Genomic DNA, 288,358 nt, shown 5'->3' with positions numbered 1-288,358 from the left:
TATGAACGAACATTTGAAAAGAAAACCCCCGACAGCGTTCTTGCCATCACCATCAACAAGTCAATCGTCCGCGTGCGTATACGTTGTCATTATTACACAAAAACATGAATGTGTCATTTGTATCTGCGTTGTAAATTCATAAACTAAAGCACCGTTTCGCTCTGAGAGGCACGTTTGGCGTGCCTGTTCAGTGTTTACAAAGACGCGCTCCTCTTTAACGCTGTGGAGAGGCGGCGGCGGCGGCGAGCGAGCGGCGAGGCGGGGCGCGCCGGGAGCGACGCCGCAATCGTGCCCAGGTGCGCGATCCGCGCAGTTGGAAGAGAAAAGACTTTGTGTAAAATTAAAAGATTGTAAACCTGGCAAAGCCGTCTGGCGTTCAGTCTGTCGGTCCTGAAAGAACCCCACGGCACAAGACGTGTCACAAACGCTAACGTTAATTAGTTGTGCAAATACCTTTTACAACATTAACAGTTACATATACTATGTACAAACGAACAATTAACTTTCACTTTAATCATACTATCATTGTTGTGTTATTAAGCAAAATAAGCAATACTTTTACTTTTGTTGAAATGTTTACACTGTACACTTTTTTGTATTGGATGTTTAGCTTTATTTTTGCACATTTTAGCAAATAAGCAATACTTTTACTTTTGTTGAAATGTTTACACTTGTTACAGAATATTTCCGTTTTGCACTTTTTTGTATTGGATGTTTATCTTTATTTTTGCACATTTTAAAGCAAAATAAGCAATACTTTTACTTTTGAAATGCTTATACTATTCCAGAATATTAAGATTTGCACTGGATGTTTACTTTTATATTTGCACATTAAAAAGCAAATAATCTACTTTTAATTTTGTTAAATGTTAAAAGTTTTAAATGTTTACATTGTTACAGAATATTTTGTCATGTTGTTGTCAATGTTGACTGACTAGTGGCCATACTTTTTTTTTTGTAAATAAAAGCCATGCCTTTTGAAAAACTGGCCTACATTTATTTTTTCCTCTTCATTTTAAATAAAAAAAAAAATCGGTAAAAGGAAAAATAATCTATAGATTAATCGAAAAAATAATCTATAGATTAACCGATTAATCGAAAAAATAATCTATAGATTAATCGATAGAAAAATAATCGTTAGCTGCAGCCCTAACAGACACTCAACAACAACACGTTATTTTCGGATTATAATTACTGGTTTGCAAAAAATATTTATAACCCAATAAAGTGAAATTACATAATCTCCCCACGGCACACCAGACTGTATCTCACGGCGGCACAGTGGTTGAAAAACACTGCTCTATAAAGTGTTAGCATCAACATGCTACTAGACTTCAATGAAAATGAGTGTTAAAAATATGCTAGCTGGCATTATGAATAATAAACTGTCCTTAATTGTTGTAGAGTCAAACCTCTATTAGAGGCCAAAAAATATTTCGCCCACAGAGAAAAGCTAACCGCTAAACTAGAGCTTTTAAATGTAAACAAAAGTGGGCAGAGCAATACAAATATCGACAGTAACAATACCAAGTACAGTATCAGTATACGTCGATATGACAATGATTAGATTGATGTTTTTTACAATCACAAAATCGTTTTGACGTTATTGTTAACAAACTCGGGGAAAATGGAGCCAATAATAGTTTTTGCTTTTGCTTTAAGTTATTCTGCACTAAGGTTGTACGGTATACTGGTACTAGTATAGTATTGCGGTACTAATGAATCAAAAATGGTATTATTCTCTGTTTGAAAAGTAACAATTCCCCATATTTGTTATTATTTTAACAGGCATGACATTGCTGGTTTTACAAGCAGAGGAGCATGTTCGGCAGCGCATAATCACGGAGTACTTACAAGCAGACAAGGTGTGGGGACAGAAAAGGTAGTGTTGTAGCTACTTCTAAATCACTAATCCTCGCCTCCATGGTGACAAATAAAGTAAGTACCTTACAAGTATCATCCCTGCAGGACGATACTGCTTCACTACACACCTTAGCTCATCGGCGGCACCGCTAATAACGCCGTTCCTGAATGTAAACAAATGCCATCGGTGGATCTGCACCTGAAATCCACTGTAATGATACCAAGTACAAGAGCGTATCTAGTCGATACTACTATGGTTACATCGATATTTTTTATCGTCACCAAATCTCTAAAAAAAATTAATATTATGTTTATAAACTCAGGAAATATGTCCCTGGACACGAGGACTTTGAATATGACCAATGTATGATCCTGTAACTACTTGGTATCGGATCGATACCTAAATGTGTGGTATCATCCAAAACTAATGTAACGTATCCAAACAACAGAAGAATAAGTGATTATTACATTTTAACAGAAGTGTATATAGAACATGTTGAAACAGAAAATAAGCAGATATTAACCGTAAATTAACAAGTAGATTAATAATCAATTTTTACAGCTTATCCCTCATAATTTTGATAAAATAATGGAATGAGAAATGATACAATATGTTACCGCATACTTCAGCAGACAAATTAGAAGCCTTTGTTTGCTTACTTACTACTAAATGACAAAATTGTTCTTTGATTGCAATAAGAAACATATGTTTAATGTACCATAACATTTTTTTGTTAAAATAAAGCTGATAATGCCATTTTTGTGGTCCCCTTTATTTAGAAAAGTATCGAAATACATTTTGGTACCGGTACCAAAATATTGGTATCGGGACAACCCTATTCTGCACTATTGACTTTATTATAAATGCTGCATGTAATAAAAGTGAATAGGAAAATAATTCAAATATTAATTGATATTTATTACACCGCCATCCTGTGTTTTTGTCCGATTACAGTTGGGGTTCAAAACTGTAATCATTTAATGATCCTGAAAAATGCTAAATATAAACATTGATAAAACCAATAGTGCCCCCGTAACTACAGTATTTTTCGGACTATAAGTCGCAGTTTTTTTTCATAGTTTGTGACTTATACTCAGGAGCGACTTATGTGTGAAATGATTAACACATTACCGTAAAATATCAAATAATATTATTGATCTCATTCACGTAAGAGACTAGACGTATAAGATTTCATGGGATTTAGCGATTAGGAGTGACAGATTGTTTGGTAAACGTATAGCATGTTCTATATGTTATAGTTATTTGAATGACTCTTACCATAATATGTTACGTTAACATACCAGTTGGTTATTTATGCCTCATATAACGTACACTTATTCAGCCTGTTGTTCACTATTCTTTATTTATTTGAAATTGCCTTTCAAATGTCTATTCTTGGTGTTGGCTTTTATCAAATATATTTCCCCAAAAAATGCGACTTATACTTCAGTGCAACTTATATATGTTTTTTTCCTTCTTTATTATGCATTTTCGGCCGGTGCGACTTATACTCCGGAGCGACTTATACTCCGAAAAATACGGTACTTGGTATTGAATCGATACCAACATTTATAGTAGCATCCAAAACTAATGTAGAGTATCTAAACAACAGAAGAATAAGTGCTTATGACATTTTAACAGAAGTGTAAATACAACCATATTATAATAGAAAGTAACCAGATATTAACAGTAAATTAATAGATTAAAAATAGTTTTGAGAAAAGAATACAACTGCAAATGTTACTGCATACGTCAACTGCTAAATTAGGAGTTGTTGTAACCCGTTTTGAAATAATAATATTATGATTTATATACCAAATAACATATTGTGATATATATATATCGCCATCACAGGAGGCACTATAGATTTTAGGCCATATTGTCATCCGCCCTGCAGTAGTAAAGAGAATGAGTTGGATGTTACCTGGGCCCAGCTCCACTCCTCCATCATCCGTCTGCCACACCTCCAATGAAGATGGCGGTTTTTCTACAGGGAGAATAACAGGCTCTGCCATCATCATCATCTTCTTCTTCTTCTCCTCCTCCTCTTCTTCCTCCTTTTTCTTTTTCAGCTTCTTTTTCAGCTTCTTCTTCTCCTTCTTACGCTGTTTCTTCAGTTTGGCTTTTTTCTTCTTGGATAGTTTTTTCTTCTTCTTTCCTTTACTCTTCTTCTTGCTCATTTCATCACTGGACGAGGAAGAGGTAGATGAGGATGATGATGAGGAGGAAGACGAGCTTCGCCTGCGCTTCTTTCGTTGTGTTTTTCCATCTGACAACGTAAAAAATAATTTAAGTTCACGTCTTACATAGTACATTTTTAAATATTACATTAATTCATTTTTAAATAATACATAATTAAATTTTAAGTATTACATAGTTCATTTTTAATTCAAAAAATATACTATGCAATACTTAAAAATAATATGTAATTAATTTTAGTTTGTTCATAGTTAACTCAAAATTACTCACAGACAAATATAATTTTTCAACGTTAATAGATGTAACATAGATGGATAATTTTCAAGTTGTTATTACTGTGCCTGGACAATTAGTTTGCTTTAATAAAATGCTTTAAACATGTTGCTTTTTTAAACAGCTCAACACAAAGTGGGTATGAACCCACCTTTAATGACAATAAAAAATACCTGCAATGTGTTGCCAGATTAGTATTCCTGCTGTAGAAGCACTTGCATTGAGAGGAGAGGACCTACACCATATTTAGATACCAGTTTTTCACCATAACACAAAAGGTGGATTGTTGCGATCATGGTTTAATTGTGAAAGATGTTTGGTAATGTAATCTGTGATATTACTACCTCAATTATTTACTTCTGATATTCTGTACATTACATGTTCCACGTACCTGGACAGTCAGCACACAAACATGGAAAGCGAGCGAAAGAAAACACTCCAAACTCTGCCTCTGCTCATCATTCAGCACTGAAGGTACACACTCTGTCAATTCTCTTATATACTCTTTCATTCTAGACTTCTAGAGTGTTTGATTATCACATCACTCTAAATGTATAGAATATAACGTTAACAAACATAAAGAGGGATCCTAGTGGGCCAGGCCAATCATTCCCGATCTCTAAAACTGGGGAAATGCGTAGATTGTTCTGGGCTTCAGTACCGATAATATAGGGCTGCCTATAAATGCTTTAAAATGTAATATCGGAAATTATCGGTATCGGTTTCAAAAAGTAAAATGTATGACTTTTTAAAAGGCCGCTGTGTACACGGACGTAGGGAGAAGTACAGAGCGCCAATAAACCTTAAAGGCACTGCCTTTGCGTGCCGGCCCAATCACATAATATCTACGGCTTTTCACACACACGAGTGAATGCCAAACATACTTGGTCAATAGCCATACAGGTCACACTGAGGGTGGCCGTATAAACAACTTTAACACTGTTACAAATATGCGCCACACCGTGAACCCACACCAAACAAGAATGACAAACACATTTGGGGAGAACATCCGCACCGTAACACAACATAAACACAACAGAACAAATACCCAGAACCCCTTGCAGCACTAACTCTTCCGGGACGTTACAATATACACCCCCCACACCTCAACCCCGCCCACCTCAACCTCCTCATGCTCTTTCAGGGAGAGCATATCCCAAATTCCAAGCTGCTGTTTTGAGACATGTTAAAAAAAAAGAATGCACTTTGTGACTTCAATAAAAAATATGGCAGTGCCATGTTGGCATTTTTTTCCATAACTTGAGTTGATTTATTTGGGAAAAACTTGTTACATTGTTTAATGCATCCAGCGGGGCATCACAACAAAATTAGGCATAATAATGTGTTAATTCCACGACTGTATATATCGGTATCGGTTGATATCGGAATCGGTAATTAAGAGTTGGACAATATCGGAATATCGGATATCGGAAAAAAAAAGCCATTATCGGACATCTCTAGTTACAGTAATACATTATCATCGCGTTAACTTTTGTATTAAATAATTCATTTTTAAGTATTACATCGTTCATTTTAATTTATGCACGGTTATTTTTTAAGCATTACATAATCCCCTTGTGAGTAATACAATGGTACCTCGGTTTTCATATGCTCCGGTTTTGGGCAAAAATGTCCAACCTAGAATATGTCCTGGTTTGCAAGCAGTTCCTGTCTTATAACGATTAAACAGACGCACTCTGTGTGTTTTAATATTGAGAACGGTTGCAAAAATAATCCACCATACAATCAAATAAAGTTGTGGCATACAGTAATCGTCCAAAGGCAACGGAGAGCCTTGGAGTCCGCGTTTCCAGAGTGTTCTTGAATGCATCACACTCCCACACATAATAATACATGATTTAAGGGATGTATAGTTGTAGTTGTAGAAGTAATAATACATGATTTAAGTGATGTATAGTTGTAGTTGTAGAAGTAATAATACATGATTTAAGTGATGTATAGTTGTAGAAGTAATAATACATGATTTAAGTGATGTATAGTTGTAGAAGTAATAATACATGATTTAAGTGATGTATAGTTGTAGTTGTAGAAGTAATAATACATGATTTAAGTGATGTATAGTTGTAGTTGTAGAAGTAATAATACATGATTTAAGTGATGTATAGTTGTAGTTGTAGAAGTAATAATACATGATTTAAGTGATGTATAGTTGTAGTTGTAGAAGTAATAATACATGATTTAAGTGATGTATAGTTGTAGTTGTAGAAGTAATACTACATGATTTAAGTGATGTATAGTTGTAGTTGTAGAAGTAATAATACATGATTTAAGTGATGTATAGTTGTAGTTGTAGAAGTAATACTACATGATTTAAGTGATGTATAGTTGTAGTTGTAGAAGTAATAATACATGATTTAAGTGATGTATAGTTGTAGTTGTAGAAGTAATAATACATTATTTAAGTGATGTATAGTTGTAGTTGTAGAAGTAATAATACATGATTTAAGTGATGTATAGTTGTAGTTGTAGAAGTAATAATACATGATTTAAGGGATGTATAGTTGTAGTTGTAGAAGTAATAATACATGATTTAAGTGATGTATAGTTGTAGTTGTAGAAGTAATAATACATGATTTAAGTGATGTATAGTTGTAGTTGTAGAAGTAATAATACATGATTTAAGTGATGTATAGTTGTAGAAGTAATAATACATGATTTAAGTGATGTATAGTTGTAGTTGTAGAAGTAATAATACATGATTTAAGTGATGTATAGTTGTAGTTGTAGAAGTAATAATACATGATTTAAGTGATGTATAGTTGTAGTTGTAGAAGTAATAATACATGATTTAAGTGATGTATAGTTGTAGTTGTAGAAGTAATAATACATGATTTAAGTGATGTATAGTTGTAGAAGTAATACTACATGATTTAAGTGATGTATAGTTGTAGTTGTAGAAGTAATAATACATGATTTAAGTGATGTATAGTTGTAGTTGTAGAAGTAATAATACATGATTTAAGTGATGTATAGTTGTAGTTGTAGAAGTAATAATACATGATTTAAGTGATGTATAGTTGTAGTTGTAGAAGTAATAATACATGATTTAAGTGATGTATAGTTGTAGTTGTAGAAGTAATAATACATGATTTAAGTGATGTATAGTTGTAGTTGTAGAAGTAATAATACATGATTTAAGTGAGGTATAGTTGTAGTTGTAGAAGTAATAATACATGATTTAAGTGAGGTATAGTTGTAGTTGTAGAAGTAATAATACATGATTTAAGTGATGTGTAGTTGTAGTTGTAGAAGTAATAATACATGATTTAAGTGAGGTATAGTTGTAGTTGTAGAAGTAATAATACATGATTTAAGTGAGGTATAGTTGTAGTTGTAGAAGTAATAATAGATGATTTAAGTGAGGTATAGTTGTAGTTGTAGAAGTAACAATACATGATTTAAGTGATGTATAGTTGTAGTTGTAGAAGTAATACTACATGATTTAAGTGAGGTATAGTTGTAGTTGTAGAAGTAATAATACATGATTTAAGTGATGTGTAGTTGTAGTTGTAGAAGTAATAATACATGATTTAAGTGAGGTATAGTTGTAGTTGTATAAGTAATAATACATGATTTAAGTGATGTATAGTTGTAGTTGTAGAAGTAATAATACATGATTTAAGTGATGTATAGTTGTAGTTGTAGAAGTAATAATACATGATTTAAGTGATGTATAGTTGTAGTTGTAGAAGTAATAATACATGATTTAAGTGAGGTATAGTTGTATAAGTAATAATACATGATTTAAGTGATGTATAGTTGTAGTTGTAGAAGTAATAATACATGATTTAAGTGATGTATAGTTGTAGTTGTAGAAGTAATAATACATGATTTAAGTGATGTATAGTTGTAGTTGTAGAAGTAATAATACATGATTTAAGTGATGTATAGTTGTAGTTGTAGAAGTAATAATACATGATTTAAGTGAGGTATAGTTGTAGTTGTAGAAGTAATAATACATGATTTAAGTGATGTATAGTTGTAGTTGTAGAAGTAATAATACATGATTTAAGTGAGGTATAGTTGTAGAAGTAATAATACATGATTTAAGTGATGTATAGTTGTAGTTGTAGAAGTAATAATACATGATTTAAGTGATGTATAGTTGTAGTTGTAGAAGTAATAATACATGATTTAAGTGATGTATAGTTGTAGTTGTAGAAGTAATAATACATGATTTAAGTGATGTATAGTTGTAGTTGTAGAAGTAGTAATACATGATTTAAGTGATGTATAGTTGTAGTTGTAGAAGTAATAATACATGATTTAAGTGAGGTATAGTTGTAGTTGTAGAAGTAATAATACATGATTTAAGTGAGGTATAGTTGTAGAAGTAATAATACATGATTTAAGTGAGGTATAGTTGTAGTTGTAGAAGTAATAATACATGATTTAAGTGAGGTATAGTTGTAGTTGTAGAAGTAATAATACATGATTTAAGTGATGTGTAGTTGTAGTTGTAGAAGTAATAATACATGATTTAAGTGAGGTATAGTTGTAGTTGTAGAAGTAATAATACATGATTTAAGTGATGTGTAGTTGTAGTTGTAGAAGTAATAATACATGATTTAAGTGAGGTATAGTTGTAGTTGTAGAAGTAATAATACATGATTTAAGTGAGGTATAGTTGTAGTTGTAGAAGTAATAATAGATGATTTAAGTGAGGTATAGTTGTAGAAGTAACAATACATGATTTTAGTGATGTATAGTTGTAGTTGTAGAAGTAATAATACATGATTTAAGTGATGTGTAGTTGTAGTTGTAGAAGTAATAATACATGATTTAAGTGAGGTATAGTTGTAGTTGTAGAAGTAACAATACATGATTTAAGTGAGGTATAGTTGTAGTTGTAGAAGTAATACTACATGATTTAAGTGAGGTATAGTTGTAGTTGTAGAAGTAATAATACATGATTTAAGTGATGTGTAGTTGTAGTTGTAGAAGTAATAATACATGATTTAAGTGAGGTATAGTTGTAGTTGTATAAGTAATAATACATGATTTAAGTGATGTATAGTTGTAGTTGTAGAAGTAATAATACATGATTTAAGTGATGTATAGTTGTAGTTGTAGAAGTAATAATACATGATTTAAGTGATGTATAGTTGTAGTTGTAGAAGTAATAATACATGATTTAAGTGATGTATAGTTGTAGTTGTAGAAATAATAATACATGATTTAAGTGAGGTATAGTTGTAGTTGTAGAAGTAATAATACATGATTTAAGTGATGTATAGTTGTAGTTGTAGAAGTAATACTACATGATTTAAGTGATGTATAGTTGTAGTTGTAGAAGTAATAATACATGATTTAAGTGAGGTATAGTTGTAGTTGTAGAAGTAATAATACATGATTTAAGTGATGTATAGTTGTAGTTGTAGAAGTAATAATACATGATTTAAGTGATGTATAGTTGTAGTTGTAGAAGTAATAATACATGATTTAAGTGATGTATAGTTGTAGTTGTAGAAGTAATAATACATGATTTAAGTGATGTATAGTTGTAGTTGTAGAAGTAATAATACATGATTTAAGTGATGTATAGTTGTAGTTGTAGAAGTAATAATACATGATTTAAGTGATGTATAGTTGTAGTTGTAGAAGTAATAATACATGATTTAAGTGAAGTATAGTTGTATAAGTAATAATACATGATTTAAGTGATGTATAGTTGTAGTTGTAGAAATAATAATACATGATTTAAGTGATGTATAGTTGTAGTTGTAGAAGTAATAATACATGATTTAAGTGAGGTATAGTTGTAGTTGTAGAAGTAATAATACATGATTTAAGTGATGTATAGTTGTAGTTGTAGAAGTAATAATACATGATTTAAGTGATGTATAGTTGTAGTTGTAGAAGTAATAATACATGATTTAAGTGATGTATAGTTGTAGAAGTAATAATACATGATTTAAGTGATGTATAGTTGTAGAAGTAATAATACATGATTTAAGTGATGTATAGTTGTAGAAGTAATAATACATGATTTAAGTGATGTATAGTTGTAGAAGTAATAATACATGATTTAAGTGATGTATAGTTGTAGTTGTAGAAGTAATACTACATGATTTAAGTGATGTATAGTTGTAGTTGTAGAAGTAATAATACATGATTTAAGTGATGTATAGTTGTAGAAGTAATAATACATGATTTAAGTGATGTATAGTTGTAGTTGTAGAAGTAATAATACATCATTTAAGTGATGTATAGTTGTAGTTGTAGAAGTAATACTACATGATTTAAGTGATGTATAGTTGTAGTTGTAGAAGTAATAATACATCATTTAAGTGATGTATAGTTGTAGTTGTAGAAGTAATACTACATCATTTAAGTGATGTATAGTTGTAGTTGTAGAAGTAATAATACATGATTTAAGTGATGTATAGTTGTAGTTGTAGAAGTAATAATACATGATTTAAGTGAGGTATAGTTGTAGTTGTAGAAGTAATAATACATGATTTAAGTGATGTATAGTTGTAGTTGTAGAAGTAATAATACATGATTTAAGTGATGTATGGTTGTAGTTGTAGAAGTAATAATACATGATTTAAGTGAGGTATAGTTGTAGTTGTAGAAGTAATAATACATGATTTAAGTGATGTATAGTTGTAGTTGTAGAAGTAATAATACATGATTTAAGTGAGGTATAGTTGTAGAAGTAATAATACATGATTTAAGTGATGTATAGTTGTAGTTGTAGAAGTAATAATACATGATTTAAGTGATGTATAGTTGTAGTTGTAGAAGTAATAATACATGATTTAAGTGATGTATAGTTGTAGTTGTAGAAGTAATAATACATGATTTAAGTGATGTATAGTTGTAGTTGTAGAAGTAGTAATACATGATTTAAGTGATGTATAGTTGTAGTTGTAGAAGTAATAATACATGATTTAAGTGAGGTATAGTTGTAGTTGTAGAAGTAATAATACATGATTTAAGTGAGGTATAGTTGTAAAAGTAATAATACATGATTTAAGTGAGGTATAGTTGTAGTTGTAGAAGTAATAATACATGATTTAAGTGAGGTATAGTTGTAGTTGTAGAAGTAATAATACATGATTTAAGTGAGGTATAGTTGTAGTTGTAGAAGTAATAATACATGATTTAAGTGATGTGTAGTTGTAGTTGTAGAAGTAATACTACATGATTTAAGTGAGGTATAGTTGTAGTTGTAGAAGTAATAATACATGATTTAAGTGATGTGTAGTTGTAGTTGTAGAAGTAATAATACATGATTTAAGTGAGGTATAGTTGTAGTTGTATAAGTAATAATACATGATTTAAGTGATGTATAGTTGTAGTTGTAGAAGTAATAATACATGATTTAAGTGATGTATAGTTGTAGTTGTAGAAGTAATAATACATGATTTAAGTGATGTATAGTTGTAGTTGTAGAAGTAATAATACATGATTTAAGTGATGTATAGTTGTAGTTGTAGAAGTAATAATACATGATTTAAGTGAGGTATAGTTGTAGTTGTAGAAGTAATAATACATGATTTAAGTGATGTATAGTTGTAGTTGTAGAAGTAATAATACATGATTTAAGTGATGTATAGTTGTAGTTGTAGAAGTAATAATACATGATTTAAGTGATGTATAGTTGTAGTTGTAGAAGTAATAATACATGATTTAAGTGATGTATAGTTGTAGTTGTAGAAGTAATAATACATGATTTAAGTGATGTATAGTTGTAGTTGTAGAAGTAATAATACATGATTTAAGTGAGGTATAGTTGTATAAGTAATAATACATGATTTAAGTGATGTATAGTTGTAGAAGTAATAATACATGATTTAAGTGATGTATAGTTGTAGTTGTAGAAGTAATAATACATGATTTAAGTGAGGTATAGTTGTAGTTGTAGAAGTAATAATACATGATTTAAGTGATGTATAGTTGTAGTTGTAGAAGTAATAATACATGATTTAAGTGATGTATAGTTGTAGTTGTAGAAGTAATAATACATGATTTAAGTGATGTATAGTTGTAGTTGTAGAAGTAATAATACATGATTTAAGTGATGTATAGTTGTAGAAGTAATAATACATGATTTAAGTGATGTATAGTTGTAGAAATAATAATACATGATTTAAGTGATGTATAGTTGTAGAAGTAATAATACATGATTTAAGTGATGTATAGTTGTAGTTGTAGAAGTAATACTACATGATTTAAGTGATGTATAGTTGTAGTTGTAGAAGTAATAATACATGATTTAAGTGATGTATAGTTGTAGAAGTAATAATACATGATTTAAGTGATGTATAGTTGTAGTTGTAGAAGTAATAATACATCATTTAAGTGATGTATAGTTGTAGTTGTAGAAGTAATAATACATGATTTAAGTGAGGTATAGTTGTAGTTGTAGAAGTAATAATACATGATTTAAGGGATGTATAGTTGTAGTTGTAGAAGTAATAATACATGATTTAAGTGATGTATAGTTGTAGTTGTAGAAGTAATAATACATGATTTAAGTGATGTATAGTTGTAGTTGTAGAAGTAATAATACATGATTTAAGTGATGTATAGTTGTAGTTGTAGAAGTAATAATACATGATTTAAGTGATGTATAGTTGTAGTTGTAGAAGTAATAATACATGATTTAAGTGAGGTATAGTTGTAGTTGTAGAAGTAATAATACATGATTTAAGTGATGTATAGTTGTAGTTGTAGAAGTAATAATACATGATTTAAGTGATGTATAGTTGTAGTTGTAGAAGTAATAATACATGATTTAAGTGATGTATAGTTGTAGTTGTAGAAGTAATAATACATGATTTAAGTGATGTATAGTTGTAGTTGTAGAAGTAATAATACATGATTTAAGTGATGTATAGTTGTAGAAGTAATAATACATGATTTAAGTGATGTATAGTTGTAGAAATAATAATACATGATTTAAGTGATGTATAGTTGTAGAAGTAATAATACATGATTTAAGTGATGTATAGTTGTAGTTGTAGAAGTAATACTACATGATTTAAGTGATGTATAGTTGTAGTTGTAGAAGTAATAATACATGATTTAAGTGATGTATAGTTGTAGAAGTAATAATACATGATTTAAGTGATGTATAGTTGTAGTTGTAGAAGTAATAATACATCATTTAAGTGATGTATAGTTGTAGTTGTAGAAGTAATAATACATGATTTAAGTGATGTATAGTTGTAGTTGTAGAAGTAATAATACATGATTTAAGTGATGTATAGTTGTAGTTGTAGAAGTAATAATACATGATTTAAGTGAGGTATAGTTGTAGTTGTAGAAGTAATAATACATGATTTAAGTGATGTATAGTTGTAGTTGTAGAAGTAATAATACATGATTTAAGTGAGGTATAGTTGTAGTTGTAGAAGTAATAATACATGATTTAAGTGATGTATAGTTGTAGTTGTAGAAGTAATAATACATGATTTAAGTGATGTATAGTTGTAGTTGTAGAAGTAATAATACATGATTTAAGTGATGTATAGTTGTAGAAGTAATAATACATGATTTAAGTGATGTATAGTTGTAGAAATAATAATACATGATTTAAGTGATGTATAGTTGTAGAAGTAATAATACATGATTTAAGTGATGTATAGTTGTAGTTGTAGAAGTAATACTACATGATTTAAGTGATGTATAGTTGTAGTTGTAGAAGTAATAATACATGATTTAAGTGATGTATAGTTGTAGAAGTAATAATACATGATTTAAGTGATGTATAGTTGTAGTTGTAGAAGTAATAATACATCATTTAAGTGATGTATAGTTGTAGTTGTAGAAGTAATAATACATGATTTAAGTGATGTATAGTTGTAGTTGTAGAAGTAATAATACATAATTTAAGTGATGTATAGTTGTAGTTGTAGAAGTAATAATACATGATTTAAGTGATGTATAGTTGTATAAGTAATAATACATGATTTAAGTGATGTATAGTTGTAGTTGTAGAAGTAATAATACATCATTTAAGTGATGTATAGTTGTAGTTGTAGAAGTAATAATACATGATTTAAGTGAGGTATAGTTGTAGTTGTAGAAGTAATAATACATGATTTAAGTGATGTATAGTTGTAGTTGTAGAAGTAATAATACATGATTTAAGTGAGGTATGGTTGTAGTTGTAGAAGTAATAATACATGATTTAAGTGATGTATAGTTGTAGTTGTAGAAGTAATAATACATGATTTAAGTGATGTATAGTTGTAGTTGTAGAAGTAATAATACATGATTTAAGTGATGTATAGTTGTAGTTGTAGAAGTAATAATACATGATTTAAGTGATGTATAGTTGTAGTTGTAGAAGTAATAATACATGATTTAAGTGAGGTATAGTTGTAGTTGTAGAAGTAATAATACATGATTTAAGTGATGTATAGTTGTAGTTGTAGAAGTAATAATACATGATTTAAGTGATGTATAGTTGTAGTTGTAGAAGTAATAATACATGATTTAAGTGATGTATAGTTGTAGTTGTAGAAGTAATAATACATGATTTAAGTGATGTATAGTTGTAGAAGTAATAATACATGATTTAAGTGATGTATAGTTGTAGAAATAATAATACATGATTTAAGTGATGTATAGTTGTAGAAGTAATAATACATGATTTAAGTGATGTATAGTTGTAGTTGTAGAAGTAATACTACATGATTTAAGTGATGTATAGTTGTAGTTGTAGAAGTAATAATACATGATTTAAGTGATGTATAGTTGTAGAAGTAATAATACATGATTTAAGTGATGTATAGTTGTAGTTGTAGAAGTAATAATACATGATTTAAGTGATGTATAGTTGTAGTTGTAGAAGTAATAATACATGATTTAAGTGATGTATAGTTGTAGTTGTAGAAGTAATAATACATGATTTAAGTGAGGTATAGTTGTAGTTGTAGAAGTAATAATACATGATTTAAGTGATGTATAGTTGTAGTTGTAGAAGTAATAATACATGATTTAAGTGAGGTATAGTTGTAGTTGTAGAAGTAATAATACATGATTTAAGTGATGTATAGTTGTAGTTGTAGAAGTAATAATACATGATTTAAGTGATGTATAGTTGTAGTTGTAGAAGTAATAATACATGATTTAAGTGATGTATAGTTGTAGTTGTAGAAGTAATAATACATGATTTAAGTGATGTATAGTTGTAGAAGTAATAATACATGATTTAAGTGATGTATAGTTGTAGAAATAATAATACATGATTTAAGTGATGTATAGTTGTAGAAGTAATAATACATGATTTAAGTGATGTATAGTTGTAGTTGTAGAAGTAATACTACATGATTTAAGTGATGTATAGTTGTAGTTGTAGAAGTAATAATACATGATTTAAGTGATGTATAGTTGTAGAAGTAATAATACATGATTTAAGTGATGTATAGTTGTAGTTGTAGAAGTAATAATACATCATTTAAGTGATGTATAGTTGTAGTTGTAGAAGTAATAATACATGATTTAAGTGATGTATAGTTGTAGTTGTAGAAGTAATAATACATGATTTAAGTGAGGTATAGTTGTAGTTGTAGAAGTAATAATACATGATTTAAGTGATGTATAGTTGTAGTTGTAGAAGTAATAATACATGATTTAAGTGAGGTATAGTTGTAGTTGTAGAAGTAATAATACATGATTTAAGTGATGTATAGTTGTAGTTGTAGAAGTAATAATACATGATTTAAGTGATGTATAGTTGTAGTTGTAGAAGTAATAATACATGATTTAAGTGATGTATAGTTGTAGTTGTAGAAGTAATAATACATGATTTAAGTGATGTATAGTTGTAGAAGTAATAATACATGATTTAAGTGATGTATAGTTGTAGAAATAATAATACATGATTTAAGTGATGTATAGTTGTAGAAGTAATAATACATGATTTAAGTGATGTATAGTTGTAGTTGTAGAAGTAATACTACATGATTTAAGTGATGTATAGTTGTAGTTGTAGAAGTAATAATACATGATTTAAGTGATGTATAGTTGTAGAAGTAATAATACATGATTTAAGTGATGTATAGTTGTAGTTGTAGAAGTAATAATACATGATTTAAGTGATGTATAGTTGTAGTTGTAGAAGTAATAATACATGATTTAAGTGATGTATAGTTGTAGTTGTAGAAGTAATAATACATAATTTAAGTGATGTATAGTTGTAGTTGTAGAAGTAATAATACATGATTTAAGTGATGTATAGTTGTAGTTGTAGAAGTAATAATACATCATTTAAGTGATGTATAGTTGTAGTTGTAGAAGTAATAATACATGATTTAAGTGAGGTATAGTTGTAGTTGTAGAAGTAATAATACATGATTTAAGTGATGTATAGTTGTAGTTGTAGAAGTAATAATACATGATTTAAGTGAGGTATAGTTGTAGTTGTAGAAGTAATAATACATGATTTAAGTGATGTATAGTTGTAGTTGTAGAAGTAATAATACATGATTTAAGTGATGTATAGTTGTAGTTGTAGAAGTAATAATACATGATTTAAGTGATGTATAGTTGTAGTTGTAGAAGTAATAATACATGATTTAAGTGATGTATAGTTGTAGTTGTAGAAGTAATAATACATGATTTAAGTGATGTATAGTTGTAGAAGTAATAATACATGATTTAAGTGATGTATAGTTGTAGAAATAATAATACATGATTTAAGTGATGTATAGTTGTAGTTGTAGAAGTAATACTACATGATTTAAGTGATGTATAGTTGTAGTTGTAGAAGTAATACTACATGATTTAAGTGATGTATAGTTGTAGTTGTAGAAGTAATAATACATGATTTAAGTGAGGTATAGTTGTAGTTGTAGAAGTAATAATACATGATTTAAGTGATGTATAGTTGTAGTTGTAGAAGTAATAATACATCATTTAAGTGATGTATAGTTGTAGTTGTAGAAGTAATAATACATGATTTAAGTGAGGTATAGTTGTAGTTGTAGAAGTAATAATACATGATTTAAGTGATGTATAGTTGTAGTTGTAGAAGTAATAATACATGATTTAAGTGAGGTATAGTTGTAGTTGTAGAAGTAATAATACATGATTTAAGTGATGTATAGTTGTAGTTGTAGAAGTAATAATACATGATTTAAGTGATGTATAGTTGTAGTTGTAGAAGTAATAATACATGATTTAAGTGATGTATAGTTGTAGTTGTAGAAGTAATAATACATGATTTAAGTGATGTATAGTTGTAGTTGTAGAAGTAATAATACATGATTTAAGTGATGTATAGTTGTAGAAGTAATAATACATGATTTAAGTGATGTATAGTTGTAGAAATAATAATACATGATTTAAGTGATGTATAGTTGTAGTTGTAGAAGTAATACTACATGATTTAAGTGATGTATAGTTGTAGTTGTAGAAGTAATACTACATGATTTAAGTGATGTATAGTTGTAGTTGTAGAAGTAATAATACATGATTTAAGTGAGGTATAGTTGTAGTTGTAGAAGTAATAATACATGATTTAAGTGATGTATAGTTGTAGTTGTAGAAGTAATAATACATGATTTAAGTGATGTATAGTTGTAGTTGTAGAAGTAATAATACATGATTTAAGTGATGTATAGTTGTAGTTGTAGAAGTAATAATACATGATTTAAGTGATGTATAGTTGTAGTTGTAGAAGTAATAATACATGATTTAAGTGATGTATAGTTGTAGAAGTAATAATACATGATTTAAGTGATGTATAGTTGTAGAAATAATAATACATGATTTAAGTGATGTATAGTTGTAGAAGTAATAATACATGATTTAAGTGATGTATAGTTGTAGTTGTAGAAGTAATACTACATGATTTAAGTGATGTATAGTTGTAGTTGTAGAAGTAATAATACATGATTTAAGTGATGTATAGTTGTAGAAGTAATAATACATGATTTAAGTGATGTATAGTTGTAGAAATAATAATACATGATTTAAGTGATGTATAGTTGTAGAAGTAATAATACATGATTTAAGTGATGTATAGTTGTAGTTGTAGAAGTAATACTACATGATTTAAGTGATGTATAGTTGTAGTTGTAGAAGTAATAATACATGATTTAAGTGATGTATAGTTGTAGAAGTAATAATACATGATTTAAGTGATGTATAGTTGTAGTTGTAGAAGTAATAATACATCATTTAAGTGATGTATAGTTGTAGTTGTAGAAGTAATAATACATCATTTAAGTGATGTATAGTTGTAGTTGTAGAAGTAATAATACATGATTTAAGTGATGTATAGTTGTAGTTGTAGAAGTAATAATACATGATTTAAGTGATGTATAGTTGTAGTTGTAGAAGTAATAATACATGATTTAAGTGATGTATAGTTGTAGTTGTAGAAGTAATAATACATGATTTAAGTGATGTATAGTTGTAGTTGTAGAAGTAATAATACATGATTTAAGTGATGTATAGTTGTAGTTGTAGAAGTAATAATACATGATTTAAGTGATGTATAGTTGTAGTTGTAGAAGTAATAAGTTATTTTGTCTGCACCAACCTGGACTTTTGTGCGATGTTGTCTTCTTCTTCGATCTGCTCGCACTTGTGCTGCTGGAAGAAGACGAGGACGACGACGAAGATCTCCTTCGTTTCTTCTTCTTGTCGCTTTTGTCAACTTGACTTCCTCTCTTTGGGGACCTGCTGCGGTCCATGGCGGTTCAAACAAGATGTTTTGCTCCTTAAAGCAGATACAATCTCAACACGCTCACAATTGTCGATTCTCTACTAATGAACCGTCTGTTGGTGGTCCGCTCACTATTCACTTCCGTCGGACAACACCGTCACAGTGCGCTGAGTTCCTACTTCGTCGGGGAAAGATTGATTGATTGAGACTTTTATTAGTAGATTGCACAGTGAAGTACATATTCCGTACAATTGACCACTAAATGGTAACACCCCAATAAGTTTTTCAACTTGTTTAAATCGGGGTCCACGTTAATCAATTCATGGTAGAGGCATATGAAACATGTACAACAAACGTGGGTTGACTAAAATAAAATAAAGTTACGTTAATGGAAGATTGTTATAAGAAAAAAAAGAAAAAAAACAAGATTAGGGTGAAGCCAGGCGTAAAAAAAAAAATGAATTTTACAATGTAGTTCCGAGAGGACTCCACTAGGGGTCAGTGTGGCATATGTGAAGTGAAGTGAATTATATTTATATAGCGCTTTTCTCTAGTGACTCAAAGCGCTTTCCATAGTGAAACCCAATATCTAAGTTACATTTAAACATACTTGCCAACCTTGAGACCTCCGATTTCGGGAGGTCGGGGGTGGGGCGGGGCGTGGTGGGGGGCGTGGTTAAGAGGGGAGGAGTATATTGACAGCTAAAATTCACCAAGTCAAGTATTTCATATATATATATATATATATATATATATACAGGTAAAAGCCAGTAAATTAGAATATTTTGAAAAACTTGATTTATTTCAGTAATTGCATTCAAAAGGTGTAACTTGTACATTATATTTATTCATTGCACACAGACTGATGCATTCAAATGTTTATTTCATTTAATTTTGATGATTTGAAGTGGCAACAAATGAAAATCCAAAATTCCGTGTGTCACAATATTAGAATGTTACTTAAGGCTAATACAAAAAAGGGATTTTTAGAAATGTTGGCCAACTGAAAAGTATGGAAATGAAAAATATGAGCATGTACAATACTCAATACTTGGTTGGAGCTCCTTTTGCCTCAATTACTGCGTTAATGCGGCGTGGCATGGAGTCGATGAGTTTCTGGCACTGCTCAGGTGTTATGAGAGCCCAGGTTGCTCTGATAGTGGCCTTCAACTCTTCTGCGTTTTTGGGTCTGGCATTCTGCATCTTCCTTTTCACAATACCCCACAGATTTTCTATGGGGCTAAGGTCAGGGGAGTTGGCGGGCCAATTTAGAACAGAAATACCATGGTCCGTAAACCAGGCACGGGCAGATTTTGCGCTGTGTGCAGGCGCCAAGTCCTGTTGGAACTTGAAATCTCCATCTCCATAGAGCAGGTCAGCAGCAGGAAGCATGAAGTGCTCTAAAACTTGCTGGTAGACGGCTGCGTTGACCCTGGATCTCAGGAAACAGAGTGGACCGACACCAGCAGATGACATGGCACCCCAAACCATCACCCAACCATGCAAATTTTGCATTTCCTTTGGAAATCGAGGTCCCAGAGTCTGGAGGAAGACAGGAGAGGCACAGGATCCACGTTGCCTGAAGTCTAGTGTAAAGTTTCCACCATCAGTGATGGTTTGGGGTGCCATGTCATCTGCTGGTGTCGGTCCACTCTGTTTCCTGAGATCCAGGGTCAACGCAGCCGTCTACCAGCAAGTTTTAGAGCACTTCATGCTTCCTGCTGCTGACCTGCTCTATGGAGATGGAGATTTCAAGTTCCAACAGGACTTGGCGCCTGCACACAGCGCAAAATCTACCCGTGCCTGGTTTACGGACCATGGTATTTCTGTTCTAAATTGGCCCGCCAACTCCCCTGACCTTAGCCCCATAGAAAATCTGTGGGGTATTGTGAAAAGGAAGATGCAGAATGCCAGACCCAAAAACGCAGAAGAGTTGAAGGCCACTATCAGAGCAACCTGGGCTCTCATAACACCTGAGCAGTGCCAGAAACTCATCGACTCCATGCCACGCCGCATTAACGCAGTAATTGAGGCAAAAGGAGCTCCAACCAAGTATTGAGTATTGTACATGCTCATATTTTTCATTTTCATACTTTTCAGTTGGCCAACATTTCTAAAAATCCCTTTTTTGTATTAGCCTTAAGTAATATTCTAATTTTGTGACACACGGAATTTTGGATTTTCATTTGTTGCCACTTCAAATCATCAAAATTAAATGAAATAAACATTTGAATGCATCAGTCTGTGTGCAATGAATAAATATAATGTACAAGTTACACCTTTTGAATGCAATTACTGAAATAAATCAAGTTTTTCAAAATATTCTAATTTACTGGCTTTTACCTGTGTATATATATATATATATATATATATATATATATATATATATATATATATATATATATATATATATATATATATATATATATATATATATATGTATATATATATATAATCTACATCCTGAAAATATGCAAACAAAACTGTGTTTAGATAAATAATTGATACTTCAAACTTGCATAAATAAATATTAAGGAATATAACATAACTTGGCTTCTGAGAGTTTCAAAATGTAATGAATAAAATGCTAAAGTTGTTGATAAACAAGCAATTATTTTAATAATTAAATATGATAATTTAAAATCAATTATTTCAAATATGTTTATTTTAATGTATAATTCTATGGCTGGATGTAATAAGGAGTCACGAAAAAATACAAATAAAAATACAATTAATTTTGATGTTTTTAGCAAAATATAGTAAAAATATATTTAGTTTTTTTTTTTTTCAATTAATAAATATTTTTATTTTTAGGTAAAATAAACATAATACTACAATTTATCTCTGGTCTGGATGATTTAGTTCTTGTCACCCTGTTGTCCTCCCATCATGAAAAAAGGCTGTCCTCACTCAGGTCCGCATGGAGCTGGAGGGGGCGTGGCTTCCAGCTCCGGCTGAAAATTGGGAGATTTTCGGGAGAATATTTGTCCCGGGAGGTTTTCGGGAGAGGCGCTGAATTTCGGGAGTCTCCCGGAAAATTCGTGAGGGTTGGCAAGTATGCATTTAAACCAGTGTGGGTGGCACTGGGAGCTGGTGGGTAAAGTGTCTTGCCCAAGGACACAACAGCAGTGACTAGGATGGCGGAAGCGGGGATCGAACCTGCAACCCTCAAGTTGCTGGCACGCCCGCTCTACCAACCGAGCTACACCGCCCCTGTGGTGTGTTTGCAACTTTGCAAAGGAGTAAGCAAGACTGGGAAGAAGCCAGAGTTGGACGAGAGCCAAGAAAATCATTGTCCATGTTATGTCCATCCATCCATCCATTTACTACAGCTTATTCCTTTCGGGGGCGCTGGAGCCTATCTCAGCTACAATCGGGCGGAAGGCGGTTTACACCCTGGACAAGACGCCAACGATGTCAGATGAAACAAAAATTGAGCTGTTTGGCCACAATCATACTTGCCAACCCTCCCGGATTTTCCGGGAGACTCCCGAAATTCAGCGCCTCTCCCGAAAACCTCCCGGGACAAAATTTCTCCCGAAAATCTCCCGAAATTCATATTCATATATATATATATATATGAAATACTTGACTTGGTGAATTCTAGCTGTAAATATACTCCTCCCCTCTTAACCACGCCCCCAACCACGCCCCCTGCACCCACCCCCTACCCCCCACCTCCCGAAATTGGAGGTCTCAAGGTTGGCAAATATGCACAATACATGTTCCATCCATCCATTTTCTACCGCTTGTCCCTTTTGGGGTCGCGGGGGGTGCTGCATGTTCTCCTGAAATGTGTTCTTGTTTGGTGTGGGTTCACAGTGTGGCGCATATTTGTAACAGTGTTAAAGTTGTTTATACGGCCACCCTCAGTGTGACCTGTATGGCTGTTGACCACCTTGCATTCACTTGTGTGTGTGTGTGTGTGTGTGTGAAAAGCCGTAGATATTATGTGATTGGGCCGGCACGCAAAGGCAGTGCCTTTAAGGTTTATTGGCGCCCTGTACTTCTCCCTACGTCCGTGTACCACTCCGTACAGCAGCGTTTTAAAAGGTCATACATTTTACTTTTTGAAACAAGATACTGATAATTTCTGATATTACATTTAAAAGCAATTATCTGACATCTCTAATAAATACATTTACCAAATGTATGAGTTACCTTGGATTTCTTTAGTATTTTTACATGTACAAAATAAAGGTCAGAGGCATTTGGAACTAAACAAATATTGAATGTTATATCGGTTGTGCTTGTGAGATGTCGTATTTTTGGTCTCATAGTGACGTCGAATATTATATTCCACATGTGTTGATGACACACCAATTTCATACTGTAGGTTTCACGTTCACCTCTGTGAATAAATAGTAAGCACTCCATTTCTCTTGGAACATTTTACACTCCTTATCCACTTTTCTCCTTGCTGACATCTTGGCCAAGGTAGCCTATGCCTTCATTCTGAAAAGGTACATGATTACTATCATCTGCTGTTTACATACCTGCCAACTTTTGAAATCAGAAAAAACCTAGTAGCCAGGGTCCAGGGGCCGCAAAATGATTATTAGCATTCAGACAGGTTAAAATGTTGCTAAAACCATCACTTTTCTATCAGTCACAGTGACTTTTCAAAACAAAAATATTACAGCAAAAATCATATGGGTTGATTGACATGTTTATTCTGTAAGCTAACTTCAATAGTTTGAAATTATTTTGACAGTTAATGCCAGTTATCCTGTCAACCTTTCACAAGACTTCAATTTGTTAATTGAAAGTATAAACACTTCTTACAGTAAACAAATGGTAAAACAGTACTAAACAATTCCATTAAAAAAAATTGGTTTCATTAACTTTCTGTCCAAGCTTGTATAATCTTCTGCCTTGTTCAATTGTAAAAAATATTCTGTGCCTAAAATTCACATTTCTATCACAATTATCATACTGTAAACATGGTAAGATAACTTCATTAAAATTAATAGTCCTGTCAATAGCATGGAATTACAATTCAAATGTAGTTTTTTTTGTAAGCCTTTCAAAAGAATTCAAAATATGAAAAATTAATGAAAATTAATTTAAGCCATCAGACACTTGAAAAGTGGCACATCACATCTCTAATGTAATCATTTTGACTTTTCAACAGAAATAGCACTGCAAAAATAGTAAGGACATACTTCTGTATTTTGGTAGTTATGCTGTCAACATTTAACAAGATTTCTTCAACTTGGACTTGAAAGCATAAATAGTATAAACACTTTTAGCAGTAAAACAGTACTAAACAATTCCAATACATAACATTGGTGTCATTACCTTTTTGTGGCTAAAATCCAAATTTATTCTATCATATTAGACTTGTGTTTTTTTGTCCCAACGTGGTCTTTTACATCGCTAATTCCTCCGTGTCCGATCGAAAAATCTTGTCTGCACAAGGTGCGATTCGCGTAGTTTTCACCCTTTTTGGAACGGGTAATTATTCCCGGATAGGCTTTTGAATATTCTTCACGGAATGACTGCAGTTTTCTTTTCGGTTTAAGACTCGTTTGCGATTTTTCTCCGGCTGATTCCATGATCGTTCGCTCGTTTGGAAACAATGGCAACTGGTGCCTCGTGCTTGGCAGCGGTGCTATAAATAGCCTCGCGCGTGGCATTCGGAATGGCTCGATAGGAAGTTACGGGAAGCAGTGTCGATTGTCATTGTTGTTACGCGATTTCGTGAATAAAACTTAATTTTTTTTAATTAATGAAAAAACTTATTTTTTATCACTGCAACCGTAACCCGGAATAGGTTGATGAAAATCGTATTAATTACGGGAAAACCGGAGTAGTTGGCAGGTATGTGTTTAGTTTGAGTACCAGAGTTGTGCCTTTTCTTCTACTCTCCCCTGACCGTAACAAGTAGAGTATTTAGGAGACAAACCCCAGCGTGATGATTTTGGCCCACAGGCCATATGTTTGACACCCCTGTGAAAGATGTGCTGTTGTCCCAATTTAGTGGCCATTTGTCACAGATGTGCCAAAAGCAATTGTTTGCAAACAGACTTGATAAAATACACATTAAAAATAGACCAGCACACATTTTGAGAAGATAGTTGTAATCTTTTATTTTACAAAGGCATTTGTGAATCTTTAAAGCTTGTATTACTGATCAAGTTAGCCCTTGTCACCCTTGCTCCCAACGAGGCTTAACGGAACTCAGAATCGCACCGCTTTGCTTTGACCGCTTACCAGCCTTGAGGTGAAAGAACACTGCCGCAACTCCCTTTACACGGCTTAAATATTATTATGTCACTGTATCAATAAATAAAACAAATCTTTCATGATACTGTTGAGGAGTGTCAAATTCATCCAGAAGAGATGCATTGCATTTCATAAATACTGTTACAGATGACATGCAGCTGCACCACTGAATGTAACAGTCAAACATGGTTGGACGTGTGGAAAAGTTTAAAAAAAAACAACAACAGGAAGCGAGCTTTAAAGCCGTCTTTCCAGTCCGTGTGCAAAGAAGTAAAACACAAACATTTGTAGGTGGTGGAATGTTGCTGGGATCCGTCTCCCGTCCTCGGCTCATTAGGACGCGGCCGCCATGCGGATCCTCTCGGGTGGAAAGAGCAGAACGTTCTTGGCTGCTTTGATGGTGTTCTTCATGAGCATGGCCACCGTCATGGGGCCCACGCCTCCTGGGACGGGTGTGATGAAGCTCGCCTTCTGTCGCACACCTGACGAGACACGTGCACTTAACGTTAACGACTGAAGCGGAATCGCTGTGAGGTCAGGGAAAACGTTTCTTTTTTAATGGTAATTTTCCATACATCCATCCTCTTCCGCTTATCAGAGGTCGGGTCGCGGGGGCAGCAGCCTAAGCAGGGAAGCCCAGACTTCCCTCTCCCCAGCCACTTAGTCCAGCTCTTCCTGTGGGACCCCGAGGCGTTCCCAGGCCAGCCGGGAGACATAGTCTTCCCAACGTGTCCTGGGTCTTCCCCGCGGCCTCCTACCGGTGGGACGTGCCCTAAACACCTCCCTAGGGAGGCGTTCGGGTGGCATCCTGACCAGATGCCCGAACCACCTCATCTGGCTCCTCTCGATGTGGAGGAGCAGCGGCTTTACTTTGAGCTCCTCCCGGATGGCAGAGCTTCTCACCCTATCTCTAAGGGAGAGCCCCGCCACCCGGCGGAGGAAACTCATTTCGGCAGCTTGTACCCGTGATCTTGTCCTTTCGGTCATAACCCAAAGCTCATGACCATAGGTGAGGATGGGAACGTAGATCGACCGGTAAATTGAGAGCTTTGCCTTCCGGCTCAGCTCCTTCTTCACCACAACGGATCGATACAGCGTCCGCATTACTGAAGACGCCGCACCGATCCGCCTGTCGATCTCACGATCCACTCTTCCCTCACTCGTGAACAAGACTCATGGTCATTTTAACATTAAAAAAAACAAACAAACACCAAAGAGGTCACAAAAAAGTACAATTGAAAAACAAAGCATTCTTCTTTTTTGGTGTCAGAGCAATAACTAGATTTAAAAAACTGTTTTATTTTCATTTTGTATTTCATATAGCTTGTCTCTCATGGACACACACCTGTTGTTGACTTTGGACTGACTATCGGCTGTACTACATCAAGGCCGCGGAACAGAGACACACTACGGGCTTACACACACATGCAACCACAAAAATATACGCCACACATACACCCCCCACCCCCCCAACCCAACGCCCTCGACGCAAATCCCATAGGGGTGATGAATGGATGGTCAGCGCCTGAGAGCTGCGGCCCTACCATCATGACCTCGCACTCCCTTCCCTCTGTTGCTAGATATCTCGAGATGTATGTTGTAATATGTATATGGGCTTTACTATTGAGGTTTTTTCCCACTCCAGACTAGGCCCCCTTAGGAGCCCAGTCTAGATTGTATTTTTTTACTGATCCTTCCCCAGCGTTTTACACTTTTCTCATCCTTTATGGGACGCCTTGTGGCGACCCATCAGCGTTCCTGTTCTGTAACCCTGTACACTGTTTGTTTGTCTAATCTTGAACGGGTTTGTGCTGAAAACAAAGTTTTGTTGTACTTGTGCAATGACAATAAAGACCTATCTATCTATCTAAAAATGAAAACCAGTCAGCTGAAATGAAAAAAAACTGACCAAAATGACAGAAGTTGCGATTTGAAGAAAAGACCACAGACTAACTTATAGGGGCGGGCTAAAGTGTGGTGTTGTATCCTCAATCATAGAATAAAAACATAATTTACATCAGATGGCGACTTGTCCTGGGTGCACTGGGTTTTAGTGCAGCTGGGATAGGCTCCAGCTCCCCCACTACCATGAGAGGATTGGATCGAAATTGGATCATTTACATCTTAAATCTGTGGTCTTGTTTACAATATTTCCATTTCCGCTGTCCTAATGAGATTCTGCCCAGTTTTTTCATTTCTGCTCCTAAGTAATCTTACATAATATACAGGAAAAACTAAACTTTTTTTATGTTTTAAAGTTATTGCTTTGAAACACTAAAAAAAAAAAAAAGAAAGAACACTTAGTTTTTCCATTATTTTTTGTGTTTCAAAATAAAATTCAAATAAACCAATCAAGCTAATAGAGCTCGAAGACCTCTATGAAGAACACGAACAAGGAACCCAGATTTCCCTCGCCCGGACGCGGGTCACCGGGGCCCTCCTCTGGAGCCAGGCCCGGAGGTGTGGCACGATGGCGAGCGCCTGGTGGCCGGGCCTGTCCCCATGGGGCCCGGCCGGGCACAGCCCGAAGAGGCAACGTGGGTCCCCCCTCCAATGGGCTCACCACCCATAGCAGGGGTCATAGAGGTCGGGTGCGATGTGAGCTGGGCGGAAGCCGAAGGCAGGGCACTTGGCGGTCCGATCCTCGGCTACAGAAGCTAGCTCTTGGGACGTGGAACGTCACCTCGCTGGGGGGGAAGGAGCCTGAGCTAGTGCGTGAGGTGGAGAAGTTCCGGCTAGATATAGTCGGACTCACTTCGACGCACAGCAAGGGCTCTGGAACCAGTTCTCTTGACAGGGGCTGGACTCTCTTCCACTCTGGCGTTGCCAGCAATGAGAGGCGACGGGCTGGGGTGGCAATTCTTGTTTCCCCTCGGCTCAAAGCCTGCACGTTGGAGTTCAACCCGGTGGACGAGAGGGTAGCCTCCCTCCGCCTTCGGGTGGGGGGACGGGTCCTGACTGTTGTTTGCGCTTACGCGCCCAACGGCAGTTCAGATTACCCACCCTTTTTGGATTCACTCGAGGGAGTACTGGAGAGTGCTCCCCCGGGTGATTCCCTCGTTCTACTGGGGGACTTCAACGCTCATGTTGGCAACGACAGTGAAACCTGGAGAGGCGTGATTGGGAAGAATGGCCGCCCGGATCTGAACCCGAGTGGTGTTTTGTTATTGGACTTTTGTGCTCGTCACGGATTGTCAATAACAAACACCATGTTCAAACATAAGGGTGTCCATATGTGCACTTGGCACCAGGACACCCTAGGCCGCAGTTCCATGATCGACTTTGTAGTTGTGTCATCGGATTTGCGGCCTCATGTTTTGGACACTCGGGTGAAGAGAGGGGCGGAGCTTTCTACCGATCACCACCTGGTGGTGAGTTGGCTGCGATGGTGGGGGAGGATGCCGGACAGACCTGGCAGGCCCAAACGCATTGTGAGGGTTTGCTGGGAACGTCTAGCAGAGTCTCCTGTCAGAGAGAGTTTCAATTCCCACCTCCGGAAGAACTTTGAACATGTCACGAGGGAGGCGCTGGACATTGAGTCCGAGTGGACGATGTTCCGTACCTCTGTTGTCGGGGCGGCCGATTGGAGCTGTGGCCGCAGGGTAGTTGGTGCCTGTCGTGGCGGTAATCCTAGAACCCGTTGGTGGACACCGGCGGTGAGGGATGCCGTCAAGCTGAAGAAGGAGTCCTATCGGGTTCTTTTGGCTCATGGGACTCCTGACGCAGCAGACAGGTACCGACAGGCCAAGCGGTGTGCGGCTTCAGCGGTCGCGGAGGCAAAAACTCGGACATGGGAGGAGTTCGGTGAGGCCATGGAAAAAGACTTCCGGACGGCTTCGAAGCAATTCTGGACCACCATCCGCCGCCTCAGGAAGGGGAAGCAGTGCAGTGTCAACACCGTGTATGGTGGGGATGGTGCTCTGTTGACCTCGACTGCGGATGTTGTGGATCGGTGGAGAGAATACTTCGAAGACCTCCTCAATCCTACCAGCACGTCTTCCTATGAGGAAGCAGGGCCTGGGGAATCTGTGGTGGGCTCTCCTATTTCTGGGGCTGAGGTTGCCGAGGTAGTTAAAAAGCTCCTCGGTGGCAAGGCCCCGGGGGTGGATGAGATCCGCCCGGAGTTCCTTAAGGCTCTGGATGTTGTGGGGATGTCTTGGTTGACAAGACTCTGCAACATCGCGTGGACATCGGGGGCGGTACCTCTGGATTGGCAGACCGGGGTGGTGGTTCCTCTCTTTAAGAAGGGGAACCGGAGGGTGTGTTCCAACTATCGTGGGATCACACTCCTCAGCCTTCCCGGTAAGGTCTATTCAGGTGTACTGGAGAGGAGGCTACGCCGGATAGTCGAACCTCGGATTCAGGAGGAACAGTGTGGTTTTCGTCCTGGTCGTGGAACTGTGGACCAGCTCTATACTCTCGGCAGGGTCCTTGAGGGTGCATGGGAGTTTGCCCAACCAGTCTACATGTGCTTTGTGGACTTGGAGAAGGCATTCGACCGTGTACCCCGGGAAGTCCTGTGGGGAGTGCTCAGAGAGTATGGGGTAACGGACTGTCTTATTGTGGCGGTTCGCTCCCTGTATAATCGGTGTCAGAGCTTGGTCCGCATTGCCGGCAGTAAGTCGGACACGTTTCCAGTGAGGGTTGGACTCCGCCAGGGCTGCCCTTTGTCACCGATTCTGTTCATAACCTTTATGGACAGAATTTCTAGGCGCAGTCAGGGCGTTGAGGGTATCTGGTTTGGTGGCTGCAGGATTAGGTCTCTGCTTTTTGCAGATGATGTGGTCCTGATGGCTTCATCTGGCCAAGATCTTCAGCTCTCACTGGATCGGTTCGCAGCCGAGTGTGAAGCGACTGGGATGAGAATCAGCACCTCCAAATCCGAGTCCATGGTTCTCGCCCGGAAAAGGGTGGAGTGCCATCTCCGGGTTGGGGAGGAGATCTTGCCCCAAGTGGAGGAGTTCAAGTACCTCGGAGTCTTGTTCACGAGTGAGGGAAGAGTGGATCGTGAGATCGACAGGCGGATCGGTGCGGCATCTTCAGTAATGCGGACGCTGTATCGATCCGTTGTGGTGAAGGAGGAGCTGAGCCAGAAGGCAAAGCTCTCGATTTACCGGTCGGTCTACGTTCCCATCCTCACCTATGGTCATGAGCTTTGGGTCATGACCGAAAGGACAAGATCACGGGTACAAGCGGCCGAAATGAGTTTCCTCCGCCGGGTGGCGGGGCTCTCCCTTAGAGATAGGGTGAGAAGCTCTGCCATCCGGGGGGAGCTCAAAGTAAAGCCGCTGCTCCTCCATATCGAGAGGAGCCAGATGAGGTGGTTCGGGCATCTGGTCAGGATGCCACCCGAACGCCTCCCTCGGGAGGTGTTTCGGGCACGTCCGACCGGTAGGAGGCCACGGGGAAGACCCAGGACACGTTGGGAAGACTATGTCTCCCGGCTGGCCTGGGAACGCCTCGGGATCCACCGGGAGGAGCTGGACGAAGTGGCTGGGGAGAGGGAAGTCTGGGCTTCCCTGCTTAGGCTGCTGCCCCCGCGACCCGACCTCGGATAAGCGGAAGAAGATGGATGGATGGATGGATGGATAAACCAATCATTTTTTGTTTTTCAATTCCCATTCATGAAAAGAAAACTGACTGAGCAAAACATGAACTGACCCGAAGAACAACAAGTTTGAGGCCATGCGACGCCTGCACTTAGTGGACACCATTTCATATTTTTTAACAACATCCTGTTCAAATTCGGTTTAAACGGCATAATTACCCTGAAACGAGTGAAAATTATCGGTGAAAAAACTTCATAATTTAGCGTTTATTATTTGTGAATCCATAGTGAGTTTGTCCAAGTGCGAGCACTGGAAATAACCAAAAGTGGTCTTACTTGCTGTTTCTTTAAGGACGTGACAACTTGACACTTTTTCCATCTGTCTTGTCGGGTTTGGCTTAGAGATGCCGATAAATGCTTTAAAATGTAATATCGGAAATTATCGGTTTCGGTTTCAACCTCTCGATTTTACCGGGAGACTCCCGAATTTCAGTGCCCTTCCCGAAAATCTCCTGGGGCAACCACTCTCCCGAATTTCCACCCGGACAACAATATTGGGGGCGTGCCTTTAGCGTCCTCTACAACCTGTCGACATGTCCGCTTTTCCTCCATACAAACAGCGTGCCGGCCCAGTCACATAATATCTACGGCTTTTCACACACACACATAAGTGAATGCATGCATACTTGGTCAACAGCCAAACAGGTCACACTGAGGGTGGCCGTATAAACAACTTTAACACTGTTACAAATATGCGCCACACTGTGAACCCACACCAAACAAGAATGACAAACACATTTCGGGAGAACATCCGCATCGTAACACAACAGAACAAATACCCAGAACCCCTTGCAGCACTAACTCTTCCGGGACGCTACAATATACCACCAAACCCCGCCTCCCATCTCCCGAATTCGGAGGTCTCAAGGTCGGCAAGTATGCTCTAGTATACTTTGTGTGCCTTCATTGTTTTTGTAGCTGTTGTTTTGAGGCATGTTTAAAAAAAATACAAAAATAATACACTTTGTGAAAGTCAAAGTATAGTATTTCCCATAGTTGTAATGGGTATTAAGATTATCTCAGGGAGAGCATGTCCCAAATTCCAAGATGCTGTTTTGAGGCATGTTAAAAAAAATAATGCACTTTGGGACTTCAATAATAAATATGGCAGTGCCATGTTGGCATTTTTTTCCATAACTTGAGTTGAAGTTGATCTCTTACTTTGGAAAACCTTGTTTTTGATTGATTGATTGATTGAAACTTGTATTAGTAGATTGCACAGTACAGTACATATTCCGTACAATTGACCACTAAATGGTAACACCCCAATACGTTTTTCAACTTGTTTAAGTCGGGGTCCACGTTAATCAATTCATGGTAAAGTTACATTGTTTAATGCATCCAGCGGGGCATCACAACAATATTAGGCATTATAATGTGTTAATTCCACGACTGTATATATCGGAATCGGTAATTAAGATTTGGACAATATCGGCAAAAAAGCCATTATCGGACATCTCTTGTTTTGCTGAATTTTAGACTACCGTATTTTCCGCACTATTAGCCGCACCTAAAAACCACAAATTTACCCAAAAGCTGACAGTGCGGCTTATAACCCGGTGCGCTTTATATATGGATTAATATTAAGATTCATTTTCATAAAGTTTCGGTCTCGCAACTACGGTAAACAGCCGCCATCTTTTTCCCCCGTAGAAGAGGAAGTGCTTCTTCTTCTACGCAAGCAACCGCCAAGGTAAGCACCCGCCCCCATAGAAGAGGAAGCGCTTCTTCTTCTACTGTAAGCAACCACCCGCCCCCGTAGAAGAAGAAGAAGCGCGCGGATATTACGTTTCATTTCCTTTGTGTGTTTACATCTGTAAAGACCACAAAATGGCTCCTACTAAGCGACAGGTTTCCGGTTCATGAAAAGACGCAATCTCTCCATCCGCACACGGACTATTTCACAGCAACTGCCTAAAGACTTTCAAGAAAAGCTGGCTACTTTCCGTGCATATTGTAAAAACAAGATAGCTGAAAAAAAGATCCGGCCAGAGAACATTATCAACATGGACGAGGTTCCACTGACTTTTGATATTCCTGTGAACCGCACTGTGGATACAACGGGAGCACGTACGGTGAATATTCGCACCACAGGGAATGAGAAGTCATCCTTCACTGTGGTTCTAGCTTGCCATGCTAATGGCCAGAAACTTCCACCCATGGTGATATTCAAAAGGAAGACCTTGCCAAAAGAGACCTTTCCAGCCGGCGTCATCATAAAAGCTAACTCGAAGGGATGGATGGATGAAGAAAAGATGAGCTTGTGGTTAAGGGAAGTTTACGCGAAGAGGCCGGGTGGCTTTTTTCACGCAGCTCCGTCCATGTTGATATACGACTCCATGCGCGCCCACATCACGCTGGTTTTTAATATATTATTAAAGTTTGACTGACCTATCTGACTGTTTTTTTGACATTCCTTTAGCGCAGTTAGATGCGGCTTATAACACGGGGCGGCTTATAGGTGGACAAAGTTTTGAAATATGCCGTTCATTGAAGGCGCGGCTTATAACCCAGGGCGGCTTATGGTGCGGAAAATACGGTACCTTAATGGTGCCAAAAGACAATGAATATTGCCTAAAAGCAGTTGTTGAGTGGTAAATCAGGTGTTTACCTTCAAAATCCACATCCCCAACCAGTCTGCTCTTCCCTGTGAGCGGATCCTGCACCCGGTTTATGCCCACGTCGATCACGGCCGCGCCCTCTTTGATCATGTCCGCCGTGATGAGGTTGGGAATCCCTGAAAATACAAAGACGGTTACAAAACAAGCAAAGTCTCGGCTGGTGGGACGAATTAAGGAGGAATAAATCCCAAGTCGGGTACCTGCAGCCGCCACCACGATGTCAGCTATTTGAGTGTGTTGCCGAAGTTGATCCTTGGGAGTGTATCGGTGGGAGATGGTGACTGTGGCGTCGCCTGGAACGCACGTTAGCGCCCGTTAGCATTGAGCAAACAAACACCGCCATGAGAGAGATGAGGGGAGGACGTTACCTCCTGGTCTCTCGTGACGACCGTCTGTGTGCAGCAACATGGCGATGGGCATGCCCACGTTCTTGGAGCGCCCCGCGACCACCACGTTCTTCCCCAAAGTGGGAATACCTGGAGAAGAGAATCCACGCAGCTTGTTTTAGAGTCCAGTCATGTACTGCACGCCTCAATTATCAGACATGTTTTGCACCTGTACGGTTGATGATTTCCCACACCCCCCAGGGAGTGGCGGGCAACATGGTGGACTGGTCCAGACACATGCGGCCCACGTTGACCACGTGGAAGCCGTCCACGTCCTTGGTGGGGGACACGGCGTTACAGATGGTGCGTTCATCGATGTGATCTGTCGGGAGGTGAAAAAGGAGCTTTTAGATCACATTCTGTCAACGCACTGCAAAAACTGAAATCTAAGTAAGATGAAATATCTCAAATAAGGGTGATATTTGCTTATTTTCTGTCTGATAAGATCATTCTTCTCACTAAGCAGATTTTATGTTAGAGTGTTTTACTTGTTTTAAGGGGTTTGGTCCGAAATGATCTCAGTAAGATATTACAGCTTGTTGCTGAGATTTGATAACCTACCGTAATTTCCGGACTATAAGGCGCACCTGACTATAAGCCGCACCAGCTAAATTTAGGGGAAAATACAGATTGCTCCATATATAAGCCGCACCCGACTCTAAGCCGCAGGCGTTTTGATGTGTAATTACCGTAGTATATAGGGGTTCCTGCTACCACGGAGGGGATTGTCGGGACAGAGATGACTGTTTGGGAACGCAAAGTAGGGATGTCCCGATCCAGGTTTTTGCACTTCCGATCCGATACCGATATTGTTTTTGCATTTCCGATCCGATACCGATACTGACCGATACTGGCCTATCCGAGCATGTATTAAAGTTTAAAGTTATTTAGCCTACTTAGTTGTCAGAATCATGTTGAAAAGGGTTTTAGTACTCTTGATAACAACTAGCCAGTTGAATTAGGGGAGTTTGAATAATACACAATGGTTGGTAACAAGAAACTGACCTGTTTACTCAAGGATAAACACAAAATAGACAAAATTATACATGACAAACAGAAATGACATCATTGAACTAGGGCTGGGCGATATGGCCTTTTTGTAATATTGCGGTATTTTAAGGCCATATTGCGATACACAATATATATATCTGGATATTTTGCCTTAGCCATGAATGAACACTTGATGCATATAATCACAGCAGTATGATGATTCTATGTGTTTTGATTGATTGATTGAGACTTTTATTAGTAGGTTGCACAGTGAAGTACATATTCCGTACAATTGACCACTAAATGGTAACACCCCAATAAGTTTTTCAACTTGTTTAAGTCGGGGTCCACTTAAATTGATTCATGATACAGATATATACTATCAGATATATACTATCATCATAATACAGTCATCACACAAGATAATCACATTGAATTATTTACATTATTTATAATCCAGGGTGTGGAGGGGGGCGCCGGATGTAAGTGTCAAAAAGACAGCCAAAAGAGTTTGATATGAGAGCACCTTAGAGGGAGCGTTGCTCGCACGGCTGCGCTAGCATCACAGCTAACGTTAGCCATGCTGCTACCTCTCTGCTCCGGGAGGACGTATACGTATGTGACGTATGACGTGACAGTATGTGACGTGTGTAAGAAGGTGCGCTTGTCTGTCTGTGAGAGGGAGACACAGGAAAGAGTGAGAAGAGCCTGTCGTGTAATGCCAGTAGCTAAAAGCAACTGCGTGAGAATTGTGGATGTGTTGAAGGTGTGCTGGAAAATGCGGAACAGAAATTACGGAGCAGCAGAAAAGTGTAATGTATTATTTAAATCGGTGACTTGGAAAACACAGACCGGAGTTTTTTTTTAAAAACTGGATCTGGATCGGCATTTTCCCATGCCTTGGCGATACGCAATTTTTGGCAAATATCGGCAGCCGATCCGATCCAAATATCGGATCGGGACATCCCTAACGCAAAGCGTCCCATTTATTAACAATAAATCTTTCAATCATTCAAACTTTCACATCTTTGACATGGCGAACAGCATTCTGCACGGTGGAAACACCCCGGCCGCCTGCTCTCTGTGTGTTCACCCAGTCCTCAAGAAAGTTTTCAAGTTCCGGCCATCTGCTTTTATTACCTTTGAAAGATTTTTTTGTCTTTTTGCATTGAATCAGTTCTTCATGCTGCCGTCTCCAACGTGTCACCATTGATTCATTGATGTCAAGGGTACGTGCAGCAGCTCTATTTCCTTCTTTGACAGCCAGATCGATTGCATTTAACTTAAAAGCAGCATCATATGCACTTCTCCGTTTGTTTTCCATATTGAGGGTGTTTGCATGAACACTTCCTTCGCGCAAACTGTCGCTGACGCTCTCCTACTCTTTGTTTTTTTGTTTTGTCTGCCTCGGTCTCGCGCATCCTCGGTAGTGCGCGCCCCTGGTTACCGTAAGCCGCACCGTTGTATAAGCCGCAGGGACCAGAACGAGGGAAAAAAGTAGCGGCTTATAGTCCGGAAATTACGGTACCGTATTTTCCGCACTATAAGGCGCACCTAAAAACCACAATTTTTCTCAAAAGCTGACAGTGCGCCTAATAACCCGGTGCGCTTTATTACGATTCATTTTCATAAAGTTTCGGTCTCGCAACTTCGGTAAACAGCCGCCATCTTTTTTCCCGGTAGAACAGGAAGCGCTTCTTCTTCTACGCAAGCAACCGCCAAGGAAAGCACCCGCCCCCATAGAACAGGAAGCGCTTCACCCGCCCCCATAGAACAGGAAGCGCTTCACCCGCCCCCGGAAGAAGAAGAAAAAACGCGCGGATATCACCGTACGTTTCATTTCCTGTTTACATCTGTAAAGACCACAAAATGGCTCCTACTAAACGATCCGGTTCATAAAAAGACGCAATCTCTCCATCCGCACACGGATTACTACCGTATTTCACAGCAACTGAACCGCACTGTGGAACGGGAGCACGTACGGTGAATATTCGCTCCACAGGGAATGAGAAGTCATCCTTCACTGTGGTTCTAGCTTGCCATGCTAACTTCCACTCATGGTGATATTCAAAAGGAAGACCTTGCCAAAAGAGACCTTTCCAGCCGGCGTCATCATAAAAGCTAACTCGAAGGGATGGATGGATGAAGAAAAGATGAGCGAGTGGTTAAGGGAAGTTTACGCGAAGAGGCCGGGTGGCTTTTTTCACACAGCTCCGAAGGCGAACACACCTTCACTAAGACGGGCAGACAGCCTCGGACGACATACGCCAACATTTGCCAGTGGATCGTAAATGCTTGGGCAGATATTTCGGTCACAACTGTGGTCCGAGCTTTCCGGAAGGCAGGATTCACAGAACAACAGCGACACTGACTCCCGATGACTTCTACGAGACGGAACCGGCCATTTTGGATCCCACGCTTGCGCAACTTTTCAATTCGGACACCGAAGACGAAGAATTCGAAGGATTTACGAATGAAGAATAACTTCAGAAGGTGAGCGCTATGTTTATTTTGTGTGTTGTGACATTAACGTTCGAGCAACATTATGTTACTATTGCTCTACACCATTTTGAATTTTACTATGTTTGTGATTGCACATTTGCGTACATTTTGGGACAGAGTTGTTAGAACGCTGGTTTTCAATATATTATTAAAGTTTGACTGAACTATCTGACTGTTTTTTTGACATTCACTTTAGCGCAGCGTTTTTTTGACATTCACTTTAGTGCAGCGTAGGCGCGGCTTTTAGTCCGGGGCGGCTTATTGGTGGACAAAATTATGAAATATGTAATTCATAGAAGGTGCGGCTAATAATCCGGTGCGCCTTATAGTGCGGAAAATACGGTATATTGAGTAAAACAAACTTGAAACTATTTTTGACCAAATGTCCAAAACACACCCAGCAATGGTACACAGGAAGGCAGGGAAGAAAGAAGAGGGGAAAAGGTGGCCAAAATGGTCAAAAGTCCAATTTTGTCCAAAATACCTCCAACTTTTATCCCCCCCGGGACTCGGCTGGGTGTGTTATGGACATTTTGGGCATCCCGGGACTTGTGCGGCCATACATAAGATTTTATGTTAGAGTGTTTTACTTGTTTTAAGGGTTTTGGTCCTAAATGATCTCAGTAAGACATTACAGCTTGTTGCTGAGATTTGATGACCTATATTGCTTGAAACTATTTTGGTCCAAATATCCAAAACACACCCAGCAATGGTACACAGGAAGGCAGGGAAGAAAGAAGAGGGGAAAAGGTGGCCAAAATGGTCAAAAGTCCCAATTTTGTCCAAAATACCTCCAACTTTTATCCCCCCCGGGACTCGGCTGGGTGTGTTATGGACATTGTGGGCATCCCGGGACTCGTGCGGCCATACATAAGATTTGATGTTAGAGTGTTTTACTTGTTTTAAGGGTTTTGGTCCTAAATGATCTCAGTAAGATATTACAGCTTGTTGCTGAGATTTGATGACCTATATTGAGTAAAACATGCTTGAAACTAGAATATCAACTGTTGCAAAGCTGTGTCATCAACACTCACAAGTATAAAACTACTTTTTTAAAGTAATCATTTCTTATTTCAAGGATGAAAAAAAAAATCATGATGCCAAGCGCATATCATTATGTCAAGATAATGGCACTAGCATTTACTTCATTTAAGAATATTTTTCAACATATTGAGCAAAAATATCTTTTTTTTTTCTACCAAGAAAAGTGCACTTGTTATTAGTGAGAATATACTTATTTTAAGGGTTCATTGAGGTTAGCTAATTTTACTTGTGTTGGAAAGCCAAATTTTCTTGTTCTATTGGCAGATAATTTTGCTTAGTTCAAATAAAATACCCCTCATTTTTGTATTTTTTTTGTCTTGTTTTTGAACGCTGACTTTTTGCAGTGTACACCCCCGTACCGAAACGGTTCAATACAAATACACGTACCGTTACACCCCTAATATTTAGTATTGAAAAGAACTGGGTCTGGACCAGTTATTGTGGATTTCCGTAAAAGAGAATAGGGCGGTCTTATATTCGGGTCAGTACTGTAATAGGAATAAAATGAATCCCAAAGTCATTGAATAAAATCATATTTTCATTTCTTATTTCAAGCATGAAAAAAAAAAATCATGACTTTGACACAACTGTGTCTCATAATTAAAACAGATGACAGCCAAATGGACTTTGCTGTTTTATTTTCAATAAAACAATAGAAAATGCGTACTCATATAGTAGTACAGTTGGCACAGTACAGTAAACGGACAGTTAATGTTCAAACATTTAACATTTCAAACTATTTTGAACAGAAATAGTTCATGCACATTCAGATCAATTCTTCAAAATTACAATAAAAAAATGTTTTGGCCGGGGGCCAGGCTGTATATATGCACACTAATTGACTGAAAGAGCACGCACTTGGCGCGATGATGTCATGTTATCCATGGAAAAATGCATCTTTAGACCATATGATTTGCCTCAGCGGCTAGGAGACCCCGAGAGTAACAAGCAGTTGCCTTTCCATCAAGAATAAATCAGTTTTTAGTATAAATTTGCTGGTTTCAAGAAATGTAATGCCAAGCGCATATCATTATGTCAAGATAATGGCACTAGCATTTAATTAATTTAAGAATATTTTTCAACATATTGAGCAAAAAGGTCTCTTTTTTTTTCTACCAAGAAAAGTGCACTTGTTATTAGTGAGAATATACTTATTTTAAGGTATTTTTGGGTTCATTGAGGTTAGCTAATTAGGGCCCGCATGGCCCATTGCATAAGGACTCCCACAGGGAGTCCTTATGCAATGGGACATAAGGACCTATTGAATTTGTAAAGTTTTATTATTATTATTCTTCCGCAACTTTGCGCTGTAATTTGACCCCCTTAACATACTTCAAAACTCACCAAATTTTACACACACACACATCAGTAATATACGGCAAAACTTTTTATCAAAAAACCAAACCTCAAAACTCAAAATTGCGCTCTAGCGCCCCACACAAAAAAAAAAAAACTAGACTGCCTGTAACTCCCACTAGGAAGGTCGGAGAGACATGAAACAAAAACCTTTATGTAGGTGTGACTTAGACCTACATTTCATAATAGTATATTCTCAGGCAAAAATCAACAGGAAGTTGGCAATTCCCCCTTCAAGACAAAAAAGTACTAAAAACAGTAACTTTTGCCTCTTTGAGCTGTATTTTCACCCTCTTAACATGCTTCAAAACTCACCAAACTGAACACACACATCAGGACTGGCAAAAATTGCGATCTAATAAAAAAACCTAACCTTATTCTCAAAATTGCGCTCTAGCGCAATTTTTGAATAAAACGCAGAAAAAACTGCTCCTCGGAAGAAAAAAATGACAAAACTGCCTGAAACTCCCACTGGGAAGGTCGGAGAGACATGAAACAAAAACCTCTATGTAGGTCTCACTTAGACCTACATTTCATAAATTGACTACCCCCAGCAAAAATCAACAGGAAGTTTGCTATTCCCCCTTCAAAACAACATTTTTGTAAAAACCGGTCACCTTCCTTCAAAAACTATCTCCTCTGAGCGCGTTTGTCGTTTTGGCTACAAACGAACACAGGAGAGAGATTGAACCCTTGTGTATAAAATAACAGAACAGCGTTTTTCTAACTGCTCCGGTTTTGATTTTATGACCCTTCAAAGAACCGCTGCGCTGATGCTGCTGTTTTTTTAAAATGGCTACTTAAAAGCAGAAAGCACCAGCGTGCCTACACAATGCAGACAAGGTAGGTACACTAGACAAAAGTATTGGGACACTTATGACTACCACCGGACAAAAGTATTGGGACACTTAGGACTAGCACCTGCCAAATATGCGGGCCCGACCAACGCTGCTTGCAGCTTTAATTTGACTTGTTTTGGAAAGTCTTGACAAGCCAAATTTTCTTGTTCTATTGGCAGATAATTTTGCTTAGTTCAAATAAAATACCCCTCTTTTTTTTTTTTTCTTGTTTTTGAACACTGACTTTTTGCAGTGTGCAACATTTGTAGTGTGTGTACGTGTGTGTGTACCTGGCAGAGGAAGCTGGACAAGCAGGCCGTCCACGCGATGGTCCGTGTTGAGTTTGAAGATGAGGTCCAGTAACTCTTCCTCGCTGATGTCGGAATGCTTGAGGATGGTCTCACTGGAGATTCCTAAAAGGAAGACAATAAGTTTGCTTTCATTTTTCCGCTTCGTCGTCACATGTTCACTTCACCAGCGCGTGTTTTGTGTTTCCTCACCGACATCGGCGGCCGCTCTGGTCTTATTGAGGACGTACGAGTGACTGGCCGGGTTGTCTCCGACCAGAACCACGCTGAGATGAGGCCTCCGGTGTCCGGCCAGCATCCAGTTCTCCAAATCGGCCCGCGCCTCGTCCCGGATCTGACGGGCAAGCTTCTTTCCTGAGATGACCACAGCCTCCTGCCTGTGAACACACACACACACACACACACTTTAATAACTGCTACTTACAAACCATGACTATATTCATTGGTGCACAACAAAGAAAGTCAACATCAACACTCTTGCCTTAACTTCACCGACCTGACATCGTTTTGACTTTTTTTTAAGACCACAAACTCCCCAAAATGCTGAAATTCAAGTCTGAGATCAAATCACAAAGAGGATGGGGCTTTAATTAGGGAGAGGAAATGTGCTGACCAAACACGAGGCTTCAAATAGGAGTTCTGAAACGATGTTAAGTGTAATACTCATTATTTTTGCCATGGCGTTTATTGATAGAGAGAACACACACCAGACGACTAAAATAACGACTACATTTGGATATTTTTTTAACCGTCCGGGGACATTCCATTTGAATTATCTTCAAAACCGAAAAGGACATAAAAGTAATTCAGTTCTCAAAGGGCGTAAGGCATTTAGGACTTTTTTTAATGACCTTTTTTTGCTCAAATTCTCCATAAACCTAAGCCCTAAATAAAACAAAATAAATGTTTGACCCTTTTAATGAGTTAATATCACAGGTTTAAATGAGTAAAATAACTAATGTTATGCAAATGTGTAATCATTGAAAACTAACAATTTGTTCAAAAAGACCTTCAAAGGGTTAAAATAAAATAATCGATAGTCACTGTCGCCTTACGTTGTATTCACGTAGTCACTGTCGCGTTACGTTGTATTCACGTAGTCGCTGTCGCCTTACGTTGTATTCACGTAGTCGCTGTCGCCTTACGTTGTATTCACGTAGTCAGTCGCCTTACGTTGTATTCACGTGGTCACTGTCGCGTTAGTGTATTCACGTGGTCACTGTCGCCTTACGTTGTATTCACGTGGTCACTGTCGCCTTACGTTGTATTCACGTGGTCACTGTCGCCTTACGTTGTATTCACGTGGTCACTGTCGCGTTACAGTGTATTCACGTAGTCACTGTCGCGTTACGTTGTATTCACGTGGTCACTGTCGCGTTACGTTGTATTCACATGGTCACTGTCGCGTTACAGTGTATTCACGTGGTCACTGTCGCGTTACGTTGTATTCACGTGGTCACTGTCGCGTTACGTTGTATTCACGTGGTCACTGTCGCGTTACGTTGTATTCACGTGGTCACTGTCGCGTTACGTTGTATTCACGTGGTCATTGTCGCGTTACGTTGTATTCACGTGGTCATTGTCGCGTTACGTTGTATTCACGTGGTCACTGTCGCGTTACGGTGTATTCACGTGGTCATTGTCGCGTTACGTTGTATTCACGTGGTCACTGTCGCGTTACGTTGTATTCACGTAGTCACTGTCGCGTTACGTTGTATTCACGTAGTCACTGTCGCGTTACGTTGTATTCACGTAGTCACTGTCGCGTTACGTTGTATTCACGTAGTCACTGTCGCGTTACGTTGTATTCACGTGGTCACTGTCGCGTTACAGTGTATTCACGTAGTCACCGTCGCATTACGGTATATTCACGTGGTCACCGTCGCGTTACGGTGTATTCACGTGGTCCCCGTCGCGTTACGTTGTATTCACGTAGTCCCCGGCGCGTTACGTTGTATTCACGTAGTCCCCGTCGCGTTACGTTGTATTCACGTAGTCCCCGTCGCGTTACGTTGTATTCACGTAGTCACCGGCGCGTTACGTTGTATTCACGTAGTCACCGTCGCGTTACGGTGTATTCACGTGGTCACTGTCGCGTTACGGTGTATTCACGTGGTCACCGTCGCGTTACGGTGTATTCACGTGGTCACCGCCGCGTTACGGTGTATTCACGTGGTCACCGCCGCGTTACGGTGTATTCACGTGGTCACCGCCGCGTTACGGTGTATTCACGTGGTCACCGCCGCGTTACGGTGTATTCACGTGGTCACCGTCGCCTTACGTTGTATTCACGTAGTCACTGTCGCGTTATGTTGTAGTCACCGTCGCGTTACGTTGTAGTCACGTAGTCCCCGTTGCGTTACGTTGTATTCACGTAGTCCCCGGCGCGTTACGTTGTATTCACGTAGTCCCCGTCGCGTTACGTTGTATTCACGTAGTCCCCGTCGCGTTACGTTGTATTCACGTAGCCACCGTCGCGTTACGTTGTATTCACGTAGCCACCGTCGCGTTACGTTGTATTCACGTGGTCCCCGTCGCGTTACGTTGTATTCACGTAGTCCCCGGCGCGTTACGTTGTATTCACGTAGTCCCCGTCGCGTTACGTTGTATTCACGTAGTATTCACGTAGTATTCACGTAGTATTCACGTAGTCCCCGTCGCGTTACGTTGTATTCACGTAGTCACCGGCGCGTTACGTTGTATTCACGTAGCCACCGTCGCGTTACGTTGTATTCACGTAGTATTCACGTAGTCCCCGTCGCGTTACGTTGTATTCACGTAGCCACCGTCGCGTTACGTTGTAGTCACCGCCGCGTTACGTTGCAGTCACCGCCGTGTTACGTTGCAGTCACCGCCGCGTTACGTTGCAGTCACCGCCGCGTTACGTTGCAGTCACCGTCGCGTTACGTTGCAGTCACCGTCGCGTTACGTTGCAGTCACCGTCGCGTTACGTTGCAGTCACCGCCGCGTTACGTTGCAGTCACCGTCGCGTTACGTTGCAGTCACCGTCGCGTTACGTTGCAGTCACCGTCGCGTTACGTTGCAGTCACCGCCGCGTTACGTTGCAGTCACCGTCGCGTTACGTTGCAGTCACCGTCGCGTTACGTTGCAGTTACCGTCGCGTTACATTGTAGTCACCGCCGCGTTACGTTGCAGTCACCGTCGCGTTACGTTGTAGTCACCGTCGCGTTACGTTGTAGTCACCGTCGCCTTACGTTGTAGTCACTGACGCGTTACGTTGTATTTGTCACGTTATAATGTTTACGTGGTTATTGTCTGTTAACCTGACAAATTAGCATTTGGTGACCTGGTGAAAAATAATGTGTGTAAAAGCCAAAGTGGGATGAAAATGACAACAATCAAGTACAAATACTGTACTTTGCCTTCTGTGATCATGTGTTTGAAAAAGTTGCAGACAAAACACTGTTGTAATGTGCATGCCATGCCAGGAGGTGGCGGTGTCAGTTACACGCATGCACACCGTGATGGCTTGTCCTCCTGGAGGTCTTTTGTGGACACATTCAACATTGATGTGGTAAAAACAGCACTGCTCTTTAAAAAAAATAAAAAAATTGTGATGCAAATACAGTTTTCCTGTGCACATCTCCCTTTTTTTCCCCTGAGCACTGCATTTGCATGCTGGTACAGTAAGTCCTCTGGAACCACTTGTAGTCTCTAAAATTAGCTCCTGCCAAGCTGACACAGACGTATGCTCCACACGGCGGACAAACCTTGCAGTAATTTCAGCCCAAGTGTCAAGATGCAAATAGCAAAGTGGTAAAAGGAGGAGGACAGAAGGCACTTTTAAAAGAAGTAGTGTGTGAAGCGCCAGCTGAGGTACAGTATGATTTACTGTGTGGCCCCTGCTAACTGAGGCTTTCTTGGGCCAAACCGTCCCGAGTGCCAACTTTTTGCTCTTACATAAGACAAGAGAATGCTAACCAATAACTGAGGAGCAATGAGCCTTCGGCGATGATGTAACCAGTCTTTTGTTCCCACAGGCACATTTACAGTGCAAGTAGAGGAAAAAAATAGCACATCTTTGCAGAATTTTCTTTTCTACAAAAAAGTATTTTCCTTATATAGTCTTTAAGCACTTATTAAAAACTTTAGTTTACCATTGGGGATGAAATAAAAACATATATATACTATTTTTTTTATTTTTTATTAGCGTGCTTCTGCACATAAAATAAGTTTTCCTTGGAGATGAACAAAAAACAACAACAACAAAAAATGTATATATATATATATATATATATTTTTAACTAGCTTGTTTCTGCACATAAAATACTATAACAACTCAGTAAACATAACTTTAATTTGGTGGAGGAATAATGTTAAAAATATGTTTTCCTTGGAGACGAAATAAAAAAAATAAAAAAATTATATATATATTTTTTATTTTATTTTTTAGCTTGCTTCTGCACATAATACTATAACAGCTCAGTAAACAACTTTAATTTGGTGGAGGAATAATGTTAAAAATAAGTTTTCTTGGAGATTAAATTTAAAAAAAAATTATATATATATATATATTTATTTTTTTTTTAATTAGCTTGCTTTTGCACATAAATACTATAACAGCTCAGTAAACATAACTTTAATTTGGTGGAGGAATAATGTTAAAAATAAATTTTCCTTGGAGATTAAATTAAAAAAAAAAATATATATATATATATATATATATATTTTTTTTTTTTTTTAATTTATTTTTTTTAAATTATTATTATTATTGTTATTTTCTAATTAGCTTGCTTCTTCTGCACATAAAATAAGTTTTCCTAGGAGATGAAATTAAAAAAAAAAAAAAATTCTCAAAATAAATACAAAATATATATATATATATATATATATATATATATAAATAAATAAAATAAACAAGCTTTCTTCTTTCCTAAAATTTTAAAAATTTAATAAAGTGAAAATCGTCGAGTGAAAAAAAGTCTATCTTCATTTATAAACAAATACAAGAAAAAAGTGTTTTCTTTATAAAAATATATTTGGTGTGCTTGTAATTTGACGGTATTCTTTGGAGATTAAATTTAAAAAATAAAACTAAACAAGCTTTCTTCTTTCCTAACATTGTGAAAATGTAATAAAGTGAAAATCGTCAAGTGAAAAAAAAAAAAGACCACCTTCATTTATAAACAAAAAACAAGAAAATAGTATTTTCTTTATAAAAAATATACTTGGGTGTATTTGTAATTTGACGGTAGAGGTGCAAGAGATGATAGATTTTCTGCATGGTGTGACTAATAAAAGTCATCTGTGGGTCGATCATGTGCACAAACACGCGACTTGCGTCCCTGACAAGAAGTCATGTTTGGGTTCCAATTATTTCAATACATGTGCAATATACTGAAGAAAAAATGCTTGCATTTATATTTCCATGTGAGGGTTTGAATGTTTTTTTTGCATGTTAAAAGAGAAGTTAAATGAATACTGTGTAATATGTAATATAGGTGTGCCATCCACCCCCCTCCCCCCGCAGAGCCAACAGGGTGCAAACACTGAAGCAGATTTCATCAGCCTGCTGTCATACCGGCTTGCCGCTAGGGGGCGTTAATGCGAAAAATGTTCTACCGAAAAACGTTACGAGTAAACGCTCGTTTTTACCGGAGAGAAACACACAATATACATAGGAAGGTTAAGAAGGCGCGGGAAGTATTAGTTACACAACAAGAAGCGATAAAGTGGGTGTAAAAAATAAAAATAAAACCCCGCCACATTGAAGGTGCCATAAAGCATATGGCGGCGGTGCTCACCTCGGGGCGGACGTGTGGAGCTGACACACTTGATGGCGGGAGTGCTGACACACTCTCCTGAGAGCCCTGCTGACCGCTGCCATTGCGACGAGAGGCTGAGAGGCTGAGAGGCTGAGAGGAGGACAGGACAAGTCCGGAGAAGACGAGGAAGGACCGAAAAGGCGGGCTGGACTGAGCCGCAGAGCCGCTTTTAAGCAAAGGCCCCGCCCCTTGCTGTGCGCGCACATGTGACGTCACATACCGGAGTGACGACAGGCCCCCACGTGACGTTCGCCCCCCTGACGTCACGATAATAGCAAATAGTCTTGTTTATTTGATGCAAACGCTGTGTTGCGTTAGCAGTAACAAGGTGTGCGCCTGTGGAGTAAACACCAAAGAGGAAGTGGCAACAGAAAAGTCATAAAGAATAATAATCATATTTAAAAATAGCACAATTAACAAATATCCCAAATCTGCACTGCTGAAAAAAATATATATATATATACAGGTAAAAGCCAGTAAATTAGAATATTTTGAAAAACTTGATTTATTTCAGTAATTGCATTCAAAAGGTGTAACTTGCACATTATATTTATTCATTGCACACAGACTGATGCATTCAAATGTTTATTTCATTTAATTTTGATGATTTGAAGTGGCAACAAATGAAAATCCAAAATTCCGTGTGTCACAAAATTAGAATATTACTTAAGGCTAATACAAAAAAGGGATTTTTAGAAATGTTGGCCAACTGAAAAGTATGAAAATGAAAAATATGAGCATGTACAATACTCAATACTTGGTTGGAGCTCCTTTTGCCTCAATTACTGCGTTAATGCGGCGTGGCATGGAGTCGATGAGTTTCTGGCACTGCTCAGGTGTTATGAGAGCCCAGGTTGCTCTGATAGTGGCCTTCAACTCTTCTGCGTTTTTGGGTCTGGCATTCTGCATCTTCCTTTTCACAATACCCCACAGATTTTCTATGGGGCTAAGGTCAGGGGAGTTGGCGGGCCAATTTAGAACAGAAATACCATGGTCCGTAAACCAGGCACGGGTAGATTTTGCGCTGTGTGCAGGCGCCAAGTCCTGTTGGAACTTGAAATCTCCATCTCCATAGAGAAGGTCAGCAGCAGGAAGCATGAAGTGCTCTAAAACTTGCTGGTAGACGGCTGCGTTGACCCTGGATCTCAGGAAACAGAGTGGACCGACACCAGCAGATGACATGGCACCCCAAACCATCACTGATGGTGGAAACTTTACACTAGACTTCAGGCAACGTGGATCCTGTGCCTCTCCTGTCTTCCTCCAGACTCTGGGACCTCGATTTCCAAAGGAAATGCAAAATTTGCTTTCGTCAGAAAACATGACTTTGGACCACTCAGCAGCAGTCCAGCTCTTTTTTTCCTTAGCCCAGGTGAGACGCTTTTCGCGCTGTTTCTTGGTCAACAGTGGCTTGACACGAGGTATGCGGCAGGTGAAACCCATGTCTTTCAAGCGTCTCTTGGTGGTGGATCTTGAAGCACTGACTCCAGCAGCTGTCCACTCCTTCTGAATCTCCCCACATTTTTGAATGGGTTTTTTTTCACAATCTTGACCAGGGCGCGGTGATCCCTATCGCTTGTACACTTTTTCTGACCACAGTTTTTCCTTCCCTTTGCCTCTCCATTAATGTGTTTGGACACAGAGCTCTGAGAACAGCCAGCCTCTTCAGCAATAACCTTTTGTGTCTTTCCCTCCTTGTGCAATGTGTCCATGGTTGCCTTTTGGACAGCTGTCAAATCTGAAGTCTTCCCCATGTTTGTGTAGGCTTCAGAACTGGACTGAGAGACCATTTAAAGCCCTTTGCAGGTGTTTTGAGTTAATCAGCTGATTAGTTTGTGGCACCAGGTGTCTTCAAAATTTAACCCTTACACAATATTCTAATTTTGTGACACACGGAATTTTGGATTTTCATTTGTTGCCACTTCAAATCATCAAAATTAAATGAAATAAACATTTGAATGCATCAGTCTGTGTGCAATGAATAAATATAATGTACAAGTTACACCTTTTGAATGCAATTACTGAAATAAATCAAGTTTTTCAAAATATTCTAATTTACTGGCTTTTACCTGTATATCTGACATTACTGTACATCATTTTGGACTTGTTTTTTATATGTAAATTTACATGTATTTATTTGCGGGGTTGGGGGGATTACCAGTAGTACTATTATACATTTGAAAAGGTCGATAAATGCTTTAAAATGTAATATCGGAAATGATCGGTATCGTTTTTTTTGTTTTTTTTAAATTATTTATTAAATCAACATAAAAAACACAAGATACACTTACAATTAGTGCACCAACCCAAAAAACCTCCCTTCCCCATTTACACTCATTCACACAAAAGGGTTGTTTCTTTCTGTTATTGATATTCTGGTATTTATTTATTTATTTCTGTTATTAATATTGTGGTTCCTACATTATATATCAACATTTATCAATACAGTCTGCAAGGGATACAGTCCGTAAGCACACATGATTGTGCGTGCTGCTGCTCCACTAATAGTACTAACCTTTAACACTTCATTTTACTCCTTTTCATTAATTACTAGTTTCTATGTAACTGTTTTTATATTGTTTTACTTTCTTTTTTATTCAAGAAAATGTTTTTAATTTATTTGTCTTATTAATTTTTTTTATATATATATATTTTTTTATTAGTTTTAAATTAGGCATAATAATGTGTTGATTCCACGACTGTATATATCGGTATCGGTTGATATCGGTATTGGTAATTAAGAGTTGGACAATATCGGCAAAAAAGCCATTATCGTACATCCCTAGTAAATACAGTATTTACATTTTTTGCAAATAATTACTAAAGTACTCATGTAACACAGTAAAATGTGTTCTGAGATGTAAAAGGAGTCATTTTGGAATTGCTTTAAAAATTGATAGTACAATTAGGGAGCAGTCATGCTTACTTTCTTGCATATATGTCACATTCATATTTCGTATTTGTAAGCGAACTTTACTTGCATGTCTTTTTCCTCATACGAGTGTGCGTATTGGCAGGGCCGGCCCGTGGCATAGGCCGTATAGGCAAATGCTAAGGGCGCCGTCCATCAGGGGGCGCCACGCCAGTGCCACAAATGTTGGGAAAAAAAAAAAAAAAAAGTTGGTATTATTATTTCTAAATACAAAAAATAATCCCACGTTAATTTAAATGCAAAGTAAAGCCTATATAATAGAAATATTATTTGTTACAATATTATGCCCCCCGCACGGTGCGCCCCCTCCCTTCCCGTATCATAACTCTTTTTGGACGTCACCACATCAAAAAAATCAACACAAAATTGTCAAAACGGCCAAAACTGTCAGGTGCCCAGGGAAGAAAAAAGAGAAAAGAAGAGGAGTAGAAACGAGAAAAGACAGAGGTAGCAGGTAGGTAACGTTAGCCTACATGAAATTATTTGTCTGTTACAGAATGTGATAGTAGCCTGGCTTTTTAGCATTAAGCTAATGTTACATGATTCAGCAATTGCTAATCAATAAATAGCTAGTTCTGTTTTAACGTCGGGTTAATATTGTGGAGGGGGCTAAATTGTTATGGAAAATAATAATGTAACGTTAGGTAATTACAGTACTCCCACCTTACATTCCTCAGGGACATTTGTATTAGATCTTTTAAGCAGGTGTTTTTTGTTTACATTGTTATTGCCTTCTGGTTAGCTAATGTTTGCCCTGCAGGTAATAGTCACTTTTCCACCCCTTTATATATTAGGTATAGTTGTAAGCCTAGTTGTTAAAGTGCACATCATTAATGTTAATTAAGCAATATGTATGTAAAAAATATTGTATTTCATATATTCATTTTTTTCATTCATTTATTTATTCATATTTTTTTTTATCTTGTTAACTATTCTGATTGTTAATTTGCTTTCTTTAAGTAAAAAAAAAGGTCAAAGACAAAGCTATTCGGTTTCTTGTGAGTATATACACTTCACTGCCGATGTGGGGGGGCGCCACCTAAAATCTTGCCTAGGGCGCCAGATTGGTTAGGGCCGGGCCTGCGTATTGGTATTACTTATCTAAATTAAAAACAGGATTATGAGTCTGATAATGTGAAGCCACGTTGTAATAAAAATGAGGGCGCCCTCTGCTGGATGTTTTGGATATTACCTCACACCGTATACTCTTTTCATTCATAAAAAGTGTGCTCAGTAAATTACAGACTAATGTTTTTCTGACACTCGGATAAAACAACCAAAGACTACTAGCCAGAAAAATGACTTTAATGTCATGTGATGATGTAGTGGACAGACTGTGAGAACATTTTGCATAGGTTGCTCATTTCATCGACCGCCTGCATGAAAAGCCCAGTGGTAAAATAGCAACACGTTCATTGTGTGTTTATGAAAGAACAACGCAAAGCTGACCTGGATGGTGAATGTCAGGCCTGTGAACATCAGTCCATAAAAACAGGTTTTTCCCCACATTCATAGATTAGCTAGAAATGTTATAAATTACACTTTTGTAATAATTAGTTCGGCTTTCGTATAAATAACACCCTTCACTGTTGTCCAATATAGCATTTAAAAAAAAAAGCATAATATAATGCCGGTTTTCTGAATGGTAATTAAAAATAAGAAAAACACTTCTTGACGGACTCTTTAAAGCCATTTGTTTCATAAGCAGGAAAATAAACAGAACAATCTCAGCCTCCCTGAGCATAAAGTCACATCAATACCACATGATTTTGAATAGTTCATGAAACACTCCAATGCTTGGCAGAAACACACACACACACACTCACACACACACACACTCACACACACGCCCCCTCAAAGTAATAGTATTTCATCTTTAAAGATTATTAATCATTGCTTGCTATTGCACAGAAACATGAATTTTCAACTAAGAAAATACACAGTGGTGACATTTTGGTTGGTGGCGCCCACATATAAATGTAAATAATGTTCACTGGCGTCAAATAAAATGTACGGAGCCCTTAAAGGGACATGGGGGAAATGTTTATTTTTATAATATATATATATATATTTTTTTTTTGACATTTATCTCGTGCGCATGAGAAACTATAAAGTTATAAAAAAAAGTATAATTGTTTTTTTTTAGACATGTATCTCGTGCGCACGAGAAACTATAAAGTTATATAAAAAAATAATGTATAAGAATTTTTTTTAGACATGTATCTAGTGCGCACGTGAAACATGTCTAAAAAAAATACAAAAAATTAAATGTATAATTTTTTTTTTTATCTCATGCACACGAGAAACTGTCGTGCGCAAAAGAAACTATCTTGTGCGCATTAGATAGTTTCTCGTGCGCACGAGATACATGTCTAAAAAAGAATTTGAAAAAATAATTCATAATTGTTTTTTTTTCTCGTGCGCACGAGATGCATGTCAAAAAAAAAAAGGACATGGGGAAAAACATTTTTGTATATTTTTTGCGCACGAGAAGCTATAAAGTTATAATAAAAAAAAATTATAATACATTTTTTTTAGACATGTATCTTGTGCGCACGAGATAAATGTCTAAAAAAAAAAAAAATTAAATGTATAATTGTTTTTTTTATCTCGTGCACACGAGAAACTTTGTCGTGCGCAAAAGAAACTATCTTGTGCACACGAGACATGTATCTCGTGCGCACGAGATACATGTCCAAAAAAAAAAAAAAAAAGGGACATGGGAAAAAAAAAATTTGTATAATTTTTTTCCCCCATGTCCTTTTTTTTTTTAGACATGTATCTCGTGCGCACGAGATACATGTCTAAAAAAAAAAAAGGACATGGGGGAAAACATTTTGTATAATTTTTTTTTCTTTTAGACATGTATCTCTTGCGCACAAGAAACTACCTCGTGCGCACGAGATACATGTCTAAAAAAAAAATTTGAATTTTTTTTTTTATAATTGTTTTTTTTTCTCGTGCACACGAGATACATGTCTAAAAAAAAAAAAAAAAAGACATGGGGAAAAAAATTTTTGTATAATTTTTTTTGTTTTTAGACATGTATCTTGTGTGCACGAAAAACTATAAAGTTATATAAAAAAAAAAATATTACAATACATTTTTTTTAGACATGTATCTCATGCGCATGATACATGTCTAAAAAAAATACAAAAAAATTAAATGTATAATTGTTTTTTTTATCTCGTGCACACGAGAAACTTTGTCATGCGCAAAAGAAACTATCTTGTGCACACAAGATAGTATCTCGTGCGCACGAGATACATGTCTAAAAAAAAAAAGGGACATGGGTAAAAAAAAATTTATATAATTTTTTTTTCTTTTAGACATGTATCTCGTGCGCATTAGATAGTTTCTCGTGCGCACGAGATACATGTCTAAAAAAAATTTGAAAAAATAATTTATAATTGTTGTTTTTTTCTTGTGCGCACGAGATACATGTCTAAAAAAAAAAAAGGGACATGGGTAAAAAAAAATTTATATAATTTTTTTTTCTTTTAGACATGTATCTCGTGCGCATTAGATAGTTTCTCGTGCGCACGAGATACATGTCTAAAAAAAAATTAGAAAAAATAATTTATAATTGTTGTTTTTTTCTTGTGCGCACGAGATACATGTCTAAAAAAAAAAGGGACATGGGGAAAACATTTTTTATATAATTTTTTTTAAGACATGTATCTCGTGCGCACGAGAAACTATAAAGCTATAAAAAAAATATATATATATATAATAATTTTTTTTAGACTTGTATCTCGTGCGCACGATATGTCTAAAAAAAAACAAAAAAATTAAATGTATAATTTTTTTATTTATTTCGTGCACACGAGAAACTTTGTCGTGCGCAAAAGAAACTATCTTGTGCACACGAGATACATGTCTAAAAAAAAAAGGGACATGGGGAAAACATTTTTTGTATAATTTTTTTTAAGACATGTATCTCGTGCACACGAGAAACTTTGTCGTGCGCAAAAGAAACTATCTTGTGCACACGAGATAGTTTCTCGTGTGCACAAGATGTTTAAAAAAAAAAAAAATAAGGGACATGGGGAAAAAATTTTTGTATAATTTTTTTTTCTTTTAGACATGTATCTCTTGCGCACAAGAAACTACCTCGTGCGCATTAGATAGTTTCTCGTGCGCACGAGATACATGTCTAAAAAAGAATTTGAAAAAATAATTCATAATTGTTTTTTTTTCTCGTGCGCACGAGATGCATGTCAAAAAAAAAAAGGACATGGGGAAAAACATTTTTGTATATTTTTTGCGCACGAGAAGCTATAAAGTTATAATAAAAAAAAATTATAATACATTTTTTTTAGACATGTATCTTGTGCGCACGAGATAAATGTCTAAAAAAAAAAAAAATTAAATGTATAATTGTTTTTTTTATCTCGTGCACACGAGAAACTTTGTCGTGCGCAAAAGAAACTATCTTGTGCACACGAGACATGTATCTCGTGCGCACGAGATACATGTCCAAAAAAAAAAAAAAAAAGGGACATGGGAAAAAAAAAATTTGTATAATTTTTTTCCCCCATGTCCTTTTTTTTTTTAGACATGTATCTCGTGCGCACGAGATACATGTCTAAAAAAAAAAAAGGACATGGGGGAAAACATTTTGTATAATTTTTTTTTCTTTTAGACATGTATCTCTTGCGCACAAGAAACTACCTCGTGCGCACGAGATACATGTCTAAAAAAAAAATTTGAATTTTTTTTTTTATAATTGTTTTTTTTTCTCGTGCACACGAGATACATGTCTAAAAAAAAAAAAAAAAAGACATGGGGAAAAAAATTTTTGTATAATTTTTTTTGTTTTTAGACATGTATCTTGTGTGCACGAAAAACTATAAAGTTATATAAAAAAAAAAATATTACAATACATTTTTTTTAGACATGTATCTCATGCGCATGATACATGTCTAAAAAAAATACAAAAAAATTAAATGTATAATTGTTTTTTTTATCTCGTGCACACGAGAAACTTTGTCATGCGCAAAAGAAACTATCTTGTGCACACAAGATAGTATCTCGTGCGCACGAGATACATGTCTAAAAAAAAAAAGGGACATGGGTAAAAAAAAATTTATATAATTTTTTTTTCTTTTAGACATGTATCTCGTGCGCATTAGATAGTTTCTCGTGCGCACGAGATACATGTCTAAAAAAAATTTGAAAAAATAATTTATAATTGTTGTTTTTTTCTTGTGCGCACGAGATACATGTCTAAAAAAAAAAAAGGGACATGGGTAAAAAAAAATTTATATAATTTTTTTTTCTTTTAGACATGTATCTCGTGCGCATTAGATAGTTTCTCGTGCGCACGAGATACATGTCTAAAAAAAAATTAGAAAAAATAATTTATAATTGTTGTTTTTTTCTTGTGCGCACGAGATACATGTCTAAAAAAAAAAGGGACATGGGGAAAACATTTTTTATATAATTTTTTTTAAGACATGTATCTCGTGCGCACGAGAAACTATAAAGCTATAAAAAAAATATATATATATATAATAATTTTTTTTAGACTTGTATCTCGTGCGCACGATATGTCTAAAAAAAAACAAAAAAATTAAATGTATAATTTTTTTATTTATTTCGTGCACACGAGAAACTTTGTCGTGCGCAAAAGAAACTATCTTGTGCACACGAGATACATGTCTAAAAAAAAAAGGGACATGGGGAAAACATTTTTTGTATAATTTTTTTTAAGACATGTATCTCGTGCACACGAGAAACTTTGTCGTGCGCAAAAGAAACTATCTTGTGCACACGAGATAGTTTCTCGTGTGCACAAGATGTTTAAAAAAAAAAAAAATAAGGGACATGGGGAAAAAATTTTTGTATAATTTTTTTTTCTTTTAGACATGTATCTCTTGCGCACAAGAAACTACCTCGTGCGCATTAGATAGTTTCTCGTGCGCACGAGATACATGTCTAAAAAAAAAATTTGTAATTGTTTTGTTTTTCTCGTGCGCACTAGATAAATGTCTTAATAAAAAAAAAAAAAAAGACATGGGGAAACATTTTTTTGTATAATTTTGTATATAATTTGTATCTAATTTTGTATTATTTTCTAAAAAATACAAATTAAATGTATAATTGTTTTTTTTATCTCGTGCACACGAGAAACTTTGTCGTGCGCAAAAGAAACTATCTTGTGCACACGAGATAGTTTCTCAAGCGCACGAGATACATGTCTTAAAAAAAAAAAAAGGGACATGGGGGAAAACATTTTTGTAGAATTTTTTTTCCGTTTAGACATGTATCTCGTGCGCACAAGAAACTACCTCGTGCGCATTAGATAGTTTCTCGTGCGCACGAGATACATGTCTAAAAAAAAATTTGAAAAAAAAATGTATAATTGTTTTTTTCTCTCGTGCGCACGAGATACATGTCTAAAAAAAAGGACATGGGGAAAAAAATGTTTGTGTAGTTTTTTTTCTTTTTTAGACATGTATCTCGTGCGCACGAGAAACTATCTTGTGCACAAGAGAACGTTTCTCGTTCGCACGAGATACATGTCTAAAAAAATAAAAACAATTATACAAAAAATAATTTCCCCATGTCCCTTTAGGGGCTCCGTAAAAATGTCAAACCCAGGAAATTAATCATATTATTAAACTTAAAAAATAGCTGGAAAAAAACCCCTCCATGCTGACATTCATGAACACACCCCCATGCCGTTAAAAAAAAAAAAAACTATCTGTGCTGAATGTCGGCGTAGTGGTGAGTAACACGCTGCCAAAAGATGAACACATTAAAAAGATGATATAATGCAAAAAAACCAACTAAACAACTGGAGGTGTAAACATTGATGGTGTTTGTTTAAAGGTGGCAAAGTGATATAAAACTTGATTTGTTCTCTTTAAATTAAAATAAAAAAACTACCTTGTAAATGCAACTTTGTATCGCTGCTGCAGTCATAATAATAATAATAAGAATCATGTTACATTTTCTTCGTATACTTGTCTTTACTGTACGCTTATAAATATTTACTGTATAGGTAGAACATCTCTGGTATCAACAATATACTCTCTCACACACACACACGCACAGCTGCCACATTCACACAAAAGGGGGAGAAGGGATCGTGGTTGTGGTGGTGGATTGCGGTGGGGGCTGGGGTCGCCCTTATGTGCGATTGAGGGTCTGGAAGATTCTTGATATCTGGAGCATGACGGGTCCTGTCTCAGGGTCGTTCATCCACTGGGTGCTGTTCAGGGGGTTCTCCAGCATGTCCTCAAATGCTGCAATGGGGACACAAATTCTGCACTTCAGTTCTATTTCACAATTGGAAAACCAGGACGTGTGTGTGTGTGTGTATCATCTACATCCAGCAGTTCCTCCCAAGTGTCTAATCTGTCAGACACAACAAAGAAAAAAACCCAAGTGTATTTACGGCGCATGTTTTTGTACCGAGCAGAGTCTTGGGGTTTGTCAAACCCAGCTGGACCACAGGGTTCTCCAGGATGGCCTGGAACAGCGGACTGTTGGTGTCAATGCCTTTGTCCAGGTCCTCTGGGGACGGCTTCTTGTCTCCCAGCAGCCACTCACACTGGAACGAACACACACACACACACACACACACACACACACACACACACACACACACACACACACACACACACACACACACACACACACACACACACACACACACACACACGAGACACAGCACGTCGGTCATTGTGGACTTTGGGTCAGGTGACTGACCAGTGGAGTCACAAGTTGAGTGACATGCAGGAATACTTGGATGCAAGAAGCACACAACTCTTTAACAGCAAACATTAGGGGTGTAACGGTACACAAACATTTTGGTTCGGTACGTACCTCGGTTTAGAGGTCACGGTTCGGTTCATTTTCGGTACAGTAAGAAAACAACAAAATATACATTTTTGGGTTATTTATTTACCTAATTTGCAAAATCTTCCACCAAAAATATTTTTCTTAGTGGAATATTTGATGTGAAGTAATGGGAACCTTGGATAGGTCAATAATTCATAATAACATTGATTTTGATTCAATATTATGTTTTGAGCAATGACAGTTTGAAAGAAAAAAAAAGAGCTTTGTTTTATTAGTCAACATTGCAACTTTTTCTAAATTACATTTAACCTTTTAAGCTTTTTTATTTCACTTTTGTTATGTTTTTGTTTATTTTAATAGTATTTTTAGAATGTGCCGTGGGCCTTTAAAACATTAGCTGTGGGCCGCAAATGGCCTCCGGGGCACACTTTTGACACCTCTGCTATAGATAATAAAACATTAAATGTGATAAATCTATGGATAAAAAGCAGAGCCTGGCGACGCATGCGCGTTTATCATAACTCTCTCTCTCTCTCTCTCTCTCTGTCTCTGCCCCTCCCTCACCAATGCTGCTGCAATTGGTTTGGTTTTTAACCCCTTCTTAACCCTGAACATTAGAGATGCGCGGATAGGCAATTATTTCATCCGCAACCGCATCAGAAAGTCGTCAACCATCCGCAATCCACCCGATCTAACATTTGATCAGAACCGCATCCGCCCGCACCCGCCCGTTGTTACATATCTAATATAGACGATGCAAGGCATTAGTGAGGTTATAAAGCTTTTGCCTGTTAAAGAAAGGAGACTGATCCAATGCAGCACAGACATTCGCGTGCCACGCTGTCACGACCCAGACGCACACCAGTGCGCAATCATATGGGAGCCGCGCTGAGCGCACCTCCAAGCGCGTCTCGCTGCCGGCGACGGCCGGGTATGGGCCCAACGCTCCAGCGCCATCCATTTTCAGGGCTAGTTGATTCGGCAGGTGGGTTGTTACACACTCCTTAGCGGGTTCCGACGTCCATGGCCACCGTCCTAGCTGCTGTCTATATCAACCAGGGTGAGCCCCACCCCTTTCGTGAGCGCACTGCGCGCGGAGTGACCCCTGTTACGCGCCCCCGGCAACAGGGGTGGCGGGCAGGTAAGCTGCGCGGGCGGAGCGCGCGGAGTGACCCCTGTTACGAGCCCCCGGCCACGGGGGTGGCGGGCAGGTAAGCTGCTTACCTGCTGCGCGTGACGCCGGCCGCGGCGAAGGCGGACGAGGCGGGGTGTCGGTGTGGTGGGCGCGGTGGTGACCCTGGACGTGCGTCGGGCCCTTCTCGCGGATCGCCTCAGCTACGACTCCCGGTGGGGCCCTCTCGGGGGAAGGGGCCTCGGTCCCGGACCCCGGCGAGGCGTCGGGGGCCTTCTCCGCTCCGTAAAAGTGTCCATCTCTTTTTCTTTTTTTTCTTCTGTTGTGGCATATGCAGCAGGTGCCTGCTCGTTTTTCGTATGTGGGTAACAACATTTAACTATGTATATATATTTCCCAATTGGTTTAACTGCCACCCGCCTGAATCTATTTAAAATCTAATTTTTTTTATTTCAAACGCCCGACCCGACCCGACCCGCGGATAAAATCTAATTTTTTTAAATTTCATCCGCCCGATCCGCGGACTCCGCGGTTGTGCCCGCAAACCGCGCATCTCTACTGAACATACATTGAAAATACACGCAACCCTAACTCAAAATGCCGGACATTTGAGGCATTTAAGAAACTCCGCCCTGACAGCTCCGCAAAAGAGGACATGTCCGGTGAAAAGAGGACGTATGGTCAGTCTATCGTAGCCCGTTAGCTGCTAGCATGCCGGGTGTTGTGCCTCGGTGTGCATTGTTTACACAACGTGCGTTACGCTACTTAATATGTCCGTGTGGAAACTCGTTCGGTACACCTCCGAACCGAACCAAAACCCCCGTACCGAAACGGTTCAATACAAATACACGTACCGTTACACCCCTAGCAAATATGCAAACTTAGCATGATGTTGTTAAAATGTATAATGTTAGCAATGTAGCTAACATAGCTGTGCTAGTGTTGCCAACATTTATGTCCTACAGTCCCACTTTTAAATATTGTATGTGAGATATGGCATGTGTTACATTGGAAAAGTGCAGAGTGTTCGTAAAAAAAAAGAAGGGATTAAGTAGTGAAGTGAATTACATTTATATAGCGCTTTTTCTCAAGTGACTCAAAGCGCTTTACATAGTGAAACCCAATATCTAAGTTACATTTAAACCAGTGTGGGTGGCACTGGGAGCAGGTGGGTAAAGTGTCTTGCCCAAGGACACAACGGCAGTGACGAGGATGGCGGAAGTGGGGATCGAACCTGGAACCCTCAAGTTGCTGGCACGGCCGCTCTACCAACCGAGCTATACCGCCCCAAGTACACAATGACACTTCTTGAAGACACACTCAGTCAGAGCCAAACAGCTTATTAGCATTAAAGACACACACAAAATGATGTGTTCCTAAATTCCTCGGCTACATTTTGGACTGCAGATTGAAAATCGACTAAGTACTGCACATTTAAATAACCCGGCAACATTGTGTTACTATTTTTGTTAAAAAGTTCAATGCCGAGTCCTTGTATTTAGTAACAAAGTATCAAGAGTGGAGTACATTTTGTGTCTTCTAAAAAAGACATCAAATAACAGAAAAGAAAAGAGTCATTGAAGTTTGGTGTCCACTTACCGCTGCGTCCTGCTGGTTGTTGTTGACTTTGAGCGCGTCAATCACCTGCTTTTCCTCAAAGCCCATCTCCATGAGCGCAAAAACTGCCTGTCGGCACAATCGGCAAAAGGAAACGTGTTAACTTAGTGTCATAAGTAACACTGATCACTAATAAAAATAATATTAATCAATAAATAACACTGATAAATAATAATGATCAATACATAAATAACACTGCACACTACTACTAATAACAAGTTATTACAATTAATAAATCAATAAATAACACTGATTACCATACTTGCCAACCCTCCCGATTTTTCCGGGAGACTCCTGAATTTCAGTGCACCTCCCGAAAATCTCCCGGGGCAACCATTCTCCCGGTTTCCACCCGGACAACAATATTGGGGGCGTGCCTTAAAGGCACTGCCTTTAGCGTCCTCTACAACCTGTCGTCACGTCCGCTTTTCCTCCATACGGCCCAGTCACATAATATATGCGGCTTTAACACACACAATGGTGAATGCAATCCATACTTGGTCAACAGCCATACAGGTCACCCTGAGGGTGGCCGTATAAACAACTTTAACACTGTTACAAATATGCGAACCCACACCAAACAAGAATGACAAACACATTTCGGGAGAACAGCCGCACCGTAACACAACATTAACACAACAGAACAAATACCCAGAACCCCTTGCAGCACTAACTCTTACGGGACGCTACAATATACCCCCCTTCCCCCATCTCCCGAATTCGGAGGTCTAAAGGTTGGCAAGTATGCTGATTACTATTACTAATAATAAATCAATAAAACTGATCACTATTACAAATAATTAATAACACAAATCACTACTATTAATAATAATACCACTGATCACTACTACTGCTACTACTAATAAATAATACAATTAATTATGATACAAAATAACATTATTCACTACTAATAATAATAAGAGTAAAATAACACTAATTACTATGATCAATAATAAATCAATGAATAACACTGCTCACTAGTACTACTAATAATCACTAATTAACACTGATCACAACTATTAATACTACTAATAATAACAGTAATCACTACTATTAGTAATACTAATCAATAACTAACAGTGATCATTACAACTACTACTACCACTACTACTAATAATAATAGCGAACTCACTCTGGAGTCCGGCCTGAACTCTCTTTTCCTGCGAATCCTCTTGAAGATTTCTGTGAGTTCGTCCTGTCTGCTGCTCTCGTCCGTGGAGGACAAGCTGCGGCGGCGCGAGGAGGAGGAGCTTCTGGATGCGATGGAGGACGAAGGGCCCGGCGAGGCAGCGGCGTTGGCGGCTGAGGCTCCGGCTGCTGCGGCAGAAAGGTCCTGACCGGGCAGCGGCGTGTCCACCGAGGGGTCGTCCATGTGCTCGATCAGCCATTCCATGGCTTGTGTCACGGACATGCTGCAAGTGGAAACACTTCAGCAAACGGACACACAATACTAACTACAGATGTCCGATAATGGCTTTTTTGCCGATATCCGATATTGTCCAATTCTTAATTACCGTACCGATTCCGATATCAACCGATACCGATATATACAGTTGTAGAATTAACACATTATTATGCCTAATTTTGTTGGAATTTGGGACATGCTCTCCCTGAGAGGGGGGTGTATATTGTAGTGTCCCGGAAGAGTTAGTGCTGCAAGGGGTTCTGGGTATTTGTTCTGTTGTGTTTATGTTGTGTTACGGTGCGGATGTTCTCCCGAAATGTGTTTGTCATTCTTGTTTGGTGTGGGTTCACAGTGTGGCGCATATTTGTAACAGTGTTAAAGTTGTTTATACGGCCACCCTCAGTGTGACCTGTATGGCTGTTGACCAAGTATGAATTGCATTCACTTGTGTGTGTGAAAAGCCGTCGATATTATGTGACTGGGCCGGCACGCAAAGGCAGTGCCTTTAAGCTTTATTGGTGCTCTGTACTTCTTCCTACGTCCGTGTACACAGCGGCGTTTTAAAAAGTCATACATTTTACTTTTTGAAACTGATACCGATAATTTCCAATATCACATTTTAAAGCATTTATCGGCCGATAATATCGGACATCTCTAATACTAACCCATCAACACAACACCAACACACTTTTAGGTTACATTCATTCTGTAGCTGTTGGACAAGTTGTTGATGACTCTGCTTGGGGGTGTCCAGATCCGATATGGTTATCGATCATCAAAAATTTGATAACAGTTTGCATCTAAAATCTCAGATACAATCAGTCCTGCAGCATGATTTCATGTGCAAAGCTGCACAGCCAGTTAACATTTAAATGTCCACCAAAGGTTGCACTTCTCTTATATTTTAGTCAAGTTCATTACAAAAAGTAAACATGGTAGGCTATAGGTTACCAGGAGCGAGCAGCTACACAACAGCGAAGCAAGTGTCCTTAATTAATACTTGCCAACCTTGAGACCTCCGATTTCGGGAGGTGGGGGGCGTGGTCTGGGTGGGGCGGGGGCGTGGTTGGGGGCGGGGCTAAGAGGGGAGGAGTATATTTACAGCTAGAATTCACCAAGTCAAGTATTTCATATATATATATATATATATATATATTTATATTTCTTATATATATATATATATATATATATATATATATATATATATATATATATATATATATAAGAAATACTTGACTTTCAGTGAATTCTAGCTATAAATATATATTTTTTTATTATATATATATATATATATATATAAAAATAAAAGAAATACTTGAATTTCAGTGTTCATTTATTTACACATATACACACACATAACACTCATCTACTCATTGTTGAGTTAAGGGTTGAATTGCCCATCCTTGTTCTATTCTCTGACACTATTTTTCTAACCATGCTGAACACCCTTTCACAGGTACCCAGAAAGGTTTCGAGTACCACCAAAAAAACTGAATTTCTGAAGACAGTATAAAAATCTGTGTTAAAGGTGTACAAATACTGTTTGTATAATAAGCATGTTATTGTTTACAAATGAGGGTTAAGAGTTCAGTACTAAAAAAAAAAGAAAGAATGTGGCTTAAGTACTGTTTTTTTAATTGAGTTGCTGCATTTTTTGGTTGGGTTGTTTATTTATTTTGAGTAACTTCTATACATTTCTAAAAGGGGAGGAATGTAATAGAGTGATCTATGTTTGTCTGTTGCCATCTCCTGGTGAATGTTGGCTATAGCGTACTGGGGTTACTTTTTGGCTGGCCAACGATTTACGTGGTGTTGCGCACCTGACGTCACTCAGGTCCGCATGGAGCTGGAGGGGGCGTGGCTTCCAGCTCCGCCTGAATTTCGGGAGATTTTTGGGAGAAAATTTGTCCCGGGAGGTTTTCGGGAGAAGCGCTGAATTTCGGGAGTCTCCCGGAAAATCCGGGAGGGTTGGCAAGTATGCCTTAATTGAACAATATTTCAGTCTAAAACAGCACATATGTCAATATAAACAAGTATCAAATAATCATAGTTTTATATTACTTACACATACAAAGTCTCCAAGGCTAAAGCGTATTAGAAAGTATCCAGCAGGTGGTTTCTTTTCAACAATAACAATATCCCACTTGGATGCAACATTTCAGCATATTAGCAAAGAAACCCTCAGCAAAAGCCAAACCTAACCTGCATCATTCAACTTACTGTGTCATGACTAGAGATGTCCGATATTATCGGCCGATAAATGCTTTAAAAAGTAATATCGGAGAATATCGGTATCGGTTTCAAAAAGTAAAATGTATGACTTTTTAAAACGCAGCTGTACGGAGTGGTACACGGACGTAGGGAGAAGTACAGAGCGCCAATAAACCTTAAAGGCACTGCCTTTGCGTGCCGGTCCAATCACATAATATCTACGGCTTTTCACACACACAAGGGGACGGCGTGGCGAAGTTGGGAGAGTGGCCGTGCCAGCAATCTGAGGGTTCCTGGTTCAATCCCCACCTTATACCATCCTAGTCACGTCCGTTGTGTCCTTGAGCAAGACACTTCACCCCTTGCTCCTGATGGGTCCTGGTTAGCGCCTTGCATGGCAGCTCCCGCCATCAGTGTGTGAATGTGTGTGTGTATGGGTGAATGTGGAAATGGTATCAAAGCGCTTTGAGTTCCTTAAAAAAAGGTAGAAAAGCGCTATACAAGTACAACCCAATTACCATATAAGTGAATGCCATGCATACTTGGTCAACAGTCAACACATCTCGGGAGAACATCCGCACCGTAACACAACAAACACAACAGAACAAATACCCAGAACCCCTTGCAGCACTAACTCTTCCGGGACACTACAATATACACCCCCCACACCCCCCAACCCCGCCCACCTCAACCTCCTTGGAGTTGGACAATATCGGCATATTGGATATCGGCAAAAAAAACATTATCGGACATCTCTAGTCATGACCTTATTTTAATAAATGATTATTGCCATCAGGTGTCACCAAAAACCAAATGCCACTCCACTTTAACTTAAGGACAGAGTAAGTCCATTCCAGACGGTTAATAATAGATAGTTTGTGTTTTCTCTGTTGGAGTCATTTCACTTGATCAAGCCTTATCTAACATTCTGCGCTACAAAAACATTAAATTATCTTTGATTTGAGCTGATACACGCAAGACTCCAGTATTTGTATCGTACCGAAAGCAAACACATTTTATCGGTGTACTCCTCACACTGCTCACCAAATAATGCTTGCTCTCTGAAAAAGTGCACCGGGGTTGACATCTTGGTCAATGTGAATGCTAAATGGTACTATTGTTATTGTTTTTATTAAAAGAGTGTTCAGTTTGTATATTATTTCAATTACTATCTTTATATATTCTTTATCCTGTTTTGGGTTTTATTGCACTATATTGTGGAACTTGCTGTGCTTGCTGAGTTAAGAATATACCCGTTGGACAAATGTAATGTAGGACCCCTGATTTAGTATGAAAAATAAGCCTTTTTAGGGTGTTTAGGGGTGAGGTCTTGGAACGTTACAGGCCCCAACCCGGGTATGATATTCAGCTAGCAGTTAGCTTGTGAACTTGATGCCAAACAGCCATTAGACTACAATAAACGGACAAAATTAGTTGCAATACAGTTTTAAGCATTACAATTAAACAATTGACAATGATGTTCACCATAACTTTCAGAGCTTGCTGATGCAATGATGCGTTCAATGCCCCCTCCAGTGTCGTAAAAGTGAACTACATACCCTCAAGCAATGACACAAAAAGAAAACAAGCGTCACAGAGAGGTTTTTTTTTTACATTAGCCCCACAAGTAGCATGGACCTCCTCAAACAAATGTAATTAAATTCCTATCCATACATACAATAAAAATATGTGTTAGAATAATTGTATCTAAGTTGTCACAAAAGCTTTGTGTTGAAATGAGTTCCCAGCGAGAAGACCAAAAGCTGTCTTTGAACCTCCCAAGAAGAAGGCTTGTAAAACTCCACTGTGTAGGAAGGAAGAAACATGAAGGTGTTTGTGTTTATTTCATGTATTGTAATCGAACAGAAAGATATTGTTTTGACCCAAGGACTACAAAGCGGAGAGAAGGCAGGATCTGCCCAATTTCCAGACGACCTCTTTTTGAACCTCATTTTTCAACTGTTTTACGAACCTCTTTTTGAACTGTTTTACAACCTTTTCTGTGAACTGTTTACGATCTTTTCTTTTGAACTGTTGTAATCAAAGGCGATGGCTGTTTACGACCTCATCCCTTAGAAGCAGCTGTTGTCATGTGGTCAGAGAAAGTCCAACTAAAGGAGGAGGAGTACAATCTTTCGCCAGAGCGTGCTGAGACACTGTTACAAGGGTACAGTGTCCAGGCGACTCTCCTCAATATTGAGCCAAATTGAATTCTGTCTCTGTTTAATTCTTTGCTTCTTGTCTTGTTTAATAGATGTCATCAGTGTTTGAACCTGGCAATGTGGCTTGCTTCACACTTTATGTTTTGAACCCAGAATGTGTGGGGAAAAACATCCTCCCTGTCTCCCATTTGCCATAACAACATAAACCAAGTGTGACTTACTGGTTTAGTCGGAGGGCTTTGACGGCTCTGCTCTCGGGGAAACCCATCTCAGTGAGCTGCTGGAGGGCCGTGTCGTCCACGCGATCCTCCTCGTCCTCGTCTAGCATGTCTACGAGGACACACCAGAAACTCTGGGATGAGGGGCTGACCTTGTTCCTTAGTAGGACGGGGACACGTTTTAACGTTACCGTTGGCCTTTTTGAAAAGCTCCACAGCATCGGGGTTGAGGGCCAGAAGCTTCTGAGCAACTTCTATGAGCGACACCAGGATTTTTCTGAGCTCTGTCTGAAACTGGAGAACAGGCAGAAAATGATCTTTCAATGAAAAAGAAATGTTTTTTAAGCACGTTATTACATACTTGCCAACCTTGAGACCTCCGATTTCGGAAGGTTGGGGGGCGGGGCGGGGGCGTGGTTGGGGGCATGGTTAAGAGGGGAGGAGTATATTTACAGCTAGGATTCACCAAGTCAAGTATTTTATATATATATATATATATATATATATATATATATATATATACATACATACATACAGGTAAAAGCCAGTAAATTAGAATATTTTGAAAAACTTGATTTATTTCAGTAATTGCATTCAAAAGGTGTAACTTGTACATTATATTTATTCATTGCACACAGACTGATGCATTCAAATGTTTATTTCATTTAATTTTGATGATTTGAAGTGGCAACAAATGAAAATCCAAAATTCCGTGTGTCACAAAATTAGAATATTACTTAAGGCTAATACAAAAAAGGGATTTTTAGAAATGTTGGCCAACTGAAAAGTATGAAAATGAAAAATATGAGCATGTACAATACTCAATACTTGGTTGGAGCTCCTTTTGCCTCAATTACTGCGTTAATGCGGCGTGGCATGGAGTCGATGAGTTTCTGGCACAGCTCAGGTGTTATGAGAGCCCAGGTTGCTCTGATAGTGGCCTTCAACTCTTCTGCGTTTTTTGGGTCTGGCATTCTGCATCTTCCTTTTCACAATACCCCACAGATTTTCTATGGGGCTAAGGTCAGGGGAGTTGGCGGGCCAATTTAGAACAGAAATATCATGGTCCGTAAACCAGGCACGGGTAGATTTTGCGCTGTGTGCAGGCGCCAAGTCTTGTTGGAACTTGAAATCTCCATCTCCATCTCCATAGAGCAGGTCAGCAGCAGGAAGCATGAAGTGCTCTAAAACTTGCTGGTAGACGGCTGCGTTGACCCTGGATCTCAGGAAACAGAGTGGACCGACACCAGCAGATGACATGGCACCCCAAACCATCACCCAACCATGCAAATTTTGCATTTCCTTTGGAAATCGAGGTCCCAGAGTCTGGAGGAAGACAGGAGAGGCACAGGATCCACGTTGCCTGAAGTCTAGTGTAAAGTTTCCACCATCAGTGATGGTTTGGGGTGCCATGTCATCTGCTGGTGTCGGTAATAAATCAAGTTTTTCAAAATATTCTAATTTACTGACTTTTACCTGTATATATATATATATATATATATATATATATATATATATATATAAGAAATACTAAGTCAAGTATTTCATATATATATATATATATATATATATATATATATATATATATATATATATAAATAAAATAAATACTTGAATTTCAGTGTTCATTTATTTACACACATAACACTCATCTACTCATTGTTGAGTTAAGGGTTGAATTGTCCATCCTTGTTCTATTTGTCACTATTTTCCTAACCATGCTGAACGCCCTCACTGATGATGCATTGCTGTGTGGCACGCAAAAAGTGCTTTCATCAAATGCACTAGATGGCAGTATTGTCCTGTTTAAGAGTGTCACAACATTGCTGTTTACGGCAGACGAACTGCTTTACGGTAGACGAAATGCTGTTGTTGTGTGTTGTTACCGCGCTGGGAGGACGTTAATGAAACTGCCTAACAATAAACCCACATAAGAAACCAAGAACTCGCCCTCCATCATTCTACAGTTATAACGTGATTGGGCAGGTACGCCGCTTATATTGTGTGCCTGAATTTCGGGAGATTTTCGGGAGAAAATTTGTCCCGGGAGGTTTTCGGGAGAGGCGCTGAATTTCGGGAGTCTCCCGGAAATTCCGGGAAGGTTGGCAAGTATGCGTTATTACATACAGTGGAACCTCGATTTACAAAGCACTCATAGTACAAACTTTCCACTTTATGAACCCCCCATTGTACAAACTATTCCATTGATGAATGCCTCATTGTACAAACCTTTTAATTTTGATAGAGCCTTCATGTACAAACTTTCCACTTTATGAACCCCTCATTGTACAAACTTTTCACTTTGCAAACCCATCATTGTACAAACTTTTTACATTAGGAACCCCCTAATTATACAAACTTTTAGATTTATGAAGCCCATTGGACACACCTTTAAAATTTATGAACCCACTCATTGTACACATTTTAATTTTTAATTATTTTTTGACACATCATTGTACAAACTCTTAGCATCTATGAACCCCTCATTGTACAAACTATTCCATTTAAGAACACCTCTTTGTACAAACTTTTAAAAATGTTTGTAGAGCCCTCACATACTAACTTTCCACTTTATGAAGCCCTCACTGTACAACCTTTTCGCTTTATGAACCCCTAATTGTTCAAACTTTTAGATTTATGAAACCTCATTGTACAAACCTTTAAAATCGATGAACCGCCCATTGTAAAAACATTTTGATTTATGAACCCCATTGTACAAATCTTTAAAATTGGAGCTTCTCATTGTAGAAACCTTCAAAATTTATGAGCTGCTCATTGTACAAACCTTTCGTTTTATGAACCCCCCACTGTACAGACATTTCGATTTACGAACCACTCTTTGTACAGCCTTTTTGATTTAGGATCCTCTCATTGTACAAACTTTCCAATTTACAACCCGCTCTTTGTACAAATGTATTAATTTACAAACCGCAGGCCGAATAAAGATATGTTTGCTGTACAAACCTTGTACATTGGAAGCTGGAAGTCAGAACTGGGAATTATATTAATAAAGAATAAAGATGGCCATATCCACTAAAGCTATTTTTTGCACTTGCCTTGTTTGAATATAAACAACTTATGGGAAAATACGAGGAGGGATTTTTTTTTTTTTTTTACACATATTTGGTTTGAGCTAAAAATTCGTAAATCCAAAAGTTTACAAATTGAGGGGTTCGTAAATTGAGGTTTCACTGTACCAATTAAGTCAATGAATTGAGGTTCCACTGTACATATCCTACACAGTCAAGCCACAATAGTTATGTGATTGAAACATGTGGAAAACCCAACAAAATATTCAGAGGTGGAACAGGTTTCAGCTTAGTGCGTACTCGTTTAATCAACTCGCTTTTACCAGGACATGTGACGATAACTATAGACCCGGAAAGTGTCTCTGTCCCGGTTGCGTAGTACAACACAGCCAATAATGTCAACAATTATGAAAAGAACGGAATGTTAAGCGCAAAGTTTCGACCTTATACAACAAGACACGCCTCCCACGTCATCTCCAGGTGTCACTTTTTAGTTAAAATATACAACTTATTTATGCACTTTTTAACAGTTAAAATTCCTTTTTCACTTCTGTTAACGTTATGGCTATGCCTTAATCACCTCAGTAGTTTGGAATTTTGTTTTATTACACACAAGCTAACGTATTTTAGCACTTTTAGAACAGTTTGTTGTTAGGGTGAGATTTCAAATATTGCCTATTCCATACCTGCCAACTTTTGAAATCAGAAAAACCTAGTAGCCAGGGTCCAGGGGCCGCAGGCCCCGGTAGGTCCAGGACAAAATCCTGGTGGGGGGTTCGCCCCCCGACGCAAAAATATTGATTGCATTCAGACAAGTTAAAATGTTGCTAAAACCATCACTTTTCTTTCAGTCACAGTGACTTTTCAAAACAAAAATATTACAGCAAAAATCATATCAATCAATCAATCAATCAATCAATGTTTATTTATATAGCCCTAAATCACAAATGTCTGGGTTGATTGACATGTTTATTCTGTAAGCTAACTTCAATAGTCTGAAATTATTTTGACAGTTAATGCCAGTTATCCTGTCAACCTTTCACAAGACTTCAATTTGTTAATTGAAAGTATAAACAGTATAAACACTTTTTACAGTAAACAAATGGTAAAACAGTACTAAACAATTCCATTAAAAAAATAAATTGGTGTCATTATTAACTTTCTGTCCAAGCTTGTATAATCTACTGCCTTGTTCAATTGTAAAAAATATTCTGTGCCTAAAATTCACATTTCTATCACAATTATCATACTGTAAACATGGTAAGCTAACTTCATTAAAATTAATAGTCCTGTCAATAGCATGGAATTACAATTCAAATGTAGTTTTTTTGTAAGCCTTTCAAAAGAATTCAAAATATGAAAAATTAATGAAAATTAATTTAAGCCATCAGACACTTGAAAAGTGGCACATCACATCTCTAATGTAATCATTTTAACTTTTCAACAGAAATAGCACTGCAAAAATATTAAGGACATACTTCTGTATTTTGGTAGTTATGCTGTCAACATTTAACAAGATTTCTTCAACTTGGACTTGAAAGCATAAATAGTATAAACACTTTTAACAGTATAACAGTATTAAACAATTCCAATAGATAACATTGGTGTCATTACCTTTTTGTGGCTAAAATCTAAATTTAGCAACGGCATTAAACTTGTGTTTTTTTGTCCCAACGTGGTCTTTTACATCGCTAATTCCTCCGTGTCCGATCGAAAAATCTTGTCTGCACAAGGTCGTTTGCGATTTTTCTCCGGCTGATTCCATGATCGTTCGCTCGTTTGGAAACAATGGCAACAGGTGCCTCGTGCTTGGCAGCGGTGCTATAAATAGCCTCGCGCATGGCATTCGGAATGGCTCGATAGGAAGTTACGGGAAGCAGTGTCGATTGTGATTGTTGTTACGCCATTTCGTGAATAAAACTTAAAAAAAAAAAAAAAAAATTAATTAATGAAAAACCGTATTTTTTATCACTGCAACCGTAACCCGGAATAGGTTGATGAAAACCGTACTAATTACGGGAAAACCGGAGTAGTTGGCAGGTATGCTATTCATCTATTGGTGGCAATGGTTTGACTATGGAACAGACTATTCTATTATGAGTAGCTATTATTATATGACAGTTTGTTGCCTGCTATGCATTATGTTTCTTTTTGAATGGTCTTTGCGCCTGAAGTAAAGACTGTCGTAGTGTTCTTGTGGAAGCGTACATTGCGCGTGCAGAGAGGCTTACGTCTCTGATGTTGTGCTGTGTCACAGTGCGGTCCGAGTGGCGAGTGCTGAGGTTGGCGGTGGCCTTCAGGATGGCGTCCTTGTCCGGTGCCTTGTTGTCTTGTTTCTTCTGACACCACACAAGGAGAAAGAGACAGACATCAGGAAAGTTCTCCTCCTGTCTTGTTGATGAGACCTACCTTTTCATCCGCGCTCACTTCCGCCATTTTGGGCGGTGTGGGCGGCGGTCTTTTCTTGATAAGCAGCAGAACATCTGTTTAGAGAAAAGAGGCGGTTTCACAGAGTATATTGTCTTACTGGAACCTCTTTCATACCTTTGTCCTTGAGACTTTCATCTGCAACCGTTTTTGTGTCGCTGAGCACTCGCTCTGTAGCAGCATGTATGAGTTTATGGTGGGTCAGTGTCTTGGGGTCTTCCAGGTTTCCATGAACACACTGGAGGAAATACAGAAGACGTGCATAACCATTACTTTTGGGTCTTCCAATCAATGATTTAAAAGGGAACATTATCACAATTTCAGAATAGTTAAAACCATTAAAAATCAGTTCCCAGTGGCTTATTATATTTTTCGAAGTTTTTTTCAAAATTTTACCCATCACGCAATATCCCTAAAAAAAGCTTCAAAGTGCCTGATTTTAACCATCGTTATAAACACTCGTCCATTTTCCTGTGACGTCACATAGTGATGCCAACACAAACAAACATGGCGGAAAGAACAGCAAGCTATAGCGACATTAGCTCGGATTTCGGATGGTTGTAGTGTGGAGGCAGGTAGCGAAAACGAAATTGAAGAAGAAACTGAAGCTATTGAGCCATATCGGTTTGAACCGTATGCAAGCGAAACCGACGAAAACGACACGACTGCCAGCGACACGTGAGAAAGCGAGGACGAATTCGGCGATTGCCTTCTAACCAACGATTGGTATGTGTTTGTTTGGCATTAAAGGAAACTAACAACTATGAACTAGGTTTACAGCATATGAAATATATTTGGCAACAACATGCACTTTGAGAGTGCAGACAGCCCAATTTTCATCAATTAATATATTCTGTAGACATACCCTCATCTGCGCTCTTTTCCTGAAAGCTGATCTGTCCAGTTTTGGAGTTGATGTCAGCAGGCCAGGGAAGCTAGGGTCGATAGGGGGTTTAGCTCGCTCGTCTGCGGGAACAAACTGCCGCCATTGCTTGCCGTGCTACCGAGGTCCTTTGTCCCTGAATTGCTCACACACTCCGGCAGATTCAATGGGGGTCCGGCGGCAGATTTCTTTGACTTTATCGTTGGAAATGCATCTGCTTTGAGTGTCGCAGGATATCCACACATTCTTGCCATCTCTGTCGTAGCATAGCTTTCGTCGGTAAAGTGTGCGGAACAGACGTCCAATTTCTTGCCACTTTCGCATCTTTGGGCCACTGGTGCAACTTGAATCCGTCCCTGTTCGTGTTGTTACACCCTCCGACAACACACCGACGAGGCATGATGTCTCCAAGGTACGGAAAACAGTCGAAAAAAACGGAAAATAACAGAGCTGATTTGACTCTGTGTTTGAGAAAATGGCGGATTGCTTCCTGATGTGACGCCACGTTGTGACGTCATCGCTCCGAGAGCGAATATTATAAAGGCGTTTAATTCGCCAAAATTCACCCATTTAGAGTTCGGAAATCGGTTAAAAAAATATATGGTCTTTTTTCTGCAACATCAAGGTATATATTGACGCTTACATAGGTCTGGTGATAATGTTCCCCTTTAAAGACAAGGTGTTGGCATCACAGCACTCTCAGAGAGATGTAAACAATTAAAAATATGTTTCCATTAAAAATGTATCCATATGTTAGTCTGTTTAATATAGGAATGTGAACCTTATAACAACTCACAATTTGATTCCAATTCTTGGGGTGACGATTCAACTTGGAATGAATTCTCCGCTCAATACGATTTTTAATTCAAACCGATTCTCGCCATATATTATTATAATACAATACAAAAACAGGACAAAAACTCATCTTGGCTGCTGACGTTAGACCAGTGGTTCTTAACCTGGGTTCGATCGAACCCTAGGGGTTTCGGTGAGTCGGCCTCAGGGGTTCGGCGGAGCCTCCGCCATCGTGTAAATAAAAACTTCTCCCTATTGGCGTATTATGGATACGGCAACAGCAGAAGTCACACTGATTTTCAGGTGTGTAATTTGTTGTGAGTTCATGCACTGTGTTGGTTTTGTTCTTTGAACAAGGTGATGTTCATGCACTGTTCATTTTGTGCACCAGTAAAAAAACATAACTTTGCCTTGAATTAGAATTATTATTATTTTTTCCACCACTAAAGAAGGGTTCGGTGAATGCGCATATGAAACTGGTGGGGTTCGGTACCTCCAACAAGGTTAAGAACCACTGCGTTAGACGTACAGTGGAGCAAAAAAGTATTTAGTCAGCTACCAATTGTGCAAGTTCTCCCACTTAAAAATATGAGAGGTCTGTAATTTTCATCGTAGGTATACTTTAACTATGAGACAGAATGGGGGAAAAGAACCCAGGAAATTGGTTGATTGATTGAGACTTTTATTAGTAGATTGCACAGTACAGTACATATTCCGTACAATTGACCACTACACCCGAATACGTTTTTCAACTTGTTTAAGTCGGGGTCCACGTTAATCAATTCATGGTAAGTCGGGGAATCACATTGTAGGATTGTTTATTAATTAATTGGTAAATTCCTCTGTAAAATAAGTATTTGGTCACTTACAAACAAGCAGGATTTTAGGCTTTCACAGACCTGTAACTTCTTCTTTAAAGAGGCTCCTCTGTCCTCCACTCGTTACCTCTATTAATGGCACCTGTTTGGCCTTGTTAACAGTATAAAAGACACCTGTCCACAACCTAAAACAGTCACACTCCAAACTCCACTATGGCCAAGACCAAAGAGTTGTCAAAGGACACCAAAAACAAAATTGTAGACCTGCACCAGGCTGGGAAGACTGAATCTGTAATAGGTAAGCAGCTTGGTGTGAAGAAATCAAATGTGGGCGCAATTATTAGAAAATGGAAGACATACAAGACCACTGATAATCTCCTTAAATCTGGGGCTCCACACAAGATCTCACCCCGGGGGGTCAAAATGATCACAAGAACGGTGAGCAAAAATCCCCAAATCACATGGGTGGACCTAGTGAATGACCTGCAGAGAGCTGGGACCAAAGTAACAAAGGCTACCATCAGTAACACACTACGCCGCCAGGGACTCAAATCTTGCAGTGCCAAACGTGTCCCCCTGCTTAAGCCCGTCTGAAGTTTTTTAAACAGCATTTGGATGATGAAAAGTATTGGGAGAATGTCATATGGTCAGATGAAACCAAAATAAATTTTTTTGGTAAAAACTCAACTTGTGTTTGGAGGAGAAGGAATGCCGAGTTTCATCCAAAGAACAGCATACCTACTGTGAAGCATGGGGGTGGAAACATCATGTTTTGGGGCTGTTTTTCTGCAAAGGGACCAGGATGACTGATCCGTGTAAAAGGAAAGAATGAATGGGGCCATGTATCGTGAGATTTTGAGTGAAAACCTCCTATCAGCAAGGTCATTGAAGATGAAACGTGGCTGGGTCTTTCAGCATGACAATGATCCCAAACAGACCGCCCGGGCAACGAAGGAGTGGCTTTGTAAGAAGCATTTCAAGGTCCTGGAGTGGCCTAGCCAGTCTCCAGATCTCAATCCCATAGAAAATCTTTGGAGGGAGTTGAAAGTCTGTGTTGTCTATAAACAGCCCCAAAACATCACTGCTCTAGAGGAGACCTGCATGGAGGAATGGGCCAAAATACCAGCAACAGTGTGTGAAAACCTTGTAAAGACCTCTGTCATTGCCAACAAATGGTATATAACAAAGCATTGAGATGAACTTTTGTTATTGACTAAGTACTTATTTTCCACCATGATTTGCAAATAAATTCTTTAAAAATCAGACAGTGATTTTCTGGACTTTTTGTCTCATTTTGTCTCTCTTAGTTGAGGTATACCTACAAACTCCGTTTCCATATGAGTTGGGAAATTGTGTTAGATGTAAATACAAACGAAATACAATCATTTGCAAATCCTTTTCAACCCATATTCAGTTGATATGCTACAAAGACAACATATTTGATGTTCAAACTGATAAACTTTTTTTTTTTGCAAATAATCATTAACTTTAGAATTTGATGCCAGCAACACGTGACAAAGAAGTTGGGAAAGGTGGCAATAAATACTGAGAAAGTTGAGGAATGCTCATCAAACACTTATTTGGAACATCCCACAGGTGAACAGGCAAATTGGGAACAGGTGGGTGCCATGATTGGGTATAAAAGTAGATTCCATGAAATGCTCAGTCATTCACAAACAAGGATGGGGCGAGGGTCACCACTTTGTCAACAAATGCGTGAGCAAATTGTTGAACAGTTTAAGAAATACTTTTCTCAACCAGCTATTGCAAGGAATTTAGGGATTTCACCATCTACGGTCTGTAATATCATCAAAGGGTTCAGAGAATCTGGAGAAATCACTGCACGTAAGCAGCTAAGCCCGTGACATTCGATCCCTCAGGCTTTAAAGCATCAACAAGCGACATCAATGTGCAAAGGATATCACCACATGGGCTCAGGAACACTTCAAAAACCCACTGTCAGTAACTACAGTTGGTCGCTACATCTGTAAGTGCAAGTTAAAACTCTCCTATGCAAGGCGAAAACCGTTTATCAACAACACCCAGAAACGCCGTCGGCTTTGCTGGGCCTGAGCTCATCTAAGATGGACTGATACAAAGTGGAAAAGTGTTCTGTGGTCTGACGAGTCCACATTTCAAATTGTTTTTGGAAACTGTGGGCGTCGTGTCCTCCGGACCAAAGAGGAAAAGAACCATCTGGATTGTTATAAGCGCAAAGTTGAAAAGCCAGCATCTGTGATGGTATGGGGGTGTATTAGTGCCCAAGACATGGGTAACTTACACATTTGTGAAGGCGCCATTAATGCTGAAAGGTACATACAGGTTTTGGAGCAACATATGTTGCCATCCAAGCATCGTTACCATGGACGCCCCTGCTTATTTCAGCAAGACAATGCCAAGCCACGTGTTACATCAACGTGGCTTCGTAGTAAAAGAGTGCGGGTACTAGACTGGCCTGCCTGTAGTCCAGACCTGTCTCCCATTGAAAATGTGTGGCGCATTATGAAGCCTAAAATACCACAACGGAGACCCCCGGACTGTTGAACAACTTAAAGGGGAACATTATCACCAGACCTATGTAAGCGTCAATATATACCTTGATGTTGCAGAAAAAAGACCATATATTTTTTTAACCGATTTCCGAACTCCAAATGGGTGAATTTTGGCGAATTAAACGCCTTTCTAATATTCGCTCTCGGAGCGATGACGTCACAACGTGGCATCACACCGGGAAGCAATCCGCCATTTTCTCAAACACCGAGTCAAATCAACTCTGTTATTTTCCGTTTTTTCGACTGTTTTCCGTACCTTGGAGACATCATGCCTCGTCGGTGTGTTGTCGGACGGTGTAACAACACGAACAGGGACGGATCCAAGTTGCACCAGTGGCCCAAAGATGCAAAAGTGGCAAGAAATTGGACGTTTGTTCCGCACACTTTACCGACGAAAGCTATGCTACGACAGAGATGGCAAGAATGTGTGGATATCCTGCGACACTCAAAGCAGATGCATTTCCAACGATAAAGTCAAAGAAATCTGCCGCCAGACCCCATTGAATCTGCCGGAGTGTGTGAGCAATTCAGGGACAAAGGACCTCGGTAGCACGGCAAGCAATGGCGGCAGTTTGTTCCCGCAGACGAGCGAGCTAAACCCCCTGGATGTCTTGGCTCACACCGTCCCTTATGCCACCGAAGATGATCAAGAGAAGAATATCGACCCTAGCTTCCCTGGCCTGCTGACATCAACTCCAAAACTGGACAGATCAGCTTTCAGGAAAAGATAGCGGATGAGGGTATGTCTACAGAATATATTAATTGATGAAAATTGGGCTGTCTGCACTCTCAAAGTGCATGTTGTTGCCAAATATATTTCATATGCTGTAAACCTAGTTCATAGTTGTTAGTTTCCTTTAATGCCAAACAAACACATACCAATCGTTGGTTAGAAGGCGATCGCCGAATTCGTCCTCGCTTTCAGGTCAGCAGCAGGAAGCATGAAGTGCTCTAAAACTTGCTGGTAGACGGCTGCGTTGACCCTGGATCTCAGGAAACAGAGTGGACCGACACCAGCAGATGACATGGCACCCCAAACCATCACCCAACCATGCAAATTTTGCATTTCCTTTGGAAATCGAGGTCCCAGAGTCTGGAGGAAGACAGGAGAGGCACAGGATCCACGTTGCCTGAAGTCTAGTGTAAAGTTTCCACCATCAGTGATGGTTTGGGGTGCCATGTCATCTGCTGGTGTCGGTCCACTCTGTTTTCTGAGATCCAGGGTCAACGCAGCCGTCTACCAGCAAGTTTTAGAGCACTTCATGCTTCCTGCTGCTGACCTGCTCTATGGAGATGGAGATTTCAAGTTCCAACAGGACTTGGCGCCTGCACACAGCGCAAAATCTACCCGTGCCTGGTTTACGGACCATGGTATTTCTGTTCTAAATTGGCCCGCCAACTCCCCTGACCTTAGCCCCATAGAAAATCTGTGGGGTATTGTGAAAAGGAAGATGCAGAATGCCAGACCCAAAAACGCAGAAGAGTTGAAGGCCACTATCAGAGCAACCTGGGCTCTCATAACACCTGAGCAGTGCCAGAAACTCATCGATTCCATGCCACGCCGCATTAACGCAGTAATTGAGGCAAAAGGAGCTCCAACCAAGTATTGAGTATTGTACATGCTCATATTTTTCATTTTCATACTTTTCAGTTGGCCAACATTTCTAAAAATCCTTTTTTTGTATTAGCCTTAAGTAATATTCTAATTTTGTGACACACGGAATTTTGGATTTTCATTTGTAGCCACTTCAAATCATCAAAATTAAATGAAATAAACATTTGAATGCATCAGTCTGTGTGCAATGAATAAATATAATGTACAAGTTACACCTTTTGAATGCAATTACTGAAATAAATTAAGTTTTTCTAAATATTCTAATTTAATGGGTTGAAAAGGATTTGCAAATCATTGTATTCCGTTTATATTTACATCTAACACAATTTCCCAACTCATATGGAAACGGGGGCTTGTACCTGAAAGCTGAACATTATTATTATTATTATTGTAAATGTATCATATTTCAACCCAGCTGCAGAGTGCATGTCAAAGAGTCACAAGGCTACAAACATGACATGACAAGTGTCACACACGAACATGTAAAGGAGTGTAACAGTTAGCCGCTAGCATGGCAGTCTATTAGAAGTCTATAAATAGGAAAGTGTGAGTACTATAAATAAGAGATGCCCAGCAAGAAGAGAGCCACCAAAGAAGGATGACACTAAGACCAAAGAAGGACGACACTAGAGACCACAACACCTACATGTTTCAAGCACTTCTCCTTCAGTTTCTCCACGATGGTGTCTTCCGGGATCTCCTCCAGCCACTCGGCGCCGTCCACCGTGCAGATGTGTATTTTCAACACTTTGCCCGCGAAGATCTTCTCCTCCTGGACGAACATGTCGGCCAGCAGACAAGACGTGAGCCGCCTGACGTCAGCTAGCAGCTTGCTAGCAGCTCCTCGCTAGCGTTAGCCCCCCTCCTCTCCGGAGCTAGCCCGTCGTTGTGAGTTCAAAAAAACCGCACCGGCCGTTTAGCTGAGGGCCATTTTAAGGACTTTTTTTTTATCCGTCGTCTGTGAGGGCGTCGGCCGATAAGCTCGCCCCGCGGCCGCCAGGTGCTTTATTCCCCGCAGTAATGCAGCGGACCCGCCAGCCAGAGAGCACCCTATTTTTACTGTCACGGTTGACCTTTGAACTTCAACTGTACTGGCGCGCGGTGCATCATGGGAGATGTAGTCCGGCGCTCGAATACTAACCGGATTCAAGTACGGAGCTCAATTAGGGTCAAACGTTTAGTATGGTACTTGAAAAAATAAATATTGAAACTGAAAGATAACGTTTTGAAGTTGAATAGATAGATATATACGTAGATAGATAGTACTTTATTGATTCCTTCAGGAGAGTTCCCTCATGGAAATTTAAATTCCAGCAGCAGTGTACAGAATTGAGATCGAATTTAAAAAGTAAAAAGTAAATAATACAATAAAAATATCAATCAATCAATCAATCAATCTTTATTTATATAGCCCTAAATCACAAGTGTCTCAAAGGGCTGCACAAGCCACAACGACATCCTCGGTACAAAGCCCACATACGGGCAAGGAAAAACTCACCCCAGTGGGACGTCGATGTGAATGACTATGAGAAACCTTGGAGAGGACCAATATGTGGGTAACCCCCCCCCTCTAGGGGAGACCGAAAGCAATGGATGTCGAGTGGGTCTGACATAATATTGTGAGAGTCCAGTCCATAGTGGATCCAACATAATAGTAAGAGTCCAGTCCATAGTGGGGCCAGCAGGACACCATCCCGAGCGGAGACGGGTCAGCAGCGCAGAGATGTTCCCAGCCGATGCACAGGCGAGCGGTCCACCCCGGGTCCCGACTCTGGACAGCCAGCACTTCATCCATGGCCACCGGACCTGTGCCCCCCCCCCTCAAGGAAAAGGGGAGCAGAGGAGAAAAGAAAAGAAACGGCAGATCAACTGGTCTAACAGGGGGGCTATTTAAAGGCTAGAGTATACAAATGAGTTTTAAGATGGGACTTAAATGCTTCTACTGAGGTAGCATCTCTAATTGTTACCGGGAGGGCATTCCATAGTACTGGAGCCCGAATAGAAAACGCTCTATAGCCCGCAGACTTTTTTTGGGCTCTGGGAATCACTAATAAGCCGGAGTTCTTTGAACGCAGATTTCTTGCCGGGACATATGGTACAATGCAATCGACAAGATAGGACGGAGCTAGACCGTGTAGTATTTTATACGTAAGTAGTAAAACCTTAAAGTCACTTCTTAAGTGCACAGGAAGCCAGTGCAGGTGAGCCAGTATAGGCGTAATATGATCAAACTTTCTTGTTCTTGTCAAAAGTCTAGCAGCCGCATTTTGTACCAACTGTAATTTTTTAATGCTAGACATAGGGAGACCCGAAAATAATACGTTACAGTAGTCGAGACGAGACGTAACGAACGCATGAATAATGATCTCAGCGTCGCTAGTGGATAAAATAGAACGAATTTTAGCGATATTACGGAGATGAAAGAAGGCCGTTTTAGTAACACTCTTAATGTGTGATTCAAACGAGAGAGTTGGGTGGAAGATAATACCCAGATTCTTTACTGATTCGCCTTGTGTAATTGTTTGGTTGTCAAATGTTAAGGTGGTATTATTAAATAAATGTCGGTGTTTAGCAGGACCGATAATCAGCATTTCCGTTTTCTTGGCGTTGAGTTGCAAGAAGTTAGCGGACATCCATTGTTTAATTTCATTAAGACACGCCTCCAGCTGACTACAATCCGGCGTGTTGGTCAGCTTTAGGGGCATGTAGAGTTGGGTGTCATCAGCATAACAATGAAAGCTAACACCGTATTTGCGTATGATGTCGCCTAGCGGCAGCATGTAAATACTAAAGAGTGCAGGGCCAAGAACCGAACCCTGAGGAACTCCGCACGTTACCTTAACATAGTCCGAGGTCACATTATTATGGGAGACGCATTGCATCCTGTCAGTAAGATAAGAGTTAAACCACGACAAAGCTAAGTCTGACATACCAATACGTGTTTTGATACGCTCTAATAAAATATTATGATCGACGGTATCGAAAGCAGCGCTAAGATCAAGAAGCAGCAACATAGATGACGCATCAGAATCCATCGTTAGCAGTAGATCATTAGTCATTTTTGCGAGGGCTGTCTCCGTAGAGTGATTTGCCCTGAAACCGGATTGAAAAGGTTCACAGAGATTGTTAGACACTAAGTGTTCATTTAGCTGCTGTGCGACAATTTTTTCGAGGATTTTCGAAATAAAGGGAAGGTGGGACACCGGTCGGTAGTTTACCATGAGGTCAGGATCAAGGTTAGGTCTTTTGAGCAGAGGATGAATAACCGCTTTCTTGAATGCTAGGGGAACAGTGCCAGAGGAAAGTGATAAGTTTATAATATTTAGCACTGATGGACCTAATAATACAAAAAGCTCCTTGATAAGTTTCCCAGGAAGTGGGTCAAGTAAACATGTTGTTTGTTTTATCCCACTTACACGCTGTAATAGTTCCTCTAATGTTATTTCATCAAAAAGAGAGAGACTATTTTGTATTGCAGTATCCGTCGTAGATACAGTTGTATCTGTGTTCATAGAACCCAGTTGTAGCTGGGATGCGTTGTTTTTAATCTCCTTTCTAATGAGTTCAATTTTCTTATTAAAGAAATTCATAAAGTCATCTGCCGAGTGGGTGGAGCTATTGGGAGGAGTCCCTTGTTGGGTTAGCGATGCTACTGTACTAAACAAAAATTTAGGGTCGTTTTTGTTGAGGCGGATGAGATTTGAGTAATATTTAGCTTTAGCTAAGGTAAGCATGCGTTTATACGACATTAAACTATCACTCCATGCTTGATGGAAAACCTCAAGCTTGGTCGCGCGCCATTTGCGTTCCAACTTTCTACATGATAATTTATGAGCTCTGGTTTCCTCTGTAAACCATGGGGTGCGCCTTTTAGGGGCCCTTTTTTGTTTTAGCGGTGCTATACTATCAATGGTTTTGCGCAGGGCATTGTCAAAGTTGTTAGTGAGGTTATCAATAGAGCCGACATAATTTGGGAATGGTGCCATTACCGAAGGCAGTAGGTCAGCAAGAGTCATCGTTGTGTAAATACAATAATAAGACTCCTCCCACCCCCACCAAGGACTGTTTTCACTGCTGGACTCTAGAAAGAGGTTCTGTAGCCTCCGAAGCAGAACCTCCAGCTTCTTCCCTCAAGCAACTCTTGAACGCATCATAATTAAATTAAATTATCCCCTCAACTCCCCCCAAAAAGGATTAACTCGCTGGAATAAAAAAGACAATACATCCATAAACGTGGGCGCATGTGAAAAAGTGCAATATATTTATCTGTACAGTAATCTATTTATTTATTTAAATATATTTATATATATATGTATTTATTTTATATATATATATTCATAGTTGCCAACTTTGAGACCTCCGATTTCGGGAGGTGGGGGGTGGGGGCGTGGGCGGGCGTGGGGCGGGGCGTGGTTGGGGGCGTGGTTAAGAGGGGAGGAGTATATTGACAGTTAGAATTCACCAAGTCAAGTATTTCATACATATTATATACCGTATATATATATATATATATATACACTACCGTTCAAAAGTTTGGGGTCACATTGAAATGTCCTTATTTTTGAAGGAAAAGCACTGTACTTTTCAATGAAGATAACTTTAAACTAGTCTTAACTTTAAAGAAATACACTCTATACATTGCTAATGTGACTATTCTAGCTGCAAATGTCTGGTTTTTGGTGCAATATCTACATACCTGCCCCATTGTCCCTCATAACTGCCTTCTCTTCGGTGCAATAACCCATTCCACCAACCACCCTGTTTTTGTTTTGTTTTTTCATGTATATATTCATTTCACACCATATTCATTGCACTTCTACATTTTTTATATTTCTATATATTTGCACATTGTTTTTCTAGCATGCACACATCGCACTGTATGGAATGGCCTCAATCTCGTTACCTTGCGTAATGACAATAAAGCTGATTCTGATTCTGATAGGTGTATAGAGGCCCATTTCCAGCAACTATCACTCCAGTGTTCTAATGGTACAATGTGTTTGCTCATTGGCTCAGAAGGCTAATTGATGATTAGAAAACCCTTGTGCAATCATGTTCACACATCTGAAAACAGTTTAGCTCATTACAGAAGCTACAAAACTGACCTTCCTTTGAGCAGATTGAGTTTCTGGAGCATCACATTTGTGGGGTCAATTAAACGCTCAAAATGGCCAGAAAAAGAGAACTTTCATCTGAAACTCGACAGTCTATTCTTGTTCTTAGAAATGAAGGCTATTCCATGCGAGAAATTGCTAAGAAATTGAAGATTTCCTACAACGGTGTGTACTACTCCCTTCAGAGGACAGCACAAACAGGCTCTAACCAGAGTAGAAAAAGAAGTGGGAGGCCGCGTTGCACAAGTGAGCAAGAAGATAAGTACATTAGAGTCTCTAGTTTGAGAAACAGACGCCTCACAGGTCCCCAACTGGCATCTTCATTAAATAGTACCCGCAAAACACCAGTGTCAACATCTACAGTGAAGAGGCGGCTGCGGGATTCTGGGCTTCATGGCAGAGTGGCAAAGAAAAAGCCATATCTGAGACTGGCCAATGAAAGAAAAAGATTAAGATGGGCAAAAGAACACAGACATTGGACAGAGGAAGACTGGAAAAAAGTGTTGTGGACGGATGAATCCAAGTTTGAGGTGTTTGGATCACAAAGAAGAACGTTTGTGAGACGCAGAACAACTGAAAAGATGCTGGAAGAATGCCTGACGCCATCTGTTAAACATGGTGGAGGTCATTTGATGGTCTGGGGTTGCTTTGGTGCTGGTAAGGTGGGAGATTTGTACAGGGTAAAAGGGATTCTGAATAAGGAAGGCTATCACTCCATTTTGCAACGCCATGCCATACCCAGTGGACAGCGCTTGATTGGAGCCAATTTCATCCTACAACAGGACAATGACCCAAAACACACCTCCAAATTGTGCAAGAACTATTTAGAGAAGAAGCAGGCAGCTGGTATTCTATCGGTAATGGAGTGGCCAGCGCAGTCACCAGATCTGAACCCCATTGAGCTGTTGTGGGAGCAGCTTGACCGTATGGTACGCAAGAAGTGCCCATCCAACCAATCCAACTTGTGGGAGCTGCTTCTAGAAGCGTGGGGTGCAATTTCTCCAGATTACCTCAACAAATGAACAGCTAGAATGCCAAAGGTCTGCAATGCTGTAATTGCTGCAAATGGAGGATTCTTTGACGAAAGCAAAGGAAAAAAAAATCTTATTTCAAATACAAATCATTATTTCTAACCATGTCAATGTCTTGACTCTATTTTCTATTCATTTCACAACGTATGGTGGTGAATAAGTGTGACTTTTCATGGAAAACACAAAATTGTTTGGGTGACCCCAAACTTTTGAACGGTAGTGTATATCCATCCATCCATTTTCTACCGCGTATTCCCTTCGGGGTCGCGGGGGGCGCTGGAGCCTATCTCAGCTACAATCGGGCGGAAGGCGGGGTACACCCTGGACAAGTCGCCACCTCATCGCAGGGCTATATATATATATATATATATATATATATATATATATATATATATATATATATATATATATATATATATATATATATATATATATATATTAAGGCTGCAGCTAACGATTATTTTTCTATCGATTAATCTATAGATTATTTTTTCGGTTAATCTATAGATTATTTTTTTCGATTAATCTATAGATTATTTTTACTTTTACCGATTATTTTTTTTATTTAAAATGAAGATGAAAAAATAAATGTAGGCCAGTTTTTTCAAAAGGCATGGCTTTTATTTACAAAAATAAAAAAGTATGGCCACTCAGTCAACATTGACAACAACATGACAAAATATTCTGTAACAATGTAAACATTTAACAAAATTAAAAGTAGCTTATTTGCTTTTAATGTGCAAATATAAAAGTAAACATCCAGTGCAAATCTTAATATTCTGCAATAGTATAAGCATTTCAAAAGTAAAAGTATTGCTTATTTTGCTTTAAAATGTGCAAAAATAAAGATAAACATCCAATTCAAAAAAGTGCAAAATGGAAATATTCTGTAACAACAGTGTAAACATTTCAACAAAAGTAAAAGTATTGCTTATTTGCTAAAATGTGCAAAAATAAAGATAAACATCCAATACAAAAAAGTGCAAAATGAAATATTCTGTAACAACAGAGTAAACATTTCAACAAAAGTAAAACTTTTGCTTATTTTGCTTAATAACACAACAATGATAGTATGATTAAAGTGAAAGTTAATTGTTCGTTTGTACATAGTATACGTAATTGTTAATGTTGTAAAAGGTATTTGCACAACTAATTAACGTTAGCGTTAAAGAGGAGCGCGTCTTTGTAAACACTGAACAGGCACGCCAAACGCTCCTCTCAGAGCGAAACGGTGCTTTAGTTTATGAATTTACAACGCAGATACAAATGACACATTCATGTTTTTGTGTAATGATGACAACGTATACTCACGCGGACGATTGACTAGTTGATGGTGATGGCAAGAACGCTGCCGTTGTGCTGCTATGATAGGCCATTTCCGCTCGACACAGTGTGCATACAACAACATTATTAGCAGAGGTGGGTAGAGTAGCCAGAAATTGTACTCAAGTAAGAGTACTGTTACTTTAGAGATTTATTACTCAAGTAAAAGTAAGGAGTAGTCACCCAAATATTTACTTGAGTAAAAGTAAAAAGTATGTTGTGAAAAAACTACTCAAGTACTGAGTAACATACACACACATATCATATATATATATATATATATATATATATATATATATATATATATATATATATATATATATATATATATATATATATATATATATATACACACACACACACACACATATATATATATATATATATATATATATATATATATATATATATATATATATATATATATATATATATATATATATATATATATATATACATTGATATATACAGTATATAATTTATATTTATTTATTTTGCCGTTTTTGTTTACATGTTAAAGGTGTTTTAATAATTATACATGCATGTTTAACATATAGATTCCTTTCTTTCATGAAGACAAGAATATAAGTTGGTGTATTACCTGATTCTGATGACTTGCATTGATTGTAATCAGGAAGCAGTGCTGGTAACGTCCACGTTTTCAAATGGAGGAGAAAAAAAGTTCCTCCTTTCTGTCTAATACCACATGAAAGTGGTTGTTATTTGGCATCTTATTTGTCCAGCTTCCATATTCGTTTTTATACACTTTACAAGAAATACATTGGCGGCAAACTCCGTAGCTTGCTAGCTTGTTTGCGCTGGCTTTCGGAGACTCTTATTTTGAAAGCGCAGGCGCGATGGAGCGGGACTTTTATTGTGAAGACAGGAACTGTGCAGTCAGTATTTACGGTTGAAATAAAAAAAGGGTTTTTTTTCCTTCACACTTTTGATTGAATGATTGGAACTTTTATTAGTAGATTGCACAGTACAGTACATATTCCGTACAATTGACCACTAAATGGTAACACCCGAAGTTAGCTCGGAGCCAGTCAGGTCATGTGACCCCTGGCTCTGTTTGATTGGTCCAACGTCACCAGTGACTGCATCTGATTGGTGGAACGGAGTGAAACGTCACCAGTAAGGCAGGCACTTTGAAGGTCTGTCTGACAGACCAAAACAAACAAAGCGTGCATTAACAGATCGATAAAAATTAGTAGCGAGTAGCGAGCTGAATGTAGATAAAAGTAGCGGAGTAAAAGTAGCGTTTCTTCTTAGGCCGTTTATTGAAATACTCCCACACTTTTGACGACTTTTGGCGTGCTTTTTTCCCCTCGCTCGCACCGCTCGCATCGTCTGCTTTGCGCTCCGCCATGACGGTAGTGTGACGTAAATATGCGACGCGTCGACGAACAAAAACGTCCTCGACGTATTTACGTAACCGATGACGTCGACTACGTCGACGCGTCGTTTCAGCCCTAATATATATATATATATATACATCCTGAAAATATGCAAACAAAACTGTTTAGATAATTGATACTTCAAACTTGCATAAATAAATCTTAAGGAATATAACATAACTTGGCTTCTGAGAGTTTCAAAATGTAATGAATAAAATGCTAAAGTTGTTGATAAACAAGCAATTATTTTAATAATTAAATATGGTCATTTTAAATGAATTATTATGATAATTTAAAATCAATTATTTCAAATATGTTTATTTTAATGTATAATTCTATGGCTGGATGTAATAAGGAGTCAGGAAAAAATACAAATGAAAATACAATTCATTTTGATGTTTTTAGCAAAATATAGTAAAAATGTATTTATTTGGTGGTAGCAGGGGTGTATATTGTAGCGTCTCGGAAGGGTTAGTGCTGCAAGGAGTTCTGGGTATTTGTTCTGTTGTGTTTATGTTGTGTTACGGTGCGGATGTTCTACCAAAATGTGTTTGTCATTCCTGTTTGGTGTGGGTTCACAGTGTGGCGCATATTTGTAACAGTGTTAAAGTTGTTTATACGGCCACCCAAACGGTGACCTGTATGGCTGTTGACCAAGTATGATTTGCATTCACTTAAGTGTGTGTGTGTGTAGAAGCCGCACATTTTATGTGATTGGGCCGGCACGCTGTTTATATGGAGGAAAACCGGACGAGATGACAGGTTGTAGAGGACGCTAAAGGCAGTGCCTTTAAGGCACACCCCCAATATTGTTGTCCGGTTGGAAATCGGGAGAAATTCGGGAGAATGGTTGCCCCGGGGGATTTTCGGGAGGGGCACTGAAATTCGGGAGTCTCCCGGGAAAATCGGGAGGGTTGGCAAGTATGGCCGGAAGGCAAAGCTCTTAATTTACTACGTTCCCATCCTCACCTATGGTCATGAGCTTTGGGTTATGACCGAAAGGACAAGATCACGGGTACAAGCGGCCCGAATGAGTGTCCTCCGCCGGGTGGCGGGGCTCTCCCTTAGAGATAGTAAAGCTACTGCTCCTCCACATGGAGAGGAGCCAGATGAGGTGGTTCGGGCATCTGGTCAGGATGCCACCTGAACGCCTCCCTAGGGAGGTGTTTAGGGCACGTCCGACCGGTAGGAGGCCACGGGGAAGATCCAGGACACGTTGGGAAGACTATGTCTCCTGGCTGGCCTGGGAACGCCTCGGGATCCCCCGGGAAGAGCTGGACGAAGTGGCTGGGGAGAGGGAAGTCTGGGCTTCCCTGCTTAGGCTGCTGCCCCCGTGACCCGACCTCGATGGATGGATGGATGTTTCGACTGTCATCTGCAGTCTTCTTCAGAAGTGTCACCTGACCGCAGTTACGTGTTGCCTATCAGCTGTTCTTGTAGGCGTGGCCAACCAGTCAGGCCTGTCAGGTATACCTGGTCGGCTCCCCCCTCACATCCCTCGCAGGAGGAGGTAGTCACAGGTTTGAATGCTCCCTCATCCCGATTGATGGTTTCCTTGGGCCGCTTCCTTAGTTCGATCGCCTCCTTAATCCATCGTTTGAATTTGTTACCGTTCTGTCCCGATGATTTTTAACCATGATGTGGTTATTTATTTTTGCAACTATCCGATATGGCTGATTTAAGAAACCATTTAATATTCCGAAAAATATTGTCTGATTACAAGAAAATTGTAAAAAAGTATATGAAAGAGACGTGGAATCATGACAGTCAGTTTAACAAACAAGGATAAGAGGCGTTGCCTTCAGGTAATGTAGGAATTTAAATAATTAAACTCAAAACAGATTAGTTCTCTCACTTAGTCACAACACTTAAACACTATATATTTAATAAGTAATGCAATAAAAGTGATAATATTATAATTACGGTTTTATATACTGTACTGTAGTCGCCGGGTGCAGCTGCGGCTGTTTTTAATGAACTCCACAAGATGGCAGTAACTGCATTTGAAGTATCATCACGAGTGGCCAGCACACAGCAGGTTTATCGACTTCTGCTTGGGCATTAAAAAGCCTCCCGTTTCAACTTTCTCAACGTTTAATAAATAATTAATAACTTGTTATGAGTTTGTTATTGTTGACCTTCAGACTTCTTAGTGGTGGCTGATTAGGTGCCAGCTGACTGTTTTTTTGTGGAAGTAGAATTGTCTCACATCAACTTGTATATATCAATATGATATTAATACATATGCATATATTAATACATATACAAATACAAATGTGATGAAAAAATAAATAAATAATTTGTATAAATAAACGCGTATTTTTAAAGATATCTTTGAGATTTTAAAATATATGCAAATAAAATGTATAAATGTAAAAATGTGACATACAAATAAATCAAGAATTTGTATAAATAAACGTGTATTTGTAAATATATTTTTGAGATTTTAATATAAATATGCTTGATTTTGTATTTGTATTGAATTTGCATATGTGGATCGCATTTTTGCTTTTATGTCGTTAAAAAATTCCTCCCACAAACCAGATGCACAAATAAATGTGACCTACACACTCTTCTGAACAACCAGCAGAGGGCACTGCAGCCTGATAAGAGATCAGCATCTACATCGGGACAAAGTCATCAAATGGCATTGATACAATGAAATAAGCAGTTTGCACGGTCTTTCAGATTAACTGGATACATTAGCTTTAGCTAATACAACGCTAACGTTAGCTAGCTCAGGCCCGTTGTGTGTTCTCTCTGTAAAGACGTGGATTGTTTTTGTGCAGAGAACTCCGGCAATTTTGCATATAATGCATATAATGCTCTGTGACCCAGACCGCTCTGGCTTCATAATACGCCACACATTTTCAATGTGAGACAGGTCTGGACCACAGGCAGGCCAGTCTAATACCCGCACTCTTTTACTACGAAGCCACGCTGTTGTAACACGTGCAGCGTGTGGCTTGGCATTGTCGTGCTGAAATAAGCAGGGGCGTCCATGAAAAATGCGTTGCTTGGATGGCAACATATGTTGCTCCAAAACCTGTATGTCCCTTTCAGCATTAATGGTGCCTTCACAGATGTGTAAGTTACCCATGCCTTGGGCACTAATACACCCCCATACTATCACAGAAGCTGACTTTTGAACTTTGCGCCTATAACAATCCGAATGGTTCTTTTCCTCTTTGGTCCGGAGGACACGACGTCCACAGTTTCTAAAAACAATTTGAAATGTGGACTCGTCAGACCACAGAACGCTTTTCCACTTTGCATCAGTCCATCTTAAATGAGCTCAGGCCCAGCGAAACTGGCAGCATTTTTGGGTGTTGTTGATAAACGGTTTTCGCTTTGCATAGTAGAGTTTTAACTTGCACTTACAGATGTAGCGACAAACTGTAGTTACTGACAGTGGTTTTCTGAAGTGTTCCTGAGCCCATGTGGTGATATCCTTTACACACTCCAGATTCTCTGAACCTTTTGATGATATCACGGACCGTAGATGGTGAAATTCCTAAATTCCTTGCAATAGCTTGTTGAGAAATGTTGTTCTTAAACTGTTCGACATTTTGCTCATGCATTTGTTGACAAAGTAGCCTGTTCACCTGTGGGATGTTCCAAATAAATGTTTGATGAGCATTCCTCGACTTTCTCAGTCTTTTTTGCCACCTGTGCCAGCTTTTTTGAAACATGTTGCAGGCATCAAATTCCAAATGAGCTAATATTTGCAAAAAACGTTTACCAGTTTGAAGGTTTTGTGTCTTGTCTTTGCAGTCTATTCAATTGAATATAAGTTGAAAAGGATTTGCAAATCATTGTATTCTGTTTTAACGTTTTGAGTTTTGGATAAATTGATTTAAGCAAGACGTGTCAATTTTAAGACACAAACAGGTGCCATTTATTATATCAAGAAACATTTTTACAGACTGAAAAAAAAAGGACAGAGGGTTTTCGACGGGTTATAGATTTTGCCAGTCGTATCTTTGTACATGAGAGAAAATATACAGTGTCACTACAACCAAATTTAAAAAATAAAATACAACCTGCAGGTTGTTTCTCAGACAGTACTGAAAGACTATGTTTTAGTATGACAAATGGACAATAAACAAACATAAACGTCAATGGATTTTAAAGATTAACAGAACTCAAACACATATTAATGTCCAAAAGACAACATTTATAATGCTATACCGTTGAAATGAATGATTGCATAATGGGGGGGAGGTATACAAAATATATACTCTATTCGATGTGACACTTTAAAGCAAGGGTGTCCAAACTTTAACAGAAGAAAAAAAAAGGGTATATAAACTATACCATCTGTTTGACATTTGAGAGGCAAAACAATGAATGCTTAAGACATCAGATTTCTTCAACAAAATCCTGCTTACAAGGGAAAATGCATGACCTAAAGTATTTACAGAGAGGGACGAGAACACAGCCATAGGCTCAAACGTATAGGAGAGAGAGAGAGAGGGGGCGTTTCCTTGATCTCCTTCCAGACTAACAACAACATACACGGTGGCCGAAACAGGGCCAGTTGTCTTTTTAACAGCCGATCTCCAAGATGGCCTTTAACTGTACAAACATAGCATCAATCACCGCTGGATGCAACGTCTCGCATACTTCCTTCTGCTTTTGGAAAATGCAACAAATGGAACAAAAATGGAAATGGTAAAAAACTCTACGTTTAACACTTACTATGAAATGCCCCTTGAACACCATTTTCTCTATAAACAAGATTATACAAAAAATATGTAAGACAAAGATTAAGAGAAGTGGGACTCGGACGACAATAAATAGCCAGTGTATGAGCACAAAAGAAGAAAAGAAAGACCCCAAATTTCTGTAGGCAGGCAAGGCGTATAAATAAGACATTAATAAATTAAAAAAAACAAAGAGTTGATGAAATGCTGTTAGTATAAAAGCATATAAAGTGTTCTATTAAGTCTTGTTTACAGCTTTGCCCTTTTTTTATTATAAAAATATATGGATCACTTTTTCATTTGAACTGTTCGGGAATGTGCACCATCTGAGACTGCATGCTGGTGGGCGGGCTGGAGATGCCCTCCGACCAGTCGGACATGTTGGAGTGAGGAGAAGAGCTGGACCATTGATCCGGGGAGCCCGGGGAAGGTGTCAGAAAGGGGTGGTCGGCCACTTGGACCTGATGGCTCGGGGTGTTGTCCATGGTGCCCGTGTAGCTGTGCTGGGAGGGCGGGGTGAGGAACTGGGTGCTGGGGATGGACTGGGTGATGATCTGGGCCTCCTGGGACAGGATGGTGCGGATGGGGATGCTGGAGGTGGCGCTGCTCTGCTGGAGCTCCGGGGAACTCAACTCGCCGCTGATGAAGTTCTGGCCGCTGCTCGTGTTTGAGCTCTGGTTCTGCAGCTGGATGCTTTGTTGCTGCTGGAGCTGCTGGAGGCTCTGCATCTGCTGCATGATGTGAGGCTGAGGAGCGAGGCGGGCGCTCTGAATCCCCGTGTAGGTCATCATCTGAGACATGTTGGCAGGGTGACCATTGTGAAGGGTGGTCATCATTCCCAAGCCGCCCTGACCTCCTCCTCCTCTTAAGGCGTTAAACTGGCTCATGTTGCCGTGCATCCTGGAGAGCCAATCGCACTGGCCCGTCAAGGTGCACTGCCCGCTCGACCCTGTCACGGGCAGGTGGGTAAGGCGGGGAGGAAGCGGGTCAAACTGCATCCGCGCCAGCTCCTGCTTGTTGGGCATCACCATGTGGTTGACGGCCAGGTGCGCGTCTGACATGGCCTGGAGGTGATTAAGCGACACGGGCGGCGACTGCTGGAACGGCGACGTCATCATGGGAGGCGACGCCACATCCGATCCGTAGCCGTGCGGCGATGCCAGCGAATCCACCGGCGATAGCACGGCCGAGCTGTCCAGGAGGTTGCCGGACTTCCCGTCCTGGGAGTTCTTCTTCTTCACTTTCATGTCCTTGCTGTCCTTGCAGCTTTTGGCACCGGGCTTCCGGGCCTTTTTGCCCAGCCCTTGACCCTGCGGCTGGGACTGCTTCATGTTGCCCAGGTAGCCGTTGGGCGAGCAGAGAGCGGGCGACAACGCCGTGCTGAGGGAGCCCCCGTGCATGGGAGGGCTTCGCACGAGGTTGTACTCGTCCATCAGCCTCACGATGTCATGGTGCATTCGCTCTTGGGCAATGTCCCTTGGAAGGCGGTCCATGTGGTCGGTTATCTCTCGGTTGGCGAAGTGATCCAGGAGGACCTTGGCGGTCTCGTAGCTTCCTTCCCGAGCTGCCAGGAAGAGTGGCGTCTCCTCCTGAGGGGAACAGGACGTAAAAGCACATTAATGACGCAAAGGAGATGTCATCAACCAAGGTACCGTATTTTCCGCACCATAAGGCGCCCTGGGTTATAAGCCGCGCCTTCAATGAACGGCATATTTCAAAACTTTGTCCACCTATAAGCCGCCCCGTGTTATAAGCCGCATCTAACTGCGCTAAAGGAATGTAAAAAAAACAGTCGGATAGGTCAGTCAAACTTTAATAATATATTAAAAACCAGCGTGATGTGGGCGCGCATGGAGTCGTATATCAACATGGACGGAGCTGCGTGAAAAAAGCCACCCGGCCTCTTCGCGTAAACTTAAACTTACCTTAACCACTCGCTCATCTTTTCTTCATCCATCCATCCCTTCGAGTTAGCTTTTATGATGACGCCGGCTGGAAAGGTCTCTTTTGGCAAGGTCTTCCTTTTGAATATCACCATGGGTGGAAGTTTCTGGCCATTAGCATGGCAAGCTAGAACCACAGTGAAGGATGACTTCTCATTCCCTGTGGTGCGAATATTCACCGTACGTGCTCCCGTTGTATCCACAGTGCGGTTCACAGGAATATCAAAAGTCAGTGGAACCTCGTCCAAGTTGATAATGTTCTCTGGCCGGATCTTTTTTTCAGCTATCTTGTTTTTACAATATGCACGGAAAGTAGCCAGCTTTTCTTGAAAGTCTTTAGGCAGTTGCTGTGAAATAGTAGTCTGTGTGCGGATGGAGAGATTGCGTCTTTTCATGAACCGGATCCCTGTCGCTTAGTAGGAGCCATTTTGTGGTCTTTACAGATGTAAACACACAAAGGAAATGAAACGTACGGTAATATCCGCGCACTTCTTCTTCTTCTACGCGGGCGGGTGGTTGCTTACAGTAGAAGAAGAAGCGCTTCCTGTTCTATGGGGGCGGGTGCTTACCTTGGCGGTTGCTTGCGTAGAAGAAGAAGCACTTCCTCTTCTACGGGGAAAAAAGATGGCGGCTGTTTACCGTAGTTGCGAGACCGAAACTTTATGAAAATGAATCTTAATATTAATCCATATATAAAGCGCACCGGGTTATAAGGCGCACTGTCAGCTTTTGAGAAAATTTGTGGTTTTTAGGTGCGCCTTATAGTGCGGAAAATACGGTAATCAAAAAGGTCAACCAACGAACAAGATTTCTCTACAGAGTCTCCTCTCTGGTCAACAAAAGCACCATTAAGATTCTAGCGGGAACTCTCGTTCTGTCATGACATGGACTTTGGCGCAGTTTCCTACGAGGATTGCTTTCCCAAGATGCAAACGAACTGGACTGGACATCGGATGAAGGTAGATACATGTTTAATTATTACTATTAACTACAAAAAGGGTACAAACAAAAGGCGCGCACAAGGTGGAGAACAAACTTGGCTATGAAAACAAAAGAACTAACACAAAGGCAAAACTATGGACATGAAACAAATACCGTATTTTCCGCACTATTAGCCGCACCTAAAAACCACAAATTTACTCAAAAGCTGACAGTGCGGCTTATAACCCGGTGCGCTTTATATATGGATTAATATTAAGATTCATTTTCATAAAGTTTCGGTCTCGCAACTACGGTAAACAGCCGCCATCTTTTTTCCCCGTAGAAGAGGAAGTGCTTCTTCTTCTACGCAAGCAACCGCCAAGGTAAGCACCCGCCCCCATAGAACAGGAAGCGCTTCTTCTTCTACTGTAAGCAACCACCCACCCGCGTAGAAGAAGAAGAAGCACGCGGATATTACGTTTCATTTCCTTTGTGTGTTTACATCTGTAAAGACCACAAAATGGCTCCTACTAAGCGACAGGTTTCCGGTTCATGAAAAGACGCAATCTCTCCATCCGCACACGGACTACTATTTCACAGCAACTGCCTAAAGACTTTCAAGAAAAGCTGGCTACTTTCCGTGCATATTGTAAAAACAAGATAGCTGAAAAAAAGATCCGGCCAGAGAACATTATCAACATGGACGAGGTTCCACTGACTTTTGATATTCCTGTGAACCGCACTGTGGATACAACGGGAGCACGTACGGTGAATATTCGCACCACAGGGAATGAGAAGTCATCCTTCACTGTGGTTCTAGCTTGCCATGCTAATGGCCAGAAACTTCCACCCATGGTGATATTCAAAAGGAAGACCTTGCCAAAAGAGACCTTTCTAGCCGGCGTCATCATAAAAGCTAACTCGAAGGGATGGATGGATGAAGAAAAGATGAGCGAGTGGTTAAGGTAAGTTTACGCGAAGAGGCCGGGTGGCTTTTTTCACGCAGCTCCGTCCATGTTGATATACGACTCCATGCGCGCCCACATCACGCTGGTTTTTAATATATTATTAAAGTTTGACTGACCTATCTGACTGTTTTTTTGACATTCCTTTAGCGCAGTTAGATGCGGCTTACAACACGGGGCGGCTTATAGGTGGACAAAGTTTTGAAATATGCCGTTCATTGAAGGCGCGGCTTATAACCCAGGGCGCCTTATGGTGCGGAAAATACGGTAGTAAACACTTACTGTGACCAGAAAGAACGGCATGAACTATGATATCAGCCATTGACAAACAAGTCAATGGCGTTTTAAAATCGTGTTTTTATCATCTTCGTCTTTTAGCAAAGGTAAAACCGTTTTTATCTTTTAACCTTTTTGAACAAGTCGTGCATGCTTTTATTTCAAGTGGCCTGGACTACTGCAATGCACTTCATGCTGGCATTAGCCAAAAAGCTCTCTCCCGGTTGCAGTTAGTCCAGAACGCGGCAGCACGACTTTTAACAGGGGCCAGGAGACGCCAGCATATAACCCCAATCCTTGAGAGTTTGCACTGGCTCCCTGTTCATTGTAGAATTGATTTTAAAACCTTGCTGTTTGTTTTTAAAGCTTTACATGGACTGGCACCTCAGTATATCTCGGACCTCATCCAAACTTACAATCCTGCGCGCGCTCTGAGGTCCGAGAGCCAGCTCCAGCTCGTGGTGTCCAAGACGAGACTTAAAACCAGGGGAGACAGGGCCAGCTCTGGAACACTCTGCCCCTCCATGTTCCAACTGCTCCCTCAGTGGAGTGTTTTAAGTCTCGTCTTAAGACCCACTTTTATTCTCTGGCTTTTAACACTAGGTGAGTTGTGTGGTCCTCTGTTGTCCTCTGTGTTTTTAAAATTTTGATTTCTATTTACTGTTTTAACTGGTTTTACCCTTTTGAAATTGTTTTTAATCATATTTATTTTATATTGTTTTTAATTGTGTTTAATATTGTTGTGCAGCACTTTGGAAACATTTTGTTGTTTAAATGTGCTATATAAATAAAGTGGATTGGATTGGATTGGTAACATGAGTAGCATGGGTATCATCAGATAAACAGGGGTAATGTCGCCAGGCCGACTGCCTGGCAACTGCAAGCTTAAATAATGGTGACATGATTAGTGACAACAGGTGCGTGACTCAAAATGTGAAACAGGTGAAAGTAATGGTTGCTATGGTGACAAAACAAGGGAGTGAAAAAGCAGGAACTAAGTGTCCAAAAACCAAACAGCACTTGGCCAAACAAAAACATGATCAACAGACATGACACGTTCAACCCTTTTTCGATTACGCTTGCACCTCCTGGTACCCTAGCACCTCCAAAACCCTTAAATCTAGACCAGAACAAGCTAGTCAGGCTACTTTTAGACCTCCACCCCAGATCACACCTCTCTCCTACCCACTTCCCCAAAATGGGCTGGCTCAGGGTGGAGGACAGAGTAAAACAACTTGCACTGAGCCTGGTCTATAAAATCCGCCACACCTCCCTGATACCGAAGTACATGTCAAACTACTTCCTTAACGTAAATGACCGTCATAACCACAACACCAGTGGGAGCTCAACTAACCACGTTAAACCCAGATTCCGATCTAACAAAGGTCTTAACTCATCCTCCTTCTATGCCCCATCAATATGGAATGCACTCCCAACAGGTGTAAAAGAAAGTGCATCTCTATCCTCCTTCAAAACCGCACTAAAAGAACACCTCCAGGCAACTTCAACCCGAGACTAACACCCTCCCCCCTCCACATCCCACCTCCTAGGATTGTAAATAATCAAATGTATATACTTGTTCTTATGCTTTCTGAACTCACTATGTTCACTGCTCGCTGTACATATCCTACCAAGTCAGACCTACACTGTTTCAATGTCCATTTCTCTGATGATGCAATTGTTGATGACTGAAGTGCTGATATCACCCCCCCTCCACATCCCACCCCCCGGATTGTAAATAATGTAAATAATTCAATGTATATACTCTGATGATTAACTTGTGTGATGACTGTATTATGATGATAGTATATATTTGTACCATGAATTGATTAACGTGGACCCCGACTTAAACAAGTTAAAAAACGTATTGGGGTGTTACCATTTAGTGGTCAATTGTACAGAATATGTACTGTACTGTGCGATCTACTAATAAAAGTTTCAATCGATCAATCAATCAATCAGAATGGATAAAGTTGGAATGTTTTGGTACCTTGTTGTTCTGCATGTCCTTGTTGGCGCCGCTCTTGAGTAACACGATGGCTGCCTCCACGTTATTCACAGCGGCGGCCCAGTGTAACGCCGATTTACCTGGCAGGACCGACAAGAGCCAATCAAACCTAGACCTTCATTGCGCATGCGTTCAAATCCTTTGAAGCGACGTGAGCTCTTTACCGAAATCATCGATGGCGTTGACATCGGCGTGGCAGTTGATGAGCTCATCCACCATGCCTTCCACCGCCAGCCGGGCAGCCAAGATTAGGGGAGTGGTGCCGTCATGCATGCGGGCATCGAGGTCGGTGGCGCGGTTCCTGATAAGAATCTGTCGAGACCATCACAACAATAACAGTATATAAGTACAACTCATTGGGAGATTCATCAACTTATTAGACAACTACAAATGCATGGTACACTGCAAAAACTGAAATCTAAGTAAGATGAAATATCTCAAATAAGGGTGATATTTGCTTATTTTCTGTCTGATAAGATCATTCTTCTCACTAAGCAGATTTTATGTTAGAGTGTTTTACTTGTTTTAAGTGTTTTGGTCCTAAATGATCTCAGTAAGATATCACAGCTTGTTGCTGAGATTTGATGACCTATATTGAGTAAAACATGCTTGAAACTAGAATATCAACTGTTGCAAAGCTGTGTCATCAACACTCACAAGTATAAAACTACTTTTTTAAAGTAATCATTTCTTATTTCAAGCATGAAAAAAAAAAATCATGATTTTGACACAATTGTGTCTCATAATTAAAACAGATGACAGCCAAATGGACTTTGCTGTTTTATTTTCCATGAAACAATAGAAAATACATACTCATATAGTAGTACAGTTGGCAAAGTACAGTAAACTGACAGTTAATATTTAAACATTTAACATGTGACATTTCTAACAATTTTGAACAGAAATAGTTCATGCACATTCAGATACGTTCTTCAAAATTACAAAAAAAAAAAATTTGGTCAGGGGGCCGGGCTGTATATATATATATATATGTATATATATATATATATATATATATATATCGATAAAATGACATCATCGTGCCAAGTGCGTGCTCTTTCAGTCAATTAGTGCGTAAGGAATATATATATATATATATATATATATACTTTGCGCACTAATTGACTGAAAGAGCACGCACTTGGAATATATATATATATATATATATATATATATATATATATACACCTTGCACACTAATTGACTGAAAGAGCACGCACTTGGCAGGATGATGTTATTTTATCGATGGGAAAATACAAAAAATGTAATGCCGAGCGCATATCATTATGTCAAGATAATGGCACTAGCATTTACTTAATTTAAGAATATTTTTCAACATATTGAGAAAAAAGGTCTCATATTTGTTTTTTCTACCAAGAAAGGTGCACTTGTTATTAGTGAGAATATACTTATTTTAAGGTATTTTTGGGTTCATTGAGGTTAGGTAATTTTACTTGTTTTGGAAAGTCTTGACAAGCCAAATTGTCTTGTTCTATTGGCAGACAATTTTGCTTAGTTCAAGTAAAATGCCCCTAACTTTTGTATTTTTTTTTCTTGTTTATGAACACTGACTTTTTGCAGTGTAGTAGACTAGACCAGTGTTTCTTAACCATAGGGACGGGGCCCATTTCTGGGCCGTGAGCGCCCCCTATCGAGTCGCTAAAAAATATCTATTTCTCAGCTGTGGGCCGTATGGGCCCATCGGTACTCAGCTGTAATACACTTTTCCACCAATTGTGGCAGTAGAGACAATCTCAAAACAAACGGAAGAAGTCTGGAGCTAAATTCATGGAGAAGTTTCTTAAGCGCATAAATTATGACTAAAGTGGTGAAGCTGTATTTTCATTTGTACTTTAAATTCATTGACAGTTTAGTTAAGAAAAATATTCTTTATTAATGAAGTTAATTTATTTTACCACTACACAATTGTACTTTTTTTCTTCATTCGTTATTGATGCGTTCCTTCTCATGCAGTATATTTTTCTAATCAGCCTGACCAAAATAACAAGCAGCTAAAATGCGCCAAACATGAAAAAGTGTAGAGAGAGTGTTTTGTATTTTTCTCATCATCCCTTGTAATGGGATGACGATGATGATGATCATTAAATGGGTGTAGTTTTGATTGTTTATGCTGATTGGAAGTTTTTTTTATAATATCCACAATATTAAATGAGCAGGATGGGTTGTGTGTGACTATGTTTGTTGAATTTTTCTGCTGGTATACTTTTTTTGTCTGCATCATGACTAGGAAAGGTTGTTTGGAATGGGTCATATCAGTGAATGCTGTACACAAGTTCACATCGTTGTACAATTAATGGCCACTGACTTGAGTACTTAAGTTGGCCACCATATGGCGACAAAATAGCACCTATCAGTCGCTGACTATTTGTATATTATATGAATATAGCCTACTCAGTGGCCTAGTGGTTAGAGCAGTGGTTCTTAACCTGGGTTTGATCGAACCCTAGGGGTTCGGCGGAGGTCAAAACACACCCGACTCATTGTGTAAATAAAAACTTCTCCCTATCGGCTTATTACGGATAAGGCAACAGCAGAAGTCAGACTGATTTGCAGGTGTGTAATTTGTTGTGAGTTTATGCACTGTGTTGGTTTTGTTCTTTGAACAAGGTGATGTTCATGCACGGTTCATTTTGTGCACCAGTAAAAAAACATGGTAACACTTTAGTATGGGGAACATATTCACCATTAATTAGTTGCTTATTAACATGCAAATTAGTAACATATTGGATCTCATTGTCTGATTTGCATAATTTGCCATGCTTTTTTGTTTCTTGTTGGAAACTGTTTGAACCAACTGATGTATGCATACTTGCCAACCTTGAGACCTACGATTTCAGGAGGTGGGGGTGGGGGCGTGGTCGGGGGTGGGGCAGGGCGTGGTTGGGGGCGTGGTTAAGAGGGGAGGAGTATATTGACAACTAGAATTCACCAAGTCAAGTACTAAATTGGCCCTAGTGTGTGAATGAGAGTGTGAATGTTGTCTGTCTATCTGTGTTGGCCCTGCGATGAGGTGGCGACTTGTCCAGGGTGTACCCCGCCTTCCGCCCAATTGTAGCTGAGATAGGCTCCAGCGCCCCCCGCCACCCCAAAGGGAATAAGCGGTAGAAAATGGATGGATGGAAGTATTTCATATATATATATATATATATATATATATATATATATATATATATATATATATATCCTGAAAATATGCAAACAAAACTGTGTTTAGATAATTGATACTTCAAACTTGCATTAATAAATATTCAGGAATATAACATAACTTGGCTTCTGAGAGCTTCAAAATGTAATGAATAAAATGCTAAAGTTGTTGATAAACAAGCAATTATTTTAATAATTAAATATGGTCATTTTAAATGAATTATTATGATAATTTAAAATTTATTATTTCAGATATGTTTATTTTAATGTATAATTTTATGGCTGGATGTAATAAGGAGTCAGAAAAAATACAAATAAAAATACAATTAATTTTTTTTAAATTAATAAATATATTTATTTTTAGGTAAGATGAACATAATAATACAATGTATCTCTAGTCTGGATGATTTAGTTCTTGTCACCCTGTTGCCATAAAGAAAAGGCTGTCCTCACTCAGGTCCGCATGGAGCTGGAGGGGGCGTGGCCTCCAGCTCCGGCTGATAATCGGGAGATTTTCGGGAGAATATTTGTCCCGGGAGGTTTTCGGGAGAGGCGCTGAATTTCGGGAGTCTCCCGGAAAATTCGGGAGGGTTGGCTAGTATGGATGTATGTAGTGCACAAAACCAACTTGTCCCCCAAATAACCCTCCACTGACCTGGAAGACACCCTGGGCGTCTGCTGCCACGGCCGCATGCAGGGGCGTCCTGCCCATGTTGTCCTGGATGTTGGCATCAGCGCTGGCCTCCAGCAGCCTTTTGGCGGCGTCGGAGCGGGCGTAGCGAGCGGCCAGGTGCAGCGCGGTCTCGCCGGTGCGGTCGGTCTGGTTGTGAAGGTTGGCGCCCTGATAGATGAAGTCATTGATCACGTTGGCCGAGGCGTCCTCCTCCTCCTCGCTGTTGCCCGTTTCTAAGCCGCCGCCACTGCAGGACGCAATCATCAGGGGTGTGAATCCATCTGGACAGAGAAGGAGGGGAGAGTGAAGAAAAAGTCCCAAGACTGCACGCTCAGCAGAAGGAAGACAACAAGATGCACTTCAAAGCGGCGCGCCCATCAAAACAAAGCAACAAACAAATCGAAAAACGGATTCTGATCAAGGCTCCCGCGCTGCACAGGGTTCAGAAAAAAAGTGAAGCCGAGGGGATAGAGGCCAAAGAAGAAGCCCACAAAACCTGAATATCTGACTGTGAGAGGGAGCTCAGTCCGTCGACTTGGATGAGCTTTTTCCCTCTTCAAAAGGATAGTGAGCCGCAGATCCCGCAGATTTGGTCGATTCAAGTGCATCGATCCGCGACGGGGGCGAAAAAAGTGTGCTCTCAGGTTGTTAACCCTATTACTTTGATTTGTCACAGCCTCTCTGCTGGGAATTCAGCGCTAAGTGCAACATTGGGTTCGGAATGTGATGCCTTCATTGTTTTTTTGTGCAATGTGGAAAAGAAAAAGGAGGGTGAAAAAGAGGCCCATTACTAGTCCAATGATGAATCTGATCAGGAATCAGCGTTTCCCGCCCCTAGGCGCCGGCTGCTTTGAAGAAGATCCCTCACCCTGAGGACCCCCGGGCTTCTGGCAACTCCCACTTGTGCACGCACGCCAACGCAAATCACACACCAGCAATGTGAATACTAGGCTAATTTGACATGAAAACAGACACCCAACTAGCATTTTTAAGCTACTGTAGATAGGCAGGACTAATCAGTATACCCCAAGGCTTTTAGCACCTGGAAAATCAATACGCTCACAATCGAGGATCTTAATACTGTAGCCAAAAAGCGCTAACGTTTCATGCAGTTGATCCGAGAGAACAAAATGTAACGAGATCCTTTATCAGCACAACAAATCATAACACGGGTCTGATGATATGGCACAGATCCCGATCATTTGATTTATATGCTAAACTGTGGCCACACGTAATGAAATTAAACCATTAAATCCTCATCTGATTAGATTTCGTAAGGAAACAGGCATCCTAACATGTTCAAATTGGATTGTTCCAGTTCAATTTAAATTGTTGCATAATACACTGCAAGATCCGCAATAAACGGTGATTGTGATTCAGCTGCCGTTGCATCAAATCAAGTTCTTTACAATCATTTTTTAACAATGTCATGAACATTTATGCACAAATAGGAAGTTGCACAAACAGACTACAAAAATGAAGGCAAATAATAAAAGTTATATTTTTTTCAAATGAACCAAAAATACAAAATATGTTTAGTAATTTAAAGAGTCTCTGATATATTTTTTGATGGACAATTCAAGATCACAAAAGATAATTCTTTTGATGGGATTTTTCCTGTTTGAAAAAATAATAATATGAAAATACAAATACATTACATAAATAATACAAAGGTAAATGAGCAACTATGCTATAATCAGGCTAATTTGTAGTCTGTACAGAAGTATACAAATGTTCATTAATGTATGTATTAATAAATAAATAAATATCCCACACACAAATTAAGTCCTAATAATTGGTGACGATGCGAGCCGAGTTCACCCACCTGGACCCCGAACGTTAACGTCCATGCAGTCGTTCTCAATCTCGCCCTGGGGGGGTGTGGGCGCGATGGAGGGGACGCGCAGGTCGGCGGCGTCCAGGTGCTGTTGGGTCCACTGTCGGTTGTCCTTCTTGTCGTCCACCTCCAGGACAGCTTGCTCGTCAAAGTGCTGTTGCGAAGAGGCGGGACGGAGCAAGGTTTGGAGGGTAAGAAAAGAAAAAGATCGGATTAAAATCAGAAAACGCACAAAAAGTCATTTTAATCCAGAGTTATGTACAATGTAAAAGAACTGCAAAAAATGGGTAGAAATTTGTCTAGTTTCTTACCCTGAAGCGTTTGGCATCGGAAGGCTCATCTTCTCCCCAATCGTTGTGGCCGTCGTCCATGAGCGAAATGTCCGAGGTGTTTTTCAGCGGCCTGTGACGAAGAAGAGAATGCGGTGAACTCCTCCATCTGCGCAGCGTTCGTGGTTTAAAAAAAAAAAAGAAGCACCCAAAAGCATTGATCACATGCATTCCCCCACCCCTCTGTCCACCATGTCAATTAAAGAGCTCCTCAACCGCCTGTATCATTATCATTAATGATCCGGAAAAACCCTGCTTTGCCCCCAAATTTCAAGGGTCATGGGTCACACCCGCCGCCGTCCTTTAGACATAATCCTTCACCTAAAACAACGACAGAACGGAAACTTACTTTAATCCCACCGAGTCCTCCCCGACGGGCTCCCGTCTTTTCTTTTTGCTGGTCTCCGTCGTCTTAAAGCCTTCGGGGAGCCAAAGGCGTCCGTGTTCGTGGCGTCGCTTACGGGCGGCGACCATGCCCACTCCGGCGAAGGCCAGCATCAGCAGAGCGCCGACGACCACGTAGATGGGATAGAGTTCCTGAGACGGCTGAGGGTCTGCACCGCCTGGCAGGAGAAGGCACAACATGGTCACGGCGGGCTGGGGGCGGGGGGACAGACATGGACCAACTACGGACAGACCAGAAGTGATCGTGCGAGCAGAGCTGGTTCGCTCGCTGCGTCCTCCTCCGAAATGCTTTGTAAAGCTATCTTTGGCTATCTGTTCTGCAATAATCACAATTGCTAACCGCTTTTCATAAAAAAAAAAAAGAAAAAAGGATGGGGCGTGATAAAAAAAAAAAAAACACCAAGAAGGGGAAAAAAGACCAATACCACCTCCTAACTCCCTTTTCAACTCAGGGTACCGAGAGACAACTTTACCATTTCTTCTTTAAGAGAAAAAAGGGAAGGGGATTAATGAACTTCAAATTACTGCACGCGCTTTAAGCTGTAAAGACGGAGGATTTATTAGGATTTTCCAGATAACAAAGACTCCCAACTTCTAGCACACTCCCGATCAATTTTTCCCCTTCCTTTTTTTTTTCCACTAACGATTTTGAAATGATAAACTCCCCCCCCCCCCCCCCCCCCCCCCCAACCTAAACCCTTGGAGATGCATTAAGTCCTGGTATTACATTCACTGAGGTGAAGGTTGCAGCAGCCCCTTACGCTGCTGGATGAGGCGTGCGTGGGCGTACGGGCACGTGGAGAGTGTGTGTGTGTGTGCGCACGCATGTGAACATGTCTGAGAAAGCAAAAGAGATGGAGAGCTGTATGCTTTGAGTGAGTGAGTGAGTGAGGTGGGGCTGGGGGAACAAGTTGATTTGCAGCAATTAACCATTTTGGAGCCTGAAGCCAGTGGATTTAGACCGCGAGGAAAGGATTGATTGTTTAGGCCATGAGATTCACAACTGCATTTGTTCTCCGCTGCATAACAAATACACAATCAAAGAGCGTTAGGGTTAGGACCTGACTGGGGGGTGTCGGGGATATTTTCACTTTTCATGTGTGCAAGGCACGCGTCCCACCTGTGTGTATGATCACGTATGCAAAGACTGCAGAACAAGGCCTGGCGGGATCGTAGCATAAAAGCTCCAGTTAGCACCTACATATTGCTGAGTCTCATATAGTTGCCAGGTGCATGCTCAACAAAAGCAAATAACTGCTGGAGTCTGTAATTAGCGCCTTTAAAAAAACATTGAAATGATCAGATGTGGCTGTAGGCAACTTCCTACTTCCTAGTTTTTATTAACTCCACAAGATGGAGTTGCATTTTATGCTTTTCATTTCATCCCTCGCCAAACCACGCTTTAAATTTCACCTTTAAATATTTTATATCATTAATTCATATCACAGGTCCTCAGTTTTTCCGCTTTTGACTACCACCTATTATGTAAAAATATGCAGATTTAAGGAAATTGTACATATTTTTGAGCTAAAGTAAGTATCTGTATTACAGTACAGCAGTGGTCACCAACATTTTCAAGCCCAAGATCCCTAGTCTCAGGAAAAAAAACAAACCAAGATCTACCCCTGCGTCAACTATGTGTTATATGTATATATATACTGTATATACACAAATATATATATATGTATATATATATATATGTATATATATATATATATATATATTTGTGTGTATGTATATATATATATATATATATATATATATATATATATATATATATATATATTTGTGTGTATATGTAGATTAAGATTAACACATTAAATACATTTTTATTGAAAAAAAATTAAATAAATATATATATTTTAGTTTTGTTTTATATATATATATATATATATATATATATATATATATATATATATATATACACATACATACATATATATATATATATATATATATATTCCTTGCGCACTAATTGACTAAAAGAGCACGCAATTGGCGCGATGATGTCATGTTATCGATGGGAAAATGCATTTTTAGACCCAGAGAGTAACAAGCGATTGCCTTGTTGCCTTTCCATTACGAAAAATAAACTAGTTTTTAGTATAAGTTTGCTGGTTTCAAGAAATGTAATGCCGAGCGCATATCATTATGTCAAGATAATGGCACTAGCATTTACTTAATTTAAGAATATTTTTCAACATACTGAGAAAAAAGGTCTCATATTTGTTTTTTCTATCAAGAAAAGTGCACTTGTTATTAGTGAGAATATACTTATTTTAAGGTATTTTGGGGTTCATTGAGGTTAGCTAATTTTACTTGTTTTGGAAAGTCTTGACAAGCCAAATTTTCTTGTTCTATTGGCAGATAATTTTGCTTAGTTCAAATAAAATACCCCTCATTTTTGTATTTTTTTCCCCTTGTTTTTGAACCCTGACTTTTTAGAAATTCCTTAAACAGGACTTCTGTTTCCATGCTGAAGGTTAGGGGGAAATTAAGATGATTGCAGTTTCATTTTATCACTATTTTTGGCAAGTACTGCAGTAAAGCTAAAATGTGAACACGGTGTTGCAAATAAAAATGTTCTGTGCACACACAAAAAACACTGTAGGGGTGTGGGCGAATGACGAGCGAACAATCAATAGAAACCAATACAGGTCTGATGCTGTAGGATCAAACCTGAAGATGATTTTGAGTTAACTTACTATAAACAGCTTCAATGGTGTAGGGAACATCCAGTTTGCCACTGGAAGCCAATGCTCCGAGGAAGGCAGCGGCATCCATGGTGCTCTGGAAACACTCACTGGACTGCTGGATGCACTGACGGTTATCCACCTCCAAGTGCACAATTGAACTGCAAGGAGAAGAGAAACCCTTCAGATAATTGTTTGTCTTTCGAAATATTGGCCAAACTATTTCAAATAGGCTCACCCTTTTATCTGCAAGTGATCCAGCTCCCTCTTCGTCCTCCAGTGCCCCCCTGCTGCGTGATACAAGCTCCTCTTAGCTATAGTCAGCACCTTGACCGGAACCTCTGACCAACTGTCTACTGAGCGCTTGACATTGTACTTTTTCAGCTCCTGCTCGTTGCCGTAGTAGGGATAAACCATGGTGCCGCCCTCCACGTCCTGCCTGAACACCACGTTGGTGCGGAGGACACGGCTGAGCTCGCGCAGGAAGCCAAACGAGTTGTTGAGGAGCTGCTCGGGCGCGATGTGGACCACTACAACCAACTGGCCCATGGCGAACTTCTCTGGCATGTTGTTGGCACAGTCCAAGCCGTCCCACTCACACTCGGCGTTGTTGCAGCCTTGGTCGCAGTGGTTGTCGGCATAGTGATCCTTGCAGTACTGGTCGTATAAAGGGCTGCAGAAAAAAAAAGTGCGTTCCCAGCAATTTTAGACAACAACGGCTGAGTGTTGATTCATTTTCAGTGGATATTAAATCCATACTGCTATACAAACTGTACAGTTTATCCACATTTGCTAACTCTAGTATTGTCCCTTGACAATATATACAAGGGGTGCTCATTACGTCGATCTCGGAGGGTGTGTCAGTCGATCACCAGCCAGGCATTAAAAAAATAGTCCTAAAAATGAGCGATCATAAATCTTCACTATGACGTCACTTTCGTCACTTGATTGACATTCACGGCACCCGAGGGTCTTCTGAGATGACGCTGGCTGCTACCAGCTCATTAAAATTACCGACTGGAAGGCGAGAAGCACTTTATTTCAACAGACTCTGGCGCCGTACCTGTCGTCAAAACTCCAAAGACCGACTGCACAGTTGCACAGTTGCTCTAACAAAATAAGACTCTCAGAAAGCTGGCGTGCACAAGCTAGCAAGCTACGGAGTTTGCCGACAATGGATTTCTTGTAAAGTGTATACAAAGGAGTACGGAAGCTGGACAAATAAGATGCCAAAAACCAACCACTTTCATGTGGTATTGGACAAAAAGGAGGACTTTTTTTCTCCTCCATTCGAAAATGCGGACGTATCAGCACCACTGTCCAATCAATGCAAGTCATCACAATCAGGTAATACACCAACTTATATTCTTGTCTTCATGAAAGAAAGGAATCTATATGTGTTAAACATGCTTGTATTATCTTTAAACACCTTCAACTTGTTAACAATATTAACTATATGTGTTAAACATCCTTGTATTATCTTTAAACACCTTTAAGTTGTTAACAATATTAACTATATGTATTAAACATTCTTGTATTATCATTAAACACCTTTAATTTATTAACAATATTAACTATGTGTTAAACATGCTTGTATTATCATCAAACACCTTTATTTTGTTAACAATATTAACTATATGTGTTAAACATGCTTGCATTATCTTTAAACACCTTTAACTTGTTAACAATATTAACTATATGTATTAAACATACTTGTATTATCATTAAACACCTTTAATTTTTTAACAATATTAACTATATGTGTTAAACATGCTTGCATTATCATTAAACACCTTTAACTTGTTAACAAAAACATATATTTCATAAATAAGTAAATATAAATTATATATGTATGAATGAGGTAGATCTCCACGACTTGATCAATTGAAAAGTAGCTCGTCTGCAGAAAAAGTGTGAGCACCCCTGATATATACTGTCTTAAGAATGCTATCCTCCTTCAAAACCGCACTAAAACAACACTTCCGGGCAACTTCAACCCTTGACTAACACCCTTGCCCTTGTAAATAACCAAATGTAAATAATCAAATGTATTTCAAATGTATATACTTGTTCTTATGCTTTCTGAACTCACTATGTTCTCTGTTCGCTGTACACTGTTTCAATGCCCATTTATCTGATGATGCAATTGTTGATGACTGAAGTATGCTGTTATCAACCAAACCCCCCCCCCCCCCCCCCCCCCGATTGTAAATAATGTAAATATTCAATGTATATACTCTGATGATTAACTTGTGTAATGACTGTATTATGATGATAGTATATATTTGTACCATGAATTGATTTAAACAAGTTGAAAAACTTATTCGGGTGTTACCATTTAGTGGTCAATTGTACGGATCCAGGTTCGATCTCCGCTTCCGCCATCCTAGTCACTACCGTTGTGTCCTCGGGCAAGATCCTTCACCCACCTTCTCCGAATGCCACCCACACTGGTTTAAATGTAACTTAGATACTATTTAAAGCGCCCTGAATCACTAGAGAAAAGCGCTATATAAATATAATTTACTTCACTTCACATCTTGTACAGCAGTATACAGTCCCTCCAGGATTTTGAAATGTATCAGAGTATTATCATATTTGTCATAGCAGCACTCAAACGCAACGCAACTGCCCAACCATTCAAAAGTCTTCCTGCATCGCCCCACGTCATCACTACCTTGTTTACATTGACATTGATTCATTCATTTATTAGTCATCACTAACTAATTTATTAACACAAATCCCAATGTTTTCACCGAAAGTGTGGGCACTGACTACAGATTCATAAAAAAACCCAATAAGCCTTAATTAAAACATTGCAACTTTTTTGAAAATGTTTCTGCGAAATCAAGCATTTCAGGCCGCAACAATCACAAAAAAAAAGCCAGCAAAATCCTGAGTGTAGATGTATTATCCACTGAAAATGAGTCAACACAACCCTTATTGTATCAAAAGCTGGCAACAAAACTTTACAATGATCATGTCCAAAATGTGGCCAAAGTAGGTATGTCCGATAATATCCGACTGCCGATATTATCGGCCGATAAATGCTTTAAAATGTAATATCGGAAATAATCGGTATCGGTTTCAAAATTATCGGTATCGTCATACTTGCCAACCTTGAGACCTCCGATTTCGGGAGGTGGGGGGTGGAGGGTGGCGTGGTCGGGGGTGGGGTGGGGCGTGTGGTTAAGAGGGGAGGAGTATATTTACAGCTAGAATTCACCAAGTCAAGTATTTCACATACTGTATATATCTATATATATATTACTTATATATATATATATATATAAGTAATACTTGATTTTCAGTGAATTCTAGCTATATATATATATATATATATATATATATATATATATATATATATAGCTAGAATTCACTGAAAGTCAAGTATTTCTTATATATATATATACATATATATATATGAAATACTTGACTATATATACACACACATAACACTCATCTACTCATTGTTGAGTTAAGGGTTGAATTGTCCATCCTTGTTCTATTCTCTGTCACTATTTTTCTAACCATGCTGAACACCCTCTCTGATGATGCATTCCGCTTCGTCTCCTTGTTGTGTGCACAGTTGTGCACTGCACTCTCTAAAAGCCGTAGATGTTATTGTCACATATGCATGTCCAGTAGATGGCAGTATTGTCCTGTTTAAGAGTGTCACAACATTGCTGTTTACGGCAGACAAACTGCTTTACGGTAGACAAAACGTGACTGCTGTTGTTATGTGTTGTTGCCGTGCTGGGAGGACGTTAATGAAACTGCCTAACAATAAACCTGGAGGGGGCGTGGCCTCCAGCTCCGCCAGAATTTCGGGAGATTTTCGGGAGAAAATTTGTCCCGGGAGGTTTTCGGGAGAGGCGCTGAATTTCGGGATTCAACCGGAAAATCCGGGAGGGTTGGCAAGTATGGGTATCGGTTTCAAAAAACAACATTTATGACTTTTTAAAACGCCGCAGTGTACACGGATGTAGGGAGAAGTACAGAGCGCCGATAAACCTTAAAGGCACTTCCTTTGCATGCCGGCCCAGTCACATAATACCTACAGCTTTTCACACACACACAAGGGAATGCAAGCATACTTGGTCAACAGCCATACAGGTCACACTGAGGGTGGCCGTATAAACAACTTTAACACTGTTACAAATATGCGCCACACTGTGAACCCACACCGAACAGGAATGACAAACACATTTCGGGAGAACATCCGCACCGTAACACAACATAAACACAACAGAACAAATACCCAGAACCCCTTGCAGCACTAACTCTTCCGGGACGCTCCAATATACACCCCCCGTTACCCCCTACCCCCCCACCTCAACCCCGCCCCCCCACACCCACCCCGCCCACCTCAACGTCCTCATGCTCTCTCAGGGAGAGCATGTCCCAAATTCCAAGCTGCTGTTTTGAGGCATGTTAAAAAAAAGAATGCCCTTTGTGACTTCAATAATAAATATGGCAGTGCCATGTTGGCATTTTTTCCATAACTTGAGTTGATTTATTTTGGAAAACCTTGTTACATTGTTTAATGCATCCAGCGGGGCATCACAACAAAATTAGGCATAATAATGTGTTAATTCCACGACTGTATATATTGGTATCGGTAATTAAGAGTTGGACAATATCGGATATCGGCAAAAAAGCCATTATCGGACATCTCTAGGCCAAAGTGTTAATATTTCCCTGAATTAACCACAGCTCCACCAGTGCCAGCAGCACTCGATGGGATCACCACCATGCTTGACTAGGCAAGACACAATTATTGCCAGCTATTCACACAATAACGGCTGTGCGCTGACCTATTTTCAGTACATTTATGCTTCCATACAAGCTGTACATGGACTTCTCTAAAGTACATCCAAGTTTTGGAGGAGAAAATGTTGATAGACTGTTGAGTGGCTGTATTATTTTGTAATATACAGTATGTACCGTATTTTTCGGACTATAAGTCGCTCCGGAGTATAAGTCGCACCGGCCGAAAATGCACAATAAAGAAGGAAAAAAACATATATAAGTCACACTGGAGTGTATAAGTCGCATTCTTTGGGGAAATGTATTTGATAAAAGCCAACACCAAGAATATACATTTGAAAGGCAATTTAAAATAAATAAAGAATAGTGAACAACAGGCTGAATAAGTGTACGTTATATGAGGCATAAATAACCAACTGGTATGTTAACGTAACATATTATGGTAAGAGTCATTCAAATAACTATAACATATAGAACATGCTACCAAACAATCTGTCACTCCTAATCGCTAAATCCCATGAAATCTTATACGTCTAGTCCAGGGGTCGGCAAACTTTACCACTCAAAGAGCCATTTTGACCAGTTTCGCAAATTATAGAAAACAATGGGAGCCGCAAATTTTTTTTGAAATTTTAAATGAATTAACACTGCATACAAAGTTTTTTTTTTTGCTCTGTGCTATGTATAAACTAAGGGTCTCAGACACGCTGCCCACACCTTTATATAGAATTTGAAAGCTGGTGCGGAACGCAGGTTTTAAACGAACGGCGCTTGTCAGCGTCATGCGTGTCGTGATGGTACAGCATTTAGCGCCCACTACAACCAGCGTGCCTGATCAGCCACATGTTGTATGGTGTTTCCGCTTGCTCACGTAGGTGACAGCAAGGCATACTTGGTCAACAACCACACAGGTTACACTGACGGTGGCGGTATAAAAAAAACTATAACACTCTTACTAATAATGCGCCACACTGTGAACCCACACCAAACAAGAATGACAAACACATTTCGGGAGAACATCTGCACCGTAACACAACATAAAAGTTAAAAAGTTAAAGTACCAATGATTGTCACACACACACTAGGTGTGGTGAGATTATTCTCTGCATTTGACCCATCACCCTTGATCACCCCCTGGGAGGTGAGGGGAGCAGTGGGCAGCAGCGGTGGCCGCGCCCGGGAATCATTTTGGTGATTTAACCCCCAATTCCAACCCTTGATGCTGAGTGCCAAGCAGGGAGGTAATGGGTCCCATTTTTTTATAGTCTTTGGTATGACTCGGCCGGGGTTTGAACTCACAACCTACCGATCTCAGGGCGGACACGCTAACCACTAGGCCACACTCTTACTAATAATGCGCCACACTTTGAACCAAAACCAAACAAGAATGACAAACACATTTCGGGAGAACATCTGCACAGTAACACAACATAAACACAACAGGACAAATACCCAGAATCCCATGCAGCTCTAACTCTTCCGCTACCAAACCCTGCCCACCTCAACCGACGCACAGGGGGAGGGGGGTTGATGTGTGAAGGAGCAGGGTTGGGGTGGGGGCGGGGTTTGGTGGTAGCAGGAGTGTATAATGTAGCCCGGAAGAGTCAGGGCTGCATGGGATTCTGGGTGTTTGTTCTGTTGTGTTTATGTTGTGTTAAGGTGCAGATGTTCTCCCGAAATGTGTTTGTCATTCTTGTTTGGTTTTGGTTCAAAGTGTGGCGCATTATTAGTAAGAGTGTTAAAGTTGTTTTATATGGTCACCGTCAGTGTAACCTGTGTGGCTGTTGACCAAGTATGCCTTGCTGTCACGTACGTGTGCAAGCAGAAGATGCATATTGTATAACATGTGTTGCGTTGGAACGCTGTTAATACAGATTGTAGAGAGCGCCAAATGTTGTACCATCATGGCACGCCCTTATTATAGCTGTAAGGGTGAAAATCGGTGAATATTACTCCCGGGAGTTTTCTGCGAGAGGCACTGAAATCCGGAAGTCTCACGGGAAAATTGGGGGGGTTCAGCAAGTAAGCTGCTGAGCCGCATCAGAGTGATCAAAGAGCCGCATGCGGCTCCGGAGCCGCGGGTTGCCGACCCCTGGTCTAGTCTCTTACGTGAATGAGATAAATAATATTATTTGATATTTTACAGTAATGTGTTAATAATTTCACACGTAAGTCGCACCCCCGGCCAAACTATGAAAAAAACTGCGACTTATAGTGCGTAAAATACGGTAGTACTTACTTGCATTGTCCTTCCAGGTTCTGGCAGTCAAATCCGTCATAGAGGCATCCAGCGTTGTCACATTGCGAGTCGCACTTGCCGTCGTTGAAGTAGCGCCAGCACTGCAGCGAGGCCGAGCAGTTCTTCCACGGGTCGTCGAAGTTGAGCGAGCAGTCGCCGTTGTCCCAGCCGCACGCGTGGTTGTTGCACAGCCCGTCGCACACCTGGTTGTGCTTGCGCTCCTCGCACTGCGGGATCTCGCAGGCGACGTCCACCTCCACAGACGGCGGCGGCGTGATGTCATGGCCAGGCCCCCCCCGGGAGGTGTAATCTAGGATGTGGCACCAGAGGCCGTTGAAGTTGGCGGGGCAGACGCAGTGGTAGTAGGGCTCCTCCGAGGTGTTCTCGCACGTGCCAAAGTTGTAGCAGGGGTTGGAGTTGCAGGGGCTGTCGGTGGGATACTGGCACTGGGGCCCCGTGAATGACGGCGTGCAGAAACACTTGGGGCTTTTTTGGCCGGAGATGCATGTGCCTCCGTTGCGGCAGTGAAGGTTGCCGCAAGCCTGGGCGTCATATTCGCATGTGGAGCCGGTAAAACCCTGCATGATTAATAAAGATGAATAAAGGTAATACATAATGCTTGTGTGCTGTGTGAGAGTGTATGCGCAGACTTACCGGAGGGCATTTGCATATGAAGCCATGTGGGGTGTTACTGGCGACAGCACAGGTGCCCCCATTACGACAAGGTCTACCCTTACAGCCATCGAACACAGCGTCACAGCGCTGACCTGCAGTGACATCACAGATAGGCAAACTATAAATCCATAGTTGTAGACGACCACAATAGTAGGTCGGTAGTAAGTTTTTGGGATGTCTCTTAAGAATGGATTGATATTCTTGATACACTATAATACAGATGTGTGTGACGTTCATATGTTGTCAATATTCAGTGTTTTATCGTTCATAGTTAATATTGTAAATCCCACATTCTTTATATTCATGTACATTCTGGGTGTCTCATTCAGTAGAACATGTAAAATTCCATTCCGTTTCCTAAGGCGGTCTGTCATAACGTTTTTAGCATTCAATCAGACATTATTGTGAGGTTTTGTATTATCCATCCATCCATCCATCTTCTTCCGCTTATCCGAGGTCGGGTCGCGGGGGCAGCAGCTTAAGCAGGGAAGCCCAGACTTCCCTCTCCCCAGCCACTTCGTCCAGCTCCTCCCGGGGGATCCCGAGGCGTTCCCAGGCCAGCCGGGAGAGATAGTCTTCCCAGCGTGTCCTGGGTCTTCCCCGTGGCCTCCTACCGGTCGGACGTGCCCGAAACACCTTCCTAGGGAGGCGTTCGGGTGGCATCCTGACCAGATGCCCGAACCACCTCATCTGGCTCCTCTCGATGTGGAGGAGCAGCGGCTTTACTTTGAGCTCCCCCCGAATGACAGAGCTTCTCACCCTATCTCTAAGGGAGAGCCCCGCCACTCGGCGGAGGAAACTCATTTCGGCCGCTTGTACCCGTGATCTTGTCCTTTCGGTCATGACCCAAAGCTCATGACCATAGGTGAGGATGGGAACGTAGATCGACCGGTAAATCGAGATCTTTGCCTTCCGGCTCAGCTCCTTCTTCACCACAACGGATCGATACAGCGTCCGCATTACTGAAGACGCCGCACCGATCCGCCTGTCGATCTCACGATCCACTCTTCCCCCACTCGTGAACAAGACTCCGAGGTACTTGAACTCCTCCACTTGGGGCAAGATCTCCTCCCCAACCCGGAGATGGCACTCCACCCTTTTCCGGGAGAGAACCATGGACTCGGACTTGGAGGTGCTGATTCCCATCCCAGTTGCTTCACACTCGGCTGCGAACCGATCCAGTGAGAGCTGAAGATCTTGGCCGGAGGAAGCCATCAGGACCACATCATCTGCAAATAGCAGTGACCTAATCCTGCAGCCACCAAACCAGATCCCCTCAACGCCTTGACTGCGCCTAGAAATTCTGTCCATAAAAGTTATGAACAGAATCGGTGACAAAGGGCAGCCTTGGCTGCTAAAAATAAGACCCAAACACACACATATTGTACAGCAGATTGTCACAGCTTATATATGAGTGTGTGTCCATCCATCCATCCATTTTCTACCGCTTATTCCCTTTGGGGTCGCGGGGGGCGCTGGAGCCTATCTCAGCTACAATCGGGCGGAAGGCGGGGTACACCCTGGACAAGTCGCCACCTCATCGCAGGGCCAACACAGATAGACAGACAACATTCACACTCACATCCACACACTAGGGCCAATTTAGTGTTGCCAATCAACCTATCCCCAGGTGCATGTCTTTGGAAGTGGGAGGAAGCCGGAGTACCCGGAGGGAACCCACGCAGTCACGGGGAGGACATGCAAACTCCACACAGAAAGATCCCGAGCCCGGGATTGAACCCAAGACTACTCAGGACCTTCGTATTGTGAGGCAGATGCACTAACCCCTCTTCCACCGTGAAGCCCCATGAGTGTGTGTGTGTGCGTATAATTATATTTAATATATATATACATAGATAGATAGATATACCGGTCCCCAGACAAATTTTTTTCTCTAAATGTGGCCCCGAGTCAAAATAATTGCCCAGGCCTGCTATAATAGATGGCCACATTGCAGTTATGGCTAACTTCAGAGGTCCGCTTGTTAAAGTGAATATATATGAGTATAAATGTATGATTTCCTCATGATAGTATTATTAATTATAAAATATATTATTGCCTGTGCATTGAATTATTAGATTTGTTTTATGTACACATTGATGAATAAATTGCTTTGCAATCATAAGTCAAGGTTACAAATAAATATTTATGTATTTTTGTTTACATAAATAGTAATATATTTCTTGCTTGTACAGATAATACTAAAGTTTAAAAGATACACAATTGAATACAGTTCATGCATTTTTTTTTGTCAAAATTGAAAGAACAAATATATTTAGTAAGAAAGATTAAGGCCTAACTACATAAATTGTGGTGGGCCAAATATGGCCCTGGGAGAAACACTGTATAAAAAATAGTGATGCAAATTATAAAACAAATTATGTCTAATTATTATAATAAAATAATTAATGAAAAAGTAGAATTAATTAAATTAAGTAGAGTTTGCAAAATACAATAATGTATCATAAATACTTATATAATAAAATATATATGTATATATCTATATACATACATACATATATATATATATATATATATATATATATATATATATATATATATATATATATATATATATATATATATATATATATATATATATATATATATATATATATATGCATACATACACAACATACATACCAGTGACTGGAAAGAAAAAAAATGTAAAAAGAAAAACATTTTTTTAAATTGTTATATGTATCCAGTGATTATACTATAAAGTTATTTTCCATTTAACTTCACCAGTTTTAGATTATTTTTATTCAAAATCGCTGAATTTTCACATTTGCCGTTCAAATACTGAGAAGAGACGGTGCGGTGAACAGCAGCCAGTTGAGGCACGTCACTCAGTGCCGCAACATGGATTCCGGACTCGGCTAACTGCTGGCCTGCTGTGCAGTGAGACTGTATTGCTATATGAACTATATTATACATTTCCATAGTTTAGTTAGCTGAGGTATATAATGTACAGTGTATTTTGTCAACAATTGTATGTGTGTAACGTATTTCTTGTGCTGAGCGATCATAAAACGGCTGCAAAAGACGCACTGGCTGAGGCTCGCCTCCTGCACCCCCGCCGTAGAATTGTTGTATCAACTAAAGCCCACACTTAAACTTTCCACGTGCAAGATTGAATCTATTTTAAAAAATTATTTCATAAGAAGCCAAAAAGTGCAAAAACAATAATGTTCGTGTTGGAGGAGTTGTGGATGACTGCAGGGACACAACATTAGGTACACCTGCAGACTGCAGGTGTATCTAATTCACAACTCCTCCAAAACGAACATTATTGTTTTTGCACTTTTTGGCTTCTTATTAAATAACTTTTGTAGAGTAGGCATGTAGGGGCATGTAGAGTGGGCTTTCCTCTTTGTGATGTTAAGTTCCTGTTATGCGCTGTTATACAGTATATCCCTTGAGCTCTTATTTTGAAGGCGCTAAGAGCGGAAGTGATGTCACGTTGCGGAGGTTTTTGAAAGAAGGTAAATAAAGTGGTCCTCGTGTAAACTGGAGCGTCCGTGTTTGTTATTTTGTAGTTTCATACAGTATAGGCGGCATTTATAAACCCTCGGTTACACTTTTTTAAATAGATTCAATCTTGCACGTGGAAAGTTTAAGTGAGGGCTTTAGTTGCGGCGCATGGACTTAATTTTTTTTATTAAATGTGCTTTTTTGTGTGCTACAGTTTGTATGTGTAAAGTTAAAGTTAAGTTAAAGTACCAATGATTGTCACACACACACTAGGTGTAATGAAATTTGTCCTCTGCATTTGACCCATCCCCTTGATCACCCCCTGGGAGGTGAGGGGAGCAGTGGGCAGCAGCGGCGCTGCGCCTGGGAATCATTTTTGGTGATTTAACCCCTAATTCCAACCCTTGATGCTGAGTGCCAAGCAGGGAAGAATGCTGGTATGAGCTTTTAAACATAACCCGTTAACTGCTGCCAATCAAATGGTGAATAAGATACTCTTTAGTGTTCATATGTTTGTAAATCTGACTGTGATGAAGTCAGTGCCTCACCAGCCATCAACCTCACCGCACGTCACTGATACATACATATATTATTAATTAGATTAAATACAAAATGACTGTGGTACGGACCAAATAAATATGTGTTTAATTGTATTACATATACTTGTGCTCTTATAATAAATAATTTAGGAACTTAATCAGATGACAGTTTAAACAGATCATGTTTATCCGCCAGTTATGTCATGCAATTTGGATTGCTTATGATTTAAAATCAATAGAGTTGTCACATGAACTTGGAATTGATTTGACCTCGGCAATATTGTGATGGGTTTTATTTAAAATCAGCAGGGATTATACAAACCAACAAAAAACATGCACGCAAAAATACATCCCTTTTAATCCCCACATATGAACAAAATCAATAAATGAAAAATGCCACCAAACAGCGCCCACACAGAGTGTGTGTGTGTGTGTGTGTGTGTGTTTTTGTACCAGTGAATCCGGTGCGACACTCGCAGCGGTAGTTGTTGGCTAACTGGATGCATCTGTGTGTGCCCCGCGGGTCGCAGGGGTTGGATAGACACTCGTTGACGTCCCCCTCGCACCGCTCTCCCACGTATCCTGGTGGGCAGATGCAGTGGTAGCCCCCTACCCCGTCCACACATTTCCCGTGGTTGAAACACTTGGGCTCTTTGGTGACAGGATCGGCAAACGGGGTGCAGTCATCAATGTTGATCTCGCAGTTCACGCCTAGTGTAGGCACAGGAAATTGGGAACAATTTTGGCATATTTTGCAGGATAATTGAAGAGTGAAAGAGAGGCAAGATGACAGGGGGATTTTCCTAATTAATTAAGTGAGGAGAGGATGGCGAGTGGTGTGTGTGTGTGTTGGGCCTGCTGACCTTGGGTCCCTCGGGGACAGGAGCATTTGTAGGTATTGATCAGGTCAATGCAGGTGCCCCCGTTCTGGCACGGCTGGGAGAAACACTCATTGATCTCGTCCGAGCAGTTGGTCCCTACGAAGCCTGGCATGCACTGTGACGCCAAGGAGGAGGAAGAAAAAGAAGACGAGAAGGGAAGAGTTCAATCGATGGCTGACATGAAACAAAGATTTTGATTACCTGGCGTTTTTTCCCCCCTGGTCTCTATACTGCCAAGACCGGCCTATCCTTTATTGAGGGGAGATTAACATTTCTGGAGGTGGATGCTGTTTATAAATAGGCCTGTTCATTAGGACTGTCTTGTGTTTATTGCAGTGACACTAAAAAATGTATTTGATCAACTAAGGTAGCTTTTAAAATTAAATACAACATATTTTTGATCTAATGGAGGCTTGCACAAGGGCACTACTACCCTCCTGTATCTGTACCAAAAAAATAAAAAATTATATATAAAAAATATTGTATACATATTATATACAAATATGTATATATATATATACAAATATGTATATATATATATATATATATACACATATATATAAAAAATTAAAATATATATAAAAAATATTATATACAAATATTTGTATATATATATATATATATATATATATATATATATATATGTATGTATATATATATATATATAAAAAAATTAAAATTATATATAAAAAACATTATATACATATTATATACAAATAATTGTATATATATATATACATATATATATTTATACATATTTGTATATAATATGTATATATTTTTTATATATATTTTATATATATATATATATATAGGTATACGTATATATATATATATATATATATATATAAGTGTATATATATATATATATATATTTATACATATTTGTATATAATATGTATATAATATTTTTTATATATATTTTATATATATATATATATATATATATATGTATATAGGTATACGTATATATATATATAGGTATACGTATATATATATATATATATATAAGTGTATATATATATATTTATACATATATGTATATAATATGTATATAATATTTTTTATATATTTTATATATATATATATATATATAGGTATACCTATATATATATATATATATATATATATATATATATATATATATATATATATAGGTATACCTATATATATATACATGACAAAAAAGTAGAATTAGTATTGTTGCAGTTATAATAATGATATGTCAGTAATTTCATTACATTCAATGGTACCTTCTTTTTTGTTATAATACCCTTCTTTACTGATTGGCAAAGAGGAATCACATGGTTCTAACACGCAATGGGGCTGCAGCAATCGAATATTTTAGTTATCAAGTAATCCATCAAATGGTTTGTTCGATTAATTGAATACACCCTATAAAATAGTTAAAATAAACACAAGTTTTTTTCTGCTTGCAATAACCTTCATTCTTTTTTTTAAACAAATTCACATCAACAAAAGTAGGATAATAAAAAGTAAAATACAATAAAGATATTGATAATCATATATGTATACATATATATATATATATATATATATATATATATACATATATATATACATATATATATATATATACATACATATATATATATGTATATATATATGTAGATATATATGTATATATATATATATATATATATATATATATATATATATATATATATATATATATATATATATATATATATATATATATATATATATATATGTATTATACACTAAATATACACACAGGCCAAAAACTGAGCATAGCTTAAAAACAGGTAATAAATTAGGGTGAGAACCAAGTTAAACAAAAAGGCAAAGTATGATCATTCATTAGAGCAGTCATTGACATTCAAATAATAAAGCAGAAAGCACATTCTGCAACAATTTCACACAAATAATTAAAAAGGCCTTCATTGAAAAAGTTGTGTTTGCTATTTGGACAACTCATTAGCATTAACATACAAACTGCATATATGCGAAAATGTTCTCACATGCCCCCATGTGTTTGAATAAAACTTTTAATTAAAGTTCCAGGCACTCCATCCAGTTCGTATTTAATAAGTTGTATCATTTAACGATTAATCGAAGCGACAGAACGTAAATCAAAGCTTTTTCTAATCAAATGAATCAATTAATCGTTGCAGCGCCTCAAGGCCGTTTTGACCCAGGTTTAAAGTGCCAAATAAGGTTCCTTCAATATTTAATCTTGCACTGGTTCCTCACCTTGCATGAATATCCTCCCAGAAAGTCCGTACACGACGCTCCATTTTGACAAGGGTTGGGGGTGCATTCATCCACCTGCTCTTCGCAGTAGCTTCCTGTGTAACCAACCTGGCAGCGGCACCGATGGACGTTTCCGGCATCCAGACACTGGCCTGAGTTACGGCACAGATTGGCGACATCGACCCCTGTAGGCACAAGCTTGGGTTGTTAAGTTAAGGAGTTGAAAAACACATACACAAGAAATGAACGGCTTTACCTCTCTGTTTGGCTGCAACCTCGCAGGAGACGCTCGGTATGTCGCAGTAGACCCCCGCCCAACCAGTCTGGCACTCGCAGCTGTAAGTGGTCCCCCTTTGCCAGCAGGTGCCCCCGTTCTTACAAGGCGACGAGTCGCACCAGCGCACCAGATTCTAACATGGGGATATGTAACATTCAATAAAATATGCAATAAAAAATGTAAACCAGGGGTGGGCAATTAATTTTTACCGGGGGCCGCATGAGCAACCCAAGCACTGCTGGAGGGCCACATCGACAATATTTCAATAAAATTTTGCTCAATATTAATTTAGATATATACCGTAAGATAAATAATAATGAATAATAATAATAATTAATAATAATAATAATACTTTCATTTAACCTAACTTAACTTTATGCCAAAAGCACTGCTTTGGAAATCATTTGTACCCCTTTCAGAGATCACATTTAGTTGCCCTTAAACATCCTCATGTTGCACAATGAAATGTAAGCATAGGATGAAGTGTGCATTCCTGTAACTTTCTCTCGTATCAGCATTCCATGATTAATATCAATAAATTAACATTAATAATAAATGACAGTAAAATAAGCACATGTATGACTGAGGAGTCATAGTGTAACTTTGTGTGGTATTTGAGTTGTACGACTCTTTGTGTGGCCATAAACGCACCAGTGGTTTAGTGGTATGCGTGTTGGTGACAGATGACAAGTTGGTTTTGGCCTGGTTTGTACGGCAGAAAATGACTAGTTTTTCGAGATAGAAGTGTTTTACTCATGTTTTTGGTGTGGTTATGGCCGAATATAAACAGTTTTGCTCAATAAAATGATCAATATAATTCTTGGCCTCGAAGCATCTCGATAGACGTTACAATAATTGAACGGTGTTCAATAGAACGGTGTTGACGAACACCGTTAGGGCCGCTTGTTGTCACTGTCACTCAGAGTTGCATTGCAAAATTACACAGAATAAATGTGTTTATTTTGTTTAGAATTCAGATGGGATTTGATTTGGTGCACGGCATGTATTTGCTGTGCGCAGAGGACGCTTGAGCAGTGCGCAATTGCGCAGGCGCGCACCTTTGAGGGAACGTTGCTTGGCAGTCCATGTCTTGTTGAAAACACGCCATTCGTCATCAACTTTTCTCTTTTTAGCGTCTCAGGAGCAGTGTTGGGACTAACGCGTTACAAAGTAACGCGTTACTGTAACGCCGTTAGTTTCGGCGGTAACTAGTAATCTAACGCGTTATTTTTTATATTCAGTAACTCAGTTACCGTTGCTACATGATGCGTTACTGCGTTATTTTACGTTATTTTTTATGTAGTATCGGCTAGAAACTGAGGATCTGATCGTGTTTTATGGCAGCGAAGCACTGACATGCTTCTGATTCTTCCTCTGCGCTCTCTGTGTGTGTGTGTGTCTGGGGAGGGGAGGGGAGGGGGGTGCGCAATACCACGTAAACCGTTGGCCAACGAAAAAGTAACCACAGAACACTATACGACTATACGGTATAGTGTTCTGTGGTTACTTTTTGGTTGGCCAAGCGGACGTGACGACAGGCTGTCCTCACTCAGGTCCGCACGGACCTGGAGGGGCGTGCCTTAAGTCCGGCTGGAAATCGGGAGAAATTTGGGAGAATGGTTGTCCCGGGGAGAGGCACTGAAATTCGGGAGGGTTGGCAAGTATGAGATATTCTCACTTCTTTTCTTTTGTCGAGCACAAAGAAAATAACATTTTAGTTAAATGTAAGTTGTGTCTTGGATCAAAGATCCCGTCTCCTGTCCAAAACAACAATTCAAATCTGACTGGTTAGGCTCTGTGTATGTCACGTGTGCCTTCCTTAGGTGAAGCCAGGTTTACAGCTATGTTGTTGATTGATTGATTGATTGAAACTTTTATTAGTAGGTTGCACAGTACAGTACATATTCTGAACAATTGACCACTAAATGGTAACACCCTAATAAGTTTTTCAACTTGCTTAAGTCGGGGTCCAGATACAGATATATACGATCAAATATATACTAACATCATAATACAGTCATCACACAAGATAATCATCAGGGTATATACATTGAATTATTTACTTGGTAGGATATGTACAGCAAGTAGTGGACACAGAGAGAGAGATCAGAAAGTATAAGAAAAAATGTCTACATTTGATTATTTACAATCCAAAGAGGTATTTATTATGTGGAAGGGAGGGTGTTAGTTTAGGGTTGTAGTTGCCTGGAGGTGTTCTTTTAGTGCAGTTTTGAAGGAGGATAGAGATGCCCTTTATTTTACACCTGTTGGGAGTGCATTCCATATTGAAGTGGCATAGAAAGAGAATGAGTTAAGACCTTTGTTAGTTCGGAATCTGGGTTTAACGTGGTTAGTGTTAGTGTTAGTGTTATTATGCTGTTTGTTACTTATGTATGTTATGTTGCAGCTATTTAAAATAGTTTTGTCAATTTGTTCTGGCCTGAAATAAATTGGCCCTTTGAAACATATCTTTGTCTTTGTGTGTTGTATGTAGAGCACATTGCTTAGCAGAGTTCAGTGATGCAAACGCATGTCAAGTTGATCAACAGATTGTATTATTCTCCAGTGCAATAACAGTACTGAAATGAAGGCTAAAAGGGCATTAATGGGAGCTTTAAAAACAAAAAGTAGAAGAAGTAACTAAATAGTTACTTTTCACAGTAACGCATTACTTTTTGGTGTAAGTAACTGAGTTACTTTTGAAATAAAGTAACTAGTAACTGTAACTAGTTACTGGTTTTCAGTAACTAACCCAACACTGCTCAGGAGTAACCGTGCACACAAGGACATACGTCCATAAATAACACTTTTCAAAATAAAAGCAGCACAGTTGTATTGCGCGCACGACATAGATGTTTTTTCAACTTTATTTTGCAATTTGTGATTGCAGCTGTTCACATTCACTCACAATCACGCACGCGCATACGTCCACACAGAAGTAATACAAATAACGCTTTTCAAAACAAAAGTAGCACCGTTGTATTGCACACTCGACATAGATACTTTTTAAAATGTATTTTGTAATTTATGATTGGCCTCACGCGGGCCGGACAGGGACACACAGAATGCCCAGGTCTGCTGTAAACACACAGTTCAGTGCACTTACCTGACAGTTAAGTCCCGTGTAGCCGTGAGGACAGGTACACTTGTAGGTGCCATAGCTGTCCTGGCAGGTGCCGCCATTCAGGCAGGGTCTGGAGTCGCACTCGTTGATGTCGTGCTGACAGTAGCTGCCGGTGAAGCCAGATGGGCACAAGCAAGTGAAGGTGTTGATGCCGTCCACACATGTCCCGCCGTTAAAACAGGAGCTTCAGATAAAAAAAGGCGCGGAAAATGTATTCAAAATACATAATCATAATAATCTAAAATAAGTTCAACAAGCCCAAACAGTTTAAAATGCAGTCAATATTGAAGTGAAGGTGTTGTAATAAGAGTATTTCACCAGAGGGGGCAGCAGTGGACAAGAAAAGCTTTGTGCCATACCTCTCTGTGCAGTCAGGGGTGTTGTTTTCACAGTGGATTCCACTGAAGCCTGGCGGGCAGGTGCAGGTGTAACTGTTGACACAGTCCGTGCAGTTGGCGCCGTTCTTGCACGGGTTGCTCTCGCACTCGTTGATGTCTTCGTCGCACGTGTTGCCTCGGAAGCCCGGCTGGCACATACACAAGAATCCGTCCACCTCGTCCTCACACAGGCCTCCGTTGCTGCACGGGTCTGAAGAAAGGGAAACGTTTTTTTTTAAATTTTGTTTAAGACCTATTTCAGAATGACAGGAAGACAGACAAGAGAGCTTACTGGGCTTGCAGTCGTCAATGTCGGTTTCACAGTTGCGCCCGGTGAAGCCCGGTTTGCAGCCGCAGCGGTAACTTCCCATGGTGTTCTGGCAAGTAGCGCCATTACGGCAGGGGTTCTTCACACACTCTTTAATGTCCACCTCGCAGGTTTGCCCTGAAAATACATTAGAGAGACACACAATTAATAAGAAACCATCCAATTAAGAACTCCTCCTGTAACACTTATTTCTATAATGTAGCGTGTGCTGCAAGGGGTTCTGGGTATTTGTTCTGTTGGTTTATGTTCTGTTACGGTGCGGATGTTCTCCCGACATGTGTTTTTCATTCTTGTTTGGTGTGGGTTCACAGTGTGGCGCATATTTGTAACAGTGTTAAAGTTGTTTATGCGGCCACCCTCAGTGTGACCTGTATGGTTGTTGACCAAGTATGCTTGCATTCACTTGTGTGTGTGAAAATCCGTAGATATTATTTGATTTGGCCGGCACGCCCCCAATATTGTTGTCTGGGTGGAAACTGGGAGAAATTCGGGAGAATGGTTGCCCCGGGAGATTTTCAGGAGGGGCACTGACATTCGGGAGTCTCCCGGGAATATCGGGAGGGTTGGCAAGTATGACTGGGAGACGCAACTGCTCTGTACTTCTCCCTACGTCCGTGTACCACTCCGTACGGTGGCGTTTTAAAAAGTCATAAATTTTACTTTTTGAAACCGATACCGATAATTTCCGATATTACATTTTAAAGCATTTATCGGCCGACAATATCGGCAGTCCGATATTATCGGACATCTCTATATATAATATTAATATAAGGGTTACATAATTAATGATTATTATAATTAGATATTAAGTAGGGGTGTAACGATTGATTCATACATCGATTGTGTCAACACACATCATACCTGCCAACTTTTGAAATCAGAAAAACCTAGTAGCCAGGGTCCAGGGGTTGCAGGCCCCGGTAGGTCCAGGACAAAGTCCTGGTGGGGGGTTCAGGCTTCGCCCACTCGACGCAAAATGATTATTAGCATTCAGACAGGTTAAAATGTTGCTAAAACCATCACTTTTCTATCAGTCACAGTGACTTTTCAAAACAAAAATATTACAGCAAAAATCATATGGGTTGATTGACTTGTTTATTCTGTAAGCTGACTTCAATAGTTTGAAATTATTTTGACAGTTAATGCCAGTTATCCTGTCAACCTTTCACAAGACTTCAATTTGTTAATTGAAAGTATAAACAGTATAAACACTTTTTACAGTAAACAAATGGTAAAACAGTACTAAACAATTCCATTAAAAAAAAATGGTGTCATTATTAACTTTCTGTCCAAGCTTGTATAATCTACTGCCTTGTTCAATTGTAAAAAATATTCTGTGCCTAAAATTCACATTTCTATCACAATTATCATACTGTAAACATGGTAAGCTAACTTCATTAATATTAATAGTCCTGTCAATAGCATGGAATTACAATTCAAATGTAGTTTTTTTGTAAGCCTTTCAAAAGAATTCAAAATATGAAAAATTAATGAAAATTAATTTAAGCCATCAGACACTTGAAAAGTGGCACATCACATCTCTAATGTAATCATTTTAACTTTTCAACAGAAATAGCACTGCAAAAATATTAAGGACATACTTCTGTATTTTGGTAGTTATGCTGTCAACATTTAACAAGATTTCTTCAACTTGGACTTGAAAGCATAAATAGTATAAACACAGTTTTCCGCTTGTATCACTAGCAACGGCATTAGACTTGTGTTTTTTTGTCCCAACGTGGTCTTTTACATCGCTAATTCCTCCGTGTCCGATCGAAAAATCTTGTCTGCACAAGGTGCAATTTGCGTAGTTTTCACCCTTTTTGGAACGGATAATTATTCCCGGATAGGCTTTTGAATATTCTTCACGGAATGACTGCAGTTTTCTTTTCGGTTTAAGACTCGTTTGCGATTTTTCTCCGGCTGATTCCATGATCGTTCGCTCGTTTGGAAACAATGGCAACAGGTGCCTCGTGGTTAGCCTCGTGGTGCTATAAATAGCCTAGCGCATGGCATTCGGAATGGCTCGATAGGAAGTTACGGGAAGCAGTGTCGATTGTCATTGTTGTTACGCGATTTCGTGAATAAAACTTTAAAAAGAATATTTTTTTTTAATTAATGAAAAACCGTATTTTTTATCACTGCAACCGTGTTGATGAAAACCGTACTAATTACGGGAAAACCGGAGTAGTTGGCAGGTATGACACATGGTCTTTTTGTGTTGGTTGCAGTTTGCGCCCTGAGTGGGAAAGGTTGTTTGGATTGGTTCATAAAAGTAAATGCTGTGCAAATTTCAATTGTTAAAACCCTTAGTCATTCACCTGATGTACACAAATTGTCCACATGAGGGTAGCAAAGTTGCAGTTGATTCGACAAACAGCTAATTTAAATGAAACTGTAGACGCCCCGCAGGCCAGATTGCTTGTTAAACTCGTGACGTCTGGGGGCCAAACTGAAGATGTCGGCGGGCCATAATTTGGAAACCCCTGATATAGACGCTTATCAATTAGGCCTCATTAGAAGATGACATCATTGTTGTGTTTACCTTGCCATCCTTCCGGGCAGACGCAGGAAAAGCTTTGATAGTCCTCAGACTCCTGACACACTCCCCCATGTTTGCAAGGCTTGGAGCTACAAGGGGCCATGACACTTTCACAGTTCTCTCCTGTAACAAAACACATAATAACAAAAAATCCTTATCACAAGGTATGCTCCACTTGAACCGTGTGACATCGCAAAGCAGTCGTGAACTCGGTAGATAACCCGACGAAGGAAGACCATCTTTCAATCGGTGCTATCGCAGGATTTTCTCCGGGTTCCGTCACCATTAAAGGCCTGCGGAGACATTTCCCTATCTTTTTTCCACAACGCACGTCTCGTACAGGAAGCAGTCTGTGGCTTCCGGCCATTGTGAGGACATTTGCTGTTCTGTGAGACGGGAAGCAGGCAAACAGGAAATGTGTCAAGCGACCTGTTCCCACCCGAGCGCAAGCAGAAGACTTTTGTCCTCTTGTGAGTTGTTCCAACAAAAAAACAAAAAAACGACTTAAAATGAAATACAAGAACGCCGCTTCCCATTGCTATCTGCTCAAATAACATGCGAGATGTCAAGAAAATGTTTCCCAGCTCTCGTATGGAGAGATGCGTGTATCAGGGGAGGTCAAAGGTTTGGAGACGTAGAATGCTGAGGAAGTTTTGCTGCAGATCTTTAATGGAAAGCTGTTGAAATTAAGGATAATTCTTTCTCCTGTTTTTCCAATAAGTTAAAGAACACAAGTGCAGGAAACAGCCCTTTAGTAGAGAAATGCCAGAACTGAGGTGGGTGCGTAGAATAATATTTTCATACCAGTGTAAGGCAGGATACAGTTGCACTTATAGCCTGCCACGTCGTCCATGCACGTCCCCTGGTTGAGGCAGGGGTTGGAGGCGCATTCGTTGATGTTGGTTTGGCAGTTTGGTCCTGCCGTTGTAAACAAAAAGAGCTCGTCTCACACACACATTTAAAAACAGTGACGGTACTGTAGGTGTGTGCGCAAGACACACTGACCAGTAAAGCCTGCGCGGCAGGTGCAAACGTATCCGCTGGTCATGTCTTTGCACGTGCCTCCGTTCATGCACGGATTGGACTCGCACTCGTTGTTGTTGATGTCGCAGTTGTTGCCGCTCCAGCCAGAGTCGCACAGGCATTTATATCTGGAATAAAAAAACAGGATAAAATAACACATACGAAGCTAATGTTCACGAAAAAAAAGTCTCAAATATACAAACACGCAGTGTGATTTATGAAGACTGAAATTTTGCGTGCTTTTTTTTTTATAGTACATATAGAAAGGACGCGCAAACTGTGATAAAGGAACAATTGCGCAGCAGCTGCGTTCTAATGGCCTAATTTACTGAAGGTTTGCGTGCACTAGAGATGCGCGGTTTGCGGGCACAACCGCGGAGTCCGCGGATTATCCGCGGATCGGGCGGATGAAATTTAAAAAAATTAGATTTTATCCGCGGGTCGGGTCGGGTCGGGTCGGGCGGTTGAAATAAAAAAAAATTAGATTTTAAATAGATTCAGGCAGGTGGCAGTTAAACCAATTCGGAAATATATATACATAGTTAAATGTTGTTACCCACATACGAAAAACGAGCAGGCACCTGCAGCATATGCCACAACAGAAGAACAAAAAGAAAAAGAGATGGACACTTTTACGGAGCGGAGAAGGCCCCCGACGCCTCGCCGGGGTCCGGGACCGAGGCCCCTTCCCCCGAGAGGGCCCCACCGGGATCCGTAGCTGAGGCGATCCGCGAGAAGGGCCCGACGCACGTCCAGGGTCACCACCGCGCCCACCGCACCGACACCCCGCCTCGTCCGCCTTCGCCGCGGCCGGCGTCACGCGCAGAAGGTAAGCAGCTTACCTGCCCGCCACCCCCGTGGCCGGGGGCTCGTAACAGGGGTCACTCCGCGCGCTCCGCCCGCGCAGCTTACCTGCCTGCCACCCCTGTTGCCGGGGGCGCGTAACAGGGGTCACTCCGCGCGCAGTGCGCTCACGAAAGGGGTGGGGCTCACCCTGGTTGATATAGACAGCAGGACGGTGGCCATGGACGTCGGAACCCGCTAAGGAGTGTGTAACAACCCACCTGCCGAATCAACTAGCCCTGAAAATGGATGGCGCTGGAGCGTTGGGCCCATACCCGGCCGTCGCCGGCAGCGAGACGCGCTTGGAGGTGCGCTCAGCGCGGCTCCCATATGATTGCGCACTGGTGTGCGTCTGGGTCGTGACAGCGTGGCACGCGAATGTCTGTGCTGCATTGGATCAGTCTCCTTTCTTTAACAGGCAAAAGCTTTATAACCTCACTAATGCCTTGCATCGTCTATATTAGATATATAACAACGGGCGGGTGCGGGCGGATGGCGGGCGGGTGCGGTTCTGATCAAATGTTACATCGGGTGGATGGCGGATGGTTGACGACTTTCTGATGCGGTTGCGGATGAAATAATTGCCTATCCGCGCATCTCTAGCGTGCACTAAAACACGTGCAAACATGATACAGCATGCAAAGCTGATCTACTAAACATGTGCAAAGTGCATTGTGTCTGTTAAATGTGCAGAAAAATGCGTGCAATCCATTTTGCGTCTCTGTCCTCATTAGTATGCTAAATATTTGCTGATCAGCAAAATGCCCGCAATACTTGGAGGAAAAAGATGCAAATATAATGATTTAGCACACAGAATGTGATTTATCAACACTCATCACCATTTTGGGAGCACTGTTTTGCAATTTATTTAGCATGTGTCAGAAGTAGTTCTACCATTACCTCCCTGCTTGGCACTCAGTATCAAGGGTTTGAATTGGGGGTTAAATCACCCAAAATGATTCCCGGGCGTGGCCACCGCTGCTGCCCACTGCTCCCCTCACCTCCCAGGGGGTGATCAAGGGTGATGGATCTAATGCAGAGAATAATTTCGCCACACCTAGTGTGTGTGTGACAATCATTGGTACTTTAACTTTAACACACGGCTGCAGGACCAGACGATGGATAGAGAATCCTCTGTCCTTTGTGTGTATGTCAGAAATATAAAATATTAGTCATATCGTCAATTAAGCAATTTCCTTTTATAATTGTATAGCTGCTGGATGACTTATGGGGCTGATTAATGAATTAAATTGAAGCGTTTTGTCATTTGCTGCCGTTTTTTTTTTAATGTTGATAGTTTCTTTAATGTAGGAAATATAAACCATAATATATCTCCAATATGAAAACACGTAATACATTATGCATTTTCTTGCGTTTGAGTCATTCCAGGGGCACGAATGCGCTGGTATTGCGATCCACAGCTTTGCGCACGGAATTAAGTTTCAGTGTGCATATTTTTCTGTTGTCTAGATTGCGATTCAGAAAAAGTGTTACAGATAATAGATATGTGCTGCTGGCTCCACACATCTCACACAGGTAGGAGGAGCATGATACCATGAATGTGCAGGAAATGAGAGCACCGTACGCACACAAAATCCTCATTTAAATAAGGCGGTCTGCACCACTTTTCAATTGCACATGCACTGGTAATAGTAAATCACACACAACACGCGCACTCTTAGTACACGCTATTTTATTTTTTTGCACACGCTGATTAGCGTGTGGTATTTAGATCTTAGTAAGTCAACATACCTGTATATGGTGTGTCAAAATATTAGACAAATTGTTTATTCAACAATATCCTTTTATAATTTTATAGCTGCTTAATAACTTAAGGGACTTATTAAAACAAACATGTGTTTTGGTGTCTTCTGGCGTCTTTTTAATGATGTTCATTTTTTCATATATATGAAAAAAACTTTTTGCAATATGCATTTTCTTGCACCTGGAATATTTAAGCGCACGCTCGTAGTTAGTGCCAACATCTCCCATGGCACACCTAGTGCTTTAAAAGCTCTAAAGGCCTTAGTGGCCACATGCGTGGACAGCACCTTTTAGCTCTTATTTCCAAAATTGTGTACACTACTGAATTGGGGTCTTATGCCGACATATGGACACTTATACTGCCATCTGGTGGTGTCAGAAGGGTATAACATACAATGGAATTTAGAAAAAAAAGTGTAAAAATAAAAATTAGCATGTCACTACACATGAAGTACACGTTTGTGTACTTATGGACTAAGTACATCATATCTAAAGATGATTTTTAGTTTTTATTCTAATTAGGGTCCAATAAGCCCAAATAGCAAAGAGAAATAAAAAAAAGCATGTAAATAAACAGCTTGGGCCTTAAGAGGTTAAAAAAAGTGGGTTCCATTGTAGATGCACTGCAGGACTGCTTCTATAATACCCAGAAAAAGTGGTACACAAAGATCTGCTGCATGTTTCAAAATATAGCAACACGCAATAGGTAGAAGCATTATAACATGAATGTGTAGTAAATGAGTGTCTCCATGGTGAAAGCCGCATAGTACACACAAAAACCTCATTTAAATAAGGTAATCTATACCAGTTATCAATTGTATACATAATCTTAGTAGATCATACGCAACATGCCCACTTATAGTATACACAATTGTATTTTTTGCACATGCTGTTTAGCGCCTGTTTTTAAAATGATGCCCTTAGTGTCACATTTACCAGTATGTGCATATTTATCTTGGGGGCTCAGTATAACATGGCTAAGTCAGTTCCTCAGTTGGTGCGGCCTCACCCGTTGATCTTGTCCTCGCAGTGGCCGTGGATGCAGGGGTTGCTGAGGCACTCGTTGACCTGTGAGAAGCAGGTGGCGTCGTGGTAACCTTCCGGACACACGCAGGTGAAGCCGTTGATGCCGTCGATGCAGGTGCCGCCGTTGTGACACGGGTTGATGGCACACTCGTCAATGTTGATGTTGCACATGGTGCCTACGGGGAAAGGAGAGGGTGCACATTTGGGATTGCTATTTTTGTTATGCGCTTTCATCTTCACCGGTAGACAACGCCGCCACAAGGTTTATAGTTTCGGCTCCTTTTGTCGGCTACTTGAAGCAGCGGTGCCATTCAGGCCTCTGCCACACACAACATAAAAGGAAGCCTTATAGCTTTAATTCCAGGAAGGGACTTCCAAGCTTTTAAAATCTCAACTTTCAGGAATCTTTCAGTGAATCTTTTCTTCCACTCAAATCCCGAGTGACTGTGTGCACCACAGAGGTTATGTGTGTGTCCTCTTTGTGCGGGCTAGGCAGCTTGCATGTCCGAAACAGCAGCAGGTTGGGGACAGGGTGGAGCGGGGAAATCGACACCCGTCGAGCCTCAGAGGAGCGTGCTCATTCGCCAGCTTGCTTGCCATCTGTTGGACTCCTCTGTCTATACATAAGTTCCCCAACACTGCACCTTTCTTGTCAACAGGTCACCTGAGACACCTGACAACCTGTCCTAAAATCCACTGTCTCGTAGAACCTCAAGTTGCATCAAAGCTTACAACTAATTATAGCAGTGTCCTGATAGAGAAAATAAGCAATAAACCATCTTATTGCAAAGCACTGATATAACCCTAGAACCTGCACAAAATGCAACCACTTTCATTTGGTGTAATATGTACTGGTAAAGTTATTTGAAAGGGTTTAAGAACCAACAAGGACAGTGAGAATGCAGACCGTTTCAAGCGTAGAGATCGGTTGATCACTTGCAAGTGAACTACGGTACGGTTAAATTGAGCTCAAATTTGAATGCGACACATACCAAAGACACGGACCAGTCTTAAATGGTACGGACACATGCAGAAATTATGAATATGTAAGAGAAAAGGCTCTGCTCTCTTCATCTGTGTGTGCGACAACGCTGCAAGTATATTTTAGAAGCTTTTTAAAAAAATAAATAAAAGCTGCTACCGTATTTTTCGGAGCATAAGTCGCTCCGGAGTATAAGTCGCACCGGCCGAAAATGCATAATAAAGACGGAAAAAAACATAGATAAGTCGCACTGGAGTATAAGTCGCATTTTTGGGGGAAATTCATTTGATAAAACCCAACACCAAGAATAGACATTTGAAAGGCAATTTAAAAGAAATAAAGAATAGTGAACAGGCTGAATAAGTGTACGTTATATGACGCATACCGTATTTTTCGAACTATAAGTCGCAGTTTTTTTTCATAGTGTGACTTATATATGTTTTTTTCCTTTTTTACTATGCATTTTCGGCAGGTGCGACTTATACTCCGAAAAATACGGTAAATAACCAACTGAGAACGTGCCTGGTATGTTAACGTAACATATTATGGTAAGAGTCATTCAAATAACTATAACATATAGAATATGCTATACGTTTACCAAACAATCTGTCACTCCTAATCGCTAAATCCCATGAAATCTTATACGTCTAGTCTCTTACGTGAATGAGCTGAATAATATTATTTTATATTTTACGGTATTGTGTTAATAATTTCACACATAAGTCGCTCCTGAGTATAAGTTGCACCCCCGGCCAAACTATGAAAAAAACTGCGACTTACTGTATAGTCCGAAAAATACGGTAATTAGCAGAATAGAAAATAACCTACAAATTCAACACAGCTGACAGCATTTTGGTACGGAATATTTAAAGGGGAACATTATCACAATTTCGGAATTGTTAAAACCATTAAAAATCAGTTCCCAGTGGCTTATTATATTTTTCGAAGTTTTTTTCAAAATTATACCCATCACGCCATATCCCTAAAAAAAGCTTCAAAGTGCCTGATTTTAACCGTCGTTATAAACACCCGTCCATTTTCCTGTGACGTCACATAGTGATGCCAACACAAACAAACATGGCGGAAAGAACAGCAAGCTATAGCGACATTAGCTCGGATTCAGACTCGGATTTCAGCGGCTTAAGCGATTCAACAGATTACGCATGTATTGAAACGGATGGTTGTAGTGTGGAGGCAGGTAGCGAAAACAAAATTGAAGAAGAAACTGAAGCTATTGAGCCATATCGGTTTGAACCGTATGCAAGCGAAACCGACGAAAACGACACGACAGCCAGCGACACGGGAGAAAGCGAGGACAAATTCGGCGATCGCCTTCTAACCCACGATTGGTATGTGTTTGTTTGGCATTAAAGGAAACTAACAACTATGAACTAGGTTTACAGCATATGAAATACATTTGGCAACAACATGCACTTTGAGAGTGCAGACAGCCCAGTTTTCATCAATTAATATATTCTGTAGACATACCCTCATCCGCGCTCTTTTCCTGAAAGCTGATCTGTCCAGTTTTGGAGTTGATGTCAGCAGGCCAGGGAAGCTAGGGTCGATAGGGGGTTTAGCTCGCTCGTCTGCGGGAACAAACTGCCGCCATTGCTTGCCGTGCTACCGAGGTCCTTTGTCCCTGAATTGCTCACACACTCCGGCAGATTCAATGGGGGTCTGGCGGCAGATTTCTTTGACTTTATCGTAGGAAATGCATCTGCTTTGAGTGTCGCAGGATATCCACACATTCTTGCCATCTCTGTCGTAGCATAGCTTTCGTCGGTAAAGTGTGCGGAACAAACGTCCAATTTCTTGCCACTTTCGCATCTTTGGGCCACTGGTGCAACTTGAATCCGTCCCTGTTCGTGTTGTTACACCCTCTGACAAGTTACACACCGACGAGGCATGATGTCTCCAAGGTACGGAAAACAGTCGAAAAAAGGGAAAATAACAGAGCTGATTTGACTCGGTGTTTGAGAAAATGGCGGATTGCTTCCCGATGTGACGCCACGTTGTGACGTCATCGCTCCGAGAGCAAATATTAGAAAGGCGTTTAATTCGCCAAAATTCACCCATTTAGAGTTCGGAAATCGGTTAAAAAAATATATGGTCTTTTTTCTGCAACATCAAGGTATATATTGACGCTTACATAGGTCTGGTGATAATGTTCCCCTTTAAGTTAAGTCACTAAAATTTAGGTGTGTCCCGATACAACTTTTTCACTCTGGATACGATACCGATATTTGAGACTTGTGTATTGGCCGATAGCGATATTGATCTGATTCAATAACCCAAATCATACATACTTTTATTATTTTGTAGTGTGGAATGTTAAAAAAGGCTTTATCAAGTAAAATTACTCAAACAGAGAACAATGGTTAGTGAAAAACACTAACCAACTTATTATTAACTGTCAGAAATGGAGTTATGCTGTCTTTAAATTAAGTGTAGTGGTAAATGTTTTTTTGTGACACCAAATAGGCACAATAATTAATTACCGTATTTTTCGGACTATAAGTCGCAGTTTTCTTCATAGTTTGGCTGGGGGTGCGACTTATACTCAGGAGCGACTTATGTGTGAAATTATAAACACATTAGCGTAAAATATCAAATAATATTATTGATCTCATTCACGTAAGAGACTAGACGTATAAGATTTCATGGGATTTAGAGATTAGGAGTGACAGATTGTTTGGTAAACGTATAGCATGTTCTATATGTTATAAAAACAAATCAGCAGCGTCGTTCAAAAAAGCTTTTATCAATTACGCCAAATAGCGAAAGTGAAACCGCTTCTATCAGGACATGATCTCGAGAAATTAATCCACGCCTTTATCTCGACTCGTCTTGACTACTGCAATGCCCTGTATGTAGGCATTAGCCAGGCCTCCCTCGCCCGCCTGCAGCTCGTGCAGAACTCTGCTGCTCGTCTGCTAACACAGACCCGCAGACGTGAGCACATCACCCCTATTTTAGCGTCCCTTCACTGGCTCCCTGTGCGTTATCCAATCAATTTTAAACTCCTTTTTTTGTTTTTAAATGTCTAAACAACCTCGCGCCAACCTATCTCTCCGACCTCCTTCAGCCTTACTGCCCCACCCGATCCTTAAGATCAGCCGATCAGCTGCTGTTGACGGTCCCTGACACAAGGCTGAAGCTTAGAGGTGACAGAGCTTTCGCCGTTGCTGCTCCCAAGCTCTGGAACGACCTACCTCTGAGTGTTAGACAAGCCTCCTCTCTTCCTGTTTTTAAATCTCTCTTAAAAACATACTTTTATTCCATGGCTTTTAACACTGAGTGATATCCATCCTGCAATGGCGCCCCATAATACACATGCTGTGAACCTGTTTTTATGTTTTTATTTATTCTATTTTATTTATTTATTTTTTATCGTGTTCTGTTTGTGTTGTGTTGTGTTTGCTCGGTATTCGTATTATCTTTTAACCTGCCCATTGTACAGCACTTTGGCTACCCCTGTGGTAAATTTCAAATGTGCTTTATAAATAAAGTTGATTTGATTTGATTTGATAGTTATTTGAATGACTCTTACCATAATATGTTACGTTAACATACCAGGCACGTTCTCAGTTGGTTATTTATGCCTCATATAACGTACACTTATTCAGCCTGTTGTTCACTATTCTTTATTTATTTTAAATTGCCTTTCAAATGTCTATTCTTGGTGTTGGCTTTTATCAAATACATTTCCCCAAAAAATGCAACTTATACTCAAGTGCGACTTATATATGTTTTTTTCTTCTTTATTATGCATTTTCGGCCGGTGCGACTTATACTCCGGAGCGACTTATACTCCGAAAAATACGGTAAGTTAAACTTATGACGCATTAAGTTGAATGATGCGAACACGTTTGTTACTGGATAATTCTGCCCTGGAGAATTTGCATCTGTAACTAATATGCAACTATAATTATTTGATACTGGTTTATATTGACAAATGTCATGTTTCAGACTGTAATATTATTCAATTAAGGACATGTAAGTATGTCAGGCTTATTTGTATGCTTGGCTGTTGTGTAGCCTACCACGTTAACTACCTTTTAATGACGCATCGCAACCGCTGCGTTAAAATAACTGCAGTTGCATTGGAAACATGTTCAATTATTGGATGACCACATACAAAAAAAGTCTCGGTCGGATTTGAAAAAAAATCAGTTTTACTGTTCACGCTGAGGGCGGCATTGTTCAGTGGGTAGAGTGGCTGTCTTGTAACCGGTTCGATCCATGTCGAGGTGTCCCTAAGCAAGACACCGAACCCCTGACTGCTTCTGATGGGTCATTGTAAGTGCCGAGCATGGCAGCTTCCGCCATTAGTGTGTGAATGTGTGTGTAAATGGGTGAATGTGATGTATATTGTAAAGCGTTTTGGGTATCATTCCAGGTATAGTAAAACACTATATGTTGGAATAATTGTTTGTAAGTTATCACAAAAGAAACGTTGTATTATGAATGCTGTCTTTCGAGGCCTAACAAGAGGAAGAATGCTCGTGAAACGCCACTGTGATTTCAACACGGACAGATGGCAGGATCTGCTCAACTTCCAGAGGAACTCTCTTTGAAGTGTTAAACGAACTCTCTCTGAAGTATTTCACAAACTCTCTTCCAACTATTTGGTAACCGAGGTCAACGCTATTTACGACCCGCTGCCCTCTTGAAGTTGCTGTGGTCAGGAGACGGGAGGGGTTATCCATTGTCCTCCAACACCTGCCCCAGCTGGATCCAGGAAGAGCCCAAGCCCGAGAAATCCTCTTCTTGGTCTTCAAAGCGACCGAAAACAATGACTGTTTTACATACTTCCCATTCCTGCTGTGACATGTGTTGGTGCGTGAACATTGAACATCTGAATAAAAGAGGAGACGAAAACCTTCTTCGTCAGAGCGTGGTGCAGGACTGTACAGAGAGTGCAGTGGCCATGTCTCTCCTCAATTGAGTCCAAATTGAATTCTGTCTCTGTTTGATTCCTTGCCTTTTGTCTTGTTTAATAGATGTCCTCAGTGTTTGAACGTGACACTATATAAATACAGACTATTTACCATTTTACACTGACATGATATATGGGTAATATATGGGAAAACTGTCATATTTGACCTGCAGTGTCTAAACCTGGTTTCTTATTCCAGCTTTTGAACCTGCATACACATACTGTAGGAAGGCACTGTTTTATAATTTGTAGGATTCTCTTTTCTGAAAGGAAGAAAGTGAGTCTTTTGCTGCCAAAAAACTGCTTCCCTTGCAGCTTTGGTTAAACCTCACAGAGTCTGAGGCACATCCCCTGCCAAATAACAGCTTTAACCCAGGCCTTATTAAACAAATACCACCTGTACAAGTTTCTTACCAGTGTAGCCGGGCTTGCAGGCACACTCATAGCCATTGATCTTGTCAATGCAAGTCCCATAGTCACAAGGGTTGCTCTTGCAGTCATCAATGTTGATTTCACAGTTGATTCCTGGAAGAAACAACACATTCAGTCACCATAAAAGAACGGTTAAATCTTCCAAAAGTCTCTTTGGTCCACCTATTGTACCTGTGGTCCCCTTGGGACAATTGCAAATGTAAGCGTTTTCCCGGTCCTGGCAGACGCCGCCATTTCTGCACGGTTGACTAAGACACTCGTTGATGTTGGTCTCGCACAGTCGGCCGGTGTAACCCGGGTGGCAGTGGCAGCTGAAGGAAGCCAGGCCGTCAATGCAGGAGCCATAGTGGCATGGGTCAGAGTAGCACTCGTTGATGTCCGTCTCGCAGTGCCTCCCACTGTAGCCTACAAAAAGAAACCCATTTTATTAGGGAATAACGTTTATACATAATTTCTAGGAGTGCAACGGTACATGTGTTTGGAATGGGATATTTCAGTACGGAATTATTTATACTGTAAAGAGGCGTACTGATTTCCCCTCGCGATACAGTCCAAATCTACTCCATAACCTTTGGCTAGCAATAGTGCAAAGGAGAAGCCGTAACTTGAACAACCCTTTTCCTATCAAAGTCGGGCCAAGACAAGTGGATAAGACGTACGCAGTGTGCCACCATTGTTCAGTAGAGATGTGGATGGGGCTACAAGCTGGAACTAATAATGACACGCACATGCAAAGTGTCCTCTGCAGAGGACATTCATATTTTGCACTACTGTGATGTGTGAATGTGGAGTAGAGATGCGCGGTTTGCGGACACAACCGCGGAGTCCGCGGATTATCCGCGGGTCGGGCGGTTGAAATAAAAAAAAATTAGACTTTATCCGCGGGTCGGGTCGGGCGGTTGAAATAAAAAAAAATTAGATTTTAAATAGATTCAGGCGGGTGGCAGTTAAACCAATTCGGAAATATGTATACATAGTTAAATGTTGTTACCCACATACAAAAAACGAGCAGGCACCTGCTGCATATGCCACAACAGAAGAAGAAGAAAAAAAGAGATGGACACTTTTACGGAGCGGAGAAGGGACGCCTCGTCGGGGTCCGGGACCGAGGCCCCTTCCCCCGAGAGGGCCCCACCGGGAGCCGTAGCTGAGGTGATCCGCGAGAAGGGCCCGACGCACGTCCAGGGTCACCACCGCGCCCACCGCACCGACACCCCGCCTTGTCCGCCTTCGCCGCGGCCGGCGTCACGCGCAGCAGGTAAGCAGCTTACCTGCCCGCCACCCCCGTGGCCGGGGGCTCGTAACAGGGGTCACTCCGCGCGCTCCGCCCGCGCAGCTTACCTGCCCGCCACCCCCGTTGTCGGGGGCGCGTACCAGGGGTCACTCCGCGCGCAGTGCGCTCACGAAAGGGGTGGGGCTCACCCTGGTGAGCCGAGTGGGCCACTTTTGGTAAGCAGAACTGGCGCTGCGGGATGAACCGAACGCCGGGTTAAGGCGCCCGATGCCGACGCTCATCAGACCCCAGAAAAGGTGTTGGTTGATATAGACAGCAGGACGGTGGCCATGGAAGTCGGAACCCGCTAAGGAGTGTGTAACAACCCACCTGCCGAATCAACTAGCCCTGAAAATGGATGGCGCTGGAGCGTCGGGCCCATACCCGGCCGTCGCCGGCAGCGAGAGCCGCGAGGGCTAGGCCGCGATGAGTAGGATGGCCGCCGCGGTGCGCGCTGAAGCCTCGGGCGCGAGCCCGGGTGGTGCCGCCGCGGGTGCGAGGGACATCGCACCTCCACGCGCTTGGAGGTGCGCTCAGTGCGGCTCCCAGATGATTGCGCACTGGTGTGCGTCTGGGCCGTGACAGCGTGGCACGCGAATGTCTCTGCTGCATTGGATCAGTCTCCTTTCTTTAACAGGCAAAAGCTTTATAACCTCACTAATGCCTTGCATCGTCTATATTAGATATATAACAACGGGCGGGTGCGGGCGGGTGCGGTTTTGATTAAATGTTAGATCGGGTGGATGGCGGATGGTTGACGACTTTTGTGATGCGGTTGCGGATGAAATAATTGCCTATCCGCGCATCTCTAATGTGGAGTGAATAAATATTGGGTCGCACTGTAAAGCGCTTTGTGTGTCAAGATTAGAGATCATTAATCATTAATAGTCATATCACATTGCATTATTCAGCACATCTTGTCAAGAAAGTAAACTTGCATATACTTTAAACTAGAGATGTCGATAAATGCTTTAAAATGTAATATCGGAAATTATCGGTATCGGTTTCAAAATGATCGGTATTTATTTTTATTTTTTTTAGCCTTTATTTAACCAGGTAAAATCCCATTGATATCAAAGATCTCTTTTCCAAGGGAGACCTGGCCAAGAGGGCAGCAGCAAGGTTACATTAAAAACAATAAACAAATACATAAAACATCACATTTACAACATTAAAACTTGCTCACATGACACATGTGCATACAGACAAGGTAGACTGCAGTCCTTTCACAGAAGCTTTAAACTCATTCAACGTAACAAGGGTTTGAAGTTTAATATTCGATTGTAGATTATTCCAAGCCTTCGGTGCTGAAAACCTAAATGCTTTCTTGCCCAGTTCAGTTCTTACTTTGGGGACGACAAATTGCAGAACATTCATCGAACGAAGATTGTGACTTCCTTGTTTCTTTGTTAAAAGACAAGACAGATAAGATGGAGTGATACCCAGAATGGTTTTGTAGATGAAAACATACCAATGATTGAGGCGTCGAGCACATAAGTATGGTATTGGTTTCAATAAGTTAAATTTATGACTTTTTAACGTAGGGAGACGTACAGAGTGCCTATTAACCTTAAAGGCACTGCCTTTGCGTGCCGGCCCAATCGCATAATATCTATGGCATTACACACAAGTGAATGCAAGGCATTCTTGGTCAACAGCCATACAGGTCACACTGAGGGTGGCCGTATAAACAACTTTAACACTGTTACAAATATGCGCCACACTGTGAACCCACACCAAACAAGAATGACAAACACATTTCGGGAGAACATCCGCACCGTAACACAACATAAACACAACAGAACAAATACCCAGAACCCCTTGCAGCACTAACTCTCCCGGGACGCTACAATATACACCCTCCGGTACCCCCCTAAACCTTGTTACATTGTTTAATGCATCACAACAAAATTAGGCATAATAATGTGTTAATTCCACGACTGTATATATCGTATCGGTTGATATCGGTATCGGTAATTAAGAGTTGGACAATATCGGAATATCGGATATCGGTAAAAAGGCCATTATCGGACATCTCTAGTCAAGATCTAATACATTATTATTAAAATTGTTATTAACAGGGCTTATTTTTCCGAAATGTGTAACTCTGACTAAATAAATATCTACTGTAGAGGATATAGTATTACTTATTTTAATTGGAACATTTCCTGGTTATTTATGGTATGTTTTGTGTTTTATAAAGCTGTTTACACAAAGGCTAAGCAGTTTTGCATTTTGTTGCCTTACGGGACCTTAAAATCAAAGTCTGTGCCTAACTGTGATTATGGAGGACCGTCAACCCCTAGTACTTTCTGTTTTGCATACCCTCTGTGCACTCGCAGGTGTACTTATTTGGCCCGTCTGTGCACTTGGCGCCATTCTGGCACGGCGTGCTGGCGCACTCGTCAATGTCGATCTGGCAGAGGTGGCCGGTAAAGCCTGGGAAGAAAAACAACAAGAGGGTTTAATTGTGTGCGTGTGTGCGTGAAGGAGTATGTGTGTACACACAAAGGCATGGCTACTGTTTTCTCACCATATCCAACTACTCGTACTCGTAATCCTGAATCAGAAATCTGCATGTTAAATAACAACTACTCCAACCATGCAATTTCTTTCTATTCAGCACCATTCAACACGGGGTTTAGGAGAGAGGAGGGGGTCATTTACAGAGGTGGGTGGGTGTAAGGGTAGAGTGAAAGTTGTCCGGCCTCCTGACCAAGACCCGCCAGACAAAGGAAGGCCTGTCTGCTCAACGCAACGCCAAACTGATGCAGTTGCGCCCCCCTTTCAAAAAAACTTTTCCATCACAATGTGCATTCTCCGGACTTGCCTCAGCTCTTTACCCCCTCCCTAACTGCCTCTATAAAGAGCCAGCTTGACCTTTTACCCTGAACTATTCAAGCCTCCTTTTGATTCAAAATCCACCAGCAGGCGCTCTTTCTTTTTGGTGCCGGGTTACTCTCATCTCAGATGTTTCCCCTCTTTTGTGTCATGATGGTACAATCCAGAGACGAGTAAGATGTTGTCTGATGAAGAGATAAAGTGCCTCCTAACCGGAACACACAGGTGGTTTCAACCACAAGAGACAGACTCCGCAGAAGCAAATCTGTCAAGGGAGTATTGCTGCGAATTGTCCCTCTGCAACTTAGCTAGAACCACGAACATTTGTGTGTTTATTCAACACAGCTGTTATCACTGATCAAGATAAAATACCGCATTTCCTCATATAGGGGGTAGGTAGGTGTTTACTTAACTGCAGACAGGGCCGGCTGTCCATTAGGGCAGGCCTTTATTTATACACAGATAATATTTAAGGATGTCCCCTCCATCTATCCATCCATCCATCTTCTTCCGCTTATCCGAGGTCGGGTCGCGGGGGCAGCAGCCTAAGCAGGGAAGCCCAGACTTCCCTCTCCCCAGCCACTTCGTCCAGCTCTTCCTGTGGGACCCCGAGGCGTTCCCAGGCCAGCCGGGAGACATAGTCTTAACAACGTGTCCTGGGTCTTCCCCGCGGCCTCCTACCGGTCGGACGTGCCCTAAACACCTCCCTAGGGAGGCGATCGGGTGGCATCCTGACCAGATGCCCGAACCACCTCATCTGGCTCCTCTCGATGTTGAGGAGCAGCGGCTTTACTTTGAGCTCCCCCCGGATGGCAGAGCTTCTCACCCTATCTCTAAGGGGGAGCCCCGCCACCCGGCGGAGGAAACTCATTTCGGCCGCTTGTACCCGTGATATTGTCCTTTCGGTCATAACCCAAAGCTCATGACCATAGGTGAGGATGGGAACGTAGATCGACCGGTAAATTGAGAGCTTTGCCTTCCGGCTCAGCTCCTTCTTCACCACAACGGATCGATACAGCGTCCGCATTACTGAAGACGCCGCACCGATCCGCCTGTCGATCTCAGGATCCACTCTTCCCTCACTCGTGAACAAGACTCCGAGGTACTTGAACTCCTCCACTTGGGGCAAGATCTCCTCCCCAACCCGGAGATGGCACCCCACCCTTTTCCGGGCGAGAACCATGGACTCGGACTTGGAGGTGCTGATTCTCATCCCAGTCGCTTCACACTCGGCTGCGAACCGATCCAGCGAGAGCTGAAGATCCTGGCCAGATGAAGCCATCAGGACCACATCATCTGCAAAAAGCAGAGACCTAATCCTGCAGCCACCAAACCAGATCCCCTCAACGCCTTGACTGCGCCTAGAAATTCTGTCCATAAAAGTTATGAACAGAATCGGTGACAAAGGGCAGCCTTGGCGGAGTCCAACCCTCACTGGAAACGTGTCCGACTTACTGCCGGCAATGCGGACCAAGCTCTGGCACTGAGCATACAGGGAGCGGATTGCCACAATCAGACAGTCCGATACCCCATACTCCCTGAGCACTCCCCACAGGACTTCCAGAGGGACACGGTCGAATGCCTTCTCCAAGTCCACAAAACACATGTAGACTGGTTGGGCAAACTCCCATGCACCCTCAAGGACCCTGCCGAGAGTATAGAGCTGGTCCACAGTTCCACGACCAGGACGAAAACCACACTGTTCCTCCTGAATACGAGGTTCGACTATCCGGCGTAGCCTCCTCTCCAGTACACCCGAATAGACCTTACCGGGAAGGCTGAGGAGTGTGATCCCACGATAGTTAGATGTTGGATGTCCCCTCCAATTATTTTAAATGCACGTATGATAAAGGGGTCATATCAGGATTTTGTTTCTACATTTAAAACACTTCCTTGTAGTTTACATAACATGTAATGGTGGTTCTTTGGTGAAAAAATTGCATAGATTTAGTTTCACAGACCTATTTTCAAGCCATTTTTTTTCTCCCTTTAAAAGTGGTCCATTTTGAGAGGCAGAATTGTTGGATGAGAATGAACCTCCTCACCATGCCCCCTCGCGTTGAGTGCGCATTCGCCCGTCCCCGCAATAAGGAAGCAGGCAATGCTGGCGGAAAAGAGCGAGGAACGGCGTGGCGAAGTTGGTAGAGTGGCCGGCCAGCAATCGGAGAGTTGCTGGTTACTGGGGTTCAATCCCCACCTTCTACCATCCTAGTCACGTCCGTTGTGTCCTTGGGCAAGACACTTCACCCTTGCTCCTGATGGCTGCTGGTTAGCGCCTTGCATGGCAGCTCCCGCCATCAGTGTGTGAATGTGTGTGTGATTGGGTAAATGTGGAAATACTGTCAAAGCGCTTTGAGTACCTTGAAGGTAGAAAAGCGCTATACAAGTATAACCCATTTATCATTTATTAACGAAGCCTGGCTGACATACAGGTTGGAACGATAGGCTGGCTAAGGTTAAACTTCTACCGAGTCTGTAACATTCTAATCCTAGACCCTGGATGTATACATGTGTATAGTGACAATACAAGGCTTTATTATTCTATATCATGTAAATAACTCCGCTGCACAGCTGCTTTGAGTTGTAAACAATGGAGGCTCAAGGCTATAAAGTAAGCTATGAGCTACGAGCTACATCGCGAACGTAATAATATATTATATAACTTACTCGTCCATTACCAAACGCAGTAGACACTGATCCAATTAGAAGTATTTTTTAGGAAAATCATCCTTTATTTTGCCGGAGGACAAAATTGTCTTACATTAGAAGGCTAAGATAGCTACACAACAACGCAAGATAACATTGCTAACATCATCCACACGTTTCTAACCTACTGTTATTACTTACTGTTTCATTGTCTCCTTTGTTGCCATAAATAGTAGTCACCGAGCCCCCCATTAAAAGTAGTATATTGTAAAATCCATCATTCTACTGGCGCAGGTTTCTGAAGCAGGACTCCTCTAAGTGCATTGCACACACACACACAAAGAAAGACTTCTTCCGAGTCATATCAGGATTTTGTTTCTACATTTAAAACACTTCCTTGTAGTTTACATAACATGTAATGGTGGTTCTTTGGTGAAAAAATTGCATAGATTTAGTTTCACAGACCTATTTTCAAGCCATTTTTTTTCTCCCTTTAAAAGTGGTCCATTTTGAGAGGCAGAATTGTTAGATGAGAATGAACCTGCTCACCATGCCCCCTCGCGTTGAGTGCGCATTCGCCCGTCCCCGCAATAAGGAAGCAGGCAATGCTGGCGGAAAAGAGCGAGGAACGAAGCCTGGCTGACATACAGGTTGGAACGATAGGCTGGCTAAGGTTAAACTTCTACCGAGTCTGTAACATTCTAATCCTAGACCCTGGATCTATACATGTGTATAGTGACAATACAAGGCTTTATTATTCTATATCATGTAAATAACTCCACTGCACAGCTGCTTTGAGTTGTAAACAATAGAGGCTCAAGGCTATAAACTAAGCTATGAGCTACGAGCTCCATCGCGAACGTAATAATATATTATATAACTTACTCGTCCATTGCCAAACGCAGTAGACACTGATCCAATTAGAAGTATTTTTTAGGAAAATCATCCTTTTTTTTGCCGGAGGACGGGCTATTGTCTTACATTAGAAGGCTAAGATAGCTACACAACAACACAAGTTAACATTGCTAACATCATCCACACGTTTCAAACCTACTGTTATTACTTACTGTTTCATTGTCTCCTTTGTTGCCATAAATAGTAGTCACCGAGCCCCCCATTAAAAGTAGTATATTGTAAAATTCATCTTTCTACTGGCGCAGATTTTTGAAGCAGGACTCTTCGAAGTGCATTGCACACACACACAAAGAAAGACTTGTTCCGAGTTGAAGGTGCATTGCCATGAATCATAAAAGTTAAAAGTAAGACACTTTTTGCTTCAGATTAGGCTGAAAGTTAGTGTAGTGACTTGTGCTGGTTGAAACAAACAGAGCATTTTCCATCATTGGCTTTCATCGTCGACATGATGTTGTAGCCGCTTTTACACAAATTTAAATTGGCTGATGTTTGGGTAAATGTGTTGTGGTTTATTGTTCTCCTGCCTTCCCTTTTATTTTGTGCCTGCCTTTTCCCTTTTGTGCCTCTTTTTCCAGTTCACTCTTCCTGGGCGAGGGGCGGACCTTGAGGCACACCTGCAGCTAATCAGTTCATGGACTATTTAAGCTTGGGTCTGTGCCTTGCTGGTTATTGTTTCCTGAATCTTCCACGTCGCATGCTGTTGCTTGACCTCCAAGTCCGGGTACGTTTTTTCGCCCTTGTTATTATACAGCTAACCTCCGTGTGTTTTTTTTTTCCTCCCTGAGGTGGAGAAGATATCTGTTGTGGCCTTTTCCTTTCCTCAGTGTGCCCTGGCCTTTCCCCCCGCCGACCTCTGAGGTTCCCGCTTATTGGCTATGTTATATGGTGTGCGCTTTTGCCCCCTCACCTTTTGGTCTTAATTAAAGACTCTCCTTTTTTGATTCCATCTTGCCCCCTGTCTCTGCATTTGGGGTCAGCACATTGACCAAGTCCTAACAAAATGTCTACCATATGTCATACTTGCCAACCCTCCCGAATTTTCCGGGAGACTCCCGAAATTCAGCGCCTCTCCCCAAAACCTCCCGGGACAAATATTCTCCCGAAAATCTCCCGATTTTCAGCCGGAGCTGGAAGCCACGCCCCCTCCAGCTCCATGCGGACCTGAGTGAGGACAGCCTTTTTTCATGACGGGAGGACAACAGGGTGACAAGAACTAAATCATCCAGACTAGAGATAAATTGTATTATTATGTTTATTTTACCTAAAAATAAATATATTTATTAATTAAAAAAAAAAAAAAAAACTAAATACATTTTTACTATATTTTGCTAAAAACATCAAAATTAATTGTATTTTTATTTGTATTTTTTTGTGACTCCTTATTACATCCAGCCATAGAATTATACATTAAAATAAACATATTTGAAATAATTGATTTTAAATTATCATAATAATTCATTTAAAATGACCATATTTAATTATTAAAATAATTGCTTGTTTATCAAATCAACAACTTTAGCATTTTATTCATTACATTTTGAAACTCTCAGAAGCCAAGTTATGTTATATTCCTTAAAATTTATTTATGCAAGTTTGAAGTATCAATTATCTAAACACAGTTTTGTTTGCATATTTTCAGAATGTAGATATCTATCTATATATATATATATATATAAATATATATTTGTATGAAATACTTGACTTGGTGAATTCTAGCTGTCAATATACTCCTCCCCTCTTAACCACGCCCCCACCCCCACCTCCCGAAATTGGAGGTCTCAAGGTTGGCAAGTATGCCATATGTGGATAATCCGCTGATGTCACACTTGAACAAAATTCCAAACGGACCGTTTGGAGGAAGTAGGAAAGAAGGCAAGATAAATAAATACCTCTGCAATGCCTCCATGATTTGATTTCAAATTTACAGGACTTATGCAGATCCCAAATACACATAAGCAGGTTCCATCATGCAAAAAAACCTTGGTTTTGCATAATAGGGCCCTTTCAAGCAGCTCATGCGCCAAAGTACTCTGAAATGTAAAACTTAGCTTTACAGATGCCACGCCTGCTACAGGCAATGTGTAAAGGGGTAAAGACTTCTAGCTCAACATTACTTTTGAAAGCTGGATTTGTACTTAATTTTTTTCCAGATGGAGAAAAGAATCAGGCGTATCCAAGTGTATAAGGTAGTTGAAGTGTGGCGTTAATTTGAGCGGACGCCTCTGAGGAAATAAATTACAGTAGAACATTTTTAAGTTGGATAACTAGTCACATTACAAACATAGCAGCTAAAATCATCGGCCTACCCACACCCAACATTTCAGACTTAAACCACAGGTCCATCACTCGACTGGCAAAAACAATAGTCCAGGATATCACTCACCCACTACACCAATACATCCTCCCACTACCATCAGGGCGCAGGTACAGAACTATCACATTCCAGAGGGCCCGCCTCAGGAAAAGCCTTATCCCTGCAGCTATAGCCGCCCTTAACAGCAGGCCCGGCCGACCTGTCTGACAAGCCTGTAAATGTGTGTTGGTCATGTAGGATGTCTTTTTGTTATTTTTTTTGTGATGTGTAATGTCTATTGTTTAAATGTACGGCAGTGACAATGAATTTCCCCAAGAGGACCAATACATCTAAATCTAAATCTATAAGTGGTTGTCGACATAACCAAAAGAAGCCACTCTTTGCACATTTACCTGTGACTTTCTCCAGACACAAAAAGAAAATGGGTGATAATAAAGGATTTTTTTAACCTACAACAGTTTGTTGACATCGTTTTTTTTTTCCATTTGTGCTGAATTTAAATGGGTGTGTTTGTTTAGTTGCGGAATGGGGGTTAAAAGAACAGCTGAAAAGTCTACCACAGAAGAAAGGACCCTTGGCACATGCTGAAGCTTTGAAGGTAAGTGACAGTTCCTTCCATGTTGTAACTCCCACTATTCTTCACTTGTTTTATTGATTTGGAAAAAAGTGACATTAGCAATAAATTAAGCTTTTGGATATTATGTCATAAAGCACAAACGCAGTTGGCCATTTACAGTCGTGGTCAAAAGTTTACATACACTTGTAAAGAACATAATGGCATGGCTGTCTTGAGTTTCCAATCATTTCTACAACTCTTATTTTTTTGTGATAGAGTGATTGGAGCACATACTGTACTTGTTTTTCACAAAAAACATTCATGAAGTTTGACAAATTTATTATGGGTCTACTGAAAATGTGACCAAATCTGCTGGGTCAAAAGTATACATACAGCAATGTTAATATTTGCTTACATGTTCCTTGGCAAGTTTCACTGCAATAAGGCGCTTTTGATAGCCATCCACAAGCTTCTGGCAAGCTACTAGTTGAATTTTTGACCACTCCTCTTGACAAAATTGGTGCAGTTCAGCTAAATTTGTTGGTTTTCTGACATGGACTTGTTTCTTCAGCACTGTTCACACGTTTAAGTCAGGACTTTGGGAAGGTCATTCTAAAACCTTAATTCTAGCTTGATTTAGCCATTCCTTTACCACTTTTGACGTGTGTTTGGGGTCATTGTCCTGTTGGAACACCCAACTGCGCCCAAAACCAAAGTCCGGGCTGATTATTTTAGCTTGTCCTGAAGAATTTGGAGGTAATCCTCCTTTTTCATTGTCCCATTTACTGTATGAAAATGTACTTTTCAGAGGTGGTAATTCAAATGCTAAATATTGCTCTCAAAACAGTGATGAGTGTTGATAAATCACATTGCGCATGCTGTGTAATATATTTGCATCTTCTCCTCCCAGTATTGTGGGCGTTTTGATCGTCAGCATATAATCTGCAAATTAATGAAGACATCCATCCATCCATTTTCTACCGCTTATTCCCTTTGGGGTCGCGGGGGGCGCTGGAGCCTATCTCAGCTACAATCGGGCGGAAGGCGGGGTACACCCTGGACAAGTCGCCACCTCATCGCAGGGCCAACACAGATAGACAGACAACATTCACACTCACATTCACACACTAGGGCCAATTTAGTGTTGCCAATCAACTTATCCCCAGGTGCATGTCTTTGGAGGTGGGAGGAAGCCGGAGTACCCGGAGGGAACCCACGCAGTCACGGGGAGAACATGCAAACTCCACACAGAAAGATCCCGAGCCCGGGATTGAACCCAAGACTACTCAGGACCTTCGTATTGTGAGGCAGATGCACTAACCCCTCTGCCACCGTGAAGCCCTTAATGAAGACAAAGACGCAAAATGGATTGCACGCCTTGTTCTGCTCACTGGACCGACGCAGTCCACTTTCCACATGTTTCATAGATCAGCTTTGCATGAGCTAACTATTTGCACGTGTTTTTGTACACGCAAACCTTTAGTACCGTATTTTTCGGACTATAAGTCGCAGTTTTTTTCATAGTTTGGTCGAGGGTGCGACTTTTAGTCGAGAGCGACTTATGTGTAAAATTATTAACACATTACCGTAAAATATAAAATATTATTTAGCTCATTCACGTAAGAGACTAGACGTATAAAATTTCAACGGATTTAGCGATTAGGAGTGACAGATTGTTAGGTAAACGTATAGCGTGTTCTATATGTTATAGTTATTTGAATGACTCTTACCATAATATGTTACGTTAACATACCAGTTGGTTATTTATGCCTCATATAACGTACACTTATTCAGCCTGTTGTTCACTATTCTTTATTTATTTTAAATTGCCTTTCAAATGTCTATTCTTGCTGTTGGGTGTTATCAAATAGATTTTCCCAAAAAATGCGACTTATACTCCAGTGCGACTTATGTATGTAGATTTCCCCAGAGTGGTGTATAAAGAGAGTATGGCCAACCCCGTTTCAGGCAATCTCCTCAATGATTGGTCAAAAGGCACTCACGTGACTACAGGGCGCCATAACTGCTACTAACTTCGAGCTGATGCAATGTATTTGTGGCGCTTCCTCGTTAGTTTTTCGACGTGTACAAATGCCCTGTTGTACAACATGGGGCCGCTCCACCTATGAGAATTGTTGAAAGCTTTTACATTGCCTTTCCCCACAACCCGGAAAGAAGAGAAGTATGGGAAGTGACGATTCTCGAACACTGGAGAGCCACAAATTACAGCGTCTTGAGCCAGCTAAACACACGACACAACGTCTTTGTTTTGTTCAGGAGAGAACACACAGAAGCTAGTATTAATAATAACAGAAAACATTTACAAATTAAAGAGATGGTTTGACAAACACAGACTATCTTTGAATTTCAGTAAAACTGAAAAAATACTATTCAGTAACAGTAAAAGAAAAATTCAAACACAAATAGATGGAGTAGTCATTAAAAGAGTAAAAGAAACCAAATTTTGGGGGTAGTAATCGATGAGAAAGTGAACTGAAAATCTTATAAAAAAATGTACAACAAAGTATAATGAATAAAGCAAAAATCACTCCATATTCTCAGAGGTGGGTAGTAACGCGCTACATTTACTCCGTTACATCTACTTGAGTAACTTTTGGGATAAATTGTACTTCTAAGAGTAGTTTTAATGCAACGTACTTTTACTTTTACTTGAGTATATTTATAGAGAAGAAACGCTACTTTTACTCCGCTACTTTTACTCCGCTACTTTTACTCCGCTACTTTTATCTACATTCAGCTCGCTACTCGCTACTAATTTTTATCGATCTGTTAATGCACGCTTTGTTTGTTTTGGTCTGTCAGACAGACCTTCATAGTGCCTGCGTTTCAACAAATACAGTCACTGGTGACGTTCACTCCGTTCCACCAATCAGATGCAGTCACTGGTGACGTTGGACCAATCAAACAGAGCCAGGGGTCACATGACCTGACTTAAACAAGTTGAAAAACGTATTCGGGTGTTACCATTTAGTGGTCAATCGTACGAAATATGTACTGTACTGTGCAATCTACTAATAAAAGTTCCAATCAATCAATCAAAAGTGTGAAGGAAAAAAGACCTTTTTTTATTTCAACCGTTCATCCCGTCAAAAGCCTAAAGACTGACTGCACAGTTCCTGTCTTCACAATAAAAGTGCCGCTCCATCGCGCCTGCGCTTTCAAAATAAGAGTCTCCGAAAGCCAGCACAAACAAGCTAGCAAGCTACGGAGTTTGCCGCCAATGTATTTCTTGTAAAGTGTATAAAAACGAATATGGAAGCTGGACAAATAAGAAGCCAAAAACCAACCACTTTCATGTGGTATTAGACAGAAAGGAGGAACTTTTTTTCTCCTCCATTTGAAAACGTGGACGATCATTATCATCACTACTGTCTGATTACAATCAATGCAAGTCATCAGATACAGGTAATACACCAACTTATATTCTTGTTTTCATGAAAGAAAGGAATCTATATGTGTTAAACATGCATGTATATTCATTAAAACACCTTTAACATGTAAACAAAAACGGCAAAATAAATAAATATAAATTATATACTGTATATATCAATGTATGTATATATATATGAGTATATATATATATATATATATATATGTGTATATATATATATATATATGTATATATGTGTGTGTGTGTGTATGTTACTAATCAGTTACTCAGTACTTGAGTAGCTTTTTCACAACATACTTTTTACTTTTACTCAAGTAAATATTTGGGTGACTACTCCTTACTTTTACTTGAGTAATAAATCTCTAAAGTAACAGTACTCTTACTTGAGTACAATTTCTGGCTACTCTACCCACCTCTGCATATTCTCTACTGCTCGCCAGTGTTACCTTATCTGAGTTACTTTGCAGAAATATGGGGAAACAAGTACAAAAGTACACTTATTCACTAAGCATGATACAAAAAAGAAAGATCAGTTAGAATAGTACACAATTAGTAATGCATACAGTGATTACATATACAGCCACCACAGTTGACACACTTCACACAAAAGTCATAATTTGTCCATGATTGTTGGTCCAAAGCTAATAAAGATTTTGGCAAAATGAGGGTAATAAGTTATTTTTTTGGTCGTTCTGTGTATTTTTTTTTTGTGTTTATTGCGCCGTCACGAAACACTGCAGAGTGCGTAAAATACGCCAGCAAAATGTTACTTTAACAAAACAAAAGCATGTTTTATTGTAAGATAATGAGCTGGAGTATATTCAGAACTATATATGGACATATTATATTGGTTTATTTCGTCAGAAAAACTAACGACAAAACGACAGCAACTACAGCCGCACACGTCCTTGGTAGCAGTCATGGCGCCTGTTGTTTAGTTGGCCATACTCTTTATACACCATTCTGGATTCCCCCCCACCCCCCAGACTGCAGAAATGACAAATTTCAATGGCTCTCAGTGGGGTTCCCATGGCTATTGCGTGTACAGAAATGAAAAGAGGGGACCCTCTCAACTGTGAGAAATTTCCATTTCAAGTACGGCGGTTAAACCCCCCCCCCCCCCTTCCAAAACCCTCCTTTACTCCTCCCTTCCTGCTTCTGCATTAACGGTCCATGCGTCTCATTCCACCACTATGCCACCATCATGCCCCCCCCCAAATACTTTCACTGCCACCACTTCCTCACAAATACTAAGAGTGTTCTTAGGCATCCATCGCCTCTTTCTTTCTTTATGTCCCTCTTCTTTCCCGCTCCTCCCCACCCAGGCTGCCTTTGATCGTTGCCGCAAAATTAAAGAAAAAACAATTTCCAGCTCAGTGAACATGTTTGCTGAAACATTCAATGCACTTTTTTTCTCTTTCTTTTTTGTCTGTATTCCAGATTCAGTAGCGGCATTCCTTCACTGAACAAAACACCAGCACGTCTTGTACAAATAGCATACCTGCCAACTTTTGAAATCAGAAAAACTTAGTAGCCAGGGTCCAGGACAAAGTCCTGGTGGGGGGTTCAGGCCCCCCGACGCAAAATGATTGATTGCATTCAGACAGGTTAAAATGTTGCTAAAACCATCACTTTTCTATCAGTCACAGTGACTTTTCAAAACAAAAATATTACAGCAAAAATCATATGGGTTGATTGACATGTTTATTCTGTAAGCTAACTTCAATAGTTTGAAATTATTTTGACAGTTAATGCCAGTTATCCTGTCAACCTTTCACAAGACTTCAATTTGTTAATTGAAAGTATAAACAGTATAAACACTTTTTACAGTAAACAAATGATAAAACAGTACTAAACAATTCCATTAAAAAAAAAATTGGTGTCATTAACTTTCTGTCCAAGCTTGTATAATCTACTGCCTTGTTCAATTGTAAAAAATATTCTGTGCCTAAAATTCACATTTCTATCACAATTATCATACTGTAAACATGGTAAGCTAACTTCATTAAAATTAATAGTCCTGTCAATAGCATGGAATTACAATTCAAATGTAGTTTTTTTGTAAGCCTTTCAAAAGAATTCAAAATATGAAAAATGAATGAAAATTAATTTAAGCCATCAGACACTTGAAAAGTGGCACATCACATCTCTAATGTAATCATTTGAACTTTTCAACAGAAATAGCACTGCAAAAATATTAAGGAAATACTTCTGTATTTTGGTAGTTATGCTGTCAACATTTAACAAGATTTCTTCAACTTGGACTTGAAAGCATAAATAGTATAAACACTTTTAACAGTATAACAGTACTAAACAATTCCAATAGATAACATTGGTGTCATTACCTTTTTGTGGCTAAAATCCAAATTTAGCAACGGCATTAGACTTGTGTTTTTTTGTCCCAACGTGGTCTTTTACATCGCTAATTCCTCCGTGTCCGATCGAAAAATCTTGTCTGCACAAGGTGCAATTCGCGTAGTTTTCACCCTTTTTGGAACGGATAATTATTCCCGGATAGGCTTTTGAATATTCTTCACGGAATGACTGCAGTTTTCTTTTCGGTTTAAGACTCGTTTGCGATTTTTCTCCGGCTGATTCCATGATCGTTCGCTCGTTTGGAAACAATGGGCAACAGGTGCCTCGTGCTTGGCAGCGGTGCTATAAATAGCCTCGCGCATGGCATTCGGAATGGCTCGATAGGAAGTTACGGGAAGCAGTGTCGATTGTGATTGTCGTTACGCGATTTCGTGAATAAAACTTAATTTTTTTTTTTTTTTTAAATTAATGAAAAACCGTATTTTTTATCACTGCAACCGTAACCCGGAATAGGTTGATGAAAACCGTACTAATTACGGGAAAACCGGAGTAGTTGGCAGGTATGAAATAGTGATACTCAAGAGGAATTTGTCCAACAAAACAACCAGTGAGCTGGAACAAATGACCATGTCAACGCACAAAATACCAGTAACGTGTGACTGTATCAACTTTCCCTTGTACCCAGTCACAATTAAGTCCAACAGTCACCCACATAACTTTGTTAAAGGATAAAACAAACTTGTCGAAAAAGTTGAAACTTCCACAAGCCTTTCCCCCATAGATTTTTCTTCTTCTCTTCCTTCGTTGCTTCTTTAGTTCAGGACTAGCAGGGCCTGTGTAAGCCTGCCTCAGGGCTTGGGATTAGCGCCCGTCCACAGAGCTGTTTGTGTCTGCGCCAGTGTGTTTATGTTTTAGAGGGAGGAGGGGGGAGGAGAAAAAAAAAAGAGAGCGAGTGATCGACCTCTGCGCCCCCTGGCCCAGCGCTCCCCCTCACCAATCCCTCCTCACTTCGTCGGCTCTACGGCGGACTCACCTGTGGGGCACTGGCAGTGGAAGGCGTTGATCTTGTCGATACACTTGCCACTGTTCAGGCAGGGGCTGTGGGCGCACTCATCCGTATCGATCTCGCAGAACTCCCCCTCGTAGCCTGGTCAATTATCAAGGGAAGTGTGTGTTGGTTAGACCAGAGATGCTTTTTCACACCTCTGTTATTAACTGATGCGCTGGACTTTAAACACAAGCTATACACATGGGACATGATCCTGACCTCATGGTAAACTACCGACCGGTGTCCCACCTTCCCTTTATTTCGAAAATCCTCGAAAAAATTGTCGCACAGCAGCTAAATGAACACTTAGTGTCTAACAATCTCTGTGAACCTTTTCAATCCGGTTTCAGGGCAAATCACTCTACGGTGACAGCCCTCACAAAAATGACTAATGATCTACTGCTAACGATGGATTCTGATGCGTCATCTATGTTGCTGCTTCTTGATCTTAGCGCTGCTTTCGATACCGTCGATCATAATATTTTATTAGAGCGTATCAAAACACGTATTGGTATGTCAGACTTAGCCTTGTCGTGGTTTAACTCTTATCTTACTGACAGGATGCAGTGCGTCTCCCATAACAATGTGACCTCGGACTATGTTAAGGTAACGTGCGGAGTTCCTCAGGGTTCGGTTCTTGGCCCTGCACCCTTCAGTATTTACATGCTGCCGCTAGGCGACATCATACGCAAATACGGTGTTAGCTTTCATTGTTATGCTGATGACACCCAACTCTACATGCCCCTAAAGCTGACCAACACGCCGGATTGTAGTCAGCTGGAGGCGTGTCTTAATGAAATTAAACAATGGATGTCCGCTCACTTCTTGCAACTCAACGCCAAGAAAACGGAAATGCTGATTATCGGTCCTGCTAAACACCGACATTTATTTAATAATACCACATTAACATTTGACAACCAAACAATTACACAAGGCGAATCAGTAAAGAATCTGGGTATTATCTTCGACCCAACTCTCTCCTTTGAATTACACATTAAGAGTGTTACTAAAACGGCCTTCTTTCATCTCCGTAATATCGCTAAAATTCGTTCTATTTTATCCACTAGCGACGCTGAGATCATTATTCATGCGTTCGTTACGTCTCGTCTCGACTACTGTAACGTATTATTTTCGGGTCTCCCTATGTCTAGCATTAAAAGATTATAATTGGTACAAAATGCGGCTGCTAGACTTTTGACAAGAACAAGAAAGTTTGATCATATTACGCCTATACTGGCTCACCTGCACTGGCTTCCTGTGCACTTAAGATGTGACTTTAAGGTTTTACTACTTACGTATAAAATACTACACGGTCTAGCTCCGTCCTATCTTGTCGATTGTATTGTACCATATGTCCCGGCAAGAAATCTGCGTTCAAAGAACTCCGGCTTATTAGTGATTCCCAGAGCCCAAAAAAAGTTTGCGGGCTATAGAGCGTTTTCTATTCGGGCTCCAGTACTATGGAATGCCCTCCCGGTAACAGTTAGAGATGCTACCTCAGTAGAAGCATTTAAGTCCCATCTTAAAACTCATTTGTATACTCTAGCCTTTAAATAGACCCCCCTTTTAGACCAGTTGATCTGCCGTTTCTTTTCTTTTCTCCTCTGCTCCCCTCTTCCTTGTGGAGGGGGGGGGGGGCACAGGTCCGGTGGCCATGGATGAAGTGCTGGCTGTCCAGAGTCGGGATCCGGGGTGGACCGCTCGCCTGTGCATCGGCTGGGAACATCTCTGCGCTGCTGACCCGTCTCCGCTCGGGATGGTGTCCTGCTGGCCCCACTATGGACTGGACTCTTACTATTATGTTGGATCCACTATGGACTGGACTCTCACAATATTATGTCAGACCCACTCGACATCCATTGCATTCGGTCTCCCCTAGAGGGGGGGGGTTACCCACATATGCGGTCCTCTCCAAGGTTTCTCATAGTCATTCACATCGACGTCCCACTGGGGTGAGTTTTTCCTTGCCCTTATGTGGGCTTTGTACCGAGGATGTCGTTGTGGCTTGTGCAGCCCTTTGAGACACTTGTGATTTAGGGCTATATAAATAAACATTGATTGATTGATTAAATGGGACCAGAGCTTCTATTTAGCAGTCCAAAGACTTCTTGTTTTATCAATATATTGATTAAAATAAGCTATAGGGACAACAGAATCAGGATAAATCATCCATAATGTCTGGGATATATTATATTTGAGTATGAGCTGTGCCCCTATACATTTTAGTCCATGTCCAAGTTATGAGGTTGAACTTCCACTAACACAAACCTGGCATGCAGATGCAGTGGAAGTCGCCAATTTGGTCCAGGCAAGTGGCCTCGTTCATGCACGGGTTGGACATGCACTCGTTGATGTCCAGCTCGCAGCGCGGCCCCACGTATCCCCGCTGGCACTTACACTGGAACGAGCCCTTGGTGTTTATGCACTTTCCGGCATGCTCACAAGGGTTGGGACCTGTTCCAAACAGGATTACTTTTAACTTTTTGTACAAGTGCAATTCCTTGCTACATAACGTGTTACGCTATTGTAAACATAATAAAAACATCATCGTAGTAAATTGGCATAGTTTGATAAGGCTCAATACTGTACTTAATTGAATTTCTGTTTTTGGTGCCAATTCATTGAGAGATCGGTGGGTTTGGTTGGCGTTCTTACCCAGCGAGCACTCGTCAACATCTTGATCACAGGAGACCCCCAAGTAGCCCAGAGGGCAGGTGCAGACGTGATTCCCGCTGACGGGGTTGGTGTCACAGTTGGAGCCCTTCTGACAAGGGTTGCTGATGCAGGCGTCATCCAGCTGGCACAGCAGACCTGCAGCCAAATACAGACTCAATTAAACCAAAACGCCAAAACCTTGTAAGTCCACTTTATTCAGTGTATATATTGTGACTCATTAAGTCAGTGTTTACCTGCATGTTGTGTTCAAGGCCTCCCCCCCATTATGCAAAATGTTGTTATTAATGATGCGCTAACAGTAATATGTCTCCCTAGAGCAGTGGTTCTCAAACCTTTTTCACCAACTCCTAGGGGTGTAAAAACATTTTTTTTTTAGATTAATCGCGATTCTTATTTGTAACGATTCATAATCGATTAAAAAAGAAAATAATCCATATCTTCTGTACAGATTTACAAAAGAGTGTTGGAAACGTCTCTTGTTGCCTTATTTGTATTTGACTTTATTGATTTTATTAAACAAAACCAGTTAATTTAAGTAATATAGAAATTGATCAGAGGTGTTAATCTATTTTATTGAGAATTGTAGTTAATCATACAACTGGCATCCAATGTTATTAAAAAAAAGTATAGATTTTGAATCAAGAATCGTTTTGAATCGAGAATCGATTCTGAATCTAATCGTTACCCCCAAGAACCCATACTTGCCAACCTTGAGACCTCCGATTTCGGGAGGTGGGGGTGGGGGCGTGGTTGGGGGCGTGGTTAATAGGGGAGGAGTATATTGACAGCTAGAATTCACCAAGTCAAGCATTCCATACACACACATATATATATATATATATATATATATATATATATATATATATATATATATATATATATATATATATATATATCCTGAAAATATGCAAACAAAACTGTGTTTAGATAATTGATACTTCAAACTTGCATAAATAAATCTTAATATAACATAACTTGGCTTCTGAGAGCTTCAAAATGTAATGAATAAAATGCTAAAGTTGTTGATAAACAAGCAATTATTTTAATAATTAGATATGGTCATTTTAAATTAATTATTATGATCATTTAAAATTAATTATTTCAAACATGTTTATTTTAATGTATAATTCTATGGCTGGATGTAATAAGGAGTCAGAAAAAATACAAATAAAAATACAATTAATTTTGATGTTTTTAGCAAAATATAGTAAAAATGTATTTAGTTGTTTTTTTTAATTAAAAAATATATTTATTTGTAGGTAAGATAAACATATTAATACAATTTATCTCTAGTCTGGATGATTTAGTTCTTGTCACCCTGTTGTACTCCCGTCCCGAGGCCACGCCCCCTCCAGCTCCGGCTAAAAACCGGGAGATTTTCGGGAGAATATTTGTCCCGGGAGGTTTTCGGGAGAGGCGCTGAATTTCGGGAGTCTCCCGGAAAATTCGGGAGGGTTGGCAAGTATGCAAGAACCAAACTGAATCGTGTGGTGCTCAAAGATTCACAGGCCTACCAAGTACCACTTCAGAAAAAACGTGGCTCTCAAAGTACCACCATAATGACCAACATTAAAATACAATAGCGAAGTAGGCCTAAGTATTTATTAAAAACAAGCAATTTTGTATGTTGTATATTTAATGTTTTTGGCCACTACACACAGTTTGAACAGTAACAATGTGTTTAAATATAGGAAAATAAAACACTGTACTTTCATCAAGTGATTCTTTAGCATACCCCTAGAAACCACTCTTAGTAAACGTACCACAGTTTGAATATCACTGCCCTAGAGCATGTTAATTGACACCAAATGTGAGGAAAATCTGTCATCTCCCTCACTTGTTAGTAGGCATTTGAATCTTACAACTCACGATTCAATCCGATTCTCGAATCATATCAAATCACTATTTTCAAAACAGTTTACAGGTTTCAGCATTTGTCTTGGCTATGAAATATACACCCTGCGAATTAGCGCAGAAAAACCCTAAAAACCTATTTTTATTTCTTGAAATTTAGGGCTCTATTCAGGTCATAATATGTTGCGAGTTGGCTGTGAAACGACTATTTTCAGCATCCCTATGTGTTAGCTCTACTTTTAAAAGAAAAGGCCCACAGACGCTTGCCTTTAAAGTTGCTGCTTTTCATGACATTATGAAGGAAAAACCTTCCTCATGGACACAATAACTCTGACATGCCCCTAAGCTAGATAAACTCGCTCCATGTTTACTCACAATACTTTACAAAGCATAGTGTTGTAAAAAAAGCAGGCTTCGCTACACATCAACATATGTTTTGCCTATCAGTCTGTTACAGATGCGAGAGCTGTAATTTTGATGAGTTTGTTTTTCTTTAGTCCATCCATCCATCCATCTTCTTCCGCTTATCCAAGGTCGGGTCGCGGGGGCAGCAGCCTAAGCAGGGAAGCCCAGACTTTCCTCTCCCCAGCCACTTCGTCCAGCTCTTCCCGGGGGATCCCGAGGCGTTCCCAGGCCAGCCGGGAGACATAGTCTTCCCAGCGTGTCCTGGGTCTTCCCTGTGGCCTCCTACCGGTCGGACGTGCCCTAAACACCTCCCTAGGGAGGCGTTCGGGTGGCATCCTGACCAGATGCCCGAACCACCTCATCTGGCTCCTCTCCATGTGGAGGAGCAGCGGCTTTACTTTGAGCCCCCCCCGGATGACAGAGCTTCCCACCCTATCTCTAAGGGAGAGCCCCGCCACCCGGCGGAGGAAACTCATTTGGGCCGCTTGTACCCGTGATCTTGTCCTTTTGGTCATAACCCAAAGCTCATGACCATAGGTGAGGATGGGAACGTGGATCGACCGGTAAATTGAGAGCTTTGCCTTCCGGCTCAGCTCCTTCTTCACCACAACGGATCGATACAGCGTCCGCATTACTGAAGACGCCGCACCGATCCGCATGTCGATCTCACGATCCACTCTTCCCCCACTCGTGAACAAGACTCCTAGGTACTTGAACTCCTCCACTTGGGGCAGGGTCTCCTCCCCAACCCGGAGATGGCACTTCACCCTTTTCCGGGCGAGAACCATGGACTCGGACTTGGAGGTGCTGATTCTCATCCCAGTCGCTTCACACTCGGCTGCGAACCGATCCAGTGAGAGCTGAAGATCCCGGCCAGATGAAGCCATCAGGACCACATCATCCGCAAAAAGCAGAGACCTAATCCTGCATCCACCAAACCGGAACCCCTTGACTGCGCCTAGAAATTCTGTCCATAAAAGTTATGAACAGAATCGGTGACAAAGGGCAGCCTTGGCGGAGTCCAACCCTCACTGGAAACGTGTCCGACTTACTGCCGGCAATGCGGACCAAGCTCTGACACTGATCGTACAGGGAGCGGACAGCCACAATCAGACAGTCCGATACCCCATACTCTCTGAGCACTCCCCACAGGACTTCCCGAGGGACACGGTCGAATGCCTTCTCCAAGTCCACAAAACACATGTAGACTGGTTGGGCAAACTCCCATGCACCCTCAAGGACCCTGCCGAGAGTATAGAGCTGGTCCACAGTTCCACGACCAGGACGAAAACCACACTGTTCCTCCTGAATCCGAGGTTCGACTATCCGGCGTAGCCTCCTCTCCTTTTTCTTTAGTATATGGGCTAAACTAGCACAATGTTATTGTTCAAAAAATATGAGCGTAATCTTAGCATAGATGAGCTGACGTCTCTAACATTTGTGCCCTGTCCAACTCCTTAATGTTACTTTGTTGTTAGTGATTGATTGATTGATGATCTGAACAAGTGCAGAATTACTTTGTATTTGTAAAAATACGAACACACCTCATTAGCATTAAAGCTAAAGACACTAGAGATGCGCGGTTTGCGGGCACAACCGCGGAGTCCGCGGATTATCCGCGGATCGGGCGGATGAAATTAAAAAAAAATTAGATTTTATCCGCGGGTCGGGTCGGGCGGTTGAAAAAAATAAAAAATAGATTTTAAATAGATTCAGGCGGGTGGCAGTTAAACCAATTCGAAAATATATATACATAGTTAAATGTTGTTACCCACATACGAAAAACGAGCAGGCACCTGCAGCATATGCCACAACAGAAGAAAAAAAAAAGAAGAGATGGACACTTTTACGGAGCGGAGAAGGGACGCCTCGCCGGGGTCCGGGACCGAGGCCCCTTCCCCCGAGCGGGCCCCACCGGGAGCCGTAGCTGAGGCGATCCGCGAGAAGGGCCCGACGCACGTCCAGGGTCACCACCGCACCGACACCCCGCCTCGTCCGCCTTCGCCGCGGCCGGCGTCACACGCAGCAGGTAAGCACCTTACCTGCCCGCCACCCCCGTGGCCGGGGGCTCGTAACAGGGGTCACTCCGCGCGCTCCGCCCGCGCAGCTTACCTGCCCGCCACCCCTGTTGCCGGGGGCGCGTAACAGGGGTCACTCCGCGCGCAGTGCGCTCACGAAAGGGGTGGGGCTCACCCTGGTTGATATAGACAGCAGGACGGTGGCCATGTAAGTCGGAACCCGCTAAGGAGTGTGTAACAACCCACCTGCCGAATCAACTAGCCCTGAAAATGGATGGCGCTGGAGCCTCGGGCCCATACCCGGCCGTCGCCGGCAGCGAGAGGCGCTTGGAGGTGCGCTCAGCGCGGCTCCCATATGATTGCGCACTGGTGTGCGTCTGGGCCGTGACAGCGTGGCACGCGAATGTCTGTGCTGCATTGGATCAGTCTCCTTTCTTTAACAGGCAAAAGCTTTATAACCTCACTAATGCCTTGCATCGTCTATATTAGATATATAACAACGGGCGGGTGCGTGCGGATGCGGTTCTGATCAAATGTTACATCGGGTGGATGGCGGATGGTTGACGACTTTCTGATGCGGTTGCGGATGAAATAATTGCCTATCCGCGCATCTCTAAAAGACACACAAAACGGCGTGTTCGCAGTAGGGCTTACTAAAAGCACTTTTAAACTGTTCCAACGCCAAGACTAGATTTTGGCCAAAAACACTATTGTGGGACCTCTAACACTAATTTAAAATTGTTGCAAAATAGTACAACAAGGGACCTTAACAAGTGCAAACAAGCTAAAGTAAGAAGAAATAGTCAACACAAATCCAAACCTGTGCGGCCATGAGGACATTCGCAGACGAACGAGGCAACGCGGTCGTGACAGGTGGAGCCGTGGTAGCATGCGGCGCTGGCGCAGTCGTCAATGTTCTCGCTGCAGTCGTCCCCCGTCCACCCGTTCACGCACACGCACTGGAAGCTGCCGTAAGTGTTATGGCATGTGCCGCCATTTTGGCAGGCGTTGGGCATCAGCTGGCACTCATCCACGTCCTCTGTGCAGAGCTGACCTGGAGAGGGAACAAGTACGGTTGTGACACAGGCAAATCTATAGTTGTAAAGTCCGCATTTGCAAGTGTTTTGAAAACCCTCACCTGTGAATTCGGGTCTACACTGGCAGTTGTAGGTGTTGACTCCGTCCACACAGGTCCCTTCATTCTGGCAGTCGTGGCCCGGACAGTCATCAATGTTCTGGTTGCAGGTTTTTCCGGTAAAGCCTGCCAAGAAAATGTTGAGTATTGTTAATATTGATGCTCTGGACAGACACTTCAAACTGTCAGTTACTCTCCCCTCCCGATGTGGCAAATAACAGTTAACAGGAGAAAGAATGAAACTACGGTTAACTGCCTTTTCTCTCCATCTGTGCTCTTGAGGTTTGTGGCAACTTCACCGTTTAGTAACAGTCAAGTGGTGCAGTACATTTGAATAAGTAATAATAGTGGAAATGCTTGGATTCTAGATTAGAAAAAGGGCAAACAGATAGCATTAATCAGCCAAAAAAAATCCATCCGTCGTCATGTTTCTCATAATGATTGTGAATAATCGGCAAAATTCCAAAGAAAGTACAGTTCCCCTTAACACTAAAGGTTAGGGGTGTAACCATACGCCATAATCACGGTTTAGGACACCCTGGTTTTTAAGGTCATGCTATGGTTCATTTATGGCAGGGGTCGGCAACCCAAAATGTTGAAAGAGCCATATTGGACCAAAAATACAAAAACAAATCTGTCTGGAGCCGCAAAAAATTAAAAGCCATATTACATACAGATAGTGTGTCATGAGATATAAATTGAATTAAGAGGACTTAAAAGAAACTAAACGACCTCAAATATAGCTACAAATGAGGCATAATGATGCAATATGTACATATAGCTAGCCTAAATAGCATGTTAGCATCGATTAGCTTGCAGTCATGCAGTGACCAAATATGTCTGATTAGCACTCCACACAAGTTAATAACATCAACAAAACTCACCTTTCATGCACAACCTTAAAAGTTTGGTGGACAAAATGAGACAGAAAAAGAAGCGGCATAAAACACGTCCTAGAACGTCGGAAAAAGTTATACACGTAAACAAACTACGGTGAGTTCAAGGACCGCCAAAATTAGTAGGACAAAACGGCGCTCACCAAATACTCGAATCAGTGAAGCATGTTTAATATAAACAGTGTGCTTTGTAACAATTGGGGAGGTTTGTGTCATGTTTGTCCTCCTAAAGAAACCATATTAAAACAAAAAATTGATTTTTTTCCCCCTCATCTTTTTCCATTTTTCATACATTTTTGAAAAAGCTCCAGAGAGCCACTAGGGCGGCGCTAAAGAGCCGCATGCGGCTCTAGAGCCGCGGGTTGCCGACCCCTGATTTATGGGTAAATAAGGGAACAAAACTTTTGTGCAATTTAATGATATTGATGTATATTTCTTAGACTTAGAAAATCTTTATTGTCCCCGAGGGGCAATTTGGTTTGCAGCAGTAGTCATTAAAAAACAAGGTTCAACAGTAAAACGAAGTCCAACAGTAAAAACAAGGTACAACAATAAAACAAGGTACAAATACATAAAATACATACAACATACAAACCATCATGAAAGCATTGAGCTAAAAACATTTGTAAAACAATAAAAACTAATCATCACACGTCGCTTCCCACTAAAGTGACTGCATAGCAGCTAAGCTTGTTTAAGAAGCTCATTTATAAAGACAACAGCTGAGGGAACAAAGGATCTTATGTATCTGTTGTTTTTGGCCTTTCTATTAGTAGGGGCGTACCTGCATCCTGAGGGTAAGAGTCTAAACCAGGGGTGCTCATTACGTCGATCGCGAGCTACCGGTCGATCTCGGAGGGTGTGTCAGTCGATCACCAGCCAGGCATTAAAAAAATAGTCCTAAAAATGAGCGATCATAAATCTTCACTATGACGTCACTTTCGTCACTTGATTGACATTCACGGCACCCGAGGGTCTTCTGAGATGACGCTGGCTGCTGCCAGCTCATTAAAATGACCGACTGGAAGGCGAGAAACACTTTATTTCAACAGACTCTGGCGCCGTACCTGTCGTCAAAACTCCAAAGACCGACTGCACAGTTGCACAATAAAAGCTCTGCTTCATCCTGCCTGCGCTACCAAAATAAGAGTCTCAGAAAGCTGGCGTGCACAAGCTAGCAAGCTACGGAGTTTGCCGACAATGTATTTCTTGTAAAGTGTATACAAAGGAGTACGGAAGCTGGACAAATAAGATGCCAAAAACCAACCACTTTCATGTGGTATTGGACAGAAAGGAGGACTTTTTTTCTCCTCCATTCGAAAATGCGGACATTATCAGCACTACTGTCTGATTCCAATCAATGCAAGTCATCAGAATCAGGTAATACACCAACTTATATTCTTGTTTTCATGAAAGAAAGGAATCTATATGTGTTAAACATGCTTTTATTATCTTTAAACACTTTTAACTTATTAACAATATTAACTCTATGTGTTAAACATGCTTGTACTATCTTTAAACACCTTTAACTTGTTAACAATATTAACTATATGTGTTAAACATGCTTGTACTATCTTTAAACACCTTTAACTTGTTAACAATATTAACTATATGTGTTAAACATGCTTGTATTATCTTTAAACACCTTTAACTTGTTAACAATATTAACTATATGTGTTAAACATGCTTGTATTATCTTTAAACACCTTTAACTTGTTAACAATATTAACTATGTGTTAAACATGCTTGTATTATCATTAAACACCTTTAACTTGTTAACAATATTAACTATATTTATTAAACATACTTGTATTATCATTAAACACCTTTAATTTTTTAACAATATTAACTATATTATGCTTGCATTATCATTAAACACCTTTAACTTGTTAACAAAAACATATATTTCATAAATAAGTAAATATAAATGATATATATGAATGAGGTAGATCCCCACGACTTGATCAATTGAAAAGTAGCTCGCCTGCAGAAAAAGTGTGAGCACCCCTGGTCTAAACTCTGAGAAGAGAGGGTGCTGAGGGTTGACCAGAATTGCCTTTGCCTTCTGGATGACTCTGGCCTGATAGATCTGGTTCAGGGGGTTCAAGGTAGTGCCTATGGTCTTTTGGCACACCTTGATTATACCACCCAATCTATTTTTATTGGCCACACTGAGGTTACCAAACCAGGAAGTGATGGAATAAGTTAAAATAGATTTAATACAAGATGAATAGAACATCCTCATCAGTGTCCTATCAACCTGAAAGCCCCTCAGTCTCCTCAAGAAAAACAGCCTCTGATTGGCCTTCTTACAAATATGGTCAGTGTTGGCATCAAAGGTCAATTTATTGTCTAAAATTGTGCCTAGATACTTGTAATCATGGACTATCTCAACAGCGGAGCCATTAATGAGAATGGGTGCTCTGGCAGGGGGATCACGGCGAAAGTCAATGTACATCTCTCAAATAATATATAATAGTTTACAATAGCGGTGTCCAAAAAAAGTTAATTCAGTTCCATGAATTACAAGTGCAGACAAGTGCGACAGAGTTTGAACACTTCTCATTGTGCTTTTCGTCTTATCCACACTGTTTACGTATTTCGTCAGAAAGGCACAGTGTTCACTAATAGGAGAGTGTTTTCAAGCTCTGGCTTCCCCTTGGCAATATCGCTAGCCAAACTGTATTTGTTTACCGAGTAGACCCTTGACTATATACTTCCGGAGCAGTTCCTTCTCTGTACTGTAGTAAATGTTCCGCACCGAAAAATCCGATTACGAACACAAGTACCGTTACACCCCTAGTAAAGATGTTTGTGTGACCTGCCTAATTGATTGTTTTGACAACAATTATTTTCAGGTTCAAAAGGACATACAGGATGGCAAGCTGACCCACAGATTTGTTGCGTTGATTTCAGGACTTGGTACAAAAACAAATCGTGTGTTTATGTGTGTGCATGTGAGTCTTTGGAGGTGATGAGATGGTAGGAGGGCTCATACTCTCAGCAAGCTGAGCCTCACTGTGCTATGTGCAAAGGATGTTGTCCTTTGACCATTTCCTTATGATAAGCCCAGATGCTTTCCCGTCCCCGCCTCCGTTCACACACTGCGCACACGGAAAAACACACTTGTGCTCGTACAGCTTGACATGACATCACTGAAATAGCATTTCAATCAGAGGAGTTTTAACCCGACGTTTCTGTTTAATGGCACCTGGGTCGCACTTTTGACTCCCCTGATTGAAAGGATGAACCCAATCACTTAGGGGTGTAACGGTACACACAAATTTCGGTTCGGTACGTACCTCGGTTTAGAGGTCACGGTTCAGTTCATTTTCGGAACAGTAAGAAAACAACAAAATATAAATTTTTTGGTTATTTATTTACCAAATTTGCAAAATCTTCCACCAAAAATATTTTTCTTAGTGGAATATTTGATGTGAAGTAATGGGAACCTTGGATATGTCAATAATTCATAATAACATTGATTTTGATTCAATATTATGTTTTGAGCAAAAAAAACAGCTTTGTTTTATTAGTCAACATTGCAACTTTTTCTAAATTACATTTAACCTTTAAGCTTTTTTATTTCACTTTTGTTATGTTTTTGTTTATTTTAATAGTATTTTTAGAATGTGCCGTGGGCCTTTAAAACATTAGCTGTGGGCCGCAAATGTGGGCACACTTTTGACACCCCTGCTATAGATAATAAAAGATTTAATCTGATAAATCTATGGATAAAAAGCAGAGCCTGGCGACGCATGCGCGTTTATCATAACTCTCTCTCTCTCTCTGTCTCTGCCCCTCCCTCACCAATGCTGCTGCGCACACAATTTGTTTTGTTTTTAGCTTAACCCTGAACGTACATTGTTAATACACGCAACCATAACTCAAAATGCTGGACATTTGAAGCATTTAAGAAACTCCGCCCGGACAGCCCCGCAAAAGAGGACATGTCCGGTGAAAAGGGGACGTATGTTCAGTCTATCGTAGCCCTTTCACCAGACATGTCCTCTTTTGCTAGCATGCAGTACGCTACTTAATAAGTCCGTGTGGAAACTCGTTCGGTACATCTCCGTACCGAACCGAAACCCCCGTACCGAAACGGTTCAATACAAATACACGTACCTTTACGGGGCCTCACCTGCCATCATGGAAAGAAAAAAAATGTAAAAATATTTTTTTTTAATTAAATTGTTATATGTATCCAGTGATTATACTATAAAGTTATTTTCCATTTAACTTCACTCGTTTTAGATTATTTTTATTTAAAATCGCTGAATTTTCACATTTGCCGTTCAAATACTGAGAAGAGACGGTGCGGGGAAAAGCAGGCAGTTGAGGCACGTCACTGCGTTGTGCCTCACCATGGATTGCGGACTCGGCTAACTGCTGGCCTGCTGTGCAGTGAGACCGTATTGCTATATGAATTATATTATACATTTCCATAGTTTAGTTAGCTGAGGTATATAATGTACAGTGTATTTTGTCAACAACTGTATGTGTGTAAAGTATTTCTTGTGCTGAGCGATCATAAAACGGCTGCAAAAGACGCACTGGCTGAGGCTCGCCTCCTGCACCCCCGCCGTAGAATGCACGGCAACCCCTGACGGGAGTGTTATATCAACTAAAGCCCACACTTAAACTTTCCACGTGCAAGATTGAATCTATTTAAAAAAGTTATTTCATAAGAAGCCAAAAAGTGCAAAAACAAGAATGTTCGTGTTGGAGGAGTTGTGAATGACTGCAGGGCCACAACATCTCGTAACTTTAGATGTTGCGGACACATCTGCTAGCGTTAGCTGTAGCGAGCTAACTAGCCCAGCCTGTAGTAGTCCTAAGCGGCCTACAAGCTACGGTGTACCGGTTGAGACGCATAATAGATTTAGCTCTTTAGCTAGTCCTACACCCCAGTCTACCGGGCACCACACCTTAGTCATAGGGGACTCCATCACCCGAAACATAAAGCTTAGCAAACCAGCCACAATTAAGTGCATCCCGGGGGCCCGAGCACCTGACATAGAGGCTAATCTTAGGGAGCTAACTCGCAACAGGCCTAGTAAACACGTACGACAGGCTAATCGCACCACTAGTTATGCGAATATAGTTGTACACGTTGGCTCCAATGACACTAGAATGAGACAGTCAGAGATTACAAAGAGAAACATAGCCAGGACTTGTGATCTCGCTAGAAAGATGTCCAGGCATCGAGTAATTGTCTCTGGCCCCCTGCCTGCGAGAGGCAATGATGAGAGATATAGCAGATTAGTCTCGCTTAACAAGTGGCTGGCTAGCTTCTGTAGACAACAGGGACTAACGTTTATTGATAATTGGCCCTCTTTCTGGGGCAAACCAGGCTTGCTGATGAGGGACGGCCTTCACCCTAACCAGGAAGGCGCCATCATCCTGTCTAAGAATATAGACTACTGTTTAAGTCACATTTGACTAACTACACTAGAGCAAGCCCGGTCACAGGCAATTACAGAGCCTGCTAGTCCGGGTGAGGAGTCAGTTAAGCTAGAACTAGCCAGCACCAGGCTGGATAATTCCTGTACGCATAGCAATTTTCTTAGAATAACACACAACTCACATAATGTGTTTTCTGTTGTGAATGTGTCCGGGGTAGATATGCATTCTACTGAGGTGGCAAATCATGATGCGTTCAGTCGATCGCAGCATCAAGCAAACAATCTGAAAATTCCCGTCGTATCAATTCCTAGATATGGTCGAAACTATTTAAAGTGCACTACGTATAATAAACGCAACATTATTAATATTTCTACTACGGATAATTTAAACAAAAACTCGTCAAAACAGCCCAATACTTATAATATGGGCTTTTTAAACATAAGATCATTGTCTCCCAAAACGTTATTAGTTAATGAGGTCATTAGAGACAACAATCTTAACGTCATTGGTCTTAGCGAAACCTGGCTCAAACCAGACAAATTTTTTGCGCTAAATGAGGCATCTCCTCCTAACTATACGAATGCGCATATTGCCCGTCCCCTTAAAAGGGGTGGGGGGGTCGCATTAATATACAATGAAAACTTTAACCTTACCCCTAACCTAAATAATAAATACAAATCGTTTGAGGTGCTTACTATGAGGTCTGTCGCACCGCTGCCTCTCGATATGGCTGTTATCTACCGCCCCCCAGGGCCCTACTCGGACTTTATTAATGAATTCTCAGAGTTCGTTGCTGATCTAGTGACGCACGCAGACAATATAATCATAATGGGGGACTTTAATATCCATATGAATACCCCATCGGACCCTCAGTGCGTGGCGCTCCAGACTATAATTGATAGCTGTGGTCTTACACAAATAATAAATGAACCTACGCATCGCAACGGCAATACGATAGATCTAGTGCTGGTCAGGGGTGTCACCACCTCCAAAGTTATGGTACTCCCGTATACTAAAGTAATGTCCGATCATTACCTTATAAAATTCGAAGTTCTGACTCATTGTCAACAAACTAATAATAATAATAACTGCTATAGCAGCCGCAACATTAATGCCGCCACAACGATGACTCTTGCTGACCTACTGCCTTCGGTAATGGCACCATTCCCAAATTATGTCGGCTCTATTGATAACCTCACTAACAACTTTGACAATGCCCTGCGCAAAACCATTGATAGTATAGCACCGCTAAAACAAAAAAGGGCCCCTAAAAGGCGCACCCCATGGTTTACAGAGGAAACCAGAGCTCATAAATTATCATGTAGAAAGTTGGAACGCAAATGGCGCGCGACCAAGCTTGAGGTTTTCCATCAAGCATGGAGTGATAGTTTAATATCGTATAAACGCATGCTTACCTTAGCTAAAGCTAAATATTACTCAAATCTCATCCGCCTCAACAAAAACGACCCTAAATTTTTGTTTAGTACAGTAGCATCGCTAACCCAACAAGGGACTCCTCCCAATAGCTCCACCCACTCGGCAGATGACTTTATGAATTTCTTTAATAAGAAAATTGAACTCATTAGAAAGGAGATTAAAGACAACGCATCCCAGCTACAACTGGGTTCTATGAACACAGATACAACTGTATCTACGACGGATACTGCAATACAAAATAGTCTCTCTCTTTTTGATGAAATAACATTAGAGGAACTATTACAGCGTGTAAGTGGGATAAAACAAACAACATGTTTACTTGACCCACTTCCTGGGAAACTTATCAAGGAGCTTTTTGTATTATTAGGTCCATCAGTGCTAAATATTATAAACTTATCACTTTCCTCTGGCACTGTTCCCCTAGCATTCAAGAAAGCGGTTATTCATCCTCTGCTCAAAAGACCTAACCTTGATCCTGACCTCATGGTAAACTACCGACCGGTGTCCCACCTTCCCTTTATTTCGAAAATCCTCGAAAAAATTGTCGCACAGCAGCTAAATGAACACTTAGTGTCTAACAATCTCTGTGAACCTTTTCAATCCGGTTTCAGGGCAAATCACTCTACGGAGACAGCCCTCGCAAAAATGACTAATGATCTACTGCTAACGATGGATTCTGATGCGTCATCTATGTTGCTGCTTCTTGATCTTAGCGCTGCTTTCGATACCGTCGATCATAATATTTTATTAGAGAGTATCAAAACACGTATTGGTATGTCAGACTTAGCCTTGTCGTGGTTTAACTCTTATCTTACTGACAGGATGCAGTGCGTCTCCCATAATAATGTGACCTCTGACTATGTTAAGGTAACGTGCGGAGTTCCTCAGGGTTCGGTTCTTGGCCTTGCACTCTTTAGTATTTACATGCTGCCGCTAGGCGACATCATACGCAAATACGGTGTTAGCTTTCATTGCTATGCTGATGACACCCAACTCTACATGCCCCTAAAGCTGACCAACACGCCGGATTGTAGTCAGCTGGAGGCGTGTCTTAATGAAATTAAACATTGGATGTCCGCTAACTTCTTGCAACTCAACGCCAAGAAAACGGAAATGCTGATTATCGGTCCTGCTAAACACCGACATTTATTTAATAATACCACCTTAACATTTGACAACCAAACAATTACACAAGGCGAATCAGTAAAGAATCTGGGTATTATCTTCCACCCAACTCTCTCCTTTGAATCACACATTAAGAGTGTTACTAAAACGGCCTTCTTTCATCTCTGTAATATCGCTAAAATTCGTTCTATTTTATCCACTAGCGACGCTGAGATCATTATTCATGCGTTCGTTACGTCTCGTCTCGACTACTGTAACGTATTATTTTCGGGTCTCCCTATGTCTAGCATTAAAAAATTACAGTTGGTACAAAATGCGGCTGCTAGACTTTTGACAAGAACAAGAAAGTTTGATCATATTACGCCTATACTGGCTCACCTGCACTGGCTTCCTGTGCACTTAAGAAGTGACTTTAAGGTTTTACTACTTACGTATAAAATACTACACGGTCTAGCTCCGTCCTATCTTGTCGATTGTATTGTACCATATGTCCCGGCAAGAAATCTGCGTTCAAAGAACTCCGGCTTATTAGTGATTCCCAGAGCCCAAAAAAAGTCTGCGGGCTATAGAGCGTTTTCTATTCGGGCTCCAGTACTATGGAATGCCCTCCCGGTAACAATTAGAGATGCTACCTCAGTAGAAGCATTTAAGTCCCATCTTAAAACTCATTTGTATACTCTAGCCTTTAAATAGCCCCCCTGTTGGACCAGTTGATCTGCCGTTTCTTTTCTTTTCTCCTCTGCTCCCCTTTTCCTTGAGGGGGGGGGGCACAGGTCCGGTGGCCATGGATGAAGTGCTGGCTGTCCAGAGTCGGGACCCGGGGTGGACCGCTCGCCTGTGCATCGGCTGGGAACATCTCTACGCTGCTGACCCGTCTCCGCTCGGGATGGTGTCCTGCTGGCCCCACTATGGACTGGACTCTTACTATTATGTTGGATCCACTATGGACTGGACTCTCACAATATTATGTCAGACCCACTCGACATCCATTGCTTTCGGTCTCCCCTAGAGGGGGGGGGTTACCCACATATGCGGTCCTCTCCAAGGTTTCTCATAGTCATTCACATCGACGTCCCACTGGGGTGAGTTTTTCCTTGCCCGTATGTGGGCTTTGTACCGAGGATGTCGTTGTGGCTTGTGCAGCCCTTTGAGACACTTGTGATTTAGGGCTATATAAATAAAGATTGATTGATTGATTGATTAGGTACACCTGCAGACTGCAGGTGTACCTAATTCACAACTCCTCCAACACAAACATTATTGTTTTTGCACTTTTTGGCTTCTTATTAAATAACCTTTGTAACCTATTTTTATGGGCTTTCCTCTTTGTGATGTTAAGTTCCTGTTATGCGCTGTTATACAGTATATGCCTTGAGCTCTTATTTTGAAGGCGCTAGAGCGGAAGTGATGACACGTTGGAGTTGAGCGGAAGTTTTTGAAAGAAGGTAAATAAAGTGGTCCTCGTGTAAACTGGAGCCTCCGTGTTTGTTATTTTGTAGTTTCATACAGTATAGGCGACATTTATAAACCCTCGGTTACACTTTTTTAAATAGATTCAATCTTGCACGTGGAAAGTTTAAGTGAGGGCTTTAGTTGATATAACACTCTCGTCAGGGGGTGCATTAATCCAGCACAACAGCGGCACATGGACTTATTTTATAAGTAAAGGGAAGACCATAATAACGTTTTTTTTAATTAAATGTGCTTTTTTGTGTGCTACAGTTTGTATGTGTAAAGTTAAAGTTTAGTTAAAGTACCAATGATTGTCACACACACACTAGGTGTAATGAAATTTGTCCTCTGCATTTGACCCATCCCCTTGATCACCCCCTGGGAGGTGAGGGGAGCAGTGGGCAGCAGCGGCGCCGCGCCCGGGAATAATTTTTGGTGATTTAATAACCCCCAATTCCAAGCCTTGATGCTGAGTGCCAAGCAGGGAAGAATGCTGGTATGAGCTTTTAAACATAACCCGTTAACTGCTGCCAATCAAATGGTGAATAAGATACTCTTTAGGGTTCATGTTTGTAAATCTGACTGCGATGAAGTCAGTGCCTCACCAGCCATCAACCTCACCGCACGTCACTGCTTTACACCCCTACAATCACTGCAGTCCAATGATTGGTGAATGGACAGTCATCACAATCGGAAACATTTCTTATGAGAATAAAAGAGAATGTTATGTTTCTACCTGGCACACAAGTGCATTCATAGCTGGTATCTCCGTTCTGGACGCAGGTGCCTCCATTTTGGCAAGGTGATGGGTTGCATGGCAGGTAGCGGCTCTCGCAGTGCTTGCCTATGTACTCCGCCGGGCACTGGCAGCGGTAGCCACCGACCACGTTGACACAAACGCCGCCGTTCTTGCAAGGGGGCGGGTTGGCATCGCACTCGTTGACGTCCTGGCTGCAGGTCTTTCCAGAGAAGAACTGCGTGCAGGAGCAGATGTAATGGGACTCGATAGCGGCGCACCGGCCGTCATTGGCGCACGGATTCGAGGCACAGGGGTCGGGATGCTGGCACTGGTTACCTAGGAGCAGTGTTGGGTTAGTTACAGAAAACCAGTGACTAGTTACAGTTACTAGTTACTCTATTTCAAAAGTAACTCAGTTACTAACTCTGTTACTTCCACCAAAAAGTAATGCGTTACTGTGAAAAGTAACTCTTTAGTTACTTCTTTTTTTTTTTTTAAAGCTCCCATTAATGCCCTTTTAGCCTTCATTTCAGTACTGTTATTGCACTGGAGAATAATACAATGTATTAATTAACTTGACATGCATTTGCATCACTGAACTCTGCTAAGCAATGTGGTCTACATACAACACACAAAGACAAAGATATGTTTCAAAGGGCCAATTTATTTCAGGCCAGAACAAATTGACAAAACTATTTTAAATAGCTGCAACATAACATACATAAGTAACAAACAGCATAATAACAACATAGTTGTAAACCAAGGAAGTACTTTAACTTTAAATACACAAAGCCTAACCAGGCGTTTTTTTCTCTCACTAGGATCCCTCTCTATGTTTGTGAACTTTATAGTCTATACATTTAGAGTGATGTGATAATCGTTTGATTATCACATCTTGGTGCTCAACAAAAGAAAAGTAGTGATAATATCTCCATGTTAAGAAACTCGACTGCAGCTCCGCCATGATCAGACACGCCCCCCTTCCCTTCCCTCCCTCCCCACACCCAGACACACACACAGCGCGCCTCTTCCTTGTGACACAAGATATTCAGAAGGACGACACCGCAGCGCTCCAATAAAACACACTCAGATCCTCTGTTTCTAGCCGATACTACATAAAAAATAACGTAAAATAACGCAGTAACGCATCATGGAGTAACGGTAACTGAGTTACTGAATATAAAAAAATAACGCGTTAGATTACTTTGTAACGCGTTAGTCTCAACACTGCCTAGGACAGGGGTCGGCAACCCAAAATGTTGAAAGAGCCTTATTGGACCAAAAATACAAAAACAAATCTGTCTGTAGCCGCAAAAAATTAAAAGCCATATTACATACAGATAGTGTGTCATGAGATATAAATTGAATTAATATGACTTAAGGGAAACTAAATGAGCTCAAATATAGCTACAAATGAGGCATAATTATGCAATATGTACATATAGCTAGCCTAAATAGCATGTTAGCATCGATTAGCTCGCAGTCATGCAGTGACCAAATATGTCTGATTAGCACTCCACACAAGTCAATAACATCAACAAAACTCACCTTTGTGGATTCATGTACAACGTTAAAAGTTTGGTGGACAACATGAGACAGAAAAAGAAGCGGCATAAAACACGTCCTAGAAAGTCGCAGAAAGATATACATGTAAACAAACTAAGGTGAGTTCAAGGACCGCCAAAATTAGTAGGACAAAACGGCGCTCGCCAAATACTCGAATCAGTGAAGCATGTTTAATATAAACAGCGTGCTGTATAACAATTAGGGAGGTTTGTGTCATGTTTGTCCTCCTACAGAAACCATATTAAAACAAAAAATATATTTTTTTCCCCTCAACTTTTTCCATTTTTCATACATTTTTGAAAAAGCTCCAGAGAGCCACTAGGGCGGCGCTAAAGAGCCGCATGCGGCTCTAGAGCCGCGGGTTGCCAACCCCTGGCCTAGGAGTACAAATATGATTAATTGTCTATCCTACAAACACTGCAGCCTGAAAAGTCTTACCTGACCATCCAGGTGGGCAGCGGCACCTGTACGTCTGCAGGCTCTCCACCTCGCAGGTGCCTCCGTTGCGACACGGCATGCCGACACATGCAATGTTGACAGGCGTCTGGCAGCGGCGGTCGGCGAAGCCCAGCTTGCAGGTGCAGCTGAAGTCCACTGTGTTCGCCTTTGTCACGACGCTGCATGTGGCGCCGTTCATGCAAGGCCCCGTGGTGCACGGGTCACGGAACTGGCACCTGCTTCCAGCATACCCATCACGGCACCTGGCGAGGGAAAAGGATTGATGTTTTGATTCAGAGGGTTTAGTTGTTACATTTATTTCTTAATATTCTTCTTCAGAATTACTGCGTGGGTGCTGGAATCCTTTATACATGTGTAAAAGTGAAAACATACAATAATAGATTTCATGTCACTTCAGACCAACATGCACATCTACGCACTGGACTAAGAACTGAAGTAGGGATGTAATGATGACCACTTCTGACAAACTGTTTTAAATTAACATTCTGATAAACTCACGGACCGGTGATATTGCTCATTTACTGGAGAAGCAAGCGAGCACCCTAATGGCTAGCTAGCTTAAATGCCAACATGAACACAAGAGGTTTTAACGTCTTTCCCCATTAGGAACCTCATACCACAATCTAAACTTGTACAAACACGTTGCTGTACCTAATTATTAAATCGTGCACATTAAACCTACAGGCTGTGCTCTGTTAGAACAAAATGATTGATCAATACAAGGAGGTGTCTCCAACAGGAAGTGAACCTGCGTGACGTCACATAAACTTGACGTGCAACACTCGTTTTGCCTTTATCATGAATAAAAAAAAACAACACTCCTTTATAAAACAACCTTTTATAAATCAAAACGTAAGAAGATGAACATATACAAACACTTAAACACTTCAATAATATGGCTTTTAAGAAGCCAAAAGAAGTTAAAGAAGTATATTGTGTGTCTGTTTCTTATTTTACAAAAAAAAAGAAAAAAAAGTTGGTTAAAAGATTTCAGAGTGTGTGTATTAGGGATGTCCCAATCCGATATTTGGATCGGATCGGCTGCCGATATTTGCAAAAAAATGCGTATCGGCAAGGCATGGGAAAATGCCGATCCAAATCCAGTTAAAAAAAAACTCCGGTCCGTGTTTTCCAACGCACCGATTTAAATAATACATTCCACTTTTCTGTTGCTCCCTAATTTCCGTTCCGCATTTTACGGCACACCTTCAACACATCCACAGGTCTGTGATTCTCACACAGTTGCTTTTAGCTGCTGGCATTACACGACAGACTCTTCTCACTCTTTTTTGTGTCTCCCTCTCACAGACAGCAAGCGCACCTTCTTACACACGTCACATACTGTCACGTCATACGTCACATACGTATACGCCCTCTCCCAGCAGAGAGGTAGCAGCATGGCTAACGTTAGCTGTGATGCTAGCGCAGCTGTGTGACCAACGCTCCCTCTAAGGTGCGCGCTTGTGCAATTGCGCACTGTTAAGCGTCCTCTGCGCATAGCAATTATATGCCACGCACAAAATCTAATAAAAAAATAAGCGCATAACAATTTTCGACACACGGACACGACAGAGAAAACAGTTTTCGTCATCATTGTTCAAATATTGTAAGGTCTGTGGAGACGCTTATCTCCATTCGGTGCCACACGTCCACACCATCAAAATGCCGAGGCAAAAATTTCCACATCAACACTGTATGAAAAAATTAGTGATTTTTTTAGTTGTGATTTCCTTCTCTGCATGAAAGTTTTAAAGTAGCATATATTAATGCAGTATGAAGAAGAATGTTTTAATGTAGACATGCAAGCCTTGAAAGAAAATTTTGAAAATCAAGACTACATTTCCTGCAAATGGGTGCATTTCTACCCTATATTTTAACTTTAGATTTATTCGCAAATATCAAACTCTTTTGGCTGTCTTTTTGACACTTACATCCGGCGCACCCCTTCACACCCTGGATTATAAATAATGTAAATAATTCAATGTGATTATCTTGTGTGATGACTATATTATGATGATAGTATATATCTGATAGTATATATCTTTATCATGAATCAATTTAAGTGGACCCCGACTTAAACAAGTTGAAAAACTTATTCGGGTGTTACCATTTAGTGGTCAATTGTACGGAATATGTACTTCACTGCGCAACCTACTAATAAAAGTCTCAATCAATCAATCAAAACACATAGAATCATCATACTGCTGTGATTATATGCATCAAGTGTTCATTCAAGGCTAAGGCAAAATATCGAGATATATATCGTGTATCACAATATGGCCTTAAAATATCGCAATATTAAAAAAAGGCCATATCGCCTAGCCCTAGTTTCAATGATGCCATTTCTGTTTGTCATGTATAATTTTGTCTATTTTGTGTTTATCCTTGAATAAACAGGTCAGTTTCTTGTTACCAACCATTGTGTATTATTCAAACTCCCCTAATTCAGATGGCTAGTTGTTATCAAGAGTACTAAAACCCTTTTCAACATGATTCTGACAACTATGTAGGCTAAATAACTTTAAACTTTAATACGTGCTCGGATAGGCCAGTATCGGTATCGGATCGGAAGTGCAAAAACAATATCGGTATCGGATCGGAAGTGCAAAAACCTGGATCGGGACATCTCTAGTGTGTATAAGTACTTTTTGAGCACATTCACCATACCGCGATAATATTGACAACCGTGATCATTTTGGTCACAATAATTGTGATATATACCGTATTTTTCGGAGTATAAGTCGCACCTGCCGAAAATGCATAATAAAGAAGGAAAAAAACATATATAAGTCGCACTGGAGCTCGGCCAAACTATGAAAAAAACTGCGACTTATAGTCCGAAAAATACGGTAGTCACATCCCTTATCTAAAGTCAACAAGAAGTAGTTACATACAATTGTTTATTTTTTAAAGCTGTCCAGCGGCCTTGGACAACATTCTCAAAAGTTTTATTACTTCACATTTGTACTGACATATCAACCCCTTTATTGGGCACTCATTCCTAAATTTACCCTCTGTAGTTGTATTTTTATTAGAGATGTCCGATAATGGCTTTTTTGCCGATACAGTCGTGGAATTAACACATTATTATGCCTAATTTTGTTGTGATGCCCCGCTGGATGCATTAAACAATGTAAGTTTACCATGAATTGATTAACGTGGACCCCGACTTAAACAAGTTGAAAAACGTATTGGGGTGTTACCATTTAGTGGTCAATTGTACGGAATATGTACTGTACTGTGCAATATACAAGTGTCAATCAATCAATCAAAAACAAGGTTTTCCACAATAAGAGAACAACTCATTATGTTAGATCCACTATGGACTGGACTCTCACTAGTATGTTAGATCCACTATGGACTGGACTCTCACTATTATGTTAGATCCACTATGGACTGGACTCTCACTATTATGTTAGATCCACTATGGACTGGACTTTCACAATATTATGTTAGATCCACTATGGACTGGACTCTCACTATTATGTTAGATCTACTATGGACTGGAACTTTCACAATATTATGTTAGATCCACTATGGACTGGATTTTCACAATATTATGTTAGATCCACTATGGACTGGACTCTCACTATTATGTTAGATCCACTATGGACTGGACTTTCACAATATTATGTTAGATCCACTATGACTGGACTCTCACTATTATGTTAGATCCACTATGGACTGCACTTTCACAATATTATGTTAGATCCACTATGGACTGGACTCTCACTATTATGTTAGATCCACTATGGACTGGACTTTCACAATATTATGTTAGATCCACTATGGACTGGACTCTCACTATTATGTTCGATCCAGTATAGACTGGATTCTCACTATTATGTTAGATCCACTATGGACTGGACTCTCACTATTATGTTAGATCCACTATGGACTGGACTCTCACTATTATGTTAGATCCACTATGGACTGTACTCTCACTATTATGTTAGATCTACTATGGACTGGACTCTCGCTATTATGTTAGATCCATTATGGACTGGACTTTCACAATATTATGTTAGATCCACTATGGACTGGACTCTCACTATTATGTTAGATCCACTATGGACTGGACTCTCACTATTATGTTAGATCCACTATGGAAAAAAGTGCCAACATGGCACTGCCATATTTATTATTGAAGTCACAAAGTCACAAAGAGGACGCTAAAGGCAGTGCCTTTAAGGCACGCCCCCAATAATGTTGTCCGGGTGGAAATCGGGAGAATGGTTGCCCCGGGAGATTGTCGTGAGGGGCATTGAAATTCGGGAGTCTCCCGGGAAAATCGGGAGGTTTAAACAGATACTGATAATTTCTGATATTACATTTTAAAGCATTTATCGTCCGATAATATCGGCCTGCCGATATTATCGGACATCTGTAATTTTTATTTAATATGTCAATGTTTTATCTATAAAGTTATATAGATATATATGCAGTATACTGTATATATCCCAATTTATATGAAAGTGTATAATAAAACATCAAAAAGTATTTCTTTTTTCTTTTTGTATACCAGTACATTACAATATTATCATATCTTTATCACAAAGAAATCCGACATTTTAAACCCACTTCATGTGGCATAACAGGTAACAAGTCAGGTTACCAAATATAGTTAATTTTGTGACAAAGGGTACGAGATAATTTATTGAGCAATACATTCCAAATTATGTTTCATAATAGAGGGAGAAGAAACAACATATGGTTCATTTACATTGATTGCTACTGCAAATGTTCAACATTTTAACATATTTTACTTCAAACATAACACTTTTTAATCCCAGAAAAATCTACAGACCAAAAGACTGGATGGTCTTATTTTACCACGCAAATTCAAGCCCAGTCAATGTGAATTCCTGAACCAATTCAAGGGAAGACACCACTATAAGTTCAATTAGGGTCAACTTTTGTTTGCGTCAGTGCTCATAAATCAGCTTTCAGGCGAATAGCTTGACCCAATAGGGTCTACGTCTCTTAAAAAGGTCTCGTTCCGGTGCCTTTTTACAACATGGCAATACATCTATGAGAAACTGGGCTTTAAACGGGAGATCCTTCTTCCCATAATCACCCTTGGCGAACAATGTGATTTTTCGGCAGTAAAAAAAAGAGGTCTGAACAGAGGGAGGCGGTGGCGGCGGCCGAACAAAACTCCTGTGATGTTTCTCACAGGTCGTGTCCGCGTCGTAAATGCCACTCTGACCCCGGTCAATAAGTTCCCATCGCGAAAGAAAGAAGGCACACATTCACATACATTTCAAATGACAATGAGGGGAGGCCCGAGAGGATACTCTACAATAAGGCTAATAACAACAACGATCCAGAGCTACAAAATGTTACACACAGCTGTTTTGAACAAAAAGTAACAACAGAACAAGCACTTGATCTTACAAGCTTCTCCGTACAGCTTTAAAATGCAGCCTGGAGCTCTGCAAACTACTTTACCCGTCAGTAAGTTACAGATGCAGAAGATGTTTAATCATTTAGTTTTTCTTCAGAGAATAGCCTAAGCGAGCATGATATTGCTGTTAAAATTGGAATTGCACTTTAGTTGTCACATACACAATGTACAGTGAAATGTGTCTCTGCATTTAACCTATAGTATTGAGGCACCATGGACAGCCCGGGAACCAAATGTGGGTCATAGGCAGAGGTGGGTAGTAACGCGCTACATTTACTCCGTTACATCTACTTGAGTAACTTTTGGGATAAATTGTACTTCTAAGAGTAGTTTTAATGCAACATACTTTTACTTTTACTTGAGTATATTTATAGAGAAGAAACGCTACTTTTACTCCGCTACTTTTATCTACATTCAGCTCGCTACTCGCTACTAATTTTTATCGATCTGTTAATGCACGCTTTGTTTGTTTTGGTCTGTCAGACAGACCTTCATAGTGCCTGCGTTTCAACAAATACAGTCACTGGTGACGTTCACTCCGTTCCACCAATCAGATGCAGTCACTGGTGACGTTGGACCAATCAAACAGAGCCAGGGGTCACATGACCTGACTTAAACAAGTTGAAAAACGTATTGGGGTGTTACCATTTAGTGGTCAATTGTACGGAATATGTACGGTACTGTGCAAACTACTAATAAAAGTTCCAATCAATCAATCAAAAGTGTGAAGGAAAAAAGAAATTTTTTTATTTTAACCGTACACCCCGTCAAAAGCCTAAAGACTGACTGCACAGTTCCTGTCTTCACAATAAAAGTGCCGCTCCATCGCGCCTGCGCTTTCAAAATAAGAGTCTCCGAAAGCCTGCGCAAACAAGCTAGCAAGCTACGGAGTTTGCCGCCGATGTATTTCTTGTAAAGTGTATAAAAACGAATATGGAAGCTGGACATATAAGATGCCAAAAACCAACCACTTTCATGTGGTATTAGACAGAAAGGAGGAACTTTTTTTCTCCTCCATTTGAAAACGTGGACGTTTGTCATCACTACTGTCTGATTCCAATCAATGCAAGTCATCAGAATCAGGTAATACACCAACTTATATTCTTGTCTTCATGAAAGAAAGGAATCTATATGTGTTAAACATGCATGTATATTCATTAAAACACTATTAACATGTAAACAAAAACGGCAAAAAAAATAAATATAAATGATATACTGTATATATCAATGTATGTGTATATATATATATATATATACACATATATATATATGTGTGTGTATATATATATATATATGTATATATGTGTGTGTGTGTGTATATATATATATATATATATATATATATGATATGTGTGTATATGTCATCAGTTACTCAGTACTTGAGTAGTTTTTTTACAACATACTTTTTACTTTTACTCAAGTAAATATTTGGGTGACTACTCATTACTTTTACTTGAGTAATAAATCTCTAAAGTAACAGTACTCTTACTTGAGTACAATTTCTGGCTACTCTACCCACCTCTGGTCATAGGTTAGCATCATGGTCAGTAAGGTATGCCGTTTGAGGTAAAAAGTGGGTAAAGTGTCCTGCACAAGGACATACACTGCAAAAACTGAAATCCAAGTAAGATTAAATATCTCAAATAAGGGTGATATTTGCTTATTTTCTGTCTGATAAGATAATTCTTCTCACTAAGCAGATTTTATGTTAGAGTGTTTTACTTGTTTTGGTCCTAAATGATCTCAGTAAGATATTACAGCTTGTTGCTGACATTTGATGACCTATATTGAGTAAAACATGCTTGTTACTAGAATATCAACTGTTGCAAAGCCGTGTCATCAACACTCACAAGTATAAAAGTACTTTTTTTAAAGTAATAATTTCTTATTTCAAGCATGAAAAAAAAAAATCATGACTTTGACACAATTGTGTCTCATATTAAAACAGCTGACAGCTAAATGGACTTTGCTGTTTTATTTTCAATGAAACAATAGAAAATACGTACTCATATAGTAGTACAGTTGGCACAGTACAGTAAACTGACAGTTAATATTTAAACATTTAACATGTGACATTTCTAACCATTTTTGAACAGAAATAGTTCATGCACATAAATTCTTCAAAATTACAATTAAAAACATTTTGGCCGGGGGCCAGGCTGTATATATGCGCACTAATTGACTGAAAGAGCACGCACTTGGCGCGATGATGTCATGTTATCGATGGAAAAATGCATTTTTAGACCATATGATTTGCCTGAGCGGCTAGTAGACCCCGAGAGTAACAAGCGGTTGCCTTGTTGCCTTTCCATTAAGAATATTATGTCAAGATAATGGCACTAGCATTTACTTAATTTAAGAATATTTTTCAACATATTGAGCAAAAAGGTCTCTTTTCTTTTTTCTACCAAGAAAAGTGCACTTGTTATTAGTGAGAATATACTTATTTTAAGGTATTTTTGTGTTCATTGAAGTTAGCTAATTTTACTTGTTTTGGAAAGTCTTGACAAGCCAAATTGTCTTGTTCTATTGGCAGATAGACTCTGCAGCATCGCGTGGACATCGGGGGCGGTACCTCTGGATTGTCAGACCGGGGTGGTGGTTCCTCTCTTTAAGAAGGGGAACCGGAGGGTGTGTTCTAACTATCGTGGGATCACACTCCTCAGCCTTCCCGGTAAGGTCTATTCGGGTGTACTGGAGAGGAGCCTACGCCGGATAGTCGAACCTCGGATTCAGGAGGAACAGTGTGGTTTTCGTCCTGGTCGTGGAACTGTGGACCAGCTCTATACTCTCGGCAGGGTCCTTGAGGGTGCATGGGAGTTTGTCCAACCAGTCTACATGTGTTTTGTGGACTTGGAGAAGGCATTCGACCGTGTCCCTCGGGAAGTCCTGTGGGGAGTGCTCAGGGAGTATGGGGTATCGGACTGTCTGATTGTGGCAGTCCGCTCCCTGTATGCTCAGTGCCAGAGCTTGGTCCGCATTGCCGGCAGTAAGTCGGACACGTTTCCAGTGAGGGTTGGACTCCGCCAAGGCTGCCCTTTGTCACCGATTCTGTTCATAACTTTTATGGACAGAATTTCTAGGCGCAGTCAAGGCGTTGAGGGGATCTGGTTTGGTGGCTGCAGGATTAGGTCTCTGCTTTTTGCAGATGATGTGGTTCTGATGGCTTCATCTGGCCAGGATCTTCAGCTCTCGCTGGATCGGTTCGCAGCAGAGTGTGAAGCGACTGGGATGAGAATCAGCACCTCCAAGTCCGAGTCCATGGTTCTCGCCCGGAAAAGGGTGGAGTGCCATCTCCGGGTTGGGGATGAGATCTTGCCCCAAGTGGAGGAGTTCAAGTACCTCGGAGTCTTGTTCACGAGTGAGGGAAGAGTGGATCGTGAGATCGACAGGCGGATCGGTGCGGCGTCTTCAGTAATGCGGATGCTGTATCGATCTGTTGTGGTGAAGAAGGAGCTGAGCCGGAAGGCAAAGCTCTCAATTTACCGGTCGATCTACGTTCCCATCCTCACCTATGGTCATGAGCTTTGGGTTATGACCGAAAGGACAAGATCACGGGTACAAGCGGCCGAAATGAGTTTCCTCCGCCGGGTGGCGGGGCTCTCCCTTAGAGATAGGGTGAGAAGCTCTGCCATCCGGGGGGAGCTCAAAGTAAAGCCGCAGCTCCTCCACATCGAGAGGAGCCAGATGAGGTGGTTCGGGCATCTGGTCAGGATGCCACCCGAACGCCTCCCTAAGGAGGTGTTTAGGGCACGTCCGACCGGTAGGAGGCCGCGGGGAAGACCCAGGACACGTTGGGAAGACTATGTCTCCCGGCTGGCATGGGAACGCCTCGGGGTCCCACAGGAAGAGCTGGACGAAGTGGCTGGGGAGAGGGAAGTCTGGGCTTCCCTGCTTAGGCTGCTGCCCCCGCGACCCGACCTCGGATAAGCGGAAGAAGATGGATGGATATTGGCAGATAATTTTGCTTAGTTCAAATAAAATACCCCTCATTTTTGTATTTTTTTTTCTTGTTTTTGAACACTGACTTTTTGCAGTGTAACAGCACTGACTGGGATGTACAAAGGGGGATTCGACCCACAAGCCCTTTAATTACTGGACGACTAGCACTACAATTAATATATGTCATCTATGATGTGCCCAATAAGCGCATCTTGGAGCCACATGCTCTGTCGGAGACAGATGTGACCAAAAACACAGCTCATTAGCATTAAAGCTACAGACACAACACTGTTACTAAAAGCGCTTTTAAACTGTTTTTAAATTCCAGCATCAAGGTTTGATTTTGATACAACACATTTCCAATACACTATTGTGGAGCCACAAAGACTTAAAATGGGTAAAAAATATGACATAAAATTGGCTTTCCCACAACATAACACCACTGTCACATCAAATACCTGACCACAGACAGTCTATTAGCCCTGAGGGCCTGGCAGGACCATGTCCCAAAACGTTCCCAGGAAGTCCAATGTATGTGTGTGTATGTAGGTTGCAGTGGCCTCCTCTTTGGGGGCAGACGGGTGTTTAGACAGTCGCTCTCTCGGGGGATTACACAGCCTTAGGATTGTGTCAAGGAAAAGAAAACATCACATGCTAGGCTGCCCGCTGCATAAACACTGAGTTAACAAATGGTCACTGAAATCGCTCTATATGTCTACTCCATATTACTTACTAAATTACACAGCATACAACATTCACTATGAATGCAAGAATACACTAGTAAAATCATGCCCGACCATCAAGTAAACTAAGGCTGGAACGGCGCGTCGATTACGTAAATACGTCGACGCCGTTTTTTGTGCGTCGACGCGTCGCATACCGTATTTCCTTGAATAGCCGCCGGGGCGCTAATTAATTTAAAACCTCTTCTGACTCCTGCGCTTACCAAAAGGCGTGGGGTAAATTTAGGCCTGCGCTTATACATTTGAGTGATGTAAGGCATACTTGCCAACCTTGAGACCTCCGATTTCGGGAGGTGGGGGGTGGGGGTGGGGGCGTGGTTGGGGGCGTGGTTAAGAGGGGAGGAGTATATTGACAGCTAGAATTCACCAAGTCAAACATTCCATACACACATATATATATATATATATATATATATATATATATACACACATCCTGAAAATATGCAAACAAAACTGTGTTTGGATAATTGATACTTCAAACTTGCATAAATAAATCTTAATATAACATAACTTGGCTTCTGAGAGCTTCAAAATGTAATGAATAAAATGCTAAAGTTGTTGATAAACAAGCAATTATTTTAATAATTAGATATGGTCATTTTAAATTAATTATTATGATCATTTAAAATTAATTATTTCAAACATGTTTATTTAAATGTATAATTCTATGGCTGGATGTAATAAGGAGTCAGAAAAAATACAAATAAAAATACAATTAATTTTGATGTTTTTAGCAAAATATAGTAAAAATGTATTTAGTTGTTTTTTTTAAATTAACAAATATATGTATTTGTAGGTAAGATAAACATAGTAATACAATTTATCTCTAGTCTGGATGATTTAGTTCTTGTCACCCTGTTGTACTCGCGTCATGAAAAAAGGCTGTCCTCACTCAGGTCTGCATGGAGCTGGAGGGGGCGTGGCCTCCAGCTCCGGCTAAAAACCGGGAGATTTTCGGGAGAATATTTGTCCCGGGAGGTTTTCGGGAGAGGCGCTGAATTTCGGGAATCTCCCTGAAAATTCGGGAGGGTTGGCAAGTATGTGTAAGGATACCATCATGAAAAGCACATTTAATAAAAAAACTTTATTATGGTCTTACCTTTACTTATGAGTCCAGGCGCAGCTGCTTCTGATCAAAAGCATCGATAACTTGTTTATAGAAGTCTTCCTTATCTTTCTTCAGTTTTAAAAGTCTCTCCTGCTTCCATTGAAAGTCCAGTTTAGAAAAGTGTTTTATTTTAGATATGTAATCCTCCATGTTAAAAGTGCAAGCAAACGATCGCTGCTCACTCTTGTGGCTTGTTGTCTTCTTCTGCAGCACTGGTCTTCTGCAGTACCGGTAGTCGCAAGAAGGATCACTAGCGCCCTCTACCAGCAGGAGGCGGGAGTCATTTAATGACTCATATTTGACACACGCAGCTACGATATATCATACTTGCCAACCCTCCCGGATTTTCCGGGAGACTCCCGAAATTCAGCGCCTCTCCCGAAAACCTCCCGGGACAAATTTTCTCCCGAAAATCTCCCAAAAATTCAGGCAGAGCTGGAGGCCACGCCCCCTCCAGCTCCATGCGGACCTGAGTCCGCTTTCCCACAATATAAAGAACGTCTACAGTAAAGCAGTCCGTCTGCCGTAAACAGCAATGTTGTGACACTCTTAAACAGGACAATACTGCCATCTAGTGCATTTGATGAAAGCATTTTTGTGCGTGCCACACAGCAATGGACCGCTCGCCTGTGCATCGGCTGGGAACATCTCTGCGCTGCTGACCCGTCTCCGCTCGGGATGGTGTCCTGCTGGCCCCACTATGGACTGGACTCTTACTATTATGTTGGATCCACTATGGACTGGACTCTCACAATATTATGTCAGACCCACTCGACATCCATTGCTTTCGGTCTCCCCTAGAGGGGGGGGGGTTACCCACATATGCGGTCCTCTCCAAGGTTTCTCATAGTCATTCACATCGACGTCCCACTGGGGTGAGTTTTTCCTTGCCCGTATGTGGGCTTTGTACCGAGGATGTCGTTGTGGCTTGTGCAGCCCTTTGAGACACTTGTGATTTAGGGCTATATAAATAAAGATTGATTGATTGATTGATAATCAGAGAGGGTGTTCACCATGGTTAAAAAGATAGTGACAGAGAATAGAACAAGGATGGACAATTCAACCCTTAACTCAACAATGAGTAGATGAGTGTTATGTGTGTGTATATGTGTAAATAAATTAACACTGAAATTCAAGTATTTCTTTTATATATATATATATATATATATATAGCTAGAATTCACTGAAAGTCAATTATTTCTTATATATATATATATCCATCCATCCATTTTCTACCGCTTATTCCCTTCGGGGTCGCGGGGATATATATATATATATATATATATATATATATATATATATATATATATATATATATATATATATATATGAAAAACTTGACTTGGTGAATTCTAGCTGTAAATATACTCCTCCCCTCTTAACCACGCCCCCAACCACGCCCCCGCCCCAACCACACCCCCCACCTCCCGAAATTGGAGGTCTCAAGGTTGGCAAGTATGCGATATATTAATAAAACATAGCTGCTTACTGTTCTTTTTAGCATATTCAATAGCTTGGACCTTAAATCCTACTGAATAGCTCTTTATCTTCTTCCCTTTATGCGATTTCAAATTATTGAAATCAGCCTCCTCCATTTTGAAAATGATGACAGGTGAAGTGTCACTCATGACGTGACGAGTTTGACCCGGTGGAAGTTCTAGACATATGCTAATTATTTTGCGAAACGAGTTTGACCCGGCGAAAATTCCAGACATGCGCTAATAAAATTAATATTTTGCGAAACGAGTTTGATTCGGCGTTAATCCTGAGCCGGCGGTAAGGCCAAGCATGCGCTAATTATTTTGCGAAACGAGTTTGACCCGGCAGTAATTCGAGGCATGCCAATTCAAGGAAATACACACTTTTTTGTATTGGATGTTTATCTTAATTTTTGCACATTTTAAAGCAAAATAAGCAATACTTTTACTTTTGAAATGCTTCTACTATTGCAGACTATTAAGATTTGCACTGTATGTTTATTTTATATTTGCACATTAAAAAGCAAATAAGCTACTTTTAATTTTGTTAAATGTTAAAAGTTTTAAATGTTTACATTGTTACAGAATATTTTGTCATGTTGTTGTCAATGTTGACTGAGTGGCCATACTTCTTTTTTTTTTTGTAAATAACAGCCATGCCTTTTGAAAAAACTGGCCTACATTTATTTTTTCATCTTCATTTTAAATAAAAAAAAAAAATCGGTAAAAGGAAAAATAATCTATAGATTAATCGGAAAAAAAAATCTATAGATTAACCAATTAATCGAAAAAAAAAAATCTATAGATTAATCGAAAAAAAAAAAAATCTATAGATTAACCAATTAATCGAAAAAATAATCTATAGATTAATCGATAGAAAAATAATCGTTAGCTGCAGCCTTAAAGTAAACACAATGAAGCAAATATATAACATTGACAAATTACCATGAAAACTAGATTAGTACTCAGTACGTTTGAATTCTTACAACTCACCATTCAATTCAAGTTCTGTTCATGGGGTAATGATTCAATTCAGAATCGATTCTTGATTAACAACAAGGTTATCGATTCAAACTGATTCTTGTAATATATTATTTGGTATATAAATGACAATAAAATCTGTTCAAAACAGGTTACAAAAGCTCTTCTCGGCAGCTGACATATGACGTACACGCGCAGCAAGTAAGCGCAGAGATGGCCTAAAAAAAATATTTAAAAAAAACGCTTCTTGAAAATTTGGAATCGATTCAGAATCATAATAAAAATTAATCTTCGGATATAAATCGATTTTTACCAGCACCCCAGTACTCAGTGGAGCGTAGACCTCCTAAGATCTACTTCTATGTTACTTCCTGGTTCAAGGTCCTATGAAACAAAGGAGAATGAATGTTCCATTGACACCAAAGTGACCTAAATTGTAAAAAGTAAAAATACATTTTATGATTTCCACCTTTATCTAGGTGTGCACTGACATTTGACAAGCTCTTTCTTGGTCATTGCACCAATCTTCGACAAACTTTTGGTAAGAACTGACTACTTGGCAAACCAACAAACGTAGGCGTTCTTGGCAAAGGTAATGAAAGTTACAACCAAGAAAATGTTGACATTGTTGTATTTGGACAAATAAATGGGAAATTCAGTCAATAAATGAACAATACTGTTGTGTCAAATGGTGACAGTAAAATACAATTGTATTCTATTAGCTTTGACAAAAAGCAAACTAATGACAGCATATTACTTACGTGTTACTTTATATAGGCCTCAAACTTCATTTTAAATTTTAGGTTGTTTCAATGATCACTTAAGATACGATTGTTTCAGATACACACACACATATATATATATATATATATATATATATATATATATACATATATATATATATATATATATATATATATATATATATATATATATATATATATATATATATATATATATATATATATATGTATGTGTGGGAAAAAATCACAAGACTACTTCATCTCTACAGGCCTGTTTCATGAGGGGTTCCCTCAATCATCAGGAGATTTTAATGGAAGCATTCACATACCATGGTTTATATAGGGCACAGAGTGGGTAGGTACAGGCTGGTGTAGGGGCGTGGTGATTGGCTCATGTGTTACCTAGGATGTGTTTCCGTCTGTGACGGCATGCTGATACAATTTCGCTGCGCTTGTTGAGGGATGACAGGTCTGGACGGTATATAATAAACAGTTTCTCTTTCAAGCATAGGTTGCATCTTTTATTACCACTATTGTAAGGTGTGCTGGATGCAAGAATTTGCCATGTTATTGAATATTCAACATTATTGTCTTTGAGGTCCCAAATGTGTTTGCTGAGTTCTGTGGTATTCCGCAGGTTTTGGTTCCTGAAAGAAGAATCACAAGGCTTCTTTCAGGAACCAAAACCTGCGGAGCGGCATGGCGTAGTGGGTAGAGCAACCGTGCCAGAAACCTGAGGGTTGCAGGTTCGCTCCCCGCCTCTTACCATCCAAAAATAGCTGCCGTTGTGTCCTTGGGCGGGACACTTCACCCTGTGCCACTCACACCGGTGAATTGAATGATGAATGATAGGTGGTGGTCGGAGGGGCCGTTGGCGCAAATTGCAGCCACGCTTCCCTCAGTCTACCCCAGGGCAGCTGTGGCTATGAAAGTAGCTTACCACCACCAGGTATGAATGATTGATGGGTTCTACATGTAAAGCGACTTTGGGTACTTAGAAAAGCGCTATATAAATCCCAGTTATTATTATTATTATTATTATACATACATATACACTTATAGGGAGTAATCCTTTTTTTTTTTTTTTAAAGCAGTACAATCACTAATTCGAAAAATTAAAGTCAGGCTTATGGGATGTGACATAATTGTTATTTTATTGCTGATTATTATTATTATTATGAATGTATTATTATTTCTTTTTTGTTTATTTAATTGATGTATTTGTAGATACTACTTTGTTTTTTTTTGCTGTTTCTTTTTGGGGGGGTGGTATGGTTGGGATATAAACAAAAAATATTTTGACATTTAGGGCAGACAACAGATATATGATGTATGTGAGTATGATGTAATGGATAGGAATGTCTGATGCTGGATGTCAATAAAAATAAAATTAAAAAGAAGATACGATTGTGTCTTAAGTGATCACTGAAAAAACATTTTACCAATTTTTAAATACTTGCTATTTTGTTTTTTTCCCCAAAATATAGGGCACTAGTAGTAGTAGCAACTAGGGGAAATGCAGCTGCCTAGCAATTTCACTTCACTTATTGCCTTTTCCCACAGTCCTATAGTAAGTAGATATAATAGAAAGGTTAAAAAAATAAATTAAATACCTGGGTGAAAATGCTGAATAATGTCTTTAAAGTACAGTTTCAAACTAGCATTACAACCAGTTGTGGCCTAAAATGTTGTTGTGAGGCGCCACACAAGCTCACTGCAGAAAGGCAGCAGGTGCGCATGTTAATGAGGAGACGGCAGCTGCTGCCCGGGCAGAATCTACGGCCGCCCTCAAAAGCCACCCCCCCCTCTTTATATTCCCACTACTCTTCCTTCCATCCTTCCTCCTCATGATCCTCCATTCCAACACTGTCTGGACACAACCTATGAGGGTTGTCCAAACTTTTTCCAGCCAGGGCCAACTACAAAAATGATTTCGATTGATAATTGTCAATCAAGACAAACTAGGAAGTTATAAACAAAATTAGAGGAAAGGGCTAACTTTTAGGCTTATGTTATATGTGACAAAGCAAATAGTTGCGAATCTTGCGGACATGTACATCCAGGTAAAAATATATTATTAATTTTAGGGACTGTCCAAAACTCTGCAACACCCCTTGGAGAGTGTGCTGTCCTGAACTGGGCTTTTATTTTGTTTGGTTTGCTGTCATTGTTTTTACATTCTATTTGCTCTACAGCAGGAGTGTCCTAACTTCTGGATTTGGGGGCCGCATCGATCTAAAGAAATTTGGCTGGGGGCCGAAAGCCGACTGGATGTAAAGTAACAGTATACATATACACATATATATAACTAGAGATGTCCGATAATATCGGACTGACGATATTATCGGCCGATAAATGCTTTAAAATGTAGTATTGGAAATTATCGGTATCGGTTTCAAAACTTTATGACTTTTTAAAACGCCAAAAATTAAAATGTATGACTTTTTAAAACGCCTCTGTGTTCACGGACGTAGGGAGAAGTTCAGAGCGCCAAAAAACCTTAAAAGCACTGCCTTTGCGTGCCGGCCCAGTCACATAATATCTACGGCTTTTCACACACACAAGTGAACGCAATCCATACTTGGTCAACAGCCATACAGGTCACACTGAGGGTGGCCGTATAAACAACTTTAACACTGTTACAAATATGTACCACACTGTGAACCCACACCAAACAAGAATGACAAACACATTTCGGGAGAACATCCGCACCGTAACACAACATAAACACAACAGAACAAATACCCAGAACCCCTTGCAGCATTAACTCTTCCGGCACGCTACAATATACACCCCCCGCTACCCCCTATCCCCCCAGCCCCCACACACACCTCAACCCCGCCCACCTCAACCTCCTCATGCTCTCTCAGGGAGAGCATGTCCTAAATTCCAAGCTGCTGTTTTGAGGCATGTTAAAAAAAATAATGCACTTTGTGACTTCAATAATAAATACGGCAAATGTGAAAATTCAGCGATTTTGAATAAAAAATAATCTAAAACTGGTGAAGTTAAATGGAAAATAACGTTATAGTATAATCACTGGATACATATAACAATTAAATTTTTTTTTTTTTCTTTTTACATTTTTTTTCTTTCCAGAGGCAGGTGAGGCCCCGCCTCACCTGCCTCTAGTGACTGCACGTCACTGGTATGTATATATATATGTGTATATATATGTATATATATAAATAAATAAATGATAAATGGGTTGTACTTGTATAGCGCGTTTCTACCTTCAAGGTACTCAAAGCGCTTTGACACTACTTCCACATTTACCCATTCACACACACATTCACACACTGATGGAGGGAGCTGCCATGTATATGTGTATATATATATATATATATACATATATATATATATATATGTGTGTAATATATATATATATATATATATATATATATATATATATATATATATATATATAAGTATATATGTGTGTGTGTGTGTGTGTGTATATATAGACACATATATATATATATATATATATATATATATATATATATATATATATATATATATATATATATATATATATATATATATATATATATATATATATATATATTCCTGAGATCCAGGGTCAACGCAGCCGTCTACCAGCAAGTTTTAGAGCACTTCATGCTTCCTGCTGCTGACCTGCTCTATGGAGATGGAGATTTCAAGTTCCAACAGGACTTGGCGCCTGCACACAGTGCAAAATCTACCCGTGCCTGGTTTACGGACCATGGTATTTCTGTTCTAAATTGGCCCGCCAAATCCCCTGACCTTAGCCCCATAGAAAATCTGTGGGGTATTGTGAAAAGGAAGATGCAGAATGCCAGACCCAAAAACGCAGAAGAGTTGAAGGCCACTATCAGAGCAACCTGGGCTCTCATAACACCTGAGCAGTGCCAGAAACTCTTCGACTCCATGCCACGCCGCATTAACGCAGTAATTGAGGCAAAAGGAGCTCCAACCAAGTATTGAGTATTGTACATGCTCATATTTTTCATTTTCATACTTTTCAGTTGGCCAACATTTCTAAAAATCCCTTTTTTGTATTAGCCTTAAGTAATATTCTAATTTTGTGACACACGGAATTTTGGATTTTCATTTGTTGCCACTTCAAATCATCAAAATTAAATGAAATAAACATTTGAATGCATCAGTCTGTGTGCAATGAATAAATATAATGTACAAGTTACACCTTTTGAATGCAATTACTGAAATAAATCAAGTTTTTCAAAATATTCTAATTGACTGGCTTTTACCTGTATATATATATGTATATTGTAAAATAAAATAAAATAGGCCAATAAACATTCAGAGGACAAATGTTTCATTCCGAACTGTTTTGGAAAGAGGCTAAAAGGGCTGGCTACTTCAAAAAGACTTTTGTGTTTACTCCATATTTATTCGACACACAAGAAATCTCAGCACAAGCTTGCTAGTTGCTGCCAGCCTCACGTTATGCTCCCTGAAAAAAAAGACGGTTTTTTTGCATGTCCTCGCCAAACTGCCCAACGCGCCTTAAAATACAACGCCATGCATTTTCTTGAACGCACGTGGACACGCTATCCAAACACAGTCTCGCGATAGGTCAACTGTAGCACACACACTGCAAATAATGCTAACAGTTTGCTCTTTAACTTGGCGAGGGCCCGTCAAATACAGCACAAAGTAGCCTTTACAGACAGAGACTGTGACAAATAAATAAATAAATCGAGGCGGGTGAGACAAAAGATAGTCAACGGCTCTTTATGGAGTCTTGGCGGCACTCAAAACAAACAAGCCAAAAGCAGCTGCTTCAACAAGAGAAATCTGCAGGGCCCCGATCTCAACGCAGCAGGTGAAGGCTGCTGGAAATAAGTAAATAAAGCGGACGTGAAACGAGAAGCAAAAATCAGAAGCTGAGCAAATATCAGGTGTTTGAGAGCTATCGTATAACAACAGGACAGCAGCGGAATTATCTCGGCGGTAAGGCTGATATGGTTATTATCGCCTCTGTCATCTCTGCCCAGCGGGCCTCATTGTTGCAACACCCCTCTCGCCCCGCGTGCTCTCCGAGCTGAATGTAGTCCGTGGCAACAGGTTCGCAACATTTATGGGATGGACCGGGACGACGGCTCGAGCCAGCGACAGATGCTGAGCTGACATTTGACCCCGGGTCAGGCGTCATTTTAAAAAGGGGTTTCCTCCACTCCGCCATCTGCTCCACACAAAAGGGGGCGGAGTCATAATATACATAATACTGTATAAGGCCACACATGTGGACTTTACACGAGCTGGCACGAGCACCCACATCCGACAGCTGGACCACTTTGTGTGTACCCCTTTTTAAGGCGCTTAGCCAGATAGCGTGTGCATTTATTCGATTATTGTGCCATGTGTTTCCCTGTGGGAGACAGAATTGGTGTCTGCTTCCATTTCTGGATTGACATAATTGGGAGTATTTCAGGATAATCCTTATTTCTGCATACCCTACTAGACAACAACAATTTTATAAACGATTACCAAATCTAAGCTTGCGGTTAAAAGACCTATTATGCAGTGACATTTTAATGATTAATGTGTTAATGAGCTTCCTTAGTTGTTTGCTCTACTTCTGAGAGAAGAGGCGCTTATAATGACATTCTGAAGGAAAAAAACCTCCACCTCGTGTACCGTATTTTCCGCACTATTAGCCGCACCTAAAAACCACAAATTTACTCAAAAGCTGACAGTGCGGCTTACAACCCGGTGCGCTTTATATATGGATTAATATTAAGATTCATTTTCATAAAGTTTCGGTCTCGCAACTACGGTAAACAGCCGCCATCTTTTTTCCCCGTAGAAGAGGAAGTGCTTCTTCTTCTACGCAAGCAACCGCCAAGGTAAGCACCCGCCCCCATAGAACAGGAAGCGCTTCTTCTTCTACTGTAAGCAACCACCCGCCCGCGTAGAAGAAGAAGAAGCGCGCAGATATTACGTTTCATTTCCTTTGTGTGTTTACATCTGTAAAGACCACAAAATGGCTCCTACTAAGCGACAGGTTTCCGGTTCATGAAAAGACGCAATCTCTCCATCCGCACACGGACTACTATTTCACAGCAACTGCCTAAAGACTTTCAAGAAAAGCTGGCTACTTTCCGTGCATATTGTAAAAACAAGATAGCTGAAAAAAAGATCCGGCCAGAGAACATTATCAACATGGACGAGGTTCCACTGACTTTTGATATTCCTGTGAACCGCACTGTGGATACAACGGGAGCACGTACGGTGAATATTCGCACCACAGGGAATGAGAAGTCATCCTTCACTGTGGTTCTAGCTTGCCATGCTAATGGCCAGAAACTTCCACCCATGGTGATATTCAAAAGGAAGACCTTGCCAAAAGAGACCTTTCCAGCCGGCGTCATCATAAAAGCTAACTCGAAGGGATGGATGGATGAAGAAAAGATGAGCGAGTGGTTAAGGTAAGTTTACGCGAAGAGGCCGGGTGGCTTTTTTCACGCAGCTCCGTCCATGTTGATATACGACTCCATGCGCGCCCACATCACGCTGGTTTTTAATATATTATTAAAGTTTGACTGACCTATCTGACTGTTTTTTTGACATTCCTTTAGCGCAGTTAGATGCGGCTTATAACACGGGGCGGCTTATAGGTGGACAAAGTTTTGAAATATGCCGTTCATTGAAGGCGCGGCTTATAACCCAGGGCGGCTTATGGTGCGGAAAATACGGTATATGGCCACCACTTCACAGGGCACAGTTTATTTTAAAAATAAAAAATATTTCAAAAAGGATGCTTTGTCACACATCTTAAAGCATACTTGCCAACCCTCCCGGATTTTCCGGGAGACTCCCGAAATTCAGCGCCTCTCCCGAAAACCTCCCGGGACAAATTTTCTCCCGAAAATCTCCCGAAATTCAGGCGGAGCTGGAGGCCACGCCCCCTCCAGCTCCATGCGGACCTGAGTGACGTGTTGACAGCCTGTTCACACGTCCGCTTTCCCACAATATAAACAACTAATGATCGAAGGCGAGTTCTTGGTTTCTTATGTGGGTTTATTGTTAGGCAGTTTCATTAACGTCCTCCCAGCGCGGTAACAACACACAACAACAGCGTCTACCGTAAAGCAGTTTGTCTGCCGTAAACAGCAATGTTGTGACACTTTTAAACAGGACAATACTGCCATCTACTGTACATGCATATGTGACCCACCCATAATGTGTCACATTTTTGTGTTGATTTATTTATTTTATTTTGTGGTTTGAATTCGTTTTTTTGGAGCTGTCATTACACATTTATCAGTATTCACATTGGTCAGTAGGGGGCTTTAAGGCGTTTCTTCCCAATTGAATGCTATCACCTGCAGACCGGAAGTGTCTTGTCATTCTGATGAGCGCGACCAGTCTGTGAACAATTGAAACGTCCTGTGTGCTTTTTCCTCCTATATAACAGGTTAGTTTTGGTGAATCAACTCACTGAATAATATCCATGTGATCTTTATAAGTTTAAGTACACATTCTGATGGTGGAGCCTAACTCTAAAGTGTTTGTGAGTTGTAGTTTGTATTTGTGGATGAATCCAGTGCACAGCTGCAGTAATCAATACAAAATGGCGACGTGAGTGCGCAATGTTTATATAGGAACTTCTGATCCTAATTCAGACTCCCAAATTAGAGCTCTCGTTTTCTTATTGATTTTATAATGTATATTTGTATAATGTGTGTGTTCTGAAATAGTGACAGAAAATAGAACAAGGATGGACAATTCAACCCTTAACTCAACAATGACTAGTTGAGTGTTATGTGTGTGTATATGTGTAAATAAATGAACACTGAAATTCAAGTATTTATTTATATATATATATATATATATATATATATATATATATATATATATATATATATATATATATATATATATATATATATATATAGCTAGAATTCACTGAAAGTCAAGTATTTCTTATATATATATATATATATATATATATATATATATATATATATATATATATATATATATCTTAACCACGCCCCCAACCACGCACCCGCCCCACCCCCGACCACGCCCCCGCCCCCACCCCCCACCTTCCGAAATCGGAGGTCTCAAGGTTGGCAAGTATGTCTTAAAGTAAAGCTATGCCAACTTAATTGCCACAGTGTGCAAACTAAGGGTTGCAAACTGACAAGTCAAAGGATGTGGGGTCTAAACCAACACTATATTCATTATTTAACTCTTGGGGATCTCCTCAAGTGAGTATTACTGGCCCTAGGGATCCGGCTGAAATGTGCTAAGTTGTAAATTTTAGGATTAAGTAATATAGCAATTATCTTTTTATATTATCAACTCTTAAATTTAGACCGACTTCAGATTTATCTATTGATATTGTTTTGTTTTTATTTGTAATGTATTTCAGTTGAAAACAATGCTATATTTTCCCCCAAAATGTTTTTAAGGGGAAACTTGAAGGTATTGGAAGCATACTTGCCAACCCTCCCGAATTTTCCGGGAGACTCCCGAAATTCAGCGCCTCTCCCGAAAACCTCCCGGGACAAATATTCTCCCGAAAATCTCCCGGTTTTTAGCCGGAGCTGGAGGGGGCGTGGCCTCGGGACGGGAGTACAACAGGGTGACAAGAACTAAATCATCCAGACTAGAGATAAATTGTATTACTATGTTTATCTTACCTACAAATAAATATATTTGTTAATAAAAAAAAAACAACTAAATACATTTTTACTATATTTTGCTAAAAACATCAAAATTATTTGTATTTTTATTTGTATTTTTTCTGACTCCTTATTACATCCAGCCATAGAATTATACATTTAAATAAACATGTTTGAAATAATTAATTTTAAATGATCATAATAATTAATTTAAAATGACCATATCTAATTATTAAAATAATTGCTTGTTTATCAACAACTTTAGCATTTTATTCATTACATTTTGAAGCTCTCAGAAGCCAAGTTATGTTATATTAAGATTTATTTATGCAAGTTTGAAGTATCAATTATCTAAACACAGTTTTGTTTGCATATTTTCAGGATGTGTATATATATATATATATATGTGTATGGAATGCTTGACTTGGTGAATTCTAGCTGTCAATATACTCCTCCCCTCTTAACCACGCCCCAACCCCCACCCCCCACCTCCCAAAATCGGAGGTCTCAAGGTTGGCAAGTATGATTGGAAGTAATTGGACTCCTTAAGTGGGAGGTATAGCTCAGTTGGTAGAGTGGCCGTGCCAGCAACTTGAGGGTTCCAGGTTTGATCCCCACTTCCGCCATCCTAGTCACTGCCGTTGTGTCTTTGGGCAAGACACTTTAACCACCTGCTCCCAGTGCCACCCACACTGGTTTAAATGTAACTTAGATAGTGGGTTTCACTATGTAAAAGTGCTTTGAGTCACTGGAGAAAAGCGCTATATAAATATACTTCACTTCACTTCAACTATTCATCAATCAGCCACAGACTGAGGAGCTGTTAATTTTCTTTTCCGTCATGATGTTGCTGTTAAAGCATTGTAGCTATGCTAGTGTGGCTGACGCTTGTGCCCTCCTGTCACACTCCCTAATGCTGTCTTGTCGTATGTGATAAGTGGCGTCTATATGTTGGACATGTGCAGAGTTAGAGAACATTGCTTCTTGGAGACACACAACGGAGAAAGGTGTGGACGAACACAACTCATTAGCATTAAAGCTACAGTCAACAAAAACGGCCTGTTCCCAGTAGGGTTCACTAAAAGCACTTTGTGGAGGGGGGCGTGGCCTGCGGGCCTGCAGCGAAGCGGGGTGTGCCAGGACCGGCTTCGAAATCAGCGACAGGTGTGTAGATGGTCCAACTGGGCCTGGTTATCTAATCACCTGCCGCTCTGTTAAAAGGCAGCAGAAGGAGAGAGTGGTTGGAGCTGGCGGGAGAGCGAGAGCGAGTGAGAAAGAGACTGAATTCATCAAAAATAAAGCACTATTAATTTGTAACCCTGAAACGGACTCTCATGTCGGTGCTTGGTGGTCTGAAGAACCCCCAGGAGGGCAACCTCCACACACATTTGAACTGTCTAAAAGTCGAGCACAAAGACCTGATTTGGGCCAACACACTTTCAATACACTATTGAGAGATGCCCGAGACATATTAAAAATTGTTGAAAAATACTGTAATATGGGACTAAATTGCAATTTAATGTGTTGTGATTAACTTTATTTAACACAATTAGAGTACATACAGTATTACAATAATGACTGTTTGACCTTGGAACGGATTATTTCCATTGTTTATTATTGAAAGAAATATCTACAAACAAAGAGGTTGAAGTTCAACTGGTGAAAATGAAGACCGTAAGACAGTCCCACTACTTACAGTAATTTCCTTTTGTGTTACTTATTCAATGTTATAGTACAGGAGAAGGTTTCTTCTGTCTACATTTCTCATATAACATTGCCTCGACAGCAACTCGTCTGCAGAATTTGTCCCACGGATTATAAAAAAAACCCCCTCCAAAAACAAGTCAAAAACTTTGTTTCTTAAAGGGGAACATTATCACAATTTCAGAATTGTTAAAACCATTAAAAATCAGTTCCCAGTGGCTTATTTTATTTTTCGAAGTTTTTTTCAAAATTTTACCCATCACGCAATATCCCTAAAAAAAGCTTCAAAGTGCCTGATTTTAACCATCGTTATAAACACCCGTCCATTTTCCTGTGACGTCACATAGTGAAGCCAACACAAACAAACATGGCGGAAAGAACAGCAAGCTATAGCGACATTAGCTCGGATTCAGACTCGGATTTCAGAGGCTTAAGCGATTCAACAGATTAAAGTTAAAGTTAAAGTTAAAGTACCAATGATTGTCACACACACACTAGGTGTGGCGAGATTATTCTCTGCATTTGACCCATCACCCTTGATCACCCCCTGGGAGGTGAGGGGAGCAGTGGGCAGCAGCGTTGGCCGCGCCCGGCAATCATTTTGGTGATTTAACCCCCAATTCCAACCCTTGATGCTGAGTGCCAAGCAGGGAGGTAATGGGTCCCATTTTTATAGTCTTTGGTATGACTCGGCCGGGGTTTGAACTCACAACCTACCGATCTCAGGGCGGACACTCTAACCACTAGGCCACTGAGTAGGTTACGAATGTATTGAAACGGATGGTTGTAGTGTGGAGGCAGGTAGCGAAAACGAAATTGAAGAAGAAACTGAAGCTATTGAGCCATATCGGTTTGAACCGTTTGCAAGCGAAACCGACGAAAACGACACGACAGCCAGTGACACGGGAGAAAGCGAGGACGAATTCTGCGATCGCCTTCTAACCAACGATTGGTATGTTTGTTTGGCATTAAAGGAAACTAACAACTATGAACTAGGTTTACAGCATATGAAATACATTTGGCAACAACATGCACTTTGAGAGTGCAGACAGCCCAATTTTCATCAATTAATATATTCTGTAGACATACCCTCATCCGCGCTCTTTTCCTGAAAGCTGATCTGTCCAGTTTTGGAGTTGATGTCAGCAGGCCAGGGAAGCTAGGGTCGATAGGGGGTTTAGCTCGCTCGTCTGCGGGAATAAACTGCCGCCATTGCTTGCCGTGCTACCGAGGTCCTTTGTCCCTGAATTGCTCACACACTCCGGCAGATTCAATGGGGGTCTGGCTGCAGATTTCTTTGACTTTATCGTTGGAAATGCATCTGCTTTGAGTGTCGCAGGATTTCCACACATTCTTGCCATCTCTGTCGTAGCATAGCTTTCGTCGGTAAAGTGTGCGGAACAAACGTCCAATTTCTTGCCACTTTCGCATCTTTGGGCCACTGGTGCAACTTGAATCCGTCCCTGTTCGTGTAGTTACACCCTCCGACAACACACCGACGAGGCATGATGTCTCCAAGGTACGGAAAACAGTCGAAAAAAACGGAAAATAACAGAGCTGATTTGACTCGGTGTTTGAGAAAATGGCGGATTGCTTCCCGATGTGACGCCACGTTGTGACGTCATCGCTCCGAGAGCGAATATTAGAAAGGCGTTTAATTCGCCAAAATTCACCCATTTAGAGTTCGGAAAATCGGTTAAAAAAATATATGGTCTTTTTTCTGCAACATCAAGGTATATATTGACGCTTACATAGGTCTGGTGATAATGTTCCCCTTTAAAGATTTCCGCATTGCATATTGGTCTCGTTTTCTGGCGCTCCTCACCAGGAGTCAAACCGAGTTGGTCATATTTGTGTCTCCACCGCCCAGTCTCATTTCCTGACTATTTGGTCCTGCGCCTGTCTGATCTGTTAAAAGCGTCGCCCGAGGGCAGTCGCTCTCCTCTGCTGTTCCTTCGCACCGACTATCAGCAGCCGTCATGGGAAATCACACATAAGTAAGTCCGACGGCGGTGTAAATCGCACAAAGTCAACTTGTTTGTTGTGGAACAGCCAAGTATCACATCTCCCGGCCTTTGGCACAGTGAATGACAGGGAGAGACATCGCTTGCTTATTTGCCTCGCCTTTCATCAATCCTTCTTTTCTTTGCTCTCTAATTGTACAAGAGAGCTGAACTGCCTAGCCCGCATCTGCAAGTCGTCATTAGAGACACTCATTATTTGGAAGCCTTCAGGGAGGCTGGGATAGGGCCAGCTCAAATTGTCACATCCCTAATGTTTGTGTGTGTGTGTCTGTTGAGGGTCACCGCAGCGCTAATAACTATCACCACTGCTCACTTTACGAGGCTGGGAACCACTTCACGGTTGTCTGCAGGTGGAATGACAGCACTCTATTATCATCATATTGCTCCTGCATTCTGTTCATCACCAAATACAATCAGTATCAATTGGAGGGTCTGACTCAACTATAAGGCCACTTAAGCCAGAAGAAAGTTATTTCGGGAAAATGCACAAAAACAACCATGGTAAAAAAAAGTATAGTCAGACCATATATTTGAAAATAAGGGAAATTTCCCAGAAAACAGGCAAAAATAGGGAAGAAACAAGAGAAAACGGGAAGAATAAGGAACAATTATGGAAAACAAGGGCAAAATTAAGGGAAAATAAAATTGGAAAACAGGGAACAATAAGGGAAAATCCAGTTTGCACTTCTACAACATTGGTTCTGTTATGTGTTGTGCAATTTACTAATAAATTACCATGCGGTCAAAGAAAGATACATTATATCTTCTATGCCAGTGGTTTGTTTGTTTGTTTCAAGTTTATTCACAATACCATATAACAAATACAATAGTAGTGAAATATCATCATTTAAAGATGTTGGTACGTGAAAGGGTCCCCCAAATAAGCTAGAAGAAGCTTTTGACAGGGGGTCCAGAGGACAGTATATACATGGAATGATGGAACATGGTAGCAAGTACAACAACAAAAAACAAAACAAAAAACAACGCTATATGATTAACACAAGATAATAGTACTAAAGCAAGCATACACATACATACATACATTCATTCAACCATGCAAAACCCAACAGTAGTCTACCCCACATGAGGCATTAAATATAGGTGGTTAATAGATAAGTTTTTAGTTTATTTTTGAAGTTGGAGAATGGATACAGCATCTTGAGGCTCTCATTAAGCCGGTTCCAAATCTTTGGTCCCCTGCATACAACACTTCGAGCGGTACAATCCAGTAAACGATGTTTCCCTGATATCAAATCTAAGTTACGAGTGTTGTGGGCATGCTGGGGATGGTAGATAGGAACCAAGCTACAGAGCCTTAAATTCAGCCTGTGAATGACTTGATAGGTTAAACAAGCATTTTGATAAATATTGAACTCTGTCAGTCTTAAGAGATGATAATTATGGAATAGATGTGGAGTGGGGGCATTAATCTTGGACCATGACAGGGCCCGTATCATTTTCTTTTGCATGGATTCTAATTTGTGGAGGTAGGTGGGGAAGGTGTTACACCAGATGACATTACAGTAGTTTAGATGTGGTTCAAAGAGAGTTTTATATAGTGTGAGTAGAGCATAAAGAGGAAGATAATGACGAAGGTGAAAGAACAGGCCAACATATTTGGATAATTTGTTTAACAGATGGCTAATGTGACATTTGAAATTGAGGTATTCGTCAATGATGACCCCCAGGAATTTTGTGGAGTACACTCTCTGTATTTCCTGCCCATTGATGTTGATATGGCAGTGCTCAGTATTTGTCCGGTTTTTATTAGAACGAAATAGAATAAAATTTGTTTTATTTACATTAAGTGAGAGCTCATTGCATTTGAACCAGGAATCTACTTTCACAAGCTCTGAATTGACAGTTACTTGTAGATGGTGTAGGCTCCTGTGTGAGGTAAACAAATTTGTATCGTCAGCAAAAATTATTTTATGAAAAGTTTCGGAGGAGTTTACAAAATCATTTATGTATAGGATAAAAAGGAGAGGCCCCAAGATGGATCCCTGGGGAACCCCATAATTTATGGTCATACAGGGTGAATTGTGATCATTGATGCATACACATTGCTGCCTTAACCTGGGTTCGATCGAACCCTAGGGGTTTGGTGAGTCGGGCTCAGGGGTTCGTTGGAGGGCAAGACACACCCGACTCATCGTGTAAATAAAAACTTCTCCCTATCGGCGTATTACGGATACGGCAACAGCAGAAGTCAAACTGATTTGCAGGTGTGTAATTTGTTGTGAGTTTATGCACTGTGTTGGTTTTGTTCTTTGAACAAGGTGATGTTCATGCACGGTTCATTTTGTGCACCAGTAAAAAAAACATGGTCCCACTTTAGTATGGGGAACATATTCACAATTAATTAGTTGCTTATTAACATGCAAATTAGTAACATATTGGCTCTTAACTAGTCATTATTAAGTACTTATTAATGCCTTATTCGGCATGGCCTTATAATCCTAACCCTCTAACCCTGGCCCTAACCAAATAACTCTAAATTAAGTCTTTGTTACTTAGAATATGTTCCCCATACTAAAGTGTTACCAAAAACATATAACTTTGTCTTGAATTTGAAAAAAAAAATCCAACATTTTATTTTTCGCTAAAGAAGGGTTCGGTGAATGCGCATATGAAACTGGTGGGGTTCGGTACCTCCAACAAGGTTAAGAACCACTGTTCTATGCCTTCCACTTTCTCACACAAATCAATGTTAAAGAAAAAAAAAGGTCTTATTATGCCTGGGCGATAGAACAATTATATAAATTAATTCAAGTTTTGAGGGATTTTTCTCTCCTCTCACAACTGGGTAGCTTTTCTCCCCCAGGCGGTTCTGCAGCTTGCCCCCTTCCCCTTTTCCCCGTTTCTGTAACAGAGATGCACACAGTGGAACAACACGACCACCGCTACCGCAAACAAGAGTGAGAAGTTTGGAAGTATGTTCCCAAGAAAGGAATAGTATTGGAATAAGAGGATTCTGCAAAGTTTGTCTAAGGCCCATTGCAACAAAAGGCAGGAACACAATAAACATATTTGGTTAACTAAGTTAAAGAGAGAGAAACGCTACTCTATGAAAGAAATAAGACAGCTACAACCAACAAACTGAAGCGATCACTGAAGCAGTCGCTTAACACATCGCTAAGTACTGTATGTACAGTACAGTATCTCCAATGTAATTTGGGGCCTTGTAAATTGTGATGAAAAATGCCATTGTGTTAACCTGACTCTCGCCAGATCCTTGTAGTTCGCTGAGCTCCACACATGGATCTGTGCTCGAAGGTATTGTAAACTCCTTCCAGATAGCAAAAAATAATGAACCAATCAGGATCGCCGGGCGGGGTTTCATAGTTGTGATGTAGCGCCGAAGCGACTGTTTGATTCAAACAACAATGTTTTGTCGAATCTATCGAATATTAATTATTTAAAAGATGAACAGAGAACTTTTCGCTCTGTCGTTACCCAATATGTCGGCTGTTCTGTTTTGGATTTCGCAGCGTTGTGAGTGGTTGAAGTAGCACATCATTCAAGATAACGGACAAGTGATTTATCCAATCACATACAATGATTTTTTTTTTTTACAAGGCCCCGCCTTCTGAAATACATCTCATATTGAGAACTCCCAGATCAATGTGTGGAGCTCAGCGAACAACAAGGATCTGGCGAGAGTCAGGTTACCATTGTGTATTTTTCTTCAGATTCAGCAATAAGATAAATATTTGTTAACGTTCTGGAAAATAATGCAGATTTTAATGTGAATGAAAAGAAGTCTGTTTTCTCCAACCTAATAACAACTGGAATTTTAATTGCAAGAGGAAAATAAAAGTTACTTTTGTGATGTTTTGGATGCAAATAAAAGCTTGTTTTGAATTATCTTTCTCATTTGTACTTACCGGTAGTTTTTTTTATAAGAGTAGGGAAATCGAGAAAAAAACATAAAACCCATAAAACATTTTTTTTTTTTTTTAGAACTAAGTAAGGTTACGAAGGACTTAAAGTTGGTTTTATTTGCGGATGACACAACTGCTTTCTGTTCAGGAGAGAGCACACAGAAGATAATACAAATAATAACAGAAGAAATTAACAAATTAAAAAGATGGTTTGACAAAAACAGACAATCTTTGAATCTCAGTAAAACTAAAATAATGCTATTTGGTAATAGTACATACTTGCCAACCTTGAGACCTCCAATTTCGGGAGGTGGGGGGTGGGTGCGGGGGGCGTGGTTAAGAGGGGAGGAGTATATTTACAGCTAGAATTCACCAAGTCAAGTATTTCATATATATATATATCCCCGCGACCCCGAAGGGAATAAGCGGTAGTAAATGGATGGATGGATGGATATATATATATATATATATATATATATATATGTGTATATATATATATATATATATATATATAAGAAATAATTGACTTTCAGTGAATTCTAGCTATATATATATATATATATATATATATATATATATATATATATATATATATATATATATATATATATATAAATATATATATATATATAAAAGAAATACTTGAATTTCAGTGTTCATTTATTTACACATATACACACACATAACACTCATCTACTCATTGTTGAGTTAAGGGTTGAATTGTCCATCCTTGTTCTATTCTCTGTCACTATCTTTCTAACCATGCTGAACACCCTCTCTGATGATGCATTGCTGTGTGGCACGCACAAAAGTGCTTTCATCAAATGCACTAGATGGCAGTATTGTCCTGTTTAAGAGTGTCACAACATTGCTGTTTACGGCAGACGGACTGCTTTACTGTAGACGTTCTTTATATTGTGGGAAAGCGGACTCAGGTCCGCATGGAGCTGGAGGGGGCGTGGCCTCCAGCTCCGCCTGAATTTCGGGAGATTTTCGGGAGAAAATTTGTCCCGGGAGGTTTTCGGGAGAGGCGCTGAATTTCGGGAGTCTCCCGGAAAATCCGGGAGGGTTGGCAAGTATGTAATAGTAGAAAAGAGCATCATACACAAATACTAATAGACGGAGTAGACATAGAAAGGGTAAAAGAAACTAGATTTTTGGGAGTATTAATAGATGATCAAATGAACTGTAAATCTCATATACAAAACATACAACATAAGGTGGCAAAAAACATTTCAATAATGAATAAAGCAAAATATGTCCTGGGCCAAAAAACACTACATATTCTCTACTGCTCGCTAGTGTTACCATATCTGAGTTATTGTGCAGAAATATGGGGAAATAACTACAAATAAGGCACACAATAAGTGATCCGCGGTTTGATATATGAAACAAAAAAAAAAAGTTGTTGGCACGTTCAGTCCACACACAGCGTGGTCATGGCGAGCGGAGTAACGGAGGAGCTTGAACGCCCCGCGCCATTGAATCGGTGTGTTTATAGGTGCAGACTCGGTTGTGCAAAACGAGGGTTTTAAACACATGCTGAACGTGCTTGAACCACGTTACGACATCCCGTCGCGCACCCACTTCAGCAATAAGATTGTGCCAGATCTTTATGAGCAGGAGAAGAAAAAAGTTGTGGATGAACTATCCCGAGCATCATCTGTTGCGCTCATGACAGACGGGTGGACGTCCAGGGGAACTATAAGCGCTCACTTCATCACAGCAGACTGGGAGATGAGAAGACACGCCCCCTCTACGAGAGTCGCCTTGCGCAGGTACTGACACAAGCAGTGGAGGAATGGAAGATAAAGATATCCCAGTCACACGTGATAATGCCAAAAATCAAATAATTACAGAGAATGAGGCAGGACTGGGACCACAGATAGGTGCTTTGCGCATGTAGTGAATTTGGCATCACAGAAGGGAATCTCAGTCAATAGGATGGAGCGCCTCTTTGGGAGGATCAGGAAGGTTTCCTACTTCCACCCAAGCACAACAGCTGCTCATGTGCTTAAGACAAAGCAAGAAATGCTAAAGCTGCCTGCTCATACATGATGTCCCAACGAGGTGGAACTCCTCTTATGATATGTTGGAGCAGCAGGCAGCTATATACTCTGCATTGACCCACAACACCCTGAAGACAAATGTCACCCTGTCTGATGATGATGTGAGAGTGACAGATGAGGTCCTCCAGGTGCTTAAACCCCTCAAAAGTGTTCCATCTCTACTGAGCACTAAAACTTCACCATCTGTGTCAATGATCCTGCCACTGAAAACAAGGATTCTACAATCCATGGCTCCAAGTGTGGAAGACAGCAGCATCACTCCAGATGTCAGGCTTTATTTCACTACCTATGTTTCAAGGAAGATGATGTTTCTTCTTATGTTGCACTTAAACTTGTTTTTTTATTAATGGTCATTGGTCCAAGTTTAAAGAAAGGAGGAATGCCTTTTTATGTTGCACTGTTTTTCATTAATTATGTTAAAAGGAAAATAAAAATGCATGTCAAGTTGATCAACAGAGTGTATTATTCTCCAGTGCAATAACAGTACTGAAATGAAGGCAAAAAGGGCATTAATGGGAGCTTTAAAAAAAAAAGAAGAAAAAAAGAAGTAACTAAATAGTTACTTTTCACAGTAACGCATTACTTTTTGGTGTAAGTAACTGAGTTAGTAACTGAGTTACTTTTGAAATAAAGTAACTAGTAACTGTAACTAGTTACTGGTTTTCAGTAACTAACCCAACACTGATAATGACTGAATTAATTAATTAATTACATATTACAAAACTGTTGTATACTAATTCATAGATGCTATTTTATTATATAAAAAGGTCAGTAAATGATTCTATATATTTGTAAACGCTTTGAAGTGGGAAAGGGGTAGGATTACCGGTAAATAAGCTTTGCTTCTTCCTACTCCTTTTCGGGCATGATGTAAAATGAAATGATATGAAATTGTGTGATGTATTATGATGTAAGTGTGTTCATGTTCGAAATAAACTAAAGAAAGAAAGAAATAACTAGTTGTTATATGTATATATAGTTTTTATGTTTAATATGTAGCACTTTGGGATTTGGTGTCAAATGAAAAGTGCATTATAAATACAAGTTATTATCCATCCAGCCATTGTTGTTTTTGGTGGTGATGCATGTGTACTAGAGATGCGCGGATAGGCAATTATTTCATCCGCAACCGCATCACAAAAGTCGTCCACCATCCGCCATCCACCCGAACTAACATTTAATCAAAACCGCACCCGCCCGCCATCCGCCACCCGCCCGTTGTTATATATCTAATATAGACGATGCAAGGCATTAGTGAGGTTATAAAGCTTTTGCCTGTTAAAGAAAGGAGACTGATCCAATGCAGCAGAGACATTCAATGCGTGCCACGCTGTCACGGCCCAGACGCACACCAGTGCGCAATCATCTGTGAGCCGCGCTGAGCACACCTCCAAGCGCGCTCGCGCCACTCAAACTGCTGCAGGCAGCTGCGTTCTATCTTGTTTTAACACCCTGTGGCACTCTTCTGGGATCACGGCGGACGAAACTGCTCATGCTCAGGGTGTTTGTGGAGGTTCGGGGTTTTGCACAAATGTGATGCACCATGTTAGATGTCCCGGTTTTGTGACTGTCGTAGACATAAACAGCGTCGCAGCTCTTGCAAATCGCGTAGCCAGCATTACTATCATCCTGATTTACAACCTCATAAAAACGAGTCCACGCTGAACTTTTCTGGCCTTTTTTTCCCCTGGTCTTTAGTATTCCCTTTTTTAGTTTGTCGCGTACCACGTTTGCTGCCGGTGTTGCCATCTCTTTTTTTTTTCTTCTTCTGTTGTGGCTATGCTGCAGGTGCCTGCTCGCTTTTCGTATGTGGGTAACAACATTTAACTATGTATATATATTTCCGAATTGGTTTAACTGCCACCCGCCTGAATCTATTTAAAATCTAATTTTTTTAAATTTCAACCGCCCGACCCGACCCGCGGATAAAATCTTTTTTTTTTTTTTTTTCATCCGCCCGACCCGCGGATAATCCGCGGACTCCGCGGTTGTGTCCGCAAACCGCGCATCTCTAATGTGTACTGTACATGCTTACACTGAACACTGCCATCTGTTTTTTTTTGTTTACACTGAAACAGTTGACTCAATCCGTTTTCAGTTATAAATGGTGTTGTGTAAACATTTTTGTCAAAACGCCACTCATGAATATGCTTAAAATTGCAAGTGGACAAAATGTATAGGAAAAACAAGTACCGTAAGTCGCACACATAGCAATGTGAGGCAGTTGTGTAAAGCTGAAAGGGCCAAAAAAGGTTAATCGCGGGCATTTGGGAGCGTGCTGCTGCGTGGGCGAGCGCGCGTCCCTCGTCATTCCCACCAAGTCTGCAAACAGGTGGTCTGACAGGGAGGAGGGTGGGGTAACAACGACCGCCACTCCTCCCAGGAAGAAGTTAAGGACTGGTAGAATTGTCCTGGCAAATGACAACTAACAATAATCACAAATCCTCAGTGCTGGTTAACTCTCCACTCAGCAAGTCCATCAATCAGCTCACTTTACATCAAACACATTCACCAAAGGGAATCTGACAACGGCGGCAGACATGAATAAAAAAAAAAAAGAGAAAAAAAAAGCCTGTGTTTCACCATTGTGTGATCATATGATGAGATACGGCACCTTTTCTTCCCTTGCAACGCTCTGAGGCTATTTCCTGACTCTCAATGGAGGTGTGTGTCAACATGTGTGTGTGTGTTTGGGGGGGGGGGGGGGGGGGGGGGGTGCTAAAGACAGACTCATCTGACCACAGCAAACAGAGGTGCCATTGAAGAATCTGCAGAACTGGAAAGACAAGGTCTCACTTTCATTGAAGTGGTGGTATATTGTAGCATTCACTGCACATACCAGCATGGAATTAATGGCCCTGTTTGTTATCAGAGAAGGCCACCCCCCCCCCAGGAGGAAAATGTGAAAATCCTCTGACATGTTAAGTTTTAACGTGCCACTTTTGTACTTTACATAAAGAGGCTATGACGAAGTGAAATAAGCACTGCATAAAAGCATTAATTCATAAGATTTCATGCATCACGCATCAATAGAAGAAATCCAGTCAGGTGAAAAGCCAGGTGTTCTACCCATGTTACAGTATTTTCAAACCAATTTAAAGGGGAACTGCACTTTTGTTTTTAATTGAGAGACAAGAACACGCATGTTGTTGTTTTTTGCATTCTAATTTGTAATAATCGGCTCGCTTTAGGAAGCTAACCATGCAGCTAATGGGAGCAAAGCATTCTGCCTCTAAATCTCTATAAAATGCTTCCAAAAACCGCCAACAATACTTAGTTTACGTACCATAACCTGTATCATAACTAAGCTGTACCAACATTATTATTGTAAGAGCGAACACTGAGGAACTCTTTTTCTAGTGTAGTAACACAATGCTTTGCTCACAGAGACACACACTAGAGATGCGCGGTTTGCAGGCACAACCGCGGAGTCCGCGGATTATCCGCGGATCGGGCGGATGAAATTTTAAAAAATTAGATTTTATCCGCGGGTCGGGTCGGGCGGTTATAAATAAATAAATGATAAATGGGTTGTACTTGGTTGAAATAAAACAAAATTAGATTTTAAATAGATTCAGGCGGGTGGCAGTTAAACCAATTCGGAAATATATATACATAGTTAAATGTTGTTACCCACATATGAAAAACGAGTAGGCACCTGCTGCATATGCCACAACAGAAGAAAAAAAGAAGAAGAGATGGACACTTTTACGGAGCGGAGAAGGCCCCCGACGCATGAAGTGCTCTAAAACTTGCTGGTAGACGGCTGCGTTGACCCTGGATCTCAGGAAACAGAGTGGACCGACACCAGCTGGACTGCTGCTGAGTGGTCCAAAGTCATGTGTTCTGACGAAAGCAAATTTTGCATTTCCTTTGGAAATCGAGGTCCCAGAGTCTGGAGGAAGACAGGAGAGGCACAGGATCCACGTTGCCTGAAGTCTAGTGTAAAGTTTCCACCATCAGTGATGGTTTGGGGTGCCATGTCATCTGCTGGTGTCGGTCCACTCTGTTTCCTGAGATCCAGGGTCAACGCAGCCGTCTACCAGCAAGTTTTAGAGCACTTCATGCTTCCTGCTGCTGACCTGCTCTATGGAGATGGAGATTTCAAGTTCCAACAGGACTTGGCGCCTGCACACAGCGCAAAATCTACCCGTGCCTGGTTTACGGACCATGGTATTTCTGTTCTAAATTGGCCCGCCAACTCCCCTGACCTTAGCCCCATAGAAAATCTGTGGGGTATTGTGAAAAGGAAGATGCAGAATGCCAGACCCAAAAACGCAGAAGAGTTGAAGGCCACTATCAGAGCAACCTGGGCTCTCATAACACCTGAGCAGTGCCAGAAACTCATCGACTCCATGCCACGCCGCATTAACGCAGTAATTGAGGCAAAAGGAGCTCCAACCAAGTATTGAGTATTGTACATGCTCATATTTTTCATTTTCATACTTTTCAGTTGGCCAACATTTCTAAAAATCCCTTTTTTGTATTAGCCTTAAGTAATATTCTAATTTTGTGACACACGGAATTTTGGATTTTCATTTGTTGCCACTTCAAATCATCAAAATTAAATGAAATAAACATTTGAATGCATCAGTCTGTGTGCAATGAATAAATATAATGTACAAGTTACACCTTTTGAATGCAATTACTGAAATAAATCAAGTTTTTCAAAATATTCTAATTTACTGGCTTTTACCTGTATAACAACGGGCGGGTGCGGGCGGATGCGGTTCTGATCAAATGTTACATCGGGTGGATGGCGGATGGTTGACGACTTTCTGATGCGGTTGCGGATGAAATAATTGCCTATCCGCGCATCTCTAACACACACTCACAGGGCTATTTTTTGATTGATTGAGACTTTTATTAGTAGGTTGCACAGTGAAGTACATATTCCGTACAATTGACCACTAAATGGTAACACCCGAATAAGTTTTTCAACTTGTTTAAGTCGGGGTCCACTTAAATTGATTCATGATACAGATATATACTATCATATATACTATCATCATAGTACAGTCATCACACAAGATAATCATCAGGGTGTATACATTGAATTATTTACATTATTTACAATTCGGGGGGTGGGGGTTGGGGGGGGGGGGTGTTAGGTTTGGTTGTTATCATCAGTCATCAACAACTGAGAACAGAGAAATGGATATTGAAACAGTGTAGGTCTGACTTGGTAGGATATGTACAGCAAGTAGTGGACATAGAGCAGGGGTCTGCAACCTGCGGCTCCAGAGCCACATGCTGCTCTTTAGTGCTGCCCTAGTGGCTCCCTGGAACTTTTTCAAAAATGTATGAAAAAAGAAAAAGATGGGGGAAGGGGGAAGGAGGAATATATTTTTGTTTTAATAGGGTTTCTGTAGGAGGACAACATGACACAAACCTCCCTAATTGTTACAAATCCCATTGTTTTTATTAAACAAGCTTCTCTGATGAGAGTATTTGGCGAGCGCCGTTTTGTCCTACTAATTTTGGTGGTCTTTGAACTCACCGTAGTTTGTTTACATGTATAACTTTCTTCAACGATGTCAGAGAAAGACGTGTTTTATGCCAATCATTCTTTGTCTCATTTTGTCCACCAAATGTTTTATGCTGTGCGTGAATGCACAAAGGTGAACTCCGTTGATGTTATTGACTTGCGTGGAGCGCTTATCAAGCATATCTGGTCGTGACTGCAAGCTAATCGATGCGAACATGCTATTTAGGCTAGCTTTATGTATGTATTGCATCATTATGCTTCACTTGTAGGTATATTTGAGTTCATTTAATTTCCTATGTCCTCTGTGTATTTAATTTATATCTGGATTTCTCATGACACATTATCTGTATGTAATATTGGCTGCATTTCCGATTGTGTGCCATGTTGTTCCAGACCACAGCAAACGTAACCCAGCTTGCATAGATTGTTATAAATCCATTAGGAGAAGACAGCCCGCCATTTCCTTTAACTTGGACACACACATCTATACCTTTGGCCATTCTGAGCCAGTAATTTCCACAAATTATCTCTCCTTCTAAGAAGCCTGCATTTGATTAATGTTTCCCGATGTCAAAATTTGTGTCAGCGAAGATTTGTGTCAGCCTCCGACACAGTCATTTTGATAGTAGGCTAATTTAGCTAATATAGACACTTACATCATGTGTTGCCTTCATTATATCACTTATAAAAGGCTTTTTATATTTTGCGGCTCCAGACAGATTTTTTTTTTTTGTATTTTTGGTCCAATATGGCTCTTTCAACGTTTTGGGTTGCCGACCCCTGACATAGAGAGAGAGAGAGAGAGATCAGAAGGCATAAGAAAAATATCTGCATTTGATTGTTTACATTTGATTATTAACAACAATCCGGGGAGGGTGTTAGTTTAGGGTTGAAGTTGCCTGGAGGTGTACTTTTATTGAGGTTTTGAAGGAGGATAGAGATGCCCTTTCTTTTATACCTGTTAGGAGCGCATTCCACATTGATGTGGCATAGAAAGAGATTGAGTTAAGACCTTTGTTAGATCGGAATCTGGGTTTAACGTGGTTAGTAGAGCTCCCCCTGGTGTTGTGGTTATGGCGGTCATTAAGGAAGTAGTTTGACATGTACTTCGGTATCAGGGAGGTGTAGCGGATTTTATAGACTAGGCTCAGTGCAAGTTGTTTTACTCTGTCCTCCACCCTGAGCCAGCCCACTTTGGAGAAGTGGGTAGGAGTGAGGTGGGATCTGGGGTGGAGAGGTATGGCGAGAGGTAAGCTATAGCTTCTGTCAGCATTTCAATGCCTTTTGAGTATAGCAATACACAACACAATGCAATAGGAAACCAATTTGTACTGACTGAAAAAGATGAACAATCATGTTACAGTATCTGTAAATTTGCCCGCATTTTATGTTTTGTTTGAACATAGCTACCTTGACGGTGTATGTAGTTGTAATAACATGCATAACAAGCATGTATCATGATCAATATTATAGTGATTTACTTGTTGGACAATTGTCTGTTTGGTAAACGGCCTTCCCGTAGATTTTGGGAAGGTGGAAAAAAGTTATTTACGAGGATTGATTTGAACTTTTATGAGTAGATTGCACAGTAAAGTACATATACCGTACAATTGACCACTAAATGGTAACACCCGTATAAGTTTTTCAACACGTTAATCAATTCATGGTAAAATACATTTGGCAGCGGTGGGATTCGAACCCACGCCCCCAAAGAGACTGGAGCCTTAATCCAGCGCCTTAGACCGCTCGGCCACGCTACCTTAATATATATTTACTTAAAGAGTGTATACTCTGCAGCATCGCGTGGACATCGGGGGCGGTACCTCTGGATTGGCAGACCGGGGTGGTGGTTCCTCTCTTTAAGAAGGGGAACTGGAGGGCGTGTTCTAACTATCGTGGGATCACACTCCTCAGCCTTCCCGGTAAGGTCTATTCAGGTGTACTGGAGAGGAGGCTACGCCGGATAGTCGAACCTCGGATTCAGGAGGAACAGTGTGGTTTTCGTCCTGGTCGTGGAACTGTGGACCAGCTCTATACTCTCAGCAGGGTCCTTGAGGGTGCATGGGAGTTTGCCCAACCAGTCTACATGTGTTTTGTGGACTTGGAGAAGGCATTCGACCGTGTCCCTCGGGAAGTCCTGTGGGGAGTGCTCAGAGAGTATGGGGTATCGGACTGTCTGATTTTGGCGGTCCGCTCCCTGTATGATCAGTGTCCGAGCTTGGTCCGCATTGCCGGCAGTTTCCAGTGAGGGTTGGACTCCACCAAGGCTGCCCTTTGTCACCGATTCTGTTCATAACTTTTATGGACAGAATTTCTAGGCGCAGTCAAGGTGTTGAGGGGATCCGGTTTGGTGGCTGCAGGATTAGGTCTCTGCTTTTTGCAGATGATGTGGTCCTGATGGCTTCATCTGGCCAGGATCTTCAGTTCTCGCTGGATCGGTTCGCAGCCGAGTGTGAAGCGACTGGGATGAGAATCAGCACCTCCAAGTCCGAGTCCATAGTTCTCGCCCGGAAAAGGGTGGAATGCCATCTTTGGGTTCGGGAGGAGACCCTGCCCCAAGTGGAGGAGTTCAAGTACCTCGGAGTCTTGTTCACGAGTGGGGGAAGAGTGGATCGTGAGATCGACAGGCGGATCGGTGCGGCATCTTCAGTAATGCGGACGCTGTATCGATCCGTTGTGGTGAAGAAGGAGCTGAGCCGGAAGGCAAAGCTCTCAATTTACCGGTCGATCTACGTTCCCATCCTCACCTATGGTCATGAGCTTTGGGTTATGACCGAAAGGACAAGATCACGGGTACAAGCGGCCGAAATGAGTTTCCTCCGCCGGGTGGCAGGGCTCTCCCTTAGAGATAGGGTGAGAAGCTCTGTCATCCGGGGGGAGCTCAAAGTAAAGCCGCTGCTCCTCCACATCGAGAGGAGCCAGATGAGGTGGTTCGGGCATCTGGTCAGGATGCCACCCAATCGCCTCCCTCGGGAGGTGTTTAGGGCACGTCCGACCGGTAGGAGGCCACGGGGAAGACCCAGGACACGTTGGGAAGACTTTGTCTCCCGGCTGGCCTGGGAACGCCTCGGGATCCCCCGGGAGGAGCTGGACGAAGTGTCTGGGGAGAGGGAAGTCTGGGCTTCCCTGCTTAGGCTGCTGCCCCCGCGACCCGACCTCGGATAAGCGGAAGAAGATGGATGGATGGATGGGATGGATGAGTGTATACGTTGATGGAGGATTTTGAAGATGTTTTGGAGTGTTTAACGTAACACAGGGGACTCCAATTAGCCGCGTCTTACAAGTGTTGTTTTATTCTTTAAGATGCAAAAAAAAAAATACATCTGTCTTCTTGTCAATGATTGTGAATGATAGGAAACATTACAAAAAAAGTGCAGTTCCCCTTTAAAATAAGTCTCAGAGGTGCCACAATACAGTAGTGTGGTGCCCAAAATCTACCCTTGATGATGGAATTTAGACAACTTTTAAAAGTGCTTTCAGTAAACCCTACTAGGAAAACATTGTTTTGTTTGTCTGTAGCTTTGATGCTAATGGGCTGTGTTTGTCAAGGCCTGTTTCCAACAATGTGTCTACAAGAAGCGCAATTGTGTAATTTACAATATCGACTTTTTACATAAACTTTGTAACTCTGCACTTGTCCAACGTAATAGATCCCAAATAGCACATACAACAATGTAACATTAGGGACTGGGACAGTAGAGGACACAGACATTAGCGACACTAGCATAGATATGTGAACTACAGTGCTAACATTAGACATAAAAGGAAAATCTCATGTTATCGATGACAACCACAGAGTTTTTGTGGTGCGTGAATGAAACTAGAACAGAATGAGGCGTGATTATAAGATGGAATAACAGGATTTAAATGGCAAAGGAATGCCTTCAAAGATACATTACATTTTTGACATCAACTTATATGTGACTTTACTTATGCTAACCAGTCATATGATTGTTGGCTTCAAAACAAGGCACGTAATGTCCTGGGGAAAGAGACGGGTGAAGTCTTTACACAGCAGACAACAAAACTTCTGTTTGTTATTGACAACAATCATAGTTATTATATTGAATCTAGTTTGAGAACATAAGTCATCAAAGGAAATCAATTGCATAAGCGTAACTAAGTGACTGATTAGCATCGAATAGAACAAGGCTGAGATTATAAAAAAGGTTGAGGAGATGATTTTTCCTGGTCTGTAGTAAACTTTTCAGTCAGATCTGGGAGAGTGGAGACGTGGTATTTTGGGTATGGAATGTCAAGTAGGTATGGCTGTCAACTGAAACATCCAATGCCACTTACTTGAACTCCACATGTCAAGTTCAAGAGCGACCTTCTTTTTTTTTTTACTTCAGCTAAAAATTCTCTGACAAAGCTTTCAACACAAACTTCTCACCATGCTCGTAACCGCAAACGCTAACAGAACACATCAAAACACGCATCCACAGTGGAAGTCGGCCAATTCTGGAGGCACATTTGCGAGAAAGGGCCAACTATAGCTCAGGTGTTAGAGGTGGCAGAGAGAAGCTAGCAGTTTGCTAATAGTAAGCGTGCAAACAGTTATATAATGTTTCCAACAACTTGAAGGCATTTTTTCCGACCCCCGACTCCTAGGCTGAGAATGGAATTCTATTCATGCGAGAGCGATCACAGTCTTCATCGAACTTTTTGTTCCCAATTTACAACAGACTACAACCTGATCTGATGAGATTTGGTAGATGGGACTTTCCAAGTTCTGGACTAAAGATGGGCATATTTACCCCTCGTTAAAAATAATCGAATTGTGCAAAATTGATTGTTGATTTATCACCGTGAAGCAAAATGGAGTGCAATGCTTCTCAATGTTGAACAGGTTTGCTCTCTAAAGAAGAATGTGGCATCAGCTATCGAAGTTGATCTAAGCCAGGGGTGCTCATTACGTCGATCGCGATCTACCGGTCGATCTCGGAGGGTGTGTCAGTCGATCACCAGCCAGGCATTAAAAAAATAGTCCTAAAAATGAGTGATCATAAATCTTCACTATGACGTCACTTTCGTCACTTGATTGACATTCACGGCACCCGAGGGTCTTCTGAGATGACGCTGGCTGCTGCCAGCTCATTAAAATTACCGACAGGAAGGCGAGAAACACTTTATTTCAACAGACTCTGGCGCCGTACCTGTCGTCAAAACTCCAAAGACCGACTGCACAGTTGCACAATAAAAGCTCTGCTTCATCCTGCCTGCGCTACCAAAATAAGAGTCTCAGAAAGCTGGCGTGCACAAGCTAGCAAGCTACGGAGTTTGCCAACAATGTATTTCTTGTAAAGTGTATACAAAGGAGTACGGAAGCTGGACAAATAAGATGCCAAAAACCAACCACTTTCATGTGGTTTTGGACAGAAAGGAGGACTTTTTTTCTCCTCCATTCGAAAATGCGGACGTTATCATCACCACTGTCTGATTCCAATCAATGCAAGTCATCAGAATCAGGTAATACACCAACTTATATTCTTGTCTTCATGAAAGAAAGGAATCTATATGTGTTAAACATGCTTGTATTATCTTTAACCACCTTTAAGTTGTTAACAATATTAACTATATGTGTTAAACATGCTTGTTTTATCTTTAACCACCTTTAAGTTGTTAACAATATTAACTATTTGTGTTAAACATGCTTGTATTATTTTTAACCACCTTTAACTTGTTAACAATATTAACTATATGTGTTAAACATGCTTGCATTATCTTTAAACACCTTTAACTTGTTAACAATATTAACTATATGTATTAAACATACTTGTATTATCATTAAACACCTTTAATGTATTAACAATATTAACTATATGTGTTAGACATGCTTGCATTATCATTAAACACCTTTAACTTGTTAACAAAAACATATATTTCATCCATTTTCTACCGCTTATTCCCTTTGGGGTCGCTGGAGCCTATCTCAGCTACAATCGGGCGGAAGGCGGGGTACACCCTGGACAAGTCGCCACCTCATCGCAGGGCCAACACAGATAGACAGACAACATTCACACTCACATCCACACACTAGGGCCAATTTAGTGTTGCCAATCAACTTATCCCCAGGTGCATGTATTTGGAGGTGGGAGGAAGCCGGAGTACCCGGAGGGAACCCACGCAGTCACGGGGAGGACATGCAAACTCCACACAGAAAGATCCCGAGCCCGGGATTGAACCCAAGACTACTCAGGACCTTCGTATTGTGAGGCAGATGCACTAACCCCTCTGCCACCGTGAAGCCCACATATATTTCATAAATAAGTAAATATAAATTATATATATGAATGAGGTAGATCCCCATGACTTGATCAATTGAAAAGTAGCTCGCCTGCAGAAAAAGTGTGAGCACCCCTGATCTAAGCCCATGAAGACTTCCACTATGGTAATTCAAGTGTTTAACAAATTGAGGAAATGTGGTCAAATGCAAATCCCTGATCTGCAGATGTTTACATTATCTGTGTATGTGTAGGTGTAAGTGTAAATTCAAAATAGCATTGTGAAAAATGAAAGTAATTTGTTGTCACCAACTGCAGCAGACTACTCTTAAATAACAACACATTGGCATGACTACAAGTCTGGTGTGTTGAAAGAAAACATAGTAAAATGTAAATAAACAAGTGATCATCATCTGGATTTGAAAGACATCATGGTACAGGACATTAATATATCATTTAATGTATACACGCAAACTTTTTTTGGTTGGACACTGCACAATGGTGCTTTTACATTTTCAAGACAAATGAAAATATTTTGTGCCATGTTCATTTTTCTGACCGCTTCTACCTACATTTCCTGCCCTGGCGCTACATAAAAATCCAGCTTGATGGCAAAATGATGCACTAAAAGTTAAGAAAAACTGAAAATACAAACGCAGATAACAAGCAAACCTTAAACTGCAGTTATGTTTTGGTTTCATTTACAGATTTTTGAATCTGAATCGCTCCCACTGCCCTCTAGTCCTTCACTCTCACTTTCCTCATCCACGAATCTTTCATCCTCGCTCAAATTAATGGGGAAATCGTCGCATTCTCGGTCCGAATCGCTCTCGCTGCTGGTGGCCATGATTGTAAATAATGCGCGGATGTGAGGAGCTCCACAACCTGTGACGTCACGCTACTCGTCTGCTACTTCCGGTAGAGGCAAGGCTTTTTTATCAGCGACCAAAAGTTGCGAACTTTATCGTCGATGTTCTCTACTAAATCCTTTCAGCAAAAATATGGCAATATCGCGAAATGATCAAGTATGACACATAGAATGGACCTGCTATCCCCGTTTAAATAAGAAAATCGCATTTCAGTAGGCCTTTAATTGTCTCTTGCTTGTCCCTTCTTCCCTCTGTAGCACTTTGATATTCCAGAAATATAAAGTGGTTTAAAAGTAAATTCATTATTATCATTATTACTTTTAAAGTTAAAGTACCAATGATTGTCACACACACACTAGGTGTGGTGAAATTTGTCCTCTGCATTTGACCCATCCCCTTGTTCACCCCCTGGGAGGTGAGGGGAGCAGTGGGCAGCAGCGGTGCCGCGCCCGGGAATCATTTTTTGTGATTTAACCCCCAATTCCAACCCTTGATGCTGAGTGCCAAGCAGGGAGGTAATGGGCAGAGGTGGGTAGAGTAGCCAGAAATTGTACTCAAGTAAGAGTACTGTTACTTTAGAGATTTATTACTCAAGTAAAAGTAAGGAGTAGTCACCCAAATATTTACTTGAGTAAAAGTAAAAAGTATGTTGTGAAAAAACTACTCAAGTACTGAGTAACTGATGAGTAACATACACACTCATATCATATATATATATATATATATATATATATATATATATATACATACATACATACATATACATTGATATATACAGTATATAATTTATAAGTATTTATTTTGCTGTTTTTGTTTACATGTTAAAGGTGTTTTAATGAATATACATGCATGTTTAACATATAGATTCCTTTCTTTAATGAAGACTAGAATATAAGTTGGTGTATTACCTGATTCTGATGACTTGCGTTGATTGTAATCAGACAGTCGTGATGATAACGTCCACGTTTTCAAATGGAGGAGAAGAAAAGTTCCTCCTTTCTGTCTAATACCACGTGAAAGTGGTGGGTTTTTGGCATCCTATTTGTCCAGCTTCCATATTCGTTTTTATACACTTTACAAGAAATATATTGGCGTCAAACTCCGTAGCTTGCTAGCTTGTTTACGCTGGCTTTCGGAGACTCTTATTTTGAAAGCGCAGGCGCGATGGCGCGGCGCTTTTATTGTGAAGACAGGAACGTCCTCATGTGCGGTCAGTCTTGAGGCTTTTGACGGTACGGTTGAAATAAAACAAGTATCTTTTTTCCTTCACACTTTTGATTGATTGATCGGAACTTTTATTAGATTGCACAGTACAGTACACATTCCGTACAATTGACCACTAAATGGTAACACCCCAACAAGTTTTTCAACTTGTTTAAGTCAGGTCATGTGACCACCTGGCTCTGTTTGATTGGTCCAACGTCACCAGTGACTGCATCTGATTGGTGGAACGAAGTGACACGTCACCAGTAAGGCAGGCACTTTGAAGGTCTGTCTGACAGACCAAAACAAACAAAGCGTGCATTAACAGATCGATAAAAATTAGTAGCGAGTAGCGAGCTGAATGTAGATAAAAGTAGCGGAGTAAAAGTAGCGTTCCTTCTCTATAAATATACTTAAGTAAAAGTAAAAATATGTTGCATTAAAACTACTCTTAGAAGTACAATTTATTCCAAAAGTTACTCAAGTAGATGTAACGGAGTAAATGTAGCGCGTTACTACCCACCTCTGGTAATGGGTCCCATTTTTATAGTCTTTGGTATGACTCGGCCGGGGTTTGAACACACAACCTACCGATCTCAGGGCGGACACTCTAACCACTAGGCCACTGAGACAAAATGACAACGTTTTGTTTATTTTTTACCAAAATACAGTCTTTTGTGAATGGCCCCATGCTTTATTCAACGGATTCCATAAAACACACTTTGAGTAAAGTGGTTTATACAGTAATCCCACACACTTACACAGTATATTTGGCAATCCCGCTCAAAACCTTTTCAAACTGGAGCGAGCACCTCATCTCCATGGTTAATTGGAGAAGTCTGAGAAGGAAAGTGCTGAGGCACAATGATGGCTTTGTGGCCCCCCCCAAAAAGAGAAGACGGAGAAAGGAATGGAGGGTGGGCGGGAGTGCGTGGCGGTGTAGTGTAGGGAGGCGACTGGGAGAGTAAAAAAAAAAGGGGGTGTGTAACACAACCAGACCAAATTAAGTTATGGCGGGAAACTGAAGATGGCTGCCTGGCTCTATGTGAGCTCTGCTAACGTTACAGTCACATTTTAACAGCAACATCAGGCTAGGTTAGCGTATTTGCTAGAGGAAAAAAAACATCCAGCCCCCACGTCGTTTGTAGCTGACTGCCGAATAGTTGGCAGTGCTTCAGTCTGCATTTTAAGATGTGTAGCGAAGCCTGATTGTTCTAATGATTTTTTTTTTTTTCAACAAAGCTGTTCTCTGTAAAGTGGTAGGCAGCTACGAAGGGCTGGCTTTTCTAGCTAGGGGCGGGTCAGAGTCGGTATCACTTCCATGAGAAAGGAGGTCATGAAAAGCCACGGCTTGGCCGCAAATAGTATGGCAGGATGCGACTGTACTCGATGAGCTAATAGGCTGTTAAGAAATGGTTTCCTGAAAACATCCATTCTTGTGTAACAGCGGTCATCTTGCACAATCCAGCCCTGCTGGGCTTGAAAAAGGGACCACACATCTCTGCCGATTGAGAGTTAAATTGGGCAGTGCTGACCAATGAGCTAAAAGCCCCAGTCTGTCAACTCATTGTCCAGCGCAGCTCTTAAGGCATTGGAGATTGAGGTTTGCACAACGTATTGTTGCACAGCCACACTCCCTGACATCCATTACTAGAGATGTCCAATAGTGGCTTTTTTTTTGCCGATATCCGATATTCCCCAACTCTTAATTACCGATTCCGATATCAACCAATACCGATATATACAGTCGTGGAATTAACACATTATTATGCCTAATTTTGTTGTGATGCCCCGCTGGATGCATTATACAATGTAACAAGGTTTTCCACAAAAAATCAACTCAAGTTAGGGAAAAAAATGCCATCATAGCACTGCCATATTTATTATTGAAGTCACAAAGTGCATTATTTTTTTTAACATGCCTCAAAACAGCAGCTTGGAATTTGAGGAGGTTGAGGTGGGTGGGGTTGGGGGGGGCGGGGTTGAGTGTACATTGTAGCGTCCCGGAAGAGTTAGTGCTGCAAGGAGTTCTGGGTATTTGTTCTGTTGTGTTTATGTTGTGTTACGGTGCGGATGTTCTCCCGAAATGTGTTTGTCATTCTTGTTTGGTGTGGGTTCACAGTGTGGCGCATAGGGATGTCCCGATCCAGGTTTTTGCACTTCCGATCCGATACCGATATTGTTTTTGCACTTCCGATCCGATACCGATACTGACTGATACTGGCCTATCCGAGTATGTATTAAAGTTTAAAGTTATTTGGCCTACTTAGTTGTCAGAATCACGTTGAAAAGGGTTTTAGTACTCTTAATAACAACTAGCCAGCTGAATTAGGGGAGTTTGAATAATACACAATGGTTGGTAACAAGAAACTGACCGGTTTATTCAAGGAGAAACACAAAATAGACAAAATTATACATGACAAACAGAAATGGCATCATTGAACTAGGGCTGGGCGATATGGCCTTTTTTTAATATTGCGATATTTTAAGGCCATATTGCGATACACGGTATATATCTCGATATTTTGCCTTAGCCTTGAATGAACACTTGATGCATATAATCACAGCAGTATGATGATTCTATGTGTCTACATTAAAACATTCTTCTTCCTACTGCATTAATATATGTTACCTTTCATGCAGAGAGGGAAATGACAACTAAAAAAAAAATCACTATTTTTTTTCATACGGTGTTGATGTGGAAATGTTTGCCTCGGCATTTTGATGGTGTGGGCGTGTGGCACCGAATGGAGATACGCGTCTCGACAGACGTTACAATATTTGAACAATGATGACGAAAACTGTTTTCTCTGTCGTGTCGAAAATTGTTATGCGCTTATTTTTTTATTTGATTTTGTGCGTGGCATAGATTTGCCGTGCGCAGAGGACGCTTGAGCAGGCGCGCACCTTAGCGGCTGCGCTAGCATCACAGCTAACGTTAGCCATGCTGCTACCTCTCTGCTGGGAGAGGACGTATACGTATGTGACGTATGACGTGACAGTATGTGACGTGTGTAAGAAGGTTATATTATTATTAGCCTTTATTTAACCAGGTAAAATCCCATTGAGATCAAAGATCTCTTTTCCAAGGGAGACCTGGCCAAGAGGGCAGCAGCAAGGTTACATTAAGAACAGTAAACAAATACATAAAACATCACATTTACAACATTAAAACTTGCTCACATGACACATGTGCATACAGACAAGGTAGACTGCAGTCCTTTCACAGAAGCTTTAAACTCATTCAACGTAACTAGGGTTTGAAGTTTAATGTTCGATTGTAGGTTATTCCAAGCCTTCGGTGCTGAAAACCTAAATGCTTTCTTGCCCAGTTCAGTTCTTACTTTGGGGACGACAAATTGCAGAACATTCATTGAACGAAGATTGGTGCGCTCGCTGTCTGTGAGAGGGAGACACAGGAAAGAGTGAGAAGAGCCTGTCGTATAATGCCAGCAGCTAAAAGCAACTGCGTGAGAATCCACTGACCTGTGGATGTGTTGAAGGTGTGCTGGAAAATGCGGAACGGAAATTAGGGAGCAGCAGAAAAGTGGAATGTATTATTTAAATCGGTGCGTTGTAAAACACGGACCGGAGTTTTTTTTTAAACTGGATCTGGATCGGCATTTTCCCATGCCTTGCCCGATACGCATTTTTTTGCAAATATTGGCGGCCGATCCGATCCAAATATCGGATCGGGACATCCCTAGTGGCGCATATTTGTAACAGTGTTAAAGTTGTTTATACGGCCATCCTCAGTGTGACTTGTATGGCTGTTGACCAAGTATGCTTGCATTCACTTGTGTGTGTGCAAAGCCGTAGGTATTATGTGATTGAGCCGGCACACAAAGGCAGTGCCTCTAAGGTTTATTGGCGCTCTGTACTTCACCCTACGTCCGTGTACCACTCCGTACAGCGGCGTTTTAAAAAGTCAATCAATCAATCAATCAATGTTTATTTATATAGCCCTAAATCACAAGTGTCTCAAAGGGCTGCACAAGCCACAACGACATCCTCGGTACAAAGCCCACATAAGGGCAAGGAAAAACTCACCCCAGTGGGACGTCGATGTGAATGACTATGAGAAACCTTGGAGAGGACCGCATATGTGGGTAACCCCACCCCTCTAGGGGAGACCGAAAGCAATGGATGTCGAGTGGGTCTGACATAATATTGTGAGAGTCCAGTCCATAGTGGATCCAACATAATAGTAAGAGTCCAGTCCATAGTGGGTCATACATTTTACTTTTTGAAACCGATACCAATAATTTCCGATATTACATTTTAAAGCATTTATCGGCCGATAATATCGGCAGCCCGATATCGGACATCTCTATCCATTACACATGCACTTTAACCTAGAACAGGAGCTGGAGCCTATCCCAACTAAAAAAAAAGTTGGACTATGGCGTAGTGGGTAGAGCAACTGTGCCAGAAACCTGAGGGTTGCAGGTTCGCTCCCCGCCTCTTACCATCCAAAAATCGCTGCCGTTGCGTCCTTGGGCGGGACACTTCACCCTTTGCCCCCGGTGCCACTCACACCGGTGAATTGAATGATGGTGGTGGTCGGAGGGGCCGTTGGCGCAAATTGCAGCCACGCTTCCGTCAGTCTACCCCAGGGCAGCTGTGGCTATGAAAGTAGTTTACCACCACCAGGTGTGAATGAATGATGGGTTCTACATGTAAAGCGACTTTGGGTACTTAGAAAAGCGCTATATAAATCCCAGGTATTATTATTATTATTACATCGTGGACTGACTCTGATCCCACGCTAGATACCAGAAAGCCAGCTATGTAAACCACTACACTTCCAAAGGGCCGACCTAATATGAGTGTAAAGGCACTTGATGGCAGACAAAGCGCATAACTTGTCTCCATGTAGAAAACTCCACTGCCATCTGTCCAGTGGGAGTATGAGGGAGACGGAGGGCCACTTAGGGACAAAATCCCAGGAGAGCGGGTAGGGGGTGGGGGGGGGGGGTCTGTGTCTAGAAGGACAGGGTCTGATGGTCTGGTCTCTCTGGGAAGCCTCACCCAGATTAGTCACACAGAATTAATCGCGGCCGAGAACAATGGCCGCCGGGCTTCTGGCAACCCCAGCTGTCGCTCGGTGAAAGAAAAGCGAAAACAAGATTTAGTGCTTTGCCTACAGAGGGGGCGCACTTGGTGTCCAACCAGACCAGGAAAAAAAGTGAGGCCTCACATGTGTGTGGACCAAAACAAAGTCAACTGCAGGTATTCGAACTAAGAAAAAAAAAGAGAGAATTTTTGTAGGTACTCACATGCACTGTCCATTGCCATCCGGGGTGGCCTCACACCTCCCCTGGTTTAAACACGCCTCCGTGGGCATGGAGCATCTTAGGCCTGTGAAGGAAAACTTTTAATAATTACCGGTACAAACACCTGGACTTGTTCAAATAACTTTTTTAGAGACTGTTTGCAGTAGGGCTGGGCGATATAAATCGATATACTCGATATATCGCGGGTTTGTCTCTGTGCGATATAGAAAATGACTATATCGTGATATTCAAGTATACGTTCTCACGCAGATGCTTTTAGCTGCGGGCATGCGTTTCCCACTCTTTCTTGTCTCTTCTTCTCACAGAGACTTAAAACAAGCGCACCTTCTTACATACGTCACGTGTGCAACAAGAAAAACAGCACGGGGTCCATCGTCTGGCGGTGGTTTGGCTTCAAGCGGGAATATGATGAACAATTATGCGGCAAAAGCGTTGCAACAAAAAGTAGCACCACTGCTAATGTAGCATTATTTGAAAAGTCACCAACTAGAGCAGTGGCTCTTAACCTGGGTTCGATCGAACCCTAGGGGTTCGGTGAGTAAAAACTTCTCCCTTTCGGCGTATTACGGATACGGCAACAGCAGAAGTCACACTGATTTGCAGGTGTGTAATTTGTTGTGAGTTTATGCACTGTGTTGGTTTTGTTGTTTGAACAAGGTGATGTTCATGCACGGTCAGAGGTGGGTAGAGTAGCCAGAATTTGTACTCAAGTAAGAGTACTGTTACTTTAGAGATTTAATACTCAAGAAAAAGTAAGGAGTAGTCACCCAAATATTTACTTGAGTAAAAGTAAAAAGTATGTTGTGAAAAAACTACTCAAGTACTGAGTAACTAATGAGTAACATACACACACATATCATATATATACATACATTGATATATACAGTATATAATTTACATTTATTTATTTTGCCGTTTTTGTTTACATGTTAAAGGTGTTTTAATGAATATACATGCATGTTTAACACATATAGATTCCTTTCTTTCATGAAGACAAGAATATAAGTTGGTGTATTACCTGATTCCGATGACTTGCATTGATTGGAATCAGACAGTAGTGCTGATAACGTCCACATTTTCGAATGGAAGAGAAAAAAAGTCTTCCTTTCTGTCCAATACCACATGAAAGTGGTTGGTTTTTGGCATCTTATTTGTCCAGCTTCCATATTCGTTTCTATACACTTTACAAGAAATACATTGGCGGCAAACTCCGTAGCTTGCTAGCTTGTTTGCGCTGGCTTTCGGAGACTCTTATTTTGAAAGCGCAGGCGCGATGGAGCGGCACTTTTATTGTGAAGACAGGAACTGTGCAGTCAGTCTTTAGGCTTTTGACGGGAAGTACGGTTGAAATAAAAAAAGGGTCTTTTTTCCTTCACATTTTTGATTGATTGATTGGAACTTTTATAAGTAGATTGCACAGTACAGTACATATTCCATACAATTGACCACTAAATGGTAACACCCCAATAAGTTTTTCAACTTGTTTAAGTCAGGTCATGTGACCCCTGGCTCTGTTTCATTGGTCCAACGTCACCAGTGACTGCATCTGATTGGTGGAACGCAGTGAACGTCACCAGTGACTGTATTTGTTGAAACGCAGGAACTATGAAGGTCTGTCTGACAGACCAAAACAAACAAAGCGTGCATTAACAGATCGATAAAAATTAGTAGCGAGTAGCGAGCTGAATGTAGATTAAAGTAGCGGAGTAAAAGTAGCGTTTCTTCTCTATAAATATACTCAAGTAAAAGTAAAAGTATGTTGCATTAAAACTACTCTTAGAAGTACAATTTATCCCAAAAGTTACTCAAGTAGATGTAACGGAGTAAATGTAGCGCGTTACTACCCACCTCTTTGCACGGTTCATTTTGTGCACCAGTAAAAAAACATGGTAACACTTTAGTATGGGGAACATATTCACCATTAATTAGTTGCTTATTAACATGCAAATTAGTAACATATTGGCTCTTAACTAGTCATTATTAAGTACTTATTAATGCCTTATTCGGCATGGCCTTGTTATAACCCTAACCCTCGTCCTAACCCTAACCAAAAAACTCTAAATTGAGTCTTTGTTATTTAGAATATGTTCCCCATACTAAAGTGTTACCAAAAGCATAACTTTGTCTTGAATTTGAAAAAAACTAACATTTTAATTTTTAACTAAAGAAGGGTTCGGTGAATGCGCATATGAAACTGGTGGGGTTCGGTACCTCCAACAAGGTTAAGAACCACTGCGCTAGAGAATGAAGAGTGCTTGAAACTCCGCAAATCAACATCTCCGTTTCGGTGCCACACCAACAAAATGCCGAAGCAACTATTTCCACATCAACACCGTATGAGAAAAATAGTCAACAACAGAAGGACATACACTATTTGATTTCCTATAATGCAGCTAATTTTTATTTGACACTTACTGAAATATCTTGTGTGACATCATGCACAAAAGTGTACTTTATTTGTTTTAAACTATTGTAGTGGCGTTCTGGACAAAAAGTGCACTTTAATTTAGTGTTGTTTCAATATCTCATCCTAGTGACATGACGCACAAAAGTGCACCCATAGCTTGTTTTAAAATGTCTCTGACAATCTTGCACTTTCTGTTTTGAAATGACATGAATGTTTGTGCCACTGCTTAATAAATACAGTTTTGGTAAATTGACTTAGTTGTGATTTCCCTCTCTGCATGAAAGTTTAAAATAAGCATATATTAATGAAGTATGAAGAAGAATGTTTTAATGTGGACACATAGAATCAACACACTGCTGTGATTATTTGCATCAAGTGTTCATTCAAGGCTAAGGCATACCTGCCAACTTTTGAAATCAGAAAAACCTAGTAGCCAGGGTCCAGGGGCCGCAGGCCCCGGTAGGTCCAGGACAAAGTCCTGGTGGGGGGTTCATTTGCCCCCCGACGCAAAATGATTATTAGCATTCAGACAGGTTAAAATGTTGCTAAAACCATCACTTTTCTATCAGTCACAGTGACTTTTCAAAACAAAAATATTACAGCAAAAATCATATGGGTTGATTGACATGTTTATTCTGTAAGCTAACTTCAATAGTTTGAAATTATTTTGACAGTTAATGCCAGTTATCCTGTCAACCTTTCACAAGACTTCAATTTGTTAATTGAAAGTATAAACAGTATAAACACTTTTCACAGTAAACAAATGGTAAAACAGTACTAAACAATTCCATAAAAAAAAATTGGTGTCATTATTAACTTTCTGTCCAAGCTTGTATAATCTACTGCCTTGTTCAATTGTAAAAAATATTCTGTGCCTAAAATTCACATTTCTATCACAATTATCATACTGTAAACATGGTAAGCTAACTTCATTAAAGACAGAAGTACTGACAATACTTTTCCAATGTCGTCATCGATATATCGAACACAAATGGGGTACAGTTTTACATCGTCATAATCGGTGCTGCCGTCAGTCGACATGCTAAATGGTTCCGTCTTCATGACATCGGCGATACTTTTTGAGGATTCTGTTCCAAGACACTGAATACTGTTTGATGTTTTGGTTCGACCACATCCATATTTTTTGGCGATTTTCGAGTCGGGAAACATTTTCCGAAATAACTGTCCCATGTGATCAGCCAGTGCGATTGGAAGTCCATGCTCAATTATTGCCTCCGTAAATAAAACTTTTAGCATTTATCACATCCAAAGAATCTGTTTGGGCGACGAAAAACGTTGAAAGTTTTCCACTTGTATCGCTAGCAACGGCATTAGACTTGTGTTTTTTTGTCCCAACGTGGTCTTTTACATCGCTAATGCCTCCGTGTCCGATCGAAAAATCTTGTCTGCACAAGGTGCAATTCGAGTAGTTTTCACCCTTTTTGGAACGGATAATTATTCCCGGATAGGCTTTTGAATATTCTTCACGGAATGACTGCAGTTTTCTTTTCGGTTTAAGACTCGTTTGCGATTTTTCTCCGGCTGATTCCATGATCGTTCGCTCGTTTGGAAACAATGGCAACTGGTGCCTCGTGCTCGGCAGCGGTGCTATAAATAGCCTCGCACATGGCATTCGGAATGGCTCGATAGGAAGTTACGGGAAGCAGTGTCGATTGTCATTGTTACGCGATTTCGTGAATAAAACTTTTAAAAATATATATTTTTTTAATTAATGAAAAAACTTATTTTTTATCACTGCAACCGTAACCCGGAATAGGTTGATGAAAACCGTACTAATTACGGGAAAACCGGAGTAGTTGGCAGGTATGCTAAGGCAAAATATCGAGATATATATCGTGTATCGTGACATGGCCTAAAAATATCGAGATATTAATAAAAGGCCATATCGCCCAGCCCTAGTTTGCAGGTGAGCCACCCCCAAAATGTCACTTCTAGGTGTGATTTTTTTTTGGTTTGGGCTTGACAGCGGAGCCTCTGAGGCCAAAAGTGGAGCATTTATAATACACTAAAAAGCCAGCAAACATGCACATGGTATATTTGACACTGCATGAGAGAGGCCAGAGAGCACATCTTGAAATATGATGCAAAGTGAATAATGAGCAGAGGTGGGTAGTAACGCGCTACATTTACTCCGTTACATCTACTTGAGTAACTTTTGGGATAAATTGTACTTCTAAGAGTAGTTTTAATGCAACATACTTTTACTTTTACTTAAGTATATTTATAGAGAAGGAACGCTACTTTTACTCCGCTACTTTTACTCCGTTACTTTTATCTACATTGAGCTCGCTACTCGCTACTCGCTACTAATTTTTATCGATCTGTTAATGCACGCTTTGTTTGTTTTGGTCTGTCAGACAGACCTTCAAAGTGCCTGCCTTACTGGTGACGTTTCACTTCGTTCCACCAATCAGATGCAGTCACTGGTGACGTTGGACCAATCAAACAGAGCCAGGTGGTCACATGACCTGACTTAAACAAGTTGAAAAACTTATTGGGGTGTTACCATTTAGTGGTCAATTGTACGGAATGTGTACTGTACTGTGCAATCTAATAATAAAAGTTCCAATCAATCATTCAAAAGTGTGAAGGAAAAAAGATACTTTTTTATTTCAACCGTACATCCCGTCAAAAGCCTAAAGACTGATCGCACATGAGGACGTTCCTGTCTTCACAATAAAAGTGCCGCTCCATCGCGCCTGCGCTTTCAAAATAAGAGTCTCCGAAAGCCAGCGCAAACAAGCTAGCAAGCTACGGAGTTTGACGCCAATATATTTCTTGTAAAGTGTATAAAAACGAATATGGAAGCTGGACAAATAAGATGCCAAAAACCCACCACTTTCATGTGGTATTAGACAGAAAGGAGGAACTTTTCTTCTCCTCCATTTGAAAACGTGGACGTTATCATCACTACTGTCTGATTACAATCAACGCAAGTCATCAGAATCAGGTAATACATCAATTTATATTCTAGTCTTCATGAAAGAAAGGAATCTATATGTTAAACATGCATGTATATTCATTAAAACACCTTTAACATGTAAACAAAAACAGCAAAATAAATACTTATAAATTATATACTGTATATATCAATGTATATGTATGTATGTATGTATATATATATATATATATATATATATATATATATATATATATATATATATATATATATATATATATATATATATATATATATATATATAATATGAGTGTGTATGTTACTCATCAGTTACTCAGTACTTGAGAAGTTTTTTCACAACATACTTTTTACTTTTACTCAAGTAAATATTTGGGTGACTACTCCTTACTTTTACTTGAGTAATACATCTTTAAAGTAACAGTACTCTTACTTGAGTACAACTTCTGGCTACTCTACCCACCTCTGATAATGAGTGATGAAACCTGCAGCAAATGTCAACACGTTTGCAACAGGTAGACTTCATCAAGAGTTACATAACAAGTTATAACATGAACAACAATTGTTTTTGACGTTTCTCACCTCGCGTTAGTCCTGTCAGCCACAACAATAAAGTTAGTTTGAGCAACAAAATAGGCATTCCTTCTGGTTTAAAACGGTTGCACAAGTCCACATGGGTTTTTCATACATCCGACCGATGTGTGTCTGCAACAACAACAAAAAACTTTTTTTTTTTAAAAACTTTCAGTTTAGTCCACAAATGATCCACGGAATGACCAAAGTTAAGAACATGAAGATGTTGTCACTTCACTTGTCAGGCTAGAAATGACCCGACCGCCACCCGGCTCCGCTCGCTGCTTCACATCTGGGAGAGGGGAGGACCTTTCTTCCACGCGGTCCCACGGTAACCCCTAACACACACACACACACACACACACACACACACACACACACACACACACACACACACACACACACACACACACACACACACACACGGATGAAGAGATAGTGCGGAAAGTTTGTGCTGTAGTCTCACCAATGTGCTGTGTATAGTCTCACCCACGGCACGCTTCGCCTCCAGCAATTAGTCTGCCCCGGCTGATGGTGTCTGCTACTGCATACTAGCACGGTAACAAGTTAGTGTTAGCTTAGTCGGTCAAAACTCGCCAAAATAACTAAAACCAAATTAATATGTCCTAAAGATTTCATTGTTGATGTTTGTAATCCGTATTTACAGTCATAAATAACATTTATCCGGCCATAACTGGCAAAAGGGGACGGCGTGGCGCAGTGGAAGAATGGCCGTGCGCGACCCGAGGGTCCCTGGTTCAATCCCCACCTAGTACCAACCTCGTCATGTCCGTTGTGTCCTGAGCAAGACACTTCACCCTTGCTCCTGATGGGTGCTGGTTAGCGCCTTGCATGGCAGCTCCCTCCATCAGTGTGTGAATGTGTGTGTGAATGGGTAAATGTGGAAGTAGTGTCAAAGCGCTTTGAGTACCTTGAAGGTAGAAAAGCGCTATACAAGTACAACCCATTTATCATTTATTTAAATACCGCGAAAGTAAAGTTGTGACCGTGAGCATGCGCAGTAGGGGGACTGTATCGCGACGTGCTGCTCGTTACTGAAATACCGCCGATATAAGATCTTTATGCGCTAATACCGATTTTTTAAATCAAAATATCACTACTTTTGATACTTTTTGAGGCGATGTATGCATACTTGCCAACCCTCCCGAATTTTCCGGGAGACTCCCGAAATTCAGCGCATCACCCGAAAACCTCCCGGGACAAATATTCTCCCGAAAATCTCCCGATTTTCAGCCGGAGCTGGAGGCCACGCCCCCTCCAGCTCCATGCGGACCTGAGTGAGGACAGCCTTTTTTCACAACAGGAGGACAACAGGGTGACAAGAACTAAATCATCCAGACTAGAGATAAATTGTATTATTATGTTTATCTTACCTAAAAATAAATATATATATTAATTTAAATTTTTTTTTTTTTTTTTTTACTATATTTAGCTAAAAACATCAAAATTAATTATATTTTTATTTGTATTTTTTCTGACTCCTTATTACACTCAGCCATAGAATTATACATTAAAATAAACATATTTGAAATAATTAATTTTAAATGATCATAATAATTCATTTAAAATGACCATATTTAATTATTAAAATAATTGCTTGTTTATCAACAACTTTAATATTTTATTCATTACATTTTGAAGCTCTCAGAAGCCAAGTTATGTTATATTCCTTCATATTTATTTATGCAAGTTTGAAGTATCAATTATCTAAACACAGTTTTGTTTCCATATTTTCAGGATGTAGATATATATATGTATATATGTATATATATATATATAAATTCTAGCTGTCAATATACTCCTCCCCTCTTAACCACGCCCGCCCAACCCCCCCAACCCCACCCCCACACCTCCCGAAATTGGAGGTCTCAAGGTTGGCAAGTATGAAAGCAGAGCTAGGCAAATTAAGGCCCGGGGGCCACATGCGGCCCATTAAGCTTTTCAATGTGGCCCGCCGGACATTCCCAATTTTTTTTTTTAGATGTTTAAGATGGAAAGTGTAGCTGCCATTATGATGTGCAGTGATGTTTTCGAATGACCGTAAGTCTTGAACTATACAAAGTATTTCAATGGTTGGAATCTGCGCTTTTGGATGATATACCAGTTACTATGGTGATATAATTAGTTACTATGGTAATCTAATTAGTAGAAATGTCCGATATTATCGGCCGATAAATGCGTTAAAATGTAATATCGGAAATTATCGGTATCGTTGCTTTTTTTTTATCTGTATCGGTTTTTTTTTGGTTTTTTTCATTTTTAAATTTTATTTAATTTTTTTTTATTAAATCAACATAAAAAACACAAGATACACTTACAACATACTTGCCAACCCTCCCGGATTTTCCGGGAGACTCCCGAAATTCAGCGCCTCTCCCAAAAACCTCCCGGGACAAATTTTCTCCCGAAAAACTCCCGAAATTCAGGCGGACCTGAGTGACGTGTTGACAACACACAACAACAGCGTCTACCGTAAAGCAGTTCGTCTGCCGTAAACAGCAATGTTGTGACACTTTTAAACAGGACAATACTGCCATCTACTGTACATGCATATGTGACCCACCCATAATGTGTCACATTTCTGTGTTGATTTATTTATTTTATTTTGTGGTTTGAATTCGTTTTTGGAGCTGTCATTACACATTTATCAGTATTCACATTGGTCAGTAGGGGGCAGTAGGGCGTTTCTTCCCAATTGAATGCTATCACCTGCAGACCGGAAGTGGCTTGTCATTCTGATGAGCGTGACCAGTCTGTGAACAATTGAAACGTCCTGTGTGCTTTTTCCTCCTGTATAACAGGTTAGTTTTGGTGAATCAACTCACTGAATAATATCCATGTGATCTTTATAAGTTTAAGTACACATTCTGATGGTGGAGCCTAACTCTAAAGTGTTTGTGAGTTGTAGTTTGTAAATGAACACTGAAATTCAAGTATTTATTTTATTAATATATATATATATATATATATATATATATATATATATATATATATATATATATATATATAAAATTCACTGAAAGTCAAGTATTTCTTATATATATATATATATATATATATATATATATATATATATATATATATATATATATATATATATATATATATATATATATATATATATATATCTTAACCACGCCCCCCGACCCACCCCCGACCACGCCCCCGCCCCACCCTCCACATCCCGAAATTGGAGGTCTCAAGGTTGGCAAGTATGCCCTAAGTCTTGAACTATACAAAGTATTTCAATGGTTGGAATCTGCGCTTTTGGATGATATACCAGTTACTATGGTAATCTAATTAGTTACTGTGGTAACCTAATCAGTAGAAATGTCCGGTAATATCGGCCGATAAATGCGTTAAAATGTAATATCGGAAATTATCGGTATCGTTGTTTTTTTTAATCTGTATCGTTTTTAATTTTTTATTTTTTTTTAAATTGTATTTAATTTTTTTATAAAATCAACATAAAAAACACAAGATACACTTACAATTAGTGCACCAACCCAAAAAACCTTCCTCCCCCATTTACACTCATTCACACTCATTCACACAAAAGGGTTGTTTCTTTCTGTTAATATTGTGGTTCCTACATTATATATCAATATATATCAATACAGTCTGCAAGGGACACAGTCCGTAAGCACACATGATTGTGCGTGCTGCTAATCCACTAATAGTATTAACCTTTAATAGTTAATTTTACTAATTTTCATTAATTACTAGTTTCAATGTAACTGTTTTTATATTGTTTTACTCTCTTTTTTATTCAAGAAAATGTTTTTAATTTATTTATCTTATTTTATTTTATTCATCTTTTTTAAAAGTACCTTATCTTCACCATACCTGGTTGTCCAAGTTAGGCATAATAATGTGTTAATTCCACGACTGTATATATCGGTTGATATCGGTATCGGTTGATATCGGTATTGATAATTAAAGAGTTGGACAATATCGGAATATGGGATATCGGCAAAAAGCCATTATCGGACATCCCTACTAATTAGTTACTATGGTAATCTACGTCACAGCAGCTCAGACGAGGCACCAAGCAGTGTGGGCAGGAAGCTTTTCCAAAGACGCGCAAGGAGATTTTCACAACAAAGTTCTAAAGCTTAGTGATATATCATATTGTAGGTGGGTTTATTTTGTACCCTACGCGTTCATATTTCACTGTTTGTTGCATTTTTGTTTCGTTTCACTTGATTGGAAAATATGTCGATGAATAGGGGGTGTGACGTTCATATTTTGTCAATATTCAGTGTTTTATCCCTCATAGAAACATTTAAAATTCCATTACGATTTTTTAAGGCGGTCTGTCATAATGTTTTTAGCATTCAATCAGACATTATTGTGAGGTTTTGTATTAGTGTTCATAAAAATAGATATACCGGCCACCAGACACATTTTTTTCCTCTAAATGTGGCCCCCGAGTCAAAATAATTGCCCAGGCCTGGTGTAAAGTAACGAGATCAAAGGTCTCCAAAATGCGGCCCATGGGCCATTTGCGGCCCGCAGCTCAGGTTTTTACTGGTTTTACATGTTGTCAGGAAAAAAAAACAGTAAGAGTGTAAGTAAAAAGAGTGAAAAAATATAATGTAATGAAAAAAAAAAGGAAAGTTTATACAATAGTTGAAAGTCTAAGTATGTGGGGGATGTTTTTATATTTTTGATTTTTTTTTATAAATGTAACAAACAAACATATATCAACACTTAGTGTCAGCTTTGTGTTATAAGTGGCACATTGTATTATTATTAATTATTAGTAGAGATGTCCGATAATGGCTTTTTTGCCGATATCCGATATTCCGATATTGTCCAACTCTTAATTACCGATTCCGATATCAACCGATACCGATATATACAGTCGTGGAATTAACACATTATTATGCCTAATTTTGTTGTGATGCCCCGCTGGATGCATTAAACAATGTAACAAGGTTTTCCAAAATAAATCAACTCAAGTTATGGAAAAAAAATGCCAACATGGCACTGCCATATTTATTATTGAAGTCACAAAGTGCATTATTTTTTTTAACATGCCTCAAAACAGCAGCTTGGAATTTGGGATGTGCTCTCCCTGAGAGAGCATGAGGAGGTTGAGGTGGGCAGTGTATAGGGGTAGGGGGTAGCGGGGATGTATATTGTAGCGCCCCGGAAGAGTTAGTGCTGCAAGGGGTTCTGGGTATTTGTTCTGTTGTGTTACGGTGCAGATGTTCTCCCGAAATGTGTTTGTCATTCTTGTTTGGTGTGGGTTCACAGTGTGGCGCATATTTGTAACAGTGTTACAGTTGTTTATACGGCCACCCTCAGGGTGACCTGTATGGCTGTTGATCAAGTATGCATTGCATTCACTTGTGTGTGTGAAAAGCCGTAGATATTAAGTGATTGGGCCGGCACTCAAAGGAAGTGCCTTTAAGGTTTATTGGCGCTCTGAACTTCTCCCTACGTCCGTGTGCACAGCGGCGTTTTAAAAAGTCATACATTTTACTTGTTGAAACCGATACCGATAATTTCCGATATTACATTTTAAAGCATTTATCGGCCAATAATATCGGACATCCCTAATTATTAGTATCAAAGTTTAAACTTTTTCTCATGACATTATGTCTTTTCGCTTTTTTTTAATTACATTTTCACTGTTGTTTTTTTGCGGCTAAATGTTGCGTACCAATACAACTTGAGCTTTGGTCCACAAATAGTCCCCTGCCCGCATTTTGGACACCCTTGTAATAATTAATGACAGTACACATTGTCATTCATGAAACAAAGCTGACACTAAGTTTTGTCTTTATGTGTACCGGTATGTTATTTGTCTATAAGCAATGTGTCTAATTTCAGCATTTAAAAAAACACATTTTACCCAAAAAATTACAAAATGGCTCCAGCACACTTTTGTTACACAACCCTCAGTGAAAAAAGTTTGGACACCCCTTAGCTCGATCATTGAGAACTTGTCTAAACGAAAGACAATGACTGACAATGATAATGAGTCACTTACTAATATAAAACAGCAAGTGTATATATCCTTTTATTGTAGGCTATTTGGAGACACTACATACAGAGTTGAATTCAAAACCCATAACGCGTTCAGTGCAGAATAACGCTGTCATTTGTTTCGCCCTGTGATTTGATGTTGTTTGAAGATGATTCCCCAAGATCAGTCACATTTGAAATACACTATTTTTTCATTTTTACCAGCACATTAGGTATATTTGCACAAAATATCGGCTTTGTATCGATATTGCAGATACCAGCCCGAATTTGACTTGGTATCGCATCGGAAACAAAATCAGTGGTATCCCACATCCCAAGTCGGGGTAGGCAGTATGGAGCCAGAACACTGCCAGTTGGTTTTGGTATTGAGAAAAACTGTTATTGTTTTTTTTAGTGTTACAGATTTTATTTTCAACTTTCTATTTTCAAATTCACTTCTCTTTTTTTCCACTTTTAAAGGGGAACATTATCACCAGACCTATGTAAGCGTCAATATATACCTTGATGTTGCAGAAAAAAAGACCATTTGTTTTTTTAACCGATTTCCGAACTCTAAATGGGTGAATTTTGGCGAATTAAACGCCTTTCTAATATTCGCTCTCGGGAAGCAATCCGCCATTTTCTCAAACACCGAGTCAAATCAGCTGTTATTTTCCGTTTTTTCGACTGTTTTCCGTACCTTGGAGACATCACGCCTCGTCGGTGTGTTGTCGGAGGGTGTAACAACACGAACAGGGACGGATTCAAGTTGCACCAGTGGCCCAAAGATGCCAAAGTGGCAAGAAATTGGACGTTTGTTCCGCACACTTTACCGACGAAAGCTATGCTACGACAGAGATGGCAAGAATGTGTGGATATCCTGCGACACTCAAAGCAGATGCATTTCCAACGATAAAGTCAAAGAAATCTGCCGCCAGACCCCCATTGAATCTGCCGGAGTGTGTGAGCAATTCAGGGACAAAGGACCTCGCTAGCACGGCAAGCAATGGCGGCAGTTTGTTCCCGCAGACGAGCGAGCTAAACCCCCTGGATGTCTTGGCTCACACCGTCCCTTATGCCACTGAAGATGATCAAGAGAAGAATATCGACCCTAGCTTCCTTGGCCTGCTGACATCAACTCCAAAACTGGACAGATCAGCTTTCAGGAAAAGAGAGCGAATGAGGGTATGTCTACAGAATATATTAATTGATGAAAATTGGGCTGTCTGCACTCTCAAAGTGCATGTTGTTGCCAAATGTATTTCATATGCTGTAAACCTAGTTCATAGTTGTTAGTTTCCTTTAATGCCAAACAAACACATACCAATCGTTGGTTAGAAGGCGATCGCCGAATTCGTCCTCGCTTTCTCCCGTGTCGCTGGCTGTCGTGTCGTTTTCGTCGGTTTCGCTTGCATACGGTTCAAACCGATATGGCTCAATAGCTTCAGTTTCTTCTTCAATTTCATTTTCGCTACCTGCCTCCACACTACAACCATCCGTTTCAATACATGCGTAATCTGTTGAATCGCTTAAGCCGCTGAAATCCGAGTCTGAATCCGAGCTAATGTCGCTATAGCTTGCTGTTCTTTCCGCCATGTTTGTTTGTGTTGGCATCACTATGTGACGTCACAGGAAAATGGACGGGTGTATATAACGATGGTTAAAATCAGGCACTTTGAAGCTTTTTTTAGGGGTATTGCGCGATGGGTAAAATTTAGAAAAAAACTTCGAAAAATAAAATAAGCCACTGGGAACTGATTTTTAATGGTTTTAACCCTTCTGAAATTGTGATAATGTTCCCCTTTAACTTCCTGGCACAGTTTTTATCATGGATGGGAGAGGAAGTTGCTGAAAATAAAAACCTGTTACACTTAAAAAAACAAAAACAATAACAGTGTTAAAAAAAAAATCTGTAGATTGGTGTTAGAAAACATCATAATACAAAAAATATCCACAAAAAATATTGTAGTTTTTGAATGTTTCGAACATTTTAGAATACCAATACTAGTTTCAGTAACAATACAACTTTTTCTATAATGCCAAGTGTTTTTTTTTTCCCAATACCACAACTTACAGGCAGTGTTCTGGCTCCATAATAATCCAGTTTTAACAGCACTGTTGGAAAAAACCTGCCACTGGAATAAAACAGCGCCCCTAAATGTGTGGTGTGCAAGTCATGGCAACTTCCTTCGGCTGCATGGCGGGTAATTGGGATTTAATTGGATTTAAATTGGATTTGCATTATTTCTTTGAAATTTTTTTTTTTTTTTAATGGACATTCTGTGTTTGTCTGACCTTTTGTAACGAATTACTGACAAAAACCGAGGTACCACTGTATGTCCTTTTTCACGTGCCCATAACAACAGTCTGTTGTACTGCACTTTTCACAAGAGAAAAATGAAACAGCCCATATATTGGCAAACAAGCCTGAGAAAGAGTTTTCTGTATTATCAGTTAGGATCTTCCACACTGATAAACTAATGCTGATGAAGTGAGTTCGGATTTTTATTTATTTATTTTTTTGGCCGAGTCAGAGAAAGCAGGTGTAGATTCCCATCAGGCATTTCCCAGGTAACTGCTGTCATGGTACAGCGGACGTAGTAGTTTTCCCAATAAATCATCTTGTTTGAGGACTGTTTGTTCATAAACAATTGTCAGCCCTCAGTGCCGTTTTAAAACAAACCGCAAAGTCAAACACACGGCCAAAATAGTCATGAGTCAGCAGACGTTGAACGCCTGAGGGGCAGACAGAGCGCTATGGTGTGAAACAATGTAAGATGTCGTACCCAACGTCGAAAGTGATTTAATGCACATTAATGCCACCATTTAATCAGATCATACTGTATTGTCATGTAAATGTGTGATATTAACTGTAACACTAAGCACATAATCTGCTTTTGATATTTAGTGCAGTCCATCAATTATTTTATGGATTTTAACCCGGTTTGGTGCTTTGGATTGGTTCCCAAGGGAATTTTATACAACAATAGGTACCTTAATAGTGTTGTGCATTATAGTGTAGGTCAAATATACTTACCTTTGTCCAAATTTAACTTTTTAAATTGTGGGAAAAATCCCGCAAACATTCAGAGTTCAAACCTCTGTTATGCAAGATGTCAAGCATCAAAGGAAACACTGTTTTTGCTTTGTGACTTTTTTGCATGAGAGAAGTACAACATAAACAGGAAATATAAAGCCGACTCACAAATCTACAACATACTTTTTCTATGTTTTACCATGGTTAGTGTTAGGGATGTCCGATAATGGCTTTTTTTGCCGATATCCCATATTCCGATATTGTCCAACTCTTAATTACTGATACAGATATCAACCGATACCGATATATATAGTCGTGGAATTAACACATTATTATGCCTAATTTTGTTGTGATGCCCCGCTGGATGCATTAAACAATGTAACAAGGTTTTCCAAAATAAATCAACTCAAGTTATGGAAAAAAAGTGCCAACATGGCACTGCCATATTTATTATTGAAGTCACAAAGTGCATTATTTTTTTAACATGCCTCAAAACAGCAGCTTGGAATTTGGGACATGCTCTCCCTGAAATAATCCTCATACCCACTACAACTATGGGAAACACTATACTTTGACTTTCACAAAGTGCATTTTTTTTTTTTAAACATGCCTCAAAACAACAGCTACAAAAACAATGAAGGCACACAGTTTCAGTCCAGAGTAAACTATAAACTGGGCTCAATCTGCTCTGTTCTTAACGTATTCGTATGAGTAACACAAATGTGCAAATAAAAACAAGAAAGGCACAAAAATAAAAAACTGCTTCAGTCTAGACTAGTAGATAACACAGCCATCCTTTAAAGTGCATGAACATTAATAAAACTGCTTCAGTCTAGACTAGTAGATAACACAGCCATCCTTTAAAGTGCATGAACATTAATAAAACTGCTTCAGTCTAGACTAGTAGAAAACACAGCCATCCTTTAAAGTGCAAGAACATTAATAAACATGCTTCAGTCTAGACTAGTAGAAAACACAGCCATCCTTTAAAGTGCATGAACATTAATAAAACTGCTTCAGTCAAGACTAGTAGATAACACAGCCATCCTTTAAAGTGCATGAACATTAATAAAACTGCTTCAGTCTAGACTAGTAGAAAACACAGCCATCCTTTAAAGTGCATGGGGCAAAAAGGCACAAAACATAAATAAAACAGCTTCACTCAGTCCAGACTATTAGTCTATTTGTGCAACAGATGAAGCTCAAAGAGTGGGCTAATTCTTTTTCTCCTTGTCATCACGTGTGAGAGGTAGATTTTTCTGAATGAAAAGAAGCATCTGCAAGGGTTTCTGGGTATTTGTTCTGTTGTGTTTATGTTGTGTTACGGTGCGGATGTTCCCCCGAAATGTGTTTGTCATTCTTGTTTGGTGTGGGTTCACAGTGTGGCGCATATTTGTAACAGTGTTAAAGTTGTTTATACGGCCACTCTCAGTGTGACCTGTATGGCTGTTGATCAAGTATGCGTTGCATTCGCGTGTGTCAAGCCGTAGATATTATGTGACTGGGCCAGTACGGAAATGCAGCGCCTTGGAGGAGTAATTGGCGCTCTGTACATCTTCCTACGTCCGTGTACACAGCGGCGTTTTAGAAAGTCACAAATTTTACTTTTGGAAACCGATACCAATAATTTCCGATATTACTTTTGAAAGCATATGGTTCGGGTTCGGTGAATGCGGATATGAAACTGGTGGGGTTCGGTACCTCCAACAAGGTTAAGAACCACTGCTCTAGCTACAGTATGAAAATATTTGATATAAAATTAATAATTCCTAACTTAATTTACCACAGTCTGGCCCGGAACCAAATAATAGTAATAAACTAGGGTTTACTGTGTTCCAATTTTCCTTGAGTGAAAACTCTAATTAAAGTGTGACTTTTACCTTGATTGTTTTTTTTAAGCAAATAAACGTATTATTTTCTTCGGTCAGTGGTCAACATCATAAACAAACAGTTTTACATAAACAAACAGTTGTACATTCATAAATTGAAAATGTTGCAGACCGAAAGGGTTTAGGCCAGGGGTGCTCACACTTTTTCTGCAGGCGAGCTACTTTTCAATTGATCAAGTCGTGGGGATCTACCTCATTCATATATATAATTTATATTTACTTATTTATGAAATATATGTTTTTGTTAACAAGTTAAAGGTGTTTAATGATAATGCAAGCATGTTTAACACATATAGTTAATATTGTTAATACATTAAAGGTGTTTAATGATAATACAAGTATGTTTAATACATATAGTTAATATTGTTAACAAGTTAAAGGTGTTTAATGATAATACAAGTATGTTTAATACATATAGTTAATATTGTTAACAAGTTAAAGGTGTTTAATGATAATACAAGTATGTTTAATACATATAGTTAATATTGTTAACAAGTTAAAGGTGTTTAAAGATAATGCAAGCATGTTTAACACATATAGTTAATATTGTTAACAAGTTAAAGGTGGTTAAAAATAATACAAGCATGTTTAACACAAATAGTTAATATTGTTAACAACTTAAAGGTGGTTAAAGATAATACAAGTATGTTTAACACATATAGTTAATATTGTTAACAACTTAAAGGTGGTTAAAGATAATACAAGCATGTTTAACACATATAGTTAATATTGTTAACAACTTAAAGGTGGTTAAAGATAATACAAGCATGTTTAACACATATAGATTCCTTTCTTTCATGAAGACAAGAATATAAGTTGGTGTATTACCTGATTGTGATGACTTGCATTGATTGGAATCAGACAGTGGTGATGATAACGTCCGCATTTTCGAATGGAGGAGAAAAGAAGTCCTCCTTTCTGTCCAATACCACATGAAAGTGGTTGGTTTTTGGCATCTTATCTGTCCAGCTTCCGTACTCCTTTGTATACACTTTACAAGAAATACATTGTCGGCAAACTCCGTAGCTTGCTAGCTTGTGCACACCAGCTTTCTGAGACTCTTATTTTGGTAGCGCAGGCAGGATGAAGCAGAGCTTTTATTGTGCAACTGTGCAGTCGGTCTTTGGAGTTTTGACGACAGGTACGGCGCCAGAATCTGTTGAAATAAAGTGTTTCTCGCCTTCCAGTCGGTAATTTTAATGAGCTGGCAGCAGCCAGCGTCATCTCAGAAGACCCTCGGGTGCCGTGAATGTCAATCAAGTGACGAAAGTGACGTCATAGTGACGATTTATGATCGCTCATTTTTAGGACTATTTTTTTAATGCCTGGCTGGTGATCGACTGACACACCCTCCGAGATCGACCGGTAGATCGCGATCGACGTAATGAGCACCCCTGGTTTAGGCTAAAGTTGAACACTTATTGCGCCTAACTCTATAAAAAATGTCAAATACAAGATGAGCTTCCAAAAATTATGAAATTTCCTTTGCACAACATATTATAAATACACCTTGTACACAACATAAACACTGTTCAATTATATAAACAGTAAAGGCATGTGAAATATCCTTGTACACGTGTTAAACCTTTGCACCAATTACTGTATATACTATATACAAACAATTATACTTCCATTATTATTTATATCCCACATTTAGTTTGTAATTAACATTGATCATAGTATTAACTACTGTGTTGATTCAAGAGTGATATATTTTTCCAAGACATTGGTCTTAAAGTGTTTTTTAAATGTGTGAATGGAACTGGAACATTTTAAGGAATCATCCAAGCTGTTCCACAGTTGAACCCTCCTGACAGAAACACATCTACTTTTAAATAATAAACAAATAAACTTGAAGTATTGTGTGGAAAAGAAGTAACACAATTATTATATTTGATTGTCAAGTCTAATTTTAAGGCGACACAAGCAATTTTTACTATGTTCAAAGAAGTCTGCATTGATCTTTTAATTTGTATTTATTAAACATATTCTTTCAGATCAATGTGCAGGACACTTTGCTTGATCAAAAAATAGTTTTACAGCTAATTGTATTATGCATTTATACATTCTATTTCCCGATGATGTACTGTAAATAGCACAGATTTGGTGGAATGCAGTGACGTGCAGTCACTAGAGGCAGGTGAGGCCCCTGGAAAGAAAAAAAAAGTAAAAAGAAAAAAAAAAAATTAAATTAAATTGTTATATATATCCAGTGATTATACTATAAAGTTATTTTCCATTTAACTTCACCAGTTTTAGATTATTTTTATTCAAAATCGCTGAATTTTCACATTTGCCGTTCAAATACTGAGAAGAGACGGTGCGATGAACAGCAGCCAGTGGAGGCACGTCACTCAGTGCCTCAACATGGATTCCGGACTCGGCTAACTGCTGGCCTGCTATGCAGTGAGACTGTATTGCTATATGAACTATATTATACATTTCCATAGTTTAGTTAGCTGAGGTATATAATGTACAGTGTATTTTGTCAACAACTGTATGTGTGTAACGTATTTCTTGTGCTGAGCGATCATAAAACGGCTGCAAAAGACGCACTGGCTGAGGCTCCAGTAACCCCGCCTCCTGCACCCCCGCCGTATAATTGTTATATCAACTAAAGCCCACACTTAAACTTTCCACGTGCAAGATTGAATCTATTAAAAAAAATTATTTCATAAGAAGCCAAAAAGTGCAAAAACAATAATGTTCGTGTTGGAGGAGTTGTGAATGACTGCAGGGCCACAACATTAGGTACACCTGCAGACTGCAGGTGTATCTAATTCACAACTCCTCCAACACGAACATTATTGTTTTTGCACTTTTTGGCTTCTTATTAAATAACTTTTGTAACCTATTTTCATGGGCTTTCCTCTTTGTGATGTTAAGTTCCTGTTATGCGCTGTTATACAGTATATGCCTTGAGCTCTTATTTTGAAGGCGCTAAGAGCGGAAGTGATGTCACGTTGCGGAGGTTTTTGAAAGAAGGTAAATAAAGTGGTCCTCGTGTAAACTGGAGTCTCCGTGTTTGTTATTTTGTAGTTTCATACAGTATAGGCGACATTTATAAACCCTCGGTTACACTTTTTTAAATAGATTCAATCTTGCACGTGGAAAGTTTAAGTGAGGGCTTTAGTTGCGGCGCATGGACTTAATTTCTAAGTAAAGGTAAGACCATAATAACGTTTTTTTTATTAAATGTGCTTTTTTGTGTGCTACAGTTTGTATGTGTAAAGTTAAAGTTAAGTTAAAGTACCAATGATTGTCACACACACACTAGGTGTAATGAAATTTGTCCTCTGCATTTGACCCATCCCCTTGTTCACCCCCTGGGAGGTGAGGGGAGCAGTGGGCAGCAGCGGCGCCGCGCCTGGGAATCATTTTTGGTGATTTAACCCCCAATTCCAACCCATAATGCTGAGTGCCAAGCAGGGAAGAATGCTGGTATGAGCTTTTAAACATAACCCGTTAACTGCTGCCAATCAAATGGTGAATAAGATACGCTTTAGGGTTCATGTGTTTGTAAATCTGACTGTGATGAAGTCAGTGCCTCAACAGCCATCAACCTCATCGCACGTCACTGGTGGAATGGCTTTTTGGCTTTATGTTTTGTTAATATTCCCCTGCATTGTTTCATGGTACAGTCATATATGGAATTTTTGGAGGTTTCTGGTCCAAGGTGGTGGAATTGTGTGCCTATTCACAGCTTCATTGATGCTTTTTGTAACATTCGGACCAAGTTTTTTTAATCTAAGCATAGTTTTCATTTTGCTTTCTTTTTCTTTTATTGTAACAGAAGTGTTTTTATTTAGTTTTCTTGTTTTTATAGGACATTTATCAACCGCTACAACTGCCACATTCCCCTTCAAATTTATTCTTGAATCAAAGAATGTGAAAAGGTATTAAAAAAAAAATCACTTTGCATAAACGGTCTCATGAGCAAGTATGCGTGTTCGTGTGTGTGTGTGTGTGTGTGTGTGTGTGAGTGTGTTTGTGTGTGTGTGTGTGTGTTTCAACCCACCATAGCAGCAGGTGTGTTAAGGGACAAGTCTGGACATGTACTCTTGTGTAAGTCAAGTCATGTTTAGCTTGTAACCATGCATCTGCTTTTAATATATAATAATGATCTCTGGATGGTGTCTAAAAAATTGGGTACGCCCCTTAAATTTCATTTCGATAATCATTTTATCGTATCTTCTTAAGGAACAAAACAAAACAGTCAGTAAACTGAAGAAAAAATTCCCTCCATCATGTATTAGTGCCTGTATCAGCTTCTGCTTTCGGAACTAAGGGCACGTGATGGATCCATTGCCAGGGTTGTGTGTGAGAAAGTAAAATCAATGGGTTAAAGCCTAGAGTTTATTTGTATTTTTGAAATGTTTTATATAATTTAATTAAAAAATATTTAGTTTTTTTGGTTGTTATTTTCCCTGTTTTGCACTATTTGTTGTCCATGTATTTGTAATACTCCAAAACATAAATTCAGGGTTAAGAGTCAAATAGTATACCAATCGGGGCTTTCTAGGAATACAGTGAGCCAGTCTGGACAAATGTTTGTCCCAATCAGCCCCTGGTGTCAACATGCTACTAATACCATGTTGCTATATGTGGTTGCTAATTCTATGCTAAATACTCACCGCTGTTACATTCAGTCATATTACTCAAATGAGTCATCTTCATATTATAGGAACCACAGATAAAAATAAACATTTCAGTTTATTTTGAGAGAGTTTCAACAAGCAATTGACACCAATTTGGTTGAATGGTCCCAGAGGAAGCACAAGATATCAAAACAACGTTGAGAACTTGTTGAATTCGGTCCTGACATTGAGCAACTCAAACCTAACATTGAAACAACATGCCAACCAATATTTTACAACAGAAATACAACGTTGAAACAATATGCTTTTTGACGATATGTATTCAATGTCAGGTTGGGACCTTGATATGACCATTGAATTTTGGCCATTTCTCGACCAACGTGGATACGTTAAACATCAACGTTGTTTAAAGGGAAACATTATCACAATTTCAGAAGGGCTAAAACCATTAAAAATCAGTTCCCAGTGGCTTATTTTATTTTTCGAAGTTTTTTTAAAAATTTTACCCATCACGCAATATCCCTAAAAAAAAGCTTCAAAGTGCCTGATTTTAACCATCGTTATATACACCCGTCCATTTTCCTGTGACGTCACATAGTGAAGCCAACACAAACAAACATGGCGCATAGAACAGCAAGCTATAGCGACATTAGCTCGGATTCAGACTCGGATTTCAGCGGCTTAAGCGATTCAACAGATTACGCTTGTATTGAAACGGATGGTTGTAGTGTGGAGGCAGGTAGCGAAAACGAAATTGAAGAAGAAACTGAAGCTATTGAGCCATATCGGTTTGAACCGTATGCAAGCGAAAACGACGAAAACGACACGACAGCCAACGACACGGGAGAAAGCGAGGACGAATTCGGCGATCGCCTTCTAACCAACGATTGGTATGTGTTTGTTTGGCATTAAAGGAAACTAACAACTATGAACTAGGTTTACAGCATATGAAATACATTTGGCAACAACATGCACTTTGAGAGTGCAGACAGCCCAGTTTTCATCCGTTAATATATTCTGTAGACATACCCTCATCCGCTCTCTTTTCCTGAAAACTGATCTGTCCAGTCCAGTTGGAAATGCATCTGCTTTGAGTGTCGCAGGATATCCACTAGAGATGCGCGGTTTGCGGACACAACCGCGGAGTCCGCGGATTATCCGCGGATCGGGCGGATGAAATTTAAAAAAAATAAGATTTTATCCGCTCGCGGGTCGGGTGGATTAATTAGATTTTTTTTTTTTTTTTTTGGATTTTTTTTTTGTTTTTTTTTTTGCGGGTGGCAGTTAAACCAATTGGGAAATATATATACATAGTTAAATGTTGTTACCCACATACGAAAAACGAGCAGGCACCTGCTGCATATGCCACAACAGAAGAAAAAAAAAGAAAAGAGATGGACACTTTTACGGAGCGGAGAAGGGACGCCTCGCCGGGGTCCGGGACCGAGGCCCCTTCCCCCGAGAGGGCCCCACCGGGAGCCGTAGCTGAGGCGATCCGCGAGAAGGGCCCGACGCACGTCCAGGGTCACTACCGCGCCCACCGCACCGACACCCCGCCTCGTCCGCCTTCACCGCGGCCGGCGTCACGCGCAGCAGGTAAGCAGCTTACCTGCCCGCCACCCCCGTGGCCGGGGGCTCGTAACAGGGGTCACTCCGCGCGCTCCGCCCGCGCAGCTTACCTGCCCGCCACCCCTGTTGCCGGGGGCGCGTAACAGGGGTCACTCCGCGCGCAGTGCGCTCACGAAAGGGGTGGGGCTCACCCTGGTTGATATAGAGAGCAGGACGGTGGCCATGGAAGTCGGAACCCGCTAAGGAGTGTGTAACAACCCACCTGCCGAATCAACTAGCCCTGAAAATGGATGGCGCTGGAGCGTCGGGCCCATATACCCGGCCGTCGCCGGCAGCGAGACGCGCTCAGCGCGGCTCCCATATGATTGCGCACTGGTGTGCGTCTGGGTCGTGACAGCGTGGCACGCGAAAGTCTGTGCTGCGTTGGATCAGTCTCCTTTCTTTAACAGGCAAAAGCTTTATAACCTCAGTGAGGTTATAAAGCTTGCGCACCAAACACGAAGCAAGGCCATGGTGCAGGAGAACAAAGGACTTCTTTCATTTAAGGTTTGTGATAAACCATCAAACTCATTCGTTAAAAGGACTCTATAGTAATATAAAGCGAATTTTTCTGGACATTATCATGCAAGAAAAGTTTATTTTTGGGACCGCGATCACCGCGTAATGATTTTTAAAGGTTGCATGACAAACATTTAACTGTCCCATGTGATCAGCCAGTGCGATTGGAAATCCATGCTCAATTATTGCCTCCGTAAATAAAACTTCGGCATTTATCACATCCAAAGAATCTGTTTGGGCGACGAAAAACGTTGAAAGTTTTCCACTTGTATCGCTAGCAACGGCATTAGACTTGTGTTTTTTTGTCCCAACGTGGTCTTTTACATCCCTAATTCCTCCGTGTCCGATCGAAAAATCTTGTCTGCACAAGGTGCAATTCGCGTAGTTTTCACCCTTTTTTTTTTTTTTAATTAATGAAAAACCCGGAATAGGTTGATGAAAACCGTACGAATTACGGGAAAACCGGAGTAGTTGGCAGGCTCACTAATGCCTTGCATCATCTATATTAGATCGGGCGGATGGCGGGCGGGTGCAGTTCTGATCAAACGTTACATCGGGTGGATGGCGGATGGTTGACGACTTTCTGACGCGGTTGCGGATGAAATAAATTGCCTATCCGCGCATCTCTAATATCCACACATTCTTGCCATCTCTGTCGTAGAATAGCTTTCGTCGGTAAAGTGTGCGGAACAAACGTCCAATTTCTTGCCACTTTCGCATCTTTGGGCCACTGGTGCAACTTGAATCCGTCCCTGTTGGTGTTGTTACACCCTCCGACAACACACCGACGAGGCATGATGTCTCCAAGGTACGGAAAACAGTCGAAAAAAACGGAAAATAACAGAGCTGATTTGACTCGGTGTTTGTAATGTGTTTGAGAAAATGGCGTTGTGACGTCATCGCTCCGAGAGCGAATAATAGAAAGGCGTTTAATTCGCCAAAATTCACCCATTTAGAGTTCGGAAATCGGTTAAAAAAATATATGGTCTTTTTTCTGCAACATCAAGGTATATATTGACGCTTACATAGGTCTGGTGATAATGTTCCCCTTTAAATTTACAGATAAAACTATTTTGCAACGTTGTTCCGAAGTCAGTTTTAAAAAACATATACGTATAATCAACGTTGTATCAATGTCTTGTGCCTGCTGGGAGGTGTGAAAGATGATATCCATCTGTAACCTCGTTCCCTATCTAAATAATGCTGTCCACTGTTTTAGAACCAACAGCCTGCGCTTTAAGTCTCGTGGTTTGACCCAAACCTCCAGCAGCTGTTGGTGCTTGTAAAGCTGATAAAGTAGAACAGGTTGCCTCCATCTGCGCCAGTTGTGGGGACAAAACCCCGAACCCCCAGGTCGACACAATAGAGGAGGAAATCGAGACAAATCCTGTTTACACGCCACCTCACAATGCCAAACCATAAACACCTTTTGGCCTTCATCACAATGGACGACAAGCACAATGGTGAGTTTTGTAAAAAAAAAAAAAATGTGGGGGGGGAGTTGCGGGGGGTTTATCATGACTTGCAAGGGTAGTTATTGTCATTTTTGGTCAATACAATGTGTTTTGTGTCATAGTAAGTCAAGTGTTGTGACGCTGGATCGGTATTAAGAGACTACAGGCAGTCTCTGATATAGATCATTATTGATACTCTGGTTGACCTCTGAACCCAGTCGCCATCACCAGAATTCATTAGTATTTAACCTGTCAAGTGGGGTCAAAGGGCACTACATCATCGCTCCAATAGTAGGCATAGCTATACAGTCGGTCAATGATGCTGAGCAAACAATGACGTGGTCTCAGTTGCTATGCAAATTATTGAGTTTTGCTTAAAGGCTAAATTATGAAATGACACATTATGTGATCTTACATACGACACAATTCTGGATGCTGGTCAGATTAACAAAGAATTTCTCCCTTTGGAAATCATCGTAAAAGAAATCATCTTTTCCAGGGTCAAATCTTTATCAATTGTATGGACAATGTTTGAAGTAGCTATTTAAGTTAATTGACTTTGTGCAAGTGTGAAATGATGTTAACTGCTGATTTTAACACATCAGTGAGGCAAACTACTTGAGGCTCACACTAGTGATGTGCAGATTGATACAGAAAAATCTTTATTGGTGATACCAGATCTTTATGCTCTAGTATCTTTCCTCAAATCAAAATATTGATACTTTTGATAGTTTAGTTCAGGGGTCTCCAAACCTTTCCCACCAAGGGCCGCATACTGAAAAGTCAAAGTATGTGGGGCCATATTTATATATTTTTTTTAAATAAAATAAAAAAAGCTAAAACAGATACTGTATCAACTATGTACTATAGGTGACTAAGTATATTATTACTTATTAGTTAGAACATTTTCAGCTTTTTTCTCATTTTCTTTTGCTCTTTTTTTCCTTACAGTTTTACTATTGTATTTTTTCCAATGTAAGAATAGACTAAAAATAATAATAATCCGGTTGTTTAACTGCATAAGCTAGTGTGTCAAAAAATCTGCCTGTACAAAAATATTATTGTTCGTTCTTATTATGGGTGTTGTAATTTTTCCAAATAATTTATTAGTTTGTATTTTTTTATGTTTTAATCAACTAGCTCAACTTTATTTGTATTTAAAGTATTAATTTTGAGAGCTTTTAATATTGTAGATCAGGGCTGTCGAAACTTTTAGCACCATGGGCCGCATACTGAAAAATCAAGTAAGGGGGGGCGCAATATGAAATTGTTTTATTTTTTAAAAAATTGCAAAAAAAAAATTATATATATATATATATATATATTAGAGATGCGCGGATAGGCAATTATTTCATCCGCAACCGCATCAGAAAGTCGTCAACCATCCGCCATCCACCCGATGTAACATTTGATCAGAACCGCACCCGCCCGCACCCGCCCGCACCCGCCCGTTGTTATATATCTAATATAGACGATGCAAGGCATTAGTGAGGTTATAAAGCTTTTGCCTGTTAAAGAAAGGAGAGTGATCCAATGCAGCACAGACATTCGCGTGCCACGCTGTCACGACCCAGACGCACACCAGTGCGCAATCATATGGGAGCCGCGCTGAGCGCACCTCCAAGCGCGTCTCGCTGCCGGCGACGGCCGGGTATGGGCCCGACGCTCCAGCGCCATCCATTTTCAGGGCTAGTTGATTCGGCAGGTGGGTTGTTACACACTCCTTAGCGGGTTCCGACTTCCATGGCCACCGTCCCGCTGTCTATATCAACCAGGGTGAGCCCCACCCCTTTCGTGAGCGCACTGCGTGCGGAGTGACCCCTGTTACGCGCCCCCGGCAACAGGGGTGGCGGGCAGGTAAGCTGCGCGGGCGGAGCGCGCGGAGTGACCCCTGTTACGAGCCCCCGGCCACGGGGGTGACGGGCAGGTAAGCTGCTTACCTGCTGCGCGTGACGCCGGCCGCGGCGAAGGCGGACGAGGCGGGGTGTCGGTGCGGTGGGCGCGGTGGTGACCCTGGACGTGCGTCGGGCCCTTCTCGCGGATCGCTTCAGCTACGGCTCCCGGTGGGGCCCTCTCGGGGTAAGGGGCCTCGGTCCCGGACCCCGGCGAGGCGTCCCTTCTCCGCTCCGTAAAAGTGTCCATCTCTTCTTTTTTTTTTCTTCTGTTGTGGCATATGCAGCAGGTGCCTGCTCGTTTTTCGTATGTGGGTAACAACATTTAACTATGTATATATATTTCCCAATTGGTTTAACTGCCACCCGCCTGAATCTATTTAAAATCTAATTTTTTTTAATTTCAACCGCCCGACCCGACCCAACCCGCGGATAAAATCTAATTTTTTTAAATTTCATCCGCCCGATCCGCGGATAATCCGCGGACTCCGCGGTTGTGCCCGCAAACCGCGCATTTCTAATATATATATATATATATATATATATATATATATATATATATATATATTTAAAGACAAATATTTGCGTTTTGGTGACTAACTATTTTATTAATATTTATCAGTTTAACATTTTTACTCTTTTCTTATTACATTCAGATTTTTTGCTCTTTTTTCTTACTTTTTTCCTGTTGTTTTTAAAATAATGATGTTATTTGAAAATACACAACTTTTTAGATTTGGCAGACATGTTAGGTGTATTTGTATTAAGCATCGGTATCGGATCGGTATCGCCGATACCGGCCTAAATTTTACTTGGTATCGGATCGGGGAAAAAAATCAGTGGTATTGCACATCACTACCTCACACGCTTTAATTGTAAGTGTAACTTAACCGCTACAAAGCAATCAAACAGTCTATACTGTTTTTTCAAACACATTGTCGAGGCTTCTTCTTTTTTTGGGAATAGGTCAAAACAGCTAAAAAAAAAAAAAAGCAAATTGACGTCATGTATTAGGCTGACTTAAAAGTTTTGTTGATTCAACTAGCAAATATTTCCCCACAAATGATGGTTGAATTCCTAATTCTTTGGGTAATTACACCCAATAATCAAATTCAGCCAATAGGTAATTTTATAATTACCATGAATTTAAAAAAATCCTACATGATTTTATATGTAAAAATAAGTTAACTGCTGTTGACGTGGACACATTAAAACCTCCATTCAGTCCAAACCTTAGTTAGGGCAGCGTGGCTCAGATGATAGAGCGGCCCACCAGAAACTTGAGGGTTCCTGGTTTGAATCCAGCTTCCGCCATCCTTGGGCAAGACACTTCACCCACCTTTCTCCTAGTGTCACCCACATTGATGTAAATGTAGTTTCAAAGTACTAGACCAGGGGTGTCCAACTCATTTTAGTTTAGGGACCGCATGGAGGAAAATCCGTGCACACGTGGGCCGGACTATTAAAATCATGGCATTATAACTCAAACATAAAGACAACTTCAGATTGTTTTCTTTGTCTTACTTTGGCCAAAAATAGAAGAAAACACATTCTGAAAATTTTACATCAGAAATAATAGAATAGAAACATACCGGCAGTGGTAAAGTTTAGATCCATTAAGGAAAGAAGAAAGTGAATGAATGTTTATAACTGAATATATCAATCAATCAATGTTTATTTATATAGCCCTAAATCACAAGTGTCTCAAAGGGCTGCACAAGCCACAACGACATCCTCGGTTCAGAGCCCACATAAGGGCAAGGAAAAACTCACAACCCAGTGGGATGTCAATGTGTATGACTATGAGAAACTTTGGAGAGGACCGCAGATGTTGGTGACCCCCCCCCCCCCTCTAGGGGAGACAGAATGCAATGAATGTCGAGTGGGTCTGACATAATATTGTGAGAGTCTAGTCCATAGTGGATCTAACATATTAGTAAGAGTCCAGTCCATAGTGGGGCCAGCAGGACACCATCCCGAGCGGAGACGGGTCAGCAGCGCAGAGATGTTCCCAGCCGATGCACAGGCGAGCGGTCCACTCCGGGTCCCGACTCTGGACAGCCAGCACTTCATCCATGGCCACCGGACCTGTGCCCCCCGCCCTCCACAAGGAAGAGGGGAGCAGAGGAGAAAAGAAAAGAAACGGCAGATCAACTGGTCTAAAGGGGGGTCTATTTAAAGGCTAGAGCATACAAATGAGTTTTAAGATGGGACTTAAATGCTTCTACTGAGGTAGCATCTCTAATTGTTACCGGGAGGGCATTCCATAGTACTGGAGCCCGAATAGAAAACGCTCTATAGCCCGCAGACTTTTTTTGGGCTCTGGGAATCACTAATAAGCCGGAGTTCTTTGAACGCAGATTTCTTGCCGGGACATATGGTACAATACAATCGGCAAGATAGGACGGAGCTAGACCGTGTAGTATTTTATACGTAAGTAGTAAAACCTTAAAGTCACATCTTAAGTGCCCAGGAAGCCAGTGCAGGTGAGCCAGTATAGGCGTAATATGATCAAACTTTCTTGTTCTTGTCAAAAGTCTAGCAGCCGCATTTTGTACCAATTGTAGTCTTTTAATGCTAGACATAGGGAGACCCGAAAATAATACGTTACAGTAGTCGAGACGAGACGTAACGAACGCATGAATAATAATCTCAGCGTAGCTAGTGGATAAAATAGAACGAATTTTAGCAATATTACGGAGATGAAAGAAGGCTGTTTTAGTAACACTCTTAATGTGTGACTCAAAGGAGAGAGTTGGGTGGAAGATAATACCCAGATTCTTTACTGATTCGCTTTGTGTAATTGTTTGGTTGTCAAATGTTAAGGTGGTATTACTAAATAAATGTCGGTGTTTAGCAGGACCGATAATCAGCATTTCCGTTTTCTTGGCGTTGAGTTGCAAGAAGTTAGCGGACATCCATTGTTTAATTTCATTAAGACACGCCTGCAGCTGACTACAATCCGGCGTGTCGGTCAGCTTTAGGGGCATGTAGAGTTGGGTGTCATCAGCATAACAATGAAAACTAACACCGTATTTGCGTATGATGTCACCTAGCGGCAGCATGTAAATACTAAAGAGTGCAGGGCCAAGAACCGAACCCTGAGGAACTCCGCACGTTACCTTAACATAGTCTGAGGTCACATTATTATGGGAGACGCACTGCATCCTGTCAGTAATATAAGAGTTAAACCACGACAAAGCTAAGTCTGACATACCAATACGTGTTTTGATACGCTCTAATAAAATATTATGATCGACGGTATCGAAAGCAGCGCTAAGATCAAGAAGCAGCAACATAGATGACGCATCAGAATCCATCGTTAGCAGTAGATCATTAGTCATTTTTGCGAGGGCTGTCTCCGTAGAGTGATTTGCCCTGAAACCGGATTGAAAAGGTTCACAGAGATTGTTAGACACTAAGTGTTCATTTAGCTGCTGTGCGACAATATGGCACCCACCTGTTCCCAATTAGCCTGTTCACCTTTGGGATGTTCCAAATAAGTGTTTGATGAGCATTCTTCAACTCTCTCAGTCTTTTTTGCCACTTGTGTCAGCTTTTTTGAAACATGTTGCATGCATCAAATTCCAAACGAGCTAATATTTGCAAAAAATAACAAAGTTTTCCAGTCCGAACGTTAAGTATCTTGTCTTTGCAGTCTATTCAATTGAATATAGGTTGAAAATGATTTGCAAATCATTGTATTCTGTTTTTGTATTCAGCCTTCCCGGTAAGGTCTATTCAGGTGTACTGGAGAGGAGGCTACGCCGGATAGTCGAACCTCGGATTCAGGAGGAACAGTGTGGTTTTCGTCCTGGTCGTGGAACTGTGGACCAGCTCTATACTCTCGGCAGGGTCCTTGAGGGTGCATGGGAGTTTGCCCAACCAGTCTACATGTGTTTTGTGGACTTGGAGAAGGCATTCGACCGTGTCCCTCGGGAAGTCCTGTGGGGAGTGCTCAGAGAGTATGGGGTATCGGACTGTCTGATTTTGGCGGTCCGCTCCCTGTATGATCAGTGTCAGAGCTTGGTCCGCATTGCCGGCAGTAAGTCGGACACGTTTCCAGTGAGGGTTGGACTCCGCCAAGGCTGCCCTTTGTCACCGATTCTGTTCATAACTTTTATGAACATAATTTCTAGGCGCAGTCAAGGCGTTGAGGGGATCTGGTTTGGTGGCTGCAGGATTAGGTCTCTGCTTTTTGCAGATGATGTGGTCCTGATGGCTTCATCTGGCCAGGATCTTCAGCTCTCGCTGGATCGGTTCGCAGCCGAGTGTGAAGCGACTGGGATGAGAATCAGCACCTCCAAGTCCGAGTCCATGGTTCTCGCCCGGAAAAGGGTGGAATGCCATCTTCGGGTTGGGGAGGAGACCCTGCCCCAAGTGGAGGAGTTCAAGTACCTCGGAGTCTTGTTCACGAGTGAGGGAAGAGTGGATCGTGAGATCGACAGGCGGATCGGTGCGGCATCTTCAGTAATGCGGACGCTGTATCGATCCGTTGTGGTGAAGAAGGAGCTGAGCCGGAAGGCAAAGCTCTCAATTTACCGGTCGATCTACGTTCCCATCCTCACCTATGGTCATGAGCTTTGGGTTACGACCGAAAGGACAAGATCACGGGTACAAGCGGCCGAAATGAGTTTCCTCCGCCGGGTGGCGGGGCTCTCCCTTAGAGATAGGGTGAGAAGCTCTGTCATCCGGGGGGAGCTCAAAGTAAAGCCGCTGCTCCTCCACATCGAGAGGAGCCAGATGAGGTGGTTCGGGCATCTGGTCAGGATGCCACCCGATCGCCTCCCTCGGGAGGTGTTTAGGGCACGTCCGACCCAGGACACGTTGGGAAGACTATGTCTCCCGGCTGGCCTGGGAACGCCTCGGGATCCCCCGGGAGGAGCTGGACTAAGTGGCTGGGGAGAGGGAAGTCTGGGCTTCCCTGCTTAGGCTGCTGCCCCCGCGACCCGACCTCGGATAAGCGGAAGAAGATGGATGGATGGATGGATGTATTCTGTTTTTATTTACCATTTACACAACGTGCCAACTTCTATGGTTTTGGGGTTTGTACAAAATGTAAGAAAGTGGCCTTTCTTTAGTTTTTCTGTATACGGGCCTCGCTGAAAAAAAATGTGGACATCCGTGTAAAAGAACCTCTTCGTGTTGACAGGGTGTCTTTTGCCGCCACTTCAATAAACCCCAGAATCTGAGTGCCCTTCATCCTCTGACCTATCAACAGCCAAACTTCCCTCTGAAGATGATCACCACAACATTTGTTTTCTGGAGGGTGCACTAATAGGACTCCTCGGAGGATTCAAACACTCAAAACAAATCACTTCCACAGCCACTTCTAATTATACGCGCTTGTTTACCACTGAGAGATTCACAGGCCTGTAATGAGACACAAGGACGGCGGAAAGAGTCGACCTCTGCGGCCTCAACATCCCTTGTGTGACTATTATTAGTGCCGGGACCCTTATGCAGGCAAACATCCGCACAGAATCAGATGCAATGTGGTGTTAGTCAGCGGTATGAATTTATCTGGGGTTAGACACTCTATTTTCCACGTCCAGAGATGACCCCCTCCTCCCCAGTTCAAAATGTAATTAGTAATAATTTCCATTTGCAACTAAATCCAACTAAAGATGTCTTGATGGGAAATGACATCTTTAGTTGGGTTTATAGCAAAGAAGGCACGCAGAAGTCGCAATTCTTGCAAATACTATATACCTGAGGGAAGGAAAATAGGCCATTGTATTGCACTCCTATTATTTCCTTAGTGGTTCTCACACAGATTAATGCATCCTGCTGCTGCCGTATTGTTCTTATCAAGGAGGAGGGTCCACTGGCTTTATTGTTGAATTGTACATTCTGCGGCCCAATGTGCGGAAATGGCGGCCAGGGTCTTTGGCTCCTGCTTTCCTGTGGCAGCGAGGTTAAGGGAAGGAGGTGGCTGCCGGGGAGAAGGCAGTGTAGACCGAATGTTCACTCCACTTGTTCGCCAAGAGACTCTCTTCATCTCTATGAACGGTTGCGCCTTATTGCGTTTTCTGTGAATGGAACTCAAACCTGACACAGCAGACGCTCAAAAAATGTAACAAAATCCATTCTAGCTGGCTGTTCCGATTTTACATTTAACATTACTATGGATATTTGTCAAAATATGCACTAGTCTCTTATAGGGATGTCCCTATCCAGGTTTTTGCACTTCTGATCCGATACTGATACTGGCCGATACTGGCCTATCCGAGCATGTATTACAGTTTAAAGTTATTTAGCCTACTTAGTTGTCAGAAATCGTTAAGAGTGTTACTAAAACGGCCTTCTTTCATCTCCGTAATATTGCGAAAATTCGTTCTATTTTATCCACTAGCGACGCTGAGATCATTATTCATGCGTTCGTTACGTCTCGTCTCGACTACTGTAACGTATTATTTTCGGGTCTCCCTATGTCTAGCATTAAAAGATTACAATTGGTACAAAATGCGGCTGCTAGACTTTTGACAAGAACAAGAAAGTTTGATCATATTACGCCTATACTGGCTCACCTGCACTGGCTTCCTGTGCATTTAAGATGTGACTTTAAGGTTTTACTACTTACGTATAAAGTGGAGGGGGGGGGGGGTCACAGGTCCGGTGGCCATGGATGAAGTGCTGGCTGTCCAGAGTCGGGACCCGGGGTGGACCGCTCGCCTGTGCATTGGCTGGGAACATCTCTGCGCTGCTGACCCGTCTCCGCTCGGGATGGTGTCCTGTTGGCCCCACTATGGACTGGACTCTTACTATTATGTTAGATCCACTATGGACTGGACTCTCACAATATTATGTCAGACCCACTCGACATCCATTGCTTTCGGTCTCCCCTGGAGGGGGGGGTTACCCACATATGCGGTCCTCTCCAAGGTTTCTCATAGTCATTCACATCGACGTCCCACTGGGGTGAGTTTTTCCTTGCCCTTATGTGGGCTTTGTACCGAGGATGTCGTTGTGGCTTGTGCAGCCCTTTGAGACACTTGTGATTTAGGGCTATATAAATAAACATTGATTGATTGATTGATTGATTGAGAATCATGTTGAAAAGGGTTTTAGTACTCTTGATAACAACTAGCCAGCTGAATTAGGGGAGTTTGAATAATACACAATGGTTGGTAACAAGAAACTGACCTGTTTATTCAAGGATAAACACAAAATAGACAAAATTATACATGACAAACAGAAATGGCATCATTGAACTAGGGCTGGGTGATATGGCCTTTTTTTTAAATATCGCGATATTTTAAGGCCATATCGCGATACACGATATATCTCGATATTTTGCCTTAGCCTTGAATGAACACTTGATACATATAATCACAGCAGTATGATGATTCTATGTCCATCCATCCATCCATCTTCTTCCGCTTATCCGAGGTCGGGTCGCGGGGGCAGCAGCTTAAGCAGGGAAGCCCAGACTTCCCTCTCCCCAGCCACTTCGTCCAGCCCTTCCTGTGGGACCCCGAGGTGTTCCCAGGCCAGCCGGGAGACATAGTCTTCCCAACGTGTCCTGGGTCTTCCCCGCGGCCTCCTACCGGTAGGACGTGCCCTAAACACCTCCCTAGGGAGGCGTTCGGGTGGCATCCTGACCAGATGCCCGAACCACCTCATCTGGCTCCTCTCGATGTGGAGGAGCAGCGGCTTTACTTTGAGCTCCTCCCGGATGGCAGAGCTTCTCACCCTATCTGTAAGGGAGAGCCCCGCCACCCGGCGGAGGAAACTCATTTCGGCCGCTTGTACCCGTGATCTTGTCCTTTCGGTCATAACCCAAAGCTCATGACCATAGGTGAGGATGGGAACGTAGATCGACCGGTAAATTGAGAGCTTTGCCTTCCGGCTCAGCTCCTTCTTCACCACAACGGATCGATACAGCGTCCGCATTACTGAAGACGCCGCACCGATCCGCCTGTCTATCTCACGATCCACTCTTCCCCCACTCGTGAACAAGACCCCGAGGTACTTGAACTCCTCCACTTGGGGCAAGATCTCCTCCCCAACCCGGAGATGGCACTCCACCCTTTTCCGGGCAAGAACCATGGACTCGGACTTGGTGGTGCTGATTCTCATCCCAGTCGCTTCACACTCGGCTGCGAACCGATCCAGCGAGAGCTGAAGATCCTGGCCAGATGAAGCCATCAGGACCACATCATCTGCAAAAAGCAGAGACCTAATCCTGCAGCCACCAAACTAGATCCCCTCAACGCCTTGACTGCGCCTAGAAATTCTGTCCATAAAAGTTATGAACAGAATCGGTGACAAAGGGCAGCCTTGGCGGAGTCCAACCCTCACTGGAAACGTGTCCGACTTACTGCCGGCAATGCGGACCAAGCTCTGACACTGATCATACAGGGAGCGGACTGCCACAATCAGACAGTCCGATACCCCATACTCTCTGAGCACTCCCTACAGGACTTCCCGAGGGACACGGTCGAATGCCTTCTCCAAGTTCACAAAGCACATGTAGACTGGTTGGGCAAACTCCCATGCACCCTCAAGGACCCTGCCGAGAGTATAGAGCTGGTCCACAGTTCCACGACCAGGACGAAAACCACACTGTTCCTCCTGAATCCGAGGTTCGACTATCCGGCGTAGCCTCCTCTCCAGTACACTCGAATAGACCTTACCGGGAAGGCTGAGGAGTGTGATCCCACGATAGTTAGAACACACCCTCCGGTTCCCCTTCTTAAAGAGAGGAACCACCACCCCGGTCTGCCAATCCAGAGGTACCGCCCCCGATGTCCACGCGATGCTGCAGATTCTATGTGTCTACATTAAAACATTCTTCTTCATACTGAAATAAAATATGCTGCTTTTTAACTTTCATGCAGAGAAGGAAATCACAACTAAAAACATCACTATTTTATTTCCCTCGGCATTTTGATGGTGTGGGCGTGTGGCACCGAATGGAGATGTTGACGTGCGGAGTTTCAAACACTTTTCATTCTCTTGCAGGGGACTTTTCAAATGATGCTACATATTAGCAGTAATGCTACTTTTTATAGCAACGCTTTTGCTCCACACTTGACAAATTACGGTTGTCTGTTCGACATATTCCCACTTGAAGCCAAACCACCGCCAGACGATGGACCCCCTGCTGTTTTTTGGGGGTATTAATTAGTTCTTCGTCATTCGTATTACCACTCGCGTCGCACGGCTGCGCTAGCATCACAGCTAACGTTAGCCATGCTGCTACCTCTCTGCTCCACGAGGGCGTATACGTATGTGACGTATGTTGTGACAGTATGTGACGTGTGTAAGAAGGTGCGCTTGCTGTCTGTGAGAGGGAGACACAGGAAAGAGTGAAAGAGCCTGTCGTGTAATGCCTGCAGCTAAAAGCAACTGCGTGAGAACGTATACTCCAATATCACGATATAGTAATTTCCTATATCGCTCAGAGACAGCTGACATTTTTACCGGTAACTTTTAATTCACATGGCCAACTTAACGGTTAGGACACAGACCTGCGGATGTGTTGAAGGTGTGCTGGAAAATGCGGGACGGAAATTAGGGTGCAACAGAAAAGTGGAATGTATTATTTAAATCGGTGCGTTGGAAAACACGGACCGGAATTTTTTTTAAAACTGGATCTAGATCGGCATTTTCCCATGCCTTGTCGATACGCATTTTTTGGCAAATATCGGCGGCCGATCCGATCCAAATATCGGATCGGGACAACCCTAGTCTCTTACTGTGTTGCATGCAGTGTTGGGACTAACGAGTTACTTTGTAACGCGTTACTGTAACGCCGTTAGTTTCGGCGGTAACTAGTAATCTAACGCATTATTTTTTATATTGAGTAACTCAGTTATCGTTACTACATGATGCATTACTGTGTTATTTTACATTACTTTTTATGTAGTATCGGCTAGAAACAGAAGATCTGAGTGTGTTTTATTGGAGCGCTGCGGTGTCGTCCTTCTGAATCTCTTGTGTCAAAAGGGAGAGGCTGTCTGATCATGGCAGAGCTGCAGTTGAGTTCCTTAACATGGAGATATTATCACTACTTTTCATTTGTCAAGCACAAAGAAAAGAACATTTTAGTTCAAAGATCCCATCTACTGCCCAAAACAGCAATTCAAATCTGCTGACACAGCTACAAAAGCAACGTGCTTCGACGAAGAAGGAGTGGCATAAAACACCTCTTTCTGTGGCAGCATCGGAGAAAGTTGTACATGTAAACAAACTATGATGAGTTTGAGGATCGCTGAAATTAGTAGGACACGAGGCTTGCGTCTAGAGCCACTAGGGCGGTGCTAAAGAGCTGCATGCGGCTCTAGAGCCGCAGGTTGCTGACCCCTGCCCTAACCCATCTACAGCCCAGTAAAGGTAATCTCGCCCATTTTTTTTTGTGCTTTTTTCATAGTATTTTTATCAGCTACTTTTAATATGATCTCGTTTATCGGTATGACATCATCCATCCATCCATCCATTTTCTACCGCTTGTCCCTTTTGGGGTTGCGGGGAGTGCTTCATAGTTTTTCAAATCCGCCCAATAGTTACCCGTCCGATAAACCCATATATGGCACCAGAAATGTCAAGAACAGTCAAAAACGAGTTCGCGCCATGGTTTGCTGTGTAAGCGTAAAGAGAAAAGATTATGGACCCGAGACTATTGTTGAGCAATTAAGGACTATTTCCTGTGCTAAAACTATTAAGCTAAATGACCAAAGACTAGTATGGGATATTGCATTAGGACTACTTTTATGTCCGAAGCAGCTGCTTCCCAGTATTGTGGCGTCCTGGCTCTTTACGTCAACACAATGCATAGCGGTTCAGTGCTTCTCCCGTCTCGACTAAAACTATAAGGCAGAGTCGCGGGAGGTCCAGAAAGCCCACCGGGTTCTGTTTTTGGACGTATAATCACAAACAGGAAGCCGCGCTGGCCAGTCACACATAGCCACTTCCTTTCTTTTGTCTACAGGTTTGGGTCATGTAGAAACTAGAAATGTTGAACGTTTTTGTCACTTGACTGAGCAGATTCTAAAAAAAATGATGCCGGTTGTCATTTCTATATTCAAATCTTCCCAAAAAGGTTAACCACTATACAAAACCACCTGCATTTCAACTGTGTGATTTACATATTTAAAGGGGAACTGCACTTTTTTTTGGAATTTTGCCTATCATTCACAATCCTTATGTGAGACAAGCACACATGTTTTTGTTTTGTTTTTATCAGAGGTGGGTAGAGTAGCCAGAAATTGTACTCAAGCAAGAGTACTGTTACTTTAGAGATTTATTACTCAAGTAAAAGTAAGGAGTAGTCACCCAAATATTTACTTGAGTAAAATTAAAAAGTATGTTGTGAAAAAACTACTCAAGTACTGAGTAACTGATGAGTAACCTGTTCGTTTAATGATGACGGCAACAAATAATGCACAAAAACATAAAAATATCAATGAGCAAATTCAGAGCCAGGAATATCTCTTAAGCAACTAAAACAATAATATATATTAAATAATAATATACTTTAACATAAAAAAAATTAAGGCAAATCTAGCCACAATAACTTAAATCAAATCAAATCAAATCAACTTTATTTATAAAGCACATTTAAAATTTACCACAGGGGTAGCCAAAGTGCTGTACAATGAACAGGTTAAAAGATAAAACGAGTACCGAGCAAACACAACACAACACAAACAGAACACGATAAAAAATAAATAATTAAAATAGAATTAATAAAAACATAAAAACATAAAAACAGGATCACAGCAGGTGTATTATGGGGCGCCATTGCAGGATGGATATCACTCAGTGTTAAAAGCCATGGAATAAAAGTATGTTTTTAAGAGAGATTTAAAAACAGGAAGAGAGGAGGCTTGTCTAACACTCAGAGGTAGGTCGTTCCAGAGCTTGGGAGCAGCAACGGCGAAAGCTCTGTCACCTCTAAGCTTCAGCCTTGTGTCAGGGACCGTCAACAGCAGCTGATCGGCTGATCTTAAGGATCGGGTGGGGCAGTAAGGCTGAAGGAGGTCGGAGAGATAGGTTGGCGCGAGGTTGTTTAGACATTTAAAAACAAATAAAAGGAGTTTAAAATGGATTCGGTAACGCACAGGGGGCCAGTGAAGGGACGCTAAAGTTAACAGTTAACAGCACCATAGGCTCAGTAGGCAGAGATTACAAAGGAAAATAACAAGTTAGCCTTTACACAAACCATAAACTGATGATGTCAATGCAGCAGCATAAGGAAATGACCTCTCTGTGACAATGCGACGCTAAATGTAGGTCTTTAATGTTAGCGCTTATAATAACAGTATCACTAATACTTTGTTAATATTCAGGTCATGAAAATAAATGGAGTATTGTTGGTGGTTTTTAAAAGGTTATTTAGAGGGCTTTATGGGCGGAATTGAGGACCTCCCATTCACTCCATTGTCAGGAGACATATATTTACGTTTATTTACGAGTAGAGATGTCCGATTATATCGGACTGCCGATATTCCATCCATCCATCCATCCATTTTCTACCGCTTATTCCCTTCGGGGTCGCGGGTGGCGCTGGAGCCTATCTCAGCTACAATCGGGCGGAAGGCGTGGTACACCCTGGACAAGTCGCCACCTCATCGCAGAGCCAACACAGATAGACAGACAACATTCACACTCACATTCACACACTAGGACCAATTTAGTGTTGCCAATCAATCTATCCCCAGGTGCATGTCTTTTGTCTTTTTAATAACTGCCGATATTATCGGCCGATAAATGCTTTAAAATGTAATATCGAAAATGATCAGTATCGGTTTCAAAAATTAAAATGTATGACTTTTTAAAACGCCTCTGTGTTCACGGACGTAGGGAGAAGTACAGAGCGTTAAGAAACCTTAAAGGCACTGTCTTTGCGTGGCCGGCCCAGTCACATAATATCTACGGCTTTTCACACACACAAGTGAATGCCAGCATACTTGGTCAACAGCCATGCAGGTCACACTGAGGGTGGCCGTATAAACAACTTTAACACTGTTACAAATATGCGCCACACTGTGAACCCACACCAAACAAGAATGACAAACACATTTCGGGAGAACATCCGCACCGTAACACAACATAAACACAACAGAACTAATACCCAGAACCCCTTGCAGCACTAACTCTTCCGGGACGCTACAATATACACCCCCGCTACTCCCTACGCCCCACCTCAACCTCTTCATGATCTCTCAGGGAGAGCATATCCCAAATTCCAAGCTGCTGTTTTGAGGCATGTTAAAAAAAAATAATGCACTTTGTGACTTCAATAATAAATATGGCAGTGCCATGTTGGCATTTTCTTTCCATAACTTGAGTTGATTTATTTTGGAAAACCTTGTTACATTGTTTAATGCATCCAGCGGGGAATCACAACAAAATTAGGCACAATAATGTGTTAATTCCACGACTGTATATATCGGTATCGGTTGATATCGGTATCGGTAATTAAGAGTTGGATGATATCGGAATATCGGATATCGTCAAAAAACCATTATCGGACATCTCTATTTACGAGTTAGAATGTGTCAGGACTTGGACTATGGCGTGGTTTGTTCTCCCGTGGTGCAAATGATTTGGACCAGACATGGCGTGAAGGTGAAGACATATTTAATTTTAACACTCAAAAAAAAGAAACAAACAAAAGGCGCTCACAGTGGAGGTACAAAACTTGGCTATAAACACAAAACTTGCACAAAGGCAGAAACTATGAACAATGAAACAAAAATACTAACTGTGGCATTAATAAACAAAAACTTACTTGGACGTGGCATGAAGTGCGCAGAGGTAAACAGATTGTGACGGGTATGATGTCGCCAGACAGACAGCCTGGCAACTGGAAGCTTAAATAATAGTGACATGATTAAAGACAGGTGCGTGAGTTGTGAGGGCAGGTGAAAACTAATGGGTTGCTATGGTGACAAACAAGAGTGCACAATGAGTCCAAACGTGGAACAGGTGAAACTAATGGGTAACCATGGAAACAAGACAAGGGAGTGAAAAGCCAGAAACTAAAGAGTCCAATAATTAAACAAAACAAAACATGACTAAAACAAAACATGATTACACAGACATGACAGAATGCATAAAAAAAAACATGTGTTCTTGTTTCTCATAAAGATTGTGAAGTTAGGCAAAATTCCAAAGAAAGTTCAGTTCTCCTTTAAAGATTTTTATTCGAGGTTTAATTGTATTTATTTCGTAGAAAATTAAACTGGGGGTCCCACATTTATCCAAGGCTGCATTTCGGACACTCCTGCTCTATTTAAACTTATTTTTAATGGAAAATGAATTTTTATGTTAGCCTAAGTCAGTGGTTCTCAAACTTTTTTTGTCATCCCCCACTTTGGACAAAGGGGAGTTTTCAAGCCCCACCTGCCCCCATCGCCCCAACAGAGCGCTAATGCCAAGCTTTAACATTTTCAAATTTATTGAACACCAAGTTGTATACATTCGAACTCAATAACATAAAATAACATTAAGTTCAATAATAAATAAAATAACTGTGCAGCTGTGGTATAACTTGCATCAAGTTCAATAATAAATAAAATAACTTCCATCAAGTTCAATAATAAATAAAACAAAAGTGTTATAACTTGCATCAAGTTCAATAATAAATCAAAAAAAGTGTTATAACTTGCATCACGTTCAATAATAAATAAAAAAAACTGTTATAACTTGCATCAAGTTCAATAATAAATCCAAAAAAGTGTTATAACTTGCATCACGTTCAGTAATAAATCAAAAAAGTGTTATAACTTGCATCAAGTTCAATAATAAATCAAATAAAAGTGTTATAACTTGCATCAAGTTCAATAATAAATCAAAAAAGTGTTATAACTTGCATCAAGTTCAATAATAAAAAAAAGTGTTATAACTTGCATCACGTTCAATAATAAATAAATAAAAAAGTGTTATAACTTGCATCAAGTTCAATAATAAATCCAATAACTTGCATCAAGTTCAATAATAAATCAAAAAAAGGGTTATAACTTGCATCAAGTTCAATAATAAATAAAAAAAAGTGTTATAACTTGCATCAAGTTCAATAATAAATAAAACAAAAGTGTTATAACTTGCATCAAGTTCAATAATAAATCAAAAAAAGTGTTATAACTTGCATCAAGTTCAATAATAAATCAAATAACTTGCATCAAGTTCAATAATAAATACAATAAAAGTGCCACTTTGCAATCTTTGCAAAAAAAAAGGAGGAGCTATGCATTTGGCAAGACAGGGCAAGTGACAGCACTTTTCCCCGGGAGAGCCACTTTGCTTCACTGTGAAACAGCACGGCTGTATGATCAGCTCCCATTTCCTCACACAGTGCAGAGAACAGTCGCGCTTTCAGTGGTCGTGTTTTGATCAAATTTACCGCGCTCACAACATCTGTTAAAACCTCATTGAGTTCGGGGCTGAGCTGCCTTGACGCGAGTGCTTCCCGGTGAATGACACAGTGTGTGCCCGTCACATTTTTGTTTCTCTGCAGGCGCTGGCTCTGGCTCAACGACCTTTGAGGTGCGAGTCACAAATGTATATATTTGTGTAATTGTGATCCACACATTAGCCTGCTACCTATCCGCTCGAAAGTTTGTTCCGCTTAGCCCCGCCCCCATTAGTTACTGTTGCTATGTCTGTCAAACTTTCGCTCCTACCGAGAAATATAAAACCTACAGTAAAAATAAGTACCGGTAATTTCCATTTATTTATATAGCGGATTTCACAGACAGAATCACAAAGTGATTTACAGTGTGTATAGAAAATGAAAGCATAGTAAAAAAAATAATCTAAAAATATAATAATTAAAAAAAAAATTTAAAGTGAAATTTCCTCCCGTTCCTCGCGCCCCACCTGTCATGTCTCTATACCCCACCAGTGGGGCGCGCCCCACACTTTGAGAAACACTGGCCTAAGTTGACAAAATGGAAATATTTGGCCTTTCACTTGTTAAAAATCCCCAAAGACAGTTGAACGCTCCCTTCCTGCGTCCATTTTTGCTCTTATTTCCCTCTTCTTGGAGCGTCCTCAGTCTCTTTCTCTGCCTTTTTAATTGTTTTTTCTACTCCCACACACCCAGATGTTGCGCCATGAATCATGTGAGCCATGCTCCTTTTGTGCTCATAAGAAATGTAGTAGATAACTTCCAGTAAATAACGGAAAACAAGGAACTTTACTCTTCTAGAAGTCATACAAATCCTCATTGCGGTCACCAGACTTAAAATGTACCACAATCTGCCATATTAACACATTCATATCTTAATCGTATTTAATATTCATGCCAACTTTCACGCTATGATGTCATAAAAGAAGCTTCTACCACTCCCAACCCTTTTTCCGCTTTCATTGAGTCAGATTCAGCCCGTCCATAAATGCGTCAGTGCCTCGCCCCGCTTTTCACACATACTTTTTTAAAAACGTTACATTGGCACAGAAACCGGAAAGGAAGGATCAAAATATGAGCTGACGTTTAAACGCTCCGTTAGAGGAGTGCTTTTTTCGACCTGGAGGGCAAATATGTTCCAAGTATCAAGTACAGTGTCAATCCAAGTTGACTGTTATCATTGTGGGCACATATATTTTTATTCAGTGAGGAAAATGCTGTGTCCCAGCTGCAATATTTACATGTAGTACAAGTGTATTTTATTGTTTTTGTTGGTTCTTTGTTTATAAATGAATACAAATTATAATAACTTTTTCACTTACAATACGATACCGATATTGGAGCCTTGAGTATCGGCTGATACTGATATTGTTCCAAGACGATATCCGCACGAGTCACACACTTTTATTATTTTGTAGTGTGTAGTGTTAGAAAATGCTTGGTCAAGTGAAATGACTAAAACATCAAACATGGTAGGTATTAGAGATGCGCGGATAGGCAATTATTTCATCCGCAACCGCATCAGAAAGTCGTCAACCATCCGCCATCCACCCGATGTAACATTTGATCAGAACCGCACCCGCCCGCCATCCGCCCGCACCCGCCCGTTGTTATATATCTAATATAGACGATGCAAGGCATTAGTGAGGTTATAAAGCTTTTGCCTGTTAAAGAAAGGAGACTGATCCAATGCAGCACTGACATTCGCGTGCCACGCTGTCACGACCCAGACGCACACCAGTGCGCAATCATATGGGAGCCGCGCTGAGCGCACCTCCAAGCGCGTCTCGCTGCCGGCGACGGCCGGGTATGGGTCCGACGCTCCAGCGCCATCCATTTTCAAGGCTAGTTGATTCGGCAGGTGGGTTGTTACACACTCCTTAGCGGGTTCCGACGTCCATGGCCACCGTCCTGCTGTCTATATCAACCAGGGTGAGCCCCACCCCTTTCGTGAGCGCACTGCGCGCGGAGTGACCCCTGTTACGCGCCCCCGGCAACAGGGGTGGCGGGCAGGTAAGCTGCGCGGGCGGAGCGCGCGGTGTGACCCCTGTTACGAGCCCCCGGCCACGGGGGTGGCGGGCAGGTAAGCTGCTTACCTGCTGCGTGTGACGCCGGCCGCGGCGAAGGCGGACGAGGCGGGGTGTCAGTGCGGTGGGTGCGGTGGTGACCCTGGACGTGCGTCTGGCCCTTCTCGCGGATCGCCTCAGCTACGGCTCCCGGTGGGGCCCTCTCGGGGGAAGGGGCCTCGGTCCCGGACCCCGGCGAGGCGTCGGGGGCCTTCTCCGCTCCGTAAAAGTGTCCATCTCTTTTTTTTTTTTTCTTCTGTTGTGGCATATGCTGCAGGTGCCTGCTCGTTTTTCGTATGTGGGTAACAACATTTAACTATGTATATATATTTCCCAATTGGTTTAACTGCCACCCGCCTGAATCTATTTAAAATCTAATTTTTTTTTATTTCAACCGCCCGATCCGCGGATAATCCGCGGACTCCGCGGTTGTGCCCGCAAACCGCGCATCTCTAGTAGGTATGAACAACACTAATCTATTATTAACTGCCTAGAATGGACTTACGCTGTTTTTAAATTGAAGTGGGATGGTTATTTGTTTTAGCACCACTTAATAGCCACAATATTTCATTAAGTTAAGGTCATGACATAGTAGGTTAAATTACGCAGACACATTTTTTACTGGATGCTTTCTAACATGCCTTGGAACTTGGTATGTGTAAGCAATTTGCATTCATAATTATATATACTTACAAATGTTGTGTTCTAGACAGCTATTTTGTTTAATTAAGGACACTTATTACGTATGTCTAGTTTCTGAGTTGGGGGTGGGGGCGGGGTTTGGTGGTAGCGGGGGTGTATGTTGTAGCGTCCCGGAAGAGTTAGTGCTTCAAGGGGTTCTGGGTATTTGTTCTGTTGTGTTTATGTTGTGTTACGGTGCGGATGTTCTCCCGAAATGTGTTTGTCATTCTTGTTTGGTGTGGGTTCACAGTGTGGCGCATATTTGTAACAGTGTTGAAGTTGTTTATACGGCCACCCTCAGTGTGACCTGTATGGTTGTTGATCAAGTATGCCTTGCATTCACTTATGTGTGTGTAAAAGCCGCATATATTATGTGAGTGGGCCGGCACGCTGGTTGTATGGAGGAAAAGCGGACGTGACGACAGGTTGTAGACGACGCTAAAGGCAGTGCCTTTAAGGCATGCCCCCAATAATGTTGTCGGGTGGAAATCGGGAGAAATTCGGGAGATTATCGGGAGGGGCACTGAAACTCGGGAGTAGGGATGTCCCGATCCAGGTTTTTGCACTTCCGATCCGATACCGATACTGACCGATACCGATACTGGCCTATCCGAGCATGTATTAAAGTTTAAAGTTATTTAGCCTACTTAGTTGTCAGAATCATGTTGAAAAGGGTTTTAGTACTCTTGATAACAACTAGCCAGCTGAATTAGGGGAGTTTGAATAATACACAATGGTTGGTAACAAGAAACTGACCTGTTTATTCAAGGATAAACACAAAATAGACAAAATTATACATGACAAACAGAAATGGCATCATTGAACTAGGGCTGGGCGATATGGCCTTTTTTTAATATTGCGATATTTTAAGGCCATATTGCGATACACGATATATATCTCAATATTTTGCCTTAGCCTTGAATGAACACTTGATGCATATAATCACAGCAGTATGATGATTCTATGTGTTTTGATTGATTGATTGAGACTTTTATTAGTAGGTTGCACAGTGAAGTACATATTCCGTACAATTGACCACTAAATGGTAACACCCCAATAAGTTTTTCAACTTGTTTAAGTCGGGGTCCACTTAAATTGATTCATGATACAGATATATACTATCAGATATATACTATCATCATAATACAGTCATCACACAAGATAATCACATTGAATTATTTACATTATTTATAATCCAGGGTGTGGAGGGGGGTGCCGGATGTAAGTGTCGAAAAGACAGCCAAAAGAGTTTGATATGAGAATAAATCTAAAGTTAAAATATAGGGTAGAAATGCACCCATTTGCAGGAAATGTAGTCTTGATTTTCAAAATGTTCTTTCAAGGCTTGCATGTCTACATTAAAACATTCTTCTTCATACTGCATTAATATATGCTACTTTTAAACTTTCATGCAGAGAAGGAAATCACAACTAAAAAAATCACTATTTTTTTCATACGGTGTTGATGTGGAAATGTTTGCCTCGGCATTTTGATGGTGTGGACGTGTGGCACCGAATGGAGATAAGCGTCTCGACAGACGTTACAATATTTGAACAATGATGACGAAAACTGTTTTCTCTGTCGTGTCGAAAATTGTTATGCGCTTATTTTTTTATTTGATTTTGTGCGTGGCACAGATTTGCCTTGCGCAGAGGACGGCTTGAGCAGGCGCGCACCTTAGCGGCTGCGCTAGCATCACAGCTAACGTTAGCCATGCTGCTGCCTCTCTGCTGGGAGAGGACGTATACGTATGTGACGTATGACGTGACAGTATGTGACATATGTCGTGACAGTATGTGACGTGTGTAAGAAGTTGCGCTTGCTGTCTGTGAGAGGGAGACACAGGAAAGAGTGAGAAGAGCCTGTCGTGTAATGCCAGCAGCTAAAAGCAACTGCGTGAGAATCCACAGACCTGTGGATGTGTTGAAGGTGTGCTGGAAAATGCGGAACGGAAATAGGGAGCAGCAGAAAAATGGAATGTATTATTTAAATCTGTGTGTTGGAAAACACGGAGCGGAGTTTTTTTTTAAACTGGATCTGGATCTGCATTTTCCCATGCCTTGCCGATACGCATTTTTTGGCAAATATCGGCGGCCGATCCGATCCAAATATCGGATCGGGACATCCCTACTCGGGAGTCTCCCGGGAATATCGGGAGGTTGAAACCGATACTGATATTTTACCATATTACATTTTAAAGCATTTATCGGCCGATATTATCGGACATCTCTAATAGAAACCACACACAAACACAATGTATATATTATTGTGGGGATTTTTATAAAGTTATTTTGGCCAACTACGATGAGAAAGTCCAACATCTTTAGTGGCCAGCTGAGGCAGAGAGCGGCTACACAGGCCCTGTGGGATTGTGGGTAAATATCTCCAGGCCAGTCATGGGAATAAAACAGCTCCGTATTGTAGCTGGTGCAAGGTCACAACTTGTCTTTCCTTCTGACAGGGGCTCCGTAAAACACACATAAATATCCCCCAGCTCTTGTTTCCCATTGAGGAGGGAAAACATTCGGTGGAAAATAACTGAGACTTTGATGCCCTCGCATTTATTATTCTAAGATTTGATTCCTCTGCAAGGCCTCCAAGTTTGGACAAATGAAAGTTATCACTGACGTGCGTGTGTGTGTGTGTGTGTGTGTGTGTGTGTGTGTGGCTTGTTTGTGTGAGTAATCTCATAATTGTGGTTGAAGTGAGAGGGAAGGAAGGGTGAGGATTAGTGCTCCTGTGTGGTGCGTTTAATGTCTGCATGAGAACCGTGCAGGCGCTGGCGACACAGTAGTGGCGCACACAAAGAAGGAGAAGAAGCCAGGAAAAAGCAGCGGACAGGAGTTTTCTTGTGGGACAATCAGACACCTGCGGGCCTCACGAGGGTGTGAAGGGAAGAAAGGGAAAATTCACACACACACACACCTGTCTGGGCATGAGTACATGGGGGTGGGCTCAATGGTTTATGGACGCATAATGAGGCAGATTGGATGTCTGAAGACAATTATGAAACACAGACAGACATTGAATTGAAATACTATTGAGAACCTTTTTTTTAATGCATTCTCAATATTAAATCAACGTCAATAAAAGGCCACTTACAGCAATAATATACACAATTAACCAAGTGGTAGGGATATTGTTATTATAAGCGCTGACGCAGACAAACAACTTATAGTAATTTATAGGGGTGTAACAGTACAAAAAAAATTCGGTTTAGAGTTCACGGTTCGGTAAATTTTCGGTACAGTAAGAAAACAACAAAATATAATTTTTTTGGTTATTTATTTACCAAATTTGTAAACAATGGCTTTATCCTTTTAACATTGGGAACACTATAATAATTCTGCCCACGTTAATCAACATTAAACTGCCTCAAGTTGTTGCTCAGATTAAATAAAATGACAAAACTTTTCTTCTACATATAAAAAGTGCAACATTAAACAGTTTCAGGTCAACTCATCATGCTTAATTTATTACAGCATTTGGGAAGCCTGTAATTGATTTATTATGTAAATGTTATATTTTTATCAACATGTGATAGCAGGGACCCTGCCATTCAAAACTAGGCTGCTGCATTACTAATGATTAATGTAACAATAGCTGAAAAAAAATGGTACAATAGCAATAGGAGAGACTATTCATCCCGGAACACCATGGCGTTCATGTAGGCTTAATGATGCACTTACATTATTATATCAACTATCAGAGTCAGAAACTCTTCATTTAACATAATGTCCTTTTTTGCTGTTCCAACACAGCTCAATTAACACCAGAAAAAGGTAAAGTGAAATAACAGACAGACAGGGCATTGCTGTCCGTAACACACACACACACACCGCAAAATGAGCTAACGTTACGCTAAAAGCAAATTAGCCTTCACCTCAAGCCAGGACTGCAAGCGAGCTGAGCTGTCTTTTATATTTCTAGAACGTCAACGGGTTCATAGTGATGTTACTAGTAGTTGACTGGGAGGTGTTTATTATCATTTGGGGAGAGTCCGCTGCCTGATGCTTACCTGCTAAATGCTAAGCACTGATGACATGCGCTCTGAATACGCACTGCTGATTGGCTGTTACCGCTCTGTTTGTAACCAATCAGATGGTTGTGTGGGTGGGACAATGCTGGGTGCTGTGTAGAGGACCAACAGAAACAGAGGCAGAAGGAAGCGGAGGCGGCTACTTAATATGTTCTTGTGGAAACTCGTTCGGTACACCTCCGAACCGAACCGAAACCCCCGTACCGAAACGGTTCAATACAAATACACGTACCGTTACACCCCTAGTAATTTATAGCGCCGTGATCACTTTCGTGTGTCCCTATGTTTACATCACCGAGTGGTCTGCTGCTTCCTCGCTTCCTCGCTCCCTGTGAGTTCATTGTATATCATAAATCACGCATCTCACCTGGACAGAAGAAATTTGAGTAGGTAATCCGACAAGTTGGTACACTTTGACAGCCATTTAGGACCCGAAAATGACCGGGACGACACGAAAAGACGCTTGGTCAACCCCGTTTCTTTGTGAGGATTATAATAATAATAATAATAATAATAATGGATTAGATTTTATATCGCACTTTTCTATTATTAGATACTCAAAGCGCTCACAGAGAAGTGAGAACCCATCATTCATTCACTGATGGTGGTAAGCTACATTTGTAACCACAGCTGCCCTGGGGGTAGACTGACGGAAGCGAGGCTACCAGTTTGCGCCTATGACCACCACCTATCATTCATTCATCATTCATTCACCAGTGTGAGCGGCACCGGGGGCAAGGGTGAAGTGTCCTGCCCAAGGACACAACGGCACCGATTTGGATGTCAAGAGGCGGGGAGCGTACCTGCAACCCTCAAGTTTCTGGTATGGCCGCTCTACCCACTACGCCATACCGCCATACATTCTTAATCTAAATGGGAATATATGAACATCCCAGCAGTCGGCATCTTAATGACAGCAGACATTGTACAGTGAGTGATGTTTTATTATGTTTGTTGGCGCTCATGAAGTCTGCAGTGAGCAAAAATCAGTGATGAAGCAAAAAAAAAAAAGCAAACGTTGTGATGCGTTATTTAAATGAATGCGTCACTCATGTTTAAAATGATCAAAATACGTAAATATTGAATGTTACTGTAAATGTGCCTGTTACTACATTGCATATTGTCATGACGAGGATCTTTACGCAGCTTACTGCGAGGATTGTTTTCCCGGGATGCAAACGGACTTGACCGGACAAGGCTTGCAGGTAAAAACATGATTTATTTTTTACTATAAACTACAAAAGGGGTACAAACAAAAGGGCGCACAAGGCGAAGGCACAACTAAGCGTATGAAACAAAAACTAACACATAGGCAGAAACTATGGACATGAAAAACTCGCTAACTGTGACATGAAAAAACTTACTCGGCAGAACGTGAATCGACGGCATGAACAGAGGAAATAACAAGTCCGCACAGAGCATGATTCAGAATAATGTCGCCAGGACGACTAAATGAAAAAACAGGCTTAAATAATAGTTTATTAGAACAAGTGCGTGAGTCCAAACAAATGAGGCAGGAGAAACTAATGAGTCGCCATGGTGACAAAACAAACAAGGAAGCGCAAAAACAGGAACTATGGAGTCCAAAACTAGCAGAAAATAACAAAACATAATCCACACCACAGAACATGACACATATAAACTTACATCAGGGGTGCTCACACTTTTTCTGCAGGCGAGCTACTTTTCAATTGATCAAGTCATGGGGATCTACCTCATTCATATATATAATTTATATTTACTTATTTATGAAATATATGTTTTTGTTAACAAGTTAAAGGTGTTTAATGATAATGCAAGCATGTTTAACACATATAGTTAATATTGTTAAAAAATTTAAGGTGTTTAACGATAATACAAGTATGTTTAATACATATAGTTAATATTGTTAACAAGTTAAAGGTGTTTAAAGACAATGCAAGCATGTTTAACACATATAGTTAATATTGTTAACAAATTAAAGGTGTTTAAAGATAATACAAGCATGTTTAACACATAGTTAATATTGTTAATAAATTAAAGGTGTTTAATGATAATACAAGAATGTTTAATACATATAGTTAATATTGTTAACAAGTTAAAGGTGTTTAAAGATAATACAAGCATGTTTAACACATATAGTTAATATTGTTAACAAGTTAAAGGTGTTTAAAGATAATACAAGCATGTTTAACACATATAGTTAATATTGTTAACAACTTAAAGGTGGTTAAAGATAATACAAGCATGTTTAACACATATAGTTAATATTGTTAAGTTAAAGGTGTTTAAAGATAATACAAGCATGTTTAACACATATAGTTAATATTGTTAACAACTTAAAGGTGTTTAATGATAATACAAGCATGTTTAACACATATAGTTAATATTGTTAACAAGTTAAAGGTGGTTAAAGATAATACAAGCATGTTTAACACATATAGTTAATATTGTTAACAACTTAAAGGTGGTTAAAGATAATACAAGCATGTTTAACACATATAGTTAATATTGTTAATAAGTTAAAAGTGTTTAAAGATAATACAAGCATGTTTAACACATATAGTTAATATTGTTAATAAGTTAAAAGTGTTTAAAGATTATACAAGCATGTTTAACACATATAGATTCCTTTATTTCATGAAGACAAGAATATAAGTTGGTGTATTACCTGATTCTGATGACTTGCATTGATTGGAATCAGACAGTGGTGATGATAACGTCCGCATTTTCGAATGGAGGAGAAAAAAAGTCCTCCTTTCTGTCCAATACCACATGAAAGTGGTTGGTTTTTGGCATCTTATTTGTCCAGCTTCCGTACTCCTTTGTATACACTTTACAAGAAATACATTGTGGGCAAACTCCGTAGCTTGCTAGCTTGTGCACGCCAGCTTTCTGAGACTCTTATTTTGTTAGCGCAGGCAGGATGAAGCAGAGCTTTTATTGTGCAACTGTGCAGTCGGTCTTTGGAGTTTTGACGACAGGTACGGCGCCAGAGTCTGTTGAAATAAAGTGTTTCTCGCCTTCCTGTCGGTAATTTTAATGAGCTGGCAGCAGCCAGCGTCATCTCAGAAGACCCTCGGGTGCCGTGAATGTCAATCAAGTGACGAAAGTGACGTCATAGTGAAGATTTATGATCGCTCATTTTTAGGACTATTTTTTTAATGCCTGGCTGGTGATCGACTGACACACCCTCCGAGATCGACCGGTAGCTCGCGATCGACGTAATGAGCACCCCTGGCTTACATCATGTACATAAAACCTCAATGGAGGTGTTTGGATGCTTTGTAGGTGGAATTGCGCGGCTCCAATAGGCTCCCTTGTAAGCGGGACTTTTGATCGCATTTATTCAATATTTAGAATGCAAAAAATATATAATAATAATATAATATAAATGATAAATATTGTGAAGGATAGGCGAAATTCCCCAAAAAGTGCCGTTCCCCTTTTAAGCAACACCACTCTGCGGGCCAATCTTTTTGTTAAACTTGTGATGTCTCGCAGGCCGCACTGAAGACAACAACAAACCGTAGTTTGGACACCCCCTGATCTAATGCCCCAGATGAGCCCACCCACCACTTCACTGAGAGAAAAAAAAAGAAAAGAGCATCTTGAAATCTACCTGTAAAACGAACCTTTACAGGGAGATAAAGCGATTATTTTTATAGATCAAATAGGTATTTCACAATACAGTTCAAACTTTTGCGCAGGATTCTTTGGAAATGAGCCTATATTTGCAAAGTAATTTGTTCTCTTTTCTGTTTTTACAAATTCGGTGAAACCCTCTCATCCAAATGTGTATGTTTTTTCTTCTTCTTCCAATTTATCAAACACGGTTGGTCCTGTTTGATCGTCTCGGATATGAGATCTTTGTGGGAAAAGCCCTCTAAGCTGGTTCAATGGTCTGATGAAATGTTCCTAAATGAAAGAGCGGATGATATGTACTGTACACACATTGCAAAAAGTAAGATGAAATATCTCAAATAAGGGTGATATTTGCTTATTTTCTGTCTGATAAGATAATTCTTCTCACTACGCAGATTTTATGTTAGAGTGTTTTACTTGTTTTAAGTGTTTTGGTCCTAAATGATCTCAGTAAGATATTACAGCTTGTTGCTGAGATTTGATGTAAAACATGCTTGAAACTAGAATATCAACTGTTGCAAAGCTGTGTCATCAACACTCACAAGTATAAAACTACTTTTTTAAAGTAATCATTTCTTATTTCAAGCATGAAAAAAAAAAAATCATGATTTTGACACAATTGTGTCTCATAATTAAAACAGATGACAGCCAAATGCTGTTTTATTTTCAATGAAACAAGAGAAAATACGTCCTCATATCGTAGTGCAGTTGGCACAGTACAGTAAACTGACAGTTAATATTTAAACATTTCACATGTGACATTTAAAACAATTTTGAACAGAAATAGTTCATGCACATTCAGATAAATTCTTCAAAATTACAATAGAAAAAAATTTGGCCGGGGGCCGGTCTGTATATATGCGCACTAATTGACTGAAAGAGCACGCACTTGGCGCGATGATGTCATGTTATCCATGGAAAAATGCATTTTTAGACAATATGATTTGCCTGAGCGGCTAGGAGACCCCGAGAGTAACAAGCGCTTGCCTTGTTGCCTTTCCATCAAGAACAATAAATTAGTTTTTAGTATAAGTTTGCTGGTTTCAAGAAATGTAATGCCGAGCGCATATCATTATGTCAAGATAATGGCACTAGCATTTACTTCATTTAAGAATATTTTTCAACATATTAAGCAAAAAGGTCTCTTTTTTTTTCTACCAAGAAAAATGCACTTGTTATTAGTGAGAATATACTTATTTTAAGGTATTTTTGGGTTCATTGAGGTTAGCTAATTTTACTTGTTTTGGAAAGTCTTGACAAGACATATTTTCTTGTTCTATTGGCAGATCATTTTGCTTAGTTCAAATAAAATACCCCTCATTTTTGTATTTTTTTTTCATGTTTTTGAACACTGACTTTTTGCAGTGCACCAACATCGTAAATTGTCAGGAAGTTAAAATATTGATCTGACTTGATCTCTTTTGGACATTTTTTATTCCAATGTATGCAATGCAATCACCTGCAGCATACAAGTTAAAAGAAAACCATGACAATATGGAGGCATTTCAGTGCTGCATTTATCAACTAAAAGACACCGACAGGGAACTTTGTTGTTTTCCCAGAGTGAATAGCCATGTGCTGCAGAGAAGGTCACCAGTGCGCTCATTACAGCCAAAAATACACCTTATTGTTTGTGTTTGGCCTCGAGTTCCAGGCTCGGCACGCTTTACAAAAGACAACTTCTCTCCCATCTCTCCCTGCTTGCAGTTTTTAAGCACCGGAATTGTGTTTATGCAAAGTTTTAACAGTTACACTGCAAAAAGTCAGTGTTCAAAAACAAGAAAAAAAAAATACAAAAATGAGGGGTATTTTATTTGAACTAAGCCAAATTATCTGCCAATAGAACAAGATAATTTGGCTTTCCAAAACAAGTAAAATTAGCTAACCTCAATGAACCCAAAAATACCTTAAAATAAGTATATTCTCACTAAAAACAAGTGCACTTTTCTTGGTAGAAAAAAAAGAGACCTTTTTGCTTAATATGTTGAAAAATATTCTTAAATGAAGTAAATGCTAGTGCCATTATCTTGACATAATGATATGCGCTCGGCATTACATTTCTTGAAACCAGCAAACTTATACTAAAAACTAATTTATTGTTCTTAATGGAAAGGCAACAAGGCAACCGCTTGTTACTCTCGGGGTCTCCGAGCCGCTCAGGCAAATCATATGGTCTAAAAATTTATTTTTCCATCGATAACATGACATCATCGCGCCAAGTGCGTGCTCTTTCAGTCAATTAGTGCGCATATATACAGCCCGGCCCCCGGCCAAAAAATTTTTAATTGTCATTTTGAAGAATTTATCTGAATGTACATGAACCTTTTCTGTTCAAAATTGTTAGAAATGTCAAATGTTAAATGTTTAAATATTAACTGTCAGTTTACTGTACTGTGCCAACTGTACTACTATATGAGTGTCACACCGCGGGAAGTCTTGTCTTGGTTTTTTTCTGTCTTGTGATTTACATGTTTTATTTTGAAAAGCAACTCCTCTTGTTTCAGATCACGGGTCCTTCCTCTTGTGTCACCAGTCTGACGTCATTCCTGACCCTTGATTGTTTCCACCTGTTTCCCATTACCCTCATGTTCTTTATAAGCTCATGCCTCCCCTTGTTCTGTGCCAGATTGTCTCGAGCTTTCGTGCCTGTCTTGCGTTCCATGTTCATGTTCATGTCCATGCCTTGCCTTGTCCCACGTCTACGTCCTTGCTTCCAGAATATCTCACGCTGTAATTTTGAATTAACTTTTTCCTCCCTCAGAGCGACTTTTGTTATTCTACCTTTTTCTACCGCAGTGGTGAGTTATAATTTTTCCTTAAAGATTTTTTCCTCAAAGTTTTTTGAGTGATTTTTTGTTTACATTGATTAGAGTAGTTAAGTTTTATAGTCTTTATTTTCTTCCTCCTGTTGGAGCGTTTTTTTTGTTAAAGTTTTTTGATAACAGATACGGTGCTAATTATATTGTCCTTATTTTTGTATTTCCTCCCTTTTGGAGTGATTTTCGGTTTTTCCCTTTTGGAACATTTTGTCGATAGCTATTTTTGTATTTCATAGTATTTGAATTTACTCGGCTCTGGAGGCTTAAAGAGTTTTTCAAAATAAAAGCTTTATTTGGAATCACCTCTCTGCATCTGAGTCCCTTCCTTCGTCCAAGCCTGACAATGAGTACGTATTTTCTATTGTTTCATTGAAATTAAAACAGCAAAGTCAATTTGGCTGTCATCTGTTTTAATTATGAGACACATTCGTGTCAAAATCATGATTTTTTTTTCATGCTTGAAGTAAGAAATGATGACTTTAAAAAAGTAGTTTTATACTTGTGAGTGTTGATGACACAGCTTTGCAACAGTTGATATTCTAGTTTCAAGCATGTTTTACTCAATATAGGTCATCAAATCTCAGCAACAAGCTGTAATATCTTACTGAGATCATTTAAGCCCTTAAAACAAGTAAAACACTCTAACATAAAATCTGCTTAGTGAGAAGAATTATCTTATCAGACAGAAAATAAGCAAATATCACCCTTATTTGAGATATTTGATCTTACTTAGATTTCAGTTTTTGCAGTGTGTGTTTCGCGTTCACTCCTTTCGTTGGGGTATCTTGTGAGAGCATCAGGACCGATAGTTTGCTTCACCTGACGCCTCTCATCCAATTTCGTAAACAGCCTGTTTCCCCTCCTTGCTCCTGCAGCACAAAACAGAGAGCGCCAGAGACTTGTTTGCTATTGTTTACCATGCAGACCCCTATCTCTTTCTGCACAATCATTGCTGGGTTTTTTTTTCCCCCTCCCCAAGCAAATTCCTTAGGAGCCTGGGAAAGTCTCTCACACCAGGAAACGACATTTGTGTGAATTTATGCAACGGTACATAGGATTCGGTTATGTTGCCCAAACTGTTCGCAACGTTTTTTTTGCATAGTAGCAACAAACAAATAATCAGCTTGTGACATACTTGCCAACCCTCCCGAATTTTCCGGGAGACTCCCGAAATTCAGCGCATCACCCGAAAACCTCCCGGGACAAATATTCTCCCGAAAATCTCCCGATTTTCAGCCGGTGCTGGAGGCCACGCCCCCTCCAGCTCCATGCGGACCTGAGTGAGGACAGCCTTTTTTCACGATGGGAGGACAACAGGGTGACAAGAACTAAATCATCCAGACAAGAGATAAATTGTATTATTATGTTTATCTTACCTAAAAATAAATATATTTATTAATTTAAAAAAAAAAAAAAAACTAAATACATTTTTACTATATTTTGCTAAAAACATCAAAATTAATTGTATTTTTATTTGTATTTTTTCTGACTCCTTATTACATCCAGCCATAGAATTATACATTTAAATAAACATGTTTGAAATAATTAATTTTAAATGATCATAATAATTCATTTAAAATGACCATATTTAATTATTAAAATAATTGCTTGTTTATCAACAACTTTAGCATTTTATTCATTACATTTTGAAGCTCTCAGAAGCCAAGTTATGTTATATTCATGTTATATTTATGCAAGTTTGAAGTATCAATTATCTGAACACAGTTTTGTTTGCATATTTTCAGGATGTAGATTATATATATATATATATATATATATATATATATATATATATATATATATGTATCAAATACTTGACTTGGTGAATTCTAGCTGTCAATATACTCCTACCCTTTTAACCACGCCCCCAACCACACCACGCCAACACCCCCCACCTCCCGAAATCGGAGGTCTCAAGGTTGGCAAGTATGGCTTGTGACGCCTCTACAGAGATCTTATCAAGGCTTCGGCACTTTCCATCTCACACACTGCAAAATCTGAAATATAAGTAAGATTAAATATCTGAAATACGGGTGATATTTGCTTATTTTCTGTCTGATAAGATCATTCTTCTCACTAAGCAGATTTTATGTTGGAGTGTTTTACTTGTTTTAAGGGTTTTGGTCCTGAATGATCTCAGTAAGATATTACAGCTTGTTGCTGAGATTTGATGACCTATATTGAGTAAAACATGCTTGAAACTAGAATATTAACTGTTGCAAAGCTGTGTCATCAACACTCACAAGTATAAAACTACTTTTTTAAAGTAATCATTTCTTACTTCAAGCATGAAAAAAAAATCATGATTTTGACACAAATGTGTCTCATAATTAAAACAGATGACAGCCAAATGGACTTTGCTGTTTTATTTTCAATGAAACAATAGAAAATACGTACTCATATAGTAGTACATTTGACACAGTACAGTAAACTGACAGTTAAAATTTAAACATTTAACATGTGACATTTCTAACAATTTTGAACAGAAATAGTTCATGCACGTTCAGATAAATTCCTCAAAATTACAATTAAAAAGTTTTTGGCCGGGGGCCGGGCTGTATATATGCGCACTAATTGACTGAAAGAGCACGCACTTGGCGCGATGATGTCATGTTGTCGATAGAAAAATGCATTTTTATGATTTGCCTGAGCGGCTAGGAGACCCCGAGAGTAACAAGCGGTTGCCTTGTTGCCTTTCCATTAAGAACAATAAATGAGTTTTTAGTATAAGTTTGCTGGTTTCAACAAATGTAATGCCGAGCGCCTATCATTATGTCAAGATAATGGCACTAGCATTTACTTCATTTAAGAATATTTTTCAACATATTGAGCAAAAAGTTCTAATTTTTTTTTCTACTAAGAAAAGTGCACTTGTTATTAGTGAGAATATACTTATTTTAAGGTATTTTTGGGTTCATTGAGGTTAGCTAATTTTACTTGTTTTGGAAAGTCTTGACACGCCAAATTTTCTTGTTCTATTGGCAGATAATTTTGCTTAGTTCAAGTAAAATATCCCTCATCTTTGTATTTTTTT

At 40.3% G+C, this 288,358-nt stretch overlaps 4 protein-coding genes and 1 non-coding gene across 5 annotated transcripts in view; all 5 read right to left on the bottom strand.

Moving 5' to 3' along the window:
- Positions 1-19,140, bottom strand: part of arl6ip4 (ADP-ribosylation factor-like 6 interacting protein 4) — a 25,853-nt gene extending 6,713 nt beyond the window's left edge. Inside the window, exons 1-2 of the mRNA XM_061932867.1 lie at positions 18,864-19,140; positions 3,789-4,133 (exon numbers count right to left, since the gene is read on the bottom strand). Of these exons, the coding sequence (XP_061788851.1) occupies positions 3,789-4,133; positions 18,864-19,017 (499 nt within the window). The 5' untranslated portion in view covers positions 19,018-19,140. The remainder of the gene's footprint in view (positions 1-3,788; positions 4,134-18,863) is intronic.
- A 5,915-nt stretch (positions 19,141-25,055) lies between these two features.
- Positions 25,056-46,812, bottom strand: mthfd2 (methylenetetrahydrofolate dehydrogenase (NADP+ dependent) 2, methenyltetrahydrofolate cyclohydrolase). Its single transcript, XM_061932855.2, has 8 exons — positions 46,637-46,812; positions 41,064-41,248; positions 40,854-40,976; positions 34,002-34,154; positions 33,815-33,922; positions 33,647-33,739; positions 33,437-33,562; positions 25,056-25,699 (listed from the first exon to the last, which is right to left on the bottom strand). Exons 1-8 carry the CDS (start codon positions 46,717-46,719, stop codon positions 25,551-25,553), a joined length of 1,020 nt encoding a protein of 339 aa, XP_061788839.1. The 5' UTR covers positions 46,720-46,812; the 3' UTR covers positions 25,056-25,550.
- A 9,734-nt stretch (positions 46,813-56,546) lies between these two features.
- On the bottom strand, positions 56,547-79,446 carry ubac1 (UBA domain containing 1). The gene is made up of 10 exons (XM_061928084.1): positions 78,912-79,446; positions 71,720-71,840; positions 71,585-71,658; positions 71,407-71,514; positions 66,338-66,440; positions 66,150-66,258; positions 61,283-61,562; positions 60,133-60,219; positions 57,012-57,150; positions 56,547-56,842 (listed from the first exon to the last, which is right to left on the bottom strand). Exons 1-10 carry the CDS (start codon positions 79,047-79,049, stop codon positions 56,727-56,729), a joined length of 1,275 nt encoding a protein of 424 aa, XP_061784068.1. The 5' UTR covers positions 79,050-79,446; the 3' UTR covers positions 56,547-56,726.
- Positions 79,447-91,003: 11,557 nt separating this feature from the next.
- notch1b (notch receptor 1b) lies at positions 91,004-235,970 on the bottom strand. The gene is made up of 34 exons (XM_061932673.1): positions 235,750-235,970; positions 229,805-229,886; positions 177,996-178,258; positions 175,989-176,327; positions 164,940-165,062; positions 164,622-164,855; positions 159,504-159,659; positions 159,117-159,302; positions 156,834-156,947; positions 143,126-143,239; positions 139,699-139,932; positions 139,510-139,620; positions 133,155-133,347; positions 129,521-129,666; positions 129,320-129,433; positions 128,519-128,638; positions 125,938-126,090; positions 125,628-125,856; positions 125,251-125,452; positions 122,124-122,277; positions 121,868-122,052; positions 119,615-119,747; positions 119,205-119,462; positions 114,718-114,830; positions 114,064-114,641; positions 107,293-107,727; positions 107,067-107,215; positions 104,306-104,519; positions 103,939-104,029; positions 103,616-103,781; positions 101,773-102,071; positions 98,117-98,264; positions 97,935-98,032; positions 91,004-93,428 (listed from the first exon to the last, which is right to left on the bottom strand). The coding sequence occupies exons 1-34, from the start codon at positions 235,805-235,807 to the stop codon at positions 92,136-92,138; spliced, it is 7,485 nt and encodes a 2,494-aa protein (XP_061788657.1). The 5' UTR covers positions 235,808-235,970; the 3' UTR covers positions 91,004-92,135.
- Positions 217,908-217,989, bottom strand: trnal-aag (transfer RNA leucine (anticodon AAG)). The gene has a single exon. It is a non-coding gene; the product is annotated as a tRNA-Leu (tRNA).
- Positions 235,971-288,358: the final 52,388 nt, after the last annotated feature.

Source organism: Nerophis lumbriciformis, linkage group LG03 (genome assembly GCF_033978685.3).
Source record: "Nerophis lumbriciformis linkage group LG03, RoL_Nlum_v2.1, whole genome shotgun sequence".
Lineage (NCBI taxonomy): Eukaryota > Metazoa > Chordata > Actinopteri > Syngnathiformes > Syngnathidae > Nerophis > Nerophis lumbriciformis.
The sequence above is the reverse complement of the archived record's forward strand: the minus strand, read 5'-3'. Positions and strand labels throughout refer to the sequence as shown.

Bases quoted from the DNA above. Each gene is read 5' to 3' on its own strand.
- mthfd2 (XM_061932855.2), bottom strand. From the start codon at position 46,719: ATGGCAGCGGTCAGCAGGGCTCTCAGGAGAGTGTGTCAGCACTCCCGC. The intron at 34,155-40,853 runs GTACACACACAC...ACCTCCCGACAG, and splicing joins TGTCCAGCTTCCTCTGCCAG to ATCACATCGATGAACGCACC. The intron at 33,740-33,814 runs GTAACGTCCTCC...CGTGCGTTCCAG, and splicing joins TCGTCACGAGAGACCAGGAG to GCGACGCCACAGTCACCATC.
- ubac1 (XM_061928084.1), bottom strand. From the start codon at position 79,049: ATGTTCGTCCAGGAGGAGAAGATCTTCGCGGGCAAAGTGTTGAAAATA. The intron at 71,841-78,911 runs GTAGGTGTTGTG...TATTTCCTCCAG, and splicing joins AGGAGAAGTGCTTGAAACAT to TGTGTTCATGGAAACCTGGA. The intron at 57,151-60,132 runs GTAAGTGGACAC...TGTTCGTTCCAG, and splicing joins ACAACCAGCAGGACGCAGCG to TGTGAGTGGCTGCTGGGAGA.
- notch1b (XM_061932673.1), bottom strand. From the start codon at position 235,807: ATGCCTATTTTGTTGCTCAAACTAACTTTATTGTTGTGGCTGACAGGA. The intron at 176,328-177,995 runs GTAAGACTTTTC...CACTGCTCCTAG, and splicing joins CTGCCCACCTGGATGGTCAG to GTAACCAGTGCCAGCATCCC. The intron at 159,660-164,621 runs GTTTGGATTTGT...ATTTGGCTGCAG, and splicing joins ATGTCCTCATGGCCGCACAG to GTCTGCTGTGCCAGCTGGAT.